The sequence below is a fragment of the Pinus tabuliformis genome, chromosome 6 (assembly GCF_031772625.1).
Source record: "Pinus tabuliformis cultivar Carrire ecotype Pingquan chromosome 6, CPIR1, whole genome shotgun sequence".
Classification (NCBI taxonomy): domain Eukaryota; kingdom Viridiplantae; phylum Streptophyta; class Pinopsida; order Pinales; family Pinaceae; genus Pinus; species Pinus tabuliformis.
Window position 1 is genome coordinate 1,290,994,086 of NC_142292.1, and position 288,358 is coordinate 1,291,282,443.

Consider the following 288,358-nt stretch of genomic DNA (forward strand, 5'->3'; position numbering starts at 1 on the left):
GTAGTAAATGTGTTCAGATGCTCTGTCACCAAGTCTCCATATTTCATCCTCAGGTTATACATCTTTTTCTGTAGGAACAGTTTATTCACCAGAGACTTAGATTGGTACAAAGTCCCTAACTTTTCCCACAAAGCCTTCACCGTAGCTTCCCCTGATACATTCAACAATACTGAATCTGAGACGCACAATCGTATTGTGCTCTTTGCCTTCCGATCCAACTTCTTCCATTCTTCATTGGACAATCCCGTTGGTTTAGTACCTAGATCTATCGTGATCCACTGATCTTTATCCACCAATAGATCCTCCATCTTGAGTTTCCATAACTCAAACTCTGACCATTAAATTTATCAATCTCTATCTTTCCACTACTCGCCATCTTATTTCACCACCATAATCAATCCCGCAGATCTCCCACTGAACAGGGACTACCATAGGCCCGAGTGAAACCCCTCAGCAACAAAGGCGTCCCCTTGAAGCCAAAATAGGTCTGATACCAAATGTAGGTTTTAACCCCATAAAGAAATTACCTGCATACGAATTCTAAAACACAGAAAATAAACAATGCGAGAGCATAACACATAAAACACATATACATAGATATTTTCCCCTGGATCCCAAAATCGGGACTACCAGCTTGATTTTTCATTATATTCCTTTCAATGTTACAATACATATTTATACATGCCGAAGCATCCAATACCATGGACCGAAAACCATCGCGTCCAAAACCATGGACCAAAAACCATAGGTAGGTTCGCCCAACCTAATATAGGGTTTGCCCAACCATAGGAAAGAATATAACACAACCCAACATTTTCTATGGCCCTTAGATCTCAGACAGGAATTAATACCACCGTTGTGGTGATGGGATTAGCTATTTCAATCAATCCTAAGCTAATTAGTAGGGTGACAACCCTTCCCTAGGGATTGAATAGAAAAGAGAAGACAAAACTACCAGTGCCATTGCCAAAAAAGAAATTCTTCACTGTTGATGAAAAACCTATTGAAGACAAGAATGGAGTTAGGAGGGAGAGCCTACCCTATCCCTGGGATGAGGGGGCCTACCATATCCTAAAATACATATCCTGTGAAGGAAGTCTGAGTGTAGTTTATGGCTACCATTTTAGATTACTCCATGGACTAAGGTTTCAATGAGAATTTCCCCTGGCCTAAAGACTCAGTGTACCATAGTTCCTCCTATAGTCCATGAGGGACATGAGCCAAAAAGTGAGAGAGGGAAAACACAAACACTTAGGCCACCATGGCCTCATCAATTTGAGAGTGGTAGATTCTTTGAAGAAACTAACAATCTTTGTCCTTTGTTCCAAATTCATTGATATGGATAGAGATACCTTCATTGACACTCAAACCCTCACACTGGGTGAGACTCGAGCCTCTATTGTTGGGGGAAGAGAGGGGAAAGAAGAAGAAGAATAGGTAGAGGCAAAAGAAGAAGAAGAGGTAGAGGTAGAAGAATAAGAAGAAGAGTTAGAGGTAGAAGAAGAGGAGGAGGAAGAGGTAGAAGAAGAAGAAGAGGTGGAGGAAGAAGAGGAAAGAGAGATAGAGGTAGACAAAATAGAGGAAGGCCCTGAGGTATAAGTAAAGAAAGAGAAATATGAAGAAGAAGGAGAGGATAAACAAGAAAAACCAAGCCCTAAGAAATATGTTGAATCTAGAGAAGAGGGTGTATCCCTAGAGTAAACAAGTTTGTCTCCGGGACCTAGTGAAAAAGAGGTAGCTACCACCTTAGCTACCTTGAGCACACTAGTCAAACCAATAAATAAAGGAAAATGAAAAATCCCCTCTACTTTAAAACCAGGAAAGGCACCAAGATTAAACAAGGAAGGCCTCAAAGTCCCACAAAGGCCCCTATCATAATTAAAGAGTCCTCAAGTACAAAAGAGGAGGTGGGGCCCAATGAAAGGAAAGTTGAGGAGGTCACCTCTGCAGTGAACATCTCAAAGGCTCCTATAGCATATGTAAGGAGACCCACCACTAGATCAACCTCCTCTAAATAACCCAAGACACCTACGACCCTCCAAAAAAAGGGAAAGGGCAAGTTACAACAAAACAGAGCATGTTAGAGGAAGGACAGCGTGTGCTACAGGAAGAACAAAAAGTTCTACAGAAAGAATAGAAGGTGCTACATGAAGGGTAGAAGGTAACACAACAACTATAGGAGGGGGTATCTTCCCAAAAAAAAATTGAGGAGGACTTCCTAGAGCTAGAAGAGCCTTGTCAATAGTGTAATTTGAGCTCCTATTACAAATTCAACGAAGGAGAAAGAGTCACTCCCCAAAAAATTGCAATCCCACTTTTTTTTTTTAACTTGAAGTAGAAAGAGAAAGAACCTGCAGATGGATGCAGATCCCTAAGTCTAAAATGGTGGAAGATGTGGGCCTCATGGAAGAAAAGGTACCTGAAATGGGCAAAGAGCTGAGTGAGCGAAGAGAAAGAGAGACCACAAAGAAGGAACAACTATAGGCAGAGAACAGGTGGTTGAGGGAGAATATTCATGAGAAGGAAACCCAACTAGCCATAATGGAAACCATGTCCATGGAGGCATTAAATTGCAGAAAACCATCCAAGTCTTATGCATTCTTTCTCAAAGATCAGTGGATGAATTCCCAAATCAAGAACCTAGCACGACATGGATCCATGTCATTTCAAGACTACAAACAGTTCATTAAATTCTGTGACCAAAGTAGCATAAAAGAATGAGAAAAATTGGATGAATTCTACATGCATAACCTCACCTTGACTGATATGAATGTTTGGGACCCCAGTGAAAATTTGGGGGACCTGCACGTGATGGCCCTAGTATCTTGGATGATTCATGATGAGGCTAGAGCTAAGGAGGTAAAGAAAGTAATGGCAAGGGAATAAGAAGAACCAATATAACCAGCTCCAGCAATTCACTAAGGAGTTCAGCCACTCATACCTTATGTATTACTTTCAAGCATCAATCTTCTTCTTTCTTATTCATATATGATATCAAATGTTAGATAAAATATATGACATAAAGAAAGCAATACAATATTCATATTTTCTCTATCTCAGATAGGAAGGCAACAATCACAAGCCTAATCTTGTCTCATACAACAACATTCTCTCTAACCATGAAGATATATTTGTCCCACCTATATATGACATGAATTAGTATAATTCAAAGTGCATACAAAGATCCATATGGGATCCATAAAATCCAATAATAATCCATAAATGAAATCTAGTACATCATAAGAACATTTCTACATGATAGGTGGATCTTGATACTACATGGGGTAAACTAGTTCTGTCAACAAAGAATTGTTAGCTCATGAAATTAAAAGGCAAAGACATATTTTTAACAATATCAGACGTTCATTAATAGAATACCTATTTCATTATGCATTCATGGGACTTCCAATAGTAGGTGTTGGAAACAATGTTAGTACTGAGAGGGGGTTGAATCAATATTAAGGCTAATTTTTAACTTTTTATGCCAATTTTTTTTTCTTATTCAAACTTTCCAACTATTCATATAACCAATAGTAACATATCATGTGGCAGCAATATTAAATCAACATACAAGCACAAAAGTCATGAGCATTATACACATGAGACACAAGGTTTTATGCGGAAACTCTTTTGGGAAAAAAGCCACCAAAGCTTGTTGTTGTTATTGATGTAAAATAAGAGCACCTACTATATTACATCAATCTATTTTTGAGCCACCACTCACAGCAAGCACAAAATCCCTTTGATTGTTTTCTAGCACTCACTAGTAGGAAGAACCAACTCCCTCCATTTATAGACACCTATTCACCTTACCAAAAGCACCATGTGAAGCACAAACTTCGTGGATTTTTTGCAAGCACCAACTTGAAGCTCCCTGGATTTATGCAAGAACTAACTTGTAGGAGGCACCAACCCCCAAGCGTTCTCAAGCACTCACTAGAGATGGAAGCACCAACTTCCTATATGCAAGCTCCAACCCACACTCAAATAGGAACTCAATGTTCACTATCATTGGCATCCACTCTTCTTGATATCATCTCTATTCTCTTCAGCCCTTGGCCCACACAACAATCTTTGTTCTCATCCCTCTGAACACTCTGCATCAACTCATTATTCCACTCACAACACTCATCAACGCACACAAGCCATGCATACCTCTCTGCACTATGCTATTCAACTTCATACAATCATCTCTTGGCCTTCTTCCTTTGCACAGGCACCATTAACCTTTCTCACTGCAACACTGACTCTCTTGGTGTGTTTTCTCTACAAAGGAACTCTCCAACTTTCGCATAGCAACACTGACTCTATTGGGGTATTTTCTCTACAAATGCACTCTCTAGACTTTCTTTGTAGAATAGGGTTACTTGGCCTCACACGTAGTAGTGCACACTCAATCAGAGCTCTCCTCACAACTCACACACTACAATGTTTCTTCCCCCCATTTCTCAATGGAAATCATTGGTTTTGTTCTTCTACTTCACTCTGCAGAATTCTACCTCTGCTGCTTGTATCCACATTCTCGAGTGTACCTCATCATGGCTCTCCATTTTTCTTTTCTATTTGAATAGGTCACCACTACTACAATAACCACTGAGAATGGGTATTTGACTACTTCTCCATATTGAGAAATAAATATTAAATCCAACTATACACGTCATCCCAGGCTCCCATGCTTATTCATGGCTCCCTGAGCTTGACTATACCTAAAGATGGCTTCTTCATTCTTAATTTAATTTCTGAGACGTGCACAAGAAGATTAGAGGTAGATTTCTCAGCTTGAGACAGGCCCAACACTCTTCCCTGCAAAATCGTGGTCCTTTCTGTCTTGACAAAATGATCTCTGCAGTCACCATTACTTTTGCGACCAAATCTCCTAGACTCATTTATTCAGCTTCTGACTCATCCATCCAGATACACTCAGTGCTATATCAAATCTCGACTCATCGTAAGTTCTATTAAAAAAACCTTATGATATCTCACAATGTTGATGCCTTTAGCCCCTTAGAGCTTAGCCCCTTTTAGCTTTATAAACCATAAAACCACGTGTCATGAATGTTAACTTCATTCTCCTCTATATAGCAATTTTGGGCCTTACCATATTGTAACTTTTGTTAAAATAGATGTTACGAAATTGTTGGGTCTTGATGGTCCAAGCCCCTTCATGCTTAGCCCCTTTCTTGTTTTTTTTCATACCACCAGATGGTGTGACCAGGGGCTTAGCGTTTAGGTGCTAAGGCCTTTAGATCCTGCCAGGGTTATTTTCCCTTTGTATTTTATTTTCTGCCCTTGGTTATTTTAGTCTCCTCGCCCAAGTGCCACCACATCATAGCTCCATGTATCGACAATTCCTCTTAATTCAATTATGAAGGAGTTTCAAAATCCCCAACTTCCGAAATATATCCCACGTGGTATCACATAGCTCTTCGGTTCTAAGGTCTTCTCTACGCCCTTGGTCCTTTGATTCCCCTCGACCAGATGCCAAATAATATCGAAGCACTTGGTATCAACATTCCTCTCCAAGTTACAATTTCGGAGAAGTCCCAAAATTATGACCTCCGAAATACTCCATAGTGCCTTGGTGCTAAGTCTCGCTTCTACTCCCTAGGTTTTCTAGGTTTCCTATGACAAGGCATCAGTCCACATTGGAGCTCCTTTATTGGATCAGAGATTTTTCATAAGATTTCAGTGAGAGGTTATGAAATCCCGACCTTCCATGTTCCAAATTTTGAGATGACATCATGCTTTTGTCATTACTCCTGGTAGAGCCTCCTTAGTGGTGACACATGTCACCCAGATTTTCCCCAATAGGTTACTAAAAAACCCAAATTATGTTGCCACATGTCAATCATATAGCCACATAATGCTAGCATCGTCTGCCATGTTAACTTCACATGCCAATCACCTGCAGCCATCTGTCATACTAGAGGAGATAGAAAGGGTCCCGTCAAGCCTTGGTTTCATGATGAATTTCTTTGTTAGTTCCTCTTCCTCACAAAACTTGGCACTTTCAAAAAATTGCAATTGACAAGACCTATGAGGTCCCAACCTCCAATATTCCTTCCTCTGATGTTTTGAGCCTTCTGATGTACCCTCGGCATTGAGGTTCCAATGTGTCATCTGCTCTAAGGTTTCGATGGCCCTATGCTATGAGGTTCCGATGGCCCCATCCTTCTAAAAATCAGCTCTGATATTCAGTGTCTCTTTATGGGTTTCTTTCAAACATATTACCAAGGTTCCGATGGCCCCATCCTTCTAAAAATCGGATCCGATATTCAATGTCTCTTTATGGGTTTCTTTCAAACATATTACTGAGGTTTTGATGGCCCCATCCTTCCTTCTTCTCAGATCATAAATTTTCTCAAAAGGGATTTCATTGAGGTTACAAGATCCTGACCTCTGATATTATACTTCTCTAAGGTTTTGATATGATTTTCTTAACTCTTCTGATATTCTTCCTTCCAAAATTCCACTTTCTAAAGCTCCCAAGACTCCAACATCCGATATTTTGTCCTCCCGAGGTCCCGATATGTTGCCATGTGCCTTGTATTAGGAATAAATTCAATAGTCAATAAATTTTTATTTTGGTACTTGTTCATGGACTTCCACATATGCTTCTAAATCTCTTTCATAGCACCTTCCACTCAAGAAAGTCTGATGTAGGCTTTGAGACCATATGCTACTTGAAAAATGGTTGCAAACTCTCCACCATTCATTTTTACTTGAATCTTCTTCTTCTACCTAAAAACTGGCTCTTCAGAGGCATTTTTCTAGGTTCCACATACGATTGGACAGATATGTCAAATCATTAACGAATTGTTCCAACTCCAAGAGTATCTGATCTTATCTCTTGAGGCATAACCTCCTCCAAAGTTTGGGACTCCCAACCATTATAGTCATATTTTTATGGCTTCTCCAATTAGCCTCTTACTGTGATGATTCTCTACAAATTAGTGTAGTAACCACGTGACTCCCCGTGATATTGACACATAAAACACAAAAAATAGCCCAATTACCATCACATCTAGTGTAGGCAACATCAAAGCCAACATCTATTGCCATAAGAATCAATGTTATCTGGTTGACATCATGGCCAACAGTCTTGCCAATAGTTGGACAATGTGAATTGACCAACACATCTCCCAGGATGATTGTTGACATTAATGCCAACACACTTGCATCCACTAGCCATTTAGACAATTCCAACTATCCAACAATCTTCCACTTTGGCATTGATGGCAACACCTCAACCTCATCACTTCACTTTGGTGGCCAATCCTCATGTAGCTTCCACACTTCTCCAATCATGTGCCACCAATGGATTTCTCTCCTCTACTTCAACCATCACAGCTTCTCCAATACTTCTCTCCCCCTTTGAAATCAATGGAAAATGACTACAATTTGTCTCTCTCTTCCCCATGCAATCATCGACTGTCAATCAGTAAGAATCCAGCTATTGATTTTTTTTCTTCTATGAAAAATTCTCTTCAAGGGTTGATCGATGCTACCACTCTATAAACTTGACATGTGCGATATGCTCCCCCTAAAAATATACTTCCTCTGATTTTAATGGCTCCAGTTATGAATCCCTTAGGATGCTAGCTACATACTCTCTAGCCAATGCATCTCTGATCTCCTACAACCTCTTCCTTGATTTTGTGTGGGGATTGATCTTGTGGTCTTGACTTAACTGTGGACTTCCTATCATTCCACGCTTCTGCTACAGTCTATATTCTTTTATCATAACATAGAGTGTTGTTATGTACTTCCACAGAACTCATGTTGGTTGCACTTCTCCTTTCTCTTTAATGCTGATATATTTAACTAAGCAAATACATTATTTAATCAACATGGGAACTCAATCATACCTTCAACAATCAAATGCACTTTTCTGTCTTTACCTTCTATCTTCCTACATTTGACTTATTAGGCCTCCCTTGAAGCCATTCTCTTCATTTACTAAAGAGAAACATATGATCTACTCCCCCTGAGAAAATCTTCCTCCTTCTTCTTCAAGACCTTCAATGGTCGAGTCTTAACAAAATAATTCTTTCCGAGCTTTGTCTTTGTCCATGTTTGGGCTTTCTCTTGGCTGCACATGGATAGAGGAAAATTATCCTTCAATTCCTCTTTCTTAACCCAAACCAACTTGCCACCATTTTTCTTTGTTTCCAAGAGAATTGTAATTGGTTTATTGCTTCTATGTTTCCTTACCTAAAGCTTGTGCTCATTACAACAGTAATCTAGCAAGGGTTTTCTCACAGGAATATGAGAATCATCCTTCTTATTTTTTATTTGATTTTTTTTTTCAGAGATAAGTAAGAACCTTGATGATTTCTCCTTCCATTATTCATCATGCTCCCTTTACTCAGAGCACTGAATACATACTTGACTTCCTTTTGTCACATCACCTGAGATGCATGATTTTTCTTCCCATTCATACAACCTGCTTCCTTGTGCCCAAATTTTCCACAATTGTAGCATTTTATTTGGCCTAATAATGGGGCAAAGGAGTTACTCTTCTTGATGATGCTTTTGTCAAAACTTTTATCGTGGCCAACATGACTTCTCCTAGCCTCTTTATGCATCCTTGGGTTCTTGCTACCAAACATATCTTGTTTTATTGCATGTCATCTATAGTCTATTGCTTTATATCCAATTTATTGTAAGAAAAACAATACCCATGAAAAGGATTTTGATTAAAAAGGTTTCCTTTTCTTTGAAGGATTTTTCCTTGAGGAGGAAAGGACCTCTTCTAGTTCTTCATGTGCCTTCCAGGATAGTTTGCATTACTTCCTTAGACTCCTTCTTTCAACTTCTTAGCTCTCTTCTGCTGCTTTACTTGTTGTTGCATCTTATCCTTCTACTACTTCCTTTTCTTCTTACTTTTTTGTTGCTTTCCTTGTTGTTGTTGATGTCCAACAACCTCTTTTCCTTTGTTGTTGTTGGAATCTTGAACTCCCCTTACCTGGGAAGTTGACCCTTCGGCCTTCATGGAAGGGGATATTTTCTTGCCAAGCATCTCATCCAAGAATTTCTTGCTCTCATCAAGCTTTTGATATTGATACAACTATTTATTTGACTTTTCTAAGTCATGTCTCAATGAGACTACTTTAGTCTCTAGTCTCTCACAGCAAGCTTCTAGCTGAATGGTTAGGTTTTCATTCAAACTGCTAGACACTTCTTGTTGAGCATTTATATCAACTATAGTTTTTCTCATATTCTCATTATCAATCTCATACTCATGCAAGTGATCTTTTTGCTTCAGATTTACTTCTGATATCTCCTTGATCTCTTTTAAAGTAGAGATCGACTTCTTTCTCAAACAAATAATTTCATCTAGGTCCTTTTCTTCACCATTAGAGGTGCTAATAGATTCACCACAGAGAATGAAATCCGTCTCGATGTCCATGTAATCTTCCACGAGTATAAGGGTTATCCCTTCTTCATCACTACCCGGGGTACTCTCATTTTCTCCTATGGATGAGAAAACTTGGGATCTCTCTTTTTCCTCATAGGTACCCTCATTGGCTATTACTACAAATGTTGATATTTCTTCCCAACAATTAGATGTATGAAAATATTTATCTTTAGAAAAGGGATATGTACATCTAATGTCTAAATTACATTTCTCTTTACAATCATCACATAACAATAGCTTACCTTCATATCAACATAATATCTTTTTAGAGCCTTGATCATCCTATTAAGAATGATAAGCAACAACTTCCTTACTAGAAGAAGGATCTTCAATATTTTTAGCATCTTTCCTTTGAAATGACTTTGTCTTCGTTTTCCTTCTCATCTTCTCATTTAGTTTCACTACTTGAGAAACAAGGTTCTTTGACCTCCTCTTGAGTTGTGTACCTTTATCCTCCATATAGACATTGCAATTTGTCCCAAATTTCCTTTTCTAACTCACAATGCCTCACTCTATTAGCATCTAGGTTAGATAACCCTTTCATGATGATTTCCTTGGATTCTGTTGATGGTGTTGGACCCACCAACATGTTAGGGGATCTCCCTAGTAAGAAGTCCCAATTAGACATCAGACTGTTTGGTGTAGGAGTCCCAACAATGGGTCATACAGTAATGCCTTGACCATGGTTTCGCATAGAGGTGAGCTAAGGAAGGTGCATGAGCGGTTAAAACACACGGGGAGTGAGGTGAGTGTGCCCCTTGGAAACCTGTAATAGTACTCGGCATGGAAGGGAACACATGTGCAAAGATGCATCACTAGCTGGAAAGCAAGATAGCGAGCAATCCAAAGTGATGTTCAAACCAACAACACATTTTCAACAAGATTCATACAATTTCATATGAAATATTTCAAACAAAAATGTGTAAGCTAAATAACATACATTTCTACAACAACCAAAGTAGTCCAACTACAATAACAACATATGCATGAAAACATGATGGCTCTGTTATATTAAGAAGTGTAAGTTCCAGTCATAAAATACATCCATGTCCAACCGTTAATCTCAATAGTGGAATGTTACAACCACAACTGCTTGCTCCTCCAAAGAGATATAATAGATCTGCACAGTGGAGAATCCAAGGCACGTTACAATATTGTCCAAGCTTTCTCTAAGAAAGTCCTATCGAAGCTTGGCTGACCAAACGCCTATACAATGAGTTATGAGGGACTATTTATAGCAAAGGGTAGGGTGGACCTTAACATCCCCCTTTGTGATAGTTCATCTAGCCTGATGACTCTTCATCTACTCTATGACTGTTACATCCAACTATTGACACTTGAAGTTACACTTGACAAGACATTACATTACAATGCACACGTACCCATGTGAGAGAAAATGGCTTGAGAAAGCCATGCAAGACATCACTAACACTCATACCGTTGTGGTGAGACCAACTCTTTGACATCCTTGGTTTGGTTGATGGTGGCTAACTAATTCCAAGCTTGGTCATCAGTGATGGTGTTCGTGTGGTCAAAGGTGACATCTTGATGAAGCGAACTCTTGCCTTCATTACATTCAGGCACACTGATATGGCTCCTCCGTCCAACTCATCTGATAGCATGTGCATGGTCTTCTTGGGTGTGGCCAAACTGGAAACATGTTGATGCATAGTGTCTACACTGCTCTCCTAGCATGTGCTGGTGGTTGTGCACATCAACTTGTCGAAGTACATGTTCAGTTCCAATCAGACTTTCTTCTTGCTTCGCCTTGGCGATCATGTCGAATGGGTGGGATCACATGCATGCGCACAATGACATGCATACTACTACATCCCCTTGCATGCGATCAACAATGTTTCTCACCTTTTCTACTCCGTTCCAGCTGCTTGGATGGATATATAACTTGTACGGGTGCAGTTTCATTCGTGAGTGCATGTTGCGCCCCTTGTTGTACCTATTCCTACTGCAACTCATTCTCTCATCTATGCAGCTCCTGTCCTTGCTTGAGTTGCTCCTTTAGCACATGAAACTCCTTCTCTATTCTATTCTCTACCTTTGCAAGATTCATGTCACATTGTCACATCATAGCCTGAGTCTCCAAAGTTGCTTTCATCACAAATGGATCTTCTTGAGCTTGTAACTTTGCTCCACCGCTGTGTTGTTAACAACCTTCCTCTTGCATTTGTTGCATCCGGTATGTTGCCTTCAGCTACTGTTGATGGTGCTACTATCAGCATATCTTGATGTCCCTGTCTACAAATAACTCGATGTCTTCGTGGGTACGCAAGTTCATAGACACTTGATCGACTGCATCTCCAACTATGCTCAGAACAGCGTCTTCGACTCTTCTCTCTTGGAAACCATTGTACCTGTGCTTCTGAGAGGCATATGAACACTTGCGATACTTGGAGACATGGAAACACTCATGGCAAGGAATCTATCAGTCGAAAACCAAAATGAACTTGAGAACTGACTTGCAACACACCTATGTGACTGATCATGAAGGTTGTGCAATTTAAGCCGGGAGGTTGGGAGAATACCTGCCAAAAATATACAAGGCACAGTCCAGGTTATCAAGAGGCTGACTGACTACTGGAACTGTGAAATGCCCAATCCAACCTAGCTTATCGAGGACTGAAACTGTGCAATGCGCAATTTCAGTTAGCAGTCACATGAAACTAGCAAACTACATTGCGCAGTTTTTGGGGCCAACTGGACATTGCCTCCAAGAATTATGCAATGCAAGCTAGGAGGTCAGTGTCGGGCTAGAATTGTGAAATTTTTGAAGGGAAGGTAGAGCATTTTATTCTGGAAATACACAGTGCTAGCTGGGCAAGGAACAGTTCGGGCCAAGGCAACCCATTCCGGCTGACGGGCGACTGAAAACATGAGAAGTGTGAATGCATGATCAGATGAGTGCAAACAAGAGTGAATGATCATTCATGCAAACAACAAGTGCAGGATTCAGAAACTTAGAAAGCATGCATGTGTGTGAAGTGACTCGCCACAACGACGACCATCCGTGCAAAACTGTGTCATGCATGCGACAACAATGAGATGCGAATGAAAACTAAAATGGTGTTTCCACAAGCTAACATGCATCAAAATGACAACAGAATTGCAATGCAACCATCATGGTACTAGGAACTGTCGAATGTGCTTGGTTCTACCCTATTAGTCATTTGGACAGAGAAATTTTTCTCTAACCCTCCTCGTTTATGCCTATGAATTCAACAAAGGTATTTTAGTTTGTTACCTTTGTCTTCCGCTCCACACTGCTGACCTGGTGGCGCCCTTTGTTCTTCGAAACTAGCTCCTTCAGTGACTTAAGTGATGCCCAGATGACTATCTTGTAATTATGGTGGAGGTTGAAACTTGTAAACCCAGATAACTGTGTTTTCTTTTTGTAGCGCTGGCTACTCTCAATCTTTGTTGTTGAAATCACAAAAGTCGAATTGCTAATATAGAACACTGAGAATGAAATGAAATTTTTTTAATAACCAACCCGACTCAATTCATAGCATATTCATGTTTTATGACAGAGGAGTAACTGTACTAGGTCGTATAAAAACCATCATGAGAACGCTGGAAGAATATATGGAGTACTGGAGCATGATATCAGATAATCGTTTGCATCATTCGACTTCGTCGGGTGGTTATGTCATAATTCGGCCGATTCAAACATAATTAACAAATCGTATAACATTTGGCTTTCTAACAATTCACCACATGTCTCCCGTTCATTGGTACCTGGCCGAATAGAGATGTTGGATCGGCAGTAGGGTTTGGTTGGCTTAATAACAAAGGCTGGAAGGGTGATATAGGAGGGGATTGAGAAATCGTATGGAGAGTATGGGGATTTTAAAAATCGTATTAATATGGGATAGGCTAGAGTGTTGGGAGATGATAGGGATTAAGAATATGAGAATATGATAAGGGTTGATAGGTATGCAGGTGTTTTTGAAATTGATCGTAGCAGTCATAGTCATCACATTTAACATTAAAAATTAATCTAAGAATTTAAATGTTAAAAATAAAGAATACATTACACTTTTATTGGTTGATCAATCGTTGAATTGGCATGCTAGGTAGGACTAGTCTTTCTTGACTAATCTTTGTTGTTCATGACAGGTCCCTCTGAGATAAACTTGAATGCAACAGGTCCCTTTGAGATCTGGAAAATGTTTATGCAACTTCTTTGAAATCTGGAAAAGAACTATATGTGTGCAGGTTCCTTGATCTTTGGTGTTTGATGAAGCCTAGGTGACAAGCAACCTTTGAATCTCTGTTGAAACTTGATGAAGCTTTGTTGAAGTAACTTGAGATAACAGTCTCCTAACAGGTCCCTTTTATGTATGCTCAACAGGTCCCACTACTGTTGGTGCTGGTAACATGGTCTTCAGGACAGAACAGGTCCCACTGCATAGTTTTTTTAAGCAGGTCCCTCTGATTAGAACAAAGACAAAAACAACTTCTTTATTGAAATATGGAGTGATGAAACAAACTCTTTGGAAATTTACAGTGAGGAGATGAGATAAGAAATCTTTGAGAATTTACAATGAGGAGATAAGATAAGAAAAACAAAATGCTGATGCTTCTCCCCCACTAAAGCGTTGACTTGTCCTCAAGTCATTATTCAATTGATTAATCAAACAGGAAACAAAAAGAAAAGGAATTCTTACTAGCCAATGAATTGGTTTTCAAGTAAGAATTCTGGGTTAGAGTGTGCCAGACTCTGGTTTTCACATCTAACCCATTTTTTTATTTTTTATTTTTTTTTAATTTTTTTTGAATTTCTAAATTGAAATGAAATGAATTAAGGCAGAGATACTACAGCTGAAGGCTGCAATATCTCAACCTCTCTCTGTTGAGATACAGTTTGAAGAAACTTTTGCTTGCTGATGGGCTTATTGTAAAGTTTCAAGCGATGACCATTGACAGTAAAGGAGTGGCCTTCTCCATCAATAGTGATGAGCTTGACTGATCCATTGTCACAGACTTGAATGATTTTGTATGGGCCCATACAATGTGTAGTAAACTTGGCTTTATGATCTCTGAATTTAGAATCAAAGAGTAAAACCCAAGCTCCTTCCTTGAACTGCTTCTTATTGATATGTGCATCATGCCATTGCTTCCTTTGTTTTTGCATGAGGATTGTTGTTTCCTCTGCTTGCTGCCTCATTTCATCCAGCTGGTTCAACTGCTAAATTCTTTCTTGTTGTGCTTTATTCAGATCAATTTCTAAATCTGCAGCCATCTTAAAAGTATGTATTTGAAACTCAATAGGAAGCATGACCTCTTTTCCATACACCAACTGATATGGTGTAAATCCTGTAGTATTCTTCCACGTGATTCTATAAGCCCGGAGTGCATCTTTGAGCTTCTTTTCCCAATTCTTTATATTCATTGCCACCGTCTTAGTGATAATTCCTTCCAAAGTTTTATTTGTGGATTCCACCTGGCCATTGGCTTGTGGATGGTAAGGTGTACTTCTTTTATGCTTGATTTGATATTTTTCTGTGATGTCCTTAACTAACTTTGAAGTAAATTGAGTACCTTGATCAGTCACTGTCTCCCTTGGTACTCCATACCTTACAAAAATCTCTTCAAAAAGGAAGTTTACCACTGTTTGTTCAGTTGCTCTAACTAGTGCTTTTGCTTCATCCCATTTTGTTACGTAATCCGTACATACTAAGATGTACTTCTTACCATTGGAAGTTGGATTAATGGGTCCTATGAAATCTAGAGCCCATTTTTCAAATGGCTCTAGGTGCACTTGTGGCTGAAGTGGCATCTCATCTGTAGCTGTTGGCCTGCCCATTCTTTGGTAGCTATCACAACTCTTCACGTACTTCTTGGAATCCTTAAAAATGGATGGCCAGTAGTATCCAAGACTAAGAATATTGAATGTTGTTCGATTAGCTGCAAAATTCCCACCATATGGTTCATCATGGCAAGATTTTAAAATATCAATTATCTCATCATTTCTTATACATCGTCTAATAATCATATCATAACCAGTGTAAAATAAATCGCCATTAATCCATGAGTATCGAGCACTTTGTTTGACTAGCCTCTTCTTTTCCTTTGGAGTAAAGGATGGAGGTGTTCTTCTTGTAGACAAATAATTGGCCAAGTCAACATACCAAGGATTCACTGTTGAAATTGCAAATAGATTTTCATCTGGAAAAGAATCTTCAAATGGAACAACCTCACCTTGATTTTGCAGTCTAGAAAGAAAATTTGCCACCTGATTCTCCTTACCTGGTCTATCTAACACTGTGATGTTAAATTCCTATAACAATAATAACCATCTGGTAACTCTGCCACTAGTTACTGGTTTTTTCATTAAATGCCTGATGGCAGAATGGTCAGTATGTACAAAAACTTCATAACCAGTTATTTAATGTCGGAATTTATTCACAGCATATATGGTGGCAAGCATTTCTTTTTTGTAACTGTGTAGTTTAATTCTGCAGGTGTTAGATTTTTGCTAATGAAATAGATGGCATAATGACAAGATTCCTCTTTTTGGCCTAATGAGGAACCTACTGCAGTATCAGATGCATCTGTAAAGATTTGAAATGGTAGGTTCCAGTTAGGTCCCTTCAAGACTGGTGTGGTTGACAACTTCTTTTTGAGTGTTTCGAATGCTTGCTGACAATTCTCATTCCAATTGAAAAGTACATCTTTGGCTAGAAGCTTGAACAAAGGTGAAGCTATTTTACTGAAATGTTCAATAAACCTTCTGTAATAGCTTGCATACCCAAGGAATCTTCTTACCTCTTTTTGAGTCTTTGGAATTGGCAAATTGACAATGATCTGGATTTTTGATGGATCAACTTTAATGCCTTGAAAACAAATATAGTGGCCTAATACTATCCCCTCATTTAACATCATAAAGCACTTTTCATTTCTCAGGGACAGATTAGCTTCAATATATCTCTTCAAAACTTTTTCAAGATTTATTAATGCATGCTCAAATGAATCACCATACACTGAAAAATCATCCATGTAAACTTCAACGCAATCATGAACTAAATCAGAAAAAATAGCTAACACAGCTCTCTGAAATGTAGCTGGAGCATTGCAAAGTCCAAATGGCAAAACATTATAAGCATAAGTGCCCCAGGGACAAGTAAAAGTGATTTTGTCCTGGTCCTCTAAGGCTATCCTGATCTGGTTGTAGCCACTGAAACGATCAAGAAAAGAGAATGATGATTTCCCAGCTAATGTGTCTAGCACTTGGTCGATAAATGGTAGTGGGAAATAATCTCTGAGCATTGCTTTATTCAATTGTCTGTAATCGACACAAATCCGCCACTTACCATTTTTCATGGGCACTACTACCAATGGGGAAACCCACTGACTGTCAGAGATAGGATAGATAAAATTAACTTTCAACAGTTTTTGTAATTCCTCTCTAACAATATCCTGGAGCACGGGTTCATTCGTCTCTGCGGTTGCCTCACTGGTTTGATAGTAGTATCGGTATAAATATGGTGAGTGCATGTTTCGGGGTGAATCCCATGCATTTCGGTGTAGTCCCAAGCAAATGCTTTCTGGTATTTTCTCAATAATTGAATCAATTTCTCTTGCTGAGATGAGTCTAGGTGAGTGCCAATATTCAGAGTTTTTCCTGGACTAATCTCTATGGTCTGAGTCTATGTGTTTGTGATGGATTGAATGGGAAAAATATCATGGAATGTTGTTTGCAAAGATTGAATGGTGCATGTTTCCTGAAAATTTTTGGCTAAAAGTTCATCTGCAACATGATATTGGTCATTTCTCAAATTTTCAGAAATATCAGGTTGAGAAAGGAACAAATCTACCAAATCATCATTATTATGTTCTTGAAAATCATAGATTTGGTTGATAATAAAAACATATTGTACTTCTTCTTTGTCATTGTATTTATCGTCAAGCCATAAATTGTGTGCTACTGCTGGTGATTGTGCTGCTGGGTAAAGAGTGAGTTGTTTTCTTTCAGTTCCTCGTGAAATGATCATATTACCCGACCGACATCCTATGAATGCATCAGCAGTTGCTAACCATGGTCTACCAAGGATGATAGGGTGCCCTCCTAAATTGGATTTGGGTTGAAGAACTAAAAAGTCCACTGGATACTCCCAAGAGTCCAGTGAAACGATTATGTCCTCCAAAATCCCTTCAGGAATCACTTTAGACCTATTAGCAAGTTCTAGAACAATTGTTGTGTGTTGCAAATTTGTGAGCTGGAGTGTTTTCATGGTTTCAAGAGTCATGACATTTATTGCGGCCCCAAGATCTATTTAGGTGTTTGGAATATGTATGTTGTTAATGATTGTAGTGACTCTGGGAATACCAGGATCAACATACTTTTCCATTGAGATGGTATTTGTAATAAGGCCAACTAAATGTCCAATAACATGAATGGTTTGTGGATCAACCCTTTTCCTAGTGTGCTTCTTAAGGCACAATTCTTTGATTGCTTTAGTATATATGGGAATGTCTTTTCTGGCTTGTAGTAGTGGAACTTTTATGTAGACATTTTTGAGCTCGTCTAAAACATCAAACTGTGGTATAGACATTGGAAGTTTTGTTTGGACCAATCGGTCTGGAAAAGGTGGTGGATGCAATAGTTGAATTTGTTTATTTTTGGTGTCATCGTTTTGTTTTCTTTGATTTGCAGTTTCATTTTTATTTTCTTCGTTTTCTTCTTGTTTATCAGCTGTTGTAGATTCTTTATGAAGTACTTTACCAGACCTCAAATTGATATTTTGCAAGGTTAATGTGGGATATGAGGTTCCCTCATCGACATTGTAGGCTGGCCTCTCTGCTCTGTTATTTGGATTTGGTACAGGTTGAGTAGGGATTTGAGTAGGCCTGGGAGGTTGTGAGTTAGATGGAAGTTGTAATTGTGGTGGATTTATTGGTGGAGGAGCAGGCAATGCTTGTTGAGTGGGTTGAGGTTGATGTGGGTAAACAACTTGCTGCTGAGGATATTGCTGATATGATTGAGGATATGGCGAGTATGGCTAATGATATTGTTGATATCGCTGTGAGTATGGTTGGTATGATTGAGGATGTGAATGATATTGTTGAGAGTATTGTTGAGATGGTCTCCATTGTTGTTGGGGGTAATTTTGGTGCTGCCATGGCATGGGCACATTCCATGAATTCTGAGCATACATCTGATCATGTACAGGAAATTGCAAATTCTGATTTGGGAACATACCTTGAGGTGCTGGTTTTGGCTACCATGGTCTCTTTGCGCCCATGTAATACACATTTTCCATATCTTCATTAGCTTCCACATTACAATTCTGCAAAACCTTGAATTTAGAATAGTGAAATATATCATCATTTTCAGTACAAAAGGCACAGACTTGAATGTTTTCTAATGGGCAGTCTTTTAAGGCATGTTTCTTCTGGCATTTTGGGCAAAATATAGCCATCATCTGATCTTCCTCTTCTTTTCTCTTCTTAGCTTTTAGAGTGTCAATTTGAGTTCCTAAGGTACTTAACAGATTTGTTTTGAATTCCTCTAACAGGTTCCCTATTTCAGCCCTTGTGACACTTGCTGAAGCAGATTTTGTGGCTTTGGATGATATGGTTCTTTTTCCAATTTTGGCTTTGCTCCTAGAATATTTTTCACATAACTCAACAATTTCTTCAAAAGGTAAAGTGGAAATATCACCTTTGCCCATCAAGTTAAGATCATCTAAGTATTCCTCTCGAATGCCTTTCAAGAATATTGTTCGAATCAAATCAAGAGGCATGGTTCAGTGTTTAGATTTTTGTAAATTGTAAACAAACCGTTCTAGGTATTCCTCTAAATTTTCATCCTCTTGTTGGTTCATCCTAAAGATATCATCTTTGGAATCTTTTGATCTATAATAAGGTTGGTATTTCTTTAGGAATATTCTTCTCATGCCATCCCAATCAGTTATCGCATGTTCACCAAGCCCCATGAACCATCTTAACGCTGATGCTTTTAATGTTGCTGGGAAGAGTCTAAGCCTATGGGCATCATCTGTGTAACCATATGTTAGAAATACAATGTCAAACTCAAACAAGAATGAATCTGGGTCTTCTGAATCCATGCCATAAAAGTTTGGTAGCACAGATGGAGGTATGTTTTTCATTTTTATTTCATCATCTTCTTGTGGTTCTTGAATAGGAAATTTAAAGGTTGACTCTTCCTCGTCTCTTTGACCTTGATTTGGTACTGATCCATCTCCTTCCTCGGCCATTTTGATAGTTTCCTCTGTTCCTTGTTCAGTGTCACTTGTCTCAAAGAGAAGATTAAAGAAAGATTGTTGAGTCACTGTGCTACTTTCTCCTTGTATAGAGGATCTAGGGAAGTGTTTCTTCTGTGATTTGTGTGCTAATAGAATTTGCCTCTCGATGAGTGTGAGTCTTTGCCCTGATTTTTGTTTATCCTCTAATTCTCATATGGTGACTTCCGCAGCTGGTGTTATGGGTTCAATGTTTCCTAAAGGGTCTGCTCCTGATGGTAGGTTAGTTTTTGGATGGGGGGTTTTTGTGAATCTACCTTTATTATCTCTAGATCTAGGCATAAGTAAACATGACTTCTAAATCTATGTTTTTGTTTGTTTTTGTTTATTAAAAATTTTGAAATCCTCTAACTACGCCTCCCCGGTAATGGCGCCAAAAGGTAGTGACAAACCTAGGGTGCTAGATTAGGCTATATTTATTATCGACCAGGGTAAGTAAACTTCGAGGCATGCGTCTAAAATCTATAGACATAAAGGATTCCTAACTAAGTGTTCATTGTGGTAGGTTACAATACTTCTTTACGGAAGGTTAAGATATGCTCCCTATCACCTTGACACTCGGGTCACTCAACTCATTTAACTGTCCTAAAGACACTGTGTATTACTAAACTGAGATTTTGGTCCCCTTACAAGGACACTGTGCATAAAAACTCTGCCTAGTGAACACTCAGCATTTAACACTTATCGTTCATGAAAGATCAAAAGCACACTGAAATCAAAAGCACATTAAAATTCAAATGCATGGAAAACAAGGTCTATGAGGATGCTTTAAAAATATAATGAAGGATCAGACCTCTTATGAGATACAGTTCAATGATCTTAACGATAAATCCTTTAAGCTATCATCATAAACATCATTCATAAGGATTGCTAATTAAATCAACGAAATCATAAGCATAACTCTAATGACTGTGCATGCTATTCAATATTCAAAAGATGCTAATGAAATGAAAATGACAGTATACCCGTCCATGCAGGGCCTGTCCGTGTTTCAACGGATACTGGAATGCGCGCAAGCAACTAAGGTATTTAACGCATGAACAAGGTTATATTGAAACCGTGACTGTAATCGAGTTCTGATATTAAGTTTTGAAGAGTATACAAAAGCTTTGTTCTCCAAACGATATACAGAGATCAGCCAATAATCATGTAACTGTGTCTACTTCAGTGTTTTTAAAAATAACTAATACACCGTTTAAATTTGGATTGAATGTACATTCACTATGCAGCTATTGCTGCTTTTACTATGGAATGATTTTTGGGTCATTTCCATTCAAAACTGATTTCCAAAAAGAAACAAAACAAAACCGGTTTGGAAACCTATGGTTGTTGCTGCGTTTGTCACCTAAAGGCTGGGGCTTTGACCAACGTTGACCGCATAACAAGGAGTGTTGGATTCGCTGTAGGATTGATGTTTCTCCATGCTTGTACATTCTAGTTTTCGTTCCTATCCCTTGCTTTAGCTTACCTGTCATGCCACGTGTCAGATGATGAAGCATTTACAGGATGTTGTAACTTCCTGTAACCTTTTTATTAAAAACTCTTAATTTCTAACATAAAAACTCATAAACTAACTTTCATGCAAACTAACAACTATAATATTGTTAACTAATCAATTTTCAAGGAATATAAGGGATCTATGGAGGGAAAAGGTAGACAAATGATGTGTTTCAAGAGGAAAAAGAAGGTCATGGAATGGTACCAACAATCAGTTCGAGAAAGAAGGTAGCCAGAAAGGTATAGTCCATCTACTTTCTGTTCAAATTTTGCTTTATCTATTACTGATGATGATCCCATAACTGTGAAGGAAGCAGTAGATTCAGAGGATGGAAAACTCTGGAAAGAGGCCATGGTTGATGAAATGGCATCTTTGCACAAAAGTGAGGCTTGGGATCTAGTGGAGTTGCTAGCTGGAAGGAAACCCATTAGCAACAAATGGGTGTTCAAGAAGAAGACAAATGCAGAAGGAAAGGTGGAGAAATACAAAGCTCGGTTGGTAGCAAAAGGTTATTCCCAGGTGCCGGGAATTGATTTTGGTGATATTTTTTCTCCTGTCGCCAAGGCAACTTCTATTAGATTACTTTTATCTATTGCTGCTGCTTTTGATTTTGAGGTAGAACAGATGGATGTGAAGACATCATTTCTTCACAAAGATCTAGAAGAGGAGATCTACATGAAGCAACCTGAAGGCTTTGGAGTGAAGGGTAAGAAAGAACTGGTATGCAAGTTAAAGAAGTCTCTGTATGGGTTAAAACAGTCACCAAGGATATGGTATCAGAAATTTGATACATTTATACGGGGACTTGGCTTCACCAGAAGCAAAGCAGATCACTGTCTGTATTTTAAATTAATTGGTGACCATGTTATTTATCTGGTCTTGTATGTGGATGATATGATGTTGGTTGGAAATGATAAAGAAATTATCCAGGATTTGAAGACCCAATTGTCCTCCAAATTCAACATGAAAGATCTTGGTGCTGCAAACTATATTTTGGGCATGGAAATTAAAAGAGAACATGCAAAGATGAAGCTTTGGTTAAACTAGAGGAAGTATGTTGAGACAATACTACAGAGGTTTAATATGAAGGATAGTAAATCGATGAAGGTTTCTATTCCTGTAGGTGTAAAGCTATCTACTGAACAGTGTCCCAAGACACAAGAAGAGGAAGAGGATATGTCTCGTGTTCCATATGCAAGTGCAGTCGGTAGCCTGATGTATGCAATGGTTTGTACTAAACCAGACATTGCACATGCAGTGGGAGTATTAAGCAGGTTTATGTCAAAACCAAGGAAGGACATTGGACAGCAGTGAAGTGGGTTTTTAGGTATTTGTGTGGCACTAGTGATTATGGTTTGTGCTATCAAGGAAGACCAGGATTGGACATATTCTTGGATATCCGTGGCTTTGTTGATGTAGATTGCGCTGGAGATTTGGATCACAGAAGATCTACAAGTGGGTATGTGTTTAACCTATTTGGAGGTGCAATTAGTTGGATGAGTAAGAAACAATCTGTAGTGGCACTATCAACTACAGAGGCAGAATACATGGCAGCCACTCATGCAAGAAAGGAAGCATTTTGGTTGTAGAGATTGTGTTCAAGTATGGGGTTAGCATAGGGAGCTATAAGGATATACTGTGACAGCCAAAGTGCAATTTTCTTAGCAAAGAACCCTGCTTATCATTCAAGGACAAAGCACATTGATGTTCATTATCACTTTGTGAGGGATATGATAGAAGACAAAAACGTGTTGCTGGTAAAGGTGGACACTTTGAAGAATACTGCAGATGCATTGACAAAATTTGTGAGCTCTGAGAAGTTCTCCTGGTGTAGAGAAACAATGGGCGTTTCAGGGTTGGAAAAATGACTAAGCTCTCCTGTGGCCCCCTGTGGAAAGAAAAAAACAAATGGGAGAATGTTGGGTTGTGTTATATTCTTCCCATGACTAACCTACGTTAGGTTGGGTGAACCTACCTATGGTTTTCAGTCCATGGTATGGGATGCTTCGACATGTATAAATATGTATTGTAACAATGAAAGGAATATAATGAAAAATCAAGCTGGTAGTCCCGGTTTTGGGATCCAAGGGAAAATCTCTGTGTATATGTGTTTTATGTGTTATGTTGTCGCATTGTTTATTTTCTTTGTTTTACAATTCGCAGGTAATTTCTGTACGGGGTTAAAGCCTACAAAAAATTAATATGTAATGTCATAATCATATCCCTTCAACAGTTAAAAGAATCCTAGCCATTGATGTTTTCTAAAAATGTCTAATAGAGGAGGGTGAAGATGAATCCTTTTAGTGTTTAAAGGATCCCTTCTATTGAATCCTCCCCCCATCTCTTTTCTTTGTTTTCAACTGAGTGAAGGAGGAATTATTCCTATAATAGCTTTGATGTATAATTCAGTGGAAGTAGAGGGTTGGAATCTTTAGTTGATGACAATTTTATATATTCCCTCTAATCTACAACCAAAAATTTTCATGAAATTTTATATAAACCCTCTAATATATAGCCAAAAATGTTCTTGAAATCCACAATTTGACTGATATTTCCTATAGACTTTAGGGTGCACTAACATACAAGTTAGGGACAGATGAGGGAGAGGATGCACTTACTTTAACAACATGGTTTGGGATATATATGACAAATTGGAGATCAATTTGACCCTTGGTAGTGTTATTTCACCTTTTCAAGCTTCTTGTAGCAATTTCTCGAGCTTCCCGTAGATTTTGTAGGCTTCATGTAGCTTTCTGTAGCTCCCTATAGCTTCCTCTTGTATAAATGGAAGAGAAGGATTTGAATCTCCTTGATGGCTCCCCAAGCTCGTCCTCCCCTTAACTATTTTTGAAATTAGCGTAAATTCAAGAGAATTTGAGCCCCTATACAATATATGTCATTTTTGGCTTGGGCTCAGAGAACTGTGATGACTTGGTAGAGGCACAAGGTTTCGTCTTTTGGACCGTTGTCCCAACCTGCAATAATAATTCCCTTGTTCCTCGTAATCAACACCTACTCCCTGTGATCTTATCTTGATTGATGTGACACCTCCACGTTGCATGAGGGCTCATAATCATTTTTTGTTTAGGGTGGCCAAGTTAACTGGCCACCTCCAGCTTATAAAAATACCTCCTCCCAACATTCATACATTTTTCATTATTTACACAAAGGGAGGATATGAAAGGTTTCCATACCTGTGCCTATGTTATGATTGACTGATGTAGGGATATGCATGCTAGACTGATGGATGTTTGTATTGTCACCAAGGGAGTTGTCTTGTTGCATTTTTCTGTTCATGTGTATATCTTCTATTCTCCTCATGGTATTTGTTTGTTGTTGTTTTTATGTGTGCATGTCCTTTGTTGATGTCCTAGGTGCTACTACTACTATTGGAGAGTCCTGCTTGAAGTGGTAGGGTTACTACAGAGTGGATCATGAGTCGGTATCCCATCTCTTCTTGATGGGAAAGGAAAAAAAGAGGATTATGGATTTTCTGTAATTATTGCATATGCTGCTACAAGAGGATGTTTTCTTCTTGTAGCAATCCTTTTTCCTCTTTCATGGTATTTTAACTATATGGGAGTGATGAGAAAGGTTGTAGAGGGCTTGGATGATGATCTTATGGCTCTAAGTGAGTAGTGTAGGTTTGTGAAAATGGAGATGATGTGCTTTGTGTTTTCAAGATTTTTTTTACAGGATGAGATAGAGTGGAGGGTTGGTTTTGAAAAATATTAATTTCTCTTGTGAACAAGGATGGATGAGTGATGGATAGATGTTGGATCAAGGTGGGAGAACCTTATTTAGCTTTGGCAAGGTCATGCTTGGTGGTGTTTTCATTCAAATTATCTTCATGTAGTCTTCTGGGGTCCTCCTGTAGTGCTACAAGATCTTCTTGTAGAAATTATTGTCTTCCTATAGCAATCCAGAGAGGGGATGAAATTTGATTTTTGAGTTATTGGTAAGGAAAATTTAAGGATAGGAAATTATCTTGAAGTTTAAAAACATTGGTGAATATCACTAGTCCCTAATATGAAAACTATAAAATGTTTATTGATATATTTGTAAAATTATTCAAATTTATAATGATTCTATATATATTCTCTATATAATGTTGGCAATTTCTCAGGTAAAATAATTTTATCTTGAAGTTTAAAAACATTGGTGAATCTCACGAGTCCAAAATATGCAAACTATAAATTGTTTATTGATATATTTGTAAAATTATTCAAATTTATAATGATTTTATATATATTCTCTATATAATGTTGGCGATTTTTCAGGTAAAATAATTTTATCTTGTAAAATTTGGATGAATTATTTTTAGGAAAAATCGAAATTGGAAAATATTTTTTTGGAAAAATCATGGAAAATTATCCCACCTACGAATATTAGCCCCTAAAATTTTCCATGGTTATTGATATGATGGAGAGTGGTGAGCACATGAGTTTGGATGGAGGATGTGGAGTGGATAGAGGGAGAAGTGGAGAGAATCTTGATGATGTTGGCCATGTATCTCTAGAATTTTCCACTATCCTCAAACCTACAAAATGAAAAAAACTAATTAAAATACATGTTGTGGATCCATGTCCTGACATTCTTCTTTGTTTTTTTTTCTTCTCTCTTTCTCTTTGAGACACATAAGCTACCTTAGGAGAAGTTTCCAACCTGTATGCCTACCTTGAGGACCTCAAGAGAGGTTTTCACCCAGGGATATTTATTTTTTTCTTTACTTTTCTCCTGGACTACCTCACGGAGGTTTTCAACCCAAGAGTTGACCCCAGATGCCTCCTAAAGGTTTTCATCCAAGCCTTTTATTGTTTTTTTCTTCTTCTTTTTTTTCTTTCAAAAAACCAAAATCTGGGAATGTTGTGGCCTGGAAGCTATGACAATTCCAATCACATTAACCTCTCTATGATGGTGTTGATGAATTCTTCCTTAGACATAAACTTTCTATGTACCTTCAATTTGTAGCCATTGACAAGAAAGGGAATCCCTTTCTCATCAATGGTCCTAATTTGAACAACTCCTTTGTCATGAAATTTCTCTATCAAGTATGGGCCTAACCATCTTCTCATCAATTTTACCTTGAAATCCTTGAACCTAGAGTCATATAGTAAGGCCCAATTCCCTTCCCGCAAAACTTTGTCCTTGATATGCCTATCATGCCAGACCTTCCTCAACAATTAGATAGCTTTGGTGTGTAGGAGGACCTGCATTCTAAAATCATCCAAGCCATTTAATTGGAGTAGATGCTCTTGTTGTGCTTTGGTGACATCTAAATCCAATTGAGCTTCTATTCTCAAATTATTATACTCAAACTCAATAGAGAGTAGAGATTTATTTCCATAAACCAGATCATATGGAGTAAAACTAATAGTTGTTTTCCAGGTTTTGTTATAGGCCCAAGTGGCCTCCACTAATTTGTCTGCCTAATCCCTCCTACTTCTACTCACAACTTTGGTGGGGATGCCCTCTAATGCTCTATTTGTAACCTCTACTTGTCCATTGGCCTAAGGGTGATAGGCAATAATTTTTTTTGTTTGATATAATGTTGCCTTAACAGATTCTTGATTAGATGTGATGTGAATTGAGCTTCCCGATGGATGACTACCTCTCTGGGGTACCCAAAATTGTAGAACACATTCTCCATTAAAAATCAGCCACTTTATTCTTTGTTTCTACCTTGAGAACCTTTTTCTGAGCCCACTTTTACAAATAATCAGTGCACATAATGATGTGCTTCTTGTACCCTGATGGTGGATCAATTGGCTTGATGAAATCCATGCCCCACTTGTCAAATGGATCCAAAGCCATCGAGGATTGTAGGGTCATTTCATCCTTATGTGTGGGTTTCCCCATCCTCTAGCACTGATCACATATACTGGTATATATTATTTTATTCTGGTGAAGAGTGGAGCAATAATAGCTAGCTTGTAGAGCTTTGAAAGTTGTTCTCTTGGAAGAAAAATGACCTCCACAAGGCCCATCATGACAGGATGAGAAGATGTCAAATACTTCGTTTTCCCTGACACATCTCCTTAAGATCTTATTTGTTCTAAGCTTGAAGAGATTTCCCAAAGGGGTGATCTTCCTTACAATTCTACTCTTCTCCCTAGATGATAGATTTGGAGGAAATCTTGCAGCCACTAGGTATTTTTCTATGTCAAAAAACCATTGGGAGAGCACTAAGATAGAAAATAAGTTCTCATATGGAAGCTGATCATTCACCATCCCTTCATCACCTGCAAAAAAATAAATTGTAGATAGAAAATATACAACTACATTTTGTTTTCTGGGCTTCTCAATGATAGTTCAATCAAATTGTTGTAACAACAGAAATCATCTAATGATTCTAGCATTTACATTAGTATTCTTCATCAAGTATTTGATATCTTCATGGTTAGTATGCACAAACATTTGTTACGCGGTGATTTAGTTTTTCAATTTTTTCAAAGCATTTACAACAAATAGAAGGTCTTTCTCAGTTACAGTGTAGTTCAATTCAACCATAGATGTACTTTTACTAATGAAGTAAATGGCATAAGGTAACATACCATATATTTGTCCTAAAGCAGCCCCCACAACATTTTCGGATGCATCAACATGGATATAGAAAGGTAGAGCCCAATTTAGGCCTCTAAGTATGGGTGCAATGGTTAATTTGCCTTTCAAGATCTCAAGGGCCTCTTGGCAGTTATCTATCCAGCAAAATCTCGAGTCCTTGGCCAGCAACCCAAATAATGGTGAAGACACTTTTCTGAAGTCCTTGATAAACCTCCTATAGTATCCATCTAAGCCCAAGAAACTCCTAACATCCCTCTCTTTTGAGGAGTAGGGACCCTTTTCATGATGGAATTTTTTTTGGGTCCACTTGTATTCCCTCTTGAGATATTGAATCGCCAAGGACAGTCCTTGCATTCTTTAAGAATGCACACCTCTGAGGACTAAGTGAGAGGGTCATTTCAATGAACGTTTTGAGGACTTGCCATAGATTAGAGAGAGCCTTAAGGAAGTCACACCTATATGGAGTGAAATCATCCATGTTGATTTCAACAGAGTGATGTACCAACTCAACAAATATGCTAAGAACTACCCTTTGAAAAGTGGAAGTGACATTACACAAACTGAAGGGAAGGACCCTATAAGAAAATGTACCCTAATGTTAAGTGAATATAGTTTTTCCTTGATCCTCAGGGCTGATCTGAATATGATTGTAACCACTGAATCCATCTAGGAAAGAGAATAACTTGTTCCCCGCAAGACCATCTAAAACTTGATCAATTAAAGGTAAAGGAAAATGGTATTTCTTGTTGTCTTTGTTCAGCTCTCTATAATCGATAGAGATCCTCCACTTTCCATTCTGCTTTGGGACCAACAGTATAGTGGACACCCACTCACTATCTGAGATGGGGTATATGGACCCTGCATCCAACAACATTTGCAACTCTTCCTTTACTATGTCCCTGAGGGATGGGTTCATTGTCATTTGACGTTGGCCCACAGGTTTGCATCCCTCATTAATGTTGATGTGATGAGTACAAACCAAAGGATGCACCCCTTTCATTTCTTTGTACCTCCAAGAAAAAGCATCTAAGTGCTCTCTCAACATTCTGCACAACTTCTCTTCTTGATTGGTTGGGAGAGGGGTTAATCTTCATGGTTCTAAAGGGACCAAACTCTACAAATTTGACATGTGTAGGAGTTGGGTCAACTAGGCATAACTCAGTCCAAGGATTACCTTCAGATTCTTTCACAAGCTCAATAAGAGGCATGGTATTGGGGGGTTGATTCTGGAGGATATGGTCAATGAGGTCATCTTCATCAGGTTTTCCCCCTGCTATAACAACACCTAGGGTACATATTGGATGTGATGTTGTATGATTCACTTCATCTTCCTCCTCCTCCTCTAACCATAGAGGTAAGTCATGTTCAATGGATGGCTCAGTAGGGGGTACAATACAAAATGTTTGGACAAATTCCCATTCTTAATGTTCATGTTCCCAACCCTACAACTTATGTAAGCATCAAAAATGGCTAGCCATGGTATTCCCAGGATGAGAGGATAACCATTGAATTTGGTTTTGGGGTGGAGAACTAAGAAGTCAGTAGGATACTCACAGGAGTCAATATAGACCATTACATCGTCAACAACTACCTCGGGAGCTACTGTAGATCTATCTGAAAGTTGCATCATTATAGTGGTATTTCTCAAGCAAGGAAAATTTTAGCGGCTAATATTCGCCCATGGGATAATTTTCTATACTTTTTCCAAAAAAAAGATTCACTAATTTGCATTTTTTGGTAAAAATGATTCGCCCAAATTTTATAGAATGAAATTATTTTACCCTAAAATCGCTAAAAAATTATATATAGACTATATAAAAATATTATAAATTTAAATATTTTTACAAAAATATCTCCAAACATTTTAATGATTTCATATTATGGACTAGTGGGATTCGCCAAGGTTTCTAAACATTAAGATAAATTGACATCCTTAAAATTTTCCCTGTTCTCAATGATCCTTGGAGGTTTAGCTTCAGCATGATTTCTTTAGTCATCACATTGATGCTAGCCCCAAGATCAATTAATATGTGAGGGATAATGATGCCATCGATGTGCACATCACCCATAGGATTTCCAAGGTCAAGATATTTTGGACAAATCATTCTCCCCAACATTAAATCATATAATTGTCCAATAACATTGATGGTAGGGGTGTCTCGTTTTCTCCTTCCAGGGTGTTTGAAACATTTCTCTTTGAAAAGATTATTGTAGATGGGAACATCCATAATAGCTTGGAGGAGGGGTATTTTAACACATAGATTCTTGAATTCTCGCAGAAGTTTAGTTTCTTCTAGGGTGTGTTGGTTAGAATGGATCAATCTCTCAGGAAAAGGAGGTGGATTTACTTGAGGTCTACTCTCTTCCTTTTCCTCTTCAAGCTCCTCAGGTGGAGATGGAGGTTGGTTATCTAGGAGTACTCTTTGAGACCTGAGGTTGATTTCTTTAATCTCCACAACATAGGCAAGGTAAGACGTCTCTCCACTATAGAGTTGTTGTGCCTTCTTGTTATTTGGGTTCATATTAGGTTGAGAAGGCATCTGAGGTTTCTTAGATGGAGCAGGATGAGTGATCTGTGGTTGAGATGGAGGTGGAGGCAGTGACGTAGGAGGTTGGTTGAGTTGAGGCCTCCACCCTTGTGATGGGTTATTCCACTGAGGATGTGGAGAAGTACATGGCTGAAATGGTTGATTGACAGGTTGAGGAGGATATTGAGGTGAATAAGGCCAAGAAGGAGGTGTCAACCATGATGGATGGATGGAAGAGTACCAAGATGGCAAGGGTGCATTCTAGTTCAGATGGTAATAGGAATAGGATGCACCTTACAAGAACTACTGGTATGGTCGAGGTCCTTGAGGCCTCCTTTGATTGATAAAGAAGAGTTGTTCAGCCCCACCTTCTTCCCCTTGGTATAAAATTTCCAATCGAGGCAAATAACGGAACTTATTTGTGGCATGGTTTTCCTCACAGACTTAGCAGACCTCTATGGAATTTAATGGTCATTCATTTCTGGGGTGCCTTCTAGTGCATTTATGGCAAAATGTTGCTAAGGCCCTCTCTGCTTCCTCTTGTCTCCTCATGATATGCATGGTATCCATTTGCAAAGAAAATGTATGCAACATTTCACTTTTAAAGTCCTCCAACATGTTTCCAATTTCATTCTTGATGGATGTTGTGGAGGGAGAATAACTGACCAAAAATTGACTAGCCCTACCCTTGTTCCTAGTATCCCTAGAATGGTTTTTGAACATTGTTTTGATGTCCTCATTGGATAAATGATAGATGTCTCCCCCATAAAGCATGTTGAGATTTTCCAGCATATCCTCCCTGATCCCTTAGAGAAGAAATAACTTGATTGATTCAGGATCGAGGGTGCATCTGGCCCTCCTATATTTGAGCTGGAACCTTTCCTCATAGTCCTCTAAGGATTCATCAGGTTTGAGAGGCATTATAAGGATTTATTCTTTTGTTTCTTTGGACCTACAATAGTCCCTATACTTTTTGTTAAAGGCTTGAGGCATTTGATCCTAGGTAGCGATGCTATCCCTAGGTAGACGCATAAAACAATGCAAGGACACATACTTAAGGGTAGATGAGAATAAATTCAACTTCTGGTCATCAAAGGTATAATCATAGGTTCTATAGACAACAACAAACTCAAACATAAAAGTGTTAGGGTCCTCAGAGGTTAAGCCATGGAAATGAGGAAGGGTAGTAGGGCTTACATTCTTCATTTTGGCATCTCCATTAGTTTCTTTGATAGGTAAAACCTCCTCATTCCCATTTTCATCCATGGTTTGGGTAGGTGAAATGGGTTCTCCTTCTTCCCCAATGGGTTCTTCAAAAATCTCAGGTTGTTAACCTAAGGGGTCTTCTAACTCCCCTGTAATTAGAGAGAGAAGTTTAAAGTCACCAAAGAAGAGTGAAGATTGATTGTTTGATGGTGTGGGAGTGTTTGGTAAAGAATTTTCCTTAAGTATCTCTACTCCTATAAGGCATGAAAGAATTTTTTTTGTTTTATGTAATTTTTTCAAAACTGGATGCAAATCAGAAATAACATCTACCTAGACAGTTCCCCGAAAATGATGCCAAAAAGTGGTGAGCCCTGGTATTGCACCAAGAGTGTTTCAACTCCCATAGGCTCCTCAACTCTATTTATCAACCGAGGGTTTATACAAACTTCGAGGTAACTGTGTTGTAAACAGAGTACATGGAATTATACTTATGCCACCCTCAACTATATCATTTTATCATTAGGGTTCCAAGACCATTCTTCTATAGAATTAGGGGGAATTAACTACTGAAAGTGAAATTCAAAAGCTAGCCCTAGTGTAGAAAAAGTAAATGCTTCTCAAATCCAACTTGTAAAAGCTGCTATTGAATCAATTCATGAACAAAACAAAAGAGTTATGCTACCCGCAGAAAGGAAACTACACTAATTGCAATCAATCATCTAGCTATCAAAGTCACTTGAAAAAAAAAAATATTATTATTCCAGCTCACAACTCAATAGTTCATGCATCATTTATCTAATTCACACTTTCATATTAACTAATGTTGTGATTGCCAAATCTATGATGAAGAAACTAATGCTATTGTCTCTTTCAATGAAGGAAAAGGAATGGAGGGAATGGCCTAGGTGGTACCTCTGATCATGAAGACAAAGCTGGGGAGTCAACCTACTCCTAAACTAAGCTACACTCACAGTATAGGTCAAAACAAGGGAAGAACAAGCTGCTACAGGCATGCTACAAGAAGTTTGTCGAGAGGGTTTGGAGGGTAAGGATGATGGGATAAAGTGATGATAAGATGGATGAAGGTTGTGGGGTTGGATGGAAGGTGACCAACACCCATAGTCAAGCTCAACACTTCAGGAAGGCCATCTTTGGGCTAAGAGGGTTGCTCACAGTGACCAAAAAATAGAGATCAAGACAGTGGTTGGGAGTCGTCAAAAGAGAGTGGAGAATCCCTAGATGGATATGGTGAAAAGGTCCCTTGCCTACAGGTCCAATAGTCTTGCAACATCACATGCACATGTTCTTCTGTTCATTTGAAAAATATTAATCAATGGTGGAAAAGATGAGTTGAATTTGAAAACTATTTAACTGATGCTAAAAATCATGATCTATGAAATGGATTCACTTCTAAGCTACAAAAATCATATGTGAAACAAAATAACTAATGCAGACCTTTTTCCAAGAAATCCTAAAAAAGAAATCATCACATAATGTTTTTGGGTTATGAGTGTGGATTCCTCTAGTCAGGCTCCAATGGGAGATGAGATAGAGGCACAATCATAGGCTTTTTGAGGAATTATATTCTACTAAAATGCAGCAACTAATAAAAATTCTAAGCTAAAGCAGAGTATCAATACACAAGAGGGACCTAAGCTACTGGGGTTGGGCCCAAACCCAAGAGCCTCAGCCCTCTGAACTAAATCAGTGATGTATCAATAAGAAACTTCTCAGTATCATTGCAAAAATGTCAAATACATCACATAATAAGTCAATAATAGTAGTCACAACTTCTTTAACTGAATAGCTTCTTAGCTACAACTAAAATTCCAATCCTAATGATTTCCTTGGCATGTTTATTTATACAAAAGGGTAGCTGCTAACAACTCCCTATAAAATAGAGGTGTTGGTCTCCCAAAACTTGAGAAATGTAGATCTAGATCTTTCTTGAACTACATTGGATTAGTGGCTAATGACCTTGTCCTGCTTGGCTGCCAATGGCTATGAGTTGATGAGAGACAAAGTAGTGATCTTGGCTGATTAAAGGAGTTAATGAGATATAAAACCTCCTTGAATGTATCGTTATTTTCTACTCCAAGCTCATGCATTGAAATTATCTCAAAATTGTTCTAATTCCTACATTTAAACTATGTTCGTCCACATGACATAGAAAGACATCATTTATCCTCCTCACTAAGCATAATATAAAAAAAAATGTAAAAATAATGTGAGAAACAGATAATTCTAATGCTGGAGCATGGCATTATGACCCTTGCGATATACCTATTGATGAGCCTCATCATCGATACTTCATACAAACACTTTGATATGTTTATGATCTTCAAAGAGAAGCATGGATTGATGGATATGACCTTTGTTGCTAAGGGTTTAGGCTGATCGAGGAAGTTGAGCAATGCCATTCCCACCTATTAGAGTTCCTAGGGTGAGGAATTAAGCCAAAGATCTCCTAGGGTTGAGGGAACTCATGGACAAGAGATGAGTTTGATTCTTACCTCACGGTAAGTGTGTATCTACCCTATTTTCATCTCAGGATCTATCTGATCCTTACCTCAGAGTAAGTGTGTATCTCCCTATTGATGGTGCTATACTCGCCAACATGTCAGGGGATCTCCCTTCCTAAGAAGTCCCAATTAGACCTCAGACCGTTTGGTGTAGGAGTCCCAGCAGTGGGTTGTATGGTAATGCCTTGACTGCGATTTCACACAGAGGCATGTAAGATAACTCTATTTGTAGCAAGGGTGTGACAACTGTAGTGAGCCAAGGAAGGTGCATGAGAGGTTCTAACACATTGAGGGTAAGGTGAGTGTGCCCCTTGGAAACCTGTAATAGTACGCGACTTGGAAGGGAACACACAAGCGAAGATGCATCACAAGCTGGAAAGCAACTTAGCGAGCAATACAAAGTGATGGTTAAGCCAACAACACATTTCAGAAATATTCATACATGCTTATACATAATATTCCATACATGAATGCATAAGAAAACAAATACATATATCATTTAGAGTAAACTAGATAGCATAGAATACAATACAACATATGCATGAAATGTGTTATCTCTATTATATTAAGAAGTGTAAGTTCTAGTCATACAATAAATCCATGTCCAACCACTAGTTCCAATAGCGGAACGTTATAGCCACAACCGCCTTCTCCTCCAAAGAGATGTACTAGCTCTATGTAGTGGAGAAGACAAGGCTCATTACAATATTTTCCAAGATCTCTCCAAGATAGTCTTATTAGAAGCTTGGTTGACCAAAAAAATTTACAATGTGTTATGAGGTTTAATTTATAGAAAAGGGTGGGGTGACCCTTGACATTCCCCTTTGTGACAATTCATATACCCTCATGACTCTTCATCTACTTTATGACTATTACATCCAACCATCGACACTTGAACTTCCACTTGATAAGACATTACATTACATTTCAAATGTTCCCATGTGAGACAAAACGGCTTAATAAATCCATGCAAGACATCACCGACACTCAGTTTGTTGTGGTGTTGAAGCCCCGAAAATAGGGTCTACAACAAGGGAGATACTCACCCAATCCGGACCTTGGTTAGCAGCTCCTTTTCCATTTGGTATGGTGGGTCCGACTGGGGATATGGGACCAGTTTCCCAATTTATGTGTGTGTGTGAAGAATTGATATTTCTCTTCTAAAACTTCCTAAGTGAGATGTTATAATTCTAACTCTAATCTAATAACATGTAAATGGTATTCTAATAAGTAGAAATATCTAAGTCTACACTAACTCGGGGTGTAATCCTTCTGTTATGCGATCTAAAATGATTTCCTATAACAATTGGTAATAAAAATCATTCAACTGTTATGAGAAAAGAATTCAATACAGATAAACCACTTCGTATAAAAGTTAGATGAAATAGTTGTGAAAGGCATATCGCATAATAAGCTATTCATACATTAAGCATAAATAAATAGCTATCACCGTACAAAAGTGCCAAATGATAACTCAAGCATTCACACATCAATATATAAACAACTGAACTTGAATATCACTTTTAACACAAAGGTAGAAATAGTTAAGAGATAGAAGTACCATTTATAACTAGTCCTACTCATGAGCTTCAAGCGATAATGATTTATCTCTTCGTAACCCAACATCCACTAAGAGTACAAAACTGCAACATCAGTAGCAGATACTAAATATAGATATCGATAAATCCTGTTCCATTCATTCATCAAAACCTCCATAGAAGGTACAAAAGTGCATGTTCTGGGGATTAGCTTTTGACAAATTTCAGGACCCTTCTCTAAATGCATAAGAAGGGTTTAAATACTACTAACTAAATCTAAAAATAACTTATTACAAGAATGTAGGATGCGGTTTAAATGACCGTCCTCACTTTGGGCAAAAATAAAACAGAATTAAAACAAAAACTGAATCTAAAATTAAAATTACTAACTATTTCTGTATCTGCTTCTTGAAGTCACACGCATTCAGCATCTGTTTGAGAAGAGTCGGCTGACTGATTTCTGATTTTAGCTATGCTACGAAAATAGAATCGGCAAGAGCTGGCGCCATCTTCTCGGCATAATTGATGATACACTTGAGAGTCATCCACTGGCTGTGTGGCTTTACCAAGTACATCCAGTAACAATCCCAATTCAACTTGGTTAACCTTTGGATTGATTTTGCCTTTTCTTGAGCCTTCTGTTTCCAATCGGCTTGTAGTTGTTGTACTTTAGGTAGATACCCTGGAGTGGTTTCTGAGATCAGGTTTTCCCTATGCAGATTTTCATTTATACAATCAATAACGATGTTTTCTATCGTGGCCGATTCTTCCGCTACTTGTTCTGCTTTCCTGAGTTGTGCATCCCATTTATTAAAGAACATCTCTTTGTGATTGTCGTTGATCCTTGGTTTGCCTACTCTTTTTCCCTCCTCTATTTCTTGCCAAGTCAAATATTCAGTAACTCGTTTATCAATTAAATCATAATCATTTCATAAATCTACGACTTGATTAATGATTTTATCGCTTATTTCACAGTAAGAGTTCCACTGTGATATTCTTTGGCACAATGCTTCCTATTGTTGCAGTAGTTGACCATTCAAGGAAATGGATTTTGTGATGAATTCTATAAGTTTAGGATCATCGTTGTGCATCTCCTGCATATCCCACAACTATTTTTCTTTCTCAGCCAAACTATTCTGCTAGCTTATCTGCATTCGTTGGAAGTCCTATTGTAGTCTTTCAAGCTGTTTCTGTCCTTCGTTGTTGGCATTGGCTTGTTGCAACTGTTGTTGCAAAAATCATATCTGGTCTTCCTTTTCTTTTAGCAGTTGTTGTACTTTAGATCCTTTATCGATGGTTGCAGAGGCATATGCTCCTACGATCTGAGATAATTTGGTGAGGTTCTCAGTGGGATCGGTAGTAGGATCTTTCCATAGGACGTCTAATTGTTCTGCCTCATGAGAGAGCACGTTTTCCAATTTCCTTTTCTTCCTTTGTCTCCTCACTACTGCCTTGTGTTGTGGACTATAAAATACATCAAGAGGAGGAATTTCTTCTATCTTGAGGATGAGTTCAGAGGATGGGGTGATGGGAATATATTCCATCTCTGGGGCATTGCTAATTGTTCCTGTGATTAGATCTTCTGTTGCCTGTACATCACTTGCGGGTGTCTTTGTACTTGGTCCCTCTAGATTGATCAAATCATTGAAGGCCTCCCATTCTTTGTCAAGTTGGGTTCTGTTTGATGATGGCTGAACGATGAGAGGGGAAGGATCTCTTTGTGGGGAGGTAAAAACCTATTGCTGTGAGAGATATTTTGATTGGGTAGTATCCTTTATTGACCCCTCGCTTTTACCATGCTCACTTTCTGATCTCTTGGAATTTTCAGGTGTTTCTTTCCCAGATTTAGATTTATATCTATTTGTGCCTGAACTTCCACTAAGACTAATACTTGGAGTTGGTTCCCTTACGGGTTCCAAGTGTAGTTTTTCAATGGGGATACTAGCTAACCTCCTTTCCCTATATATCTTGAACTGCTGAAATTATGCTAGAGGAAATCGCATTTGGGCCAAATGTAGAACTTCTTCAAGCGTATTTTACTGTTGGAACATTTCATCAAAAAGATCTTCTTCTTTAGAAAACACCTTTATTTTGACCGCAGTAGTGAAATTCTTAGCAACATCATGAGGGTCGAATGGTCTTCCTGGAAACTTGAATAATTGTAGACACGATATGTTGTTTACTTCATTGAATGCATGGCCTACATCAAATAGTGAGAAGGCCCCACAAGCTAAAGGAAATTGGGGCCAAATAGCCTTCTTTTTGTCCTTCAAATTTTTATCCAAACCTCCTTCTCCAGAGGTTTGATAAGCAATTTCTCATTCCAAGAGTTTGTCAGGAACATACAAAGGTAGGACGTGAGGGGGCGTGAGGCTTCTGAATACCCTAACATATGTAAACAGTTCTTCTCCGAACCATCTCGTAGCAGGGAGTATATCTACCTCTGCTTCAAGGGAAAACCTTGGAACATCTTTATCACACAACATTTTGTATAGGGGCAACATGATTCCATGACAGATCTTGTAAAAGAATGGAGTGAACTTAGAATCCCACAACTCTTTGTGATGAACATGAATGGGTAATGGGTCTTGAATTGTCCATTTCCAACCCATCATAGGAAACTTGGAAATATAACAAATCGCATCCATGACATATGTAGACAAGTAAAAAGGGGGATAGATTCTCTAAGAAACAGTTCTTTTAGACTTCTTATTTACAATGGCCGTGACTAAATTATCAGACAATATTTTAGCCCAGTCCACTATAGTAGCGTCGGTGGCAACATCCACTAATGGTAGCCATTCAGAAGAAAATTTGTTAATATCGGGCTTCCCAAAAAGTCTACAGAGCATAGCAGTAGCAAAGCAATAGGGGGAGGCGAGAGAACCAGTACTATACATACCATGTTTGTCCTTTTTTAGCGGTTCATCTCTCCTTGACCAATCTTTGATGGTTTCTACCAGGTCTTGCTTTTCTTTGGCAAATTTATCCATAAACTATTTGTTATAAGTCCCCTGTGGCTCTGGAAAATGGTACATGAGCCTCAAATCTTGTGAAGTGAATGAGCCAATGAGTCCTTGACCCTGAGTCTTAAATTGTCTATCTCTGATATCCGTGCTGTATAGTATCCATTTAACCATGTCTGTGTATGGAAGAATTCTGGGCCTCGCCGCTATTCTGTGTAAGAATGAACAAGCCAGTTCTGTGATGGACACCTCAGAAGAACTATGTGAGCCTACAGTAGCCTCGACCTCCATTATTCTGGGATTGTCTTCCTCGAGTAGATTGTACATGCCTTCCCAGGTAGCAATACAACGTCTCTGTTACAGGCGGTGTCTGTATACAAGGGCGCCATTTCTTTCTCTTCAAAGCTCGGGCCTTTGCCTTTCTTTCCCATAGTATTTTGCGTACTGCTTTGTATCGTTGTTTGCTCTCTGTTCCTGCAATTTACAAGTGAAGTGAGAATAATGATAAGAAAAGGTGACAGGAAAGTTTTAAATGCTGAAAACATATAAAATATATCACCTTACGTGAAATGACTTCTTGATAAGCACAAAACCCTATTCCATTAATGATCATAAACTAACTCATTAATTCGCATTAAAGTGCATAACCAGGTCTCGGTTTATGGAAAATACTTCTTTTTAAACAATGAGCCTGAAATATCTGTGATGAAGCGATTTTGTGATTTTCTTCGCAATATCGTAGATCACAACATCGCAGAATCACCACATCGCTTGCTTGCTATATCGTAAATCCATCATATCGCATTATCACATTGCCGCATTGCTGCATAATCGCAATATCGCAACATCGCAATATCACAATATCGTAGGAATGTGGCATATGACAATTTTCGTTAATCTGTTTTCTGCGAAATGCAATTTGCGATATGCGCCATCGTATATCGGTAGTTTAAAGTTTTTGAGAATAAGTGGCCTTTGATGCATGCGGTGCGATATATGTTCGTATTCCCGTTCACAATCTCGCAGTCTTAGAATTCGGCTTGCAAGGAGGTACCCTATTATCCTTTTGTGATGCGATATTTCCTAAGGAATAATCTTACTTTATCATAAAACTTAAGCTTTTTAGATTTTTCAAGGGTATTTTCTTAAGTTTTTGACAGTAGGTTTTATTGAAAAAGTAAATACAAGCACTAATTGATTTTTTAAATTTTGACTAAGGGTCCCCACTTATTTAGTATTAGTAATAACACTAAATAAGAAGGGGGGTTGTTGCTGGCCACAACAATTGGCGATTCACTTGGAAGAACTAGTTACCTATGCTTTTCTTTTGAATTTTCTAAACTTCCAAAACAGAAAATTTTCCAGAAAATTAAACTTTATTATAGAAAGACGAAGTACATTATACTTTTACCTATCAATGATATTTTGTTTCTTCCATTTTCAACTTTGATTATTTACTCCCTCAAGCTAGTCCTTGTATCTACATCAGTCTTTACTTGGTTTATACAGATAAAAGAAAAGCCTTCTCTGTAAATCAGTTTTGAGTATGCTCATTTGTCGTAGGTAGAGCCTCTGCTACCAGCAAGCGTTTATAGCCTCGATAAGGTTACCTGTTACCCAGCAATGATCCCGTATCCTACTTAGAGAAATTTATAATTTTCAAAGAGAAATCCATATCCACACTTATTGCTTTCATTTTCTTTTTTTACCCTTAAAGAAAAATGTCTTGGTTTGGTAGCCAATTTATAACACAGTCATTCACTGATTTATAGCTTTGCTGAACAAGCTGGCTCGTGATGAGACCCCTTGTCTTTTGATTGCAACAATCTTGAGTCATTGCCCTGTTGTGGTATGCAGTATTGGCAAAGTCAGCAAGCTATAATATCTATGATTATGATAAGCCGACTCGTGATGAGACCTCTTACTCTTTAAGTTAAAGTGTATCATTGGATCATTCCCTGAACGTTGAAGTTTCCTAAGTGGGGAGGAAATCATTGTTTCCTTAAGATGGCTCTGGACAACAATAATAGAGTTTTTGGAAAGAGCTTTTCTACAGAGAATCTTCATTTTATTATTGATACCTTTCATTGGACTGATACAAATCAATTTCTTACTAAAATTCATTTTTTATCAAAATTTACAAAGTCAAAACTAGTATCATTTCTAGGCCTAGAGCTTTTAACTGTATCTTTCAATAATAATGATCAATTTTCTAAAAAGAATTCTACAAGTGAAAAAAACAAAATCTAAAAGAGAACTTGTGTCTTTTTCATGAATCTCAAATGTAACCGTTTACAACCGGTTTCATTATGAAACTAAAACAACTATTCTACAAAATACAAGAATGATCTCCTATGGAAAATATTTTTTGAGGATCTGTCCGTTAACAGGTAAAGAATCTCTTTTTCATGTTAAATCCTGTAACATAAAAGTAGACAGACCTATGACTTATATGATTTGAAAAGGGCCAAGCCTTGTCCTCGTGAGCCTTGTCCCATTTTAAGACTAGATCTCCCATCTGAAAATCTTTTCTGGATATCATGTTAGAATCAAAAGAGGCTTTTACTAATGCTTGATGATGAGCATGAGTTATTTTAGCCCGTTCTCATTGTTCTTCCAACTTAATTATTTCCAGCTGCCTTAGTTGTAAGGAAGAAGTTAGTGCTTCATCAATATATTGAACCAAGGCCAAAGAGGGGATTGCTAAATGAGTTGGAAGAACCACTTCTTTGCCATAAACTAAATTGAAGGGGGAAGCACTGATGGAGGCTTTGTGAGTTATCCGGTCTACCCATAAAGCATATATTAAAGATTTGTGCCAATTTTTATGATTTTGGTCAATGGTTCGCTTAATAATCCTGATTAAGTTCTTATTTGTAGATTCAGCTAATCCATTCCCCTGTGGGTAATAATTGGAAAAGTTTTTAAGCTTGAAATCCCTTTTGAGTGCAAACTCATTCATTGCATTACCAGAAAAATATGATGCATTATCAAACATTAAAGCAGAAGGAAACCCAAACCTAGTGATGATGAACTGATCTATGAACTTGATGATATTTTCAGCATTAGTCGTCTTGAGTGGAACTGCTTCTACCCATTTAGTAAAGTAATTTGTTGCTGTAAGGATATATCTACGTTGTCTAGAAGAATGAGGAACGATCTTACCTATTACGTCCAATCCCCACTGATCGAAAGGCTGCTCAATGTTAACTGGTTGCAATGGCAAGGATGATTTCTTTTGTCTCCCAGCAGCGGTTTGACAGACTTGACATTTCCTCACATAGTTATGTGAGTCTTTGAATAATGTGGGCTAGTAATAGCCTGTGCATAAGATTTTATGAGCAGTAGCATCTCCGGTGTAGTGTCTGCCTGCTGGCCCATCGTGGAGTTCCTACAAGACTTTTTCAGCTTTAGATTTCTCAAGACATCTAAGGAGAACAAAATCATAATTTATTCTAAAAAGAACATCATTCACGCGCTGATATTGTTTGGCTTTCAACCTTAGATCTCTTTTCTTGGTACGATCGAGGTTTGAAGGAGCGTACCCATCCTTTAGATAATATATGATATCAGTGTATAATGACTCAACATCGTTTAGGCTTACCTCGTACATTTGTATCTCTGCAGATGGAATTTTGGACATCAGCGATGCTCCGGCCAGCATTTTGCAAAAGCCTTGACCTCTTACAATACTTGCTGGTTTGATTTCTACGTCATATTCCTGTAAGGCAGTAACCTAATTGGCTTTTTTTTCACCCACATTCTTTTGTACTAGAAGATTTCTTACCGCAGGAAACGGTACTATGATTTTTGTATGTGTTTTGAGTATAAAAGGTTTGAAATACTTAATTTTTTTGAAAACAGCATAAGGTTCTTTCTCCACATCTGAATAATTCAACTCAGCCCCTTGTAAATTGGAACTGAAAAAAGATATTGGGGCTTCTGCCTTTTCTTGATTTACTTGAGTGAGTATCGCAGCATATGACCTATTAGAGGCAAATGTATATAAAATAAAAGGATCAGAAAAATTTGGAGTTGCTAAAGATGGAGCATTAATGATTGCTTTTTTTATCAGATTGAATGCCTCTTGTTCATCTTGGCCCCATTTAAAGTTTGAGTTCTTTTTAATCATTGCTTGTAAAGGAGACACAATTCTTGAAAAATTTGGAACAAATCTCCTTAAAAAATTAATCTGGCCAAGAAAAGATTGCATGGCTTTCTTGTTGTGAGGTAGAGGGACTATGGAAATCTCCTTGATTCTGTCAGGATCAATGTGAATTCCAGATTTTGACACTATGAATCCGAGAAGTTTTCCTTCACTTAGTGTGAAAAAGGATTTTTTTGGGTTAAGTGAAATTCCATACTTTTGACAACATTGGAAGATTTGTTTTAAATCTCTAAGATGATTGTTTCGTTTCTTGGAATATATGGTTATATCATCCAAATAGATTACCACTGATTTATTAACTAACCCTTTAAAGGCGATGTCCATAGCTCTCTGAAATGTGGCACCAGCATTAATCAGACCAAATGGCATCTTTTGATATGTGTATGTGCCCCATTTAGTTCTGAATGTGGTTTTAATTGATCATCTGGATGTACCAACACTTGATTGTATCCTCAGAATCCATCCAAGAAGGACATCAATTCTGAGCCCGCGACTGTCTGCAGTATTTGTTCCATGGGAAGCAAAAGGAAAATTGTCCTTTTGTCAGGCTTTGTTAAGATTTCAAAAGTCAATGCAGATTCTAATATCACCGTTTTTCTTTCTAACAGGGACCATATTGGAAACCCATTTGGAATGTCGAACGGGAAAAAATATTTTGGCTTTCAGTAACTTATTGAGTTCAGATTTGATCTGGTTTTCTAGATTGGGATGGATCTTTCTCAACTTTTGTTGGACAGGTTTTTCATTGTCTATCATTGGAATAGTATGTTGTATGATGGATGTGTCGTACATTTTGAGTTCATCGTAATTCCAAGCAAAGACACTTTTGTATTGTCTCAAGAGACGAATATACACTAATTTTTCTTCAGGAGCTAGACCAAGGCCTAGATTGATATTCTGTGGTTTGGTATTAGTTCCTAGATTTACTAATTCATAATTCAAAGTTGAACTTTGGAGTTTTGAATTGGTAGATCTTTTAAACTGATATTTCAAATCATAAAGATCTTTTAACTTGACTACTGACTTAGGTATCACATTGTTAATGCTATCTTGTTTCAATTGTTGGTCATGTTGGTCTTCATCAATTATTTGATTAGTATAGGATCCCTCAGATGTCAGGAAGCTCATGATATCAGGATCGTCGTTGAAAATCCTCCAATTGGTAATGTTATCAGCAATAGATGGTCTAAAAATTAATTCAATTGAAAATCGATCAGGGCTAAAATCTTCTGAAGGAATAAGTTTGGAAGCTAAGTTGGCTAAGAGGTCTGCACTAGCATTCTAGAGTCTAGGAATTGATGAAATATTAAATGCTATAAAGTGTTCAGTCAGATCTTGCACTAAAGATTGGTAATGTTTTAAATGACCTGATAAACAATGTATAGTATTACGTACCTGTCTGATTATAATTTCAGAATCTTTGAAAATTTGAAGGTATTTGACATCTAATCCGATTGCTTTATACAAGCCTTGGACTAAAGCCTCATATTCTGTGGTGTTGTTGGTGCAGTCAAATTCGAGTCTGCAGGTTAGCATAGTCTTATCTCCCTCTGTACTTGTTAACATGCATCCTGCTCCTGCTCCTTCCAAAATAAAGATTTATTTATAGGATTATCTAAAAAAATAATACATTTAGAACTATCTGTTTGAGAGAAATTTTTTACTTGAGATAAAACAGAATGTTCTAAGTACGGTGAGGTATGAGCATTAAAATTTCCTAGGAAAGAATCTACTAAATAGTTGCCAATGATGTTAGAACTATATGCTACTAGTTCATTTTCTCCCTCCAGTTCTGTTACTATGTATTTCTGATGTCTTTCCCGCTCAACTTTTATTTGATTTGGTTTACCGTTGTAAGGGAGCCACATGTGCGACCAGTTGGTTGTAAAATCTCCGTGAAGTTTTTCTGACTAATCTCTGCTAAGAATTAAGCCATAAAATTCTGGAATATCAACAACTAAAATGTCGATAACTTGACATACCTTTGGGTTGGATGACAGCCTTATGGTGACCTGATTTAATTTTCCAGTCACTTCGACTTGCGATCAATCTAATTGAACTATGCGTACAGCTGATTTTTGTGGTTGAACGTTCAATTTTGCACATATTGACTTTGGTAAAATATTCGATGAAGCTCCAGAATCCACTTGGCAATTATGCAAATTTTTATTAAAAATTTCATAAGTAAGAAGAAATGGGGGAGTATGAGATCTCAATCTTCCTCCAATTAAGGCGATATTGTTTGGATCAACTTTATTCATTGCATTAGTTGGAGGTCTTCCCATGTCATGGGAAGCTTGAGAGATTACAGTGGCGGGCGAAGGTGCAACTGGTACAACATGTAATTCTTTCAAAAGTACCTTTTGCTGGTGTTTTAACTTACTCAATTCGTAAAGAGTGATATTGGCCCTTGTCTTTTTCATGTCTTCTATGATATTATACTCCATTTCATCCGAAACGATCGGTGTTTTAGATGGAGTTTATGGGTCTGTTTGGACTGGGCTAGTTTGAGTTGCTTTAGGTGTCGTTTTCTTGGCTGCGACTTTATCCTTAGTCATCGAGCTTGCATTTTTTGGCTTAGGGGTAGGTTGAGGAGGATAAAGTTGATTTCTGCTGTGAGTACTAACTGAGGATGCCTCTTGATCCTCTTCATCTGGGAGCATGAAATCCCACATACCTTGTAACTCTACAACTTCTTCTTCATCGGTATGTTCCTCAGTAGCGATTTCCTCTTCTTCTTCATCAGATTCAGCATCTTACAATAACATTAGGGGGTTTGGAATCAGTTGAAGGGTTTCTTTTAAAAGGTCTGTATGGATTTTTAGAAGAAGTTTCAACCACTTGTTTCTTAATTTTGACCATCTCGTTAGACATGGTCTTCAAAACTTTTTGCAATCCTTCTAAATAGAATGGATCTTTCAAAAAAATTTTCTTGGGATCTTCCTTGAAAGAAACCTTCTTGGATTTTCGTTCTTCTATTGCGTTTTTCTTTTCTAAGGCCATAATACGTTTCTATACTACTATCGCTTCTTTCATATTTTCAACTAAAGTTGTTTTGTTGGCCCTATCAACAAAGATTGATATGTTTGATGGTAAAGCAGTAATGTACCATTCACTTCGCACTTCTTCGCTAGGCTGGGAAGCAGCAGGAATTTTATTTAAGATTTTATTGAAATGTAAATTGAAATCTTTGATGGGTTCTTTTGACTTGGCCCTAAGGTTAGACAGGTCGTTGATCGATGTTACCGTAGACCTATCATCACCAAAATTAGTCAAGAATTGTTCTTGGAAAATCTCTCAACTAGTAATAGATCCAAACAGTAATGAGAAATACCATGATCCGGTTGTTCCTTGCAGAGTATAAGGAAAAAGTCGAAAAACAACGTCTTCATTGGTAACTCCATTAAGATTTATGGATAACATAAAGTTATTTATATGTTCTTCCGCTAGCATGCCTGCCTCGGGATTAAACTTAGGCAGCCATTTTTCAGGATGGGTCGGTAACCGACTCAAGGGCGCGGGCATTAAGACTGCCCCTGGGTTATTCCATGGTGATTGGGCCATCGCTGAACTACTAACAGAGGAAAGTGCGAAAGATGATCCCTATGGTTCAGAAGATGAGGATATTACGATTCCAGATGATTGAGAAGGAGATGTGGAAGTACTGGTGGACTGATGGACAATGATCTGAAGTGGAGGGGTGGATGGTTGACTTCACGGTGAAGAGGTTGAGATGGATGATGATGATGAAAGAGTCTCGCTATCTAACCCTTTAGGAGATTTCCTTGCTCTCTTCCTCGCAGGTAGAGGTAACTTGGTTGGCTGAACACCAAACTTTTCACTCTTTAATTTGGTAAGAGGATGAGCAGGGTTATATTGCCAAGTCACACTACCTTGAGATTTATCAGATTTTTGAGGAGATATAGAAAATCGCTGAAGTTTGTGAATCAAAGATTCAACTTCAGGAGGTTCAATAGTAGATTTTTCTAAAATGTCTGGGTTTGTAGCAGCGGCTGTTGCTCCAGCAACTTCTGTCTCTGGATTTAAAGATTCTAAATGCAATGGATAAGTTGGGGGAGACGGTGAGGGCGATTTACTCTCAGAATGATATTTAGATTTAGATTTTCTTGCCATTCACAGTTCGAGGCCCTCCTTCTAGGGCCAAATATGTTGAAGCCACGAAAATTAGGTCTACAACGAGGGGGATACCCACTTGGTCCGGACCTTGGCTAGCAACTCCTTTTCCATTTGGTATAGTGGGTCCGACTGGGGATATGGGACCAGTTTCCCAATTTATGTGGGTGTGTGAGGAATTGATATTTCTCTTCTAAAAGTTCGTAAGTGAGATGTTATAATTCTAACTCTAATCTAAAAACATGTATATGGTATTCTAATAAGTAGAAATATCTAAGTCTACACTAACCCGGGGTGTAATCCCTCTGTTATGCGATCTAAAATGATTTCCTATAACAATTGGTAATAAAGATCATTCAACTGTTATGAGAAAATAATTCAATATAGATAAACCACTTCGTATAAAAAGTTAGAAGAAACAGTTGTGAAAGGCATATCGCATAATAAGCTATTCATACATTAAGCATAAATAAATAGCTATCACTGTACAAAAGTGCCAAATGATAACTCAAGCATTCACACATCAATATATAAACAACTGAACTTGAATATCACTTTTAACACAAAGGCAGAAATAGTTAAGAGATAGAAGTACCATTTATAACTAGTCCTACTCATGAGCTTCAAGCAATAACGATTTATCTCTTCGTAAACCAACATCCACTAAGAGTACAGAAGTGAAACATCAGTAGCAGATATTAAATACAGATATCGATAAATCCTATTCCATTCATTCATCAAAACCTCCACAAAGGGTACAAAAGTACATGTTTTGGGGATAAGTTTTTGACAAATTTCAGGACCCTTTTCTAAATGCATGAGAAGGGTTTAAATACTACTAACTAAATCTAATAATTACTTATTACAAAAATGTAGGATGCGGTTTAAATGACCGTCCTCACTTTGGGAAAAAGTAAAACAAAACTAAAACTAAAACTGAATCTAAAATTAAAATTACTAACTATTTCTATATCTGCTCCTTGAAGTCGCACGTGTTCAACATCTGTTTGAGAAGAGTCAACTGACTGATTTCCGATTTTAGTTGTGCTATGAAAACAAAATTGGCAAGAGCTGGTGCCATCTTCTCGACAGAATTGATGATACACTTGAGAGTCATCCACTGGCTGTGTGGCTTTACCAAGTACATCCAGTAACAATCCCAATTCAACTTGGTTAACCTTTGGATTGATTCTGCCTTTTCTTGAGCCTTCTGTTTCTAATCGGCTTGTAGTTGTTGTACTTTAGGTAGATACCCTGGAGTTGTTTCTGAGATCATGTTTACCCTATGCAAATTTTCATTTATACAATCAATAACGATGTTTGCTGCCGTGGCCGCTTCTTCTGCTACTTGTTCTGCTTTCCTGAGTTGTGCATCCCATTTATTAAAGAGCATCTCTTTGTGATTGTCGTTGATCCTTGGTGTGCCTGCTCTTTTTCCCTCCTCTATTTCTTACCAAGTCAAATATTCAGTAACTCATTTATCAATTAAATCATAATCATTTCGTAATTCTACGACTTGATTAGTGATTTTATCGCTTATTTAACAGTAAGAGTTCCACTGTGATATTCTTTGGCACAATGCTTCCTATTGTTGCAGTAGTTGACCATTCAAGGAAATGGATTCTGTGATGAATTCTGTAAGTTTAGGATCATCCTTGTGCATCTCCTGCATATCCCACAACTATTTTTCTTTCTTAGCCAAACTATTCTGCTAGCTTATCTGCATTCGTTGGAAGTCCTGCTATAGTCTTTCAAGTTGTTTCTGTGCTTCGTTGTTGGCATTGGCTTGTTGCAACTGTTGTTGCAAAAATCATATCTGGTCTTCCTTTTCTTTTAGCAGTTGTTGTACTTCAGATCCTTTATCGATGGTTGCAGAGGCATATGCTCCTACGATCTGAGATAATTTGGTGAGGTTCTCAGTGGGATCGGTAGTAGGATCTTGCCATAGGACGTCTAATTGTTCTGCCTCATGAGAGAGCACGTTTTCCAATTTCCTTTTCTTCCTTTGTCTCCTCACTACTGCCTTGTGTTGTGGACTATAAAATACATCAAGAGGAGGAATTTCTTCTATCTTGAGGATGAGTTCAGAGGATGGGGTGATGGGAATATATTCCATCTTTGGGGCATTGCTAATTGTTCCTGTGATTATATCTTCTGTTGCCTGTACATCACTTGCGGGTGTCTTTGTACTTGGTCCCTCTAGATTGATCAACTCATTGAAGGCCTCCCATTCTTTTTCAAGTTCGATTTTGTTTGATGATGGCTGAACGATGAGAGGGGAAGGATCTCTTTGTGGGGAGGTAAAAACCTATTGCTGTGAGAGATCTTTTGATTGGGCAGTATCCTTTACTGACCCCTCGTTTTTACCATGCTCACTTTCTGATCTCTTGGATTGTTTAGGTTTTTCTTTCCCAAATTTAGATTTAGATCTATTTTTGCCTGAACTTCCACTAAGACTAATACTTGGAGTTGGTTCCCTTATGAGTTCCAAGCATAGTTTTTCAACAGGGATACTAGCTAACCTCCTTTCGCTATATATCTTGAACTGCTGAAATTCTGTTGGAGGAAATCACATTTGGGCCGAATGTAGAACTTCTTCAAGCGTATTTTTCTGTTGGAACATGTCATCAAAAAGATCTTCTTCTTTAGAAAACACCTTTATTTTGACCGCAGTAGTGAAATTCTTAGCAACATAATGAGGGTCGAACGGTCTTCTTGCAAACTTGAATAATTGTAGACACGTTATTTTGTTTACTTCGTTGAATGCATGGCCTACATCAAATAGTGAGAAGGCCCCACAGGCTAAAGGAAATTGTGGCCAAATAGCCTTCTTTTTATCCTTCAAATCTTTAGTCAAACCTCCTTCTCCACAGGTTTGATAAGCAACTTCTCGTGCCAAGAGTTTGTCAGGAACATACAAGGGTAGGACATAAGGGGGTGTGAGGCTTCCAAATACCCTAACATATGTAAACAGTTCGTCTCTAAACCATCTCATAACAGGGAGTATATCTACCTCTGCTTCAGGGGAAAACCTTGGAACATCTTTATCACACAACATTTTGTATAGGGGCAACATGATTCCATGACAGATCTTGTAAAGAATGGAGTGAACTTAGAATCCCACAACTCTTTGTGATGAACATGAATGGGTAGTGGGTCTTGAATTGTCCATTTCCAACCCATCATAGGAAACTTGGAAATATATCAAATCGCATCCATGACATATGCAGACAAGTAAAAAGGGGGATAGATTCTCTGAGAAACAGTTCTTTTAGACCGGAAAATTTACAATGGCTGTGACTAAATTGTCAGACAATATTTAAGCCTAGTCCACTATAGTAGTGTCCATGGCAGCATCCACTAATGGTAGCCATTCAGAAGAAAATTTGTTAATATCGGGCTTCCCAAAAAGTCTACAGAGCATAGCAGCAGCGAAGCAATACGGGGAGGCGAGAGAACTATTACTATACATACCATGTTTGTCCTTTTTTAGCAGTTCATCTCTCCTTGACCAATCTTTGATGGTTTCTGCCAGGTCTTGATTTTCTCTGGCAAATTTCTCCATAAACTGTTTGTTATAAGTTGCCTGTGGCTCTAGAAAATGGTACATGAGCCTCAAATCTTGTGAAGTGAATGAGCCAATGAGTCCTTAACCCTGAGTCTTAAACTGTCCATCTCCGATATCCGTGCTGTCTAGTATCCATTTAACCATGTCTGTGTATGGAAGAGTTCTAGGCCTCACTGCTATCCTGTGTAAGAATGAACAAGCCAGTTCTGTGATGGATGCCTCAGAAGAACTATGTGAGCCTGCAGTAGCCTCGACCTCCATTATTCTGGGATTCTCTTCCTCGAGTAGATTGTACATGCCTTCCCAGGTAGCAATACCAATGTCTCTGTTATAGGCGGTGTTTGTATACAAGGGCATTGTTTCTTTCTCTTCAGAGCTTGGGGCTCTGCCTTTCTTTCCCATAGTATTCTGTGTACTGCTTTTTATCGTTCTCTGCTCTCCGTTCCTGCAATTTACAAGTAAAGTGAGAATAATGATAAGAAAAGGTGACAAGAAAGTTTTAAATGCTGAAAACATATAAAATATATCACCTTACGTGAAATGACTTCTTGATAAGCACAAAACCCTATTTCATTAATGATCGGCAACTAACTCATTAATTAGCATTAAAGCACATAACCAGGTCTCAGTTTATGGAAAATACTTATTTTTGAACAACGAGCTCGAAAGATCTACGATGAAGCGATTTTGTGATTTGCTTCGCAATATTGTAGATTGCAACATCGCAGAATCACCACATCGCTTGCTTGCTATATCGCAAATCCATCATATCGCATTATCACATTGCTGCATTGCCGCATAATCGCAATATCGCAACATCAGAATATCACAATATCGCAGGAGTGTGGCATATGACAATTTTTGTTAATTTGTTTTCTACGAAATGCGATTTTCGATATGCGCCATCGCATATCGGTAGTTTAAAGTTTTTTGAGCATAAGTGGCCTTTGATGAATGCGATGCGATATATGTTCGTAGTCCCATATCACGATCTCGCAGTCTTAGAATTTGGCTTGCAAGGAGGTACCCTATTATCCTTTTGCGATGTGATATTTCCTAAGGAATAATCTTACTTTATCATAAAACTTAAGCTTTTTAGATTTTTCAAGGGTATTTTCTTAATTTTTTGATGGTAAGTTTTATTGAAAAACGAAATAAAAGCACTAATTGATTTTTAAATTTTGACTAAGGGTCCCCACTTATTTAGTATTAGTAATAACACTAAATAAGAAGGGGGGTTGTTGCTGGCCATAACATGTGGCGAGACCAAATCTTTGACATGCTTGCAATGGTGAAGGTGGTGAGTTAATGCCAAGCTTGGTTGTCTATGATGGTGTGCATGTGGTCCATGGAGACATCTTTCTTAAGCAAACTCTTGCCTCCATTGCATCCTAGTGCATTGGTGTGGCTCCTCCATCCAACTCATCTACTAACATGTGCATGGTCTTCTTGGGTGCAGCCGAACCGACAACACACTGATGCATAGTGTTCGTGTTGATCTTCTAGTGTGTGCTAGTGATCATGTGCATCAACTCTCAACTACATGTTCAGCTCCAGTTGGACTTGCTTCTTGTCTTTGCCTCGATGAGTGTGCCGAATGGGTTACATTGCATGCATGCACACTATGACATGCATGATGCTGAATTCCCTTACATGCGATCAACAACACCACTCACCATGTTTGCTCTGTGCCAGCTACTGGGATGAATCTGTAACTTTTACGGGCACAGTTTCATTCGTTTGTGCATGTTGTGCCCCGTCTTGTACTTGTTCCTGGTGAAACTCATTCTCTTTTCTATGCAACTCCTAGTCTTCATTGAGTTGTTGCTTAAGCACATGCAACTCCTTCTCTGTTCCATTCTCTACCTTCACATGATCTTCATGTCACACTGTCACCTCATAGCTTGAGTCTTCAAAGTTGTTTTCATCACAAGTGGATTTGCTTGAGCTTGCAACTTTGATCCACCTCTGCGTTGTCAACAACCTTCCTCTTCCATTCGTTGCATTCGGTATGCTGCCTTTAGCTACTGTTCATGGTGCTGCTTATTGTGATGTTGATGTTGTCATATCTTGATGTCCTTGTCTATGAAAACCCTGATGTCTTTGTGGGTAGGCAAGTCCATAGACACTTTATTGACTACATCCCCAAGTGTGCTCTGAACAATGTCTTTGACTCTGCTCTCCTGAAAACCATTGTACTTGTACTGCTGAGAGGCAAATGAACACCTGTGATACCTGGATAGATGGAAACACTCATGGAAAGAAATCTATCGATCGAAAACCAAAATGAACTTGAGAACTGATTTGCAACATACTTGTGTGACTGATCATGAAGGTTGCACAATTTTCGCCGGGAGGTTGGGAGACTGACTGCCAAGACTGTGCAAGGCACAACCCAGGCTATCAGGAAGCTAACTGACTACTGGAAATGTGTAATGCACAATCCAACCTGGTTGCTGACTGCTGGAATTGCACAATGCACAATCTCATCTGGCAATGGTTGCACGCTTAGTGACTGCATTGCGCAATTTTCTGGGCCAGCAGTCACTGTCCCTGAGAATTGCGCAATGCAAGACTGGAGGACAGTCACTGGGAAGAAATGTTGATCCAGGTGGATATTAGTGGCCACCCACCTATTCCACTTGGACCTCCACCATTGTTTCTTTTAGTTTTTTAGTTTCCTTATTTCTAGCACAATTTACTATTTTTTGCAATTTTTTGGGTCTTGAACTTCTGGAGTCGTTTTGAGGCCCTAAATGACATTTTTTTAGGAGAACTAGGAGCAACGTGGGTCCATGATCTAATGTTTCTCACTAAAAAATTGTAGCCCTTGGATAGATATTTATAACTAGGTATTATGCGCGTCAAACAGAGATCGTATGCCAAAGTTATGACCCCGGGAAGTTAATGTACCAATTTACTCAAAACAAGGCCCATAGTTTGGCGCTTCATCTCCTAGGGTTAGGTTTTTGGATGTTTAGGGTTTTCCATTGTTTCTCAACAAGAAATTGGCCTTCAAGCCTCATTGTAAGATAGTTCAGGGGCATGTAGCTGCCACATCTCTTCTTAGAGATAAGCTACCATCGACCAAGCTACTTTATTTCCATTTCTGTTTGTAAGCATATTTCAGTATTTTACATCAATGAAATGAAGTATTATCATTTTTTCATCTCTGTATTTATGGTCATATTTGTAATTTGTTGCATTCCTGTTTAAATCCATATCAATGGTATTAGAGCGGTCTACTCTTTCTCTGTTTTTCTTTTCATGTCCCCAACGAGGTCAGGATATAAGGAGTTAGGGCTTGAACGGGTTTAAATTTTGCAAGACCAGCCTCGCAAATCCCGACAGCCTCCCATGGAGGATGAAAAGAAAGATGAGGGGGTAGGAGATCCTATCAAAATATTTCTCGAAGAAGCCCTCGAGTGATAAAGGAATGCGATGATGGACAACCTTTCCCAGATCCTTCAACAGCTACCCAGGGGCGACACATCTACTTCCAGAAACTACTCTAGAAGCGCCACAACCTTTAAGGTACAAGTTAACTTTGACATTCCCATATTTGAGGTTCAGATAGATGTAGATGTTGTAGACAAATGGTTAAATCTGCTAGAAGGGTATTTTTTTGTTCATGATTTTTCCGGCTAGGAAAATATTACTTTCGCTCTTCTCAAAACCACCCCCCACATCAAGGACTGGTGGAAAACCTACTGCGAGTAGAAGGATGAAAGTAAAACCTCATTGTTTTCAGCCGCACCACTTGGAATTCATTTCGAAATGCCATCAAGGAGCCATACTACCCTATCAATAGATATGAGGATAAATACATAAAGTGGACCACATTGCTGCAGGGAAGGGACCAAGACATGCCAAAGTTTACCAATATTTTTCATACACTCCGCACAAAGTTGGGTATCAAGGACTTTGAGTTGCATTTGGTACTCAAATGCTACACCGCCTACACAAGTACATCCAGGATGAGATGGAGTTCCTGGACATCTCCTCTCTCGGCACAACATACCGATACGCTATCAAGATGGAGCAAAAGTTTAAACAGAAGAAGGGAGACTTTGGATATGCGAATCTAAAGAAAGGGAAAGGTGCCCCCAAACCTCTGAAAAAAGGACAAAGCCAAGGCGGGGTGGCCCAGGAAAAACCAACAAAGCTACAAGAAAAGAACAACACTGTGAAGTCGAAGAAGGACACAGAAAAGTGGTGTGAGTTCCATAAGAGCTCCACTCACAACAGAAGTGAGTGTTGGGTGAATCAGTCACTGGTGGCCGAGCTAAAGTCCTCAGAATTAGATGCATGTTCCGACTCTGAGTCAAAACCCAATAAGGGGAATGACAAAGGGAAGTAGATTATTGATGCGGAGCCCAACTCCACCATTGCCACCATGAAGATCTAGAAGGAGGAACCTGAAGATCTGGAGGAGGAGGAGTGCCTCTTCCACTCCCAGATGTGGGTAAAGGGTTCCACGCTACAATTCATTGTCGACAGCGAGAGCCAAAAGAAGCTCATTTTGACAGAGGTCATGAAGCGCCTAGGCTTACCGACCATATCACATCCACAATTGTACACCATCTGGTGGCTTAAGAAAGGACGAGATCTTCCCGTGAGCCAGCAGTGTCACCTTCCATACAACATCAAGCCCTTCATGGATGAGGTATTGTGTGACATTGCTCCCCTTGATGTTTGTGATGTATTATTAGGCCAACCATATTTGTGGAAGCGACATGTTGTGTATGAGTCAACGCCTCATGCTATTATTGTTACTTTGGGAAATAAGTTGTACAGGATACCAGAGGTAGCACCACCTACTGCCATCTCTTTGGTTACTACAAAAAAATGCAATAAGCTCATTTCCAAACCCAGGAAATTTGTTTTCCTAATGATACACCCTCAAGGAAAGAATAAGACAATGTCCATGACCTCCAAACAGGGCCCCTCTACACGATGACAACAAATGAACAAGGTTGTGGAGGAGTATGAGGACATCTTCACCTCCCCTGCAGGGGTGCCTCTGCACTGCCAGGTCAAGCACTCCATTGATCTGACCCCAGGTGCACCGCTGCCCAATGGACCAATCTATCAGCACTCCGTTCTGGAGAACGACGAAATCAAGAGGCAGATTCAGGAACTGCTATAGAAAGGTCACATTATATTGAGTTCATCACTATGTGGGAGCCCGATCATGTTGGTAAAAAAGAAGGATGGGACTTGGAGACTTTGTATTGACTATCAGGTGCTGAACAAGATCATTGTTCATAGTAGGTACCTGATCGCATGAATTTATGACCTTCTGGACCAACTGAAGGGGGGAAAATATTTCAACAATATCGACTTGAAGTGAGGATATCACCAGGTACCAATCGAACCCTCCGATGTGTGGAAGACTACCTTCAAAGCCAAGGAGGGCCTTTTCGAATGGTTGATTATTCCTTTCGGGTTGATGAATGCTCCTGCAACCTTCATGAGGTTGATGGATGACATATTGTGGCCATTCACCAACTCATTTGTAGTGGTATACTTGGATGGCATCCTGATCTTCTGCGAGAGTTGGGAAGAGCACCTCCATTACATCCGACAGGTTCTCCAAACATTACGACAACACAAGCTATGTGCTAATTTGGAGAAATGCACTTTTGGCATGACCCAAGTTCAGTATCTAGGATACATTATCGATGAACGGGGGGGGTGCATGTGGATCCAGCCAAGATCCAATTCAATTGGGATTGGCCAGCTCCAACAACTCTGACAAAGCTCCGCAACTTTCTGGGTCTTGCCAGTTTCTACCACAAGTTTGTGTTGGGATTCTCTCATACCACTTGGCCCTTGAGTCAAGTCACCAAGGGAGAAGCGAAAGCAAAATTATTTTTGCCTGAATCTCAATAGAAGGCATTCACAGAGTTGAAACATCGTCTCTGCTCAGCACAAGTGCTCGTATTACCATACTTGAAATAACCATTTGAGGTAGAGATAGATGCCTCTGACTATGTTATTGGGGCAGTCCTTACTCAACACGGCATCCAGTAGCATATCATAGTGAGACACTTTCAGACACAGTCCAGAAGTATCCCACTTATGAAAAAGAGATGTATTCCATTGTGTAGGCCTGTCGACAATGGAAGCATTACATTTTGGGGAAGGAAATGGTCATCCACATAGACCACCAGCCTCTGTAGTTCATACAGACGCAAGGGAAGTTGCAGAATGATCGCCATCATAAGTGCTTCACATACCTACAACAGTTCCAGTTGAATATCAAGTATAAGAAGGATAACACAAATAATGTTGCAGATTGCCTCAGCTAACCACTGATCATGGCGTTAACCACCATGCTCAACTCTTATGGGCACGATACATCTGATTGGCTAATTCTCTACAAAAGTGACCCAGAATTCAGCCACACATACCAGATGCTCTTGGAGGGTCAGCATGTTCCATAGTTTCACCTCTAGGATGCCTTGTTATGTCACTTGGGTCACCTTTGTGTTCCTTCAAGCAAGTGTGCCAAGATGATTTGGGAAGTACACCATAGTAGGGTTGTTGGGCATTTCGGGGTTGAGAAAGTGGTGGTAGTATTGCAGAAGTACTTCTATTGGCCAAATCTTTGATAGGATGTTGAGAAGTACATCAGATCCTGCACTGCCTGCGCCATTGCCAAACCATCCATCAAGAATCAAGGCCTATATACTTCATTACCTACCCGTGGTCGACCTTGGGAATCTATCTCCATGGATTACATGTCAGGCCTTCTTTCTACTAACCATGGAAATAACTCTGTTTTTGTGGTCGTTGACAAATTCTTGAAGATGGCCATTATGGCGGCCTGCAAGAAGAATATCACAGCAGAAGCCACTGCTAAACTCTTCCTTGAACGAGTGTGGCTACACTTTGGGATCCCATAATCTATCATCTCAGATCGGGATAGCAGGTTCCTCAATGCATTTTGGTTCAGAGTCTAGTCAATGTTGGATAGCAATCTCACTAAGTCCACAACTTTCCATCCCCAAATTGATGGCCAAACAAAGGTCGTCAACAGGATGATCGTACACATTCTACGCATTTACAACTAAAAGCATCCACACAAATGGGATGAGAGACTCCCCTATGTCAAAAACAACTATAACTGGGCTCTTCACAGCTCGAATAGCCATAACCCCTTTCAAGTGGGCTTGGGATTCCAGCCACCATGTCCCATTGATGTGGCCATGCCATTTGCAGCTACTTGTCTGAAACCAATAAGGAAAACAACTTCATTGAGCACATCCAACATATCCGCCAGCAAGTACACAAAATTATGGAGAAATCAAATGCCAAGTACAAGCAACGACATGATCAAGATTGTGTGCCACACAAGTTTCAGGTGGGTGACAAAGTTTGGTTGCATTTGAAAAAGGAACGCCTTACCATAGCCCATCGAAAAATCAGATCACTCTGATATGGTCCTTACACCATTACCAAGGCTATGGGAGACAATGCATTTGAGCTCGGAATTCCCCCATTCCTTGGCCTACACCCAGTGTTCAATGTGGACTTCCTTCGACCATACTTCCCACCCTTGTTAGACACATCAGACATAGCAGAACATCTCACACCTATAGAGTTATATACAGATTGCATGGAATAGTCCACAATTGATCGGATCATGGAAATCCAAAGCAATAACACCTAAAAACAAAGGATCCAACTATATAAAGTTGTCAAAGTAGGCCAACTCCTTCACGAGGGCAAGTGGCTCACCAGGGACCAAGTTCAGTAGATGTTTGCTCATCTCACAGAGGAAATCAACGCAATGGGGACCATTGCTTCCTAAGGGGGGAGGAATGATCCAGGTGGATATTAGTGGCAACTTTCCTATTCCACTTGGACCTCCACCATTGTTTCTTTCAGTTTTTTAGTTTCCTTATTTGTAGCACAATTTACTGTTTTTTGTAGTTTTTCAGGTCTTGAACTTTAGGAGACGTTTTGAGGCCCTAAATGATGCCTTTTTGGGAAAAATGAGAGAAAAATGGGTCCATCGTCTAATTTTTCTCACTCAAATGTTGTATTCCTTGGATAGATCTTTCTAACGAGGTATTGTGCATGTCAAATGGAGATCGTATGCCAAAGTTATGATCTCGGGAAGTTGATGTACCAATTTACCCAAAACTGGGCCGATAGTTTGGTGCTTCATCTACTAGGGTTAGGTTTTTGGATTTTTAGGATTTCCATTGTTTCTCAACATTAAATATGCCTTTGACCCTCATTTTAAGATAGTTCAGAGGCATGTATCCACCACATCTCTTCTCAGAGATAAGCTACCATCGCCTGAGCTAGTTTATTTCCATTTTTGCTTGTAAGCATATTTTAGTATTTTACATCAATGAAATGAAGTATTATTTTTGTTGCATGTCTATATTTATGGTCATATCTGTAAATTTTTGTGTTCCTATTTATGTCCAGATCAAATGCACATTTCCTAAGAGGAAGACAAAGCCTTCCCTCTCAAGATTGTGCAATGATGTCTTGGTGAGGCAGACTCTGGGCCAACCCAGACTCACTGACGGGTGACTGAAAGTGAATGTGAATGTGAATGCATGGCGATACTGAGTGTAAAAATAATTGAATGATTATGCATGCAAACAATGGATGAAATATTCAGAAAACGGAACAACATGCATGTGGGTGAGGCGAGTCACCAAAATCAGCGACCATTCGTGAAAAACAGTTTCATGCATGCGACATCAATGAGATGTTAATGAAAAATGAAATGGTGCTAGTACAAGCTAGTATGTATCAAAACTACAACAAGCGCTCATCGAAATCAAGTAGACAACATTCATATGGCGTGAAACACAAAAAGCGCTAGAAATGCAACACAAGACATGGAAGGTGGGCTTACCCCAAAATAGTTGGGCTAAATGTGCCGACGACTCCTAGATGCAATGTGGGATGTTAGAGCTGCAAGGTTTATGTGAGGAATGATCTTTGTAGCACCCAGTTCATGAGTTTTGATAAAATCAAAGATCTCGCGTGCATGTCACAAATCTAGGAAGAGCGACACTTGGTGGGAGGTTTCTGAAATGATCCTTGCATGCAACCTCCAACTGCTAAAAGTTGATCCTTGAATCAAGGGATGCCTTTGCATGCTGCCTTGGGAGAAGCATCCCATGCATGCAAATCAATCTTGCTCGGTCCAGGAGGGAACCATCAACTCAATTGCACCTGCAAGAAGCTACTCAATAGCTGGGAGAAAATGTGCATTTCTAGAAGGGAGATGGGCTAGTTTCCCAAGAGATTTGTGCAATTTCTAAGCAGAGCAGCACTGCTCGGAGGAATTGAGAAATTTTCTAGATGAAGCTTTACTGACATAATTGCACAATTCTGGAGCCCAATAGGTTGCCAATCTAAATTGCACAATTTCTGGAGGGAAGGATTGTTTCCCTGTAGAATTGTGCAATTTATTAAGGGAGCTGCTCAGCTTGCTACTAGACCAAGTCTGGAAAAATATCCTGTGAGGGGGTTGCATCAAGCTCTGATAGATAGGCTTCCTTTCTACAAGAAAAACACTGAAGCTTTTGTACTTGACAAAGTAAGAGATGTTGATGTGAAAGTTTGGTAGGGAGGCTACAAAACGAAGCTAAGGAAAAAATCTTAGAGGGTGTTTGTAGCCACTACAACACTTGGCGACACACTGGTAGCGCTCTAGCTCTCTGAATGGATCTTGTTCGTGAAAAAAATTCTAACACCTCGAGAAGTATTGTTCAGTTCTTAGTTTGTCTTGGTTTAACACTAGCCTAATTGTAAGTTGTAGCATCTACCAAGCTCTTGGTCAATTGACACACATTCCAAGCCAAGGCAACACAATTGTTTCTATTGGGGTTGAGGGGTATATTGATGAAAAATCCATATAGTCGTCAGAGTCTTAGTTTCATCTCTGGTGTTTCTCCACTACTGGAAGGCCTAGATAGTACCCAACAGAGTCAAATAGGAACACAAGCATGGATTCACTGCCAACGAGCCTGGTTAGTACCCCGACGGAGTTACTTGCATCACCTCTCTGTGCAAGAAGCGCCTTATTCAATTTTCATTTGTTGAAATTTTCACTTTTCATTTTTTTTCATTTTTTCATTTCCACAACTTCGCATAGCACTTATTCATTTGAGAGGCGGAAGAGCGATCCCAACTTATTGAGAGCATAAGAGGTTGTTCATGTAGAGAAGTATTTTATTATACCTCTGACGTGCATGGTAAGGTTTTCCACCTCACCTTACTCTACTTTATTGAGTTAACAAGGGTTAACCCAAAAACAACTGACTAGAGTAGATGACACTAGTTAGTGCACAACCATTGTGTTTTCACCAAGGTTCACTTCCAACAGTACGTATTTTCCTTCAACGTATCAGAGACTAAAAGTAACAAGTTCTTCATACAGAGGTAGGATGACATCTAACCAAGTAATGATAGCTACACAAGGCCTCTTGTACTTTACCCAACTTGTTTCAAGAGTCATACATGGTTTCATGTGAACCTAACCTATGAAGAAAACAAGCAAACAAACGAACAACAAAGCAAAGTAGAAGTAGAAGTAAAAGCGAAATAAAAGTAAGCAAACAAGTAGGCAAACAAAAAAGCGAATAAGAAAGTAAGAAAACAAGTAGGAAAACAAACAAGCGAATAACAAAGTAAGAAAACAAGCATGCAAGCAAAGTGACTGAAAGGAAACACTACTCCTACTCTGAAACTAACGTTACATGGGCATGATCATGTGAAGTGATATTTCTAATGCAGTGACTGATGCATTGGTTGATCCATGTTGTTGAAGTCTTGGTCCGTGAGCAACCCAGTTGTGCGAACCAGTGAGAAAGAAAGATATAACAATGAATACAACCACACTTTGTGTTTGAAGGTGCCAATGGGACATAAGTGAGTGCAAGTGCATGAAGAGAAGTCTGTGGACTTACCATGCTGTTGTGCGACACTGTGTGCAACTTTGAAGCATAAACACACTATTGATTGTGACATGCAATAAAATGAAAGAAACAAAGACAACTTGTGTCGTGCACATGTTCTTGCCATGTAAGATTCCTCCAATGCATGAGCGATAGGGTCATGTAGTTCGAGTGGAGGAAGTATGAACTGTGTGAGAGATTGATCTTCAATGAATACAGATGGGTGATGAGGAACCTTGGTTGATTGATCAATTTCCTGATCAGAAGTGAAACTGACCTTTGGACATCGACGAACTAATATAACCATCAGCTCGGGCTAAGGTGCCTCAACAACCTGGAGTGTTTCAACTTCATCATCAGATAGATCATCATAGACCGATGGATTTGAAAAATAAATATGATAGACTCATGATCGTGATCAAATATGGGAGTAAATGGATCATGACAGCCATGATCAGAAAAATCGATGAATTCATCAACATCCTATGATCTGATGAATCAAACAGAGAGGTAGATGAGAAGTGAACAAATTCATCCTCTGTGTTTCTAGAAAATGCAGTGAAATATGAAGTGGATTCTCAATGAATAACTCATCCTATCTATTGTCAAAAGATGAACTGACATCCAATGTGTCTTGTGCGTGATCAACAATGGGTGCGTTTGTGGATGAAGGTAAACATGTGAAATCGTGGATGGTAGGTTCACCAAATATGTCAGGAAGGAACGGAGGGGGCTCGAATGAAAAGGAGCCATCCTTTAGCGAGTGTTGATGCTCAAGCTCCCACTCATAATCTTCATGAATGATAATGCACATTGGTTATGAAACACCAACTATGTCAGTGGTTTGTTCCTCATTCACAACAAGTGTAGAGTCTGGAATGGAAGAACACAAGACAATATCATCCGAAGGAACAATTGACTGCGAATATGGAGGTTGTGAGGATGTGACAGCTGAACAGGTGTGTGAGATTGATCCTCAACATCACTATGTTGTGGTGAAGTTGTTTGATGAGGGAATGGCAAACAGTCACTTGTGACAATGACTACATCCATCTAAGATTGGGAAGCTCCATCATTGAAGAATGTTGAGTGAGGCTTGGTTTCAAAATTATTCTTGGGATGAGCAGATTTCTTAACGCAATACTTGAATCAGTCCTAAAAATGGAAAAACTTCATCTAGCTCTTTGGAGCTTGAAACTACAAATCAAGGAAGCGCTGCCAAAAATCCATAGTCGATTCATTTGGAGCCTTCCATTGTTGTAATAGTTTTTGGTCAAGGTTTTCTGGATCAAAATGATAGAAATTGTCTTCAACGAGATCGCAGAAGTGCTCAAGTGAATGCACACTGTCAGCTGGTAGCCTGCACAACCACTGATGTGGAGATTCATGAAGTGTGTATGCAAGCAGCAAGCTGGCCTATTCGTCAGAACATCCATCTTCCTCACGAAGCATGGAAATAAAGTCATGTAAGAACTCAGGCTAGGTTGTTTCATGTTCATCATCATACATGTAAGTGGACAAGAGATCAAAGAACTCCCTCGTGATGGTGACATCTTCGTGGTTCAAAAAACATCACGAAGGGAGAAGAGTGAAAGAATCCATCATAGATATGCAAATGCTAAAAACAAGTTGAGAGGACAAAACTTGTCATCTGCCCTCCTTCTAGCGCTAGGAATGTTTACGACGCTAGACCTGCCAACATGTTAGGGGATCTCCCCGGTAAGAAGTCCCAATTAGACCTCAAACCATTTGGTGTAGGAGTCCCAATAGTGGGTCACATGGTAATGCCTTGATTGCAATTTCACATAGAGGCAAGTAAGATAACTCTGTTGGTAGCAAGGGTGTGATAGCTGCAGTGAGCCAAGGAAGGTGCATGAGAGGTTCTAACACACTGAGGGTGAGGTGAGTGCACCCCTTGGAAACCTGTAATAGTATGTGGCTTGGAAGGGAACACACAAGCCAAGATGCATCACAAGCTAGAAAGCAAGTTAGCAAGAAATCCAAAGTGATGGTTAAACCAACAACACATTTCAGAAATATTCATACAAACTTATACAAAATAGTCCATACATGCATGTGTAAGCAAACAAATACAAATATCATTTAGAGTAAACTAGATAGCATAGACTACAATACAAAATATGCATGAAACATGATGGCTCTATTATATTAAGAAGTGTAAGTTCCAGTCATACAATACATCCATGTCCAACCATTAGTTCCGATAGAGGAACGTTACAGCCACAACTGCCTGCTCCTCCAAAGGGATGTACTAGCTCTATGCAGTGGAGAAGCCAAGGCTCGTTACAATAATGTCCAAGCTCTCTCCAAGATAGTGTTATCAAAAGCTTGGCTGAGAAAATCCTTTACAAAGAGTTATGAGGTTCTATTTATAGAAAAGGTTGGGGTGACCCTTGACATTCTCCTTTATGGTAGTTCATCTACCCTCATGACTCTTCATCTACTCTATGATTGTTACATCCAACTATCGACACTTGAACTTCCACTTGACAAGACATTACATTACAATGAACATATGCCCATGTGAGACAAAACAACTTGGGCAAGCCATGCAAGACATTATTGACACTCGGTCCATTGTGGTGAGACCAACTCTTTGACATGCTTGTGATGGTGAAGGTGGTGAGATGATGCCAAGCTTGGTCGTCTGCAATGGTGTGCATGCACTCCATGGCGACGTCTTACTGAAGCGAAAACTTGCCTCTGTTGCATCTCGGTGCATTGGTGTGGCTTCGCCATCAAACTCGTCTACTAACATGCACATGGTCTTCTTGGGTGCGGCCGAACCAGCAACATACTGATGCATAGTGTCCATGTTTATCTTCTAGTGTGTGCTGGTGGTCATGCACATCAACTATCAACTACATGTTTAACTCCAGTTGGAATTGCTTCTTGTCTTTGCCTCGGTGAGTGTGCCAAATGGGTTAGATCATATGCGTGTACACTATGACTTGCATGCTGCTAAATTCCCTTGCGTGCGATCAACAACACCACTCACCATGTCTTCTCCATGCGAGCTTCTGGGATGAATCTGTAACTTGTACAGGTGCACTTTCATCCATCTATGCATCTTTCAGCCCCTACTATACATGTTCCTGCTGCAACTCATTCTGTTATCTATGAAACTCCTGTTCTTCCTTGAGTTGCTGCTTGAGCACATGAAACTCCTTCCCTGTCTCGTTCTCTACCTTGGCGCGATCTTCATATCACGTCATCACCTCATAGCCTGAGCCTCGAAAGTTGCTTTCATCAAAAGTGGATCTGCTTGAGCTTGCAACTTTGTTTTGCCTATGTGTTGTCAACAACCTTCCTCTTGCATTCGTTGCATCCAGTATGCTGCCTTCAACTGTTGTTCATGGTGCTACTTCCTATGATGCTATTATCATCATACCTTGATGTCCTTATCTACCAACAACTTGATGTCTTCATGGGTAGGCAAGTCCATAGACACTTGATCGATTGCATCCCCAAGTGTGCTTTGAACGGTGTCTTCAAGTTTGCTCTCCTAGAAACCATTGCACCTGTACTGCTAAGAGGTAAATGAACACCTGTGATACCTAGAGACATGGAAACACTCGTGGAAAGCAATCTATCAGTCGAAAACCAAAATGAACTTGATAATTGACTTGCAACATATTTGTGTGACTGATCATGAAGGTTGCGCAATTTTCACGCGGAGGTCGGGAGACTCACTCCCAAGACTGCGCAAGGCACAACCCAGGCTGTCAGGAGGCTAACTGACTACTAGAACTACGCAATGCATAGTCTAGCTTGGCTTCTAACTACCGGAATTACGCAATTTGTAATCTAAGCTAGCAATGGTTGCAAGTTTAGTGACTGTATTGAGCAATTTTCTAGTACAACAGTCACTATCCCTCAGAATTGCGTAATGCAAGACTAGAGGATAGTCACTAGGCAGAAATGCGATTTCCTAAGAGGAAGACAAAGCCTTCCCTCTTACTATTGTGCAATTCTCTCTAGGTGAGGCAGAGTCTGGGCCAAGGCTACCCAGACCCGCTAATGGGCGACTTAAAGTGAATGTGAATGTGAATTCATGGAAATATTGAGTGTAAACATAAGTGAGTGATAGTGCATGCAAAAAATGAATGAAAGATTCTAGAAAATGGAACAACATGCATGTGTGTGAGGTGAGTCACCGAATCGATGATCATTCATGAAAAATAGTTTCATGCATGCGACAATAGTTTGATGTTAACGGAAAACAAAATGGTGCTAGTACAAGCTACTATGTATCAAAACGAGAGTAGGCGCTCATTGAAATCAAGCAGAAAACATTCATATGAAGAAAAACAAAAAAAGCGCCATAAATGCAACACAAGGCATGGAAGGTGGGCTTACCCCAAAAAAGTTGGGCTGAATGTACCGGCGACTCCTGGATGTGATGGGGATGTCAGAGCTGCAAGATTGATCTGAGGAATGACCTCTGCAGCATCCAGTTCATGAGTTTTGATAAAATTGAAGATGTGACGCACATGCCACAAATCTAGGAAGAGCGACACTTGGTGGGAGGTTTCCAAAATGATCCTTGCATACAACCTTCAGCTGCTAAAAGTAGATCCCTAAATCAAGGGATGCCTTTGCATGTTGCCTTGGGAGAAGAAGCCCATGCATGCAAATTGGTTTTTCTCAATCCCAAAGGGAACCGGTCAACTCAATTGCACATGCAAGAGGTTGCTCAATTGAAGGGAGAAAATTCACATTTCTGGAAGGGAGCTGGGCTAGCTGCCCAGGAGATTTGTGCAATTTCTAGGTAGAGCAGTTGATTGTTGCCCAAGACTACACAATTCCTTGGCTGAGGAGCCTTGTTGGGAGGAATTGCACAATTTTCTGGATGAAGCATGACTGGTAGAATTGTGCAAATCTAGAGCCCAGAAGGTTTCCAGACTGAATTGCGTAATTTTTGGAGGGAAGGCTTGTTGCCTTCTAGAATTATGCAATTTCTTGAGGGAGCTTCTCAGCCTACAGATGGACCAAGTCCAGACAAACAACCTATGAGGGGGATGCATCAAACTCTAATAAACATGCTACCTTTTTGCAAGAAAAATAATGAAGCTTGTGTACTTGACGAAGGAAGGCATGCTACTGTGAAAGGTTAGTAGGGATGCTCCAAAATGAAGTTAGGGAAAAATTTTGGAGGGTGGTTGTAGTCGCTACAACACTCCCCCTGCCAAGTATGCCCTAGTATGAATCCTACCCATAAGCTAGGCTTGTTGGTATTTTTCCACATCTGGCCAATGGGTTGAGAAGATGACTTGGGCGTGACTGATCCTCATCTTGTAGGGTAAGTGTGTATCTTCCCCAAGTGCCTTAGGTTGTTTTTGATCCTTACCTTGTAGGGTAAGTGTATATCTCCTCCCAAGGTAGTGGATGAAGGTGTTATACCAATGACTCTTGAGGGTCATGTTGGGAATATCACCAAAATTCTTGTGTTATAGCATTGACTCCTTAATGGCAGAGATTTTTGGTTTGTAGCATTGGCTCCCCGCTAGCAAAGAGTCTTAGTATGTAGCATTGGCTCCTCACTAATGATGATTCCAGGTGATAGCAGTGGCTACCCAATGGATAGAGGGTGATAGCTTGATGTCACCTATGATGTTTGACTCTTCCTCTTTAGAATTGAAATTATTCAATAGTTAGAGACAGACAATAATCAGTCATGATGAGATATGAAAATTATGATTCTATTTCAAATAACCGTATTGATTACTAGATAGTAGGTTGAGCTAGGATCCCCAATTGTGATCTGGGTTGAGATGGGCTCTCCTATAATGATTCTTCTTCTTCTTTATATTGATATTTATTAGCTTGTGATCAAAAGATGATGGAGGAAGTTTGATCCCTGGCTTAACCTACAACAAGGTAGTTGAGGTCCTATTGGAGAGGCCACAGGAGCTTAAGGAAGTTAGTTGGGTTTGTTAGGGCTACCCATAGCCAGGAGAATTAGGCCATGGGTCTATAGTGGAATATGGAGGTTTGTCACAACTATAATAGGGTTTCCAAATATTGGTTTTGGGTTAGTATGGTAGGGAAGTATACCTATACCCTAGGATCTTCTTATAGCACTATAAGACACTAGTTAGCTTTATTCGTAGCCTAAAAACCTAGGTTGAAGTGTAAACAGACTTGATATAGGGCTAAAAGATCACCCCAAGTTAGCTACTGTTGGTGGATATTTGATATAAATTATTCAAAGTTTGAAAAACAAGTGATCTATGGGTTGAAGGATTTGGCCTAGATCTAAGAATCTTATTGAATAAGGCCTCCAGGAGGGCAGAGGTAAATCAAGTTACAAATAATGCTACAAAGGGATGATTGAAGTCTAAGCATAGAAAGGTTGATGAGGGAAGGACAAGGCCTATAGTCGGGAAACTAAGTTATAGAAGAAGCCATATCTGCTAGAAGTGGGTAGCTAAAATTGGATGAATAATTTGGTCTAAAGGAGAAATCTAGTAGACAAAAGAAGTATGTGGCATCAAAGTACTAAAGCTACAACAAGGTAAAATAGTAGGAAAAGAGGAAAAAAATGGTTAGAGGCAAAGGACTAATACAACAATTAAGTCAATTCATTTTCTTCTTATTATCTTGGGTAGATTGTAGATTTAATGGAATATATCATAAGACCTAATTGTACACTGTGTATACTAGTTGTATCTGGGTTTTAAGGGCCATGGTCCCTGGTACAAGAGCTCCATGATTATTTTATTACTAGACTAATAAAGATCAAGCGTTGGACTCATAAAATTTATGTAATTAAATTATTTCACTATTGTTATATTTTTAATGTACAAAGTACTTTTGTGTTGTCGTTCCTAGTGTGTTCATGTGCTAATATTTAGTCATAGACTAAATATAGGTCCTATGGAAAATCAGCAATTTGAACTCTCCAGCCAACCACACTTTGTATTTCTTAAAGTAGACCACCCTTGATCCAAATGCAAAGTCTAATGGGATGTGTATTCAAGGAAATATGCACTTATGTTTTAATCAAATAACCAAGAGAAGGAGTCCACTATCTGTATAGTTTATCAACCACTCTTTAGCAATAAGCACCACAATGACTCACTTATTCTCTAGTTAAAAGACATGGGTTCACCAAATATCAAATGAATTTTATCTTAGTTCCAAGAGATGGAATCAACTTCTTTTGGTGGTTTACTAGATGTGTTTCATGGAAATCAAAGTAGTGGTCCACAATCCACTGCCCATGTAGTTTCACACCCCCATTGAAAAGAACACATTGACTTATACTTCCTTATCCTAATGGTTTAATAGCTATGAAACAAGTACTAGGTGGTCTCAAAAAATTGTAGAAAGAGCCACAAATGATCTAGTCCTCCACTAAGCTCCTCATTGATCAATCAAGCTTCGACACACCAAGTGGCCTCAACATGGATAAAGGGAACACCTTCCTAGTTCATAGAGCACAAGTTTCAATTCATGCCCATCTTCCCTCCTTCTTTCTTCACACCTGTAGCTTCAAATCAGAGTTCATCTCTAGTTTCTTTACCTAGAAATCCCTTTTTCTGTGGTTTTTGGCACTCTGCATGCTCTCTACATAGTAATATTCTATGCAAATCGTTTTTTGTCTCCTCCATGCACTTTGACCATTATCCTTCTCTACAAAACTACTAGAAGACCTATTTTCCTTCTCATCTTCAACATTTTTGGTCTACAACCTTATTTATATCTCTCCACATTCCTTGAGGATAGGGGTGGTATGGCACCCTCCTTTTACCCAGGCTTCCCACTCCAACTTCAATGCTTGTTAGCACTCATCATTTTATAGTTAGGTGGGCAGTAATGATAGTTAAGGGTCTATATATGACCTTATCATGACACACCATTAGAAATCAAACCAATATGCAATAGGCCCACAATAAATATGAAACATTATATCATAGGATTTCCCTATCATATATTTGGATCTGTATGTCCCTCACTTTATGCATTCATCCCTTTATTTCCACTTGGATTTATATACATCTATACTCCACATAGTTGTGTTTACATACACAGGGTGTTATGAAAAATGGTTGATACATCGAAGGATTCACTTAAATTCTCAACACATATTTTTAATGCTAGGGCTAGATAAAGTAACTCTATTGTAGAAGATATAGCATAGGCACCCTGTGTTATGTTGATTTTGGGGGTTTTCCAATTGTGTCCTACAAAAAGGAGCACACTACTCAATGTTATCAAAGCTATGGATCACAAGAATTTTCAAATGATCATATTTGACACTAGAAATGTCAAACCACACCTCCCTCAGCATGTCATCCTTTAAATTTAGGTGACCTATCGTGCCAATAATATCTTTAGGGTGGTTGTTGATGAAGAGGATTCCAGATGTTTTATGTCAATGTAATGTTGGAAGGCTATAAGTTCTCCCAAGTTGGTTCCACCACTGACGCTATTACCTGCATTCAATGGTTATTCTCATAGGCCCATTGGGGATTACTCTTTCCTTTTCAATTAAGTTAGGGGGGTGAATGGTTAATGTGGAAGTGGATGTAGTCAATGCAAAACTTGAATATAATTTATTTTTGGGGTGAAATTGGGTCTGCATCGTGCAAGAAGTTGTATGAACCTTTTTTTCATGTTTCCCTTACCTTTTGAAGGGAATATTATTATAATTGATCATATTAATTAGTCATATATACCCTAATGTGGCATTATAATCCATTGCCCCATTAGTGAATCAATATTAGAATCATACTAAGAATTTGGGTGTAGGAATGCGCTCATCATTAATGAGAACTTTTATTTATATGTCCTAGTTGTGTATATTAACACCATATATGATTCGTTCATGGAGGATCCTCGAAAATTTTACTTTTGTACAAACTACTTTGAGGCCCCTTAGATATTTCCTACACCTTCTCCCACATTTGAAGAAGGTCAATGGGTAGGAATGGGTGCTCCTTTATCTACAACTAAAATGAGTTACTAAGCTATAATCGATAGAAATGTAGATGTTGATCCAACCCCATATTTTTTGGAGGATTTTAACTCTACTAAGATGCCCATTTAGACCACTAAATGTAACACTCCCTCCCACACCTTAGATTAATCTAGGAAGATGAGAGGTATTTCTTTGAACTAACTGAAATTCCGTGGTCTCGTTATGGAAATGGTGTTACAAAATTTGTTCTTCCCTAAAGTTCTGTTGTGGCCACCAACAACCCCCGACCTTATTTAGTATTAGCAATAACACTATGTAAGTGGGGACCCTTAGTCAAAAAATTCAAAAAAATCAATTAGTGCTCATATATGTCACTCCTCAAGAAATATTTCATCATGCAAAGAATCATAGGGCATTTTCTTATGAGTCAAAATGAAAAAATGTGAGATTGTGACGCGAACTCCATCGCATCGCATGCATTAAGAAACACTCACGTTGGAAAACCTTAAAAATCGCCGATATGCGATATCGCATATCACATCTCGAAAAATTTCATGGAGGACACATAATGATTATACGATTAAGCGATCTACGATCAAGCGATATTGCGATCTGCGATCCTTGCGATAGCGCGATCAAAGGTCCTTGCGATAGCGCGATCAAACATCCTTGCGATATTGCGATCAAGCAACCTTGCGATAGAATAGCACGATGAAATTGCGGTAATGCGATACAGCGAAATGCGATACTGCGATGCAGATCACAGAAACATTCCATCACAGATTTTCCTGGCTCAATATTCAAGAAAAAGTTTTCCATGAACCAAGAACTGGTTACATGCTTTAATGATAATTAATGAATTACATGCCAGTTGTTAATAAAATATGGTTTTTTGTTGTTCAAAGAGCCAGTTCACGTCAAGTGGCATGTTTTTCCATATCCGTAGCATTTAAAGCTTTCGTGTCGTTATTTATTATCATTACTCTCTCCTCACTTGTGAACTGCAGGAACGAAAGATAAAAGTTACACAAAGAAATGTGCAGGAAGCTATGAGGAAAAAGGGTAGAGCTCCAATGTTCAAAGACAAAGAAAAGACGCCCTCATAAACAGATACCGCATGCAACAGAGCCGCAGATTCACAGAATGCTGTTGAGCCATCCATTACAGATATTTCATATACAGCCATGGTTGAATGAGTACTGAACAATGCTGATATCAACAGGCAGTTTAATGCTCAGGGTCAAGATCTCACGAGATCATTATTTTTACAAATTTTGAAGCTTTATACCTGATAAAGATGAAGAGGCGCAAAAGGCGAAAAACGCATCAGAGAAGCCCGAATCAAAGAACGGAGGCATCGCTGAGAAAATTTCTCGAGAAGGAAAGCCTCTAACTACTCAGTCACCTGGAAGCCCGAAAAATGCAAGAAAGCAATGGTAAAAAACAAACTGGAAACAGAAAGCTAAAGAAAAGGCAGAAGCAATCCAAAGAGTTAACCAAGCTAAACTAAGATTATTACTAGGCATATGTGGTAAAGCCACATAGTCAGAGGATGACTCTCAAGTATATCATCGATTTTGCTGAGAAGATGGTGCCGGCTCTTACCAATTCTATTTGCTTAGCTCAACCAAAAGCGGAAGACAGTCAACCGACTCTACTCAGGCAAATATTGAATGCTTGAAACGTTAAGGAGCAAATGAAGAAATAGTTAGATATTAGATTTAATTTTTAGAAATAGTTTTGTTTTATTTTTTCTTAGAAAAAAGGCGGTCATTTAAACCGTATCCTAAATCTGTGTAATTAATTTATTTAGTTAGTAGTATTTAAACCCTTCTCATGCATTTAGAGAAGGGTCCAGAAATTTATCAAAAAATTGTCCTCGGAACATGCACTTTTGCACCCTCAAAGGAGGTTTTGGTGAATGAATGGAATAAGATTTGTTGATGTTTGCATTTGATATCTGCTACTAATGTTTCACTTCTGTACTCTTAGTGGATGTTAGTGCAAAGAGAGATAAATCATTGTCACTTGAAGCTCATGAGTAGGACTAGTCATAAATGGTACTTTTATCTCTTGACCATTTTTGCTTATGTGTTAAAGTGATACAATTTTTAGTTGTTTATGTATTATTGCATGAATGCCTGAGTTATCACTTGGAACTTTTGTACAGTGATAGCTATTTATTTATGCTTAATGTATGAATAGCTCATTATGCGATATGTTTTTCACAACTATTTCATCTAACTTTTTATGCGAAGTGGTTCATCCTTATTGATTTCTTTTCTCATAATAGTTGCATGATATTTATTACTAGTTGTTATTTGAAATCTTTTTAGATCGCATAATAGAAGAATTACATCCCGGGTTAGTATAGACTTAGATGTTGCTGCTTATTAGATTACAATAGCATAGCATTAGATTAACTTTAGAATTAGAATATCTTAGTTAGGAATTGTTAGATCAGGAACATCAAATTCTACACACACACACTCATAGATTGGGAAACTGGACCCATATCCCCAGTCGGACCCGCTATACCAAACGGATAAGGAGCTTCCAACCAAGGTCTGGACCGGGTGGGTATCCCCCTTGTTGTAGGCCCGATTTCCAGGGCTTCAACATATTTGGCACTAGAAGGAGGGCCTAGACTATGAATGGCAAGTAAATCTAAATCTGAATACCATTCTGAGAGTAAATCGCCCTCACCATCCCCCCCAACTTCTTCATTACACTTAAATCCAGTGTTAGAAGTCGCTCGAGTATCAACCGCTGCTACAAACCCTGACATTTCAGAACAATCTACTATTGAACCTCCTAAAGTCGAATCTCTAATTCACAAACTTTAGCGATTTTCTATTTCTCCTCAAAGGTCTGATAAATCTCAAGGGAGCGTGACTTCGCAATATAACCCTGCTCATCCCCTGACCAGGATAAAGAGTGAAAATGGCGTTCAGCCAACCGAATTACCCCTTCCCACCAGGAAAAGAGCAATGAAATCACCTAAAGAGTCCGACAGCGAGACTCTTTCATCAGCATCATCCATCTCAACTTCTTCACTGCGAAGTCAACCATCCACTCCGCCACTTCAGATCATCGTCCATCCATCCACTGGAACCCCCACAACTCTTCCTCAATCATCTACAATCGTAGTATCCTCATCTTCCCAACCATAGGGATCATCTTCTGCACTTTCCTCTGTTAGTAGTACAGCAATGGCCTAGTCTCCATGGAATAACCCTGGGGCAGTCCTAATGCCTACACCCTTGAGTCAAATACCGACCCATCCTGAGAAATGGCTGCCTAAATTTAATCCCGAGGCAGGCATGATAGAAGAAGAGCACATAAACAACTTTATGCTATCCATTAATCTCAATGGGGTTACTAATGAAGATGTTGTTGTTCGGCTTTTTCCTTATACTCTGCAAGGAACAGCCAGATCATGGTTTTTTTCATTACTCTCTGGATCTATCACTAGTTGTGATATCTTCCAGGAGCAATTGCTGACCAAGTTTGGTGATGACAGGTCTACGGCAACGTTAATCAACGACCTATCCAACCTTAGGGCCGAATCTAGAGAGCCTATCAAAGATTTCAATTTACATTTCAATAAAATCCTAAACAAAATTCATATTGCTTCCCAGCCCAGCGAAGAAGTACGAAGTGAATGGTATATCACCGCTCTACCATCAAACATAGCAATCTTCGTGGATAGGCTAATAAAACAACCTTAGCCGAAAACATGAAAGAAGCAATAGTAGTAGACAAACGTATAATAGCCCTAGAAAAGAAATCTGTGATAGAGGAACATAAATCCAAGAAAGTCACCTTCAAGGAAGACTCCAAGAAGAAACAAGAAAAAGATCCATTAGATTTGGAAGGATTGCAGAAAGTTCTAAAGACCATGTCCAATGAAATGGTTGATATCAAAAATCAAGTAGCAGAAACTTCTTTAAAAAAGCCCTACAGAGCTTTTAAAAGAGGCCCTTCAACGGATTCAAAGCCACCCAATGCTATTTCAAATGCTGAATCCGAAGAAGAGGAAGAGGAAATTGTCACTGAAGGGAAAACTGTTGAAGAAGAAGTTGTGGAATTACAAGGAATGTGGGATTTCATCCTCCCACAAGAAGAAGATCAATAAGTATTCCCAGTTAGCACACAAAGTAAAAGTCAGCTTGATCCTCCCCAAACTATCCCTAAGCCAAAGAGCGCAAGCTCTGCAATAAAGGATAAAGTCGCAAAAAAGAAAACGACAGCTAAAGCGACTCAAACCAGCCCAGTCCAAACAGATGAATCAACTCCATCTAAAACACTGATCACGTCAGATGAAATGGAGTACAATATTATAGAAGATATGAAAAAGACTAGGGCCAATATCAACCTTTACGAACTGAGCAAGTTAAAGCATCAACAGAAGATAATGATGAAAGAATTACATGTTGTGCTAGTTGCACCTTTGCCTGCCGCTGTACTTTCTCAAGCTTCTCATAACATGGGAAGACCTCCAACTAATGCGATCAATAAGATTGATCCAAATGACATCGCTCTAATTGGAGGAAGATCGAGATCTCATACTCCCCCATTTATCCTTACTTATGAAATTTTCAAAAAAAATGTGCACAATTGTTTGGTAGATTCTGGTGCTTCATCTAATATTTTACCAAAGTCCATATGTGCCAAGTTAAACGTTCAACCACATAAATCTGATGTGCGCATAGTTCAGCTAGATCGATCTCAAGTCGAAGTGATTGGCAAACTAAATCAAGTAACCATAAGGCTGTCATCCAACCCAAAGGTATGTCAAGTTATTGACATTCTAGTTGCTGATATTCCAGAATTTTATGGCTTAATTCTTAGTAGGGATTGGTCAGAAAAACTTCATGGATACTTCGCAACCGACTGGTCGCACATGTGGCTGCCCTACAATGGTAAACGAAATCAAATAAAAGTTGAACGAGAACTACATCAGAAATACATAGTAACGGAGCTAGAGGGGGAAAATGAACCAGTAGCATATAACAGTAGCATTATTGGCAATTACTCAGTAGATTCTTTCCTCGGCAATTTCAATGCTCATGCGTCACCCTATTTAGAACACTCTGTTTTGTCCCAAGTCGAAAATTTTTCTCGAACTGATAGTTCGAAATGTATCAATTTTTTAGATAGTCCTGTAAATAAATCTTTGTTTTGGAAATTATTTTTTGATGGTTCTAAATCTAACGAAGGAGCAGGAGTAGGATACGTTCTAATTAGTCCAGAAGGAGATAAAATCATGCTAACATGCAGACTCGAATTTTATTGCACCAACAATACAACAGAATATGAGGCTTTGGTCCAAGGGTTGTACAAAGCAATCGGGTTGGACGTCAAGTACCTTCAAGTTTTCGGAGACTCTGAGATTGTGGTCAGACAGGTATGTAACACTATACATTTCTTATCAGGTCATTTAAAACATTATCAATCCTTAGTTCAAGATCTGACTGAGCATTTCATAGCATTTAATATCTCTTCAATTCCTAGACCCCAAAATGCAAGTGCAGACCTTTTGGCTAACATAGCTTCTAAGCTTATTCCTTCAGAAGAATTTAGTCCAGATAGATTCTCAAAAGAATTAATCTTTAGACCATCCATTCCTAGTAACATCACAAATTGGAGAGTATTCAATGACGATCCCGATATTGTAAATTTCCTCACATCTGAAGGATCCTACTCCAATCAAATAGTTGATGAAGACCAACATGATCGACAATTGCAACAAGATAGCACTAACAATGCTATACCTAAGTCGGTAGTCAAGTTAGAAGACTTGTACGATTTGAAGGATCGGTTTAAAAGGTCTACCAATTCAAAACTCCAAAGTTCAACCTTGAATTACGAATTAGTAAACCTAGGAACTGATGCTAAACCACAAAACATTAATCTAGGTCTCGGCCTAGCCCTTGAAGAAAAACTAGCGTATATTCGTCTTTTGAGACAATATAATTTTTTTTTTGCCTGGAATTATGATGAGCTGAAAACATACGACACTTCCATCATCCAACATACTATTCCCATGATCGATAATGGAAAACTTGTCCAACAAAAGCTCAGAAAGATCCATCCCAATTTAGAAAATCAGATAAAAACTGAGCTCAATAAGTTATTGAAAGCCAGAATAATCTTTCCCGTCAGACATTCCAAATGGGTCTCCAATATGGTACATGTTAGAAAGAAAAATGGAGATATTAGGATTTGCATTGACTTTCGAAACCTTAACAAGGCCTGTCAAAAAGATAATTTTCCTTTACCACCTATGGAACAGATATTGTAGGCAGTGGTGGGCTTAGAATTAATGTCTTTCTTGGATGGATTTTCAGGATACAATCAAGTGTTGGTACATCCTGATGATCAATTGAAAACCACATTCAGAACTAAATGGGTCACATACGCATATCGAAAGATTCCATTTGGTTTGATTAATGCTAGTGCCACATTTCAGAGAGCCATGGACATCGCATTCAAAGGTTTAGTCAATAAATCTGTAGTAATTTATTTGGATGATATAATAGTGTATTCCAAGAAACGAAGCGACCATCTTAAAGAATTGAAACAAATCTTCCAACGGTGTTTAAGGTATGGAATTTCACTTAACCCAAAGAAATCTTTTTTCGCATTAAGTGAAGGGAAACTTCTAGGATTCATAGTGTCAAAATCCGGTATTCACATCGATTCCGACAAAATCAAAGAGATTTCTGAAATATCCTTACCTCATAACAAAAAAGCCATGCAATCTTTCCTTGGTCAGATCAACTTTATAAAGAGATTCGTTCCAGATTTTTCACGAATCGTCTCTCCTTTGCAAGCCATGATTAAAAAGAACTCAAATTCTAAATGGGGCCAAGATGAACACGAAGCATTCAACCTGATCAAACAAGCTATTATTAATGCTCCATCGTTAGCAACTCCGAATTTTTCAGAGCTTTTATTTTATATTCATTTGCCTCAGATAGGTCATATGCTGCGATACTCACTCAAGCAAATCAAGAAAAAACAGAAGCCCCAATTGTGTTTTTCAATTCAAATTTACAGGGTGCTAAATTAAATTATTCAGACGCGGAGAAACAGGCTTATGCTATTTTCAAAGCGGTCAAATACTTCAAACCTTTCTTACTCAAAACCCATACTCTAAAATTATAGTATCGTTTCCAGCGGTAAGGAATCTTCTAGTACAGAAGGATGTGGGTGAGAAAAGGGCCAATTGGGTTACTGCCTTACAGGAATATGACATTGAGATTAAACCAGAAAACATTGTAAGAGGCCAAGGCTTTTGCAAAATTCTGGCTGGAGCATCGCAAATTTCTGAAATTCCATCTGCAGAGGTACAAATGTGCGAGGTAAGCCTAAACGATGCAGAGTCATTATACGCTGATATCATTTATTATCTTAAAAACGGGTATGCTCCTTCACATCTCGATCATACTAAGAAAAGAGCTCTAAGGTTGAAAGCCAAACAATATCAGCTCATAAATGATATTCTTTTTAGAATAAATTATGATTATGTTCTTCTTAGGTACCTTAAGAAATCTGAAGCTGAAAAAGTTTTGCAGGAACTCCACGATGGGCCAGCAGGCAGACACTATGCTGGAGATGCTACTGCACATAAAATCTTGCACACAGGATACTACTGGCCCGTGTTATTTAAAGACTTGCACAGTTACGTGAGGAAATGTCAAGTCTGCCAAACTACTGCTGGAAGACAAAAGAAGCCATCCTTGCCACTATAGCCGGTTAACATTGAGCAACCTTTCAGAAAGTGGGGATTGGACATAATAGGTGAGATCGTTCCTCACTCTTCTAAGCAGCATAGATACATCCTCACAGCAACAAATTATTTTACTAAGTGGGTAGAAGTAGTTCCACTCAAGACGGCTAATGCTGAAAATATCATTGATTTCATATATCAATTTATAATTACCAGGTTTGGATTGCCTTCCACTTTAATGTTTGATAATGCATCATACTTTTCTGGAAATGCAATGACTAAATTTGCACTTAAAAGAGGATTCAAACTTAAATATTCGGCGAATTATTACCCACAAGGAAATGGGTTAGCTGAGTCCACAAATAAAAACCTAATCAGGATTATCAAAAGAATAGTTGACCAAAATCATAAAAATTGGCATAGGGCTTTGATATATGCTTTATGGGCAGACCGAATAACGCAAAAAGCTTCTATCAGCACTTCTCCCTTTAATTTAGTTTATGGAAAAGAAGTGGTTCTTCCGACTCATTTAACAATTCCCTCTTTGTCTCTAGTTCAATACATTGATGAAGTACCCACTTCCTCCTTACAGCTAAGACAAATGGAAATAATCAAATTAGAAGAACAACGAGAACAGGCTAAGAAAATGCATGCTCATCATCAAGCACTAGTAAAATCCTCTTTTGATTCAAACATAATGACCAGAAAAGATTTTCAGATGGGAGACTTAGTTTTAAAATGGGACAAGGCTCATGAAGAGAAAGGAAAACATACAAAATTTCAAAGAATGTGGCTTGGTCCTTTTCAAATTGTAGAAGTCATAGGTCCATCAACGTTTTTGTTACAAGATTTAGCAGGTAAGAGAGACTCTTTGCCTGTTAACAGACAAATTCTCAAGAAATATTTTCCATAGAAGATTATTCTTCTATTTTTGTAGAGTAGTTATTTTTCTTTTCATAATAAAACCAGCTGTGAATAGTTACATTAGGCATCTACGAAAAAGACACCAATTCTCTTTCAGATTTTGAACTTTTCATTTGTATAAATAGCAAATCTTTTGGAAAATTGATCTTTATTTTTGATAGATACAGTTAAAGACTCTAGTCTAGATATGATACTAGTTTCAACTTCAAAAAGTTTGATGAAAACAACCCTTAGTGAAGAAATTGTTTTATCTCAGTACAACGAAAGGTATCAATAACAAAATAAAGATTCTCTGTAGAACAACTGTTTCCAAAAACTCTATTATTGTCATCCAGAGCTATCTTAAGGAAACAATGACTTCCTCCCTGCTAAGGAAATCACAACTTTCAGAGGAACAACCCAAGGATACACTTTATCTTGAAGAATAAGAGGTCTCATCACAAGCCGACTTATCATAATCACAGATATTATAACTTGCTGACTTTGCCAATACTGTACACCACAACAGGGCAATGACTCAAGATTGTTGCAATTAAAAGACAAGGGGTCTCATCATGAGCCAGCTTGTTTAGCAAAGTTATAAATCAAGTGAATGACTGTGTCATAATTTGGCTACCAAACCAAGACATTGTTCTTTAAGAGTAAAAAAGAGTAAATCAAAGCAATAAGTGTGGATATGGATTTTTCTTTGAAAGTTGTAGGCTGCCTTAAGTAGGATACAAGATCATTGCTGGGTAGCAGGTAACCCTGTCGAGGCTATAAACGCTTGCTGGCAGCAGAGGCTCTACCTACGACAAATGAGCATATTTAAAACTGGTTTACAGAGAAGGCTTTGTTTTATCTTTACAAGACCAAGTAATGACAGATGTAAATACAAGGACTAGCCTAAGGAAGCAAATAATCAAAGTTGAAAATAGTTGAAACAAAATATCATTGACAGGTTAGAGCATAATGTACTTTATATTTCCATAATAAAGTTTAATTTTCTGAAAAATTTTCTGTTTTGGAAGTTTAGAAAATTCAATAGAAAAGCATAGATAACTGGTTCTTCCAAGTGAATTGCCAATTTTTGTGGCCACCAACAACCCCCCTCCTTATTTAGTATTAGTAATAACACTATGTAAGTGGGGACCCTTAGTCAAAAAATTCAAAAAAATCAATTAGTGCTCATATATGTCACTCCTTAAGAAATATCGCATCGCGCAAAGAATGATAGGGCATTTTCTCATGAGTCAAAATGATAAAATGCGAGATTGCGACGCGAACTCCATCGCATTGCATGCATTAAGAAACACTCACGTTGGAAAACCTTAAAAATCGCCGATATGCGATATCGCATATCGCATCTCGCAAAATTGCATGGAGGACACATAACGATTAAAGCGATCTGCGATCTGCGATCCTTGCGATAGCGCGATCAAAGGTCCTTGCGATAGTGCAAACAAACATCCTTGCGATATTGTGATCAATCAACCTTGCGATAGAACAACACGATGAAATTGTGGTAATGCGATACAGCGAAATGCGATATTGCAATGTAGATCACAGAAACATTCCATCGCAGATTTTCTTGGCTCAATATTCAAGAAAAAGTTTTCCATGAACCAAGAACTGGTTACGCGCTTTAATGATAATTAATGAATTACATGCCAGTTGTTAATAAAATATGGTTTTGTGTTGTTCGAAGAGCCAGTTCACGTCAAGTGGCGTGTTTTTGCATATCCGTAGCATTTAAAGCTTTCGTGTTGTTATTTATTATCATTACTCTCTCCTCACTTGTGAACTGCAGGAACGAAAAACAAAAGTTACACAAAGAAATGTGCAAGAAGCTATGAGGAAAAAGGGTAGAGCTCCAATGTTCAAAGACAGAGAAAAGACGCCCTCATAAATAGATACCGCATGCAACAGAGCCGCAGATTCATAGAATGCTGCTGAGCCATCCATTACAGATCTTTCATATACAGCCATGGTTGAATGAGTACTGAACGATGCTGATATCAACAAGCAGTTTAATGCTCAGGTTCAAGAGCTCACGAGGTCATTATTTTTACAAATTTTGAAGCTTTATACCTGATAAATATCAAGAGGTGCAAAAGGCGAAAAACGCATCAAAGAAGCCCGGATCAAAGAATGGAGGCAGTTTCTGATGTGCGATTAGCGCCTAGCGCTAATCGCGCATCGCTGAGAAAATTGCTCGAGAAGGAAAGCCTCTAACTGCTCAGTCACCTGTAAGCCCGAAAAATGCAAGAAAGCAATGGTAAAAAACAAACTGGAAACAAAAAGCTAAAGAAAAGGCAAAAGCAATCCAAAGGGTTAACCAAGTTGAACTGAGATTATTACTGGGCATACGTGGTAAAGCCACATAGTCAGAGGATGACTCTCGAGTATATCATCGATTTTGCTAAGAAGATGGTGCCAACTTTTCCCAATTCTGTTTGCTTATTTCAACCAAAAGCGGAAGACAGTCAGCCGACTCTACTCAGGCAAATACTGAATGCTTGCAACGTTAAGGAGCAAATGCAGAAATAGTTAGATATTAGATTTAATTTTTAGAAATAGTTTTGTTTTATTTTTGCTTAGAAAAAGGGCAATCATTTAAACCGTATCATGAATCTGTGTAATTAAGTTATTTAGTTAGTAGTATTTAAACCCTTCTCATGCATTTAGAGAAGGGTCCAGAAATTTATCAAAAACTTTTCTTAGAACATGCACTTTTGCACCCTCAGAGGAGGTTTTGGTGAATGAATGGAACAGGATTTGTTGATGTTTGCATTTGATATCTGCTACTGATGTTGCACTTCTGTACTATTAGTGGATGTTAGAGCAAAGAGAGATAAATCATTGTCGCTTGAAGCTCATGAGTAGGACTAGTCATAAATGGTACTTTTATCTCTTGACCATTTCTGCTTATGTGTTAAAGTGATATATAGTTTTTAGTTGTTTATGTATTATTGCATGAATGCCTGAGTTATCATTTGGAACTTTTGTACGGTGATAGCTATTTATTTATGCTTAATGTATGAATAGCTCATTATGCGATATGTTTTTCACAACTTTTTCGTCTAACATTTTATGCGAAGTGGTTCATCCTTATTGATTTATTTTCTCATAATAGCTGAATGATCTTTATTACTAGTTGTTATTTGAAATATTTTTAGATCGCATAATAGAAGAATTACATCCCAGGTTATTATAGACTTAGATGTTGCTGCTTATTAGATTACAATAGCATAGCATTAGATTAAATTTAGAATTAGAATATCTTAATTAAGAACTGTTAGATCAGGAACATCAAATTCTACACACACACACATTCATAGATTGGGAAACTGGTCCCATATCCCTAGTCGGACCCGCTATACCAAACGGATAAGGAGCTGCCAACCAAGGTCCGGACTGTGGGGGTATCCCCCTTGTTGTAGGCCCGATTTTCAGGGCTTCAACAAGTTCGCATAATCAAGTTTGTATACTGCCATTACATCGAACTTGTCAAAATTTTTCCAACGTTACAATTTTTTTCTTGATTTGATGCACAAATCAAAAGTTATGGCCATTTGAAATTTGGTCATTTAATCTTTGCCACCTAAGTAAGGACTTGCCACATGGCACACATGTGGAACTCACATGGCAACCCCACCTCACCCAAGTGGTTCCATGTCATTCTAGTAACCAATGTGGTCATTTTTATGTTTAAATGGCACCTGCTACAACACCTAGCCCATGGACACTACAACTTCGACCCTTAGCATGTAGATCCAATGTTTTAATTTATAATCAATTCATAAGAATTGCTGGGTTAAGCCCCTCTATAAATGTCCGCTGTCATGACCTAGAAATATCACATTGACAACCCGTCTTGAGTGTGGGTTTGCCTCTACCTTATGACAATTAATGATGGGGGTTATACTATGTCTCTTATGAAACTAAATTGCACACACCTCCCCATCAACTGATGTTCTCCATGTGGCCATCATTTATGCCGATGGCCTATATAAATTATGCCCCCTATATAATAACAAATAATGGGGGTGGCAGGGTTTCATACTCTTCAATTGTAGCTCAATTGTTGAAGGAAATATATTTGTTATGCATAATCTATAAAGCGTCCCTATTTCCCCAAAACCTTTTAGTGATTCTTGTCACTCGATGGAAGGCATGATAAATACTTATCCATATTTGGATGCTAAATTTGATGTCACACCTTATGTTAGTCTGCACCCGACCACAATGAAAAGACCATGTTGATGGCATGATGACATTGTAGTGGCATCACTCCACCACATGGAATCCTCTGAGGGTGCTACATTTCATCCAAAATCAGCCCCCTTAACAATCTAAAAAGGTCATTTATTCTTGCCATGTGTCATGTTGATAGTGTGCCACATCAACAATATTACCACATCATATCTACATGTTATCTAGAGTTCCACGTGGAATCCATGTAGCCATACCTTACCTACGTGGCATCTACTCCCTCAGTAAATGACATGGGTCCCACTAGTGTCTTTCCTTTATGAACATCATTGTTTTCCCATTTACAGATGAGGAAGGAATTCTATCAGTCCCTTTTTGAATAGCACCAATGCACCCATAATTGGAGAAATCATTCTACACCTATGCAACACAATGAAAACCTTGTCATCAAGTAACCGACATATTTTGGTCTGAAACCTTCTATAAGCCACACCCAATTCCATAGATGCCTTCTAGATAAATCAACATGGCGTGATGTGAATAATCCACATTAGGTAACAAATTTTTTCACATCCCACGCTCCCACCAACTTCGTGCCTTATGTCATGTCTGTTCCAACTTCAAGCATGGTACTCTTAGCACTTGGTGCAGTGCAGTATTAACACTAACCACCAATGTTAGGTGATTAATATTTGTATTAATGGTAATCACGTGATTAAGTGAATTTCTCCACCCTTGTAAATTTCTAATTTCCTTTACAAATTTATCAAGTCTCATTCGGCCTGATCACAAGTTTGAACTTGCAACATACACCTCTTCCAGAATGAATTCTTAATTCACCCAACACTCTAACCACCATTTGTAACCATGATATGCACAATAGGTTGTCAAAATTACCTTGAACAAAACATGCCATAACTAACATGAGCTAGTGAATACAATGCAACAACAACATGTCATGCCATAGAATAAACTGCATATCTCTACTAGGTCCATTATTAAACAAACATTACAACATCTAGACAACATTGGTATTAACCAATCAAATTTCCATGTCTGAATGAGTCAAGCAATTAGTCATGTAGTAAAATGGACCATACAATCTCTTATCATGCCATATACAACATTTTAACAATGAGCTTTGATGGGCCTCTAAATTATACATAAATTAAGGCCCATGCCTCTAAGTTAAACCATAAATGAAGGCATATGACCATCCTTAAATACATTAAACCTCTCTTTCTACATTAGATAATATATTTTTAACTCTAATATATTCATTAGGAAGGTTTATGAATAATTGGATATTTGTGCCTAATATTATTTATTTTTGTGGAATATTATGAGAATATTGGGCAGATTATGAAGATTTGGAGAGGAGATGATTTAGGGACTTGTTCCCTACAATAGGATAATCACTAATAAATAATAAATCAACAAGATATTATGGAATTATGGCACAGATTGTGGAACTCCAATGATTGAGAAAAACTAGGAATGTGTTCTACTAATCAAGGGACCAGATCCACTAATCAAGAGATTTTGGTGGGTAAAGATTCCTCCACTCATGGGGAATGATTCATAATCATTTTTTATAAGTACCAAGTCGAATTTTGCTCTAGGGATAGATTTTCATTAGTGTTATTGTGGAGAGAGCTTGTATTTTTGCAGCTCCATTGTATTTTCTTGCAGGGATGTAATTCTATTGATGAAAATAATGAAGATTGGTGTCACATTTAGCTTCTAAATTTTGTTCTCCTCCATAGGAATCTGATTTTCCTTGGGGTTGGCCATCCCAGGAGCCTCAGAGACTTTTTGTATCATTTTCTTTCCTTCTTTTCACTTCTTATTCACATGCATCTCTTGCTTCTATTTCTTTCTATTTCTGCATTTAGTATTAATGATTTGTTGTTGTAGGATTGAGTTAAATGGTTGATGTAAGTTCTTTTGCAGGATCACAAGAATTATTTCATCCTTGTAAAAGCTTTTGAAGTTCACAATAATAATTGAGATGCTTGGATTAGTCTTCCTATTCCCAAATCTAGATTTCTAGAACTCCTTTGTGACAAAGAACAGTAAATTTCTGCTATTTTTTTTAGCATGCTAATGAGATTAAATTGAGTTGATTCCACTTGAATTAGATCAAAAAAAATTATATTCATAAAAAAAATTACCCCACTACATTTGAATTTGATTACGTTACGAATTTTTTAGATTTAGTAGTTCACTAGTTCTCTAATTTATAGATTTTCAACTAGTAATGTTTTTCTATTTTTTAGCATGGGTTAACAGAGGTATTTTTGAGTGATTTCACTTGGAATGGGGACCTAAGACATCCTAGTTAATAAAAAAATTTGTCCTATACAATTTAGATTTTATTTTCTTGGTCATTCAATGAATTATAGTAAATCTGTACATCTTGTAGGAAATCACTGTAGCATCTTGTAGGAAATCCTATTTTTGAGCCCGAATTGAGAAAAATCATCACTGAAGATGGGATTAAGCCTCTACTTGACCTCCATTCCATCAAGATCATTTTAACCCTCTAGCTCCTCACTTAGGTCAGAACTTTTCTAGTTTTCAAGAGTAGGATTTGATTTCCATTTCTTCTATCTTCAGTCTTACATTAGATCTCATCAATGTTTTATATCATTCTACAAATTTTTCCTCATGCATGAAGCAGACAGCTAGCTCATGAAATTTTGTTTCCTTTAGATAATTGAAAGTGTTCTTGTTTGCATGATTTTTGGGTATGTTAATGTTTGATGCAGTGTAGGTATTTCAGTAGTACATAGAGATTTCATGATTAGCAACCTCATCCCAACTTCATCCACCCATGGCACTCACTTTCTTTCAATAAACCCTCACCAATTCATCATTTCACAAGGAAACTTCTCCAAGCTTTTTGAGCAAATCCATCCATCTCAAACTTTGGTTTTGAGTTATGAAGTGGTCCTAGGCACTCCCTTGCCTCATTCCATCCACCCACCTTCCATACGCTTTCCATCACCTTCAACATCCATCCTTTTTCTCTCAGCTGTATCCTGTAGGTTTTCAGGGGATCTTGTAGGTTTTCAGGACATCCTGTAGCATCCCATAGGAAACTGTGTTTTGAGGCCAAATTGGGAAAAAAGCCTCTAGGAAGCTAGCAAAGGGTCCCTACTTGTATCCCGAGCCTTCTGACCATTCACCATAATCTCCAAGCCACCTGCCACATCACCAAAAGAGATTAGCTTTCACACTCTCACTCTCTTTCCTTGTACTTTCTTCCTTGCAATAGGTTAAGGTTTCATTTTGAACATTTCATTTTCTGTAATTATTTTAGGATTTGACTTGAATACATGTACTCCATTACATCATTACAACAAAGGAAGGACACATTGTATGCTGCACATATAGTGTCAATACCTCTTAAGTTTGTACTAACCCTAGGTTGATAATTAAAGTCGATAGCCTTGGGAGTTGCAACATTCTTCTTGCAATGCCGATGCTCATAAAGCTTCATTAGTTATTAGACAATAGGGTCTCCTTAATAGTTATCACACCTAATATGTGGAATTTTGCACACCATAATAGCTCAATTACCACCATATATAAACATGCAAATAAATTTATCATTCAAGAAACATATCGACATCTATAAGGATTTACAAGTCCCTCACATCATGAGAAAAATCATGCAAAAATGTCATTACAAATATACATAAACATGTATTCCTTATCAATAGTGTTTATACACCCATAGTCATATAGCAACATTAATTATCATTTAAGTAAAATAGGTGTACACAAATATATAGGAAGACAACTTACCTTATTAATTGAATGACTGAAAACTGAGAGATGGACTTCAATTGTCCTCCCAATAGTAGGCCAACTACCCTTCTATTATTTATTACAATTAATAACCCTTGAGCCAGATTTAGAGCCTAACGAGTGAAGTGCTCAATATAAATTTAGGCTAGTCTAGTTAGCAAATTCACGTGGGAATCTAGAGCACACAATGCCTCCACTTGAAACTCAGGAGTCCAAAAACACATAGTATCTCCACCAAAAAAATAACTCAAAGAATTCAAACCACACATTGCTCCACCCAATCAATCAATACAATTATCCAAAGCCTAGATTATCTCCACCCACTTCATTCTTTAGGAATCTAGAGTTCGTATTACCTTCACATGCAATCTGGTAAGACTGTAGAGAAGAACCCATGTACCCAGATGCTAAATTCCATGGGGATCTAGAGCACTCAGTATCCACCTATGAAACCAAACATAGGAATCCAGAGTACTTAGTCTCCACCTATTAGATCAAGAACAATAATCTAGAGAAAACTAGCTAGTAGCTCCACCTGGCAATCAAGCAAAGGAATCTAAAGCACATGTTTGATGGCTCCACATGGTGTCTCTTTCATTTTTTCAAGTTTTCCCTTTAGATTTGGAACTTGTTCTTATTTTATCTATGTTTGTATGTGATCTTTTTTATATTATCCTTCTCTACCCATCCAATTTATGCCTCTATACCTTCATTGTATGTTCTATTCTTTATTCTCCATTTCATGTCAACCAAATATGAATCATCCCACGAGAGCAAGACTAGATTCTCCCTTTCTTAGGTGCCCATACACCATTTTTAATGTTTTTATATTTTTTTATTTTATTTCAACATGGATATGGGTGGCAATCAAATGTAGCATTCAAGGTATGGCTATTTCTCCAAGCCATTCCCAAGCAACTTCTCTTCCATAGACTTTGAATAAGTGTCCTCTTCTTATTCCACTCATCATTTATAATTTGCATCAATTTATATGAATATTTCATATTATAATATCTACATGAGGGGTGAAAATAAGGTTGTTACAAACCCCACCCCCTTAGAGGAACATAATCCTCGACATTCTTCACTTAAATAAAGAATTTACAATGAGAATTTTATACACAACTCTATTTACATTTACATTTTCTTACCCAAAAAACAAAAATGGGTATGATACATTATTTGATCAACCATTTTGCAAGTCGATTCATCTAGTCTAAATTTCTTCCATTACCCCTTCACCTACTCAATTACTCGATTTTGGAGGGCGATCTGCCTCTTATCCATAATGCACTTTAGTTATGGTTGGAATTATTCCATGGATCCCACATATATCACAAACCAACCAATGATATGATTAGCATCATTTCCATACATTTTAAGTAAAAAAATATGGAAAACATCGTTTGCCTTCATTGTGGGTGGCACGTCCAATCTCTAGGGCATTGGCCCCATTCTTTGACAATCTCAAATTGTTAACAAAATATGGGTGCTATCTATGCACAAGACGCAATTCTTTGGGAAATTTTCTTTAATATAATGTGGAGATAAACATATGTTCCACTTGGAACTCTTTATGCATTCTCTACTAATCTACATAACTATTTTACATGTCTTTAGCTATTTTTAAATTCTTACCGATAGAAATGATTTCTTATTCCATTTCCTTCAATATATGAAGTTTAATAAATACTCTACTCACTAGATCATTCCAGTTGATGGGTGTGTTACATTTACTGCCACATAAAGTTTCAAAAGGACTCATTTTATTTGATTCTTAGTAACCATTGTTGTAGGAAAATTCTATTGAAGGGAGAAAATCTTCCCACCTTTTATGCTTATGCATGACATACATTCTCAGTAGGTCCTCTAACACCCTATTGACTCTTTCAATTTGTCCATCTATTTGAGGATGGTACATTGTGCTAAAAGTTAACTCTTCCTGTTAAAATTATGCAACTATAGTAAAATTCCACTTTGCACAACTCATATGATGAATATAATAATTGCAATAGATTCCATTTTTTGAGAGAACCAAAATGCACCTAAATATCACTTCATTTGGACAAGCAAAAGTTGGATTTTGAATTTATTTTATCCCCTCATGTTTATTGGATCAAGTCAGCCCTATGCATATGTAAAATTGGACAGGTCGACCTCAACATCAAGTGGACCCTCATGGAAGTCTACAAATAGAATAGACCTCAAACTCATTTGTACACATTGATCAAGCCATCTTCGCTTCTCTTCTATTGTCTTGTGTCACACAGGTCTAATGGAGGAAGTTTTCACAAGGGTCTAAAACTTTAGGGTTGAAGCTAGCACAGATATAGGGTTTTTGTTTCTCAAACGCACACACGTAACTAAGTATTTTTTTACCCTAGACGCATGCACATAGTGGTCATGGGTGAATATGGGAAGTCTCAGATTCCTGCACAGAAGCCTGAAGGGAATGTCTGGGATTTTTGAAGCAGATCAGGCAGTTTGGTCCCCAAATGAATGCACAGAGTGGTCAAGGGAGCGTTTGGGAAGCCACATACACTTGCAAAATTGAACAACATCAATAATGATGTAAAACATTTTATTCAATAGTGACTGTCACCATTTCATATGAACACTTGTGATTTATGGTGATGGACCTTTCATGATCCTCACTATTCATGCATATATATGGTGACATTCACTAACCGTCATCATTTCATATGTAAAAAAGGACTTTTGATGATGGCCCTTTAATGACCCTCACTATTGATACATATATAGCTACAAATAATGATTTTCACCATTCCCCATGAATATTAGGGCACGATGTAATCCAACAACCAACCACTTGCTTGTAAAGAAAGTGCTCATTCATTGAGCTAGCACCCTTCAAATAATTAGACCTTAAAATTTTACAAAATATAACTTCTAAAAGTTTAATTAAATTATAAGCTTCGTAAATTATTGTACGTTTCATTCACTTAATTGGCGCATAAAATCATCCTATGGAAGGAAAACATAATTCTTTTAGAAAATGGAAGAAACTTTCACATGGTTAATATGCTCAACCACCTAAAATTTAGCATCGAAACCAATTGTTTAAACTTGAGACCAACCAAAGTATAAACCCAAAGTCTCCATGTTCTATGACTCCTCTAATACAAGTTTACAGATGAAAGAAATCACTGAAGAACTTAAAAAGTGTATACAACTATAGAAACAATTGATGAAAATATGCATTATAATTGTTATGATGATTAAAGATCAAATCATGTAGAGTAGGAAATTCAACAAAGAGACTAAACATGTTGGAGCCAACATGAAATTCCACTAGGATAAAACTCATAAATTTGCATATACTAAATTTCCAATATTAATAGTCATTTTTAAATAATATTAAGTTTGCAATAGAAAAAATACCACAAGAAAATAGCAACTAAACAACATGAATGACATTGCACCTAGATAGAAAAATCGTTGGTGTTCCAGCGACCAAATTTCTTGCAATACATCAAAGTGAAAATAAAGTTCTTGGGCATGCCTTTGGGAAACACTAATATATTATTGAAAAATAAAAATACATGTTAGAACATTAATCTCATATCAATGACAGGCACAGTCACATGGTCTCCAAAGCTGACACAACATTAAAAATTATCTATACAATGAGCATTTCACAGTAAATGTTTAAGTCAAAATGTGCAAATATCTACAACCAAGACTCACACATACATCAATAGTCTTACTAGGTTCCTGCAAAGCATTGCAGAATCCATATGATTAAATGTAATAAATCCAAATACCTTTTACTTTCTATTTTCCTTGTCAATGATGACAAAACCTTCTTCAATCCCTCCATATTGTTTGAATGCTTAAAATATCAGCAACAATTGGAATTATTAGTAAGCAATTTTCCTTTCAAAAGCATGACTTGTTTTATAAATTCTCCAAGAGAGACTACGTAGTCTGTAGTTGTAAAAAGAATGTTGGATTCTTAACCATCATTAACTTCCCTTTGCGTGAATATTGACAACAATCTTTATATTAAATTAGCATGAAAAAAATTGGGTACAATTTATGACCAGGACCAATGCAATCAACAATACATGGCGACAAAATCTAATAAGTAGCATCACATGATTTCAAGGCCATAAAACAAAAGCATTATCAAATAAACAAAAATATGAACACTATTTCCATTCATACAAATGACAAGCACCCAATCATCATCTTAAATAAATTTTGAGGTCTAAAATGGGTCTCCTAAGGAATATTATAAAATAGTTGTGGAAATAGTAAAATAGGATTAGACTACATCATCAAAAATTAGAAGGAAAAAAAAGAAAAAACTACTTTTTCAACTTGTATATTCAACTTATCTCCCTACAATTTTACTCAAATTTCAAGTGGGAGTATGTGTTGGATACACAATTTAATTCCTCATCCAAGGAGTAACCATGTTGCATACTTTGAATGGACCATGTCACATGAAAAATGAGAAATAATTGAAAAACAAAGCGTGATTGCAATAAATTTTTTCATGTATTTATCATTTTTTGTGTAGAAAGGTACATCAAAAGTATCCAACATGGGTACTCCATGGATGAGGAATTAATTTCACATGCAATGAGTGCTCCTGCTAAAAATTTGAGTTAAACAGGGAGGTAAGTTGAAAATATAGTCGAAAATAGTAGTTTTTTTTTATTTTTTATCTTTTGAAATTTTTACTCCAAAAATGGTGAATCATCCCCTATGGTTCAAATCATCATCTTGAATCATGTTGGTTCTTATAAAGTTGATTTTGGTTGTACATTGTTGTTTTGAGGCCCAATTTAGACCTCAAAATTTCTCTAGTTGGTATGCACTTACTTTCATGCAGATTTTGTGAAGAAATCTCCCAAGCAAGTCCACACACAAACAACTTCTGATGAGTAGGGTTTTTGCTTGCAACATTCCTAACATTGTCTAGAATTGTAGGGTAAAAACAACCCCTGCATATTATAACCACAAGCATTCCAGTCAATTCATTCACAGCCAATAAGGTAGGTAGCAATATACAATATAGATTCAAAACACACAAAAAAAAGCATGAAAACTACCTTATGTCATGAAAATTTATGATAATATAGAATCATCCAAAACTTAAGGATATTTGTTGACAAACTCACCAAACAATCACCATAACATTACAGTCAAAGAAAAAGAAGTTCATAGTCAATTGGATTTTTTTTTTAAAGTTAGGTATTAGATGTAGAAGAAATTTGTTCCTATAATAAGATTGATTAACGATCCAAAGATACATCAAGTTGTTTCCTTGTCATCGATCTAAGGTTCATGCCATCGAACTAATTTTCGCTAGGAAAAAATAAACAACAAAAATAAAAATCCAACCATCAACAAGTAAAGCATTGGCTCAAGGGATAAAACCTTATTTCAAAGAAAAGAAGAAGAGGTTCCACAACATGGATACCTTCCTTCAGAGCATTTAGATCAAACTACAATTGTTCAAATTTTTTAATTTTCAGTAGGCAGATAAAGGTAATTTTATTGATGTCCAACAAATGACTAAATGATATGCCAATGAGACTAGAATGTAAAATCAATGATTACCAATTTGTAGGCGTGTTATAGGCTACTCTGAAAGCATAAAGAGAAACATGTTTATTCTTGTTAGAGTTCACTTATGTCAAAGTTGTAATTCTAAATTTGGCTTCTCTTTATAGACAACTTCCACACAAGTCTCTCTTAGATCCTACTTTTATCAACCGATTATACCCACACTGAGTGAAAAAACCACTAGTAGATTTTTAAGCCCTCCTACTCATTAGGAAAGTTGAGTCTTACAATTACTTGTGACATCTTATGTATTTTTCACACTCCAATACACCATATATAATTCCTATGTATATTTGAAACTCTAATACAAAATTAATATTACTAGGAGTCATCAAGGCCAACAAATATATCTTCAACCATATACATTCCCAATGGAACTAAATGGTTGTAGTTAGCTTATTTACATACTTCGATAATAACCCTGTTTTGAGGTAAATTCCAATAACACTATGAAGAGATGATACCTCAATTACTTGCAAGAAAACTTGGGCATTGCGATAATAAATATTAAAATGACGACAAAGGTTTTTTATTACTCATGATCAAAGAACCTTGTAAAATAATTTTTTTCTCTATAAGTTACCTCATCTTCAGAAATATATCCATTAGGTACAAAAAACCCATCACTATTATCATATTCCTCAGATTTAAGCTTCTTTGTCTCAGCCTCAATACTTTCTTCCTCATCACCCTTATCACAGTAAATAAGGATTTCCCGGGATATTCTTGAATATATTTAACAGATTAAGAAAATAATGCAAAAATATTGATAAAGACTCTTTACCAAAAATATTTAGTGATGAATACCTATTCCTATTATTCATCTCTATCAATCTCATATTCCAAAGAAGAGTCCTTCCTAAAAGGATTTTTAGGCCTAATCTTATCACTGCAAAAAAAAGCAGATTCAAAACCAAAAACTTCCCTCTTGTCTACTACAAGATTAAGAAACCATGAGCTTCAAGGTGTTTCATATGTTCTTCATTGTGGTCTTTCAAAGTTAAAAGCACCACATGTTTCTTTAATAATTAACAGCCTTGAGACTATGCAAAGTGTCTTCAAATTTTCTTTGAGAAGGTTCCATAAGAAGGTTTGTAGTAGGTATTAGCATTTGGCATACATGATCACAATTGTGTTAGCAACAAGTCTGTCTTTGATAAATCCATGTTGAATGATATGAGCATGGATTATTTTTCTATCTACAATAATTTCTTCCATATGACGGTATGAAAGGGATAAGCATATGCACCAAAGTATAATAAGTTGTCCATAATATGAAATTTTGTAGCACTTTTTTCACACAACGCTATTTACATAGTGTTGTAACATTATTGAGAGATTTTTCATTGGACTTGGACTGTTATTGAGAAACAAAGGTAAGTAATCAATATAAGGCCATATACCGGGTTGCTGAGATAATGAGTAACAGGGAAAAGAGTTGAGCATTAAGAAGTTTGACATTATTATCATAATTGATGTCAAAAAAAAGATTTTAAAGGCTTATAAGTCTCCTAATTTATTACATTTTGTAGTGTTGAAAATTTTTCATCTCTTAAGTTATAAATTATGGTACATCACTGTGGCTTCAGGGCCCGAATAATAATCAACCAAGGTTGGAGGATAATGTCTCAAAATTTATACCAATGGATTTCATAGCAGTAACAGTGGTGACACAAATATCTTACATGAATAAATTAACCCATATAAAACGTTCTTAAAGAGGACAATTATTATTTTAGGTCATACACTTTAGGAAGTATCATAAGGATTTTATTATGAAATTCTGCAACCACGCAATTTATGTCCTATTTCTCTCACCTATGATGTCAAATGATAACTTTCAATATGATTGTTATGCAACTAGGTCACAAACAGAAGAAAATATAGATCAATGACTTAAAAATTATCCTCTTCTAGGGGGAAACCTCCTTTACATTACATAAATGAATAATTCTTCGATGATACAAATGATAAGACCTCCTTTATATATATAGGAATATAATGGGTCACAGTCATAATGAGATCCTAAATAACAATAATATTGTACGGGCACAACAATAACAATAGTGGCCTTCTATGCGGCACAACAATAACAATAACAATAAGGGGACTACATTATTATTATTGGGACCTAAGATGCCCCTCTACTTCAAAAACATGTTTTCCTCAATGCTTGAGTAGTTCTGTATTATTCTATATAAAATTATCATCCTCCCATGTGGAATATTCAACAGGTAATTTATTCCACTTAATGAGATACTCTAAAAATGATCGATTTCATAGTTGTCTAGTTCTTGTTTCTGTGTTCAGGCTCCAATATGATTTTTCCTTCTTTGTTAATTTTTGGAAACATTGTTTGAACTGGGAGATTTTGATTTATAACCTTATTTAAGCATGAAACATGGAAAACTAGGTGTAGTAGAGAAGGTGCAGGCAACTCGAATTTGTATTCCATAGTACCAATATTTTGCAACACCTTATAAGGACCATAGTACTTGGGTGATAAATTATTATCTTTCTTAGCTTGCTTGAGGGACATTTGTTTGGATGGTTATAGCCATAAAATTATCGAGTTTCATATGTCAAAAATTCTTTCACTGCGATGCTAATCTTCTTGTTGTTTCATTCGATTTTGTACCATATTTGGGTTATCATTTAAGAGTTGGAGAACTTGATGTTGATGCTCGATGTGATCTTCCACTTCTTGAACCTTAGAATTTTCTCTTAAAGATGATGTGATGAATTATGGGTGATATTGAAAAAGTGACATAAATGGGGTCATTTTTGTTGTATCATGGAAGGAATGGTTATACCACCATTCAACCAGAGGTAATCACTTGACCCATTGTGTTTGTTTATCAGATACAAAGAAACAAATATATCCTTCCAAGCATTTGTTCACTATATCATTTTTCCCGTTAGATTGACGATTATAATATGAGCTATGAGTTAATTGAGTACCAAGCCAAGAAAATAATTCCGTCCAAAAATTTCCAGTGAAAATTGGATCTCTCTCACTTACAATAATCTTTGGGTTTCCACGTAGCTTTTGAATTATTTCCATAAATGTAGTAGCAACTGTACTGGATTTAAAAGGATGAGATAATGCACAAAAGTGTGCATACTTGGTAATTCTTTCAACTACCACCATGATGACACTCTTTCCTAGACTTGGGTAAATATATGATAAAATCCATTGAGACCTCCTCCCAACACTAACTTGGAATGGCTAAAGGTTGTAACAGACTTGGGTTCTTAATTCTATCAATTTTATTTTGTTGGGAAACCAAACATTTTGCGAAAAACTTATAAATATCATATTTAAGGCCCTCCCAAAAATATTCCTTCTTGATTATGTGATAAATTTTTAAAAATATTGAGTTCCCTCCTAAGGGGGAGGTGTGCAATTCGAAAAGAATCTTTTGTTTGAGTTAGGAATTCTTATAAAGATATAAGATATCTTTGTACCCTAATGAATGATTTTTCTAGCTAAAGGTATAAGATGCATTGGAGTCTTGTTGCAACTTTGGAATGAGTGTCCACACTTCTTCATCATTCTTCCATTCATCCCTTCCTTCAATTATCCAATCAATTTGGATAATAGAGATGGAACAGAGAAATGCTTCCACATCCTAATCCTTTCTTGAGAGTGCATCTGCAACAACATTATGCTTCCATTTATTGTAGATGATTTCAAAGTCATAACCCAACATATTTATGACCCATTTTTTTTGCTCATCTGAAGATAATAATTGTTCAAAGAGTATTTAGGACTATCTTGAAGTGTCTTCCCATTAGGTAAGTTTGCCATTGATTTAGTGCATGTAGTACTGCCAACATTTCCTTCTCATAAATAGGTTTGTGTAAATATATTCCTTTGATTATATGACTTTAAAAATAAATGGGTCTTCCTTCCTATATTAAAACGAAACCAAATCCATTTCCTGAGGCATCACATTCCATAATAAAGGTTTTTGTGAAGTCTAGCGTAGCTAAGACTAGTGCTTGACACATTTCCTCTTTAATATGTTCAAAGGCCTTAGTTGCTTCTAGAGTCCAATATAATGCATCTTTCTTCAGTAATGTTGTTAGAGGTTTTTCTATTCTCCCATAATTCTTAAAAAACTTACAATAATATATTGTCAACTTGAGAAATCCTCGAGGATGCTTTATGGTTGTGGGGACTTTCCATTCCTTAATGGATTTAATTTTGTTAGGGTCTACCTTACCACCCTTGTTGTAGTGTTTTCTTCTCAAATATGTACGAAAAGAACCCACTTAAGATTATGGATTACAAACAGTCTCAACCATATAAATGGTTGCTAAAACTTGTAGATCTGCATCAACTGATGGAAACAAAACCTGCCAAAGTCTGGATCTATGCTACAATCATAGTTAAACATAAAAAAGAAAGAGTAATAACTCCAATCATCTAATGGAAACTAGATATGCAAAGAATAATTTTATTATAACACCTACGAAGTGAAAAAATAGATGTTACCAGTCCCCTCTATGGGATGGGTTCATGGCTATCCTCAAATGTCTTTAGCTTGTGTAGAGTCTCTCTCCTCTATAATGTGTTAGAAAATTATATATTATGGAGCAATGGAACACATAAAATATTGCAGAAATATAAACACAGAAAACGCACAAAACAAGAGAGACACAGATATACGTGGTTCACCCAGTTTGGGCTACGTCCACCCTGAACAGCCAGTCCTTCCTTTCTATTATCCAGCAAAATGAAGAGACACAACCTACAGCAAATCCACTGAAATATCCTCTGTTTTCTCTCACAGTCTCACCTCTCTGTTTCTCGATCACAACATACACATCTATCACACAGCCTCAAATACAATACCCTCATACAAAGAGAGGGGTTGCCTTCTAGGGCAAAAAACTCTAAACTAAACATAAGTTCTACCATCAGATCATCCGCCTAATGAATGACCCAGATTGACTAGAAATTACTATACTTTTACAAGGAAATTTTACAGCTGTTTTTAGCTTCGGGGGAGCTGCCCCCGAAACCCCCCGCCAGGGGGGGACTCCCAAAGGTCGCAGCCGCCCCCCCCTGGAGCCCTCTTGCAGCGAATATTTTATGGGCGGCGTTGCCGCCCCCATTTCGAACTGGGGTCCTATGTGGCGATACCTTTGAATATAGAAGATAATCAGGCTCCACACCCAACATAATGTATAAACCTAGCAAAAATATTATGTGCGACAATGAAAATAATCAAATTTACAACAGTGAGTGCAACAATGTAAATAATAAAAAGTGAATAATGAATGGAAAACCCTTCTATTTATAACAAAATATTGAGTTATCCTCGAATAATGAGCAATAATAAAATATTATTCATCCCATTCTTGGAATAACCACTTGGAATATTTTATTATATTTTTTTCGGAGGGAAAAAGTATTTAAACATTTATTTAGAAATAATAAATAAATAAGTAAATGATTTATTTATTATCTTAAGGAATTAGATAAGGAATAATAAACAAATAAGGGTTTATTTAATTATTCCTAAGGGATTTAGTCAAATTTGACAAAGAATAGAAATTAATTAGTGATTAATTAATTATTCTTCGAGAAAAATAATATAATTAATGATTTATCTATTTATTTTTCATGATTGCATCAAATATGACAAGGAATAATAATAAAACAATGGTTAAATTAATTATTCCTAGAAGAAAATTAAATAAATATTGATTTATTTAATTATTCTTCATGGGTTTAACTATAAGTTACTTAAAAAGGTGGTTTATTAAGTAATTTTTCATAGCGAAAGCAATTTTACTATGGTAAAATTTGGTTGACATGGTGTACTTCGATCCATCTAGTAAATTAGGCTAGATGATCATTTTTTTGCTAATAACATATTGCCCCCCAACGTACAAGTGTTAAGAGCAAAACGTATGACCAAAGTATGTTGTAAAGACACAATCACTTAGAAAACACATGAGAGAGAGAGAGAGAGAGAGAGAGAGAGAGAGAGAGAGAGAGAGAGACTAATAAAGCTGAATTGAAAGAGGATAGGGAGAGAGGTGGCGAGACTAGAGAAAGTCTCTTTTTATGTTGTGGTACTGGACCTCAATGAGGAGGGGGAGGCATACCCATACTTACCGAGATAACTTAGTACAAAAATAATGGTTTCCCTAGAAATATAAAACTGAGAAATGAAGTACATGCTAAATGGTACATGACATGTTGGCATAACAGAGCCTGAAAAAATATAATGTGTCCCATATACATAATGCACCTGGAAAAACATGAGCGAGGACTAAATACAATAATATCTGAGTACATGAGATACAAATCCCCTTCCCTAAAAAATGGGTGGGAGGGAGGGTAGAACAACCAGAGAAGCCCTGTTAAACAAAAAAGGGCTCCACAAAACTGTATGGATCATCTAGAGGAGACGTGCATGCTATGGAAATTGTGATCAGTAGGAACCAAACCTATCAACTCTGCAAAACTGCATCTGAGGCTGTAGTGTACTAGGTATGCATCTGGGCATGTGGGGGGCTACCTGAAGAGCCACCCCCTCACGAGGTCTAGAACATCTCACACACACCCAGGAATCATTGGTATGATCTGCTGCATCACTGGACTGTCAAGTGTATGGATCACGAACGTGAAACAACCAAGTCAAAGGGAAATAATGAGTCCCTTTGCTCGATACAAGGCACCAAACAAGAATGCGAGCTGGAGAAAAGATACGCTGCCCTCTAGGTCATTCTTCTGGAATAACTAAACTAATGTCGAAAGAATAAGACCCGTGATAGGTGAGTCAATGAGAATCCTCAACTAAAGCATGAGGGAAAATAGTAATGTGATTAATGTACTGACAACTGGGAAAATGGGGAAAAGTGGGATTGAGGGACAAACATACAACTTCCCTTGTCAGAGCATAAAGTGCATGATTAACCTGGCAGCGACTAACTCAACTTCGGATGGGATGGGGACAGTATGACTAGAGGCCAAAATGGGCAACATGGGATGAATGGTATGAAAATGTGGATGGAATATTGTGACATAATATAATGGGACATGAAACAGAATCCATGAATGCAAGGGTGACTCATTGTGGATGCTTTGAGCAAGGGTGACTCGATGATGTTGCCACACAGACTAGGCCCAGTGGGGACCATCAAAACATGAGTAAATGATGGTTACTCATGATGAAAATAGACACACTATACGAAAAGTATCCAGAGGAGGAGGACCTCAAAGTACAAGTGTCGCTTTATGATGAAATTCGATTTTGAGAGGTGACGAAGTGATCCTTCTTGGAAAAAAGGCTTCCTGGTGTAGTGTCAAATCATCAAAAACTAGGGAATATCCATTATAGAGATCAGTGAGAGATTTCCAATGGTGCTAATAGTGCACCAAACTAAGCTACGGTCTAGTGACAATGGGTGATAGAAAAATTGGGGATTTTTCTATGAAAGGACGTTTTCTCTCCAATTTGGATTCATTTTCTGAGTGAGCTGTGGTGAATTTAGAGAGGAGGAAAAGGCCCTAAATCTTGTGGAGATTGTAGCAGACAAACAGACTATCGGAATCAGGATTTACGACTTTCATGTAGGTGGCCTTACTCATCTCTTCAATTTAAATGGTTTATTTCCTGATTTTTGGCAACTGTCAGCTCCTTGAGAGACCCTTCTCATGCTCACAATCGCATCACACTTTATGGGCCTAGAAGTGTGATCTCGCTCTCAAGAAATAGCTGAAAACCAGTGAGCTCACACTTTCAGCACTGAAAACTATGATTTGGGTCTGGAGAGAGGGTTGGTCTACTAGACTGGTGGGGTTTATAGGTTGATTAGTGTAGCCCATTGTTTTCTTCTCTGAATTGACAAGAGATGTGGTGTTTTGCAGGCTAGCAGAGCTGAAAATAAATTGGCATGAATAAGACCTGGATACTCTTTGATCTGAGATCTAGGGGAATCAGGCAGTTCGAGGGGCATTGGCTCGTTATGGGGTTCTCATGTTGGTAGAGAACCCATTAATGAGGGAAGGTGAGCCCTTTCTATCAAGAATTGTGAGCTATTGGGATCCATACCAAGAAGTCTTTGTTGTGCAGGGGCACAAGATCGAGCTCACATTACAGGATATTTACTTCTTGACTAGAATTCGTCCCCCTTGGCGTGGTGGGGGATATTCATCTGGTGTTACATCCAGGGAGGAACATTATTGAGTTTTTGGAGCACCATTGTCAGTGGGGTTTTCATGTCAAGGGTGCAACTATCCTGCTTGTTGATCTAGAGAGGCTAGAGACGCATGTTGTTGCTGCAACTGTGCTATGGGTCTTGGGCAACCAAGCATTCCACCACATCACTGGTGGGTAGATGATGTTGGTTGAGAGTGTTTTGGCCGGGACCTAATATGTGTTGGACCAGATGATGCTGTCGTCAGTGAAACAATAGTTGAGTCTTTGCAAGAGGCAGGTGAACTATGACTGTGCTTTTGGTACAATACTATGTGCGTTCTTCTTTGAGAAGATACCCACTATCCATCCTCATGTACATATCTGAGATGGGGGCCCACAAAAGCCCAGGATGTGCTATTGGGGGCATCTACTATGGAGAGGAGGAGGAGGGGGAGTTGGACGGGTGTTCCGACCTAATTTTTTCACACATTAGGATTAGATGCCTCTTTACATTGATGATTACCCTTATAGAAGGATGAACAATCATGGGGATCCTGACTTGCCACTTCCACCTAGACAAGCATGAGGATGAGATGGTAAGTATTAAGTTGGTATGTTTTATTGTGCATTTTAAATTTCTATAACATGTATATGGTACTAAGTGTGAAACATGCTGTATGCAGACAAAACACTAGTAAAGCCCACAAGATATGCAGGTTGCGTCACAGCGCCTGGGGCTGCAGATCAGGGGACATCATCATCACAATAGGGTCCAAGATACTGTGTTGCTCGCTGATTTTCATCATAGGTTTGATGTACTCTTGACCAAGGTTTCAGAGCGCAGATGGCATGACTTATAGGATCAGTACACAGATGAGTGCACTGGTCTTCCCTCAGAGTGGCGAGGTATTGTGTGGCGCGTGGTGATGGCTGGTTAGGTACTACGTGATGTATGTGCAAGTGGAGCAGAGCCTTTGGCGTGAGATCCGTCGGACAGTGACTAGATGCAGGGACATGTGGGTCCCATTGATTGTGATTTTGGTAACATGTGGTGGGCATGTCGGATGTATTTACAGCTATGGCTCCAAACACTTTTATGATGCATAATATGATTATGCATTTTATATGGCAATGCTGGTTCGCCCTTTTATTTGTTTATGGTTATCTTTTGTGGTATACATGTGATAAATGCCAATATAGAATGTTGTTTGTGATGGTACCTACATAGTGATTTTGGGCTCTAGGCACATGACTAACGTAATGGTTTCAAATTCACGTACCAATAACTTAACTCGTAGATATATTCTAAACAGGACTTGGTTATGCACATGATACACACCATTCAATTGCATGAAAAGTAGCAAGGAATCTAAATGAATGTGAAGATGAAGGATTCGATGGGTGAGGGCATCGACTAACAAACCTATCACTGCATCATATTCAGCCTAATTGTTGGTGGTAGATCCATTGCACATGACGTTTGAAAGGAATAACGTATGCAAGGGGGTAAAAATGACCTAGGGTGTCAAGGCTAGATTCAAGTTGAAGTGACTCGCACCATCGGCATGACCGATATACGGTGTGGATGATGGATCCATTTGAAAGGTGAAAAAGACAACGGATGAGATGATGAAATCTACTTAACTTCATTACAGAATTAAAGACACACAAATCAAATGGATGTGCTATGAGTGAAATTTCTTAAGGTAGAGCACATTGGGAGAAATAGGAAGGAAATGGCCTTCAAAATCCTCTGAAGAAATTCCTCCTTGCTTAAGTGTAGGGGTAATAAGGGGTAGACATAGCTTCCATGGTGTCCTCATTGGGATGGGAGATGGGCGGACGGGAGGAAGATTGACTACATGACATGACAACATTACCTGATGCATTAACCTGAGAAAGAAGGTTCACATAAGCATCATTTGGAATGGTAAACGACGAGCTAGTAGATGGAGGATCTACAGACATTGAGACCTAGGATTGCGTCGAAAGATGTTTGATATAAGCGCGTGCAGAAAACTTAGAAAGGTTTTCCTATGAGGAACTCAAGGATGACAACAGGTAAAGGATGTGGCTTGTGGTGTCCGTCATCTCGACATCACAGAGAGGGATCACAATAGTGGGTCCAGAGTCTCCCTGTTCAGGTTGACTAGTGGTACCAGAATCCATGGGTAGAGGAGTAGATGATTCACTACGAGTGGCTTTGTATTCGTGAATCACCCCAAGGAAATCTTGAAATTCATAGAGATGTGGGCAACAATGGGAATAGTGACCATGATGATCACACAGGGCACAAGGGTGGTTTGCGCACAATGTTTTGAATTTCTTAGGTGGGACCAGTAAGTTAACATGGAATTCTGGGATATTTGACTCAAGGAATGCTTCATGAACCAAAGGTTTAAGTTGAGGAAGTTCAGGACAATGGTTGGTGGCATGCCCAACAACTTTACAAAAATCACACGAGGGTGTCATCTTTGGGGCCTTAGGGGCTGGAGGAGCTTGGGGAGCCTTGTTCTTAGGTTCTTTCCTCTTAGCTTCCCCCCTGTCCAGATGTTTTCACAACAGGAGCTAGTTCCTATTGAGGTTGTGATGGAACTGAAGCAGTGGCAGGGGTCATGGGGATTGACTGAATCGGGGTCAAAGCATGATAAGGTCTTAGCTAACTAGGTGGAATGCTTATAGGGGGATCGATGCACCATACTAGGATACTCAAAGTCATGTTAGGAAGGACTAGCGAAGCAATGACAGGGAAAGAAAATACTTCCAGTGGGAGGAATAAGAAAGGTATCTGGCCTGTAGGGTAACGTATTGGCGGAATAACTCCTGGATGGTAGAGACCTGGAGGAACAGTTCTTGGTGCAAACATAGGAGAGGCACCATAAACAGAGGAGGTCCTGGGGGGTGGATCCATAGGGATCAACTGGAAGAGCAACAACAGGGTTTTGAGGAGCTGGCTATTGATTAGGTGTGTTGGACTACTTAAGGGCAACTTGTGACACTTGTAGCATGCAAAAACTCATAGAGTTAGGCTCTGAGATGGGAGGGAGAGGACCAAGGAAAGCACCCAACAATGAGGAATCTTTACAAACTCCTAGTGAAACACTGGTGGTTGGAGTTGAAGACTGTTTGTTGGAAATTGATGAGATAATGGACTGAGGGAAGGTGACAGATGTTGTCTTGTAGTAAGTCAACTGATCAATGGTAATGATCTTCCCTTCGTGGGGGAAGCACATCTTGTGGAACACCATAGATGCGATAGATGACATGGCATATGTGTAACTACGACCTAAGAGAATGTTGTAATCCAAAGGTGCATCAATGAATTCAATGTCAACATGGACAGTATTGCCCACAAGGGTCATTGGACAGTTGTGGTACATGCCAAGGGGCTAGGAGGAGTGTCCATCCCAAGCACACAAAGTGATGGTGGAGGGGGACAACTTAGGTGACTTAAGTTGTTTCCAAACAACATTGGACATCACACAAGTGGATGCACCTTCATCAATAATGCATTAGGAGATGATGGTATTACGGACTCGAACTGGTATCTTGAAGGAAATAGATGAAGGAAATGGGGGATGTTCTGATGTATCAACTGGGAAGACGATCAAGCGATCTTCAGAAGGATCCATTGCACCCAAGGTACTTAGTAGATCTTTCTTTTGAGATGGGCATGACTGGAGGACTTCCAACATTGACATAGCATCAGGTGATTGCGCCAAGTCGTCTACTATACTGTATCTATGGGAAACTCTGTTAGAAGCCACATTACGACAATGGTTCCTTTGGGATCTTAGGAATGGCCTCAACTTTAGTTTGAGGGATCTGTAAAGGACCATTTGGTGTCATAAGAGGCTCAGCAGATACTTTGGTTTTGGACTCGGTAGCTAACAAAGTCAAGGGCTTGTCATATTTATGTGACCAAGTTTGTAGGTTGATATTGGAGGGGTTAACCTCATCAGAGTTCATCATAAGGATCTGGTAGTCACCGGACCATAAGGTTGGGGGAGATGGGTTGCTTGACCTGACTGAGGTTGGGAAACAACAAATCCTTGCTGAGGTAAAGTATTTGTGCGCACTGTCGGTTGAGATGGCAAGGATTCCGAGGTGATTGTTGACATCTAGAAGCTTCTTGAGATTCCCACATTTGATGCATTTGGGGTAAGAGAGGACATTCATGTGTATAGTGGCCATGTACACCACAACATGAACAAGGCTTTTTCATATGAATAGCCTTGTTCTGCTTGGGTTGGCCACCTTATTGCTGGTTGTTGGTGTTAGGCTGGTTTCCCTAGGGTTCACTAGGTTGGTTACCTTTATTAACCTAGCTACCCTTGTTACCCTTCCCCTCATTCTTCTTCTTCGAATTTTGGGGATTGGTTGCAATTTGTTGTACAAACAACTAGCCCTAATGGGGTGGTGGCTACTGGGGCTGAGGATGCATGGGAGGCTGCAGCGCTAATGCTTGAGGGGCTGGAGCACTAGGTTGTGCATAAGGAGGGGAAACATTTTGGTAGACGGGTTGGGGTCCTGGAAATATGTTTCTAGCAGGAGGGGAATAATTGTTGGAGGAACTGGTGCCCCCTATCGATAGCCATAACTTTTCTAAGTATATGGCAAAGAGTGTGAAAGGGATCCAATGATATCCTCAGCAATGGGAGATGCCCCTGGAGGTCTGGAATGATGGTATAGACATAGCTGGATTGTGCATAAATTAGATCATATCTGAGAGTGGTTTGGAGAGCTTCTTCCTTTGTCTGAGGAAAATGGGACGTGACATGTTTTCCAATGGGACTTAAAAGGCTCATAAGAAACCAATCTAGATAGACACAGTCTTCGAAAGGTAGGGCACGACATGTGCTCCTCCTTCAACACCACTTCTAAACATGGTTAGAAAGGCGAGTGGTAGAGGACTGATGGAATGTGGTCAATAGCTCTGTACCAATGTCATACCAGAGAGGTAATTGGAAATATGAAAGGAACACTTTAGCAAGAGTCACGAAAATGAAATGAGATGCGAAGGGTTGGTCTACATACCATTTTATAGCTTCTCTAGTGAGCGTGTGTTGGAAGAGATGAAGACGAATGGAGTCATCAGTTATGGACTTGGACAAACACCACATGTGTAAGGATCGAACATGGTTGGTAGGATCCTCCCCAGCATTACCCTCAAACTTTAGGATATCTGAGGGAAGCTTAGTCAGAATAGAGGGCCAACCAGCATCATGGTGTATAGGGTCATTTATCAACAGGTTAAAATCTAGTAGACTTAACCTATCCATAAAGGGGAGCATGGGGGCTGCTAAAATGGTTCTTAAGACTATTCCGCTTTATGTGACCACTCGGATAGAACTAGAGCCAACACCATGTTGGGTTCCTGCATTAGTTGTGGGTCTATACATGGTGATGATATGCGGTGAAGGAGGCTCAGAATCAGATGAGAAATTGAGTGAACCAGTAGAAGAGTCGATGTGGGGACTTGGAGGGCTATGAAATAGAACCTTATGGGGAGGGGTAATATGCCCAAGCATAAATTGGGGGTGAAGGCCTAATAGTCTCCATAATAAACACATTGGTGGCGCAATGGTGGTAGGACACACGTGACACGAAAATGGCGAAGGGAGATCATTAATATTACTTTGTCTCGATGAGGGTAGATAAATTTATTCTGTTAAGTATTGGCTTGGTGATGTAAACCAAGCACCCTTCGCTTAAGGTGTGTTAGTGTGTGCAAGTGTATTTATTGATTAAGCCTAGATCGTTTTTGTTAAAAAGAAAATATCTTACTAAAAATAAACTAAAATTCATAATAGAAAATGAACATTAAAACAATTAACTAAATGCCACCCAAACTGGGTTTACAAACATTGTGTTGGTTTGTGGCTAAATCAACGGAAAATACACTGAAACATTCAAGAGATATAAATTTCGGTGTGACTAGGATCAAGTGATAATAAGCTGCTAGAAAGTGGTGCAGCAACAACAAAAAACCAGAGAGGAAGATCACTGCAAAAAGATAGGTAGATGGGTGAAACACCTAGGGCAACTGATGGGACCCTAAGGAAAATATCCAAACAAGTTTAAATGTGAAACTAGATGGTAACAACCTATATTAATAGATCTAAAACAAAAGGATACATATCTAGAAATTGTGGTTGAAAGCGATGCAGAAACTCAGACTACTCACTTAGCTAAACTCCTAGAAAGGTGGAAGCGTACCAGAAGCCCTAGGGGAGGCTAAATTCAACTTTGACGAGTAAATTAGAGTGGATCAAGGCCTAAGCTATGTTATTTCCAAAAAATTGATCATCTAGCCTAATTTACTAGATGGGTCAAAGTATACCATGTAAAGCCAATTTTACCCTAGTAAAATTTCTTTCACTGTGAGAAATTACATAATAAACCACCTTTATTAGGTAATTTACAATTAAACCCATGAAGAATAATTAAATAAATGATTATTTGTTTGATTTTCATCTAGGAATAATTAATTTAACCATCGTTTTATTATTATTCCTTGTCAAATTTGACCCAATCATGAAAAAGAAACAAATAAATCATTATTTATCTTTTTTCCCCTTGGAAAAATCGTAATTTTATTCATAAGACAAAATTACATGTTGTAGAAGATAAAAATTATATGCATATGGTCTATTGTTGTTTTCATAGAAAACATTAAAAAAAAACAGTACAACTAACCTATTATTTTCTCCCTTGTTTTTTTTCCACTTTTCGCCAACCTCCAGTGTTGGGAGTGGATGTTACAATGGAAAATTGATTTTCATTTGTATTTATGGGAGAGTCTTTATTAGAATCAGATCCTTCTGATCCATGAGTTTTCTTGTTTCCACTTACTTCCATTCCTGTTAGTTGGAACTCTTGTTGCTGCAAAGGGTTGTTGGGATCTTTCTCCTCCTTTCGTGTGCTGTTCTGGACCTTTTGAACATCCATTTCTACTTTGTATTTTGTTGTTTCTGCTTTTGCTACTTCTTCATCCAAGGGGTTTGCATATTGCCATCCTTTTGGATTTTTCTATTTCTTCTTGTTCCATTTGGGGTTTTTTTCCCTTGTGAACAGGCACTATGGAGGTGACTTGTTTGTAGACATCCACAGCATCAAAAAGCTGTATTTTCGTAATCTAGAGGTTGAGTCCATTGTGTATTATTAAAATTAAATGTAATGTTGTCTGGTAGTCCCTGGCTAAGATCTACTTCAACGCATATCCTGGAAAAAGTAAATATTCCCCTTGTCATTCTGTCTTTGTCAATCTTTAGGAACTTCGCCAAGGAGTTCCATATGGGTATTAAAACATTATGATGCCAAAAGTGTAATAGAAGGTTATGCAACTTGACCCAAACTGGCATTTTTGAAACCACCATTGTGTTGGCATTGAGTTCTGGGAACCAAGGGGTCATGAAGAGTCTTGCATAGCCCCATAACCATGTCCCTTATTGAGGATATGTTCCCTTACTTGTGCTATTCTGAATCTGACTATAAAGAACCCCTTACGACATAAGTATATTTCACAATTTGGTGACCATGCAACAAATATCCATTGGTGTAAAACATCAGATTTAGGCCAAAAACCATTAAATCTGCATATAACTGCTTTGGAATAGAAATCTAAGTACAAATCATTTACCTCGGGCATTGCGATGGTGATAGCAGGGGTCTCAGATTTTTGTTCCACGATGTAGGGCTCTGGTAGCTCGGGCAGTGTTGTTAGTTTGGTTTTTTATTTTTCCTTACCTTTGACTGCATCTTTAAAAGAGCTTGTTCTCTTTGAGTTGGTTCCAGAGCATCCACCCCACAGATGCAGGTTGATTATGATGGTCGATTCTGTGGTAATGCCATAATCCTGAAGTGCATGGTTATCCTGTAAACTGAGTCCTGAGTAGATCAGATTTTTCTTGCATGTTGGTATACTGAGGTGGGTCTAGATTTTATACCTTAAATCTTAGATTCTCCTCCCTTTCTAGATCCTGCAACAAATATGCCTCCCTTCCATCATTTTAATGAAAATTTGAATCAGGTCTACCTCAGTAGAGTGTGGGTCTATCTGGGAAAGGGCTCGATCTATTGCCAATGCGCTCAGATCTGACAGATCTAAGAATATTGGTGCTCTATCTGGTTTTTGCTTTTCCATAACTAGGTTATATTATGGATCTGTGCATGTCAATGCTCTGTCTAGTTCTTGCTTTGGCAAATCTGGGCTAGTATGCATGGTGATGCCCTTTATATGATACCTTCCTACAGGTTCCAGGAGGCCTCCCGGGTGTGGATCTACCCATCCCAGTGTTGTGTCTATGTGGATCTTATCATTAGGAAGATCCTATTCTCAATTGGGTGATAGGTTTGAGTGAATAGTTCCCAGGCAAATGCCCCATACACTCTTAAAGTCTATGTGTCGGTAGAAGACAAAGAAAAAAAGTTTGTAGACTACTAGATCTAGCTAGTGCAGGGGTCGATCTACGATTTGGCTGCCCATATCAAAGATCCTCTATCCTGGTCTATAAGAAACGCCTCGTTTCAGGTAGGGAGAGGTCATCCGTGGCCATTGTGGAGGTCGATTTGCTTCTGGGGATTCATACTCTAGTTCACAGTGCAACCAATTGATTGTCTGATTTACTACATCGTCTTGCAAATCTTCTAGTATTCCGCGTACTCCATTGATGCCCAGATCTATGGGGTGGAGAGCAACGTTGGTGCTAACAACGTTCTCAGAAACCCTAGCAGTTCTTTGATCTCCACGTTTTTGTGTTTGTATTTCTAATTTCATTGAGAATACCCAAACGCAAATGCCATTGAGTAATAACCCATGGGTGCTTTGTAAAATTTCTTCTGGAATAGAGCTGACCTAATACAGAACATCGATTGAAAAATTAGGGCCCCTGCCACTCTTGGTCTCTTTTGGGGATTTGATGAGGTCTTTCAGTCATTTCCGAGGAAATGCCTAGAAGAGCAAGCCTATCCCATCTGCCAAGATGAACAGGACCAGACTTTGGCCATAGGCAAGGTTGTCAAGGGTTGCAGTGTCGAGATCAACCAGTGTGGCGATGACCAACTCGGCTTTAGAAAGCTGAAAAACCCTAGAATCGCGCACCATCTCCATCAAGTCACCGAGATTAATGAAATCCTGCAGAGGATAAATAAAGAAATTAGGGCTCAAAATGAGAGTTGATGTTGACAAAAAGGAAGATATCTCTACCAATCATTATTTATCTTATTTTTCTCTAAGAATAATTAATTAATCACTAATTAATTATTATTCTTTGTTAAATTTGACTAAATCCCTTAGGAATAATTAAACAAATAATTATTTGTTTATTATTCCTTAACTAATTCCTTGACATGATAAATAAATCATTTATTTATTTATTATTTCTAAATAAAATTTTAAATACTTTTTCCCTCCTAAACAAATATATCTGTTTATTTTTCATGATTGGGTCAAATTTGACAAGGAATAATAATAAAACAATGGTTAAATTAATTATTCCTAGAAGAAAATCAAATAAATAATGATTTATTTAATTATTCTTCATGGGTTTAACTATAAATTACTTAATAAAGGTGGTTTATTAGGTAATTTCTCACTGTGAAAGCAATTTTACTAGGTTAAAATTCGCCTTACATGGTATACTTTGATCCATATAGTAAATTAGGCTAGATGATTATTTTTTCATGATAACAAGCGGGATGAGACAGAGGTCAGACAACCCAATAGACAACTCTCTGCAAAACCCAGAAACAGATCTGAGAAAAACCCTAAAACCCATAAATCACAGGTACTGACATATTTTCCTATAGGGATCACACCTTTTAGGCGGGTAAGTGCGCTTTGTCCTTGATATTGCACTTTTTGGGCCAAAAAGTGCGATTTCTGCTCCATGGATACCGGTCGGAAAATCTCAGAAAAAGTGTCGCCTTTGTCGCGGCTGGTTCCTGCAACCTGCGAAAAAGACCAGAAAGCTCACGGAAGTCAGAAATTTAACAACTATAGGCTTAAAAAACTGGGAAAAATTAATAGAATTGAAAAAAGAAGAAACCCTAAGCTAAAAACCGAAGGACATCTAGCTTTCTAGATCTGAAGTATAAACCCAATGGAGTTGCCAATTTTGTTGTAGTGTTTTCTTCTCAAAGATGTACGAAAAGAACCCACTTAAGATTATGGATGACAAGCAATATCAACAATATAAATGGCTGCTAAAAATTATAGATCTGCAACAAATGATAGAAACAAAACCTGCCAAAGTCTATATCTATGCTACAATCATAATTAAACAACAAAAAGAAATAGTAATAACTCCAATCATCCAATGGAAGCTAGATATACAAAGAATAATTTTATTATAACACCTGTGAAGGGAACAAATAGATGCTACCAGTCCCCCTCTATGGGATGGGTTCTTGGCTATCCTCAAATGTCTTCAACTTGTGTAGAGTCCCTCTCCTCTATAACATATAAACCCAACAAAAATATGGTGTGCGATAATGAAAATAATTTGAGTTACAATAGTGAGTGCAACAATGAAAATAATCAAAAGTGAATAATGAATGGAAACCCCTTCTATTTATAACAAATATTGAGTTATCCTCGAATAATGAGCAATAATAAAATATTATTGATCTCATTCTTGGAATAACCACTTGGAATATTTTATTATATTTTTTTAGGAGGGAAAAAGTATTTAAAATTTTATTTAGAAATAATAAATAAATAAATGATTTATTTATTATCTCAAGGAATTAGTTAAGAAATAATAAACAAATAAGGATTTATTTAATTATTCCTAAGGGATTTAGTCAAATTTGACAAAGAATAATAAGTAATTAGTGATTAATTAATTATTATTGGAGAAAAATAAGATAATTAATGATTTGTTTATTTATTTTTCATGATTGGGTCAAATTTTACAAGGAATAATAATAAAACAATGGTTAAATTAATTATTCCTAGAAGAAAATAAAAAAATAGTGATTTATTTAATTATTCTTATGGGTTTAACTATAAATTACTTAACAAAGATGGTTGATTAAGTAATTTCTCACAGTGAAAGCAATTTTACTATGGTAAAATTTCCTTTACATGGTGTGCTTCGATCCATATAGTAAATTAGGCTAGATGATCAATTTTTTGGTGATAACAACCCTCATGAGATATAATATGACCTAATTATTCCACCTCCTGTACTCCAAAGAAACAGTTGGAGGTTTTTGCATATAATTGTTTCTCCTCCAATAGTTTGAGCACCCTATCAACATGTTGAACATGATCCTTCCAAGACTTTTTGTATATTAGTATATCATAAAAAAATACTAACATGATTTTTCTAAGGGTGGGTTTGAAAATGGAATTCACCAAACCTTGAAATGTTGAAGGTGCATTAGTATGGAAAAAAGTCATGACCAAAAAATCATAATGAACCTCATGAGTCATTATGTCTTCAGCCTTCATTCTAATTTGATGATATCCTGAATGAAGGTCCATCTTGGTGAAGTAAATTGCTCCATGTAATTCATCCAATAATTCGTCAATGTCTGGAATGGGAAATTTATATTTAATAGTGAGCTTGTTGAGTTCCCTATAATATGGACACATATTCAATGATCCATCCTTCTTGTGAACCAATACTACTAGAGCAAATAAATAACTTTGACTAGGTTGAATTATACCTACCTCTAGCATTTCTGCAACCATACGTTTGATTTCACTCTTTTGGGAATAGGGATAATTGTAAGGCCTGATGTTTGGAGGAACGCTTCCTGTAACAAAATGAATAGCATGATCATGATCACGAATAGGTGGAAGGCCTTTGGCATTCTCAAATAGCTTAGAATAATTGTTCAATATTGTTTGGAGATCTAGAGAAATATATGATTTCGATGTTTGAATCACTAGTGAGCATAATTATGAAATTACACCTCATTGTTATTTGTTTAGAATATTTTTCATGCCATTAGAATGGATTATATTTCATGGTTTCATTGCAATACCCCTTAATTCAAATTCCTTTCCTTCTCAAAAAAATTTCAACAAAAGTTCTTGAAAATTAAAAGCTATCATCCCCAAAATTGTAACCATTGGACTCCTAGTACAACATTAGCATCACCCATTGGAATGGAAATAATTGGAATATTCAATACATATTCCCCCATGGTTAGATTGATATTATGTCATGTTCTGTAGCAATTTATAGTTCCTCCATTTGCAACCATCACTTGACATTTTGATGCTGGATATAGGAAGAAATTCAATTCCTTGGCGATCTTACAATGAATAAAATTATGGGTACTACCTAAATCAATAAACACTATGACCTTTGTTTTCTTGACATATCCTTCTATCTTGAGAGTTTTAGGAGTAGTAATTCCTTCCAATGCATTACAATATATGGTCGAATTCATTTCTTCTTTCTCTAGGTTTGGTTCTTGGTGTATATCCTCCTCTTTTGATGTTCCTTGTTCCTTTTATTTGTCCTATTCACATTGATCTATGTAAAATAATTTCTTCTGAGCACATTTATGACCTTTAGTGTATTTTCTATCACAATTGTAAGAAATCCCTTTTTCTCTTTTTTATTCCAATTGTTTTGGTGTCAACCTTGTAGGTTGTGGAATGCTAGGAGAAAAAACACTTCCATATTTATAGTTATGAGTGGCAGACTTCCTTGTTGCCATAATTTTGCTTTCAACTTTTCTTGCCACCCTGAATGCCTTCTCCAATGAATCATGCTCCCAAAGGAAAACCTCATGTTGGATGTTATCCTTTAAAGTCCTTGTGAAGACATCAATCCTATGCTCCTCTAGAATATCAGTTACCTTGATATTCAATTTTTGGAAGTTCTCAATGTGCTCCTCCATCGAACCCTTTTGTTTGAGATTTATCAAATTTCTAAAGAATTTGTTGCTCTTTGTATCCTCATAATGTGCTATCATTTCCTCTATAAAAATTGACCAAGTGAAAAGTGGTTTACAAGAACAAAGCCATCAATACCATACAAACTGATTGGGTTCTAAACACAAATATGCAATGCATACCTTTCGTGTGTGTTGCACATCACAGAGATAAAAATATTGCTCCATATTTATTATCCATGTTACTGGATCCTTGCCATCAAACTTCCTCATATCTATCTTTGGAATGTGGTGGTTCTTAAACACCACATTAGAGTCTCTAAAATCATAGTTTATATTCATTTATTTTAGATCATGATTTTCATGGAGTACCTTGTCACCATTAAGAAGCATTTCTTGTAATGACTTTGTCAAACCTTCCTTCAAACCTCCCATGCCTTCTTCTAAAACATTATTCAAACCATCCATCCTAGCTTCCAGGTTTAATTTTAAATCATATTTCAAACCTTCCATGATGTCTCCTTTAATTTTTGTCTCTAAACCATCCATCTTAGCTTCCAGTTCATTTTTGGTTACTCTTTGTGAGAGCAAAACGTGTTGCACTTGGTCTCGTAATTTTGATATATCATGTTGCAATTCCTCCTCTTCTTCATACATCATAGTAGATCTTTTTGGTTTTTCACTAGGTGTATCCATATTTTTTTTTTGAGGAATTTTGGAATCAAACAATGATATTTTTGTTTCACTATGACCTTTGAATCACTTCAAAATGATTTTTCAAACAAAAGTTATGCAAAGACTTTTAAAAATCCACACATTTTCCCTTATTTTTTAGAGCTAGATATTGAAATTGCTGTATCTCTATAATTTAGGCTCTTGAATATCTAAAATTGGGTCCTATGGCAGTCCTATGAGGATTTTTTCCAACACGACAAGCCAGACCGAAATTGGATTATTCAGGATAAATATATTCCCAATATCCCACGATGACCTAATTATGGAATGGTTCGATAGAGAGAACTTGTATGGAGTGCCACATGTCATTGTTTCAACCTTTGGCCATGAAAATGATACGTGAAAAACTAAAGTCTATGAAATTTCAGTCACTTTTTATGAAATTCAAATATGATTCCTAGAGATAAACTTATGGTGATTTTCCCTAGGTCACCTGTTTGAGATGGAATTTTGGAGCCTGCAAAAACCCTAACATCCTCTAATCGTATCTCTGAAAATATAGTGAACCAAGATCTAAAATTCTTACATGAAGTTCAAAATGATTTCTTCTCCATGTGGTTATGATTTCAACTTTTGAAACTTTGTGTAAGAAAATTATAGCGAAAATTCCAAGATGATCTGTTTGTAGTAGTGAACCTTAGAATCCAAAGCTCTAATATGGAATGTTATGCAACCAAGTCACAAACAGATGAAAAGGTAGATAAAATACTTAAAAATTATCATCTTCGAGGGGGAAACATATTTCACATTACATAAATGGAGAATTATTGGTTGATACAAATGATAATACCTTATTTCTATATAAAGGAGTTTAAGGGGTCACAATATAATCAGAGCCTACATAACAATAATAATATAAGGCCACATCAACAAAAATAGTGGGCTTCTATGGGACACAACAATAACAATATGGGGGCTACATTAATAATAAAAATAAGGGGACTACATTATTATTATAAGGACCTAACAAGGATGAACATCAAATCCATCTCATCATGTTATTTGTGCTTCCATATATTAGAAATGGAATTCTCTAGGTATTATGCAAGGCACTTTCATCACACTTTCATCTTTGATTTAATTTTTGTCAAAGGATTCTTATATGTGTCTGCCAAGTAAGACCCATGATCTCTCTTGATGCCAAAGTAGTGATCAATATAAATCTAAGTAACAATGAACACAATATAAAGCAAAGAAAAGCATTGCTAACATGTCATTGTGGATTGCACAAATTGATGAACCCATGATTAGATCAAGTCTAATCTAAATATTTAGCTTGGAGTGTCTTCCATATTCTTGCATATCATTATAATCATAGAGAAAAGGGAAGCCTTGAATATTTTTTTTAGTAGCTTTAATGTCTTATCTATAATTCAAATGAAGGATCACAATGGTGTGCCAAAATTTTAGTGAAAACCCTATATCTATATAGATATCCCTTCTCCATGATATTGCACAACATTTGCAATATCTCCAACATCTACTCTGCATAGGAATCTATCAATGCAACCCTAATGAACCACAACATAATATCGTGCACATGCCTATTTTCTCCAAATGGAAAACTATTAGGGCAACAAACTTCCTTATCATCTATAAATTTTCTTGGTAATGAGACCTAAGGTACCCCTATGAAGGTGTCCATTGTTTCCATTTGAATTGGAGCAATAGAAACTAAAAATACACAAAGTGTTGAAGCTAAAGCTTCCTCCAAATGTAGTCCAAAGAAAAACACCAAGATCTCCTTCATATTTATTTTCTAACATTGGTTTCCATTGACAACAATATCCTAAGCATTTCTCTAGGTAACAATCTAGTGTTTTCTTAACTTAAGATATGTTTGATCTACATTAAAGGCCCTACCATGTTCATATTCCTCTCCTTTTGAATATTTTTTTGGCGTCAAATCTTCCCACAACTTGAGCCTTGGGATGTGAGGTGGTGTACAATAGAACTAAGATTAAAGATATTTAATTTCATGTTCCTTTCCCAAGTATAACAAATGTTAAATCCATGGATCACTACAGATTTGAAAAACCAAACCTCCACTTAAAAATAGGGATAGTAATTTTTTTGAAGCCCTTATTCAAACTTATTTTTAAATTTTCATGACTATGTTGAGATCACGTTTCTTCTTGTCTAATTAGGTCCCATGAAAAAGGATCATAACGAGCACCTCCTTGATTTTATAATTTACCTAACACTTTACTAGAATGTATCATCAACTATAGTTTGACAGCTATGGGATATGCCAATAATACATCTTCAAAGCATGTAATATACACCATATCAAATGTAGTCAGAGAGGAAGTAGTGGGATTAATCATTTGAGCACATATCACCTAATCCTTTCTATATGTTTTGTCTCAAAAGTAGATATGAAGTGCTATTGATATCCCTTATACTGACTTTGATTCTTAGAATAGCCTATCATAGGATATGATACATAGGATTTGGGTGAAAAACATAGGAAAATTCAAAATGAGTTTTCAAGATAAGCTTAAATGAAATCTAAACTTCCTTTTGTACTAACCTAAAATAGTAGAGCCGACCTAAAATTGTTAACATAACTAGTAGGGTCGATCATCATGTTTTAGCTCTATATCTGAGATGTCAAACCTAAGTTTAGCTATCCCTTTACTTATAATCCCTATAAATGAAAATATATTTGAAACCTATCATTGAATTTATTCTTTTATGTTACAACTATGTGTTGGAAATGATCCTTAAAATCTATTTTAGAGGGTTTTAGATTTGTCCATTGTAGGAAATGCTATGCAAATTTCTTGTTTAATAATGAATACATGTTATAACATAATATGATTTGGGACAAGTATTTGTTGCTACAAGTGTCTATATGATGGAAGAAATGGGGTTATAATGCTATAGTTGAAAATAGCCTTGGAAAGTGTGCCTACGCTAGTTATACTATGCTTCAATATATTTGGAGATCTATTTCATAATTTCCATGAAAGAGTAAAGTCGTTTCATGATTATCCCTAAGTTTGTAATTAAACATTGAAACAAAATGTAGCATGGTGAAAAAAATACTTGAAGTAATTGGAAATAATCATAGACAAGGTCGATCCCTAAGTTCTCTATGCACAAAACAAAATCTTTGATTAATTGAATAATTTTGCCTAACAATAGTAATATACCCTCTGTAACAAATACATCAGTTTCCCCTTATGATTGTCCTGTTGAAGGGTCTTATGGGGCTATGTACTCCACAATATTACAAACAATAGTAGTGATATGTGAATCCCTTTGGTATAAAAGTTTTTCCAATCCAAATTCCCCCACAATGGCTTCAAAATATTCATCTAGTAATATGTTTTTTGCTTTGACATCAAAATGAATTATCTTGGGATCACATTGATCATGCAAATTTAAAAGTCCCCTTACTGGTCCAAGTTTTATCTATTTGCGAGTATACGAATCGAAATCTAGTTTCCCCACCAATATTTTCGCTTAGATTATAGGTCGCACTTGTAATTCATCTCTACTATGTTAAATAAAATCACATTATGCCAAAATAGAATGAAAACACCAAATATTATTATCTTGGCATCATAAATATGATAATTCTTTTGTACTTTAGTCAAGCATCCATGCATGGATACAAAGATCTATCCTCCCTCAATGGGAACACAAAAACATTCAACAATCATATATTGCAGCATGTTTGAACTTCAAAGATTGAAATTTTCTTTCGAGTAATTATAAATTCTATGAGGGCTTAAGGATGATAAACATGGATGAAATGAACAAAGGAAATTTCTCGTAAGGAGATTATAAGAAGTGAGCTTCTCAGGAATATTTGATGGGCTTATCTTTCTTACCAATAATTTTTTCCTTGAACTTATTCAATTTTATCCACAGGCCACACAGATGAACAAAGTGTAAAATGAAACTTTCAAAATGGGATTCAATTTATTTATTATAAATTAGTTACTCCACTGAGATGAAGCTATATTTCTTGTCTAAGAGCCATCTTGAAGCATGAATTTTGTAGGTACCATTTTTTCCAGTCAAATGTTGCAAAAGAGTTAAGGGTTCTTTTACAACTTTAACACTAATAGATGATGGCACTAATGGTCAATTCTAGATAATTTTGTTTTCGATAGGTGAGATGAAAAATATGGATACACCCTCACGTTGATTAGCATTTGCAAGTTTCACCATTAATATTTTTCAATGTAGTGAAGGAGCCACAATACCTTAGAGATAATCTGATTTGTTTTCCTATGGGCAAAGTGTTATTTGAATTTACTTTAGGACAATGGAGATTTCATTCATATTAGTTTTTCTTCTTGCTCCTTCTCTTCCATTGTTCATTTTCCTCGCATTCGACTCTTGTAATATTTCCTGAAACAAATTTGACAAAACTTGGAGTCTTAAACTTCACAGATCTTAATTCCAAATCCAAGGATATTTATGGACCATAAGTATACCCAACTAGAAAAGGAGGAGGATATATCGCATAATGTTTACTTCTTTGTTCTGATAATTAAAATTTAAAAATCCAAATCCAAGGTATTTATTGAACACAACCATATCCAACTTAAAGAGGAGGTAGAATATGGGAAATTGTTTACTCTTTGGTTTTGAAGTAGTTTGTCTAATTATGATATATGAATTTAAACAGTGATACATGGTCATTGCTACCAACACCTTAGGAAAAAACCATCTTAAGGAAGCACAGAATGCACTTCTTACTTGCACAACCAGGCTTTGTAACAAGACTCCTCTAGCTCTCTAGCCTAAGCTTGAGTATATACTTAGATAAATAAAAACAACCTTGTAGTTTTGGTTAATAGACCAAGAGCATCAGAGGTATGATGACCATTCTAGATATGGGTGCATCCTCAACCAAGTCCTAAATATGCATCCATATATGATGAACTCTAGTATTGCAGCATTAATGTTGCATCTCCTGGGCTACCAACTTTACTTTTATCAACCTGGTAGTTCATAACAAACTTGGAAGTGTTGGTGCTATATGCACAAGTACTCATTCTCACTACAGGTTGTCACTTGGTCAGCTGGCATGAGATCACTAGGAGCTCAAGCCAACTTCTATAGATTTCAGAAGAAGCTCTATGTGTGATGAAAGGAAAGAAAGATTACTCTACAGATGTTATTCTAACTGCAGAAGGGAGAAAGATTGGAATGTGAAGCAAAACCTAGTAAACCCTAATTAACAAGCTAATTCTACTTTTGCCAAAAAAACTATGAAAACCATGAAAGAAATGCCACTACCTACTTAAGGAAGTAAATAACATCTAATCATGCTATTTCTAGAAGTAGATAAGAAAGAAACATATTTTTGGATTTTTATGTGTTTTTATGTGAATTTAACATGCATCTAATTCATTGTGTGTGAGTGTGGCAGCGAACAGGTGGCGTTAGAGGGCGTTTTGGAGCTTGGGAGGATGTAGGATGGTGTGGATGGGTCCTAGGAGGTCTTAGGTGGCCTTCTGGAGAATTTTCCCACACTTGGCCTTCAAAAGAAAGCCTATAGGACAAACTATAGGAGGACACAGGAAAATTATAGGAGGAAAACAAGGAAACTACATGAGGAGGCCGAGAGTAATTTTCGATGTTTTTAGGGTGTAAGAGTGGGTGGAAAAGGTGGATTAAGGTTGGAATGAGGTGTTAAGGCACCTAAGGTCTACCATGAGTCACGAAGAGAATGAAAGATGATTGGGTTTTCTCAAGGAGAGAGGAAGAAGTTCTATGAAAACTGAAGGAAACTAGGGCAGAATTGAGGTGAGGTTTGGGAGACCTATAGGGCATGGATCAGATGGAGGGTGTGATTGTTGGTAAGTTGGCCTACTGCTGGAAGAGATATACTACATAGAAACTGACAGTCAACCAAGAAAATCAAGTAACCAATGAAATGAGTGCATCCTAGGAAAAACAGAGTTTTGCATTAGAATGGCCTAAACTATGATGTAGAGAAGGAAATGTTGGTAAATGTTGTAAGAAAGGAAAGCATGAAAAAGGAATATTGCAAATCAGGGAGTGAACATGATAAAGAAGATCTAAAGCAAAGTAGAACTGGACTATCAATCTACTAGAGAGTTGCAAACACTAGAAGTCCTAGGAATGAGGAAAATCTGTGTTTTTGGGGCAGCAAGAGAGCCTTTGCCTCAAATCATGGTCCCAGAGGGAGGAAGAGAGGCCAAGGCACTGTTTCTAGCCTTTTTAATTTTCTCTGATCACTACTTAACCTGCTACAGAAAGCACAAATGAAAACAAACTACTAAATCATAAAAAGCAACCTATTATTAACCATAAGAGAAATACATCTAACATCAAACTAATCTACAAACTGAAGTAAAGCATACAAATACAAGTAAAGAGAAGCTTGGCTGCTTGGATTGGGCCCTAACCCAAAAACTTCAGCCCTCTGAGGTAACTCAGTGCTAGCTCAAAAATGATTCCATCTTCATTACCAAAAGATAGCAAGATTACATAAAACTGTCAAAAATAGTAAGCTCGAAATTTGAGCAGAGTTTACACAAGAAAAAGGTCGACCCTAGTGAGGCCTTATAAATCCATTAATAACCTGCATTAAATACATGTTAGACCACATGGAATTATAACTAACTCAACTCACCCTATAAGCATAAATATAATCAGAAAATCATACAATAAGCTAAGAGAATGGTTGATTTGACTAGGTTAGGAGGTAAAATGAGCCCATATAATTACCCATTTATGAGGCTCATCATCACCCCCACACTGAAGGTGTTGCTCATCCTCTAAGCAACTTAGTCAATCTCTTTGTCTTTTATGGCCTTGGTGGCCCCCCTAGCATTCCAAGCTTCTGATGTGGTCTGCTCATGTTCTCCATAAAATCCTGCCTTTCTGTCTATGTCCTTCCACTACTCCTCCTCTTCTTCTTCTTTTATGCCTTCCAGCATGCCTAATATGAGTGGAGGACTCAGTTTGAGGCTAATCCAGTTGAACTTTAGCCTTTGCATGGAGCGCTTGTACATTGGCACTCTTTTCAATGCCTCCTTTAGCCTCATGGGGGAATGGTATTCCCTAATCTGCAAGATGTGGGGTAGGGTGTTCCATCTTCTCATGCATGCATGCACACAGTCCTCTACAAGTAGCCTAAACATATCTTCAAATTGTGTAATGGCTTGTTCCTGATTGGCTAGATATTTAGGGGCAATATGAGGGTCATTGGCAAGCAGGTTGTGTGTGTTGATGAGTGCCATAGGAGCTAATGGCTCAGATCTTATCATCAATGGTTCATTCTGCTCTTTTATTAATAATCTTTTCATTTCTGCTTCCCTCAATTCTTCATGGTTCATCCATGACGCCATGGCCATTAATTGCAGATCCCCTAGCTTGGCATTGGGGTCCCACACATTCAAGTCTGTGAGGGCCATGTTGTGTAGATAGAACTCTGCCATCTTTGCTTTGTCCTCTGAGGTGCTTTGGTCACACAAATCCATGAACTGCTTGTAGTCTTGGAAAGGCATTGTGCCTCTTTGTCCCAAAGTTTTTATTTGGAATTGAAGTGATTGATCCTTCAGATAGAGACCCTAAGATTTCGCTGGTGTTCTGCAGTGTAATGCTTCTATGGAACGGCTGGCCATGTATGCCAAATGAGTCTCTTTCTCCTGCAACTGCCTCCTTAGTAATTCATTCTCATTCTCAAGGTGGATTCTTGTAATGGCTTCTTTGTCTCTGAGAGCACTCAATTCCCTACCCATTTCCCTAAGTTTGTTTTCCATGTGGCCAACATCTGCATCCACCTATGCGTTCTCACTCTCTCTTTTTCCAATTTGAAAAACAATGGAATTGCAAATTTCTGTGAGATTATCTTGCCTCCCTCAAGTAGTCTATAATAGGAGTCAAGATTAGGCTGGGGGATAGGTTCTTGTAGCTCTTGTGCTTCCTCTTTCACCTCTGGCTATCCTCCTATCTTTTCCTCAAGTTTTTGTGTCTCTTGTAGTTTGGACAGTGTCTCCTGTAGGACTATTTTAGCCTCGTGTAGGTCTGGTTTGGGGTCCTGTATAATTGCCTTTCCCTTCCATGTAGAAGATATTGGAGTCCCCCTTTCATAGGTTATGAGTGTCATGGAAGGAGATTCTTTCACCTTGGCATATGGTGAATCTTCAATGTTAATGGGAGTCTTTGATGAGGGCTGAGGTTTGCCTGTTTTAATTATGGTACTCTTCCTTGCCCTGAAATACATCGAGGTTTTTCTTTTCCTCTTCTCCTTCTACTTGACTGGGATACTGATGACAGTGAGGGTAGTTGTTGCTTCTCTTTCCCAAGTTTGAGGAGACTCTTCTCTTTTCTCTGCCCTGTCTGCCTCCTTTTCTCCCTCTTCTGTCTCTTTTTCCTCCTCTTTCTCTGTCTCTTCAACTCTCCCCTCCTCTATTTCTTTTCTTTCCTCTTTCCTCTCTTGCTCTAATATGTCACCACTATCATCATCTTCTCCTCCTTTCTACTCTCCTTCCTCACTGGCAGCAAGACTGACATCATAGGTTAATGCCTTGATGTCATCCTTAGTTGTCATATTTTTGAAAACTTCCCATGCTATATGGATTGTAAGGGTTTGGAGGGATTCTTCTACTAGGATCTTGATTAGGTCATGGTGAGCTAGCTGCTATGAATTTCCTGCTTGTACCTTGGTGCTAGAGTCAATGAGGGACTGAAGGAGAAAGTAAGGGAGACTGAGATTTTGATGTGCTGGGGTATTCATGCCATATCTCAAATCTTGGAGGATTCTGAAATGATATCCATAAACAATGCTATGCCTCCCCTCACAAGAAATGTATTTGATTACTTGGTAGCTAACCTCATCCCAGGGATATGGTATACTAGCCCTCCTAAATCCATTTTTGTCTTCAACAGGGGTTTCATTATCTTAGAAAAATTTCCTCTTGGTAGCCTGGCCAATTCATTTCTCATCCTTACTCCAAGGCAACCCAAAAGGAAGGGTAGTGACCCTACTGATGAATTCAGGCATTATTTCAATGGATTGGCCTCTAATGGTTATAGTAGTATGAGTTCTTGTGTGAGGGACCAAAGAAAGAGAAAATTCATGGGAAATTTCATCATCAAACCCTCTAAACTTCTCAAAGAAATTCATCCAGTTTGCCCTTGTAAATATCTCCACCACTTGAGGATGTGCATGGAGTCTAGTGGAGTTAGTGGGCTCTTTCCTCATAAACCCCCCTGTCATATTGCCTGTACTTCTTTTGAAAAACCCAATATGGAGGTGGAGACAAAGAATTTTGAGTGAAATGGAAAAATAGAGGAGACTGTGTTTTTTTTTTTTTTAAACAGATTTTTTTATATGTATTTCTACCCTCTTAAAGACTCATTTTATCTTCAATTTGAGACCAATTCTTCTACATTTTGATATTAAACAGAGGGAATTCATGAACCCTACCTCTTCAAACTAAAATTCATGCCAAAAATCGCGTTTTATCCGTTCAAAATGACTCACTTCCCCTCCTGTAGAAGCTCGCTGTCCCCCTTGTAGATTTCTTGTAGGTGCTCTTGTAGAAAATGCCGAGAGAAAAAATGTGGAGGAAATCGATAGAGGATGGTGGATACGAAGTTGTGGGGGCATAAGAAGACTATTGTGTGGCTGAGTTACGAGAAGAAATTGAAGAAAATGTGGTGAGAATGCGCGGGGAGGAGTGATCATTACCTTTTATGGCTATTTTCGGTTATGGGTGTTGAGCTGGCAAGGTGTACGTTGCGTAGATTAGGACCATTGGTCCCCACCTGCTTGGTCATCATGACCCCTCCTTGTAATCATCCCCACATCACTACATTGGAGTTAACTCTTCCTCCCACTACCTGTCCTTCGCATCTTTTGCTTGAGTTGACTGTGCGCACTTGTGGGTGATATCTCGATTAAGTGGGGTCAACTAAATGAAGGTGGCCAAGTTAACTGGCCACACTTCCCTCTTTCGATTTCAACCATCTCATTGCCTTCATATGATTCTAATTACAAAAATGCAGATAGAGGAGTGACTTAGCTACTTAAATGTGATCTGAGTGTATTTTCTGCCATTGACTGTGAGGTGTTGTGGCTTTCTCTGCTGCATGCCTTCATTTTCCTTCATGCATGTTGTCTCTGCTTGTTGATGTGTTTTTGTGTGTTTTGCAGGTTCTTATTTTGCTAGAGCTGAGATGCATGTACCTTTTCAACCTTCAGATGGGTTGTCCCTTGCTGCTGGTGCTAGACTTCTATGGGATCAGCTGCTACAGGAATTCCTACAGGAGCTCCTGTAGCTGCTTCTCCCCTTGAAACTTTAGCTATTCCTTGTGCTTGGAGCTCAAGAATGATGCCAAAGGTGGAGATGAATGATGGAGGGATAGTAGGTAAGCCTCAAGTAGAGTTAATGGTGCCTTTTCCTCCTTTATTTTTGTTTTTTTTTCAAAACTGCAAAATTGTTTTCCTGTGTTTTTTCTTGGAAAGGGAAAAAATAATAATGATTCTTGGAGTGTGATGCAGGCTTGGAAATGATGGCAAAGAGGTTTGAAGATGGTAAGAGGGATTATAGGTTCCTCATGAAGCTTTTCTTGTCCCTCAAACTGCCTCCTGCAGACACTTTTGGCTCTCTATAATTCCTACAGGAGCCTCTTGTAGGAAAAAACACAGTCTCCTGTAGAAAACACAGTTTTGGAAGAAGAGGTACAGTGGGGTGAAAGAGATACAAAAAATGATGGAGGAAGGTGTGGAGAAGATGAGATGGATGCTGGTATGAATGTTAGGGTCCCCTTGGCACCTTCTTCTGCTCCCTGTAGTCCTCCTGCAAACATGCAATGAAATAAAAATTCATTTTTCTTTCTCTCTTTTTTTTTTTTGAAAACAAGTAGTGTGCCTCAAAGGGGTTTTCACCTTAATTTCTTGCCCTAGGTGCCTCCAAGGGAGGTTTTCACCCAGGGATCTTATTCTTTTCCATTCCTTTTTTTTTTTTTAGACATCACTAGGCCGCCTCACAAGAGGTTTTCACCCCAATGATGGGACTCAAGCGCCTCATGGAGGTTTTCACTTGAGTCCTTATTTTTTTCTCTTTTTTCTTCAGTGAGTGGGTGAAGTGGAAGCTAGGACATGCTCCACTACCATCACTATTTTATTCAAATCTTCAATAAAATATAGCTTGGAGAGGGGTTTCTTGTAGACTTTCAACTAATGTCCATTGACAAGCATGGGGATTGCTTCATCATCAATGGTTCTGATCAGAACTGAACCATTATCATTTCATTTATCCATAGTGTAGGGTCCCAGCCATCTTGTCGTCAGCTTGCCTTTGAAATACTTGTAACTTGAATCATAGAGTAGTTCCCAATCTCCCTCTTGGAATTGCTTCTCCCTGATATTTCTGTCATGCCATATCTTTCTCTAAAGTTGAACTACCTTTGTATGGAGAAGGGCTTGCAATATGCATTCATCCAATCCACTGAGCTGAAGTACTCTCTCCTTCTGTGCATGGCTAAGGTCTAGGTCCAGCTGAGCTACCATCCTTAGGGTATTGAATTCAAACGCTATTGACAGCAAAGCATTCTTTCCATAGACCAGTTCATAGGGTGTGAACCTGGTGGTGGTCTTCCATGTTGTGTTGTAGGCCCAAGTGGCCTCAACTAATCTGTCCACCCATTCTTTTCTGCTGCTACTCACTACCTTGGTTATGATCCCTTCCAATGCTCTATTAGTGACCTCCACTTGTCTATTGGCTTGTGGATGGTAAGGGGTGGAAGTCCTGTGCTTGATCTTATGATGTGTGAGAAAGTCTTCAATCAGGTTGGAAGTGAACTAACTGCCTTGGTCTGTGACCAACTCTCTTGGATACCCAAACTTGTAGAATATGTTTTCCCTCAAAACCTCAGCTACTTTTTCCTCTGTCACTGCTTTGATTACTTTTGTCTTCACCCACTTTGTCAGGTAGGCGGTGCACACAATGATGTACTACTTCTGCTTTGAAGGGGGGTTTATAGGCCCCATGAAGTCCATGCCCCACTTCTTAAATGGCTCAAAGGTCAGTGGAGGTTGCATGGGAATTTCATCCTTTGGAGTGGTTTTCCCCATCCTCTGACATCGATCACACTAGCTCATGTATCTCATCACATCCTGATGAATAGTGGGCCAATAGTAGTCTGCTTGCAATATCTTGAAGGCAGTTCTCTTTGCTACAAAATGACCTCCACAAGACCCGTCATGACAGGTCAGGAGGATGTCAAAGACTTCCTCCTCCTTGACGCATCTTCTCAAGATCTGATTTGGGCCAAGTTTGAAGAGATTGCCTCCAATCCAGGTGAAAGGGGTGCTTTTCCATACTATCTTGCTCTTCTCTTTTGAGGATAGGTGTGGTGGGAACTGTGTCGAAACCAAGTAGTTTGCCATATCAGAAAACCATGGAGAGAGTATTGATATAGAAAATAGGTGTTCATGTGGCATTTGGTCATCCACCATTCCTTCTTCACCTGTAGGCAAATTTACTCTAGACAAAAAGTTAGATACAATATTCTCTTTACCAGGCTTATCAATAATGGTTAGATCAAACTGCTGCAGTAAAAGAAACCATCTAATAATGTGAACATTTACATCTGGTTTGTTCATTAAATATCCAATTGTAGCATGATTAGTGTGAAAAAAAATTGATAGCCTGTGATACAATGTTGGGTTCATCCTTAACAATATCTTTAAGTTTTGGGTTCATCCTCCTTTGAGGCTGCCTGACTAGCTTGCAATATTCCTTGATGTGTATATGATGAGTACATATTGAAGGTGTTATCACTCAGGTTGTCCCTTTTGACTCCTAAAGGGATACGGCCAAGGTAACCACAAACCAACTTTGGACTGCAGGCCCTAGCCTGCCTGCAGTCAGAGAGGGCTCTCTCTATATGATTTAGCTTTGTTGAAAGGGGTGATTTTAGGCTAGATATGATGCATAGGGGTTTTGATTGAGTTTTGGTGGGAAAACTGACACTTTCAGGTAGAGAGGCTGAGTATAGTCTGAATGTTTCAAACCATTGGGCGTGGAGTCGAGGAGGGGAACTGCTGGTGTGTTTCCTTAATAACAGCGAGGGAACATGGAGCAAGATAACTGAGGTTGAAGCAATTTTCAGGTTTAATGGATGAACTGAACGCTAAAGAAAGAGAGGCAGTTAAGAATCTCTCCAACAGATTAGCAGAGAAAGTAACAGGGTGCTACCTAGGGGCAGTTAAGAATCCCTAGGTAATTGGCCAGCACAGGTGAACTGGGGAAAACATGAGCCAGAAGGAATTCAATGTTCATAACCAATTCATTCAGAAGAAAACATCAAGAAACAGTAGGAATTGAGCATAGAGAGTATTTAAACTAATTCTAGGCTATTCTTTCTTCCTGTTATTTAGATAATGGCAAACACATAAATAGAGATAAGAGGCACTTATTGCTTCAGGCCGCAGCGCAGGAATTCCATCTTCAACTCTTCAACACATTCATCAACAACAGACAGTTCGCTCTCCAAGCTTTAAGCAATCTTTGATTACAGAAAAGTTCAGGTATACACAGCGAGTCTCTAGTGAAAATTATCAATTGACCAACCCTTAAAACTATACAGAGGGTGGTATATATAGGGCAAAACTCTCTGCAGAGTTCCTTTATTACATCTTGACCTAATTAGGTCATAAAAAATGACTACTTGACCTAATCCTATCCTAAAATAAATACAAAAAATATCTCGAGCCGTGCTCAGGGCCGATGTATCAAAACTGAATAAATGATGTTGTCCTTGGTGGCTTGCTGCAGTAATTTCTACAATAAATGAGCATGGGTCTCTGCTTCCTTGCTATCCTGGTGCTTTGAATGCCTTGATGGTGATTTGAGGGCAAGGATGGGCTGGTGCTTATCGATTTGACTTTCTGGGGGCTTCATCAATGTTCAGGTGCCTTGAGCCCCTAAAAAATCATGACTGATTCTCTCTGGCATCTTTTCTTCCACTGATACTCTTTGACAAAATCTGGACTGCGGATCTGATGTGTTGCGGGTCTAATCACCAATAAATGGCCGTTGTTCGGCCTCTGTATCATCTGGAATTGTCTTCTAATCCTTTTGGTATGCTCTGTGAAGAAAACAGATCATTTTTGCGCCTTTTCGGGCTTCTTGGGGCCGCATGGTGAGAAGATTCCTTTAAGATTCCCTGAAGATTCTCCATTTTGGCCCAAAAAATCCTGCGATGAGTGATAGGCGCAAATCGCTCATCAAAAACTGCCTCAGAATTCAATTCCGGGGCTCCGAAGTGCGATTTTTGCGCCTCTACGCCCAAAAAAGTGCTGATGACGTCAGCATGACATTAGCATTGTACGGCGGGTGACGTCAGCATGGCAACGTGGCGGGATGACGTCAGCATGACGTCATCACATAGGGTTGATGACATGGCAGGCACGGTGGCGGGGACATGTGGCAGTGACATGGCAGGAGGCCACGCAGGCAGGTGACTCATCGGGTGACTGGGCAGGGGGGTGACGTGGGCATGACTGGGCAGGGGGTGACGTGGGCTGGTGATGTCACCGGGCGGGGCGATAAGCGGTATGTGGCACACCGCTTATGGGGGATGGCAGTTTCGGAGGGAGGGGCTCCGCCACAGCCCGACGCCTGACGCGTGGCGGGAGTACGGCGGCAAAGCCGCCGAACTCCCGGACGTTAAAGGCCAGGCGCGTCGGGGATGAGGATGCCCGCCAGCCGTAGATCTGTGGGGCTGTGGATCGGACGGCTGGCAGCGGACGCGAGGGGATAGGGGGTTAGCGGGTAGGAATATTTGCAGGAATATTCCGAATTTAATATGCACGACGGATGGGTTATAAACTTAGGAAAATGGGTTTACGGGGTTAAATAAAGGCGAGGGTTAATATTTATGCACAGGAAATTTGGGTTAGGGGCGGAATGTGGGTTTTTACAACGGTGGGGTGAAATTTTTTCACGGGGAAAGGTAAAATCATGGGTTTTTTGGGGGTCTTTGGGGTTAAGGGAGAGGTTACTAGCTGACCAGATGTCAAACCAGTTCCTCAATGATGCGAATGGGCTAAAAACAGTCCCAGATGGACTGAGATTTCCCAGACTTGGTAGAATTATGGCTATAACGCCAGGGAGGGGTATTTACATAGGGGGATTTATATACATGATTTTAATAGGGGAAGGGAAAAACTAATAGGGAGTTATATAATAAGGGTGATGAGAAAAAGAGAGATGTTAGTGAACTCCAGCCTGAGTACCTCTAACAGAAAAAAAAACTGCCTCAGATCGAAAAATGAATTGCTTATCAAAATTGGAACACAGCAGTGGCCCTTAGACTAGCACAATCCTATTGATACTTTTTTGGCCATCTATAGCAAATATGGAGCATTGCAGCATGCATAGCACGAATTATTTGGCATGAAAAAATGTCGATCATGAAAGATGATTAACCTGCTGCAGCAGGAGGCTAACAGTGGCTCCACTTGGGGATGGCTTTTCCTTGTGAAAAGCCAAGAACAGCAAGTTAGATTGCCTTGTATTCAATTGTTGCTGTGTTCTGCAAATTTCTCTTGGCTGGCTGTCTTATTGATCGTACCTACCTACCTACCCTAACCAGCACTTACTTTGATGTTAGGTGAAGTGAAATATCCAATGCAGCCACTTAAGTAATAATAACATGAGTGGGCTTTGCTGCTTGTGCTTGCTAGTGATACCATCTAAGATTTTGCAATTTGTTATGGCTTTGCCAATCTTTGAGAAGATCAGGAAGCTACTGACCTCCTTTGTAGTGTTTAAATACTGTACAAAACTGTCCTGCAACATATATATACAATTTTTTGGCTGAATTAAAGGACTGTACAAAGGTTCAGGATCACTACCATGCCTTGGAGTCGGGAGATCATTGACAACTCGATACTGAGCCTTGCAGCCTATTGATGGCGACGTGCATTGATCCCTTTCATCATTCTGCCTGCCAGTGGATAGGTCATTCAGAACTTGCAGAGGTGTCTGCAATTTATTACAATCTAGCTTGAATAGGACTTGACTGATCTGAGCAGGCTGCTGGTGTTCTTATTCTTTGAATAACTCAGATGGCTGAAAACAAAGAGGTAGGGGATCCACTTGGATCATTTGGTCATATGCTTCTGCTTCTGGGTCCTCCTCAATCTGATATTCAATGGCTCTTTGGGGCTGCAAAACTAGAGGCGATACCTTTGGAACAATATCTTGATTAACCTCCAGACGGTCAATAGCAGCGCGTGGTGACACTTGATCATATATAGCATGATAGTTATCCTTGATAAATTAAAAAGATTCAAAACAAAAGGGTAAAGTTCCTTCACTGAAGTGAACACACTCTGCGTTTTCCTCATTTTCTTCATCGCTGAGGCGGGCATGCTGATCATTGGGTTCAGGTAGCTGAACCTGAACATATCTTCCTGTCAAAATAGGATCTGATTCCTCTGCAAGGCTGATTTGGTTGTTAGGCTCATAATCATCATCATACAGATCGTACCTGGGCAGACAGTTGAAAGAAGAGAAGCTATTATATTCACACAGTATATCAGGAGACTGCTCCATCATGTATGGCTGGATGAATATGTCATCTGTTTTGTGGCAGGTTTGTTCGTGAATGTCACTACTTTCCTGTTGTGAAACAGATCTGTTCTGGTGCTCTGAACTTTCCACTTTCATTGTGATCAGCTGCATCATTTCCTCTGTCTTTTGTAACACGCTATGAAATCTTTCTTCTTGCTCTGCTTTGCGCTGTTCTTCCCTCCTTTTTAGATTTGCCTGTACATCCACAGCTATGTCCTGCATCTGTTTCAAAGTGGATAGGCATCTTTCTCTCAGACAGAATTCCATTTCTGTGTCAAATGCTCTAGGATATTGCAATAGAGCTAAATCAAGGGGAGGTCTTATATTTAGAGGCATGGCTTGATAAACTTGATTGAATCTGTCTGAAAACTGCTGAATAGATTCATCTGGATGCCTTTCTAAATGATTGTATTCTTCGATGAGCAAGAAGAGATTACCTCTGATCATCCATCTATCAAGAAAAAGCTTGGCACACTGCTGAAACTTAGAGATGCTCGCCTCAGGCAACGCTTTAAACCAAGTCCTAGCTTCGCTTTGCAAAGAAAGGGAAAATAGTCTAAGACTGACATCTTCATTTTCCACTTCAAATGCATTAAGATAATCTTCAAAAGCCTGGATATGTTTCTGGGCAGTAGTGCCATTCTCTCCATCAAATCTAGGGAGATATTCAGGATGATTTGCCGGCAAGGGACCAAGCACAGGAGGTAAAATGAGCGGCTTATATCTTTCAGGAACTTTACGAGGCACGGGAGTATGTACAGGAACTAGAAGACCGGACTCTATTTTTGGTTCCTCCTTGGCTGTATGATGATCTTCCACAGCATTTGAAAGCTACTGCTCTGATGTGCATGGAGGCTTTTCAACAATTTTTTCCAAAGGAAAAACACAGAAATCTGACATAAAATCGCTTTTAAAGTACAATATGCACAACAAAATTTGGTGCAAGAGAAAGAACATGGTTTCTTGGATAATCATCCAAATCAAGAGCCTGATCTGCTTATATAATTCCTTCGGATTCATTTCTCCAGCGGAGTCTTTATTATGAGGATGATGTGGAGTCGCCAGGTGGATGATGTAACCTTGAAGTGCCTGATCTCTGTCCACTGTCACAGATCAGAGCTAAACATGAAAAACCCTAAAGAAAATGAACACTTTCTCCAGAAAATGAGGCGAACTGGTCAAAATTGAGGATTTACACTAATAAACGCATGATTCATCTCCCCAGTGGAGTCGCCATTATGTTATCACTCAGGTTGTCCCTTTTGACTCCTAAAGGGATACGGCCGAGGTAACCACAAACCAACTTTGGACTACAGGCCCTAGCCTGCCTGCAGTCAGAGAGGGCTCTCTCTTTATGATTTAGCTTTGTTGAAAGGGGTGATTTTAGGCTAGATATGATGCACAGGGGTTTTGATTGAGTTTTGGTGGGAAAACTGACACTTTCAGGTAGAGAGGCTGAGTATAGTCTGAATGTTTCAAACCATTGGGCGTGGAGTCGAGGAGGGGAACTGCTGGTATGTTTCCTTAATAACAGCGAGGGAACATGGAGCAAGATAACTGAGGTTGAAGCAATTTTCAGGTTTAATGGATGAACTGAACGCTAAAGAAAGAGAGGCAGTTAAGAATCTCTCCAACAGATTAGCAGAGAAAGTAATAGGGCGCTACCTAGGGGCAGTTAAGAATCCCTAGGTAATTGGCCAGCACAGGTGAACTGGGGCAAACATGAGCCAGAAGGAATTCAATGTTCATAACCAATTCATTCAGAAGAAAACATCAAGAAATAGCAGGAATTGAGCATAGAGAGTATTTAAACTAATTCTAGGCTATTCTTTCTTCCTGCTATTTAGATAATGGCAAACACATAAACAGAGATAAGAGGCACTTATTGCTTCAGGCCGCAGCGTAGGAATTCCATCTTCAACTCTTCAACACATTCATCAACAACAGACAGTTCGCTCTCCAAGCTTTAAGCAATCTTTGATTACAGAAAAGTTCAGGTATACACAACGAGTCTCTAGTGAAAATTATCAATTGACCAACCCTTAAAACTATACAGAGGGTGGTATATATAGGGCAAAAATCTCTGCAAAGTTCCTTTATTACATCTTGACCTAATTAGGTCATAAAAAATGACTACTTGACCTAATCCTATCCTAAAATAAATACAAAAAATATCTCGGGCCGTGCTCAGGGCCGATGTATCAAAATTGAATAAATGATGTTGTCCTTGGTGGCTTGCTGCAGTAATTTCTGCAATAAATGAGCATGGGTCTCTGCTTCCTTGCTGTCCTGGTGCTTTGAATGCCTTGATGATGATTTGAGGCCAAGATTGGGTGGTGCTTATGGATTTGACTTTCTGGGGGCTTCATCAATGTTCAGGTGCCTTGAGCCCCTAAAAAATCATGATTGATTCTCTATGGCGTCTTTTCTTCCACTGATACTCTCTGACAAAATCTGGACTGCGGATCTGATGTGCTACGGGTCTAATCACCAGTAAATGGTCGTTGTTCGGTCTCTGTATCATCTGGAATTGTCTTCTGAACCTTTTGATATGCTCTGTGAAGAAAACGGATCATTTTTGCACCTTTTCGGGCTTCCTGGGGCCGCATGGTGAGAAGATTCCTTAAAGATTCCCTGAAGATTCTCCATTTTGGCCCAAAACATCTTGCGATGAGCGATTTGCTCATCAAAAACTGCCTCAGAATTCGATTCCAGGGCTCCGAAGTGCGATTTTTGCGCCTCTGCGCCCAAAAAAGTGCTGATGATGTCAGCATGACGTCAGCATTGTACGGTGGGTGACGTCAGCATGACGTCAGCATGGCGACGTGGCGGGATGACGTCAGCATGACTTCATCACGTATGGTTGATGATGTGGCAGGTATGGTGACGGGGACACATGGCAGTGACGTGGCAGGAGGCCACGCAGGTAGGTGACTCATCAGGTGACTGGGCAGGGGGGTGACGTGGGCATGACTGGGCAGGGGGTGACGTGGGCTGGTGACGTCACCGGGCGGGGTGGTAAGTGGTATGTGGCGCATCGCTTATGGGGGATGGCGGTTTCGGAGGGAGGGGCTCCGCCACAGCCCGACGCTTGACGCGTGGCAGGAGTACGGCGGCAAAACCGCCGAACTCCCGGACGTTAAAGGTCGGGCACGTCGGGGATGAGGATGCCCGCCAGCCGTAGATCTGCAGGGCTATGGATCGGACGACTGGCGGCGGACGCGACGGGATAGGGGGTTAGTGGGTGGGAATATTCGCAGGAATATTCTGAATTTAATATGCGCGGCGGATGGGTTATAAACTTAGGAAAATGGGTTTACGGGGTTAAATAAAGGCGAGGGTTAATATTTATGCACAGGAACTTTGGGTTAGGGGCGGAATGTGGGTTTTTACAATGGTGGGGTGAAATTTTTTCACGGGGAAAGGTGAAATCATGGGTTTTTTGGGGTTAAGGGAGAGGTTACTAGATGGCCAGATGTCAAACCAGTTCCTCAATGACGCGGATGGGCTAAAAACAGTCCCATATGGACTGAGATTTCCCGGACTTGGTAGAATTATGGCTATAATGCTAGGGAGGGGTATTTACATAGGGGGATTTATATACATGATTTTAATAGGGGAAGGGAAAAACTAATAGGGAGTTATATAATAAGGGTGATGAGAAAAAGAGAGATGTTAGTGAACTCTAGCATGAGTACCTCCAACTGAAAAAGAAACTGCCTCGGACCGAAAAATGAATTGCTTATCAAAATTGGGACACAGCAGTGGCCCTTAGACTAGCACAATCCTATGGATACGTTTTTGGCCATCTGTAGCAAATATGGAGCATTACAGCATGCATAGCACGACACATTTGGCATGAAAAAATGTCGATCATGAAAGATGATTAACCTGCTGCAGCAGGAGGCTAACAGAAGGGTTCACTCCCTTCATCTCGTTATAACTCCAGGTGAAGGCATCTAGATGGTTTCTCAGTATGCTGCATAGCTCCTTCTCCTGGGAAGTAGATAGGGATGGATTGATTTTCAATGTTCTTTCAAGGCTGAACTCTATATATTTAACATGGAGCAAAGTAGGTTCGGCCACACAGAGATCAGTTGAGGGGTTTTTTTGCGTTCCTCTTACTATGTCTTCTAATGATGATACACTAGGAGGTGGATTCTAAATCAAATTTTCAATCTGTTAGGTTCCTATACCAATAGGTTTCATTTTTCATGATTGACTATGGAAGTGCCAAATATGATCATCCTTTCCAGGTTGAAAAGGTTCCATATTTTGTATACAAATAAAGAAAATTAAAAAATGTAAAGAGGGTATGCCCCAAAATAAAAATCAAAGGGCAAGAAGAATGAATTCGTCAACAAGAAGAAAAGAAAATGGACCCCAAAGAAAGACCAGGAAAGTGGCCAGTCAAAATGCCACTGCTATCTTATTTGCAAATTCACAATGTGCAAATACTGTTGCTTATCACACGTGATGGATGGCCCAACAGTTCAATCTGGACCACTCCATATTTAAATTTACTGTTGTAGAATAGAGAATGAATATTTGTGCAAACAGTTCAAGCTTGGCAGATGACTAGACAGGTAGAGAAACAAAGGAGCCCAACTACTTAATTTGGGCCCTTGGAAGAGATAAGGGTAGATTTAGATAGGAGGGCAGTCAAAATAAAAGAGGAACTTCAGGGTTTGCTAGTTCAAGTGCACCCAATCAGAAGGAAGAAAAAATGCTAGGTGTGTTAGGTTGGGTAGCTAGTTTGAGGTTGCAGAAACAAGTTTGTGATCATTTTTTGTCTTGTCAAGAAAGATTTATCTCATCAATGACACAAGTACCATGGCAGTTGTTGGACTGCAGAACAATGGAAGCATGACTAATTTCCCCCATCATTTCCCCAGAAATCTTTTACTAACATCCCCTCAAGGACCTTGGGATCTGCCCAACAGTCCAGCTTCACTTCATTTTTATGAGAAATTCTAAGTTAAACACTGAGTTTACTTAGTGAAAAGAAGCCACATTTCTTGTGTAAAAATCATCATTCCATACTCCTTTCATTTTCTTATGCCTAAGCTTTCACTTTATAAAATTAACATTTGTTCATGCAGTTTCATTCCATAAAGTCATATTAACATTTAACTTTATTATTTAGCTCCCTCAATCATTTTCCTACCCCTATTCTACAAAAAACTATATAAAAACCCCAAAATCTAAATATCCCTAACCATTGGCAAATATAGCCATACAATACAGCTTTCGGGGAATATTAAGTCCATTTGGGACCTTGGTATTAACCCTTCTGTGTACAAACCTTTGGAGTTTATTTAACTTCAGGTTAAATAAATAACCTTGCAAACCCCCTCCCACATAAGCTATACCTTATTACACTCCGCGCTTGTATATATCGGGTTTTGTTTAAACATCTGGTTAAATGAATAACTGTGGCGCCCACCTAAAACCCATAAACCCTAAGTTCTAAACCCCGACATCATTATATAATATTAAAATATGTGTGGGTCCCCTCGCCGTATGATATTGTCACCTGCACTTCCCGTCAGCTGTTGGATTGCGCCGGCCAGATCCGACGGCCCACGTTGATATCAGAGCCACCCCTCTGTACGAGGGTTAAAGCCCAATAGAAAGCGGTTTTACCGCCGTACACAGGGACGCGTGGCCCATTTCTATTGCATCGGGCCCGCTCTGACAGAAACCACCCTCGTACCAAAAGCGGTCCGATGCAAACCAGTTACCACTTGTCCTCCTAGCCGCCCACGTCATACACCACGCCAGCGCCTGCGCTACTATACAGTCTGCCGTGGCTGCCCTATCACCCATCCACAACAGCTGCCACGTTACCCTCCGTACCATGCTACAGGACTAGGTGACGTCATGCTGACGTCAGCATAAAAGCGCCAAAAAGTCTGAAAAAATGCAAATTCTCGTTAAAAACTCACGAAAGTGATGTTTTTGTTTATTTTTATGCGACCAATGGTGAAAGTCTGTGCATGAGAACTACGTCGAATCCACCATCAACCTCCCAGTCCATCACCTAGGCGTGTTCTACCTGCAAACCTGACTCCCCAGCTCACTCTGCAACTCCATTCCACAACAAAGTCTTGAATAAACAGGTATTTATTCAATTGTCACCCGTAAACCCTGTTTTATGAAGTTTCTCTGTTAAAACGATCTCCAAAAGAATTAAATGTGATTGAAATATGCTTTAACCTCTAGACCTCCCCATTTCAACTCACTACTCACCATTGCTTCCAAAGAAAACCTGTTTACTCTATAGCCCTCTGCAAATTGCCCCTGAAACTTGAAATTGAGCTCATTTCCGCCTGTAAAACCATCAAGAAAGCACCTGCAGACGAAGCGATCTTTTCACCATTTTCTCAGCTTCCTAGCTAAACTCTGAAGACTTGGTTTTTCCTTTGAATCTTTCCCAGAGAGGCCATTTCCATATTAACTCAATTTGCAGCATTCCTGTCAAAAAAACCCACTGTCAGGACTCTGTTTCCTGTTGAAATATAGACCAAATCCAACTATAATCGCAGTGCCTGAATATTGCACCATTAAATGCACCTCATAAAGAGTTAGAGTGGCTACCTCTTGCTGACAGAGACTTTCAGATCGATGATATGGAGGGAATCAAGCCTCACCTTCAGGCTTTCTGTGAAATAAGGAATAACTTCAGAAACAAAGTTGACCTATTTGGAATATGGGAGTCTAATATGCCTATATACTACCTGCCCTTAGTGAATGTCTTCCCTGACTTCATCCATCAATGTTGTGCTAATTATGAGCCTTCTCAAAGGGCAGTGATGGACCCTTCCGGAAATGTCCTCTTTTACATTACCCCTCAGCCTATAAATGAGATGCTGCAATTCAAGCCAACTCAGCCTATGGTCCCCCCTTTCCATGAAACAATTACTAGATCAAGCCTCAAAGTTGTCCTCTATAGAAGTTGACCGAAATGCCAAGCTGTTTATGCAACCAGAGTGTTACTCCAGATTCAAAATCCCCTATCACCATGCTTGGTTTACTGAGGATGGAAAAATTCTCATAGACATGATTTCCTACATCCTGGGATTTAGAATAAGTGAAATCGTGGATGAGATTGTCTTTGCTTTGATGTCCGTGTTTGCTCCAAGAAAGCCTCCTGCTGTCAAGTATGATTATGCCACCTATATAGCTAACATAATTCATGAGCAGTTCATGAATTTGGAGAGAGAAAGGGTGTTCAAATACACTTCATATATATATCATTTGTTGCTGTACTATCAGTCTGATAGTTTCCCGGTTTTCCTTAAAAAATTGGATGGTAGGGGGGAGCGAAGGTCTGTGATATTTTGGTCCTCAGTGTTCCATCATTTTAATTACTCCCCATACACATACTCTGAGTTTATTGATCTTTTTATCTATCCAGCCACTTGCTTATTGTCAACAGATCCTCCTGCCAGGCTCACTGTTGAAATGCAGAGAATCCTACATCTCTCAAAGGGATACAACATTGGTGACTGGTACTTCTAGAAAAACCACACTGTAATAAGGATTTATGGCTGTGAATTAGCCCCCTACATACTGCCAAAATATGTCCCCATGAGACTCTTTGCCTTGGAGTAATATCGGCAGTTCAACAGTGTAGATTTAACTCACTTCTATGGTGCTAGGAAAAAGGCACAGCTTAAAATAAGACATCAATTGGGCCCTTTATCTTTAATAAAAGGGAGGAAGCTTGGAAAGATGATGAAACTATTCTGAGAGAGAAACTTAAGCTCAAACTAAGTTTCCATTGGTCACCATATGACCCTGAATATTTCATAAGCTTTAGAAGAGTCAAAAACAAGCTCACAGGGTATGTGCACCACAGAATCCTTGAAATTGAACAATATGCCAATCAACAAGAATGGGTAGAGGGCACACTAGTGGAAGAGCTTACTGAAGAAGAGATAACAGAAAAAGTAATCAAAGACCTTGAAAAATCAGCTGACCTGGAATCTTTTGGACAGGTTTTTTGCACATTTCCTCGACACCTTGGAGCGAGCACATCATCTGCCACAACTTCCCGACAACCTGCCCAAGTAAGTGCTCCACCTGCAAGGACATATAAAGGAAAAGAGGTGCAGCATTTAGAGCAGCAGGTGCACCATTTCGAGTAGCAAGAGACAATGGCAGACTGGCCAGTTTCAACAGATGAACAAGGTCAAGGGCAAGACCCTTCAGCACAAGCAAAGGTGACTGAAATCCCTGTGTTACAGACTCCTCTTAATGAGGAAAGGGCAAAGAAAAGGGATAGATAGGAAGAGACACCCACAGGGGAATCTACAGATCAGCAAGGAGAAAAGAGACAAAGATTAAATCCTTATTCAGAAGAAGAATTGCTAGAGGGGCCAGCTGGATAGCAAGTTCCCCCAAGTATGGAAACATCAGCTAGCTCTTTTCAACCAGAGCAAGAGAGACAACAAGGTGTGGAGGTTACATCCACAAGGAAACAGAGCAGACAGGGCTTTGACATCAAGAAGGCATTCACTGATATCAAGGCTAGAAATGAGCCAGTAAGGTTCCAGCTCTATAACCAATTGCTAAGAATGGCTCCCACTAATCAGCAAAGGCTAATGGCAGCCTATGATATCCAGGAAGGGAAAATGACCCTTAGTCATTTCAGACCTACAACGCAGCAACCACAATCAGCTGCTAACTATATCAGAACCAATCTGGAAGTTCTCTCCAAAGACATTCATCCAATGGACCAGATTGAATTACACAAACAAACCGGTGAAATGGTAAATTCTACCTTGGCAAACAAAACATTATTGGCTCATAGATTGCAAAATTCATTGCACAATACTTCTGCCCAACTAGAATTAGAGAAGGCTTCCTCAATGGCTAAGGATAATAGAATCAAATCCTTGGAGGAAATTATTATAGAGTTGGGACATGATCCCAAGGATCCTAAGGGAATTCAGGCCTTGATCAAAAAGAAAGAGGAAGACATAGCAGCCCTCAGAAGACAACTCAGGCTACCAGCTACAATACATCCTCAAACTACAGAGGTGGCACAACAAAAAGAAGAGGAGGATGTAGTAAGCTTGCTCATGAGGATGCATAAAAGACTGATAGAAACAGAGGGTGCCTTGGAGGCATCGGAAGACAACGAGAGTTGGCCTCTCAGCCAGTTCAAACAACTCACATTCTTACAGCTGCTCCTGCTACGGTCATCGCAATAGTCCCTCCTACTGATCCAACATCAATAGCAGGTACCTCAACTTCAGCAACAGTTTCAACAACAACTACAACAGCAGCAGAGCAAGAGGCCAGCCTGAGTATGGAGGAGATGATGAAAGAAATAAAGGCTCTAGAAGTAAAGATGGTAGAATTGAAAGAGGCCAAAGAAAATTTTGCCAAAATTGAGGTAGGATATGACAAATCAAAGATGGATGTAGCAGAGAAGATAAGGGAGAGAAAGGCCTTGGAGAAAAGAATAAAGGAGCTGGAAAAGGAGCTTACTCTTGATAAGACTCTCGCTGAAGTCAAGAAAATTTTGTGGGCCAAAATTGGCCAATCCATTACTGACCAATGGAAATCAATTGAAGCCATACATGAGCAAATGGAATTGATAGGCTTAGCTCAATTCGAAACTCAAAAGGCTAGAGAATCACTAGGAAATATGCCTGAGCAAGCCAATAGAATGATTCAATTTTTGAACACTCATACCAAAGAGAAGTTGGCAGCAATAGGTATCAGGAACAGGACATATACCATCTTACTAGTGAAAAGGGTGTTGAGCCTAAGGAATTTTTTGCAGACTCTAGAAGGAAAATGCCAAGAAATGCAGACAGAGATAAATGACTTCAAAATCAAGTTTGCAACATTACAGAGCAAAGGGCTACCCAGTTTATTAACCAGTGCTGGAAGACTGCTACCACATGAGCAATATGCCCACAGGGTAAACAACTATGCCTCCAATCAAATTACAGCATCCTCAAGCACCTCAAAAGAAACAGGGCCTCCATATGGACAGAGTCTCTATGATAAACTAGAAAATCTATTCTACATTGAACATGAGATAAACCATCTTTTCGAAGTCCAGCCCAACTTTTATAGGTACACTGAAGCTAATGAAACACTGATAAAAATACAAAGACATCAGTCACCTACAGAGGATTGGTGGAAAGGAATGCTCGAGATATTGCTCAGGTAATTTTGTTTTTATTTTTGGTCATTTACAGGTCAGCAAATACAGAGGCATGGTCCACCTGTCAAACGGTGAAAAACAGAAAAAAGCAGAAAGTGAATGGTGACTACAGCTCGTTGATGAAAACCGAGCACTGATGACAAGGCCAAGATAGTGGCACAACAACATAGCAACATCAAGGCAGCAAACACAGAGTAAATGCGCAGCAACCAACCGACTTACTCAGTCCAAAAGGTCAAATATCTCTGACAATTTGGACAGCCAGCACATTCACATTTACTGCAGCATTTATTTCCCTCATTTACTTCTTCTTAAGAGTTGGTAAATGAAGTTATGACTTCAGAACTTATCTTCATGATATTTTGTATCTCCTTGTTTGTATAAAAACCTCCCCATAATATGTATTTGGGGTTGGTAATTTTCTCTCTGGACTGCGCTGTAAATTCTCAAGCTATTTAATATAAAGGATGTTGGAAGTTCACTACTGTTGCACTGTCTGAATGTGGATTTAATGTTCTGGGGACTGCTATAGAATTCTTGTGTCTCTCTATGGATCAATAAGTTGTTATAACCTGTGTTTATGTCTTCTCTATTTCCAAAATATCATATATGTTTCATAACTTTAGTAACAGAGAAAAAGAATAGCCCAGGATTTGTTTAAATGTACCCTGTGTTCAATCTCTGCTATAAATTATGTTTTCTTCAGAATTAGTCATAAATATGAATTCTGAATTGCTCATGTTTGCACTAATTCCTTCATTTTGAATAATATCTAGGAATTCTTAATTGCTCCTGGATAATATTCAAGCACCTTCCCTCTGCCAGCATGATCAAGGATTCTTGAGTGCCCTTCATCCACTGGCCTGCATTCCATCAATTTCCAGATTAGAAAGTTGTTCCAAACTACCTATCTTGCTCTCTAGCATTACCTTTACCAAAGAAACACCTTCAGCAGTACACTGTTATTGACTCCATTGCCCAATAGTATAAACTGTTTTTGACTTGCACCCTAGTCCTATTTGATATCACCAACCAACAAATCAAAAACCAAAATCTGTGGATCATAACTAGCCTAAAATACTCCAAAACAAAGCTAAATTACAAAGAGAGAGCCCTCTCTGGTTGCAGGTAGGCTAGAACCTGTGGCCAAAAGACTGGTTAGTGGTTACCTCGGCTGTATTCCCTTCAGGAGGCAGGGAACAACCTAAGTGATAACATCATTGGCGACTCCACTGGGGAACTGAATGACTAATTGTAACCACTGTCTATTTTCTAAAGCTACAAATGGAGCCTGAAGTTAGCCAGGTAGCCTTTGAAACTGTTCTCGTTGTGCATTTACAGGAGTAAATAAAAGTTGCTTCAGTCAATCTCCAATATAGTTTTAGGCTTTAAACAGTTGTTCCAAATATTTAATCAGTTTTCCTATTTTCAACATATTCAAAGGAAAGCCCGAAGCCTCCTACATTTCAAAGAAACTCTTGTAGAATATTGTGAAAAATTGTGATCTTAAAACATTCCCAGAAAATACCAAAAAACAAATTTAGAAGCTGGCTCCAAAGAAGAAAACTCATTACACCAGGTCAAACCCTGACCCAAATCCTCCAGCTATTTTTGAAAATCCCAATTTAATTTCTAAGACCCTTAGGAAATAGGAAAAAGAAGAAAAATCTATTGATTTGGATCTTGATATACTTCAGCAAAACCCTGCAAAATCTGAGCTTACACCTGGGAGAGAAACAGTAATTTCTACACCCTCTCCTAGTTCCTCATCCACACCTCAAAGTATCCTCTCCACTCCCCCATCTACTACACAAATTTCCACTGTTGTCCCGGCTGTTCCAGCTGTCTTATTTCTTCCTGTTGTCCCATTTATCCCTGTAAACATGGCAAACCATTATGCTCCTCTTCAGTTACCTGGAAATCCAGGGGCCATGCCTCAAGATTATCAGAGAAAAATCACATATTTTGATGGAACTGGCTCCTACACAGCCTAGCAACACACTAAGAAAATGCAAGATTATTTTGAGAATTATGAAATAGATGATGATGATGTGAGGATGAAGATTTTTGTCCAAAGTCTAACAGGTGATATAAGGATTTGGTTTAGAGCACTTGCTGCAAACTCTATAGCTGATTCAAAAGCTCTTTTTCAATCCTTCTTAAACAGATGAGAAAAGAAGAAAGACCCTTTACACATCTTAACAGAATATGATAATTTGAAAAGAGGCCCACAAGAAACCGTCCAAGACTATTGTTCCAGGTTAAACAATGTTTATAATGCTATCCCTCAAAACCTTAGACCTCCACCTGATTTAGCTTTGATCAAATTCCCTGATGAATTTGATTCTGACATGGCATATCAACTAAAGGAAAGAGCCCCTCCAATATTAGCAGACATGCAAAATGTTGTTGTTAGTGTGGAGGCAAACCTGATTTCTAAGCGAAATCGGGCAATAGCTAAAAGAAGAACAACTTTCAAAGAAGAACCTTCAGAATTTGAACAAAAACTGGATGCAATCATCAAAGGTATGGACAAACTTTGGGATAGGGTGGAAACTATTGAAAGGAAATCATCATGGGAAGGTCAACCAAGTAACACTGCAAGAAACCCAAACTTTAGAAAAAATCAAAATCCAAATGTTGGAAGGGTTGGCCCTGACCAGAATATCAGACCTCCATTTCAAGAGAACTATGCCAAAGCCTCAACCTCTAGTGAGCCAATAGAGGAAACCCAAATCAACCTAATGGGGTTAAACAGTGAGCAACAAATTTTTTTAACACAAGATGACCAAGAGGCTCACAATTTCAATCGATTTCAAACCAAATCTGGAGAGTTATTTGATTTTAGGGAAGGCTATGATGCAGCAGTCTATGAGGTTCATAAACAGTACAAACTAAGAAGTAGAACCATAGATTTTCCTGAACCTGCCAAACTAAAGGATACCAAGCAGCCAAAGAAAACAAAGGATAAAGCTGTCCTGATAGAACCCTCCACTAAAACAGACCCAAACCCAAAAGAAGTCATTGTGGAAGATATATAAGACTTACAGCCTTCAAAGAACCAGTCATTCCAATCCCATTCTTCAAAAGAAAATTTGAATCACCCTCCTGAAAATAATTTCAAATCAGATGTACCTCAAAACAACACTCCTGATCAAGAGAAAATCACTGAAAATTCATATGAAAAGGAAAAGTATGATGTCCATAATACAAAAATTCAGATAGAGAAACCTTTTAACTTAGAAATAGAAATAGCTAAGCTGAAGATAGCTATTACTCTCTCTGAATTGGCCAAACATGAAGTGTATAGATAGCAAATCAATAGGTCACTACAGATACCAGAGAATAGGGATGCAGTCAATGTCCTAGATGATCAACCAAAATTGATTTTTGGTCCTGAAGTCAATGGTAAAATAGTAGATGGAGGGGTCCCTCCATTTTATGTGAGCTTAAACATTCATGAAAGAGTGTTGCATAATGCTATGTTTGATTTGGGAGCTTCCCATAACCTAATGCCTAAATCTGTGATGGAAAGACTGGATCTAGACATCACAAGGCCCTACAAAGACTTGTTCTCATTTGATTACAGCCAGGTCAGGTGTCTAGGCCTAATCAAAGACCTCTGTGTATCTTTAGTCCAATATCCAGCTAAAACAATCTTGATGGATGTGGTGGTCGCTGATATTCCACCTAAGTATGGTATGCTTTTGTCCAGATCTTGGGGTGCAAAACTCCAAGGGTATCTGCAGCTAGACATGTCCTATGCCACTATTTCAGTCTTTGGATAGCCAAAGATATTGTACCGGGAAACATTAATGAAATATGTGGTTAGTAGTCAAGAAAAACCCCAAAACTTCCCCATCTATTCTATGCATTCCGATATGGATTCTTTCATTTTATATAATGCTGGGATGTGTCCCAAAACTAATGTAAAACTCCTAGAAGCAGCACAAACACAAAGCATAGAGGAACAATCTAGTGCCCAAGATCGAAAAATTGTTGATGTGATTAATGCAACAAAGGCAAATGATATATCATATGAATTACAAGAGCCAAATCTTCCCACTAAACAAGCTTCCAAAACTCTTAAGGCTAGTCATAACCAAGAAATCTTATGGTACTTGGAGTTCGATGGCTCGATAAACAAATTAGGAGCAGGGGTAGGGGTTTGGACACACAACATACAAAATAACCATGTTGAAGGTCATGCATATAGGTTAAATTTCATATGCACAAACAATATGGCCGAGTATGAAGCCCTTTTGTTAGGTCTCAAGCTCATTAAACGTCTAGGTGCAACCAAGGTTTCAATTCTAGGGGATTCAGATTTGATTATACAGTAGATGAAGGGAAACTTTGTTACAAATGATCTTATTTTGAGGGCTTACAGAGGGGCAGCCATTGAAATACTTAACACCTTTTCAGAATCTCAACTCACCAAAATTCCTAGAAAGCATAATTTACATGCACACAGCTTGACAACTTTTGCCAGCACTTGCAAGCTACCATTTGAGCCCAACCACCATTTCACTGCTGAAATCAAACATAGACCTGCTATCCCAGATAATGTCAAAAATTGGCAGGTCTTTGAAAATGATACACAGATAAATAATTTCCTCACTTTGAAAGAGGAATTCTCAAGTATAAACATTGATACTAGCACCATTAATGAACAACAGCAGATGGACAAAATTGAGCAGAGTATATCAGTTGAAACAACAAATTTGATTCTACACCCAACAACTTTTGATGACAAGGATTTACAAGAACTAAATCAAATAGATCTTGATGAAATAGCTGAGGCAGAGTTTGAAGTAATTGAACTAAAAGATAATTTTCTACCCACGGGCTTAACTCCTTTAGAGGACATATTTGACGCAAATGACATTCCTAGGAAGCCAAAGATGCAACCTCTCAATGCAGAAATTGAGGACTGCAACATTGGAACCACAGAAAATCCCAAAATGGTAAAACTCTCCAAAGCATTTCCTGCTGATCAGAAGTTAAAATACATTAACTTGTTTAAGGAGTTCCAAGATGTCTTTGCCTGGAGTTATGAGGACCTTAAATCCTATGATATTTCGGTCATCCAACACACTATACCTTTGAAAGAGAATCAAAAACATTTTAAACAAAAGCTTAGAAGGGTGAATCCTATCCTCCTTCCCCTAATTGAAAAAGAAGTTAAACATATGTACGAAGCTGGAATCATTGCACCGATTAGGTTCTCAGAGTGCCTTTCAAATCTAGTACCTACTAGGAAGAAAACGGGAGAGATAAGACTGTGTGTTGACTTAAGAAATTTGAACAAAGTCTCTCTCAAAGACCACTACCCTTTACCAAAAATGGATCATAGCCTACAAAGGGTAATGGCAACTTCTAGGATCTCATTTTCAGATGGATTCTCAGGATTTAATCAGATTTTAGTCCACCTGGATGATCAAGACAAAACTGCCTTCACAACACCTTGGGGAACCTTCAAATATGTAAAAATGCCTTTTGGACTCAAAAATGCAGGGGCCACATTTCAGATAGCAATGGACATAGCCTTTGCCAAAGAGATCCATGATTTCTTAGTCATATACCTTGATGACCTCACTGCTTTTTCAAAATCAGACCAAGAACATTTAGAACATTTAAGGCAAGTGTTACTAATTTGCAGAAAATATGGCATATCATTGAACCCAAAGAAATCATTGTTTGGCCTAGAAGAAGGAAAACTCCTAGGTCATATAATTTCAAAAGATGGCATTAGAATTGACCCAGATAGAATTCAAGCTATCCTCCAAGTCCCTCATCCAAGAAACAACAAAGAACTGCAAGCTTTTTTAGGAAAGATCAATTTCCTAAGAACGTCCATTCCCAATTTGGCCGAGCTGATAAGACTGTTGAATAATATGTTGAAGAAATATTCCAAAGTCGAATGGACAATGGAAGCTAAACAAGCCTTTGAGGACATCAAAACAGCCCTAACAAAAACACCAATCCTCACAAGTCCCAAGTTTGATAGAGATTTCATCATTTTTTCCTTTGCATCTGAGCATACTATTGTTGCTATCTTATTGCAAAAAGATGATCAAGGGTGTGAGAAGCCCATTGCTTTCTTCAGCAAAGCCCTTAGAGATGATCCCTTAAAATATCAGATCATGGAAAAGCAAGCTTATGCCCTTGTAAAAGCCATCAAGGATTTCGGAGTTTATATCTTATACTCACATGTGATAGCCTATGTTCCAAATGTTGTGGTTAAGGATATTTTAACACAAGAAGGAATTGAAGGAAAGAGGGACAAATGGATAGCCAATATCTTAGAGTATGGAATTTAAATCAAGCCTACAAAACTCATAAAGGGACAAGGGTTGGCTAAATTAATGACTGAGATCAATTTCCAAGCCCTTGACATCAATGAACTAGATAACGAACAGGAGATGGCGACTCCAAAGATCAATCAAGCCTTTTTACAATCACCTTGGTATGCTGACATATGTTTTGTATTGTTAAACTTGCAAGCTCCTCCAGGGTTGTCCAGGACTAAAAAGAGATTCTTGAAAATGAAGGCATCAAAGTTTTGTATTATAAACAATGTTTTATTTTGGAAAAATCATGAAGGTATTATGCTTAATTGCCTAACATTGGATGAAACTGACAAAGTCCTCAAGGAATTTCATGTAGGAGACTGTGGAGGACACTTGTATTAGAAATCAACAACTGATAAAATCCTAAGAGCTGGTTTCTATTGGCCCTCCCTATTTGCTGATGTGAAAAAATTTGTAATGACCTGCCATAAATGCCAGATCTTTGAAGGCAAGAAAAAGCTGCTCCCTTTGCCTCTTAAACCTATTTCAACTGAAAGACCATTTCAACAATGGGGTTTAGACTTCATTGGTGAAATTCACCCTTCCTCTTCTAGCCAACACAAGTGGATTTCGACTGCCACAGACTATTTTACCAAATGGATAGAAGCCATCCCTTGTAGGAAAGCCAATGACTCAATCATCATGCAATTCTTAGAAACCAACATCTTGTCTAGATTTGGCTATCCGGAAAAGATTATTAGAGACAATGCTGCTGCTTTTAAATCCAAAAGAATGATCAACTTTTTCCATAAATACCACATTACCTTGGGCCACTCCACAGCCTATTACCCTCAAGGTAATGGCCTAGCTGAGTCATCCAATAAAAGCCTCATCAACATCATCAAAAAGGTCTTGGAGGAGAATAAAAAGAATTGGCATAAAAAACTTGTGAATGCACTATGGGCAGACAAGTTGACCACCAAAAGATCCATTGGAACAAGTCCATATGAATTGGTATATGGTCTAGAGGCTATTTTTCCCTCCTCCTTAGGAATCCTTGTGATCAAGTTGCTGCAAGAAATACAAGCAGAGCCTAATGATATTCAGAGAAGGATCAATCAATCTATTCACTTGCAGCAGATAAGGGAAGAAGTATATCAGAGAGCCCAGGTTCTACAAGATAAACTCAAGAAGATCTTTGACAAAAGAACAAAAGCTGAAGATTTCTTCATAGGAAATAAAGTGCTGAGGTGGGACTCTAGGAGGGAAGATAAAGGGAAACATGGGAAATTTGATTTTCTTTGGAAAGGACCATTTATTATTCAGGCTGTACAAGGTAACAACACCTATTTTTTGAAGAGTTTGGATGGCATAAATACTGAGGAAGGCCCAGTCAATGGGCGAATGCTCAAGCATTATTTTGATGCTCTATGATCAACACAACACAACTGTATATTGTACATAAATAGTTGTATTTCCACTAGTTTTCATTTACATCAATTAGATAAGGAACAAGATGCAACAGATTTTGAGGAAAAAGTTAGGGAACTACACCACTTTTTGTGTAAGATTTTGAATTTACCACAAGAAATCAAGAAGAAGACTTGGAATTATAAAGATGATGATAAGCACTCAGAGAAAACAGCAAAAGACACAACTGTAATTTTGTACAGATAAGTTCATAAGGAGTGCAAACATGCTATAAAGGTTCAGATCATTGGTTTCCAGGGGAAGGAAGTTTTGAATTACAGTAGCCAACTGAGAATAAGGCCATCTGACCTACTATTCTTGGATTTTCATCAGGAAAATCCATCCCCAAGTGGAGCCACTATTAGGTTCCTATACCAATAGGTTTCATTTTTCATTTTTTACTATGGAAGTGCCAAATATGATCATCCTTTCCAGGTTGTAAAGGTTCCATATTTTGTATACAGATAAAGAAAATTAAAAAATGTAAAGAGGGTATGCCCCAAAAGAAAAATCAAAGGGCAAGAAGAATGAATTGGTCAACAAGAAGAAAAGAAAATGGACCCCAAAGAAAGACCAGGAAAGTGGCCAGTCAAAATGCCACTGCTATCTTATTTGCAAATTCACAATGTGTAAATATTGTTGCTTATCACACTTGATGGATGGCCCAACAGTTCAATCTGGACCACTCCATATTTAAATTTACTGTTGTATAATAGAGAATGAATATCTGTGCAAACAGTTCAAGCTTGGCAGATGAGTAGACAGGTAGAGAAACAAAGGAGCCCAACTGCTTAATCTGGGCCCTTGGAAGAGATAAGGGTAGATTTAGATAGGAGGGTAGTCAAAAGAAAAGAGGAACTTCAGGGTTTGCTAGTTCAAGTGCACCTAATCAAAAGGAAGAAAAAATGCTAGCTGTGTTAGGCTGGGTAGGTAGTTTGAGGTTGCAGAAAAAAGTTTGTGATCATTTTTTGTCTTGTCAAGAAAGATTTATCTCATCAATGACACAAGTACCATGGCAGTTATTGGACTGTAGAACAATGGAAGCATGACTAATTTCCCCCATCATTTCCCCAGAAATCTTTTACTAACATCCCCTCAAGGACCTTGGGATCTGCCCAATAGTCCAGCTTCACTTCATTTTTATGAGAAATGCTAAGTTAAACACTAAGTTTACTTAGTGAAAAGAAGCCACATTTCTTGTGTAAAAATCATCATTCCATACTCCTTTCATTTTCTTATGCCTAAGCTTTCACTTGATAAACTTAGCATTTGTTCATGTAGTTTCATTCCATAAAGTCATATTAACATTTAACTTTATTATTTAGCTCCCTCAATCATTTTCCTACCCCTATTCTACAAAAAACTATATAAAAAACCAAAAAATCTAAATATCCCTACCCATTGGCAAATATAGCCATACAATACAGTTTTTAGGGAATATTAAGTCCATTTGGGACCTTGGTATTAACCCTTCTGCGTATAAACCTTCAGAGGTTATTTAACTTCAGGTTAAATAAATAACCGTGCAAACCCCCTCCCACATAAGCTATACCTTATTACCCTCCGCGCTTATATATATCGGGTTTCATTTAAACATCTGGTTAAACGAATAACCATGGCGCCCACCTAAAACCCATAAACCCAAAGTTCTAAACCCCCGTGGCATTATATAATATTAAAATATGGGCGAGTCCCCACGCCGTATCATATTGTCACCTGCACTTCCCGTCAGCCATTGGATTGCGCCCACCAGATCCGACGGCCCACGCTGATATCGGAGCCGCCCCGCTGTACGAGGGTTAACACCCGATAGAAAGCAGTTTTGCTACCGTGCACAGGGATGCGTGGCCCGTTTCTATTGCATCACGCCCACTCTGAAAGAAACCACCCCCGTACCAAAATCGGTCCGATGCAAACCAGTTACCGCTTGTCCTCCCCGCCACCCACGTCATACACCACGCTAGCGCCTGCGCTACTGTACAGTCCGTCGTGGCCGCCTTGTCACCCATCCACATCAGCTGCCACATTACCCTCTGTACCATGCTACAAGACTAGGTGACGTCATGCTGACGTCAGCACAAAAAGCACCAAAAAGTCTGAAAAAACACAAATTTTCGTTAAAAACTCACGAAAGTGATGTTTTTGTTTATTTTTATGCGACCAATGGTGAAAGTCTGTGCATGAGAACTACATCGAATCCGCCATCAACGTCCTAGTTCTTCACCTAGGTGTGTTCTACCTGCAAACCTGACTACCCAACTCACTTTGCAACTCCATTCTACAACAAAGTCTTGAATAAACAGGTATTTATTCAATTGTCGCTCGTAAACCTTGTTTTATGAAGTTTCTCTGTTAAAACGATCTCCGAAAGAATTAAATGTGATTGAAATATGCTTTAACCTCTAGACCTCCCCTTTTCAACTCACTACTCACCATTGCTTCCAAAGAAAACCTGTTTACTCTATAGCCCTCTGCAAATTTCCCCTGAAACTTGAAATTGAGCTCATTTCCGCCTGTAAAACCATCAAGGAAGCACCTGCAGACGAAGCGATCTTTTCACCATTTTCTCAGCTTCCTAGCTAAACTCTGAATACTTGGTTTTTTCTTTGAATCTTTCCCAGAGAGGCAATTTCCATATTAACTCAATTTGCAGCATTCCTGTCAAAAAAACCCACCGTCAGGACTCTGTTTCCTGTTGAAATATAGACCAAATCCAACTATAATCACAGTAAATCATGGAGGCTCCAGTGGCCCTGAATATTGCACCATTAAATGCACTACATAAAGAGTTAGAGTGACTACCTCTTACTGACAGAGAATTTCAAATCGATGATATGGAGGGAATCAAGCCTCACCTTCAGGCTTTCTGTGAAATAAGGAATAACTTCAGAAACAAAGCTGACCTATTTGGAATATAGGAGTCTAATATTCCTATAGACTAACTGCCCTCAGTGAATGTCTTTCCTAACTTCATCCATCAATGTTGTGCTAATTATGAGCCTTCTTAAAGGGCAGTGATGGACCCTTTTGGAAATTTCCTCTTTTACATTACCCCTCAGTCTATAAAAGAGATTCTGCAATTCAAGCCAACTCAGCCTCTAGTCCCCCTTCCCATGAAACAATTGCTGGATCAAGCTTCAAAGTTGTCCTCTGCAGAAGTTGACCGAATTGCCAAGCTGTTTATGCCACCAAAGTGTTACTCCAGATTCAAAATCCCCTATCACCATGCTTGGTTTACTGAGGATGGAAAAGTGCTCATAGACATGATTTCCTACATCCTGGGATTTAGAACAAGTGAAATTGTGGATGAGACTGTCTTTGCTTTGATGTCCATGTTTGCTCCAGTACAGCCCCCTGCTGTCAGGTATGATTATGCCTCCTATATAGCTAACAAAATTCATGAGCAGTTCATGAATTTAGAGAGAGAAAGGGTGTTCAAATACACTTCATATATATATCATTTGCTGTTGTACTATCAGTTTGATAGTTTCCCAATTTTCCTTAAAAAATTGGATGCTAGGGGGGAGCGAAGGTCTGTGATATTTTGGTCCTCAGTGTTCCATCATGTTAATTACTCCCCATACACATACTCTGAGTTTATTGATCTTTTTATCTATCCAGCCACTTACTTATTGTCAACAGATCCTCCTGCCAGGCTCACTGCTGAAATGCAGAGAATCCTACATCTCTCAAAGGATACATCTCTCAAAGGGATACATCATTGGTGACTGGTACTTCTACCAAAACCACACTGTAATAAGGATTTATGGCTATGAATTAGCCCCCTACAGACTGCCAAAATATGTCCCCATGAGACTCTTTGCCTTGGAGTACTATCGGCAGTTCAACAGTGCAGATTTAACTCACTTCTATGGTGCTAGGAAAAATTCACAGCTTAAAATAAGACATCAATTGGGCCCCTTTATCTTTAATAAAAGGGAGGAAGCTTGGAAGGATGCTGACACTATTCTGAGAGAGAAACTTAAGCTCAAACTAAGTTTCCATTGGTCACCATATGACCCTGAACATTTCATAAGCTTTAGAAGAGTTAAAAACAAGCTCACAGGGTATGTGTACCATAGAATCCTTGAAATTGAACAATATGCCAATCAACAAGAATGGGTAGAGGGCACACTAGTGGAAGAGCTTACTGAAGAAGAGATAACAGAAAAAGCAATCAAATACCTTGAAAAATCAGTTGACCTGGAATCTTTTGGACAGGTGTTTTGCACATTGCCTTGACACCTTGGAGTGGGCATGTCATCTGCCACAACTTCCCAACAACCTGCCCAAGTAAGTGCTCCACCTGCAGGGACATCTAAAGGAAAAGAGGTGCAACATTCAGAGCAGCAGGTGCACCATTCCGAGCAGCAAGAGACAATGGCAGACCGGCCAGTTTCAACAGATGAACAAAGTCAAGGGCCAGACCCTTCAACAAAATCAAAGGTGACTAAAATCCTGTGTTACAGACTCCTCTTAATGAGGAAAGGGCCAAGAAAAGGGATAGACAGGAAGAGACACCCACAGGGGCATCTACAGATCAGAAAGGAGAAAAGAGACAAAGATTAAATCCTCATTCATAAGAAGAATTGCCAGAGGGGCCAGCTTGACAGCAAGTTCCCCCAAGTATGGAAACATCAGCTAGCTCCTTTCAGCCAGAGCAAGAGAGAAAACAAGGTGTGGAGGTTACATCCACCAGGCAACAGAGCAGACAGGGCTTTGACATCAAGAAGGCATTCACTAATATCAAGGCCAGAAATGAGTCAGTAAGGTTCCAGCTCTATAACCAATTGCTAAGAATGGCTCCCACTAATCAACAAAGGCTAATGGCAGCCTATGATATCCAGGAAGGGAAAATGACCCTCAGTCATTTCAGACCTACAACGCAACAACCACAATCAGCTGCTAACTATATCAGAACCAATCTGGAAGTTCTCTCCAAAGACATCCATCCAATGGACCAGATTGAATTACACAAACAAACAGGCGAAATGGTATATTCTACCTTGGCAGACAAAACATTATTGGCTCATAGATTGCAAAATTCGTTGCACAATACTTCTGCCCAACTAGAATTAGAGAAGGCCTCCTCAATGGCTAAGGATAATAGAATAAAATCCTTGGAGGAGATTATTATAGAGTAGGGACATGATCCCAAGGATCCTAAGGGCATTCAGGCCTTGATCAAAAAGAAAGAGGAAGACATAGCAGCCCTAAGAAGACAACTCAGGCTGCCAGCTACAGTACATCCTCAAACCACATAGGTGGCACAACAAAAAGAAGAGGAGGATGTAGTAAGCTTGCTCATGAGGATGCATAAAAGACTGATAGAAACAGAGGGTGCCTTGGAGGCATCACTGCAAGGAAGACAAGGAGAGTTGGCCTCTCAGCCAGTTCAAACAACTCACATTCTTACAGCTGCTCCTACTACGGTCACTGCAACAATCCCTCCTACTGATCCAACATCAATAGCAGGTACCTCAACTTCAGCAACTACAGCAGCAGCAGAGCAAGAGGCTAGCCTGAGTATGGAGGAGATGATGAAAGAAATAAAGGCTCTGGAAGTACAAATGGCAGAATTGAAAGAGGCCAAAGAAAAGCTGACCAAAATTGAGGTAAGATATGTCAAATCAAAGATGGATGTAGCAGAGAAGATAAGGGAGGTAAAGGCCTTGGAGAAAAGAATAAAGGATCTGGAAAAGTAGCTTACTCTTGATAAGACTCTAGTTGAAGTCAAGAAAATTTTGTGGGCCAAAATTGGCCAATCCATTACTGACCAATGGCAATCAATTGAAACCATACATGAGCAAATGGAATTGATAGGCTTAGCTCAATTCGAAACTCAAAAGGCTAGAGCATCAATAGGAAATATGCCTGAGCAAGCCAATAGAATGATTCAATTTCTGAACACTCATACCAAAGAGCAGTTGGCAGCAATAGGTAGCAGGAACAGGACAGATACCATATTACTAGTGAAAAGGGTGCTAACCCTAAGGAATTTTGTGCAGACTCTGGAAAGAAAATGCCAAGAAATGCAGGCAGAGGTAAATGACTTCAAAATCAAGTTTGCAACATTATAGAGCAAAGGGCTACCCATTTTATTAACCAGTGTTGGAAGACTACTATCACATGAGCAATATGCCCACAGGGTAAATAACTATGCCTCCAATCAAATTACAACATCCTCAAGCACCTCAGAAGAAACAAGGCCTCCATCTGGACAAAGTCTCTATGATAAACTAGAAAATCTGTTCTACATTGAACATGAGATAAACCACCTTTTCGAAGTCCATCCCAACTTTTATAGATACACTGAAGCTGATGAAACACTGATAAAAATACAAAGACATCAGTTGCCTACAGAGGATTGGTGGAAAGGATGTTGGAGATATTGCTCAGGTAATTTTGTTTTTATTTTTGGTCAACTACAGGTCAGCGGAAAGTGAATGGTGACTATAGCTCGTTGATGAAAACCGAGCATTGATGACAAGGCCAAGACAGTGGCACAACAACATAGCAACATCAAGGCAGCAAACGCAGAGTAAATGCGCAGCAACCAACTGACTCAGTCAGTCCAAAAGGTCAAATATCTCTGACAATTTGGACAGCCAGCACATTCACATTTACTGCAGCATTTATTTCCCTTATTTACTTCTTCTTAAGAGTTGGTAAAGGAAGTTATGACTTCAGAACTTATCTTCATGATATTTTGTATCTCCCTGTTTGTATAAAAACCTCCCCATAATATGTATTTGGGGTTGGTAATTTTCTCTCTAGACTGCGCTGTAAATTCTCAAGCTATTTAATACAAAGGTTGTTTGAAGTTCACTACTGTTGCACCGTCTGAATGTGGATTTAATGTTCTGGGGACTGCTACAGAATTCTTATGTCTCTCTATGGATCAATAAGTTGTTCTAACCTGTGTTTATGTCTTCTCTATTTGCAAAATATCATATATGTTTCATAACTTTAGTAACAGAGAAACAAAATAGCCCAGGGTTTTTTTAAATGCACCCTGTGTTCAATATCTGCTATAAATTATGTTTTCTTTAGAATTATTCATAAATATGAATTCTGAACTGCTCATGTTTGCACTAATTCCTTCATTTTGAATACTATTTAGGAATTCTTAGTTGCTCCTAGATAATATTCAAGCACCTTCCCTCTGCCAGCATGATCAAGGATTCTTGACTGCCCTTCATCCACTGGCCTCCATTCCATCAATTTCCAAATTCGAAAATTGTTCCAAACTGCTTATCTTGCTCTGTAGCATTACCTTTACCAAAGAAACACCTTCAAAAGTACACCATTATTGACTCCATTGCCCAATAGTATAAACTATTTTTGACTTGCACCCTAGTCCTATTTGACATCACCAACCAACAAATCAAAAACCAAACTCTGTGCATCATAACTAGCCTAAAATACTCCAAAACAAAGCTAAATTCCAAAGAGAGAGCCCTCTCTGGTTGCAGGTAGGCTAGAACCTGTGGCCAAAAGACTGGTTAGTGGTTACCTCGGCCGTATTCCCTTCGGGAGGCAGGGGACAACCTGAGTGATAACACAATCATATCATCCTCATCTTGAAGTTTTCCCTCCATGGTGATTTCCAATGTACAAAGTGGTACAGAATAAACTTCACCCTCATCCTCCTTCTCCAACCAGAGAGGTAGATCATGTTGTAGCAAAGGTTGGGTAGGAGGATATAGGATTAACTGCTTGGACATGTGCCCATTCTTTATGGTCACGTTCCCAGCTCAGAAGTTGATGTAGGCATCGGCTATAGCCAACCAGGGTCTTCCCAGAATGAGAGGATACCCAGTGAGCTTTTCCTTTGGCTGGAGAACTAAGAAATCAATAGGGTACTCCCAAGAATCAATGGAGACCATCACATCTTCCATAATCCCCTCAGGGGTCACTGTGGAGCAGTCTGCTAGCCGCAGTACTGTCGTGGTCTTCCTCAAGGAGCCTTGGAGGTTAAGTTTGAGCATTGTGTCCTTTGTAATCACATTAATGGTAGCTCTTATATCAATCAAGGTATGTGGGACCATTGTGCCATTAATGTGGACATCAACTACTGGGCTTCTAGGGTCTAGATATTTTGGATAGATTATCTTCACCAACCTCAAGTCGGACAGTTGTCCTATGACATTGATGGTTAGGGCATCTCTCTTACACCTTCCTGGATGCCTAAAGCACTTCTCTTTGATCAACCTATTGTAGATAGTCACATCTTTTATGGCTTGGAGAAGTGGTATCTTCACACGTAAATGTTTCAATTCTCCCAGGAGTTCAGTCTCTTCTGGGGTAGGCTGGATAGTCATGGATAGTCTCTCAGGAAAGGGTGGATTTGCTTTAGGTTCACTTTCCTCTTTATCTTCCTCAACTTCCCTAGGTGGAGGCTGACTATTTGGGAGGACTTTCCCTGATCACAAGTTAATTTCTTGAATCTCCATAGCATAAGTTGGGCATGATCGTTCCCCACTATACACTTGCTGAGCCTATCTATTGCTCAGGTTGGGATTTGGCTGGGCAGGAATTTGGGGTTGCCTTGGTGGAGCAAAAGGTAATGGTTGTGGTTGGGTAGGTGGTGGAGGCAGAAGAGCGGGAGGAGAGTTGTATTGGGGCCTCTACCCCTAATGAGATGCATTCTATTGAGGTTGTGGCTGAGCTTAGGATTGAAATGAATGGGTGGCTGGTTGGGCATGATATTGAGATGTGAAGGACCAAGGAGGAGGCATGGACCAGGGAGGACGAGTAGAGGGGCCCCAAGAAGGTATGGAGGTGACTTGGTTGGGGTTTTAGTATTCTTGAGATGTCCCTTGCATCCCCTGCTGGTATGGTCTAGGTCCATGCGGCCTCCTTTGGTTTATGTAATAGATCTGTTCAGTGACTCCTTTAGCCCCTTGGTATACAGCTTTAAGTCTGGGCAAGGAAGGACACTTATCTGTAGAATGATATTCTTCACAAACTGAACAAACCTCTATAGAGTTCAATGGGCATTCATTCCTAGGATGCCTCCTGGTGCATCTAGGGAAAAAAATGGCCAAAGCCCTCTCTGCTTCCTATTGTTTCATTTTGATATGTAAGATATCCATTTGCATGGCAAGAGTCTGTAGCATCTCACTCTTGAAGTCTTCCATCATGTTCCAATTTCACTTTTAATGGATGAATTGGAAGAAGAGGTACTAGCTATGGGTTGACTCCCCCTACCTTTCTTTTTGGCTGCTCTGGAATGGTTTCTAAAAACAGTCTTTATGTCCTCATAGGATATTTGGTAGATGTCTCCCCCAACCAGTAGATGGAGGGTGTCTAAAAGGTCTTCCCGAATTCCCCTGAGCAAGACCAACTTCAGAGACTCAAGGTCAAGTGTACACCTGGCCCTTTTGTGACTGAGCTGGAACCTCTCTTCATAGTCTTCCAAGGACTCATAACTCCTTTGGTCATTCGGATATTTATTCTTTAGTATCTTTTGACCTACAATAGTCTTGATACTTGTTGTTAAAGGCTTGCAGCATCTGAGCCCGAGTTGTGATGCTATTGCTAGGTAATCCCATGAACCAGTGCAGTGTTGCGTCCTTGAGAGTAGAAGGGAACAGTTTCAACTTTTGCTCGTCTTCTGCATAGTCATAAGTTTGACAGATGACAAAAAACTCGAATAAGAAGGTGTCAGGATCTTCTGTAGCCAGACCATGGAAGTGAGGTAGGGCTGAAGGACTTATATTCTTCATTTTGGTGTCCCCATTGGTCTCTCGAATGAGGAAGGTACCTCTATTCTCTCTCCATTTCCCGTAGCATTTTTGTTTTCAGCCATTGGCTCCAAAGGAATGTTTTCTTCTTTTTATTCTTCCCCTATAGGTTCTTCAAATATGTCTGGATGTTCACCTAAGGGTTCTTCTTGATTGTAGCCACCGAAGAAGAGAGAAGGTTGGCTGTGTGAAGCAATGGGGGCGTTGGGAAAATTTTTTCCTAAGTTATCTCTACTCCTACGAGGCATGAAAGGAAATATTTTTGGTTGGTTTTTCATTTCTTTTTCCCCACACTGAAAGTACCTACAGAAATTGAAAATGTGATTGAACAAAACAAATTGCAACTAGCTAAAATGAACTTGCTAAATGGAAATTTGTAGAATTGAAAAGGAAAGCAAGGAAATGTAGAACTAAAAGAAAAGAAATGACTAATCTACTTTTGCCAAAATAAACTATTAGCAGAATGTTGCAATAGGAAATAGAAGAAAGAAGTAATCACAGAATACTCTAACGCTTCCTCGGCAATGGTGCCAAAAAGTGATGAGCTCCAGTATTGCAACAAGAATGTTGCAACTCCTGGGCTGCCAACTTTACTTTTATCAACCTGGTAGTTCGTAACAAACTTGGAAACGTCGGTGCTATATGCACAAGTACTAGTTCACACTACAGGTTGTCACTTGGTCAGCCGGTGTGAGATCACTTGGAGCTCAAGCCAACTTCTATAGATTTTAGAAGAAGCTCTATGTGTGATGAAAGGAAAGAAATATTACTCTACAGATGCTATTATAACTGCAGAAAGGAGAAAGACTGGAATGTGAAGCAAAACCTAGTAAACCCTAATTAACAAGCTAATTCTACTTTTTCCAAAAACACTATGAAAACCATGAAAGAAATGCCATTACCTACTTAAGGAAGTAAACAACATCTAACCATGTTATTTCTGGAAGTAGATAAGAAAAAAACATACTTTTTGATTTTTATGTGTTTTTATGTGAATTTAACATGCATCTAATTCATTGTGTGTGAGTGTGGCAACGAACATGTGGCATTAGAGGGCAGTTTTGGAGCTTGGGAGGATGTAGGATGGTGTGGATGGGTCCTAGGAGGTCTTAAGTGGCCTTCTAGAGGCTTTTCCCACACTCGGCATTCACAATAAAGCCTATAGGAAAAACTACAGGAGGACACAGGAAAACTATAGGAGGAAAACAGGGAAACTACAGGAGGAGGCTGAGAGCAATTTTCGCTATTTTGAGGGTGTAAGAGTGGGTGGAAAAGGTGGATGAAGGCTGGAATGAGGTTTTAGGGCACCTAAGGTTTACCATGAGTCACCAGGAGAGAGAAAGATGATTGGGTTTTCTTAAGGAGAGAGAAAGAAGTTCTATGAAAACCATAGGAAACTAGGGAAAAATTGAGGTGAGGTTTGGGAGACCTATAGGGCATGGATCAGATGGAGGGTGTGATTACTAGTAAGTTGGCCTACTGCTAGAAGAGATCTGCTACATAGAAATTGATAGTCAACCAAGAAAATCAAGCAACCAATGAAATGAGTGCATCCTAGGAAAAACAGAGTTTTAATGGCCTAAACTATGTAAAGAAGGAAATGATGGTAAATGTTGTAAGAAAGGAAAGCATGAAAAAGGACTATTTCAAATCAAGGAGTGAACATGATAAATAATATCTAAAGCAAATCAGAACTGGACTATCAATCTACTAGAGAGATGAAAATACTAGAAGTCTTAGGAATGAGGAAAATCTGTGTTTTTGGGGCAGCAAGAGAGTCTTTGCCTCAAATCATGGTCCCAAAGGGAGGAAGAGAGGCCAAGGTACTATTGCTAGCATTTTGAATCTTCTCTGATCACTTCTTAACTTGCTATAGAAAGCACAAATGGAAACAAACGACTAAATCATCAAAAGCAACCTATTCTTAACCATAAGAGAAATACATATAACAACAAACTAATCTACAAACTGAAGTAAAGCATACAAATACAAGTAAATAGAAGCTTGGCTACTTGGATTGGGCCCTAACCCAAGAGCTTTAGCCCTTTGAGGTAACTCAATTCTAGCTCAAAAAAGATTCCATCTTCATTATCAAAATATAGCAAGATTACATAAAATTGTAAAAAATAGTAAGCTCGAAATTTGAGCAGAGTTTACACAAGCAAAAATTCAACCCTAGTGAGGCCCTAGGCCTCTCTACTTATACATATGAAGTTACCAATAGCCTCCTTAAATTAGGGAGGCTTGGCTCCCAAAACTCGAGATAACTTCAATCATCTTCCACTTGCTCGACTGCCTTCTAGTGCATGATTCAGCTGCCTGTACTCTGAGTTGAATGAAGGGGAATTCAAAGTGAGGAGAAATAAATGAGGAGGATTCCCTCCTATAAGTCCTCTTCTCTCTCTACTTCGAGTTATTACTGCAGTTTGACCACTAGATCCTTGACTTTGACCTCGAAATCCATCAATAATTTGCATTAAATACATGTTAGACCACATGGCATAATAACTAACTCAACTCACCTATAAGCATATATATAATCAGAAAATCATACAATAAGCTAAGAGAATGGTTGATTTGACTAGGTTAGAAGGTAAAATGACCCCATATATTTACCCATTTATGAGGCTCATCAATATACATTAAATTAAGCATGAAACATTTCCATTATTATGTTAAGGTTGTTGGCACCAAAAACGTCCTTGAATGGGGGTATGTACATACATATTATACATTTGGTTACCAATATGAGAGAGAGTAAAAGAAGAATGGTGTAACAAGGTTAATTTGAACATACTTTCTTGATTTTCTATTTCAAATGGTGGAAAGGCTAAGAATTGGGATGGCTTTAAGAACTTTCTCCTTAATACATGTTTTCCTCTCAGACCAACATTTATTTTGTAACTTATGTACATTGTTCTTCATCAAATCTCATGTGGTAAAGTCAAATCTCATGTAGTAAAGTTACACTATTTCCACACCCAATAGTTGATATGACTATTTTGGACAATTAATACTATGTATATAGTTTAAAAGAGATTCATATAAATAATATTGGTTCTGAAGAAAATAAATTTGTGAAAGTAAGGTGTGGTTTCACAAATGCAAGTTTTCTTTTTTTCTATGTTATGTAGGTAACAATGCCCTAATGGGATTGTGTTACATTGGCCATCAATCTCTAATTGTTCCATTAAAAATTTACATCCATATTTGTTCATATTTAGTGAATGGGAAACAATGTGGGTTTGATCTTGTGGCCATGTGTTGGTGCTCTGATAAATAATATCTAACTCCAGTTGAGGGTTGTGTTCAAAAGGGCACTAATTCCCTCTCTCACTGAATTACGATATACCCCAAATCTATATCCCAAGAAAGGGTATATACAGGTCTAAGTATTGGGCTTTGGTCCCTCACATATACAAAAGTAATATTTTATGTGAGACTAAAAATGTTCATATTTGCATTTTTCTTGGACTAGGTTGAAACTTAACAGTAGTTTAAAGAACTCCACGAATGAAATAATTGGTTGCCTTTTGAAATTGCACAAATTTGATCCTTTTTTGGGTGCAATTTCAGAAACCTTGGACATTTGAAATTTTGATTATGTGTGTAGATGTTGTTAGAGGATTCCATATCATATTACAAGTAGCCTAGGGATGTAGTAATTCTCTCTAATATTGGTAGCTTTGCAAACCAAGATGAAATATTCGCCAATGAAGCCAGTGAAATGAATTGTAAAACTTAAATTATGCTTTTTGGAGACAAATCTCACATTTGAATTGTTTAGGCTTCAAGGACATGGATTCCTGAAAAATATTTCATAACGAAATTGTCAGTGTGTCAGTGAAGAGAAAAGGTGTTGTTCAAAGATTGATAGTTTTTCCAAACATAGTAGGAGGATTAAGTTACAAGGTTATGGTAAGGACATGACTCCTGTAATAGATAATTAATCTACATGTATAAGTCTTCAACCATTGAAATCCAAAGTTAGAGTATGCACATGGATTAATAAAATTTGGAGCTTGTTCCACCTTTAAAGTTTGGGTTGGTTCCATTTTGAAGAGATGTGCTTAACCTTATATACTTTGTGATGTATATATATGTGACCAAAAATATTCTTGGGGAAATTTTTTCATATTGAGTAAGCCAACCTCTATTTGGGGAACTTACATTAAACCTTTCACCTTGGAAGGATATGTGTCCAAGCTAGAAGAACCATAGGAGTGAAAGGGTTTGACCTTTGCTGATCTCCAACACTGGTTACTGGAGAAGATTTGGAATGGCTAACCCCTTTGAGTTATTTTGACTCATTATTTGCAGAAGTGAATCACCATTGGAGACCAAAATGTCCACTTGGAGGGGGGTTTCTCAAACCATGTGAATTATTTGTAGAAGAGTGCTAACCTTAAACATGTTTTATGGAATTGATTTGGAGGGGTTTGGTTCATAATTTAATGTTTTATGCACCTTGGAAGCCAGTAGGTCGACTCTGGAGGAGATGTAGGGGGTTTGACTCGCAAATTATGAGAAATACACACCCCCAAAGAAGCCTTTGGAGGATAGATATTTCACCTTGAGGACACCTTTCTCATTTTTTTTAGTGGAGTAGTCTTTCTATGCGGGGATTGTTTTACTTGATTATTGTACATGTGGCTTAAACAACCTGTCATTTATGTATTGTATTGGTTAATGGTAGGGAAGTGTGTTTTACTTCTTCATAGAATATATTAGTGGACTTCCCTTGAAATATTAGTTGAGCATCTTGATGAGCCCCAAAAATTGATAATTATTTGGGCTCATTCAACCTCCTAATTCGACTTAATCCACCATTCTCATTAGTTTATTGCATGTTTTTTATTATAGTTATGATAATAGAGTGAATTGGGTTAGTCATTATGCCAACAAGTCTAATGTGTGCTTTGTGTAGCCTTTTTGGTCAATTTGGAGACAAAATCAATGGTTGAAATGAGCACTTGGCAGCCAAATTCGTGGAGAGTATTTTTAGGAAGGTGTTCCCTTCATTTATGGGCCCTTACCTTGAATTATCCACCATCAGCTCGGAGTTCAAGGGCCACCAAATCAATTAGCACAAGGGAAGCCAAGCAAGTCATGTAGGACTGTTGTTAACTACAAGTTTTGGGCAGCCGAGCCCCTAAAGTTTAGGAGGACTGTTGGGGTCCTCAATTTGTATAAATAAGAAGGCTTAGGGCCTCATTTGGGTTAGCTAGTAGTTGGCCAATGGTTAGTCATTTTGTAGGTAGAAGTTAGCTAGTTTGTATTTCGATTTTTAGGCAATAGATTACCTTTGTTTTCAGCTAATTTTCAAGTTCTCCTTGTGGACAGTTTTGATGTAACTCTTCTTTTCTTGCTCAATAAAGATGAATCCAGCTTTGCACCAGCTCTAAATCTCTCTTAGGAGGCTGTAGCTCTTGGGGTTGGGCCCATCTCAAGTGCCCAGTACCTCCTTTGTTTATATTTATGTGTTTTTGCTGCATTCTTAGAATAAAATCTGCTATTTAGATTTAAATATTGTGTTGTTATTTAGGTTGCTTTCGATGATTAAAAAGGTTCTTCATGTTCAGATTTACTTGATAGGTTAATCACATGGAATATATTCAGAAAAAGGCTACCAAGTACTTTGGATCTCACCTCCCCTTTAGTGGAATCATGAGCTGGGACCAATGTAACCTTGCTGCCCACAAAAACACATTCTTTGCTTCACCATGCAATTATTCGTGTTCGAATCTCATTTGCAGAACTTGATATCAGTTTTGGATGCATGTTTAGGTTTATGATTGCTTAGTTGCATAGTTGTTTCACATGGTTTCCTTGCAAATAAACTTCTGTTCATTTCCTTTTGCTGTTAGGTCATATTAGAGTGAAGTAACTAGGTCATAGGTTTTATAAGTGTTCGTTTGTTTAGTTTGAAAAACCACTTGCAGAGTACTTTTATCCTTCCTTACCTGCCCATACTCCATGCAACCTACCTACTTCACCCTTCACTTAGAACCCTTACCTTACATTTGCCTCATCCGCTTACTTTGCCATGATTCTCATATTCTTGTGCAACATCGTTTCATCCCTCCTTGAACGCCACTCCTCAACTCCATCCTCCAAGTCTTGAACTCCCCTACACCCCTATTTCACCTCCATACTCATTCCTCCACCTTTTTTCCTCCATCCATGCTTCAAAACCCCATTTCTGAACATCCTGTAGAAAAATTACAGAACATCCTGTAGAACCCCTGCAGACTTCCTGTAGAAGCTCCCGAATGATGTTTCTTGATAGCCAAACTCTGTGAAACTCTCTGGAAGGGTGTTAGGGACCCCTTAGGCCCTCTATGTACCATCCAAACCTTTTCCAAGCATTTCTCCTCCTTGATCCACCCCTGCACAGTGAAAAGCCAGTTAAAAGCACATGCATGATAATTCTAATAACTTAGTCAAAAATACAAAAAGATGTTTTCTTCAGCTAGAGGCAGTGTAGACACATGTATTTTCTCTTCATAGAAGTAATGGAATCTCTTTTCGTAGTTTGCATTCTCTCCTTTGCGTCAGTAGGACTAGCTGGTAGAATTAGGGTTTGCTAGGTTTTTGTGTTTCTTTTTGGCTTTTAGTTTCTTTCCGCAAGTAGATTAGCTTCCTTTGAGTTAGTTTTCATCCATCAGTTAAAAATCTTCTTCTAAGAGCTCATAGAAGTTGGCTTAAGCCCCTAGCGGACTTGTGCCAGCTGACCAAGTGACAGCTGTGGAAAGAGCTAGTACTTGTGCATACAGCACTGTCGCTTCCAAGTTTTTTACAAACTACCGGGTTGATAAAATTAAAGAAGGGAGTTCCAAGAGTTGTAGCATTATTGCTACAATACTGGGGCCCACCATCTTTTTGGCGCCGTTGCCGGGGAAGCGTCAGAGTATTGGTGATTGCTGCTTTTCTTCTATTTTCCACTACAATCTTCTGCTAAGTAGTTTATTTCATTTCCGTTATGCAATTTCGTTTATGCAAAAGTAGATTAGCCTTTCCCGCTTTCATAGATTAGCATTTCAATTCCGCAATTTCATTTCTGCAAGCGTAGACTAGCATTTCAATTCCGCAAGCGTAGACTAGCATTTCATTCCTGCAATTTCATTTGAGCAAAATAGATTAGTCCTTTCCTGCTTTCATTTCAATTCCGCATTTTCATTTTAGCGAGATAGTTAGTTGCAGTTCAATCTATTTCAGTTTTGCAGGTAGAAGTAGAAAAAAAAAAGAAAAAATCAACCAAAAAGATTTCATTTCATGCCTTGTAGGAGTAGAGATAAGTTAGAAAAATGATTGCACAACACCCCCACTACTTCACACAGTCAACCTTCTCTCTTCTTCGATGGCTGTGATTAAAGAACCCTTAGGTGGACAGCAAGACATATTTGAAGAACCTCAAGGGAAGAAGAAGAAGAAACCATTCCTCTGGAGCAAATGGCTACAAGCAGAAATGTTGGGAGCAGTCCCTTATCCAAAGATGAATTTGCAAATCAGCTGGAAGATTTCAAGAGTGATATGAGGCAGTTTCTTGCCATGCAACTGGATATCTTGCGGATCCAAAAGAAGCAAGAAGAAGCCAAGAGGGCTTTGGCCATTTTTTGTCCTAGGTGCACTAGAAAGCATCCTAGGAACGAATGTCCATTGTACTCCATAGAAGTGTGTTTTGTCTGTGAAGAATACCATCCTACATATCAATGCCCTTCCTTACCCAGATTCAAAGCTGCATATCGGAGAGCAAAAGGAGCCACTGAATCACTCTACTATATGAACCAAAGGAGGCCACATGAACCTAGATCTTATCAGCAGGAACTGCAAGGGACATTCGAGACCTATTATGACCCCTATCAAGCCACTTTCATGCCTTCTTAGGGTCCCCCTGCTCATCCTTCCTGGTTCACACCTCCTCCTTGTTCCTTCATAGATCCATATTATGCCCTACCAGTTGCTCATTCATTTCACTCTTATGCTCAGCCACAGCCTTAGTGGAATGCACCTCATTAGGGGTGGAGGCCCCAGTACAACACTCCTCCCACTTCTTTTCCTCCACCACCTGCTCAACCACAACCATCACCTCCTCCTCCACCAAGGCAACCCCAAATGCCTACCCAACCACAACGCCATCCGCATCCATCTCAAATACACACCTCCACTCAACTACCCATACCACCATTTCCAAAACCATACCTGGAGCAGCTCAACCCAATTGCAAAGCTGAGGCACAACATGTCCAAACCACTGCTCTTGAGCTCAATGATCTTCACCATAACTCAAGAAGAGTATTGCAAAAAGGAGAATATATTGAAAGCATTGAAGGACCACATCAGGCACAAGAAGATTCAGAAGAGGAAATCAAAGAACCATGGGCTTTACGTGATGAAGAGATGACATCAGAATTAGAGATAAAGAAAGATCCTTCATGGTTACCATCAAATCTTCCATGTATTCAAGAGAAACATCAACAAAAAGAGGAAGATGAGGAATTCATGTTAGAAGGTGACATGAAACATGATCCAGATCAGCAAAAGAACCAAGGATATCAGAGCTATATTGAGATATGGTTTCAGACGGTCACTAAGTTGCAGCGGTACTCTCTTCCTCAGCTATGTTTGATCCCTTCAAAGTCAGATCATTTGGTCTCTAAAATCCAGATCGCTGTCCAAGCATGCATTTCGAGCCTTCACATCATCTTGTCTCTAACCTCGATGTGCACATGGCTCCATTGGAAGTATTCTTACACTTGAAAATGATTTTGTTTTTCAAGTAGGGTAGGGTAGAGAAAAAAATGAAAATAAGAAGAGAATAAAAATCTAAGGTGAAAACCTCCTCCGAGGTGCCTTAGATTGGCTCATTGATTTAAAACCTCCATGAGGCGGTCAATGGGTTGGGAAAAATGAGAAAAGAGAATAAGATCTCTGGGTGAAAACCTCCCTTGGAGGCGCCCAAGGCAGGCAATTAGGGTGAAAACGTCCATGAGGCGCCCTAGTTGTTTTTCAAAAAAAAAAGAGAAAAAGAAAAAGAAAAATAAATCTAATTTCCATTGAATAATTTCAGGTTGCAGCAATGACATTACAGGTCAGGAGGATCACTCAAAACAAAGACAAAGGAGTTTTTGTGCCTTCTAGAGGAAGTTCTGTATTTCTACAGGAAACATCCTGTAGAACCTTTGGACGAACGAAATTCAATTTTAAAAGGGAATCTGATGGTGGGAATCTATTGGTTAGACCTGCAAGCACCTCTGTGTCCATCCCTCGCCTTTCTCCATCATCTTTTCCACCTCATTGTGCTTCTTCATTGTGCTTCTAAAGGAGGTTCCTGTAGAAATTGTAAGAAGCTAGAAATGGATTTCAAAAATGTGGTTTGGCGAATATGGTAGCTTCCTCAAGGGTTCAGAAGTCCTCCTGCACTTTTCAAACTCCTCCTCCATCATCTCCATGCCTGCATGACAACCCAAGCTCAGTTTTTCTTACCATGCAACAAAACTGCAAAATGCCTTGAAGAAAAAACACATAGAATAGAATTTGTTTCTTCCATAACTTGAAAACCATGCATCCATTTGAAAAACCATTTTATGGGGAATTGTACAGGGATGATGGCAACATGCTTGAGCAGTTTCAACCAATTCCGGTGCACGGTTTCCAAGAAATTAGCCTCCATATCCTTCAGCCATTTTTGCATTTTCTCCATATCTGGGCATTCGTTTCAAAACCTGTTTCATGGGGGGATGCACATGGGTGATAGTAGCCTACCCAAGCAGTTTCAGCCGATTCCGATGTACGGTTTTTGAGAAATCGATCTCTGAAATCTTCAGCCATTTTCCATTTTTCTCGAAATTTGTGAATCCATTGATCACGATTTTGCTATGGGAGGTGCATCATGATGATAGGAACATGCTCAGAAAGTTTCAGATCAATCTGGTTCACCGTTTGGAAGCAATGGCGAAAACAAGTTCTTGTCCAGTGAAAATTCAGCAGCAGCAGCTTGAAGGTGCAGATTTGAACGTGGAAACAAATTCATGCAGCTTAGATCTGGTCAGAGGACACCTGCACAAGGAAAAAAAAACAAAAATCATCAGCTAAGCCCTCATGCAACCAAAGGATCCAGGCATGCAGCAACAGAATATGAGCATGCAGCAGCAAAAAGCACTTCACAGCAGCCATTTGACTTCAGGTACGTGACTAAAACCTGTTCCTCTATTGCATGAATCTAATTAAAGAAATGCATGAACGAATGGAATGGTGGAATTGAGCCACGAATATAGCAAGGTTAAGCCGATTGCCTTCTCTAGCACTCAGCTGGAAGTCACGTAGTACACGTGGACAGCTGACTTACATGAAAATTAAAGCAACCAGGAGTGTTGGCCGGTTAAACTTCAGTTCAATTCACGGCAGTGATTACAGGGGGAAAACACATAGTTCATGAACAACACTTCCAGTTGCATGTGGCCACGTACACTTGGCCACTTCACTCTCTCACGCAAATCACGCAGCAATTAAGGACGGCTCAGCGAAAACTTATGAACTGCTGTTCATCTGCACTTTCCACATCCTCAACTGAAGTGTGCACAATCGGTTAACCTATCATCCTCCACTAAGTTTTTCTACCTTTTTTCGAAATTATCCCGCGTATCAGATCGTTCAGAGGCGCAGAGACATCCTACAGGCGTTTCTACAGGAAGTCTTCTACAGGAAACGCAGAAAACAACCATGCAAAAAGAAAACCTGGGATTTTCGGCGAATTTCAAGCTCCAAACGAGGTAGGATTGGGGAAACTTCGTTGTGCATGATTTGTTGGTGCAAAATGGTGAATTGAACTTGGAATTAAATTTTAAAAATGAGAGGAAAAGCCTGCCTGGACATTGAAAAAATGTGAAAAGTCTGCTTGCATATTTTCTGAGTTCTACACAGTACTTTTTTTTCCTTTGCATTCGAGCCTGGCTTCTTCTTTCTCACCTTCTTCTGAAAAGAGAGATGCAACCATAGGAACTAGGCTTGTGTGAAGGAATGAATTTCAAGACTGTCCACTTTCTAGAAGAAAAAAACTATGTTATTTGGTCTCTGATTTGTCAAAAAAAAAATGATTTCTTTTCAAAAACTAAGGAGCAAATTCAGGTTGGAAAAGTTTGAAGAGAGAAAAAATTGGAAGTTGTTGTTGTGAAAAACACGAAAATTCTAGGAGCAATAACAAGTTTACAAGAGGGGCAATGAGCTATGTTTTTAGAAAAAAACATAGGTTTTTGCAAAAATTTTGGCTTCAAGAGAAGAAGCAAACAAATAGTTTTATTGTTTGCATGTTTATGCAAAAGAAGCGATGCAATTCTAGGGAAGAATCAAGCCTGAAGAAGGTGAAAAAACCAATGATGAGGGAGCACAAATCATTCAAGCAGAGGGAAAAACAAATGAAGAATAGAAAAGAAAAAGGCTACAATAGAGAAGGCAGAAGCTAAACAAGATGAGAAGAAAGCCAAAACAGAGCATGAGGAAGCAAGCTAATAGAGGCAGAAAAGACCAAAGAAGAGGAAAAAAGGAGGAAGAGACACACCATGAGATATCAGTGACAGTAGACCGAAATAGTTTCTACAGGAAGTGAGAAAACGGCCACTACAGGATTTTCTACAGGAAGTTTGGGGAAAGGGCAGCAGAAGGAGAAATTGGCCGAGATTTTAGCTAGGGAGGCAGCACCTGTGCTGGCCACCCTAAGCACATCCATCCCCTCCATGAACACTCATTTTTTTCAGGGTTCAGACACAATTCAGTCATGGTTCAACCTTCTACAGGAAACTACAGGACTTTCTACAGGAAGTTTTATATTTTTACCATAAACATCCTGTAGAAGCCTTTGGGCAGGCCATAATCAATTATGGAGAGGGATTTGAAGGTTGAAGTCTGTTGAGGAGGCATGCAACCACTCTTTTCTTCCATCCTCCACTGGTTTCATCTCCTTTCACCACCATTGCCACCATCAGATTGAATATACTTGCACAATCATACCAAAGTTGAGAATTCTCTAGTAAAAGAAGCACAGGCAGTGAAAAGAAGCAAAGAGAAAAGCATGGTTTCATGACAGAGAAGAGGACATCACTTCAGAAGCTTGGCATGACAAGGAGGCCACCAGGGCCATCAAAGATGAGGAGATAGGTTGGTTGCTCAGAAGATGAGCAACACTTTCAGTAGGGGGGTGATGATGAGCCCCAAAAATGGATAATTATTTGGGCTCATTCAACCTCCTAATTCGAATTAATCCACCATTCTCATTAGTTTATTTCATGTTTTTGATTATATTTATGCTAATAGAGTGAATTGGGTTAGTCATTATGCCAACAAGTCTAATGTGTGCTTTGTGTAGCCTTTTTGGTCAATTTGGAGACAAAATGAATGGTTGAAATGAGCACTTGGCAGCCAAATTCGTGGAGAGTATTTTTAGGAAGGTGTTCCCTTCATTTATGGGCCCTTACCTCGAATTCTCCACCATCAGCTCGGAGTTCAAGGGCCACCAAATCAATTAGCACAAGGGCAGCCAAGCAAGTCAAGTAGGACTGCTGTTAACTACAAGTTTTGGGCAGCCGAGCCCCTAAAGTTTAGGAGGACTGTTGGGGTCCTCAATTTGTATAAATAAGAAGGCTTAGGGCCTCATTTGGGTTAGCTAGTAGTTGGCCAATGGTTAGTCATTTTGTAGGCAGAAGTTAGCTAGTTTGTATTTCGATTTTTAGGTAATAGATTAGCTTTGTTTTCAGCTCATTTTCAAGTTTTGATGTAACTCTTCTTTTCTTGCTCAATAAAGATGAATCCAGCTTTGCACCAGCTCTAAATCTCTCTTAGGAGGCTGTAGCTCTTGGGGTTGGGCCCATCTCAAGTGCCCAATACCTCCTTTGTTTATATTTATGTGTTTTTGTTGCATTCTTAGAATAAAATCTGCTATTTAGATTTAAATATTGTGTTGTTATTTAGGTTGCTTTCGATGATTAAAAAGGTTCTTCATGTTCAGATTCACTTGATAGGTTAATCACATGGAATATATTCAGAAAAAGGCTACCAAGTACTTTGGATCTCACCTCCCCTTCAGTGGAATCATGAGTTGGGACCAATGTAACCTTGCTGCCCACAAAAACACATTCTTTGCTTCACCATGCAATTATTCGTGTTCGAATCTCATTTGTAGAACTTGATATCAGTTTTGGATGCATGTTTAGGTTTATGATTGCTTAGTTGCATAGTTGTTTCACATGGTTTCCTTGCAAATAAATTTCTGTTCATTTCCTTTTGTTGTTAGGTCAGATTAGAGTGAAGTAACTAGGTCATAGGTTTTATAAGTGTTTGTTTGTTTAGTTTGAAAAACCACTTGCAGAGTACTTTTTATCCTTCCTTACCTGCCCATACTCCATCCAACCTACCTGCTTCACCCTTCACTTAGAACCCTTACATTACATTTGCCTTATCCGCTTACTTTGCCATGATCCTCATATTCTTATGCAACATCGTTTCATCCCTCCTTGAACAGATCTCACCATCTACGCCACTCCTCAACTCCATCCTCCAAGTCTTGAACTTCCCTACACCCCCATTTCACCTCCATACTCATTCCTCCACCTTTTTTTCTCCATCCATGCTTCAAAACCCCATTTCTAAACATCCTGTAGAAAAATTACAGAACATCCTGTAGAAATCCTAAACATCTTGTAGAACCCCTACAGACTTCCTGTAGAAGCTCACGAATGAGGTTTCTTGATAGCCAAACTCTGTGAAACTCTCTGGAAGGGTGTTAGGGACCCCTTAGGCCCTCTATGTACCATCCCAACCTTTTCCAAGCATTTCTCCTCCTTGATCCACCCCTGCACAATGAAAAGCCAGTTAAAAGCACATGCATGATAATTCTAATAACTTAGTCAAAAATACAAAAAGATGTTTTCTTCAGCTAGAGGTAGTGTAGACACATGTATTTTACCTTCATAGAAGTAATGGCATCTCTTTTCGTAGTTTTCATTCTCTCCTTTGCGTCAGTAGGACTAGCTGGTAGAATTAGGGTTTGCGTTTCTTTTTGGCTTTTAGTTTCTTTCCGCAAGTAGATTAGCTTCCTTTGAGTTAGCTTTCATCCATCAGTTAAAAAGCTTCTTCTAAGAGCTCATAGAAGTTGGCTTAAGCCCCTAGCGGACTTGTGCCAGCTGACCAAGTGACAGCTGCGGAAAGAGCTAGTACTTGTGCATACAGCACCGTCGCTTCCAAGTTTTTTACGAACTACCGGGTTGATAAAATTAAAGAAGGGAGTTCCAAGAGTTGTAGCATTATTGCTACAATACTGGGGCCCACCATCTTTTTGGCGCCGTTGCCTGGGAAGCGTCAGAGTATTGGTGATTGCTGCTTTTCTTCTATTTTCTACTACAATCTTCTGCTAAGTAGTTTATTTCATTCCCGTTATACAATTTCGTTTATGCAAAAGTAGATTAGCCTTTCCCGCTTTCATAGATTAGCATTTCAATTCTGCAATTTCATTTCTGCAAGCGTAGACTAGCATTTCAATTCCGCAAGCGTAGACTAGCATTTCATTCCTGCAATTTCATTTGAGCAAAATAGATTAGTCCTTTCCTGCTTTCATTTCAATTCTGCATTTTCATTTTAGCAAGATAGTTAGTTGCAGTTCAATCTATTTCAGTTTTGCAGGTAGAAGTAGAAAAAAAAAAGAAAAAATCAACCAAAAAGATTTCATTTCATGCCTTGTAGGAGTAGAGATAAGTTAGAAAAATGATTGCACAACACCCCCACTGCTTCACACAGTGAACCTTCTCTATTCTTCGATGGTTGTGATTAAAGAACCCTTAGGTGGACAACAAGACATATTTGAACAACCTCAAGGGAAGAAGAAGAAGAAACCATTCCTCTGGAGCAAATGGCTACAAGCAGAAATGTTGGGAGCAGTCCCTTATCCAAAGATGAATTTGAAAATCAGCTGGAAGATTTCAAGAGTGATATGAGGCATTTTATTGCCATGCAACTGGATATCTTGCGGATCCAAAAGAAGCAAGAAGAAGCCAAGAGGGCTTTGGCCATTTTTTGTCCTAGGTGCACTAGAAAGCATCCTAGGAACGAATGTCCATTGTACTCCATAGAAGTGTGTTTGGTCTGTGAAGAATACCATCCTACAGATCAGTGCCCTTCCTTACCCAGATTCAAAGCTGCATATCAGAGAGCAAAAGGAGCCACTGAATCACTCTACTATATGAACCAAAGGAGGCCACATGAACCTAGATCTTATCAGCAGGAACTGCAAGGGACCTTCGAGACCTATTATGACCCCTATCAAGCCACTTTCATGCCTTCTTGGGGTCCCCCTGCTCATCCTTCCTGGTTCACACCTCCTTGTTCCTTCATAGATCCATATTATGCCCTACCAGTTGCTCATTCATTTCACTCTTATGCTCAGCGACAGCCTCAATGGAATGCACCTCATCAGGGGTGGAGGCCCCAGTACAACACTCCTCCCACTTTTTTTCCTCCACCACCTGCTCAACCGCAACCATCACCTCCTCCTCCACCAAGGCAACCCCAAATGCCTACCCAACCACAACCCCATCCGCATCCATCTCAAATACACACCTCCACTCAACTACCCATACCACCATTTCCAAAACCATACCATGGAGTAGCTCAACCCAATTGCAAAGCTGAGGCACAACATGTCCAAACCACTGCTCTTGAGATCAATGATCTTCACCATAGCTCAGGAAGAGTATTGCAAAAATGAGACTATATTGAAAGCATTGAAGGACCACATCAAGCACAAGAAGATTCAAAAGAGGAAATCAAAAAACCATGGGCTTTACGTGATGAAGAGAAGACATCAGAATCAGAGATAAAGAAAGATCCTTCATGGTTAACATCAAATCTTCCATGTATTCAAGAGAAAGATCAACAAAAAGAGGAAGATGAGGAATTCATGTTAGAAGGTGACATGAAACATGATCCAGATCAGCAAAAGAACCAAGGATATCAGAGCTATATTGAGATATGGTTTCAGATGGTCACTAAGTTGCAGCGGTACTCTCTTCCTCAGCTATGTTTGATCCCTTCAAAGTCAGATCATTTGGTCTCTAAAATCTGGATAGCTATCCAAGCATGCATTTCGAGCCTTCACATCATCTTGTCTCTAATCTCGATGTGCACATGGCTCCATTGGAAGTATTCTTACACCTGAAAATGATTTTGTTTTTCAAGTAGGGTAGGGTAGAGAAAAAAAAGAGAGAGAGAGAGAAAAAAATGAAAATAAGAAGAGAATAAAAATCTAAGGTGAAAACCTCCTCGGAGGCGCCTTAGATTGGCTCATTGATTGAAAACCTCCATGAGGCGGTCAATGGGTTGGGAAAAAAGAGAAAAGAGAATAAGATCTCTGGGTGAAAACCTCCCTTGGAGGCGCCCAAGGCAGACAATTAGGGTGAAAACCTCCATGAGGCGCCCTAGTTGTTTTTCAAGAAAAAAAAAGAGAAAAAAAAAAGAAAAAAAAATCTAATTTCCATTGAATAATTTCAGGTTGCAGCAATGACATTGCAGGTCAGGAGGATCACTCAAAACAAAGACAAAGGAGTTTTTGTGCCTTCTAGAGGAAGTTCTGTATTTCTACAGGAAACATCCTGTAGAACCTTTGGACGAACCAAATTCAATTTTAAAAGGGAATCTGATGGTGGGAATCTGTTGGTTAGGCCTGCAAGCACCTCTGTGTCCATCCCTCGCCTTTCTCCATCATCTTTTCCACCTCATTGTGCTTCTTCATTGTGCTTCTACAGGAAGTTCCTGTAGAAATTGTAGGAAGCTAGAAATGGATTTCAAAAATGTGGTTTGGCGAATATGGTAGCTTCCTCAAGGGTTCAGAAGTCCTCCTACACTTTTCAAACTCCTCCTCCATCATCTCCATGCCTGCATCACAACCCAAGCTCAGTTTTTCTTACCATGCAACAAAACTGCAAAATGCCTTGAAGAAAAAACACATAGAACATAATTTGTTTCTTCCATAACTTGAAAACCATGCATCCATTTGAAAAACCGTTTTATGGGGAATTGTACAGGGATGATAGAAACATGCTTGAGCAGTTTCAGCCAATTCCAGTGCACGGTTTCCAAGGAATTAGCCTCCATCTCCTTCAGCCATTTTTACATTTTCTCCATATCCGTGCATCCGTTTCAAAACCTATTTCATGGGGAGATGCACATGGGTGATAGTAGCCTACCCAAGCAGTTTCAGCCAATTCCGATGCATGGTTTTCGAGAAATTGATCTCTAAAATCTTCAGCCATTTTCCATTTTTCTAGAAATTTGTGCATCCATTGACCATGATTTTGCTATGGGAGGTGCATCATGATGATAGGAACATGCTCAGCAAGTTTCAGATCAATCCGGTTCACCGTTTGGAAGCAATGGCGAAAACAAGTTCTGGTCCAGTGAAAATTCAGCAGCAGTAGCTTGAAGGTGCAGATTTGAACGTGGAAACAAATGCCTGCAGCTTAGATCTGGTCAGAGGACACCTGCACAAGGAAAAAAAACCAAAAATCATCAGCCAAGCCTCATGCAACCAAAGGATCCAGGCATGCAGCAGCAGAATATGAGCATGCAGCAGCAAAAAGCACTTCACAGCAGCCATTTGACTTCAGGTACGTGATTAAAACCTGTTCCTCTATTGCATGAATATAATTAAAGAAATGCATGAATGAATGGAATGGTGGAATTGAGCCACGAATATAGCAAGGTTAAGCCGATTGCCTTCTCTAGCACTCAGCTGGAAGTCACGTAGTACACGTGGACAACTAACTTACATGAAAATTAAAGCAACCAGGAGTGTTGGCCGGTTAAACTTCAGTTCAATTCACGGCAGTGATTACAGGGGGAAAACACATAGTTCATGAATAACACTTCCAGTTGCATGTGGCCACGTACACTTGGCCACTTCACTCTCTCACGCAAATCACGCAGCAATTAAAGACGGCTCAGCGAAAACTTATGAACTGTTGTTCATCTGCACTTTCCACATCCTCAACTGAAGTGTGCACAATTGGTTAACCTATCATCCTCCACTAAGTATTTCTACCTGTTTTCGAAATTATCCCGCTTATCAGATCATTCAAAGGCGCAGAGACATCCTACAGGCATTTCTACAGGAAGTCTTCTACAGGAAACGCAGAAAACAACCATGCAAAAAGAAAACCTGGAATTTGCGACGAATTTCAAGCTCCAAACGAGGTAGGATTGGGGAAACTTCGTTGTGCATGATTTTTTGGTGCAAAATGGTGAATTGAACATGGAATTAAATTTTAAAAATGAGAGGAAAAGTCTGCCTGCACATTGAAAAAATGTGAAAAGTCTGCTTGCATATTTTCTGAGTTCTACACAGTACTTTTTTTCCTCTGCATTCGAGCCTGGCTTCTTCTTTCTCACCTTCTTCTGAAAAGAGAGATGCAACCATAGGAACTAGGCTTGTGTGAAGGAATGAATTTTCAATACTGTCCACTTTCTAGAAGAAAAAAACTATGTTATTTTGTCTCTGATTTGTCAAAAAAAAAAAAATTGATTTCTTTTCAAAAACTAAGGAGCAAATTCAGGTTGGAAAAGTTTGAAGAGAGAAAAAATTGGAAGTTGTTGTTGTGAAAAACAAGAAAATTCCAGGAGCAATAACAAGTTTACAAGAGGGGCAATGAGCTATCTTTTTAGAAAAAAACACAGGTTTTTGCAAAATTTTTGGCTTCAAGAGAAGAAAAAAACAAATAGTTTTATTGTTTGCATGTTTATGCAAAAGAAGCGATGCAATTCTAGGTAAGAATCAAGCCTGAAGAAGGTGAAAAAACCAATGATGAGGGAGCACAAATCATTCAAGCAGAGGGCAAAACAAAGGAAGAACAGAAAATAAAAAGGCTACAGTAGAGAAGGCAGAATCTAAACAAGATGAGAAGAAAGCCAAAACAGAGCATGAGGAAGCAAGCTAACAGAGGCAGAAAAGACCAAAGAAGAGGAAAAAAGGAGGAAGGGACACACCATGAGATATCAGTGACAGTAGACCGAAATAGTTTCTACAGGAAGCCAGAAAACGGCCACTACAGGACTTTCTGCAGGAAGTTTGGGGAAAGGGCAACAGAAGGAGAAATTGGCCGAGATTTTAGCTAGGGAAGCAGCACCTGTGCTGGCCACCCTAAGCACATCCATCCCCTCCATGAACACTCATTTTTTTCAGGGTTCAGACACAATTCAGTCATGGTTCAACCTTCTACAGGAAGCTACAGGACTTTCTACAGGAAGTTCTGTATTTTTACCAGAAACATCCTGTAGAAGCCTTTGGGCAGGCCAGAATCAATTATGGAGAGGGATTTGAAGGTTGAAGTCCATTGAGGAGGCATGCAACCACTCTTTTCTTCCATCCTGCACTGGTTTCATCTCCTTTCACCACCATTGCCACCATCAGATTGAATATACTTGCACAATCATACCAAAGTTGAGAATTCTCTAGGAAAAGAAGCACAAGCAGTGAAAAGAAGCAAAGAGAAAAGCATGGTTTCATGACAGAGAAGAGGACATCACTTCATAAGCTTGGCATGACAAGGAGGCCACCAGGGCCATCAAAGATGAGGAGATAGGTTGGTTGCTCAGAAGATGAGCAACACTTTCAGTAGGGGGTGATGATGAGCCCCAAAAATGGATAATTATTTGGGCTCATTCAACCTCCTAATTCGACTTAATCCACCATTCTCATTATTTTATTGCATGTTTTTGATTATATGTATGCTAATAGAGTGAATTGGGTTAGTCATTATGCCAACAAGTCTAATGTGTGCTTTGTGTAGCCTTTTTGGTCAATTTGGAGACAAAATGAATGGTTGAAATGAGCACTTGGCAGCCAAATTCGTGGAGAGTATTTTTAGGAAGGTGTTCCCTTCATTTATGGGCCCTTACCTCGAATTCTCCACCATCAGCTCAGAGTTCAAGGGCCACCAAATCAATTAGCACAAGGGCAGCCAAGCAAGTCAAGTAGGACTGCTGTTAACTACAAGTTTTGGGCAGCCGAGCCCCTAAAGTTTAGGAGGACTGTTGGGGTCCTCAATTTGTATAAATCAGAAGGCTTAGGGCCTCATTTGGGTTAGCTAGTAGTTGGCCAATGGTTAGTCATTTTGTAGGCAGAAGTTAGCTAGTTTGTATTTCGATTTTTAGGCAATAGATTAGCTTTGTTTTCAGCTCATTTTCAAGTTCTCCTTGTGGACAGTTTTGATGTAACTCTTCTTTTCTTGCTCAATAAAGATGAATCCGGCTTTGCACCAGCTCTAAATCTCTCTTAGGAGGCTGTAGCTCTTGGGGTTGGGCCCATCTCAAGTGCCCAGTACCTCCTTTGTTTATATTTATGTGTTTTTGCTGCATTCTTAGAATAAAATATGCTATTTAGATTTAAATATTGTGTTGTTATTTAGGTTGCTTTCGATGATTAAAAAGGTTCTTCATGTTCAGATTCACTTGATAGGTTAATCACATGGAATATATTCAGAAAAAGGCTACCAAGTACTTTGGATCTCACCTCCCCTTCAGTGGAATCATGAGCTGGGACCAATGTAACCTTGCTGCCCACAAAAACACATTCTTTGCTTCACCATGCAATTATTCATGTTCAAATGTCATTTGCAGAACTTGATATTAGTTTTGGATGCATGTTTAGGTTTATGATTGCTTAGTTGCATAGTTGTTTCACATGGTTTCCTTGCAAATAAACTTCTGTTCATTTCCTTTTGTTGTTAGGTCAGATTAGAGTGAAGTAACTAGGTCATAGGTTTTATAAGTGTTCGTTTGTTTAGTTTGAAAAACCACTTGCAGAGTACTTGTTATCCTTCCTTACCTGCCCATACTCCATCCAACCTACCTACTTCACCCTTCACTTAGAACCCTTACCTCACATTTGCCTCATCCGCTTACTTTGCCATGATTCTCATATTCTTATGCAACATCGTTTCATCCCTCCTTGAACAGATCTCACCATCTATGCCACTCCTCAACTCCATCCTCCAAGTCTTGAACTCCCCTACACCCCTATTTCACCTCCATATTCATTCCTCCACCTTTTTTCCTCCATCCATGCTTCAAAACCCCATTTCTGAACATCCTGTAGAAAAATTACAGAACATCCTGTAGAAATCCTAAACATCCTGTAGAACCCATACAGACTTCCTGTAGAAGCTCACGAATGAGGTTTCTTGATAGCCAAACTCTGTGAAACTCTCTGGAAGGGTGTTAGGGACCCCTTAGGCCCTCTATGTACCATCCCAACCTTTTCCAAGCATTTCTCCTCCTTGATCCACCCCTGCACAGTGAAAAGCCAGTTAAAAGCACATGCATGATAATTCTAATAACTTAGTCAAAAATACAAAAAGATATTTTCTTCAGCTAGAGGCAGTGTAAACACATGTATTTTACCTTCATAGAAGTAATGGAATCTCTTTTCGTAGTTTGCATTCTCTCCTTTGCGTCAGTAGGACTAGCTGTTAGAATTAGGGTTTGCTAGGGTTTGTGTTTCTTTTTGGCTTTTAGTTTCTTTCCGCAAGTAGATTAGCTTCCTTTGAGTTAGCTTTCATCCATCAGTTAAAAAGCTTCTTCTAAGAGCTCATAGAAGTTGGCTTAAGCCCCTAGCAGACTTGTGCCAGCTGACCAAGTGACAATTGCGGCAAGAGCTAGTACTTTTGCATACAGCACCGTCGCTTCCAAGTTTGTTACGAACTACTGGGTTGATAAAATTAAAGAAGGGAGTTCCAGGAGTTGTAGCATTATTGCTACAATACTGGGGCCCACCACATCTCTTTATAAATAAAGATGCATTTCCTCATTTGTACTCATGTTTCGAGTGGGGGAGAAATCCCTAAGCATTATGATATTTTGGAGACAAGACAACAAAGGACCAAAGGTAGTCCGAGACTATTTTGAAGGAAACAACCTTGGAATCAACCCTCCTAGGGTTGTGGGTAACCACATTAGGGAAACAAAATCCTACAATAAACATTTTATCCATTTTGACAATCATTCTATCATTATATATTTTATAGAGAGTTGATCATGCTACCCTTCTGGTTGTTGGTACTGTTGTAGTGTTTTCTTCTCAATGATGTATGAAAAGAACCCAGTTATGATTGTGGATGAAAAAAAATCTCAACAATAGAATTGTCTTCTAAACATTGTAGATCTACATCTATTGATAGAAACAAAACCTGCCAAAATTCTAATATATGCTGCAATCATAGTTAAACAGTGAAAGAAAGAGTAATAACACCAAAACATCCAATGGAAACCAGATATGTAAAGAATAATTTTATAATAACACCTGTGAAGAGAATAGATAAATGTTACCAGTCCCCCTCTATGGGATGGGTCCTTGGCTATCCTGAAAAGTCTTCAGTTTCTATAGAGTCTCTCTCCTCTATAATGCATAAACCCAACAAAAAAATGGCGTGCGACAATGAAAACAATTAGAGTTACAACAATGAAAATAATAAAAAGTGAATAATGAATGGAAAACCCTTCTATTTATAACAAAATATTGAGCTATCCTTGAATAATGATAAATAATAAAATATTATTGATCCCATTCTTGGAATTACCACTTGGAATATTTTATTATATTTTTTTAGGAGGGAAAAATTATTTAAACTTTTATTTAGAAATAATAAATAAGTAAATGATTTATTTATTATTTCAAGGAATTAGTTAAGGAATAATAAACAAATAATGATTTATTTAATTATTCCTAAGGGATTTAATCAAATTTAACAAAGAATAGTAATTTATTAATGATCAATTAGTTATTCTTAGAGAAAAATAAGTTAAATAATGATTTATCTGTTTATTTTTCATGATTGGGTCAAATTTAACAAGGAATAATAATAAAGCAATGGTTTAATTAATTATTCCTAGAAGAAAATAAAATAAATAGTGATTTATTTAATTATTCTTCATGGGTTTAACTATAAATTACTTAATAAAGGTGGTTTAATAGGTAATTTCTCACAATGAAAGAAATTTTACTATGGTAAAATTGGCTTTACATGGTGTACTTCGATCCATCTAATAAATTACGCTAGATGATCAATTTTTTGGTGATAACAGATTCCCCCCCCCCCCCCCCCCAACATATAAGTGTTAGGAGAAAATAGTATGTATGAAGTATGTTGTAAAGACACAATCACTTAGACAACACAAGGGAGTCAAGGAGAGAGAGAGGGAGACCAATGAAGCTGAATTGAAAGAGGATAGGGATAGAGGGGGCGAGACTAATGCAAGTCTCCTTTTATGTTGTGGTACCGAACCTCAATGAGGTGGGGGAGGCATACCCATACTCGCTGAGATAACTTAGTACAAAAATAATGGTTCACCCAGAAATGTAAAACTCAGCAATGAAGTACATGTTGAATGGTACATGACATGCTAGCATAACATAGCCAAAAAACAATACAATGTGTCCCATATACATAATGCACCTGGTAAAAATGAGCCAATACTGAGTACAATAATATCTGTGTACATGAGATATAAAACCCCTTCCCTAAAAGAACTGGGTGGGAGGGAGGGTAGAACAACCGGAGAAGCCCTGCTGAACAAGGAAGGGCTCATCAAAACTAAATGGATCGTCTAGAGGAGAAATGCATGCTATGAACACTATGATTGGTAGGAACCGAACCCATCAACTCTATGGAACTACATCTGAAGTTGTAGCATATTAGATATGCATCCGGCCATGTGGGGGGCTACCTGAAGGGCCACCCCCTCATGAGGTCTGAAACATCTCACACACACCCAGGCTTCACTGGTACAAGATCCTGCATCACTGGAACATCACGTGTATGGATCAGAAACATGAAATGACCAAGTCAAAGGGAAATAATGGGACCCTCTGCTCAATCCAAGGAATTGAACAAGAATGGAAGATGGAACCAAGATACACTACCCTCTAGGCTGTTCTTCTGGAATAAATGAGCTGATGTCAACATAATAGGGCCCCCGATAGATGAGGTAATGAGGATCCTGAATTAAAGCATGAGGGAAAATAGTAATGTGACTGATGGACTAACACCAAGGATAATGAGAAAATGGTATTGAGGGGAAAACAAATGACTTCCCTTGTCAGAGCATAAAGTGCATGGTTGACCTGGCAGCAATTGAATCAACTCCAGAGGGGATGGGGACAGTATGACTAGAGGCCAACACAGGATGGACGGTATGAAAATATGGATGGAATATTGTGACATGATATGATGGGACATGAAATAGACTCCAAAAATGCAAGAGTGACTCATTGCAGATGCTCTGGACAAGGATGACTTGATGAAAAATCCACACAGATTAGGCCCGGTGGGGACCATGAAAACATGAGTAAATGATGTTTACTCATGACAAAAATCGACATATGGTATGAAAAGTATTAAGGGGAGGTGGAACTCAAAGTAAAAGTGTCCCTTTATGACGAAAGTCGATTTTGAGAGATGGCAAAGCGATGTTCTTGGAAAAATGGTTTCTGAGTGAAGTGTCAAATCAAAAACTGATGAAGCCCCATTTTAGAGCTTGATTAGAGCTTTCCAATGGTATTGATGGTTCATCAAACTCAGCTACAGTCTAGTCGCAATGGGTGATAGAAAAATTTTGGATTTTTCTATGAAAGGATATTTTCCCTCCAATTTGGATTCATTTTCTAAGTGAGTTGTGGTGAATTTGGAGACGAGTAAGCAACCCTAAATATTATGGAGATCGTAACGGAAAAATGACCATCAGAATCAGGACCTGTGACTTTCAGGCAAGTGGCCTTACTTGTCTAAAGATGGCCTAAATTCTCCTTGGACCAATGGTCCCTGGTGAAGAATTAAGGGAAGAGGAAAATGAGAATGAACTACTAGAGGAGGTCTAGAATCATACTCACCCACTAAGTCAAACATGGGGAGTAGGTGGTAAAGGCGTAGAAAATTTGAAGATATGGTATCAAATGTCTATGATATGTGATGTGCATATGGCTTGCAGGAGAGGCTGGTAGGAAAAACTATCCAAGGAATGGGAGGATAATCGACCATACCTAGATCCAGTGGGATCTAGGCTGAGAGTTATGTTAATATGGCCAAGGGAAAACCATCATGCCCCCAAGCATGGGATATTGATATGGTATGCAAAGGTGGGAATGATGCCCCCTAGCAGGAGGAGTTTGTGGAGTTCCATTATGTTCCAAGTGCTCGAAAATGGATTTAAGCATCTCGGCCCAATTTGGCACGAGATCCTCCAAAGGATGGTGAGGAGATGTAGGAGCTTATGTGCCTCCCAGTATGCTATGGGCGTACTAGATGTATTTAGACCTATGGATCCAAACACTTTTATGATACATAATATGATTATGAATTTTATATGATGGTGATTGTTTTCCATTTGTTGTTTTATCTTCTATGGTATACATGTGATAAATGCCAATCTAGAATGTTGTTTGAAAGGGTATCTACATAGTGATTTTTGGATCTAGGCACATGACTAAATGTAATGGTTCCAAATTCACGTACCAATAGCTTCACTCATAGATATTTTCTAAATAGGACTTGGTTATGCACATGATACACACCATTCAATTGCATGACAAGTAGTAAGGAATCTAAACGAACATGAAGATGAAGGATGTGATGAGCGAGGGAATCAACTAAAAAACCTATCACTGCATCATATTTAGCCTGATTATTGGCGGTAGATCCAATCCACACCCTATTTCAAAGGACTAACGTATGCAAGGGAGTAAAAATGGCCTAGACTGTCGAGGCTATATTCCAGGAGAAGTGACTTCCACGTCGGCATGACCAATATACGGTGTGGATGATGGATCCATCTAAATGGTGCAAAAGACAAATGATGAGATGATGCAATCTACCTAACTTCATGGCAGAAATAAAGACACGTAAATCAAAGGGATGTGCTATGATCGAAATTTCTTGAGTTAGAATGCATTGGGAGAATTAGGAAGGAAATGGCCTTCAAAAACCTCTGAAGAAATGCCCCCTTACTTAAGGGTAGGGGTAATAAGGGGTAGACTTAGCTTCCATGGTGTCCTCATCAGGTTAAGAGATGGGTGGATGGGAGGAAGACTGACTACATGATGCGGTGACATTACTTGGTGCATCAACTTGAGAAATAAGGTTGACATATGCATCATCTTGAATTGTAGACGTTGGGTTAGTAGATGGAGGATCTATGGATGTTGAGACCTCAGATTTTGTCGAAAGAGGTTCGATAGAAGCGAGTGCACAAACCTGCGAATGGTTTGTTTGCGAGGAACTCAAGGATGATGACAGGTAAAGTGTATGGACCGTGGTGTCCATCATCTTGACATCGGGGGGGGATCACAATAGTGGGGCCAGAGTCTCCCTGTTCTAGTTGACTAGTCGTACCATCATCTTGACATCGAGGGGAGGGATCACAATAGTGGGGCTAGAGTCTCCCTGTTCTAGTCGACTAGTCATACCATCATCTTGACATCGAGGGGAGGGATCACAATAGTGGGGCCAGAGTCTCCCTGTTCTAGTTGAGTAGTGGTATGAGAATCCATGAGTAGAGGAGTAGATGATCCACTATGAGTGGCCTCGTATTCATGAATCGCCCCAAGGCAATCACGAAATTCACCGAGACGAGGGAAACAATGGGAATAGTGACCATGATGGTCACACAAGGCACAAGGGTGGTTTGTGCACAGTGTTTTCAGTTTCTTGGGTGGGCTTGGAAAATTAACATAGACTTCCGGGATATTTGACTCAAGGAACGCCTCATGAACCAAAGGTTTGAGTTGAGGAAGTTCAGGACAATTATTGGTGGCATCCCAAAGACTTCACACAAAGCACATGGATGTGATGAATTTGGGGCTTTTGGGGCTGGAGAAGCTTGGGGAGCCTTTTCCTTAGGTTCCTATTGATGTTGTGGTGGAACTAGGGCAGTGATAGGGGTCGTAGGGACTGGTTGAACTAGGGTCAAAGCATGAAATGGTCATAGCTGACCAGGTGGAGTGCTCGCTGGGGGATCAATGTACCATACTGGGATCCCAAAAGTCTCATTAGGAAGAACCAGTGAAGCCATGATAGGGACATAAAATATGCCCAGAGGGGGGAATAATAAAGGTATTTGGCTTGTAGAGTAATGTCCTAGCGGAATAGCTCCTGGATGGTTGAGACCTAGGAGGAACAGTTCCTATTGGGAAAATAGGAGAGGCACCCATAAACAGAGGAGGTCCTGGGTGGGTGGATTTGGATGAATTGGTTGAGATGGTAACAACAAAGTGCTGAGGAGTTGGCTTTTGATCAGAGGTATTGACCTCGTTAGAATCCATCATGAGAATCTGGTAGTCATCGAGACCAGATGGTTGGGGGTGATGGGCTGCTTGACCTAGCTAAGGTTGAGCAGTAAAAAATCCTTGTTGAGGGAAAGGTTTTGTGAGCACGACTGTTGAGGTGGCATAGGATTCTGAGGAAATTGTTGACCTCGAGAAACCACTTGAACTTCCCACATTTGCAACATCTGGGGTAAAAGAGGACACTCATGTGTATAAGTCCATGTACACCACAACATGGACAAGGCTTTTTCATACAAATAGCCTTGTTATGCTTGGGCTCAGTGCCCTATTGTTGGTTGTTAAGTTAGGCTGGTTCCCCTAGGGTTCTCAAGGCTGGTTCCCCTAGGGTTCTCAAGGCTGGTTACCTTGGTTACCCTGGTTACCCTTTTTATCCTTCCCCTTATTCTTTTTCTTTGAATTTGGGGGATTGGTATCACTCTGCTACATAAACACCTGGCCTTGAGGGGGCAATGGCTGCTAGAGCTAAGGATGCATGGGATGTTGCAACGCTAATGCATGAGGGGCTAGAGCGCTAGGTTGTGTGTAAGAAGGAGCAACAATTTTGTAAACGGGTTAGGGCCCTGGAAACATGTTGCTAGCAGGAGCCGCATAAATGTTGGAGGAACTGGTGCCCCCTGCAATATTCATAACTCTGCTGAGAATATGGTGAAGAGTGTGAAATGGATCCAATGATACCATCGGCAGTGTGAGATGCCCTTGGTGCATTAACAATTCTAGGATGAGGGAGGTCTGGAATAAAGGTATAGACGTAACCTGATTGACCATAAATCAGATCATATCTCAAAGAAGTCTAGATAGCTTCTTCCTCGGTCTAATGAAAATGGGACGCAACATCTTTCCCGATGGGGGATAAAAGGCTCTTGAGAAACCGATCCAGATAGACACGGTCTTCGAAAGGTGGGACATGACATGTTCTTCTCCTTCAACGCCACTCTTGAACATGGTCAGAAATGCGAGTAGCAGAGGATTGATGGAATGTGGTTAAAATCGTAGTACCAGTGTCATACTGGAGAGGTAACTGGAAATATGATAAGAACGCTTTAGCAAGCATCAAAAAAATGGAATGAGAGGTGGAGGGCTAGTCCACACACCATTTTGTAGCATCTTTAGTCAGCGTGCATTGGAAGAGCTAAAGATGAATTGAGTCATCGATTATGGAGTTGGACGAACACCACATGTGGAAGGATTAAACATGGTTGGTAGGATCCTCTTCAGCAATACCCTCAAACTTTGGGATGTCTGAGGGAAGCTTAGTCAGCATAGAGGGCCAACTAGCATCATGTTGTATGGGGTCATTTGTCAACTGGTTAAGATCTGGTAGACTTAACCCAACCATAAAGGGGAGCATGGGGGCCGCTGGAGCAGTTCCCTGAGATTGTTCCGCCTTATGTGACCACCGGTATGTTACTGGAGCCACCACTAGTTTGGGTTCCTGCACTAGCTATGGGTCCAGAAATGGTGACGATATGCAGTGAAGTAGGCTCGGAATCAGATGAGGAATCAAAAGGACGAGGAGAAGAGTCGAGATGGGGAATTGAAGGGCTATGAACTTGAACCCGACGAGGAGAATTAATATTCCCAAGCAGAAACTAGAGGTGAAGGCCTAATAGTCTCTACGACTCACGCCTTGGTGGCATAATGATGGAAGGACACATAGAACATGGAAATGGTGAAGGGAGATCAATAATATATCTTCTATCTCTGATGCGGTGAGATAAAATTATTATGTTAAGTCTTGTCTTAGTGGTGTAAACCAAGTGCCCTTCACTTAAGGTGTGCTTGTGTGTGCAAGTGTATTAAATGATTAAGCCTAGATCATGTTTGTAAAAGGGAAAAAAGCTTTCTGCAAATAAACTGAAATAAATAACTAAAAAGAAATAGAAAAACAATTGACTAAACCCCACCCAAACTAGGTTTGCAACACTGTACTGCTTGGTGGCTAAACCAATGGAAAATACAACGAAATGGTCAAGAGATATAAATGTTAGTGTGATTGGGATCAAGTGACTCTAAGCTGCTCAAAAGTGGTGAAACAACAACAAAAAACCAGCGGGGAAGATCGCTGCAAAAAGATAGCGAGATGGGTGACACACCTAGGGCAACCGATGGGACCCTAAGGGAATGACCAAACAAGTTTAAATGTGAACCTATGGATGGTAGAAACCTATCTTAACAGATCTGAAACAAATGGTTATAGATCTAGAAAATCTAGCTAAAAGTGTTGCAGAAACTTAGACTTCCCACTCAGCTAAACTCCTCCTAGAAAGGTGGAAGTGTACTAGAATCCCTAGGGGAGGCAAAATTTGACTTTGAAGATTAAAACAGAGTGGATCAAAGCCCAAGCAAGATGAGATAGAGGTGAGATACCCAGCAGATAGCTCCCAACAAAACCCAGAAACAGATCTAAGAAAAACCCTAAAACCCAGAAATCATAGGTTCTGACCTGTTTTTTGATGAAATCACACTTTTTCAGCAGAAAGTTGCGTTATGGAGCCCATATCACACCCTTTGGGTTGAAAAATGTGATTTTTGCTCTGAGACACCCAATCTGCAAATTTCAGAAAAAAAAAATGTCATCTTTGCTGCGTCTCGTTCCTGTGACCTACAAAAATGAATAGAAAGCTTACGAAAGTTAGAAATTTATCGGATTTGGGGTTAAAACACTAGGAAACATTAATAGAATTGAAAAAAGAAGGAAACCTAAGATGAAAACAAAAGGTCACCCAGGTTTCTGGATCTAAAATATAAAACCCAGCTAAGTCATCAATTTGTATTGGAGACCCAGGTTTATGAATTAGATTTACTCTCCCTTGTGGAGTCACCAATTTGTTGTAGTGTTTTCTTCTCAATGATGTACAAAAAGAACCCGCTTAAGATTGTGGATGACAAACAATCTCAACAATATAAATGACTGCTAATCATTGTAGATCTGAAGCTATTGATAGAAACAAAACCTGCCAAAATTCTGATCTATGTTGCAATCGTAGTTAAACAGTGAAAAAAAGAGTAATAACCCCAAAACATCAAATGGAAACCAAATATGTAAAGAATAATTTTATAATAATAGCTATGAAGAGAACATATAAATGTTACTAGTCCCCCTCTATGGGATGGGTTCTTGGCTATCCTCAAACATCTTCAGCTTCTGTGCGACAATGAAAATAATCAGAGTTACAATAGTGATTGCAACAATGAAAATAATCAAAAGTGAATAATGAATGGAAAACCCTTATATTTATACAAAATATTGAGCTATCCTCCAATAATGTGCAATAATAAAATATTATTGATCCCATTCTTGGAATTATCATTTGGAATATTTTATTATATTTGTTTAGGAGGGAAAAATTATTTAAACTTTTATGTAGAAATAATAAATAAATAAATGATTTATTTATTGTCTCTATGAATTAGTTAAGGAATAATAAACAAATAATGATTTATTTAATTATTCCTAAGGGATTTAGTCAAAGTTAACAAAGAATAGTATTTAATTAATGATTAATTAGTTATTCTTAGAAAAAAATAAGAAAAATAATGATTTATCTATTTATTTTTCATGATTGGGTCAAATTTTACAAGGAATAATAATATAATAATGGTTTAATTAGTTATTCCTAGAAGAAAATCAAATAAATAGTGATTTATTTAATTATTCTTCATGGGTTTAACTATAAATTACTTAATAAAGGTGGTTTATTAGATAATTTCTCACAGTGAAAGGAATTTTACTATGGTAAAATTGGATTTACATGGTGTACTTTAATCCATCTAGTAAATTAAGCTAGATGATCAATTTTTTGGTGATAATAGGTACCCACAGGAAAGGTATTTGAGCTTCGATGTAGTAATCCAAAATAGAATAGTGGATAATAGATTAATATAGGTCACCTAATTTTTATTAACATATCATAACTGCAATTGAATTTGGTTTCCTAATTTGTTGATATTGCAAACAATTATGTACTAGTGGACCCATTACATGGTTTCATTGAGAAATCATCCCTAATTATTGTGGTTTTTTGAAGAATTATATCGTTGTTGTTAGTCTTTAAGTTATTCATGCATATATATTGTTTATGAATGTGTAACACTAATTTATTGAAGAAACCTAGACATAATATAAATCTTAAGTGAAAATTTATGCTAGAGAATTATAGTTTTGACCAAATGTGGGTCATAAACAAGGAAAAAGGATTGAAAGTACTTAATGTTCTACTTAGAGCATTATTTCATTGTAAATTTTACTTGATTTACTTGATTTCTTATATAGGATGAGCTACTTTATGGATTTAAAGGAATGTGTGTGTGTGTGCGTGCATGTGTGTGTGTGTACTCTAGCAGGCAACACCCTTCTAGCTAGCTATGTTAGAAGTAATCGTATAGTAAAAAACCTTTCACATGAATAAAATTATTTATAGAAACAATAGGTCAAACTGCAAAATGAGTTGTATTATAGATTTCAACTATTAGGGTGTCAAATGTTAACCCTGGCTAAAACCCATTAGATGCAAAGAAATAAGAAGGTGTTTTGATTAGGAAAACAAAATCATTTTTCGTTTATTTGTTTGTTCCTTATTCAATTGGACTTTCAATTGGTACAATGGAAGGTGGTAATTATCGATATGTCGGTATCATGTTAAATTGTAGAAATTGCAAGTGATAGTGAGTGTGTCAGTCCTAATAGCAGGAATTTATGATTGATACCTCATCTCTGATGGCTAAAAAAAAACTATGGAGTTATATCATTGCAAGTTCAAATTGGTCGGTAAGAGAGTAAGACACTAAGTTTAAATGCATGCCCTTATCTTATTCATTGGCCCATATTCATGCCAGGATCAAGAATACACACTCATTATTCACTGATAAAGCCACCCTAAAATGTAAAGGTAATTTGATCTAATAAATTTCGTATATTATAATAAAAATGATGTGTATCATTATGATCTATCAAAACTCCATTTAGTAAAGATTCTAACTAGCTAGATCCGAGCTTCATGTAGAAGACTCTAGCCAATTGGTAAGACACTAGTCATACAAAAAAATGAAATTTAAATAAAGGAATACCACAATTATCCTAGGTCCCAAAATTCTTTGCATATGGGCTGCCTGGAACTACAAGATTCAACATTGAACTGAAAAGGTTGCTACATCATTAAAATACTGAGTAATTAAAGAGAAAAGCTATGAAAGCATGAGAAAGTCCTGAAAAGCACTTGGATAAAATTAGGGGTAGTTAATCCTGATCTTTTTCTTCATGCAATCTCACCTTGGTGTGTTGAATTTCATCATTTAGGGTTGTGACCACTGCCATGTTCTTCTACTTCGTGACATCATAGAATTTCTAGTACCAAAAAATCCACCAAATTTAGCATTTTTTCCTATCATTTTAAAAACTAAGATAGGGAAAATGTGGGGCTTACTAAATTTGTTTCTAGGCTCAATGTCAGACACAACAATGGTATAAATCTCGATGAAGGAATCATTCCTAGAGATATGATTCTCCCTCTATTTTCCAATATCATACTTTACATACTTGTTGTTGATGGCATCTACCTGCGTAATAATTTTGATGATGCTCATTGTCACAATGATAAGTTATTATTTTCTTAATGCCTGGCCTTTTGGATTTGTGTTTTCCCTTGGAATTCCATTCGTAAGATGAAAAAAAGGATTCCAACTAAAGGCCTTGATTTCAAATCTCTTGCAATCAATCTTAATCCAAGGATTTATTAAACAAATTTGACTAAAATATTGACTAAACAACCTTGATTGAAAGTTTGTATAGTGATTATTAAGGTACAACAAATCGTGGGAAGAGACGTAGATTGCTATATTGTCACCATTCAAAATTTGTGAGTGGCCCAACTTGGAACTGAAATTGAGTTGGTTAAGATTTCAGCTTTGCATGGAATTAATAGTGCTTTATAGGCATATGGAATTGCAGGTTGAATAAAGTTCTGGTAGTCCACCATTCTTGCACTACATGGTGTTTTAAGGAAAACTAGTGTCGATTCGAATTGCTAGTCCCACTATGACGGGTAGCTATCTTAGAAACAAACAATGAAAGCTTTTCAAGAGTTCCTTTAACTGTGATAGATGGAAGAGAAGAAAAGAGGACCAACCTAGATCTTCCGCTTTGATCCTAGCTTGATTTCTCCTTTCCTTGATAGAATTTGCCACTCCTCTCCTACTTGTCCCCCTTCAAAGAGTAACCGTAGAGTCAAAGTAACAACAAACTATCAAAGCATCTCTATCTAAAACATCATAAACAATGCGGAATTAGAAACACATTGACCATATAATTGCATTCATAAACAATAAGATTCACAAATACAAGATCATATGGAGGAAAACTCAAAGAACTTTGTTAATAGTAATGTAAGAGAGGATTACAACCCAGCTATCTGATCCAGCATCATCCTCCCAGTTATAGAAGCCCTCTTCACCTCATGAGCAAGCAAATCACCCAATAATGCAATGTCTCTTCTCACCAAACCAACAACACTTCCTTACAAAATACAAAATTCCAGCCTCTAGATCTCTCAGATGAGGGATCCATTTATAGATGTCTTGCAAGGGTGTGAGTCAGCTTTGGGTTTTTGATTAGTGTCATCCCACTAATAGTTCTTGGTTCCACTTGGAGATTTTATTGATCTCTTACTCATCCCTAGGCGAATTCAGAGAGGCAAGTGTCAAATGAGAAGTTTCTGGAAGATTCCATGATCATCCACTTAGAAAACTGTCTCTACCATTTGTCTTTTCTCACTCATCGCACCCTATAGAAGGCCTCTCTAGTATGCATCGCACCCCCCATGTGTACAAGGTGAGATGCATTGTTCCTTGACCATGGAGCAGTCAGTATGGTCCAGTTTTGGCTAGTTCTGAGTAGTTTTTCAAGCGGAACTTCTAGGAGATGATGTAATCAGTTGACCATGATCCTTTAGGGTATGAAACAACACTTTTAGGGACTAAAGAGCCCTTAGTCAATGGACATATCAGTTTGGGGTTGTAGTGCCCAAATATGTCCATAACACATGGAAATTTTTTATGTTAATTTATGGACTCACAAATTTGTTTCATTTATGTGACCTCCTAAAATGATGTAATGTCATCTTAGCATGGTTTCTAGTGTTGTTAAAAATGAAGAGAAATTCATTTGACCTCCTAAAATGATGTAAAGTCATCATATTATGGTTTCTAATGTTGTTATAAATGAAGAGAGATTATGGTGTAGACATTTAACATGTCATTATGCTATGATATCATTAGTGTTGGGTTAATTCATCTTGTATTTATAATTTTTTTCGATTAATTTTTCAGTATTGTGGTTGAAGTGTGTAACTATAGGCTCGTTATTTTTTTTTGACTGTGAGAGCACTAGGTTATTCTAAATTGTGATGAATGGATGGATTGCATGCCTAACCTCTATTTCCTTATGTGAGAGTATTATCAAATGCAACGCGTTTAGTGTCTCCCTTGCATTGAAATCCATTCTCCTCTGCATGCTAGATAGGTTATTCATTTTCTTGAGATTCGTAAACTATGATTAGGGAACTCCAAATGAATACATGTATGTCTTCTTTAAGGTCCAAAATAAGAACGTCAAGAAACTGGACTTGTACTCAACATGCCCTTTCCTTTGTAGAGTGGGAATTCCTTTACTCATTGCTTTGCTTTTCCCTACACTCTTTAGTAATTATTATGCTTGATGCAAAGTGTAGGCCTTTTCCTTTATCTTCACTAAGCACAATGCTTCATCTTGTCATTGAGCACGTTCACCAAGTAAAGCCGCTTTGCTAACTAGGTCTACATTTGGGAAAATTTCTTCCGTCTAATTCTCTTTGCTTGATAATGCACCTTTCTTTTCTTAGTGATACTATACTTTACTAGAAGTATCTTGTCATTATACAACAAAATGCACAATTGGATGAAAGATGTGGTTGAGAGACTCCATTACATTCAATATATTGCACACTGATGAAAAGTTAAAGTAAGTATTGTTGATTGATTTATTGAATAGGATGATGTGTTAGTGCTTGGATTTGTCTCCTACATTTTAAAGCCCTAATTTCAATAGAATTCATTATTCATTGTTCTTTTCCCCAAAAATAACACATGAAAAGAAGGAATGTTCAATTATATTTGACTTTATTAGCATCAATGGACCCTAGAGTGGTATCAAATTCTTGTGATGTTAAAATACTTAATGACAAAGAAAATTGAACGAGTTCTTTTCCCTAATATCTATGGTGAAATCCTCTAGGTTCAAAAATCATAGACAAATGCGTAAACCCAATGGAAATGTTGGAAGAAAAATAGAGGAAAGTGGTAAGTATAAGGCATGATGCAAACGTTATGTGTTTAGTACCCTTACTCACCAAGCTAAAGATCCATAGTGGCTAGAAACAAGGAAATTTTGTTCTCAATAACCCCTGAGTCCATTTGTAAAGTGTTGTAGATCAATCCCCAACACCTTTTGATCTTTGTAAACTAATTACCTCATGGAAATTTACCAAAATCTTACCTTTCAATAGAGAGCCCACATTTTTGAGTCTTTTCTGCCTGAAAATTCAGAATTACCTACAACTAATCCACTATAATCTTCTGCAATTTTTCTAGAGATGTCTAGGCAAGTTATTTCCATTGTTTCTTGTCTTTTAGGATACCAAACTAATCTGGGGGTGGATGAAGTCATCCTTGTATTTCTCTCAGTATTTTCATCTGGAAAGAAACCCTTAGTTCTTTTTAATTTTAGTCATTTTTTATCAAATGTTATTCATGACCAATTCCTAAAATTTAGTGTTCAAGAGTCCTTCAAACATCAGTCTATTCTAGTCTATCTATTTTTGTATCATTTGTCTGATATGTTTAAATTTCCATTACAAAATATGGATTCAAAGGGAAGATCGCAATCAGTCATCCACTGGACTACTTTGATCAGAAAAAACACAGAGGAATATTGTCTCAGTGATTTTGTTAATCAATTTTTTCATATGGAATTACGTCTTTTGAGTAATGATGCAGTTTCTAGAGTCTCCACATAAATCAAAATAATTTTACATATTAGTGAAAAATATAAGGTCAGATATTCATATCTCTATCAAAATTTACAGAAATCATAGTTTATGGTTGTGAACTTCCTCCTTATAAACTGCCAATTTTCCTACCTATGAGGACATTTGATTTAGGATTCATTAGGTAGAGGATGAATATGGATGAAATACATTTTGTGTCAAGGAAGAAGAAATCTTAGTTCAAGTCAAAAGCACAGATTGGTCCATTTGTTGTTAACACCAGAGCAACAAAGAAGGAAGTGGATAGTCTACTCAAACAAATGAAACTCAAACTCAGTTTATGTTGACCTTATGAACCACTAGGAAGAATTTAAAAGATAATATCTAAGAAAAATTTAGTGCCTTATTTTCATGTATAAAAGTCAGAGATTGACAATTTTGAAAATCGAGAAGAATGTGAAGAGAACACACTGCAAGAGACTGAAGAACAAACCTCCCCTTAGACAGCATTGGAAACTCTAAGATGAAAGGAAAAGAAATTGAAAAGACCAAGAGAAAGTGTGTCACCTACAAGTTTAGGACTTAAAGAAGTCAGTTTCAAAGTTCTCAAAAGGAGGAAATCAATGAATATAGTAGAGGAGTCATCAGAAGGCAGAAATTCAGAAGAACAAACTATAGTAGTGTTATCAGGGAGGTTGCTTTTTCATTTCATCAAACTGAAGAAATAGTTATTGATTCTCCTACTTCTCCTGTTTCTCCATCTTCAGGACAACAAAATATATCTGCCAGATTTAGAGAGATGAAGAAAAAGAATGCGGCATTAAAAACTTCCACCTACACTGAGTTTTGGAAACAATCATCCACCACCCAACATAGGCTCTTATATGCACTAGACCCTCACAGAGGGCAATTTCAATTAGCATTCCTAGAGCAAAAATTAACAATTCCTAAAAGTGCAAATGACTATAAGGATTTTTTGTTTTATTTTGATACCAAGTAGATACACCCAATACATCAGATCGATCTCCACAAATAGGTACGTGAGATGATTTATTCCTCACTAACAAGTTCAACTACGGAAGCTACTAAATTACAAACATCTTTAAATAATATTCATTCACAACTCATGTTAGAAAGAATGTCTTTGCTCTAGGTGGATATTGGTGGCTGCCATCCTATTCCACTTGGACCCCCAACAATGTCTCTTTTAGTTTTTTAGTTTTCTTAATTGTAGCACAATTTACTATTTTTCGCAGTTTTTCGGGTCTTGAACTTCGGGATCCATTTTGAGGCCCTAAACGATGTTATTAGGGAAAAAAGAGAGATGAAAAAAATACTAAATAAAGTAATGTTTTGTGTCTAACCTAATATTTGAGATCTTCGAAATGAGGTATTATGATAGCGAAACAGAGATCGTATGTCAAAGTTACGACCCCAGGAAATTGATGTACCAATTTACCCAAATGGGGCCCACAATTTTGGTGCTTCATCTCCTAGGGTTAGGTTTAAGGATGTTTAGGGTTTTCCATTGTTTCTAAATAATAAATAGGCCTTGGAGCCTCATTGTAGCACAATTTAGAGGCATATAGCCACCACATCTCTTCTCAGAGATAATCTACCATTTCCCGAGCTAGTCTTATTTCCATTCTATTTGTAAGCATATTTCAGTATTTGATATTAATGAATGAAGTGTTATTTCTGTTGCATCTTTGTATTTATTGTTATATTTGTAATTTGTTGTGTTCCTATTTAAATTCAGATCAGTGGTATCAGAGTGGTCTTCTCTTTCTCTGTTTTTCTTTGCATGTCCCCAACGAGGTTGAGATATAAGGAGTTAGGGCTTGAACTAGTTGAACCTTTGCAAGACCAGCCTTGCAAATCCTGATGGCCTCCCATGGGGGAACACAATAGATATGAGGGGGTGGGAGATCCTTTCAAAATATTACTCTAAGAAGCCCTTGAGTGAAAAAGGAACGCGACGATGGATAACTTTTCCTAGATCCTTCAACAGCTACCCAAGGGCAACGCATCTACTTCCAAAACCTACTCTCAAAGAACCACACCCTTTAACATACAATTTAACTTTGACATGCCATATTTGAGGGTCACATAGATGTAGACACTGTAGATAAATGGTTAAATTTTCTAGAAGGATATTTTTTTGTTCATGATTTTTCCAGTCGGGAAAAGATTACATTTTCTCTTCTCAAAGTTGTCCCGCACATCAAGGACTGGTGGGAAACCTACTGTGAGTAGAAGGATGAAAGTACGCCCTCACTATTTTTAGTTGCACGCACTTGGGATTCATTGTAGAACACCATCAAGGAACAATGATACCCTATCAGGAGCTATGAGGATAAATACATAAAGTGGACCACACTGTGATAGGGAAGGGACAAAGATGTGCCAAAGTTTACCAATGTTTTTCATACCCTTCGCATGAAGTTGGGTATCAAGGATTCTGAGAAACATTTGGTAATCAAGTACCACAACTACCTACATAGGTACATCCAGGATGAAATGGAGTTCCTGGAAATCTCCTCACTCGACACGATGTACCAATATGTTGTCAAGATTGAGAAGAAGCTTAAACAGAAAAAGTGAGACTTTGGATCTACGAATTTGAAGCAAGGGAAAGGCGCCCCCAAACCGCAGAGCAAAGGACAAGGCCAAGGCAGGATGACCTAGGAGGACCCTTCAAAGCCGCAAGCAAAGAAAAACACCACAAAGATAGAGAAGGACACAGGAAAGTGGTGTGAGTTGCATAAGAGCTCGACTCACAACATAAGTGAGTGTTGGGCCAAGAAGTCACTAGTGGTTGAGCTGAAGGCTTATGAGTTCGATGTATATCCTAAATTTGAGTCAGAACCTGACAAGGGGAATGACAAAGGGAAGTAGATCATTGACGTCGAGCCCACTACCACTGTTGCCACCACCAATATCCAAAATATTGAGCCTGAAGATCTAGAAGAGGGGGAGCGCCTATTCCACTCATAGATGTGGGTGAAATTTTCTCTGTTGCAATTCATTGTCATCAGTAGGAGGCAAAAGAACCTTGTTGCAAGAGATGTCATGAAGCGGCTAGGCCTATCAACTACAACACATTTTCAATTGTATACCATCGGGTGGCTTCACCAAGGACAAGATCTCCATGTCAGCCAATATTGTTGTCTTCTCGACAACATCAAGCCCTTCACGGATGAGGTACTATGTGATGTTGCTCCTCTTGATGTTTGTGATGTATTATTATGACAACCATACATATGGAAGTTGCATGATTTGTATGAGTCTAGACCTCTCTCTGTTATTATTTCTTTGGGTACTAGGTTATAGAGGATACTAGAGGTAGCCCCACCTATCGCCATCGCTTTGATCTCTGCTAAGCAATGCAGTAAGGTCATCTCCTAGAGTGGGAAACTTGTTTTCTTTCTTATTCAAAGTAAAGGGATGGTCATAGCCACATCCATTGCCATAGGGAAGTGTTCTTCCAAGAATAAGAAGCAGGTGGATACATCCATGGAAGAATACAGGGACATCTTCTCCTCACCCATAGGGGTACCATTGCATTGTCAGGTCAAACATTCAATCGATCTAACTCCCAGAGTACCTCTACCCAACTGGCCAATATATCACTGCTCCATTCTAGAAAATGAAGAGATCAAGTGGAAAATCAAGAGTTGTTGCAGAAATGGCACATCTGGCCAAGTTCCTCACCTTGTGGGAGCCTGATTATACTTGTACAGAAGAAGGATGGGGCCTGGAGGCTCTACATTGATTATCAAGCACTAAAAAAAGTCACTGTTAGGAACAGGTATCCAATCCCATAGATTGATGACTTACTGGACCAACTCAAGGGAGCCAATTATTTTAGCAAGATTGATATAAAGTATGGCTATCACTAGGTTCTAGTAGCTCCCACAGATGTATGGAAGAATGCCTTTAAATCCAATGAAGGCTTTTTTGAATGGTTGATTATGCCCTTCAGGTTGAAAAATGCCCCTACTACTTTTATGAGGCTAGTGGATGACATCATGTGGCCCTTCACCAACTCGTTCGCAATGGTTTATCTAGATGACATCCTCATCTTCAGCAAGAGTTGGGAAGAATAATTGCAACACACTGGATAGGTCCTTCAAACCTTTTAGCAGCACAAACTGTGTGCCAACTTGGAAATGCACCTTTGGCATGAGCCAACTCCAATAATTGGGTTACATCATAGATGAGTGTGGCATGCATGTGGACCCGACCAAGATCTAAGTCATTCGGGATTGGCCAGCCCCGACCACTCTAATAGAGCTTTGCATCTTTTTGGGCCTTGCAAATTTCTATTAGAGGTTCATGTTGGGATTCTCCCGTATCACTTGGCCTTTGAGTCTGATTACTAAGGGTGGCGCAAAAGAAAAGTTTTCTTGTTTCGAGTCCCAATAGAAGTGTTCGTTGAGTTGAAGCAAAACCTCTACTCTGCACTGGTACTCACACTACCAAACCTGCAACAACCATTTGAAATCGAGACAAATGCCTCAGCATATGCTATTGGTGCAATCCTCACCCAGCATTGGAATCCAATGGCCTATCATAGTGAGACAATTTCTTATGCAATTTGGAAGTACCCTGCCTATGATAAAGAGATGTATTCCATCGTGTAGACTTGCTAACAATGGAAGCACTACATTCAGGGAAGGAGACAATCATCCACACCGTTCATGGACCTCTTGATTTTATACAGACACAAGGGATGTTTCATAATGATTGCCATCAAAAGTGGTCTACATATCTGCAACAATTCCACTTAAACATTAAATACAAAAAGGGTAGCACCAATCATGTTGTAGACGGCCTCAGCCGACCCCCAGTTGCATCATTGACTACTATTCTCAACCCTTGTGGTCACAAGACCTTTGGATGGCCAAAACTATACCAAAATGATCTAGAGTTCACCTCAACATACCAGATGCTAGTAGCTGGAAAGAAAGTTCCTGATTTCCACCTCTAGGAAACATTATTATGCTACCTATGCCACCTTTGTGTTCCTTCAAGCGCGAACACCAAGATGATTTAGGAGGCACACTACAGTTAGGTCGTGGGACAATTTGGTGTGGAGAAAACTATGGTTGCACTACAAAGTACTTTTATTGGTCCAAACACTGACTGGATGTTGGGAAATATATCAGATCCTACACTACCTATGCCATCGCCAAGATAACCATCAAGAAACAAGGCTTGTACACTCCTCTTCCTACTCTCAGCTAGCCATGAGAATCCATCTCCATGGACTATATGTCTGGCCTCCCTTCTACCAAGCATGGTAATGACTGTGTATTTGTGGTTGTGGACAAATTTTCTAAGATGGCTATATTGGCAGCCTGTAAGAAAAGTATCACAATAAAGGACACTGCCAAACTATTATTTGAACGAGTATGGGTACATTTTGGGATCCCGTAGACCATTATATCATATCGGGATAATAGGTTCCTGAGCACATTCTGATCAATCCTCTGGACACTATTGGACACCAAGATCACCAAGTAAACTGCCTTCCATCCCCACACTGATGGCCAAATGGAGGTCGTCAATAGGATGATAGTACACATACTCCACATGTACAATTCCAAGCATCCTCAAACCTAGGATGAGATTCTTCCATATGTGCAATACAATTATAATAGAGCTCTCCATAGCTAGACTGGTCGTAATCCCTTTCAAGTGGGTCTAGGATTTCAACCATTATGTCTAATTGATGTTGCCATGCCCCATGTGACTACACAGACATAATCCACACATGTACTATTTGAGGTTGATAAAGCGACCAGATTTATTGAATGCATCCAACACATCTACCAACAGGATCACGACATCTTGGAGAAGTCAAATGCCAAGTACAAGCAGTGACATGATCAACATTGGGTGCCACACAAGTTTCAGGTGGGCGATAAAGTCTAGTTTCATTTGTAGAAAAAACACCTTACTGGATCCCATCAGAAGATTAGACCACTCCGATATGGTCCTTACACCATTACCAAGGTTGTGGGAGACAATGCTTTTGAGCTCCACATTCCCCCATTCCTTGGCCTGCACCCAGTGTTCAATGTGGACCACCTTCAACCATAATTCCCACCATTGTTGGACACATCAAACATTACAGAACAAATCACACCAACAATTTAAACCCAGACTACATGGAACATGCCACAATTGATCGGATTATGGACACATAGGTCAAGAACACTTGCCAAAAAAATATCCAACTATATTGGGTTGTCAAAGCTAGCCAACTCCTGCACCAAGGAAAATGGCTCACCAGGGACCAAATTCAACAGAAGTTTCCCCATCTCATGGAGGTACTCAATGCAATGGGGACCATTGCTTCCTAAGGCAGGAGGACTGATCCAAGTGGATATTGGTGTCCACCCTCCTATTCCACTTGGACCCCCAACACTATCTCTTTTAGCTTTTCAGATTCCTTAATTGTAGCAACATTTACTATTTTTGGCAGTTTTTCAGGTCCTGAACTTCTGGCGCTGTTTGAGGCCCTAAACAACATTTTTAGGGAAAACAAAGAGACTAGAAAAGTCTTGAAAACAATAAAACCTTTTTTTGCATAGTCTTCGAGATCTTTGAGACGAGGTATTGTGATAACCAAATGGAGATCGTATGCCAAAGTTACGAGCCCGAGAAATTGATGTACCAATTTACCCAAACGAGGACCACAATTTTGGCACTTCATCTCCTAGGGTTAGGTTTCTAGTTGTTATGGGTTTTCCATTGTTTCTCAATAATAAATAGGCCTTGGAACCTCATTGTAACACAATTCAGAGGCATGTAGCTGCCACATTGCTTCTCAGAAATAAGCTACCATCGCCTGAGCTAGTCTTATTTCCATTTTGTTTGTAAGCATATTTTAGTATTTGATATTAATGAAATGAAGTGTTATTTCTGCTACATCTTTGTATTTATGGTTATATCGGTAATTTGTTTCATTACTATTTAAATTTAGATCAGTCTTCCTTGGCTAAAGATACCACAATAAAACGACTGGAAAATTTGGTGATAAAGCTAGGATTGGATCCTATTGATGTCAACATTGTTGAATAGATAATCAAGAGGATAAATTTAGATATACAGGTTCTCAAAAATCCCCTAAAGTTGCCTACAACATAACATCCACAAACTAAAGAAGTAGGACAGCTTGAGAAAGAGAAAGAAAACATGTTAAAGATGATTGTGCAATAAAACATCCAAATACAGAAAATGGAGGCTGATATGGAAAGCTTGTTAAAGGAAAAAGAGTGACAGACAAGTGCAGTGACATCTACAGTATAGGCTGAGACATCAAGCAAGGAAGCAACAAAAATATTATCAAAGGCCATGGGAGATTTATCCCTCATAAATGGTTAAATAGAAAAGTTGAAAGCAACATTCCAGATGATGGAAGAGAATAAAATAAAAACAAATAACACATATATATTTGAAATACATACAAATTTCAAGCTAACCAAACAAATTGAAACGTATGCAGATTAATCACTAATAGCACATACATTATTAGAAGCAAAGGAAAATGTCTAGGTTGATATCATTTCAACCATGTCAGAGCATTGGACATCTATTGAGATTATATTTGAACAAGGGGAACTAGTAAGAAAAGAAAAGGCAACCATAGTAGAGATTAAAAAAGACTTGGATCATAAGCCATGAGAGGCAACAATTCTCATCAAAGTGTTTAATTCAAATATCAAGGATGAATTAGAAGACCTGGGAATTGAAGATATGATTGACACAATCCTAGAAATCAAAAACGTTTTGACTAAAATAAATTTAATGTAACAATTACAAAAATAAATGTAAAAAGTTAGAAGTGCAAATCAAGAGAATTCACAGAAAAATTGCCATCTCACAGCAAAAAGGACTTCCACCACTAAGAGATTCTAGTGGCCAATCGATCTGGTGCTAAAAAAAAATGCTCAAAAATGAAAATTTTCGGAATGGATGGAAAATGGAATGACTGGATAGAACTCGTTATTTTAAATCGAGTGCAACTCATTTCACGGAAAACAAACATCATATGCTCTTAGAATGAGTTTTGATCGATTTGGCAAAGAGGTAAAATTTTGTGTAGGGCTACCCAGTCAGTAGTCCATACTATTGATGTGGCATGCTGACTGGGCCTGCTCATTTGGAAAAATTACTGGGTTCATTGAGCCAATGATATCACACCACTTGTGAGGTTTCTAATGGTACTCCATTGACAAATTTTCATTGGGTGATGAGGTTGTTGGTGACATGGACCAACTAGGGGTTGCCATGTGGCCCAGACAAAGGCTGCCATGTGGCACCTCAGTGGCCACTAAAAATTGTTGGTAGGTCGATCTAACCACTGTAGGATTCAATCATGGAACCTCTTTGCAACTAAACTCCACTCTTACCAATGCACTATGTGTGGGCCTTGTTAAAAGGACCCACATGTTTTATATTTAAACATAACGTTGGGTGAGGGTCTGGTTAAGGGCTGAGGGCTAAACCCAACCCTCGTCACCGCGCCCATACAAACCATGGGTGGGACTAGGGGCTAGGGCTTAGTCTCGTCCCTCCAACCTTAAATTTAAGCCATGCGACAAGGATCTCACAACCAGGGGTGCATAAGAAGGAGGGTTAGACACTAGGCGGTAGCCCTTGGCCTTATGGAGTCCATGTGACCAAGAGTGTGCGCGCAAGGGTCATTGGGAAATATAATGAACCCATAATTTTCACTGGAATTGTGTCAATTTGTCTCTCAGTTAGTGGAAAAAGGGGCAAAAATGTAGGATGGTCAGTGGGACTTAACGAAATTGTGAGTTGACTAGCAACAAAACTTGGGAAGCTCATAACTTTCTCAGTTTTTGGTCTTTTTTGGAGTATAAAGAGTCTAGACAGGGGTTTTTGATAGCTCTGAAGCCATTGGAGCTATTATTGAAGCCATTTGATTACTCTGACTTTATTTAATCACTATTTTCATTAGCATAATGATATAGGCGCAAGCATTAGAAGCTGGACCAAGAGACGTAGCCTGGGAGGGGTGAACTCCTTCATCACTTCTTGTTTTGTGTTTACTGTTATGGTGGTTTTGTCTGCATTATTCTTCAAATTTTGAAGTTTAAATTCATGTTTATGCGTTTATGAATTTGACATAAAAGCCTTAAAAACTCAAATTTAATCACTTGTAATTTTACATAAACCTCAAGCAGTTTCATATACAGATCAAGTTTGGTATCAGAGCATAGGTTGTTTTTTATTGTGAGGATTTAATTATTTGCAAGTGTTTTTGATGCTTACAAGGTTGAATCTCAAGAGAGGAGAAGGAAAGCTTGTGGGTTCAGGTCCTCAAGTTGGGACAAGGACAAGGAGAGCACATTTGCCACAATCTCCACCCCAAGTTTCACCTCAAGTTTCTCCTAAAGCTTCAGTAAGAATGTCTCATGAAGGAGGAGATGGTAACATGCCATATGATGAGAAGGCTTTCAAAAACAAATTCTTTGACTTGACGCATATGGTGAAAGTTATCTATGAAGAGAGAAACACAAGATTGCAGGGTGAGAGCTCCAAGCCTCCAAAGGGAGAGGGTTCTTCAAGAGGAAAAGGAGGAGATGAGGACAATCCTACAAAAGGGAATGGAGGTAAACCACCACCTTCTCCACCTTCATCTTCATCTTCACAATCATCTTCAACCTCTTCCACAACTACCACTTCACAAACACCTCCACAATATCCAAAGGGACATGGTAAAACTCCCTTATTGAAACTTAATATGAAATTTGATTCACTTCTATATGATGGTGAAGTTAATGTTGAAAGACTAGATAATTGGGTTTGTCAAATTGAATTATATTGTAGGATTCAAAATATCAAGGATGATGAAACAAATATTCAACTGGCTTCATTAAGGTTGGAAAGTGCTGCACTGATTTGGTGGGAAGACAAAACACAAGAGGGTATGAAAAAACATGGTTAGGTCTCAACCTCTTGGATATATTTTATTGCTTCACTTAGAAGAAAGTTTTATCAATTAAATTATATGTAGAAGGCTATTATGAATTGGCAAAATTTTAGGCAATTAAAAGGAAAAATGTTCAAAACTATACTCAAGAGTTTAGGAGAAGAGCACTAATATTGGGTGTAGATTGAACATCTCAAGAAACTTTGTTAAAATATATTGGAGGTTTACATAATTATCTAAGGCACACTATTCTCATGTTCAATCCCACAAATTAAGATGAGGTTTGTGTTCAAGTCACACATCTATAAAGCATGAGGGAAACATGTTTTAGATGAGAAAAGGGAGAGTTCCCTTGAAATTGGAGAAAAAGGAAAGCGTAAGTTTAAGGTAAAAGGGAAGAATAATACTTCTATTAAAATGGAAAAATAAAAACTCACATGCAAACATTGTTTGAAAAATGGCCATGATGAAGAGCATTGTTGGAAACTCCATCGAGAGTTGAAACCCAACAAAATTAAAAACAAAGAGGAGGAAACATCTGTAATTATAGAACATGACTTAGGTTTAGATTCAAGAGATGAAACCAAGATTACAACGATGGGTTTGAAAGGTAATAACATAGAAAGCACTAGTTCTTCAAGTTGTTCGAATGATACTCAAGATGATGAAACAAGAGTTGAACATGTCCACGTTAGATTTGTTTGAAAGCATACCAAAATTAACACACTATTTGATAGTGGTTCTCAAGCAAATTTGATTTCTGAAGAATTAGTCAAGAAGTTAAATTTAGAAACAATTCCACATCCAAGACTTTATCCTTTAGGCTGGATATGTGAGAATGAAAATTTGCAGGTGACAAGGAAGTGTATCCTTAGATTTACAATTACTACAAACTTTCTTGATGAAGTTGAACTTGATGTAGTTCTGCTTGAGATTTTAGGTATTGTTTTGGGAATCCCATATCTTTATGATAGGAGATCAATATTTCATTGCCATGAGAATAAGTATCACTTGATCAAGAATGGGATTGAGTACATAGTTGGAACACATCGTAAGAAGATGAATTTGTCTCTTATGCATGTTGGACAAATGAAGAGAATTGTGAATGCAAATCAAAATTTTGCTCTGTTAATGTTCAAGCATCAAGATGTTGTGAATGAGGCCTTTCAAGGAGATGCATCAGATGAACAAATTGAATTCATTGAAGTTTATAATGGCTATGATAATTTTTTTTGGGTTCTAAAACGTTGCCTCCTAAAAGAGGTAAAAAAGATGAGGAAAAATTGCAGCAGCATACATCATTGTTGAACAGTGATGGGAACAAGATGCCAGTGCTAAAGAGTACAAAGGTCAAAGAGAAAGTGCCAAATAAATTTGAAAAAGGAGGCATAGGTTCCACAATTTCTTCTTGGGGGTTTCAAAATTGTGCATGGCGATGGCGAAAACACTTAGTCAAGAGTCGAGCCAAGTACAAGGCAAGACAAGCTAGACATCTTCATGTCGACAATATTCAAGGTGAGAATAATTTCAAGTTGTTTAAGTTTCCTTTGATTGACGACCAATGAGGGAATATTTCTATTCCTTCAAGGACAATCTGGTGTTCTTTAAATTCAGGGAAATTGCGGGAATATGGTATCTACAACAGGAAGACAGGGTCTCCAGAGTCAAGGAAAAAGATCAGTTTTCATGAAAATCTCAAATTGTTGAATTCAAGCAAATTCCAGTGGGTTGAGATTGGAAGGGTGAGGGGGTTGTACCCTCATCTAATTGTTCAGTAATAAAATATATTTTGGGGTCCAAAAGCTTCTAGTGGGGAGGAGTGATCCGGTGCTCAAAAATATGCTCAAAAATGAAAGTTGTCGGAACAGGCTCAAAAATGGAATGACTAGATAGAGCTCGTCATTTTTAATATAGCACAACTACTTTCATAGAAAATGGACATCATATGCTGCTGGAAATGACTTCTGATTGATTTGGCAAACATGCAAAATTTTGTGCAGGGTTGCCCAGTCAGCAATCTGTACTGCTGACATGGCATGTTGACTAGGCCTGCTGATTTGGAAAAATGACTGGGTTCATTGAGCCAATGATATCATGCCACTTTTCAGGTTTCTAATGGTGCTGCATTGGCTAATTTTCATTGGGTGATCGAGTTATTGATGATGTGGACCAATCGGGGGATGCCACATGGCCCAACTAGAGGCTACCACGTGGCACCTTGGTGGCCAATAAAAAATGTTGGCAGGTTGAACTAACCTCCATAGGATTCGATCATGGAACATCTCTGCAACTAAACTCCACTCTTACCAATGCGCTATGTGTTAGCCTTGTTAAAATGACTCACATGTTTTATATTTAAACATAACGTTGGGTGGGGGTTTGGTTAAGGGTTGAGGGCTCACCCCAGTCCTAGTCACCATGCCCATACGAACCAGGGATGGGACGAAGGCATAGCCCCGACCCCCCAACCTTAAATTTAATCCATGTGACCAGGAGTCTAGAACCAGGGGTGCACCAGAAGGAGGGTCAGACCCTAGGTGCTAGCCCCTAACTTTATGGAGTCCATGTGACCGGGAACGTGAGCAGAGGGGTCATTGAGAAATTAAATGAATCCACAATTTATGTTAGAATTGCACCGATTTGTCACCCATTTAGTGGAAAAAGGGGCAAAAATGTAGGACGGTTAACTAGACATGGCTAAATTGTGGGTCGACTAGCAGAAAAACTTGGGAAGCTCATAACTTTCTCAATTTTTGGTCTTTTTGGGAGTAGAAAGAGGCTAGACAAGGGTCTTTGATAGCTTTGAAGCCATTGGAGTTGTTATTGAATCCATATGAGCACTATAAATTGATTTAAGCACTATTTTCATGAGCATAATGATATAGGCCCAAGCATTGGAAGATGGACCAAGAGACATAGCCCAAGAGGGGTGAACTCCTTCATCACTTGTTGTTTTATGTTTACTGTTATGGTGGTATTTTATACATTATTCTACAAATTAAAAATTTTAAATTCATTTTTATGTGTTTATGAATTAGACATAAGAGCCTTAAAAACTCAAATTTAATCACTTGCAATTTTACATAAACCTCAAGCAGTTTCATATATAGATCACCAATTGAATCCACTAGAAAATTACCAGCATAGATTACATAACATAGTAGTATACAGGTCAAAATTTTCTAAAGGAAAGGGAACCATAAGTGGTAAGGATTTTCTAGAAGGTCTAGAATATGATTTATTTATCCAACATGAAATTCAACATTTATTTATTACTAGACTGACTTTTGAAAATTACACAGAGGTGGATGAAGCATACAAAAGAGTGGTTAAATTCTCAATTCCAGATGATGAAAGATGAGACAAGTTATTCGAGCTTATTGAGTAAACTAAATGCTGCATTTCAAGGAAGAGGCATAGGAAAATAGGAACTAAATACATATTTTCAGGTGCCATTACAACATAATAAGGAGCATAAAGAGAAAAAACATATTTTCAGGCAACAAATACCAATAACACCCTCAGATAGAGTGCTAATCATGCAAATCAGTTTAGAAAGTCTATTTTTATATTGTATTAGTGTGATATATCCATATTGTTTTAGATAAGGTTTCATTTTGTAAAGGATTTTATTAGATTAGATATTTTTTAATTATATTCTATAAATATTTTGTAATTCGAAGTAAGAAGGGTTGAACTCTTGTGATAACCATAAACATTATTGTACTTTTCTGAAAGCTTTTGAAGATAATCAAAGGATTCTAAGTTTAGACTTAACAAAATTTGTGTTCATGTGAGTTTTAATGGTATATTGATAATTTTCTTTTCATCATATATTCAAGGTAACATAGGAGTTAGGGTAAGGGTAAGTTAAGTATTAAATTCCCTGATAGCCCACTGCAAAATTATCATCTTTTTGGATATTAGCTAATTGGACAACCTATTTGAATTAGTTCATCTACAGCATTAAATTGTTTACTTATGTCATCTCTTGAATACATATTTGTTTGGTTGTAGAACTATTGTGTATGCATATACTATATCTAGTGAATTAAGTGTTCAGTCTAAATGTTTAATTGTCATATTCTTTTCCCTTTTCCACTTTTAAAATTAATTCAAAGATTTTGAGTTGTTATGAATGAAAATCAACCCTTTGAACTTCTCAAAAATATTTGGATTATACAAGTGTTAATGGTTTAATGCATTGATCATCTAATTTAATTAAAATCCTTACTGAGATTCTTTGGCATAGTTCCCAAGCCTAGAAATTTTCAAAAAGATACAACATTAGATTGGCATCATTTCTAGGGAATGAATTTTTAAGTTCATTTCTAGGGAATGAATTTTTAAGTTCATTTCCCTTGGACAATGATAAGACTTCTCTCTGAACGTTGAATAAGAGGTTAGGAGGATAAATTCCTTCACTTGGTGACTCCACTGGTTAAATTTTGTTTCACATAGGCATACTATATCTCATTCAGATCCTCAACTTTTATCTCCATTATCAGATCTAGAGAGACTTCTGATAATTGCATCTCTTATACATAGACTAGAAGCATCCACTTCTACTTCTACCTCTTTTCCACCTAAAGCAGTATCATGGACTGAGCCTTTTGAACCAATACTTATTCCTTATCAGATTTACCACCTAAAGTTTTATAACTCCTCTCTAAAGGAGTATATCTTCAATCCGCTTTATTAGTTCATCAACTATAATTCATTGTGCTTCATACCTCCCTTTCAAATGTCTCTAATAGAGAAGTAGATACTGAACTTGAATTTCCTGAATTGAAACCTGCTAATTTTATTTCCTCGGTTATACATACTTATCCTTCTACTTCTGCCAAGCCTAAAGAGGGACTTAGTATTTATACAAATCCTTTAGCCTTTGAAGACCAATAAAAATTATCCCTGAAGTCCAAAAGCTAGTTTTTCATCCTCAATTTCTCAAAACACCTACAATGCCAAGCTCGATCATATTCAAGAAAAGTTCTATCTCCTAAACATACAATTTTATGACAACACCGAATGGCTAGATTTAGGCCAATTATGATAGCTCAGTATGCAACATTAGTACTTCCACCAACAAATCAACTTCATGACTTTCCTAAAGGATATTTGAAACATTTTCCCAAATTTAATGGAGAAAGAGGGCCATCTGCAGAAGATCATTTGGCTACATTCCTTGATTTTGCAAAAAATATGAACATTGAACATGAAGATGTCTATATGAGACTAGTTTCCAATCATTAGAGGGAAATGTAAGAATATGGTTTATATAGTTACAAGAAAATTCTATAAATACATGGAATGAATTACCAACTATCTTCAAAAATCAATGAGGAATTAAAAAGATCCTACATATTATTTAACAAAATTTGAAGATTTGAGAAGGAATCCTAGTGAACCCATTGTTGAATTTATCAAAAGGTTTAATAATATTTACAATAAGATTCCACCATACTGTAAACCCCCAGTCATTGCAGCTAAAGTTAGATTTTCTAAATATTTTTATGATGACTTTGTTGTAATGTTTAGAGAAAGAAAAATTGAAACTTTAGCATATATGCAGACTAATGAAATTGAGGTAGAAGCTAATAGGTCAACATCTAGTAAACTGAAAGCCAAGGCTAAAAAGGTTGAAAGGAAAATGAAAGTTAAAGAAGAAAGTAGTTCATCATCGAAGAATAAATAAGAGGAACACAAAATTCATGAAATAACTTCATTATTTAGAAATTTTTCCAATCAAATTTCAAGAATGGAAACTCAGCCCAGAGTAGCTCAATAAGATGCAAATAGACCTTTAGTACAATATAGAAGACCTTTTCAACCACAGATTTTGCATAGAGAGACCAAATAATGACCAACAAATTCTGCCTCCATTGATGATTGATGATCAATATCCTAAATAAGCTATACCATTCGTGACCAATGATATCAATTATTTTTATGACCAGACTTCTGAAAATGGTATTGTTCCTCTAAATAAAACCCTCATTCCACTCAAAATAAACCATCTAATGAAATGCCAAAATACCAAGATTTTTTTGAATTTTTTATTGTTGATTTAAATTAAAGATATGACTTCAGACCTAGACAAGGCCCTAATATACCTAAAAAAAGGGTTACTTTTGATATTGCAGTAGAGAAAACTGAAAAAACCACATCTGTTCCACCCCAAAGTCAACAACAAGATTAGTCTATTGAAGAAAAGGTTGTCCCTATTGTTTTCAATGTCGAAAGAGAAGTAGAAAGGGTAAAAATTTGAATTCCCTTATCTGAACTTTCAAGGAATCTAGGCTATAAGCAGCATGTTTCTAAATGGAAACAGTCTTCAAGTGTAGATGCATAAGGAGATGTGATTAGGCTACAAGATGAGAAGCCTTCAGTAGTTTTTTGGCCTAGTTCAGACATGATAGATGAAAGTGTGCCACCTTTTATGATATATTAGAGGTTCATGATTTTCTTTTGTACAACTATATGATATATTTTGGTGCTTCTTATAATTTTATGCCTAAAGTTATTATGGATCAAGTTCAGTTACAAATTAAGAGGTCCTATCATGACTTATATACATTTGATTCAAAGAAAGTACCATGCTCTGGGTTAATCAAAGATTTAGTTGTTACTCTTTCTCAAATTCTTGTTAAAAGCATAGTAACGGATATAGTAGTTACAAACATCCCTCCTAGGTTTGGTATGCTATTATCAAGATTATGTTGTGCTTATCTTGGAGGAAGCTTACAAATGGAAATGTCATATGCTACCATTCATGTTTATGGAGGTGAACATTTAAGGCTATATAGGGAAGTTATATTTGTACATGTATGTAAATCTAATAAAGAAGTAAATCATCCTATATATGTGTTACACAGTATTTTGTCACATCTCCTGCACTTCCCTATGACATTCCCTGAAGTGCCCGAAACATGACCATTATGTAGTGTACTCATTCATATATGCAGCTCAGATCGATTGAGCTTCCCCTGAAGGAAATAACTCTTAAACCCTAATTTGAGGATCATCACTCTTATGAGACTAAAAAATATGATGGTCGCCTATTGTATTATACTCGACTTGCGATGGCATTACTCTATTTACTTGTACACTGGCGATGATCCCAGAAAGAAAATTTTCCTAAAGAGGATGAGAAGCTTCGTGATTTGGAAGCTTCTAGAGCGGCAAGATGGAGGTTGTTCAGCATAGATGAGGTCGATTTCTCCCAACTTGGCCTCTTGGTAATATCCCTATGAGCTACCTCCTTGGGATGAGGACCTATTCCTATCTTTGGAGATATCCTAACTCCCTTTCCTAGCCTATATGTTCATCCTCTCCCATTCCCAAATGGTTGGTCTATGTCTATTTGCACCCTTATGCTAAGATTGTGCCTATATGCTACTCATTTGGCTTGGAGAAGGAGTGCTTGGAGAGCTTAGCTTGGACTTGGACATTCATTCAAGGAGAGACTATCAACATCAAGGCTTAGTTGTATGCTTCCCCTTCTTTTCTATTAATATACAACTACTGGTTCATTTTCATTGATTTGTATGATCATGTATCATCTATCTTAACATTTCTTGATGAGTTAAGTCTGTTGCTTTTGAATATGCTATTTGTATTTGCATGCCTTGATGTGTCTTGATCTCTTGTGAAGGTGCATAAACGATGTGAGCATCAGGAACGAACCTGTGACGCAAGTGATTCAAGGTATTAAACAAAGGAGAACAAGATAGAATCAGAACAAGGTAGGCCATCTTCTTTGTCTCCCATTTCAATTGTAACTTAGGAAAGTGTCTAGTATATTGTCACTTAGGTTGCTAGTCCCACTTATTGGGATAGAGGGATTGTCTCTGTCCACAGAGAGGATTTACGTAGATTAGAAAATGGCGACTCCACTGGGGATTATGATCGTTTCCATTCAATCCTTCATCCTTTTTTTGTGTTAAGTTTGACCAACCATTCATTTTTAGGCTTGTTCGTTTGTTTGCAACTTATTTCACTTACTGGTGATTGCTTGAAGGTTCTTAGTTTTTTCTAATCTTGAAATTTTCTTAGTTTTATCTCATATTTCTCGACCATAAAAAATTTCTCCCTGACAGTCGTGATCACATCGAAAATGTTTTCATTACAGTCATGATTATAGTTGTTTTGCCTATGACAGGTGCGATGATCCCAGAGGTTAAAGAAAATTAGGTTTTTTCTTCTTGATTTCAGTTTTTTTCCTTCTAGCAGTGGTTTGTGAGTGTGATTATAGTGTCATTGTCTTGATTGACATGTTTGTCTGAACACAATTTTCTCTTGTTTTGGTTTAAGTGTATTTGAAGCTTGATTTTCTTTCTAGGGTTCCTAGGGTTTCTAGGACACCCTACATTCACTTATTGATCTATTCTTTAGAGACCAATTACCTTTGTTAAAAGAGTATCTTTGCGTCTAGAAATCTTTTGCAAGTTAATTTTGGTTCTTTTGTATAAATTTGTTTTCATTAGTGTCGAATCAAGTAGATGCTTTGAAAGTCACTTTAGTTATATTAAAAAGCAATAGATTACAAAATTGTTTGTTTTAATTGAATTGAAAGGAAGTGCTTGTTGTTATTCTTGTGTTTCGGAAAGTGAAATTCTATATCATTGAAGTATTTTCAAAAAATTTCTTACATTCAAATTGGAAAGTGAAAGAGATTTTCATGATTAGTGAATTGTTTTCATTTTCTTATGCTCTTTTGCACTAGTTTGCATTGATTGTGTTAAAGTGAAAGGAAGACCGTTATTGCATCTTTAGTGAAAAGAAAAATATTTTCATTTCTATGGAATTGTATTTGTTAGATGAATGAAATATTAGATTTCATTTATACTTATTGCATTGAAAAAATTGTATTGATGCCTTTTGGATTGTTTGAGGCATTGGTTGGTTGTTTCTCTTCCTTTGGTAGAATAGCCTTCATTGAATGAAAAGTTTCATTTTCATCATTTAGTTGCATTCTAGGAACAGGTGGCATCATTGAGCCCTCAAAACTAAATTCAAAGATAAAATTAAAATTTACCTCAATTAACCTAAGGAGCATTTGAAACATTAATGCTCATACTTAGTGGTCTAGGCTAGAGACATGTTCCGACGTCTATAAAACTCATCAGTTGTCATTCACAATAATCTTGCATTAGACAGTGCTAGTACAGACTTGTGTTCCCCATACCGCCGAGTATATAAATGGAGACCCTCAAAGGTTGCAAACCTTTATCCATAGGAAGCTGAGTCTGCTACCCTAGAAACGTGATACACCAAAAACAACATTCGAGGATATTTCCTACACGTACATCAAGCCCTTAGTAAAATTATTTGCTACGGTGTATATTGCAGTTCACAGTTACTTGGCAATACCTTTTTCCTAGAGTATCCTGAGTGGTCATTTCAATCTTTTCTGACTCCTTAAATATGCAAATATCATCGAGCATTTCTCCTTTCAAGCTCACTAAACCAATGAAAGTGACTAGAGTCACCTTTTCCTCATTTTCTCGAGTCTTAAAACATGAAGAGCCAAATTTTTTGTTTCAAACTCTAAAATTTATTGTCAACGATAACATGTCGAACCCATGAAATTTCTTGTTAGCCCAATATTGAGTAAGTCCTTGTAAATTTTATTTTTAATCAGCCCTCAACAAATCTCCTCTCCTTTTCCTACTCTTAAGAGAAAGTCATCATGGTTGAACCATTGATTTCACCACAAAGTTCCCCTTCGTTGTCTAATACTGAAGAGTCTTCACAAGCAGTTCATCCAAAATTTCCTCAGTAAATGGAAGCTTAAGTTTTTGAACTTGGGATTGTCCCGAGAATTCAACCCCTTTCTTCTTCTCCACCACCTTTTGATTCCTTGTCACCTCAAGAATCTGATCTAGAAACCCATGAGAGTCCATAGAGGTTTGTCTTATATCTTTTGAATCTGTTATTTGATCCTATTGTGATATCTTCTCAGCATCCTTACAATCCTTATGATCGGGCTAGTGTTCCATTGGAGTTATCTCCTCATACATCCTGAATTCCTCCTCGCAAATTTTTTCTACCCATGGATTCAAAGGGTGAGATCCCAACCTTTTCTTCAGGCCATTCAGAAGTTTTCACTACTCATACTCCTCATGTCGATAATGAACAAGGGTATGAATTTCCTCCATAAGGCTTCTCTTTTACAGGAAGAGTCCCATATCACACATTTCCTGAAACCAATGGACTTATGTTTCCACTTGGTTATACAACCTTAAAGTAGTTAGTTTCAGGAACTCCTAGTTCTTCATCCTTGTATCAAAATCCCATTTAGTCTTCAAATTCCATGTCTAGTACTAGTCTATTTATTCCAAACGCGACCTCTCAAATTTCTGTACAAAATGTTGTCATGTCAGTTCCTGTTCAACCTACGATTCCATTGAAATGTGTACCATCATTTCAACCATCCATTCTAGTACAACCAATTATTTTAGGTCAAGTTTCAGTCAATTCTTCCACCCCTCTGTCAAGTGGATAGAATGTGTCACCACCTAGGGGGTGGGTGGGAATCTGAACATTCCTCTTGTGTCAAGTGAAACCCATGTGAGTGGATTACAACCTCACATGGTTGGAGTCAGTCAACCTTATTCTAGTAGTATTCCTAACTGTATTGGTCCATCCGGGACAAGTAATATCCAGTATCAATAGCCTTATACAACTCAAAACCACTCCAATAGGCTTATGTCCCATATGGTTCGCAAACCTTAGTCAATCCATATTACACTCTAGAAGCAGGAGATTATGTCTAGCCTGGTCAATCCACTATTCCTGGTGGATATGGACATATCCAATTTTGAAATTACCAATACCCACAAGGTATACCCTAAGGAACTGTCCAACAATCCTTGCAGCAACAAGGGCAACCATTGCAGCAGTGAGGGAAACCTTTGCAACAATGGGTCCAACCTTTGCAGCAACCTCAATATGTATATCAACAAGGTTAGCCCTTTCAAACTCAAGGTCAACCCTCGCAACAGTAGGGCGAATCTCTTCAGGTCTAGGGTTAATAGGTCCAACAACCTTACAATTTGTATGCCACGTATAATTCTTATCAATGGCCTATGGTAGGTCAATATCAAACCTGCCCTGGATAAAATCCACCTTATGGTCAAGGTACCCCTCAGTGGGGGAAAAGTCAAATCCTGTATGGTCAAAATCCTCCACTATGGGGGCAGAATCCTTACCAGCAAGGTTGGAACCCATAGTTTGGTCTTCCTTAAAGGCCCTACATACCATTCAATCCATAATTTCCTCTTTTAGCTATGTTGGAACTACCTGATGTCTTGAGGCTTACCAATGATCCTATTTTTCATTAGCCTTACTGGCCTCTAGTTCCTACTAAAATCCTGAGCAATTTCCCTAAGTTCGAAGGAAAGTATAAACAAGACCCGCAAGCCCATGTGATGACATATCACTTACGGTGCTCTTCAAATTCATATTTTGATGATTCTATCTATCTCCTCCTCTTTCAGATAACTTTAACAGGTGCTAATGCAAAATGGTATATTGAGTTGCCTCGAGCAACCTATGCTGACTTTAACTCTTTAGCTATGGCCTTCCTCACGCACTTCCAATTTCTATTTCGATATGAAATTGACACTCATTTTCTCACATCCTTGAAGCAACATACTGTGACCCACATTTTTGATCATATCCATGAATGGAGACGTCGTCGTCACCTCATAAAATTCGATATTCCTGATGAGTTGTTAACTAAAAGGTTCAAAAAATCATTCATAAACAAAACTGTTGCAGATATAGCAATGGGTGGATGTGTTACCGAGGACCAAGCTATTTTCTAAGCTCATTATCAAGGCTTAGTTGATTCCCAATCTGGCACGTTATAGGGGATTTTGCCTCATTCTCCAAGACCATGTTCAGATCATGTGATGTAGGTAATGTTCCCTCTGTGGATAGAGGTTGTTATCACCCAAAAAATTCTCAAAACATCATTGAGTCAACTCTGCTTTTGGTCATGATTTCAAGGAGGTCTAAAGGTCATTTTAGTCTTGATAATGGGTAGGTGATAGATTAAGAGTCTCATTTTCATATCCAAATAAAGTTAAATCAGCCTTGTTCCATGTCCTAGAAGTCTCACATGCTATTTATAACCCATATATTTAACCATTTTGAAATTTGTGTTGAAAAAAGAGCATACACAGCAGTTTTGTAGCACGCTACGAAACTATTGAAGGTGAACTTTTTGCCCTTTTTCTATTTTTAGTAGTCAACTTCCAAGGGGGTTACTGAGCAATTTAAAACTCATTTTAAAAAAATGAAATAAATTTTTCTTCCTAACATACATAGCTACAAAAACCTCTCTCAGTTCTGTTAAATGCATTATGAGGTGGGAGAAATTGATGACTCAACTTGTGCTACAAAACTACTGAAAGTCATTGAGAAAAAAACTCTGTTTTCTGGTTTTAGTAGTTCGCTTCATGATCCATTTTTGGCCAAATGAAAATTTCTTTTAGAATTATGAAAGAGTTTTCTCTTCATAAAATCTCTAGCTACAATAACCTCTCTCACTTTCTGTAAAAGTGTTACTAGCTGAGAGAAACTAGGCTTTATTTGAAGCCATACTTTCATAAATCAGAGTTTTCCAGTTTTACACATGTTGTTCAAACACAGTTTCTGGACAGTTAGGTCATGGATCAACAGGGTTGCTAACAATGTTGGAAGTATCATAAAGGTTGAATACATGGATTAGCAGTTGTCAAAGAATGTATTTAAGTCTTAGATAAGGTTGTTGAAGCATGTTTTAGGAGTTTCGCTCCTATTTGTATTAGGACTCTTAAAGACAGTTACCTGTCAGTTTGTAATTAAGAGTTTGTTTTATGAGTAGATAGGAATTTATTTTATAAATTCGAATTATCCTAAGGATGGATCATAGAATACAAGGTTTTAAAGAGTCTCTATGAAAGCATGAGGTTGAATTTCTCAGGGTTGGTAGTTGTATTAGCAAAAGAAGCTGTGTTATGGGAGCAGACTGTGTGTTTTTCAACTTAATGCAGAGATCAGTTTGACTACTCAAGATTCACAAGGCATTTATGTGTTTTATGTTCTTACAACCTTTTTCAATTACTTATTTGCAGTGGTATGAGCTTGTGATACTTGAATTCATTGGAAAATTCTCTAACTTCCTTCATATGCTTATAAACTGTGTTGATTCACTGTGTTATTGTTTTACTTATAAACCTAAAACTCCAACTGCCTTGACTTCCATGTTTTATTGATCATGTTATTTTGTTGAAGACTATCTTGACTCCATAGCCCAATAGATGTTTGTTAATCTTTGATTCAATCAGTTAACCAGTTATACATTTGTCCATTTTTGTTCCTAGAGTTAGCCATCTAATCATTAATCAAAAATCTTAAACCTATTGAGAGAGCCCTCTTATGTTGAGGAGGCTAAGCCTCAACCAAAAGATTGCTTTGAAAGAGTTACTCAGAGTCTACTTGATCAGCAGCCTATCAGGGTCAGATTTTGTGATAACATTTTGGTGCGTCTGCCGGGAGTTTGAAGATTACTCATTCCCGATATCAAGAAGCTAAACTTCTGAAGGTAGCAGGAGCTCAGGAATTTGTTCTAGGCTACATCTACCTTGGCGACTCCACACATCAAATAACAAATTGGAATCTGACTCCACTGCTAGAAGATCGGGAGCTTGATGAAGTTTCAATATGAGTGCCATTGCAAAAATGAATGCTAGGTATGCCCCTATGAATCAGTCTCATATCCCTGGTTTTCCAAATCCTATGCCAAAGGTTGAATGGTTAGATGATCTTCCAATATTCAAAGATGAAAAGAAAGACAATGCTGCTCTTCATTTGGTTAAGTTCCATATGCATTTATGCAGTCTTAAGGTTCACTTCCCTGAAGATTGTCTCATGAAGATGTTTATGACCACTTTAGAAGGAAAAGCATGGTTTTTGGTATAAAGGCTTGCAAAATGGTTCATTATATTCTCTTGCTAATTTCCATGACATATTCTATGAGATGTATAATGAGTGTCATCCCTCCTTATTGCTGCTCAAAGATTGTTGTAAACATTCTATGAGTTTTATTCAATATTTGGAGGATTGTTATGATGATGATGAATTCATGGATGAAGAAATTTTAGAGGCTCTTCATAACAATACATTTCAACACCAAGATGAAAGGATAACATCCCATAAAATGCAACATGAAAATCAGCAAGGGTTTACTTATGAAGACCATGTTACATCCTCTGAGATTAATGTAAAGATGCAGCAAACTTGCTAGTCTTTTGATCATAAAGAGTATGAAAATCATTGCAAACACCAAGAAGAAATACTGGAAGATAGCTTTTATAACTATCAAGCAGAGGAAGAGGTTGATTTTTTATGTCATACTTTGCAGCAGCTTAGATCAAAGAATGATCATAATAATGATGAAAGTTACATTGTTTATGGGAATCATTTAGAAAAGCAGTTGGATAGCTTATCAAAGAAATTTTGTGTGGCTGAGAATCAGTTGTCTGAAGATATAGATTGTTATGATGATCATCAAACTAATCATGTATTTTTTGACCCTATAGCTGATTACATGCAAAAGATTTACTATTTAGATTTCCAGTTATATTTTCATCTTGAAGATCAGTTACATTTCATGCTGCCTCGGTTATTTCAATATCATGTTTATTTTTGCTTCAAACACAGTCAAGAGATTCAAGTGTCAAATCATATCAATGACTGGCTTCATTGGAAGTTTCATGTTCCTCGAGCTACAAATGGAGATTGCAGCTGATAGGGTAGGTAGGAGTGTGTGAATAAGCTCAAAGTTGACTGAGCATATTTTCAGTAGATACATATTTGTTTCTTTTGTTGTGATCATCAAGATTGAGCCTGAGGTGAAGACCATTAATGCTCGAGGAGAATTTTGGAAAAATTTCAGAGTTTCATTCTAAAGGATGGATAGCAGCACTGGAGCTACCGGTTCTTAGTGTAACACTGGGGCACACTATCCCTACTGGAGCCACTTTTATCACCCAAAAAATTCTCAAAACATCATTGTGTCAACTCTGCTTTTGGTCATGATTTCAAGGAGGTCTAAAGGTCATTTTAGTCTTGATAATGGGTAGGTAATAGGTTAAGAGTCTCATTTTCATATCCAAATAAAGTTAAGTCAGCATTCTTCCAGGACCTAGAAGTCTCACATGTTGTTTAGAACCCATATCTTTAACCATTTTGAAATATGTGTTGAAAAAAAAGCGTACAGCATAGTTTCGTAGCATGCTACGAAACTGCTGAAGGTGAACTTTTTGCACTTTTTCTGGTTTTAGTAGTCAAATTCCAAGGGGGTTCTTGAGAAATTGAAAGCTAATTTTTAAAAACTGAAAGATTTTTTCTTCCTAACATACTTAACTACAAAAACCTCTCTCAGTTTCTTTAAATGCATTATGAGGTGGGAGAAATTGATGACTCAAATTCCACTACAAAACTGCTAAAAGTGATTGAGAGAAAAACTATGTTTCCGGTTTTAGCAGTTCACTTCATGATTAGTTTTTGGCCAAATGCAAAAGTATTTTAGAATTATCAAAGAGGTTTCTCTTCATAAAATCTCCAGCTACAATAACCTCTCCAACTTTCCGTAAAAGTGTTACCAGTTGGATGCTTTAGTAGTTGTTTGATGAAGAATAGCATTATAATAATATAACTAAAGAGAAGATCCTAATTTAAAGAAGTAAAAAGGCATTCACAAGTGTTATGAACCAGTTGAATACAAGGTTGCACTGGAGCTAGGGTTTGGCTACAGAATGCAAGGCCGAGGGCCTAAGGCTCTACAGGTGGGAGCTTGGAGCCTGTGACACAGACAGGTGTCTATGGGAGGAGGAGAGTAGTGAGGCATCAGACAAGTAGGTGGCAAGAGGCGACAGCAAATGGGGACAGCTGGAAGGTCGTAGGTAGGGAGCCTGGGAATGTGGGCTGCAAATGCACACCCTCTGAAAATGGTAGTAGAAATACTATTGAGGGTTTGGCTCCTAGTTATCCTCATGCTGTCACCGTCTCTGCGCTGCTCAAGGTTGCTCCTTGTCAACAAAGGAGGGAACGAACCATTTGCAGACAACCTATTCGAGTTTACCTGCTGTAATTTGTTTAATCATGGTCAAACCTTGCAAAGCCACCGATCTCGATCCCAAGCTGGAAGACATCTTGTCGGTATGGGGAAGGGACATAACTGCACAGAATATTGAACGATTTATCAGGCCAGCTAGAAGCCCTGGAAACATTAAATCCAGTTTGGAAGTGACCTAGAGAAACAGGAAAATGACAAGGCTTCTGGAGGAAAGTCTAGGGTTGGCCATGCTAAGCAGCTAAGGAGTTTCCATGCTTTCTTTCCCTCAGGAGCCGATAACCTAGGAGGTAGTTTACACTCAAGTGGAATCTCAACATTTCCACCAAGTAAGTACTATGAAACCTATCTCGCCTGAGCATTTTTATTCTAGAGGTCTTGAGGATGTTGTTTTCAGTTACGGGTTGAGGAATCTGTTTCAAAATAGCCTAGGATATGGTCTTAAAGCAGATTTAGGGTTTGCTGAAGTAGAACAATCGTTGGCCGCTAGTAAAATCATATCAACCAGAGATTTGTCAAACCCTAGGTTGGCATTTGGGAAGGTTGATGTAGGATTTGGCTGGGGCTTGGCCCACAAGAAGGAAGCCCTCGAAATGAAAATGGAGGGGATCTCCTCGGTCAATCAGGGCACTTGGGGTTTTTAGAAGGGCTAGTGGGAGGTTCCGGAGGCAGGATTTTAACAGAAAAGGTAGAAAGAGGAAACCCTACCTCAGGCGTAGGGAAGAATTTGTCTCTGCAGCAGGAAGAAGCAACAAATGATGTTGTAGTCACCCAGAATAGGGAGGAGGGTTCAGGCAAGAGGAAAATGGGGGACAAAAGGAAGAAGCAGAAAATCATAAAGAGAAAAGAGCCCGAGGTGAATCTCATTTTGGGAATGGATGTCCAGATAGAACATGCCATTGAGGTGGTTGAGTGTACCCTAGTGGGTAGAGCAAGGGGAAAGAAACACTCTACTCAATTTATCCAAAATTGAGCCTATCAGCAATGGCAATTGGCTCCAGACAAAGGTTTCCAAGTCACAGTCTTGGCGAAAGGTTGGTTCATGGTAAGATTTGAGAAAAAAGAGGCGGTGGATTGGGTACTGGGGAAGAATTGGGCATTTGGCAGCCACCTTGTAATGTTCAAGCAGTGGACACCCTTGTTCGACACACAGCGAGAGAAGGTCGAGGTCATCCTTGTTTGGGTGTGCATACAGGGTCTGCCACCTTTCTTATGGGTGGAATCAGTGTTCAGATCCATAGGGAACCACCTTAGATCATACTTGGAAATAGATATGTATTTTCTTCAAACTCGGGACAAGGCAATGGCGTGGATTTTGGTAAGTCTAAATCCTAGAGAAGGTCTTACGGAAAACATCAAAATTCAATATAAAGACTTCATTTCCGATTAGGCTTTGGACTATGAAAATCTACCTTTTAGATGTCATAGATTTCATGTGTATGGTCATCTGGCAAGAGACTGCCCTTTGGGATTTCGATGTAGGTGGAAACAGAAGAAAGCCGAGGTGGATACTCAGGATGCAGTGAAGGAGAGGCCATATCGGTTAGGAGAGGATCAGGGACCAGAGTCCATGGAATTGGACAGGAGTAAGGAGGAGAAGATAATGGAGCTAGCTCAGCAGGAGAATCCAGATCGGGAGGGTGCACCTGTACAACCTCAAGAGCCCGAGAAGTTTGTCCAGGAATCCTTTGAAGCTCCGGCCACAACGCTATTTGAAGACACAAAGGGTATGCACCTGGACTCAAGTAATCCTTCCTTACCTCCTTAATTAGCAATTAAAGAAGCTTGTTTCATGTCAAGTGCTCATATTAGTAATTGTCCTATATTTGCTGATTATTATCAAGTTGATAGCATCATTACTTCCATCCCCAAATTAGATTTGAACTGGTAAGAGGTTCCGGATGAGAAGTGCGAAGAGAGGAATGTTCCACTTTCGGGTTCAAAACATTATAGCCTCTGTTCTCATGAAAAAAAGACACATTCCTTGGAGCCAATGGAGGTTTGGGTATGGATCTGACCTTGAGCACCAAGCGGAAAACTCGAGGTAGAAAATCTGACCTGTCAAAAGCTCAGGTGAGAGCAAAGATGGATGTGGCTGACGGGAAACAAATGTCTATTCCTGGGGTTCTTAGAGCTGTGAAACCCTGTGAGGAGGTTATAAAATGATTTTTCTTTCCTGGAACTATAGGGCTTTAGCCAGTAAACCTAAAAAACTAGCTCTCAAAGGAATTTTCCATTGTTATAACCCTGATGTCCTCATGCTACAAGAAACTTTAGGCAAGAGTGAGGAAGTTTCATCAATTTTAACCTATCTTCTCCCAGGTTGGAACTTTCAGGCAATAGACTCCATAGGACACTCAAGAGGTATTTCCATGGGCATTAGGGAAGGAAGATTGAAATTGATTAACCTGTGGGGGATGGAGCATGCTTTGGGTATGGAAGTCCCATCCTCTAACCTAGGAATTCCTCTGATGATAGTAAATATATATGGGTTGTGCCAAGGGAGAGTGTCTTTTTGGAATTCACTTCTCTCCAAATCTGCGATGAGGATTCAAAACTTGGTGGTAGGTGGAGATCTCAAATCTTCTATTGGAAATGGTGAAACTTGGGGACCATCAGCCAGAGAAGACGCGCTATCAAACGTTTTTATGAATGCGCTAAACACCCATAATCTGATGGATGTAAATCTGCTGAAATTAAGGCCCACTTGGAGGAACCATTGAACAGGTGAAGCTAGAATTGCAAAAAGATTGGATCGTTTTCTTCTTTGTGAAGAGTTAGCTTCAAGGATTCCAGTTTTTCGTCAATGGGTGGAAGAGGGAGGAAACTCAGATCACTTCCCAATTATTCTTGAGCTTTCCAAGCCTCCACATAAGCCGGCAGCCCCCTTCAAGTTCAATTCCTCATGGTTGCAGGAGGACTCTTTCAATAAATTCTTTAGAGAAACCTGGAGAACTCTAAGTAGGAACTCCACTGAGTAAAAGGGCTTCCTTTTCATGTAAAATCTTAAGAGATTGAAAAAAGCAATAGTGGAGTGGTCGAAGGCTAGGAAGCAGAAACAGAATGAAGATATAAATCAAATTGGCCTTGAACTCTAAGACCTAGAAAGTCCTAACTCTTATGGCTATGAAACATAGGAGAAATAGGACATAATCCTATTGTTGGAAGGTCAACAAAGTAAAATTCTGCTAGCAAGAGAGGAGGAATGGAGGTTGAAAAGTAGAGTGATCTAGCTGAAGGCAAGAGATGAAAGCACAAAATTTTTCCACAGTTATGCCAAAGGGAGGAAGAACTCGAATACCATCTAGAAGCTAAAGGATGAAGAGGGTAGAGAAGAAAATACTTTTGAATCTCTCTCACCCATGGGTAGAAGCCATTTCCAGAAGTTATTCACTGATTAAGGGGAATTAACGTTATCAGAGGTGATTAGAACGACCCAATGCTTTCCTAGATATGTGGAGGAGGAAGAAGCGGAGGAGCTGATGGGAGAAGTCACTAAGGAGGAGGTCGAAAGCATCATAAAATCAATGGCTAAAGACAAAAGCCCAGACCCGGATGGGTGGACAATAGAACTTTTCCAACACTTCTTTGACCAAATTGGTTCGGAATTAACGGAGGTGGTCGAAGAATCCAGGAGGAAAGGTGTTGTCTATCCTCCTTTCAACTCAACTTTTATAGCTCTTATACCCAAAAAAGAAGACCCGGGCTCCTTTGAAGACTTTAGACCTATATCACTTTGTAACTGCATTTACAAAATCATTGCAAAAGTGATAGCAGTCTGAATAAAGCCGATCTTTTCAAGATGTATTTCAAATGAACAGTTTGGGTTTTTGGATGGTAGATAGATCCATGAGGCCATTGGGGATGCTCAGGAGACAATTCATAGCATCAAACAGATGAAAAGGAAAGGGGCAGTGGTGGAAATTGATCTATCAAAAGCTTATGCTAGAATCAGTTGGACCTACATCAGGATGTTACTAACACATCTGGGTTTCAGAATTGACTTTATCAACTAGATTATGGGATGCATAACAAGTGTTAGTTTCGCAGTCTTGATAAATGGAGCAGCCTCGTTTTTTTTAAAGGGAAAAGAGGATTGAGACAAGGATGCCCTCTATCACCCTTGCTCTTTCTACTGGTTGCTGAAGGACTAATCCAATTAGGTCTGAAGGCTAAAAGGGATGTAGCCATAAGAGGTTTGGAAGTGGTGGTCAATATGTTCATTTCTCATTTACTCTTAATATATGACATCTTACTCTTCAGCAATGGGAACATATCTGAATTAAAGGAACTCAAGAAGATTCTAGATCTTTTCATGAAAGCCATAGGAATGCAAGTGAACTACAAGAAATCACAGCTAATTCTGGAGAGCTTTAATAGGAGGGAGATAGGCCAAATTTCAACAGTCCTACCCTTTGATGTGCACAAACTCGATGGTCCTTTTAAGTGATCAGGAGCTCAGGACCAAGTGTCGTAAAATGGTCAAAATTAAAAGTGCTCAAAACTGGTTTGAACCTGAATGACTGGATAGAGCTCATCTTCCTGATTCCGGCGCCATGAACGGTTCGGAAAATGGTCGCCGTATGAGAAAGTTATGCTAAAAATAAAAATTGCCCAATAACATTGAAATTATGAATTTTTTTCAAAAAAATTTAAAATAGAATATTCTCAGAATATTCCAGAGAATATTCATTTTCTGGTAGTGAATGGTAGGCTGCCACGTGGCAGGCCCGGAGGTAGCCACGTGGCCTGGGTGACGTCAGCAAAGGTATGTTGGGCGCATACTAAAATTTTGTTTTGTGGTAGAGAGGTTTGAACCTTGGACTTCGTTCATATTAACCCAACGTCTTACCACTACGCTGAAAAGGCAGATCTTGTAAGGGATGGTGGAGAAAGCTTTGATAAAGTTTAAACTAGATTTTGGCGGGCCAGAAGGGGGCCAGCCCCCATACCATCTGACCCCAGCCCCATAACCGTGGGCCTTCATCCTAACCCCCGACGCTATTTCCAAATGGTCAATGTTGATACGTGGTCACATATCCCATAAACGCGGAGTTAACGCAGCACCACCGCCCGTTTAACCAAACTGCCTTACACGGAATCCAAGCATAACTGCCCATTCCGAAATTCTAGTCACATGGAATTAAAGACCAACAGTTAACTGCAGGCAGTTAGACTGGCAGGAATATTGGCAGAGCGCCAAATTTGGGCGGTCCCGCCATAATTGGCGGACCTATTTGGACCTCCACTACAGTTAGCTAGAGTGATTTTAGGCCAAATTGGAGGAAATCTTCAATGAGCCATAACTTTGGCTAGGAAAGTCCTTTTTGGACGATTTTTTTTTTTTGATTTTGGGTCTCTTCGACCTTCTGAAGCCATTGGCATAGGTTTCATAGCCATTTGATGTCATTGGTAGGTGAGTTTTCTTCGGGGAAGTTCCAGGAGCCATCAAGGATAAATCAGTTTGGGAGCTGCATTGGGAAGTGTGCAGCCAATGAATGTGGAAGGAAGGTCATTCCTGAACTTTTTCAGAATTCTGAATCCATTTCTACAGCTCGTTTTTCCTGTTGAGGCATTCCTCTCACTATTTAGCTTCAGGGAAGCTTTTAGGCCCACCAAGGCCATTTCAGTGCTTGAGCTGTTTGGGGGCTATGTTCATCCATTTTTGGTGATTCAAAAGCCTATGTCTGCTATTTTTGACCTTCTGAGTCTAATGGTAGAGGTTTCAGAACCAATTGAGGGCATATTCACCTCAAAATTCTCCATGCAAGTTTAAAGGGCCACCAGGCCAATTGGGGAAAGTACTGTATAAGGTACAATTTCACTGTTTAGTGTTTGGGAAATGGATACCTTGCACCCCTAAACAAGTACATTCCATTTTCAGATCAAGTGGTATTAGAGCACTAGGTTTGCTTGACTGACATCACTAGCTTGATTGTGTAGCTTGAAAGGTGTCTTAAGCAGTGTTGAAGATTGACTGCTTTATTATTGTGCAAACTACATGTTGTTTGAGTTTGCTGAAGCTCTTTTGTTCATTTTTATAATGAGAACTTCCATAAGTGAGTTCTCAAAATCGTCCTCCTTCACAAGATTCTTTGATGAAGGCTTGAAGCAAGAATTTTTCATCATCATGAATATGGTGAGAGAAATGTATGAGGATGAAAGAAATAGCTCTAGACTTCAAGAGCAGTTGAATTCCATGAGGGAAGAGAAGCAGTTGCTTTCTGACCAATTGCAGGAAATGGAAGGCCAACTTCATATTGCAAACATGAAGCTAGAAAGGATGCATGAGTTGGAGACACAACTCCTTATTGCCAAAGAAGCCTTTGCCAAGTATCAGCTTGAAGAAGAGGTAAACAATTCTAGTTTGTCTTCAAATTCTTATAAGAATGTTTATGTTGGCTCTTTTGAGAAGCATACTAGAGGCATAGGGTCCAAGTTGATGTCCAAAATGGGATATGAAGGAAAAGGATTGGGCAAACATGCACAGGGTATAGTTGAGCCAATAATGGTTGAGGTAAGGCCTAAGTATTTGGGTCTTGGCTATGGACAATCTTATGGAGAAAGTTCCAAAGCAGCCATGAAGGCAATTGAAACAGTTCCTAGAAGGAGTTTCATTTCAGGTTCTCTATCTCAAGGTTGTATCCTTGAGGAATGAAATAGTTTGAAACATGCTTTGCAGGAAGAAGGTGTGCATAAGCATGCACTTGAACAAGAAAGTTGTGAAAGCTCGAAAACCATTCAAGGGATTGATGGTGTTCCAAAAGGAGCTTCTTCTTCATTTGATTCACCTCCTCATGAAGGTAATGAAGGTGAAAGAGAAAGGTATAAATCTGATTTCAATCATATTTCCTTTGATCATGTAAAGCATGGTAAATTTCCACATAAGCATTGGAAAAGAATTGCATGTTCTTTTTGTGGTTTGGTTAACCATAGTGTTTCTAGATGTTGGAAAAGAATGGCAACATATAGGAAACTTTTGAAGGAAAGGAGGCAAGAAGCCAAAGTTCCATTGAACAATGCAAATCATGCTGTCAAGAAGATGAACATGTGTTTCACTTATTGCCATAAGCAAGGACATACTGCTGAAAGGTGTTGGACTCTGAATCCAACAATGCTTCCACGAAAGTTGAAGAAATTGGAGAAAGAGTGTGGCAAGAATGGGAAGGAAGTTTCCATCATTGAAATGTGTCAGGATGATACACATGTTGATATCGATGTGAAGTTAAAGGAAGCGCCTTTGAAATGGATTGGTAAGAAATGGTTAGAATTCTTATCCAATTAAAGTTGCATGTATTTTGATTGAATGCATTTCTTTGTTAAGGGAATGCAAGTTGCAGGATGGAAAAGCTGAGTATGAGACTCACTCTATTTCAGCTCTTGTCACCCACATGTGTTTTTATTGGGTTGATGTACCTGTTGGTCTTAGAAAAGAAGAGTTGAAGTTACACCTGTACATAGATGTTGTAGGTGTATTTGTCGAACTGTATATAGTTCATTGCACATGATACATGCATAGGTGTTTGTAAATGTATCTTGTTGTTGGTCGACTTGTGTCGATTGTGCCACTTATGTTGTCGACTTGTGTCGATTGTGGTGCACATGTTTTGTCGACTTGTGTTGGTTGTGTACACACTTGTTATGTTGATGGTTGAGTCCATTGTTCAGCATATTTCAGGACAAATTATTGGTGATGATTTTCTTGTTGCACAAGATACCTTTGGTGTCATTTGGTGCAGAGAAAGAATTTGGTGCAAAGCTGTGCACAATTCTATGAGTTGGAAAAGCATGCAAGCAAAGAGGGCTCAAATTTCAGCATGGGTCTCTACTTCTTTTGAGAAGTTTTTGCAGCAAGTATCCCAAGAGTTTGGGATGAGCATTTGCAGTACCTTAAACATGCTACAGCCGGTAAAAGCCTTCTCATTTGGGAGGCAGCTCTTCCTCTAGAGCGGAGGTGCTATGGAGGGGCATTGTGACAGTTGGCAATCCCACATGTTTAGAGGAAGATTTCAGCTCATATATCAGCAAGTTTCATTGCTGGTTCCTGCAATTTCAAATTTGTCTGGCGAAAGAACTTGGTCAGGATTCGATAAGTACTTGGCTTATGCAGCAAAAAGTTGCCATGATGACAATTGGCAAGGCAGGACATTTTGACATCAGTATGCTCTTTTGGCTGAACGGAAGAGGATATTTATGTTCCTTAAGTGCTATACAGTTCAGTTCAGAGATTCAGTAAGCTTTTGGGGACAAAAAGCCTTCTCATTTGGGAGGTGTGATCAGGAGCTCAGGACCAAGTGTCGTAAAATGGTCAAAAATAAAAGTGCTCATAATTGGTTTGAACCTGAACGACTGGATAGATCTCATCTTCCTGATTCCAGTGCCGTGAATGGTTCGGAAAACGGTCGCCGTATGAGAAAGTTATGCTAAAAAGAAAAATTGCCCAATAACATTGAAATTTTGAATTTTTTCAAAAAAAATTAAAATAGAATATTCCTGGAATATTCCAGAGAATATTCTTTTTTGGGCAGCGAATGGCAGGCTGCCACGTGGCCTAGGTGACGTCAGCAAAGGTATGTTGGGCGCATACTAAAATTTTGTTTGGTGGCAGAGAGGTTTGAACCTTGCACTTCGTTCATATTAATCCAACGTCTTACCACTACGCTGCGAAGGCAGATCTTGTAAGGGATGGTGGAGAAAGCTTTGATAAAGTTTAAACTAGATTTCGGCAGGCCCGAAGGGGGCCAGCCCCCATACCATGTGACCCCAGCCCCATAACCGCGGGCCTTCATCCTAACCGCCGGCGCTATTTCCAAACGGTCAATGTTGATACGTGGTCACATATCCCATAAACGTGGAGTTAACGCAGCGCCACCGCCTGTTTAACCAAACTGCCTTGCACGGAATCCAAGCATAACTGCCCGTTCCGAAATTCCGGTCACATGGAATTAAAGACCAACAGTTAACTGCGGGCAGTTAGACTGGCGGGAATATTGGCGGAGCGCCAAATTTGGGTGGTCCCGCCATAATTGGCGGACCTATCTGGACCTCCACTACAGTTAGCTGGAGTGATTTTAGGCCAAATTGGAGGAAATCTTCAATGAGCCATAACTTTGGCTAGGAAAGTCCTTTTTGGAAGAATTTTTTTTTGATTTTGGGTCTCTTCGACCTTCTGAAGCCATTGGCATAGGTTTCACAGCCATCTAAGGTCATTTGCATGTGACTTTTCGTCATGGAAGTTCCAGGAGCCACCAAGGCTAAATCAGTTTGGGAGCTGCATTAGGAAGTGTGTAGCCAATGAATGTGGAACGAAGGTCATTCCTGAAGATTTTTAGAATTATGAATCTGTTTCTACAGCTCATTTTACCTGTTGAGGCATTCTTCTCATTGTTTAGCTTCAGGGAAGCTTTCAGGGCCACTAGGGCCATTTTAGTGCTTGAGCTGTTTGGGGGCTATGTGTTGGAAATAATACTGAGAGGGGGGGGGGTGAATCAGTATTATCAGATCAGATAAAACTTTTCAATTTCATACTCAGAAACATATACGCTACTTCAGTTAAGGGAACCTGCGTGTACACGCTACTGTGTCTAAAGCAACTAGCGTATATCCAGAAATCTTATGATTCAGTTAGCTTATCTTCAGTAAATGCATCAGAACATTATTAACCATATTAACAGTAAACTGGTGCAGTATAACAGAACAGATCATCACACAAAAGCCACACACATGAACACCATGATATAAGGTGGAAACCCAATGTGGGTGAAAACCACCTGCTGCAATTTGTCTCTTTCTTCTTTAATAAGAAACTTCTTTTACAATGTACTGGTGCAGTCCTTTACCAGCACGCAGGCTACAACCTGCAGAGGGCTACAACCCTCATAGCTCTTGTACTAGCCGATCCATTTACTAGTACGTAGGTGCCAACCCTACAAAAGGCTACAACCTTTACTCGTTTTCCAGCTGCTCCTGGAAGGGAGCTACAACCCCCTGGCTCTTGTACTGGCTGATATGTTTACCAGTACGTAGGTGCCAGCCTACGATCTTCCCGGGACCACGTTTCATACATTTTCATACTGGATCCATGAAACTATCACCATTGTAGTACAACCTGCATCATCAATCTCTGAATCACCCAATACTGAATCACTGAAACCCTGTCAACAACAACCAGACAACATAACAACAACCAGATCCAACTCCATCTTCAAATATCATACTTCACATTGTATACGCTACTTGGATGAACCCAACCTGCATGTATACACTCTTTTACCAAAACCAACCTGCGTACAGATCTGTAAATTCAAGCTTAAAACTCCGCAGCTATATCAGACATCAAAACATACCCAGATCATAATAATAAACATGCGTCAGTAGATCTAGTCTATCCACAGTCAAACCATATGAAGATAATCATTCCAAGCCTTGAGATCTCATTCCATCATTCATCATCCTCCACATGAGTGAAACCTTGGTTCAGATCACCAACCCATAACCAGCACTTGGATCTCACACTTCCTCAGATCTTCATTACTCACACACTCACCCTTTGGCCTAATGATCTTTCTCCTTATATAGCTTTAGGCCCTTCACAATACCACGGTCCAAAACCATAGTAACCCAATACCATCAACTCACTACTAGGGATCAACACGTCTGTCAAGACTCCATGGTCCAAAACCATAGGCACAAGTTCCAAGGACTAACTACCACGGACCAAAAGTAAGCTTTCCGACATGTACACTCTTTTCCATTTATGAAACTGCGTGTATACCCTACTTGGTATATAGCGAACCTGCGTACACGCGAATTGGTATATAGTGAACTAGCGTGTATACGTGACTTGGGCTTAATGAACCTGCGTGTATGAACTTTCTTGGCCTGCTGTACTAAGATCTGTCCTCTGATTAAGTTGCCATCACCTGTACCAACCTCTGAGCACCTGTACCAACCTCTGAGTGAGTTGCCATCAAGGACAACACTTGAATCATAATGCCAACACTATGTTCATCCATTTTTGGTGATTCAAAAGCCTATGTCTGCTATTTTTGACCTTCTGAGTCTAATGACAGAGGTTTCAGAACCAATTGACATCATCTTCACCTCGAAATTCTCCATGCAATTTTAAAGGGCCACCAGGGCCAATTGGGGAAAGTACTGTATAAGGTACAATTTCAATGGTTAGTGCTTGGGAAAGAGCATGTTTAGCTAGTTCCTATCTTCTGATTCTGTATTTACAGTCAGATCTATCTTTAGAGACACTCATATTCTTGTATTAGCCTTTGTAGCATTTTTAATACAAGAGGACAAGCCTAGTTTGAGAGGCTTGGTCCAGCAGATGTAGCCCAGAAGGGGTGAACTGCTTTATCATTTTGATGTCTTTATTTGCTGAAGATGATATGCTAAACAAAACTGATATAAAGTGTTAAACAACAAATATACATAACTTGCATACACACATAATCACCTATTCAGCTGCAGAAAGTTATTTGTCTTATTCCGCAAGACATCAAACTTCAAGTATGTGTATGTCAAAGACTTCTAAGTGTTTACTTCGTTATTTCTTTAGGCAGAGCCTGTAGAGGGCCAGGTAGCCTCTGGAACTCATCCTCTCTTTAGAGGTGACATGTCCGGTGAATTCCCCTACAGTCTATCTCTGTATAAGAAATAAGAAGTTTTCACATTTTCAGAGGTCACTTGGAGTGTATAGCTCACATTTGCAATTATGGGAAATGGATACCTTGCAACCTTAAACAAGTACATTCCATTTTTAGATCATTAAGTATCTAGAGTTCTGGTTGAAACTGAATGCTTATCGTAAACAGTACTGGAATTGGCTACTAGCAAAAATAGAAGCTAGAATTACTCATTGGAGTTTTAAGTGGCTTTCAAGAGCAGGAAGATTGACCCTAATCAAATCAGTGCTCTTTGCAATTCGGTCTACTGGCAGCCTTGACTTGGGTTCCTAAAGAAATTCTAGAGAAGATCAGAAGGGTTTTTAGCAGATTTCTTTGGGCAAGATCAAAGGAGGATTCAGTTCTACCTTGGGTTGCTTGGGAGAAAGTGGCAAGGCCAAAAGAATGGGGAGGGTGGGGAATAAAAGACCTCACAACTTTTGGACCTTCATTGGCAGCAAAATCAGGGTGGAGAATAATCAAAATGGGAATTCTTTGGATGAAAGTGGTGAAAGGGAGATACATTGGCGCTACCCCTTTAGAAGACTGGATAAGGAATCCCATTAAGAAAAGAGGGAATGTTTCTGTGGTCTGCAAGGCTATGATAGATGTCTTCAAGATCATTGAGCAAGGTCTGTCTTGGTAGGTTGGAAATAGGGAGAATATTAGAATTGGGAAAGATCCCTGGGTAGGTTGTAATGAAAACTTTGCTTTATCCCTGGACCTTATTAGACATCTTGACTCCAAAGGAATTTATTCCCTCAATCAGGTAGAGAAACATGGTCACTCAACAATTTGGGGGCAAGCGTGGCTATCAGGAGAGGAGTTGTATCTTCTGCCCCAATGGTGGAATGATTGGAAGGCCTATACCCTAGAGCTCTCCAAGTCAAATGTGAGACTAAGAGATAGACCAGATAAATTGGTATGGGCCCATGCAGAATCTGGGCTCTATTCCCCAAAATTTGGGTATAAATTCCTTATTTCAAAGAAAGGTTGGGGAAATTCGGAATGGTGGGCCAAGCATTTGTGGAAGCTAAAATGCCATGCTAAAGCCAGACTTTTCTTCTGGTGCATCCTCAAGTGAAAGGTTCCAACTTGGGACATCCTTCAAGCCAGATATAAGTCAAGACCGGGGAGATGCTCACTTTGTAAAAATGAATCCGAAACAATTAGGCATCTATTTATAGATTGTCCTATTGTTAAAAAATTGTGGCTGGAAGTTGGGAAGATCATCCAAAAGAATGTAGTCTAGGAAGGGGAAATTTTTTCAGATGTTTGGCATAAATGGTGGCATCTTTATCCAGAAGGGACTTTGCAGAATTTACCTCCCATCATCGCATGGGGCATCTGGATAGCCAGGAATAGGAGCATATTTTTAGACAGGGACACCCCTTTTGAGGCTATTGCTATTCAATGTACTTCTATTTACACAAATATTCCCGAACCTGAAACCGAGAAGATTCCTAGACAGGTCAGAGAGGAACAAATTAAGGATGGCATTCAATGGGCTTTTTTTGACGGGTCATCCCAGAACAACATAACAGGAGCAGGGATGGTTATTCATTTAAATCAAAACCAAAGCCTAAAATCCTCTGTGGGTTTAGGCACTGGTACAAATAATTTTGCGGAGCTATCTACTCTGAAATTGCTTTTATGCTGGCTTATTCACAGGAACATCTTCACAGTTCAGATCTTTGGGGACTCTATGAATGTTATTAAATGGTTCAATGGGCAAAGTAGATGTCAAAACTATATCTTGTTACCTTTATTAGAAGAGACTCAGTAGTTAAAGCTTTCCTTTAATGTTTTTTCTCTCCACCAAATTTACAGGGAGCGCAATGACATAGCAGAAAGGCTTTCTAAAGAGGGTCTACAACAAGATATGGGCTATTGGAGAATAGTGGAGGAGGATCATGGAGAGATCCGTGTGTCGGATCAAACTCTGTACTCTTAGTCTGTTTACTCTTTGGACTCTTCAGGCTATGCAAAGCCTGATTTTTTTTTCATTCGTTATGATCTTTATCTTGTATCTTGTTTATTATATAATTGATTTTAGACTGCATGACTTATGTATCTACTTCCTGTTTGGGTTTTTTTCCTCAATGAGGAGACCCGGGAAATAGATGCATTGGTTTTAATTTTCCATGGAGACGCTCAGACTTATGACAAAAACCGTATATTCTGTTTTTGCTTGTGATGGAGATGGGGGCTGTTTTCCTCGATACAAGGAAGCCCACGTTTTCAAATCAGTGGTATTTCTCTTTACTCATCGTTTTCGATAGGAAGGACAGTCACTTCTTGTAGATCTCTATGATTTTTAAATCATACAGCAAACTGAATGCTTCGACATATACTATGTAACTTTTTATTTTGTTATAAAAAGTTCGATTTTTTCTTTGGAAAAAAAAAAGTGTTACCAGTTGAGAGAAACCATGCTTTCTTTTAAGCCATATTTTTAGAAATCAGAGTTTTCCAGTTTTACACATGTTGTTCAAAGACAGTTTCTGGACAGTTAGGTCACGAATCAACAGGGTTGCTAACAATGTTGGAGGAATCATAAAGGTTGAATACATGGATTATCAACTGTCAAAGAATGTATTTAAGTCTTATATAAGGTTGTTGAAGCATGTTTTAGGAGTTTCCTTCCTATTTGTATTAGGACTCTTAAAGACACTTAACTGTCAATTTGTAATTAAGAGTCTGTTTTATGAGTAGAAAGGTGTCAATTTTAGAAATTCGAATTCTCATAAGGATGGATCATAGAATACAAGGTTGTAAAGGGTCTATATGAAATCATGCGGTCGAATTCCTCAGGATTGGCAGTTGTATTAACAAAAGAAGCTGTGTTATGGGAGCAGACTGTGTGTTTTTCAACTTAATCCAGAGATCAGTTTGACTACTCAAGATCACAAGGAGTTTATGTGTTTGATGTTCTTATGGCATTTTTCAATTACTTATTTGCAGTGGTATGAGCTTGTGATACTTAGAATTCATTGGAAAATGCTCTAACTTCCTTCACATGCTTGTAAACTGTGTTGATTCACTGTGTTACTATTTTACTTATAAACCTAAAACTCCAAGTGTCGTGACTTCCATGTTTTGCTGATCATGTTATTTTGTTGAAGACTATCTTGACTCCATAGCGCAATATATGTTTGCTAATCTTTGATTCAACCAGTCAACCAGTTATGCATTTGTCCATTTTTGTTCCTAGAGTTATCCATCTAATCATTAATAAAAAATCCTAAACCTATTGAGAGAGCCCTCTCAGGTTGAGGAGGCTAAGCCTCAACCAAAAGATTGGTTTGAAAGAGTTACTCAGAGTCTACTTGATCAACAGCCTATCAGGGTTAGATTTTGTGATAACAGAAGCAACCCCTCTAGCCCTAAAGTGGGTCTAGTCACAGCAAGACAAAACAACAGCTAATTTTCTTGAATAGTCATTGTTGAAAGAGCCTACCTCAAACTGGTGTTCGATGGAGCTTTCGTTGCACTGCTTTAGCTATTGTTTCCTTTTCCTCGTTGAGCGATTCACTTGAAAAAATCACAAGAGAACAACAGAACACATAATAGAGCACAACAATGATCTATTCACTTACAGAGTCAAGGAAGCATAAGCTATCAAACATATTTTACACATGACATAGGAAATCACCATTGATTGTATTAAAATGAATAAAAGAAAATCTTACAACCAAGCCTTAATGTCGCAAGCTTCCTCGAAGGGTCCAGCCAGTATGTTTCTTCAAGCATTCACTCTCAAAAGGGTCACCCAAGTAGATGATAACTCTCTCTCACACTCAAAAGCACTAGTACAAGGCTAAGGCAATCCATAACCAATTGCTAAACTATCAACAATTCACACTGCAAACTATCAAACTCACACCAAAGCTAGCTAATTTTCTCAATACCAAAAAACTAGCTGATCATAACAATGGGAAATGCTTTTATAAGAGGAGAAGCCTCCATAAATGAGGGGAGAGGAAGCTTACCCTCATGGGAGGTTACTCAAAAGGTGGAACCACCATCTCAAATGACAATAGGTGAACTTCCTTGACCCAACAACTAGTTCCAGAACCACCCAGAAGCATTCTGTTTGAACTAATTCGCCATATATGGGTCGTCGCAGGTAAAACACTGAGACTCAAAGACAGGTGCAAGAGTACACCTATTTTCGAAGATGTCGTCATGAGGCATTAGTTCATTCTGGGTTATCATTGCAAGCAGGACATTGATGACTTGAGACGATTTTGAAACATGGGTAAAAATGGGTCAACTTCAGGATTAATGAGATTAGGCAATCTCCTTGAATGATATGGAATATTTGGACACATATTTTGGTATATGACAAAGAGCAGATGTCACTCAGAGACAGACTTTATCCAGTATCAGGGGATGTGGGGTCAGTGACAATATACTGTGTAACAGATGCCCCCTAAAGCATGAAGGCCGAGAGAGTGAGAGGGATGAAATGCTTTACGAAACCATAACTGAACTAGAACACCATCGCAGAGAACCTGCAGACACAAGTACAACTGATATCTCTGATTGTGAAAGAAATACATGTAGTCGAGGTATGGGCACAACCTTACAAAAGAAAAATAGAACTGGTCTGTGGTATGGACGCAACCATCCAAAAGAAAAATAGAACTGGTTTGTGGTATGGATGCAGCCATCCAGTCGAAAAGACCATATGAAAATGTAGGTATGGACAAAGCCATCCAGAAAGACTTAAGTATGGTCATAGCCATCCAATCAAAAAGTCATGTTTGCAATCATGAACCAATCCACGCAGCCCGAACTTATATAATCTAAGTCCGAGGTCTTGAATCCATCCCAATCATAGTATAATTTCTAATATGCGAATAAATGTGCTGGAGTTGAGCATACTAGAAAATCACCTGATTACCGGCCAATGATGTGAACTGTTAACAAGAACGAGAGAGACCACCAGTAATGTCAATGGTTCTCAAGGTACTATTATCACCCCAAGAAACTCTCCTAGGTTGTAGCTCGGAGATGCTCGGGAACATTACAAACTCAACATGTTGGAAATGGCTTAATGGAAGAGATGATGCTTGTTCAATCTAGATAACCACTTCTACTTTGCTTGACTCCAGACATGTGTGAACACCCCCAGACTACAAGGCTTTAGACCACCAATTACTCACAGTTCAGAGGTTGGGTGAATATGGAGAATACTGGCCACACTAGCAGATGCACAAGACCTTGTGATGGTTGGCTGCAACCAGTAAAGAGGTTAGCGAATATAATTCCCTAGTGTACAGACAGGATGATAGCTCTCTATCACTAAGTGAAAAGAAACTTGATTAACACATTCACTGATACATGAAAGATTTAAACATAGAGGTAGGATGACAGCTCCTCTAATGCTATACATCAAGAGTTCAGGAAGACTGCATGTCAGGCACAGCCTGGAACAAAATAGGAATGGAAAGTGAGCAATTAACAACAAAAGAAAATTGTATTAGCTGAAAATGAAGACGAGACGCTGCAAGTATCAAAGTAGTTACAGTCTCCAGAAGTTGAACCTTACATCAAAATAACAACCATCAACCCTAATGACATCTTGTTTCTGGGTATATATAGAGTTTGAATACAAAGGCACTCAGCCATTCTAAGTATGAGGAGGTCATAATTGACCACCAACTGCTTTAACTATCTGATGGAGTCTCTGGTGAAATTTTTTGCCATAGCAGATGGATTTGATCTCCTCGAGTGCTCTATTGTCCTTCTCAGGCAGGTGGAGTGTCGTATGGGATGAAGTCCCATATCTGCTAAATGCATTTTCCTGATCGAGCTCTGTACCTTTCCTTCTCAGCCTTACCGTCTCTTGAATGTGGATGTTGAGGGACTACTATAAACAATACTGAGAACTGGTTATGTTCGTCCTTCGGGAGCACAAAACAATCAAAGGTCATGTACTGCGTGGCAGGTGGATGAACTGGATAGAGGAAAAAGATTGGCTGTCGGATTGAGTAGATGGACGGTGGGCATGGTTTGGCCAGGAGTACCGGTAGATATGGAAGCGGGGTAAATGCAGGCCGTTGGATCTTGGGCAGACAGATCCAATGGTCATTAGGTGTCGAGGATGAGTTGGAGTTAGAGAGTGGGAAAATGGGTTTGAGCGGTAAGTGGTATTGCTCGCACTGCCGTCGGGGGTCAGGCAGTAAACATACCACGGCATGCGATACCACTCAGAGGCGATGCGTGGTAGTGGAAACCACTCTCAATAACGTGTTAACAGGCTGTCACTTCACAGCGCGCGGGAAGAGTGAACGTCGTCCAATCGTGGCAGAGATGATCGAATGGTGGGGAACAAACAGGTAGGTTATTCATTGACTGCGGGAGGGGGACCGTTGGATCAGGGTATGGAAATCAATGACTACGATTTAAAGGCGACTGTGGGTTACAGAGGCACAGGGTCATGTGGTGGTGGTGCTATGTGGCTTTAAACTTAGAGCATTGGGGCTTGAAGAAACAAAGTCTTATGCCGAGTTTTGGAGGAAAAGCAAAGATAGCGGGGTTAAGGGAGGGTAAGTGGAATGAAGAAGAAGAAGGAAGATGACTATTGCGAGCTCTATTTTGAGCATAAACACATGGCCAAACTTGTATGTAGCCCTCCAAATGTCAAGATATGTAGCATAGCTAACACTGGCTCCTTCTGGGGATGAGATCCTCCCGGTGAGGTCTCAAGAACTACAGATCAATGCCTTGCCTGTCAAACCAAATAAACAAAATTTCCTAGTGTTCCATTGGGCGTGGAGTCTAACTAAGCCTACACTAAACTGATAAAACAACATATTTACAAATTTAAGGCCAGAGACCTTAAATAACATAAACTTTCAGAAAATGCCCATTAACCAGGCCTCCAAAAACTGTTTCCCCTTCCATACTTTGCAGCATGAAAGTATTGTTCCCTTGGATCTGAGAGATGATAAAAGGCCCTGTCCAAAAAGCATCAAACTTCCCATGGTTTCCTTTCTTCTCTTTCAAGGCATCCCACTTAAGAACTAAGTCCCCAACCTAAAAATTATCTATTTTTGTCCTTCTATTAAAAACTTCCTTGATTCTTTGCCGATGTGCTGCTGACCTTTCAACCAGCTGTTCTCTGATTTGATGTACCTCTACTAAATTAGTGATCCTTTTTGCCATGTCTTCTTCCTCATCCTGCTCTTCTTGCAAGAATTTTGCCACAGGGAGAGTTAACTGAATCGGGAATACAGCTTCAGTGCCATATACCAACTTGAATGGAGAATTCCCCGTGGATTTCTTGGTGGTCACTCTGTCAGCCCACAGTGCATATTTGAGCTTAGAATCCCAATTCTTTTTGTTATCTTCCAATAGTTTTTTAATTATCCTTATCAGGCTTTTGTTGGAAGATTCTACTAGACCATTGCCTTGAGGGTAATATGAGGTGGAATGAACCAGCTTAATGCCCATTGAGTCACACATGTCCACCAATTCTTTTTCCCTGAAGGCTGCTGCATTGTCTGTGATCAATTTATGTGGACAACCAAATCTAGTGAAGATATTCTCTGTCAAGAACCTCATGACCACATGATGATCAGCCTTTCTGGAAGGGATTGCTTCAATCCACTTAGTGAAGTAATCAGTGGCTACTAAGATCCATCTGTGCTGGCCACTGGAATGTGGATTGATTTCTCCAATGAAATCCAAGCCCCACTACTAAAAAGGGCCACTGGAATGTATGGGTTTTAAGGGCAGGGACTTCAATTTTTGTTTCCCTTCAAATCTTTGGCAGCTGTCACAAGATTTAACAAATGAAAAGACATCAGCAAACAAGGTGGGCCAATAATACCCAGCTCTAAGGATTTTGTGGGCTGTAGTTTTCCAATAATGGTGTCCTCCACATATGCTAGAATGGAACTGCTGCATGACTTCAATGGATTGTTCTTTGTCCAGACACCTCAAAAGAATTCTAGAGGGGTCCCTCCAGTAGAGCAGACTTTCATGAATGCAATATTTGGCTACCCTAAGTTTAAAAGTTCTGGCTTCGCTTGAACTAAGACCTGGAGGGATTTCTAGCTTCTGCAAGAATTGAGCCATGATGGAATACCATTCACAAGAGGCTATATTTTCTGATAATCACTGATTTTTTCCTGGTTCAGCAGTTTCTTCTTCTGTCTAACCATTCTCTAAAATCATGCCCATGAGATTTATGTCCAGCATCCTGCAATTATCTTCAGCCATTAATCTGGCAAGACCCTGACCTCTGACAAGCTTAGTGGGCTTCAATTCAATATTAAACTCAATAAGCTTTGCAATCCATTTAGCCCTTCTTCCATCAGCATCAGGCTGCGTTAGGATGTCTTTTATTGAAGCAGAGGGTACATATGCAATTATCTTGGAATGCAGAATGTAAATTCTGAATGCTTTCAGGGACTTGATAAGAGCATATGCCTATTTTTCAATGACATCATACCTTAGCTCAGCATCCCTTAAGGTTTTGCTGAAAAATGCCACTAGATGTTTTGAGCCTTCTTCACCTGCTTGCATCAAAACTACTGCAAGGGTGTCATCAGAGGCAAATAAAAATATATGGAACTCCTTGCTATAATCTGGACTTCTTAAAGTGGGAGCTTCCGTAATAGCTTTCTTAATGGACTCAAAGGATATTTTTGCTGCATCAGTCCATTTGACCTCCGACTGCTTTCTCAACATGGAGGTAATATGCTTTACAAGTTCTGCAAAATTTGGGATAAACCTCCTTACAAAATTTATCTTGCCCAGAAAGGACTGTATGTCTTTCTTTAATCTCGGGATAGACAAAGTCTGTATTTCTCTTACTTTTTCTGGGTCAATTCAGACACCTGCGGCAGAAATGACATGCCCTAACAGCTTCCCTCCTCTAAAGCAAACTGTGACTTTTTAGGATTGACTGAAATCCCAAACCTTCTACACTTCAGGAAAACCCTTTTCAAATGTTGCAAATGATCTTGATGGCTACTGGAGTACACTTTTATATCATCTAGGTAGATAAGGACAAAATTATCATTCTCTCCCACAAATGCTATATCCATAGCTCTCTGAAAGGTGGCTCCAGCATTCATCAATCCAAAAGGCATCTTGGAATACATAAAAGTGCCCCAAGGAGTGGTGAATGTAGTCTTTTCTTGGTCATCTGGATGTACAACAACCTGATTATACCCTGAAAATCCATCCAGGAAAGAGATTACTTTGGCTCTTGAGAATTTTTGCAGCAAATTCTCCATCTTGGGCAGAGGATAGTTGTCTTTCTTAGAGCATTTCTTTAAGTTCCTGAAATCAACGCAAAGCCTAATTTCTCCACTCTTCTTCCTCACCACTACCAAATTGGCTACCCATTTTGAATATCTGAGAGGGACTATGATTTTGGCAGCCAATAACTTCTTGATTTCTTTTTCAATTAGAGGAAGGACCAAAGGATTTATGGGCCTCAGCTCCTGCTTGAAAGGGATGGTGTCTTTCTCTAAAGGAATTTAATGTTGGATGATCTTTTTGTCATATGTTTTCAAGTCACTATATTCGCAGGCAAAGACATAAGCAAATTGCTTCATTAAATTGCAATATTTAGCACTTTGGGCAACAGATAGATGGGTGGATAGATTTACATATCTTTGTTCTCCTGGACTCCCTATATTATGCTTACAGACCGCGGATTGGTCTTCTTTTTGGGCAGCCTTATAAGGCACATCATTTTGGTCAAACAGCTTTTCTGATGGAACCAAACCTTTAGGTATATGATTGCTGGGCAGTTGGACAATGCTATCTTTACCAATTCTATTTCTAAACTGGGATTGGGCATTTTCTTCCAAGGCTTCATTTTCTTGGTCAATTTGCATTTCGGAAAATTCATCAATGGCTTGCAGAAATCTATTCACTTCATCATCATCTTCAAAAAGTTTCCAATGTTGTACATTATCAGGCAAGGATGGTCTGTATTTCATTTGAACTTCATAAACTAGTCTGGGAGGCATGGGAGGGATAAACATGCTAGCAGACACAGCAAGGGAATCGGCGAGCTGATTTTTTACTCTAGGGATATATGAGATACAAAAAATATCAAAATAATCTTCAAGTCTCCATACCTCATCTCTGTATGCTTTCAACATTGGGTGCTTTGCTTGGAATGTTTTATTCACTTACTGAATGATAGGATCAACATCTCCAAACACCTTTATGTTCCTGATTCCTCTGTCTTTGGCTGCATTGAGACCCAATATCATAGCTTCATATTTTGCTATATTGTTCGTGACTTGAAAGGATAGCTTAAAAGACAGATGTGTGCTTTCTTGTTCTGAAGATATTAGCACCACCCTTGCTCCTGTAGTCTCCCTAGAACATGCTCCATCAAAGAACATTTCCCAAACCTGGCTTCCCTGCTCTCCCTCGGCCTATTTTACTGGTTTCTTGATCTGCATTGAGGCGTTCTGGGATTCTTCAATTTGGCGAATACAAGCTCCAAAGTCAGTGTCGACAGCATATATGGGGTGATTAGAAGGATTACTCTTATCACTGATGATGTAGGCCAATTGTGCTTCTCTGTACAATCTCCTGCTTTCCCCTCCAAAGACTAGGATAGTGGCATAAGATAAGTCATTCTATAATGTCCCACCTAGTCTCTTAATCCACCCTCTGGACAACAACATGCCAAACTTGGGAGGGACATCTGCTACCACAATATCCATCATCATGCTCTTCATGGGAAACTGAGTGAGGTAATGGCCAGGTCTTTAATTAATCCCATGCATTTTACCTTTCTTGAATCAAACGAGAATAAGTCATGATATGGTCTAGTGATATCAAGGCCTAACTCTTCCATCACAGCTTTAGGCATAAAATTGTGGCTGGCCTCGGTGTCTAGCAGGCAATTATGGAGGATTTTGTCATGAATGGTCAAGGAGACATAAAATGAGGGAGAATTATTATCAGCAGGTTTGATCATGGGGCTAAGCATAACTGCAGGCTTATCGTCTTTCAAATTGATGTAGTCAGTGGGGGTTTGCGAGGCTTGCAGCTCATGGGCATCAAGGATAGGCTTTCTAAAAACTTCACTCTTCACTAGTTCTATCAGAGGTACAAATATTTTTAACTTCTAGACTTCTAACTCAAAACTGAAAGGGGAAGGGGACTTATCAGGACCTCTTACCTCTTGTGTTGGTGCTTTGAGGATGACTGGATCAGCTGCTAGCTTCTTCTGTCTGATATTCTGTTGCTTTGTTTGGACAACAACTCTTTGGGCAGGGTTCTCCTTGACATTGTTTGCTTTTGACCTCAGATTATATCTTTGCTACTCACCATTCTGCAGAATAGCCTCTCCGTCCCACTCTTGACTAGTTTGGTCTTGGAGTAATGATTCTTGGTATGCAGCCAGTGTCAAAAAGGCAGCACTGTCGTTGTCTTCCATGCAATGAATTTCATCCTCTTCTTCGAACTGCTCCTCCTCCATGACTACATTTTGGAAAGGAGCCTTAACACTTTTTTCTTCATTTGCCTCTTTACCCCTTTGAATGATTTGCAATTGTTCATTTGCTCCTCTAAAGGGATTTGGGTTTCTTGGAGTGAATGTGTTTGGTATCCTGGTTTTTCCAAAGCTCTGCTCAACTTTCAGCTTAGATATCTGAGCAGCTAATGACTCTATCATCTTAGTCATCTTATCTAATTTGGGTTCTAAGGATGAAGCATAGGAAGAAGAAGCCTAAAGAGGTCTATGATGGCCAGGTGCAACCAGTAAAGAGGTCTATGAATCTAATTCCCTAGTGTACAGATAGGATGACAGCTCTCTGTCACTAAGTGAAAAGAAACCTGATCAACACATTCACTGATACATGCAAGATTTAAACACAGAGGTAGGATGAGAGCTCCTCTAATGCTATACATCAAGAGTTCAGGAAGACTACATGTCAGGAATAGCCTGGAATAGAATAGGAATGGAAAGTGGGCAATTAATAGCAAAAGAAGCTTGTATTTGCTGAAAATGAAGATGAGACACTACAAGTATCAAAGTAGTTATAGTCTCCAAAAGTTGAACCTTACATCAAAATAACAACCATCAACCCTGATTACATCTTGTTTCTGGGTATATATAGAGTTTGAATACAAAGGCACTCAGCCATTCTAAGTATGAGGAGGTCATAATTGACCACCAACCACTTTAACTATCTGATGGAGTCTCTGGTGCGATTGTTTGCCATAGCAGATGGATTTGATCTCCTCGGGTGCTCTGTTGTCCTTCTCGGGCAGGTGGAGTGTCGTATGGGATGAAGTCCCATAACTGCTAAATGCATTTACCTGATCGAGCTCTGTACCTTTTCTTCTCGGCCTTACTATCTCTTGAATGTGGTTGTTGAGGGACTACTGCAAACAGTACCGAGAACTGGTTATGTTCATCCTTCGGGAGCACAGAACGATCAAAGGTCGCGTACTGCATGGCAGGTGGACGAACTGGACAGAGGAACAAGATTGGCCGTCGGATTGAGAAGATGGACAACAGGCATGGTTTGGTGGGGAGTACCGGTAGATATGGAAGTGGGGTAAACACAGGCCGTTGGATCTCGGGCGGACAAATCCAATGGTCATCGGGCGTCAAGGATGAGTGGGCATTACCGAGCGGGAAAATGTGTTCGAGTGATAAGTTGTATTTCTTGCACTGCCTTCGGGGGTTAGGTGGTAAACATACCATGACATGCGATACCACTCGGAGGGCGATGCGTGGCAGCAGAAACTGCTCTCGATCGCGTGTTAATAGGTTGTCACTTCATGAGCGCGGGAAGAGCGAACATTGTCCGATCGTGGCAGAGGTGATCGGACGGTGGGGAAAAAACGGGTAGGTTATTCATTGACTGCGGCAGGGGGGCCATTGGATTAGGGTACAACAATCAACGACTGCGATTTAAAGGTGACTTTGGGTTACAGAGGCGTAGGGGCATGTGGTGGTGGTGCTATGTGGCTTTAAACTTAGCATGTTGGGGCTTGAAGAAACAGGGTCTTATGCTGAGTTTTGGAGGAAAAGCAGAGATAGAAAGGTTAAGGGAGGGTAAGTGGAATGAAGGAGAAGAAGGAAGATGACTGCTGCAAGCTCTCTTTTGAGCATAAACACATGGCCAAGCTTGTATTTAGCCCTCCAAATGTCAAGATATGTAGCAGAGCTAACAGATACTGCTAGTACAATCCACAAAGTGTGAAGAATGATTTGGAATCAAACACTTGTGGAATCACCCGATCAAAGACCAATAATGCAAGTCTACCATCAAATGTGAAGAACTTTCCATTGAGGCATGCAAGCTCCAAGGTACTTGAAAGGAGTCTCTAGATCAAATTCCTGGATAATGAGTTGATGTCAACAGGAAGCAATCCGCCGCAGGAGGGCCATGACGTTTCCCACATCAATGAAACGATACAAAGGAACAAGATGTAGATGAATGAAACAGAGAATTAGAGGGGGATGTAAGGGTGAAAATTGCAGAAAGACTAAGCTCTTGAACATATCGGCGACACGACTCTGGAATGTGGTAGCATTTTGGTACCAAGGGATCGAAGGTCATGCAGAGATAGTAGGGATCGAATGGAATGAGGCAAAATGAAGAACCCAAACCCCGAAAGGCCAATGATGAAGTGAGGATGTCCCAAACCTGACGAGAAGCAACAAAAGGTGTCAATGTTCAAGAGTGACAAGCTACTGTAGGTAATCAATAGAATATTTCCAAATTTTCCCACACCATTGCTGGAGAGTACCCCAATTATTTTGAAACACAAGCTTGAAGGGGATAGCATATGCTTGTAATATAAATTTTTCCTTTAGGCAAATCCAACCTAGTGAATTTTTAATGGGCCCTAGGGAGGAGAAGCTCGGGTCTCATCATGGAGAAGATTCCAATGTCATTAGGTTTTAACGAGTCTAACATAGGTAAAACTTAGAGTCTTTTTCATATTTAAAGAGTTTTAAAAAGACATGGAAAAGAAAACTCTAGAGGTCCCTTTTCGTAAATTTGTCCCTCGAATCCGAAAAGGTAGAAAACAATACCCAATGGAACCTATTGAGCATGATAGATCTATACCTTTTTTGTAAGTAATCTATACTAGCCTAAAAAAGTGGTAAACGTATACTAGGTAGATGACGCTTCGTAGCCTTTAACGAATTCAAAACGACAAGAGCTCGACAATATTTTTGTTTTTAAAGGGTCGAAAAAGAGCTTGAAAGTGGACCCCCCATTTTATTTGCTTTACGAGTCAAAAGGGAAAAATACTTGGCAATCTTTTTAGCTTTTACGAGTCAGAAAAGAGCTTAAAGGTGACTCTTCCTAGAGGAACGAATGGTATAAAGGGTAGCAATTGGTTCCAGCATTGGTTCCAGCAATGATGGAACTAATCAAAACATGTAATGGTCAAGAGGCTAACTAATAAAACCACTCATCATTGTGGTCCCTCAAGAAAGGAAAAAAAAACAAGTGAAAGCATATTATTGGCCAAAGAGATGGTGGCAATGGAATGAAACAACCAAGGCTCATCTAGCAAAATTTAGCGAATAAAAATGACAATCGGGAGATGTAAATCAGGTATGGGTTCATTTTTACACAAGCTTGAACCATGGAAAACTTTTCTTGGATTCAGTTTCATGTTTACACATGCTTGAAATGAAAAACTATGCTTGTTATAAGTTCGCATGCCCCCAACATAGTGATGCAAATCGAGTTACATACCCCCCAAGCTTCATTGCATTCAATGAGGTGTATGGAATGAAGGTTCACTTTCGAGATCTTGGAAAGACTCGACTCAGATTTTATGAGATCTTAATCAAAGACTCGATTTGGAAAAGGGAGTTGTTTCATTTTTTAGTGAGGTTGACATAGTAAAAGAACTATCCTCATAACCCTTGTTTCATTTTTTAACGAGGTTGACACAAGATCAAGAACTTTTCTCAAGACTCCTTGTTTCATCTTTTAACGAGCTTGACACAAGATTGGGAACTATGCTCCACACCCCTCATTCCATTTTTTAGTGAGGTTGACACAGGAACAAACTATCCTCAGAATCCTTGTTTTATTTTTTAAACGAGGTCGACAAAAGGTCAAAAACTATCCTCGAACTCCTGTTCATGGGCTATACAAGGACATGACTCCCAAGAGGTCTTCACTCGAAGGAAGAACCATGCTCTGGGAAGAGTACATGTCATTAGGTGCCAACGAAAGATCCAGTTCCAATTCCCCCAGTACATGACGTACGAGACTATCTGCATGATCATCAACAGAGGCAGAGCCGAAATAGGTAGCCACATAATTGACCTGTGGCAAGGAAGGTACTACTTGCAAACAAGAACCGAGAGGGGATGAGGGTTGTACAGGAGGTAGATAGTGAACAAAGAATGACAACTGATCTATAGTCATAATTCTTCCGTCGTGAGGAAAACAAACCACACAAAAAAGTGAAGAAACAAGAGCTCCCATGACATAAATATAGTCACAGCCAAGGAGAAGATTGAAATCCAAGGCACCTTGAATGATCATTACGTCAATATAGATGGTTTTTCCTTCCAAAGTAATCAGGAACTTTGGAAGGATCCCCAAAGGTTGACTAGTTCCTCTGTCAAAAGCTAATAGATTCTGAGTGACTGGCACAAGCTATGGGGAGCCCAAAGCTTGCCAAGTAGTGGGAGGCATGAGACTAACAAACGCACCTTTGTCCAAGAGAGTTCCAGGTACTGCCTTATTATAGGCATGTACTGTAATCTGGAAAGGAACATAAGATGGAAGGTGGAATGCAGTCAAGTGACTTTAGTCGAAGGAAACGAAAGAACTACTTGGTGGGGGTATCATATGATTGCCCCCATGCTCTACAGGAATCGAAGAAGGACTCTCTCGATCAGCCAAGATAGGAGGGTCATTCTTTGACTTGGAAGAATCTGATGAGATGAGAAGAACATGAGCAGTATGATCATTATGCTCTGCTAGAACAGAGTGAACAACTGGTGCTGAAACCAAGTCGACACTCTCTTCAAACAATGGTTGGCCAGAAATAGACATAACATGACTAGGCTTAGGAAGAGCAAGATGGAAAAGAGACAAATCCAAGTCAATCTCTTTGTCAATTGAGAGAGGGTCAGAAGAGAGCCTTTAATAACCAACTGGAAGTTGGGGTGAAGAGGCTATAAGATTTTCCAAAACGGTGGAAGCTTTATCCATGAGCGGACAAAGGTGAAGGAGATGGTCACCTTCACATAACCTACAGGGGAATATAATCTTCCCTTTCTTCTTACTACTTCTAGTTGGGGGTGTAACATCGACATGAGCTTCAGAGGGTGATGAGGGACAAGCCAGATCATGAGACCATAATTCTAAGATCCTATGAATACCAGGATAATCACGAAGAAAATGGTCACCCTTGCACAACTTACAAGGAAATTTAACCTTCCGCAGAGGATTGGAAGGTTTTTTTACTAGAGGCACACTCGAAGCAATAGCTGAATGGGTGGCCACTTGCTTATCTAACTTCTTCTTCTTCATCTTCCCCTTCTTCTTCTTAGCCTCCTGGTTACTGGATGGGGAACTTTCACCAGACGAAGTAGGAGAGGAGGATGAAGAAACAGGGGAAGAAGATGAAGGATCAACCCTAGAATCATCTTGTCATGATCTAGATGAAGGAAATGATAGAACAGGAGTCATGACACTGGGGACCATCGATGTTGAAAACAACCAAACAGGCAAACTGATGGTTAAGCCAGGCAAGGACAACATTGCCAAATATGGAGCACCAACATTTCCAAAAGAAGGAAAAGGACCAGGACTCCCATCCAGGGGGAGACACTGACTGGTAGACTCAAGAAAGGTTTCCATCGGGATCGACCTTGAAAGGAAATCTAATTGTAACAAGGAATATTTCGTGGGCATTAAATTTTACGACATTGAAACAAAATTGCGTCTTTTCATATTTTAAGAGTTGATAAAAGGACGAAAAGGTGACTCTATCGCTTTCAAAGTTTAATGATCCTGAAAGGACAAGTGCTCGATGATCCTTTTACTTTTAAAGAGTCAAAAAGGAACGAAAGTAACTACTCTGGAGTACTAGACAAGAGGTTTACCAGACAAATCGCAAAACTACACATACACCTTGGTGATCAAATGAAAGAGAAATGACCAAGGACTTTCCCTACAACAGTCAATCTTCTTGAATGTTGTGTTCAGTGCGTTACAGTTCATAAGGCGACAAACTCAGCTTCCTATGGATAATAGGATGATAACCTAGTGGGGTCTCCCAATATATACTCGATGGTACGGGGAGCACAAATCCGTACTAGTACCTATTGGATCACAAAAGGAGGAATCACCCAAACTTAGTGAAAACAATAGCAACTAGGTTTAACGACGCTAGAACATGTCTCTACCCTAGACCTCTAGATATGTGTGTGTTAGGTTCCAATGCATTTTTAAGTTCATTCAATAGATTTTAACAGTTAATCTTGAATTAAGTCTCAGTTTTAAGGCCCTACCGAATGTGTTTCAACAATTCCTAAGATGCAACTACAATGAGTAAAAAACCATTCCTTTCAATGAACAACTACCTAAATAAGGGTAAGGAGTTAATTTCCAAGAAAATGAAAGAGAAGCGGTGCATGCAAGCAATCCAATCACTAGGAAATGCAATGCATCAATGCACTTATCTCACAACTACTAATGAAAGATTTGAGATTTTCTTTCTAATTTCTCAATCATGAAAAATTCACTAATGCAAATGCACTTTCACTTTCGTATGCTATATGAATGCAATATTTTTTATTTTTTGGATTTAATAACAAACAAGCAAATGCAAACCTGACTAATCAAAACAAATGTAATCTATGTTCGATAATGAATAGAAATCAAATCACCACAACAAGCTGGTTCAATGACCAATCACTACAGACCAATCAGAAAGGATAGATAAGCAATAAGGGAACAACTTCAAACAAGTCAATAAAATGGTTGTGGATGTAGTTCAGAATCTTGGAAGGACAAGCAACCAAAAACAAGTGACTTCTTGATGAAATCCCAAAATACTTAAGTCACACAACCCAAACACCAAAACTCATACAAACGGAACCAAGAAGGATATGCCTTAGCAAATATAGTCAAAACAAGCTTAACAAGGTGAAATAAACAGCAAAGGACAAGCTACACTAGTTTATTCAGGAGGCAGGGCTATGAAAATTAACCCTATAGAAATCGTTGCAGGCGCAACACTCATAACCTGAGACACTCGCAAGAGTACACCTGTTTTCAGAGACGTCGTCACAAGAGTACATCTGTTTTCAGAGACTATCACATGAGTACACCTATTTTTAGAGATGGTCCAATTTCAGGAATTGTCACAGCTGTATGATGGGATATCCGTGACATAGAGTGAGTGTAAAGAGAACAAGAGCAATTCATCATAGCTGTTAAGAGCTAAATAGTGACGATCTCAGTAGATAAGGAAAACAAGGCAAAAACCACTGAAAGACACCAAGCTTGTCACCCAAAAAGTGAGGTGGACTACCAGATCAACTCAAGTGATCCAAATCACTGATGGTTCAGTCCCAAAACAAAGAGACACTATGTAATTCAATCGAAAACAACGAGAGAAAAATCAAGAGACAACACACCAATCTAGTCTGCAAAACCACAGATTCTGGGTTCGATCCCCAGTATGGTCGCCAAATTATGATGTAGGTAATGTTCCCTCTGCGAACAAAGGCAAACCCTCTAGCCTTAGAGTGGGTCTAATCACAACAAGACAAAACAACAACTAATTTCCTTGAACAGTCATTATTGAAAGATCCTACCTCAAACCGGTGTTCGATGGAGCTTTCGTTGCACTGCTTCAGCTATCATTCCCTTTTCCTCGTTGAGTGATTCACCTAAAACAATCACAAGAGAACAATAGAAGACACAATAGAGCACAAAAATGATCTATTCACTTACAGAGTAAAGGAACCATAAGCTATCAAATATATTTTACACATGACATAGGAAATCACCATTAACTGTATTAAAATGAATAAAAGCAAAGCTTACAACCAAGCCTTGATGTCGCAAGCTTTCTCGAAGGGTCCAACCAGTATGTTTCTTCAAGCATTCACTCTCAAAAGGGGCTCCCAAGTAGATGATAACTCTCTCTCTCACTCAAAAGAACTAGTACAAGGCTAAGAAAATCCACAACCATTTGCTAAACTATCAACAATTAACACTGCAAACTATCAAACTCACATCAAAGCTAGCTAATTTGCTCAATACCAAAAAACTAGCTGATCATAGCAATGGGAAATACTTTTATAAGAGGAGGAGCCACCATAAATGAGGGGAGAAGAAGCTTATCTTCATGGGAGGTTACTCAAAAGGTATAACCACCATATCAAATGAGAAAAGGCGAACTTCCTTGACCCAACAACTAGTTCCAGAACCACCCAGAAGCATTCTGTTTGAACTAATTTTCCATATCTGGGTCGTCGCAGGTCAAACATTGAGGCTCAGAGATAGTCGCAAGAGTACACCTATTTTTGGAGGCATCATCGCGAGGCATTAGTTCATTATGGGCTATCGTCACAGGCAAGACACTGATGACCTGAGATGATTTTGAAAGATGGGTAAAAAAGGGTCAAATTCAGGATTAATGAGCTTAGGAAATCTTCTTGAGTAATATGGAAGATTTGGACACATATTTTGGTATATGACAAGGAGCAGATGTCACTCAGAGACTAACTTTATCTAGTATCAGGGGATGTGGGGTCAGTGACAAAATACTGTGTAACAGATCAGGTAGCCTCAAAGTCTCCCGATGTACTGCCTGTTGATGGTGTAATTGGTTCAGTGTCTCAGACTTCCACTAAGACTTCTTCGAAGAAAAAATTTGTTTCAGACACTAGTTCCAATAATCCTTCAAAAAATTAGTCAAATCCTGGTAAAACCTTTGAGTTACATGTTATTCAGTCTACTGCAACAAATAAGGCCTCAAAAGGTAAGAAAAAATGTAAAGGTAAAACTAAAATGGATACCCCAAAACAGGATCCACCCAAATCATCTGTTGATGATGCTTCCAAGTGAAAGCTGAAATATCCTTGCCTCATCTGTGAGGAAGACCTTTATACCAAGGATTGTCCCCTACGTGCTGAAGTTAACCGTTTATTGAAAGGGACCTCGACTATTTTGAAAGAACCATTTCCATCTCAGCAGAAGCATTTGGTAGACCAACATCAATCCCCTACCTCCTTTAGTTCCTAAGTTTTCATGATGAAAGGTTCATCGCCTATTTCGATTGCTACTCAAAAAAAGGACTATAAAACCCCACAAAAGTAGATGTTGGAGAAAGAAGTCATTGATATACCTTCTACTTCCACTCCATCCAGTTCTAGTCCACTCCATATTGAGCATCCTAACAATTAATCCGTAATTCGACCACCTCCCAAAGGCTTGCTTTGAAAATCATCTTATAATTTGAATGTTAGAGCTGCACAACATTATAATATTGTTGAAGATTTAGCTCAAGCACCTTCAGTGATGTCTTCTTTAGAGTTCTCCAAACATTTCCAATGCAATAGAAATCATTATTGCCTACTATAGGTTTCATTGATCATATTGATTCGAGTTTAATTACCTTTGATCTTGAAAACCACATTCCTCATCTTCCTCATTAGATTGCTTCTATGATTCAAGTTATCATTAAAGAAAAGGCGATCCACCAAACTATTATTGATGAAGGTTCTTCCACCTATGTCATGTCTATTTCATGTTGGAATGCCATTGGCTCTCCTCCCCTTAATCAGTCCCCGAACACTTTGGAGGCCTTTGATGGCAGTGGATCTTGTCCATATGGTATTCTCCCAAATTTTCCTATCATGTTGGAAGGAAAGATCATTGAGCTAGAAGTGGAAGTTGTAGATGTGAATCTCAATTACAACCTTCTTCTTGGGTGAATTTTGACCCACGCTATGTTTCATGTGGTTTCTTCTTTGTTCTGGGTGCTTCATTTTCCTCACGAAGGAAAATTTGTCACCATTGACCAACTGCCTTTTTTCTCTTCTAGTACATTGAACGACAATGACCCATATGTGGGAAATACCAAAATTTCTTACGAGAGTATGGGGGTAGGTATTTTCAAAGATTCTACTTTAATGGGTAATTTTACTCTCCCACCTCTGAAAGTCACTTCGATCAATATGATATATGTTTCTATAAATCCTTTGGCTATTCCTACTCTAGATAAAATTGATTCATTTGGTGATTCTATGCCGTTAAGTCCACTAGAACAAGCTTATTAAGAAATTGTCTTGGCTTCAACGGTTGCTTCAGAAAGTCATGATGTCTTTAGTATGGACCTGGATACTTATGTTCCATCTCCTTGGCTTGGCTCATGGGATTCTCTGGATCCTTTGAACGAGACATCCCCACTGACAAGAGTATCGCTGAGGTTATGTCTCTGGACAAAACTCCTTGGAATGATCTCCATCATCGTTCTTCATTTCTTCCCAACCTCAATGAGATGCCTTCATGTCTTTAAGAATTCATTTCTCATAGACCAACACATCCACTTCAAACACCTGTTTTGGTGCACGAACTCCTGTCTGAGGGTAATATGGGAAACATTACTACAACCATGCCTCTTGTCATTTCCATTAAACCTAGAATTGTTTAGAACGTTCATATTTTGGTTTCCTGTTCTCATAATGAGATTAGGGTTTACACTGAAAGAATTTTGAGCTGTCTTCATATGTTCATATGGGGAAGTGCGTGATATTGATCCAACAATTTTGGTGCATGAAATACCTACCTATCTTGGTGCAAAGCCTATTTGCCAACGGATTCGTCTCGTGCATCCTCGGGAGGTTGCTGCTATTAAGGTAGAAGTTGAGAAACTGTTAAAATATGGATTTATTTATCCAATCCCATTGACAAATTAGGTGTCTAATATTGTCCCTGTTGCCAGAAAATAAGGGCACGATCTACGTCTGTGTTGATTACTGCAACATCAATTGTGCATGTCCAAAAGAAAACTATCCTGCTCCGTTTATCGATTAGATCACTGACGAGTGTACTGGGAGTGAGATTTTCTTATTTATGGATGGCTTTTCTGGTTATAACTAGGTCAACATCTCACCTTCTTATCAACATAAGATGACCTTTATCTATCCATGGGACACTTTTTCCTATAAGAAACTTCCTTTCGATTCAAAAAAATTTCGAACTACCTTCCACAGAGAAATGTCCTATGCATTTCATGATATTCGACACATTATTCATCCTTACCTTGATGACTTACCAGCCCATTTTTCTAAGCATCATGACCATTTGGACCACTTAAGATCCATCTTTCTACGATGTCAACACTATAACACTAGTCTCAATCCGCACAAGTGCATTTTTTGCATTGAATCTGGTCGAATCTTGGGTTTTGTTGTGTCCCGCGAAGGTATCTGAATCTATCCTTTAAAATTTGAGGTTATTGTAAACTTACCCCCCGATGAGCACCAGTATTACAGCAAGAATGCTGCAACTACTGGGGCTACCAACTTTACTTTATCAACCCGAGGTTTGTACAAACTTGGAGGTGACAGTGTTGTATACACAAGCAGATGTGATGGGTCCACTCTTTGTCATTGCTGAGATGGTGATAGACCATTGTGGTTTCTTAAACCATCCTTCTATTGATTAAGAAGAAGTTTTATTACCAATGAGGAAAGGGGAAATTTGCACTAATTAAAATCTTATCTACTTTAGTAAGGAAAGACTGAAATCAAATTCTTAAATAAACCACTCATCTAACTAATTGCTAATAGCCTTTTCTTCAAAAGAATGCTAATTTAAAATATGTGTAATCCTATCGTCCTAGGCATGCCATCTAAAATAACCAAACATTCTACTACTATGCATATAAATTAACACAATAACTCTTTTTTCCTTTTTGTCCTTTTTTTATCAAAAATATGAATGCTAAATCCTCTTGGTGATGTGGCAGGTTGGTTAGAGATGGTGGTGAAAGGTCAGATGGCTTGGGAGGCAAGTAGGGGCCTTCTCCTATCTTCCTAGATGCCTTCTCCACAACTCAGCCTCAAAACAAGCCACTACAAGTCATCCTACAAGAAGTACTAATGCTTCCTAGAGGATGTCCTAATGCTCCTACAGGATCCCCTATATTCCTACCAGATTTGGATGAGAGCAATAAAAGTGATTTGGAAGGTAGTGCAGGGAAGGTGAATGGTGGGATAAATATGGCAAGGGAGTGGCTAGGACTCCTTCAGATCTCAGAACAGAGTTTGTAAGATGGTTGGATTTGCTCAACAACCCTAGAAAGTTGTTCTTATGGAATGATAATTTGGGTGAGGGACTTAGTGATTTGGAAGGTAGTGCAGGGAAGTGAATGGTGGGATAAATATGGCAAGGGAGTGGATAGGATTCCTTCAGATCTCAAAACAGAGTTTGTAAGATGGTTGGATTTTCTCAACAACCCTGGAAAGTTGTTCTTATGGAATGATGATTTGGGTGAGGGACTTAGTGGCTTTTGATAATCATGGATGGATGAGGTTAGATTGGGTTTTATGGTCATGACATCTCCCTACAATGTTGAAACTCCTGCACTACATCAATCACTGGCATTTATCCATAAATCATGTCAAACAAGAAAGATTTTCAATCAACTAAGAAAATAGAATTCCATTATCTAGTTTCCTACTTCGTTCATGGAAAAGCATGAAGAATAATGTGAAACACTATGAGATCTAATGCAACGGTGAAGATATCAGAAATAACATTTGAATCCTATTCTTGAAAACTGAAAAGATGCTAGCCTAAGTAGCAGAAAACCCTAAATTCCATAAGAAATCATAATTCTGTCTTTTTGGGGCTGCATAGGAGTTCTTTCATCAAACCATGGTCCCTAAAGGGAGGAGACAGGACAAAGCTACCTACTATCATCTTTTTGGTATTCCTTTATATTTCTAAGATACAAATGGAAGCAAACTAATCAAATCCACAACTACTTGTAATGAAATAGTGCTAAAACCAATTCAATCATTAATCTATGAAATTGATTAAGCATACAAGTACAAGAAGAGGAGCCTTTGCTTCTAGGGTTAGGCCCTCAACCAAGAGCTTCATCCCTATAATTCAAATCAGTGTTGGATCAAGGAAATGGTCATTCTCATTATCACATCAGAAAAATTACATAACAATGTCTTCCACAAGTCTTGAACTCAAAAATGCATAGTGCTTTTACATAAAAATTTAGCATCCTAATGAGGCTCTAGGCCTCCTTATTTATAAAATTGAAGTTTCAAATGACTTCCTTAAATCTTGAGAGGCTTGGCTCCCAAACTCAAGATGAACTGCCTCTTTAATTGTCACTAGCTCAGCTGCCTTTTGATCTTCATGACTCAATTGTTTGCAACTCTGAGCTAGTGTGATTTGATGGAGGAATATTCGAATGAGTGAGGATTAAATGAGGAGGATCTATCTCCTACAATCTCTTCTCCTTGTCTCATTCAAGTTTCTGCCCTTAATTAGCCAAAATTGCCATGATTTGTTCTCAAAAACCTACAATCAATGCACATTAGTCCACTAGACATAACATCTTACTTTTACTCATCTCATTAAGCAAAATATCATCAAAATATGTAAGGAATTATGAGAATAGTTGATTTAAATAAGCTTGGAGGTGTATTAAGGTCCATATAGTTACCCAATGATGAGGCTTATCTCCCCCCTACCTCATTGCTTCAACTGCAAAGTTTGCAAGGAAAGGCTAACTTTCTTCATCGATTCGTTCCTAATTATGATGAACTCGCCAAGGGTTTTACTCACTTGCTTAAAAAGGGGATCCCTTTCATTTGGGATGAAGTTTCCCAGAAATCATTCGATGCTTTGAAAAACACACTTAATTGTGCTCCTTTACTACATCCCCCTAATTATCGACGTGATTATTTCCTATACTTGGCTGCAACTGATAGTACCATTGCTATGGTGTTGGTTCAGGATGATGACGATGGAAACAAACATGTGGTTTATTATTTAAGCCAAAATCTCCTTGACACTGAGTCTCGATATTCCCATGCCGAGAAAATTTCCTTGGCAGCAGTCCGTGTTGTCCAAATATTTCGTCATTATATCCTTTTACGAAAAACCATGATGATTTATGATTGCAACTCGATGACCTATATATTTACTTGTCAATTACTTGGGGGTAAATACTCCAAATGGATTGTTATCCTACAAGAGTTTGATATGGTGTTTACTGCCAAAAATCAAAGAAAACACTTGTTTTTTCTAAGTTGATATGTGCCCTTCCATCTGCAAGCACTTCTACTGATTTTACTGAGAAAATTCCTAATCAAACTATATTTCTCATCAAAACTCTTGACCCGTGGTATGGAGATATTATCGTTTATCTTCAAACCCAAACCTTTCGAACAGATTTTTCTCGATCTGACTGATGCCACATTCAGCATCAGTCCCAACCCTATGAAATTCTTGCTGATACATTTACTGAGTTAGTGTTGACTCTATTCTTCGCTGATATCTAACACTTAAAGAGGTTGAATGGGTCTTGAATGACTGCCACTCTAGGGCATGCAGTGGTCATATGTCACTCTATGCCACTACTCAGAAAATCCTTCGCAATTGGTTATCTATGGACTCCCATATTTAAAGATTGTTTTCTGGCTGTTTAGAAATGCCATGAATGTCATATTTTTTACCGCAAGCAGTGTGCCCTACCAACACCCTTACAACCATTATTTACTATTGGCCCATTTGCTAAATAGGGCATAGACTTCATGACATGTAACCCTCGCTAGGCTACGAGGCATGGCTATATTATTGTCGTTGTCAACTATTTCACTAAATGGGCTAAGGAAATGCCCACATATAATGCTAACGGTATCACTACTGCTCAATTCCTCTTCAACCACATCATAGCATGTTTTGGCTTTCCTCTAGCCATTGTAACTGACCATGGATCATGTTTTCATTAGTACATGATGGCAGAGCTGACTACTTAGTTGGGCCAAGTCGACTCCTTACTATCCACAAGCCAATGGCCAAGTCGAAGTAATTAATAAAGTTTTGATTACTATGCTCGTTGGCTTGAGGCCGCTTGACCTAGGTTCAGTGTTAATTAGACAAACAAATCCCTACACTACTGGCCATTTTGGCATCAACATGCTGAGCGTGGACCAAAGTCTCACCCGAAGCAGTATGGGGGGATGCTCGAACCAAGTTTCCGCACCCTGAAATAGTTGTGATGTCATTTGATTCCTTCTATCCTTACCTTCACGTAGGTTGCTTCCTTCTAGGGCTTGAAAGACAATCCTCTATTCCGGCCTTTAATACCTTCACGAAAGTATACAATCAACCTTTGCGTAGCCCTAGCCTACTGCTCAAGTACTTTCTCAATGCTAGAGAAACGTGTCATACAAGTTCCCAATTAATCTAAGTGAGTTTCTTATCTTATCAAACATTTATAGTTAACACCGCATAAACAGATATTCATAAATGCATTCAGTTAATTAATGTAATTGCATTCATTCGCACATCATATAATAATAATAAAGGAAATTCATGAATAAAATATCTAAATGCATCAATAGAACAAAGACACAGAAATTGCAGAATATATCCTTTTATTAATATCTTCCAAGTGTTGCAACCTTTGTCTGCTTTGCGCACACAGCTGCAGGGGTCCGTGCACTTAGCTACAGACATCTATCCTAGGCCTCTACACCCTCAGCTGGAGAGCCTCTACCTACTCTACGACCCAAGGCTTAGACTTCATCTTTAGAGCTATCACTCTATTACATCATCCATCATTCTGTGTTCTTCTAACTACTTAGAGCTTAGCTCTTTTTATACAATCCAATGTTCTGTGGACCATGGGTAGATCTCTTACAACCGACTTTACTTTACAAAATTAAGGGTAGACTACCCTTTTTGACACATAACACCTTCACACTCCGTGACCACAAAATTCAGAGTCTTTAGAATTATATTACAAAAATTGACTTAAACATGGGCTTTTAGGCCCAAAACTGCCCTTGGGGGATCCTTCTCCCAACATGCCCCTAACACAAACATCATGACTCACCCTCGAGTCACTCTATAGGCACGAAGATCTTTGCGTGAAGCCCATCTAGCTCAACCTGGATGACTACAACCTCAGCCATGCACTGATCTATTGCCTGCTTCACATCTTCAATTGTCTTCTCGATTACTACTCCTGCACTGTCAGCCTGAATCTTTTGTTGTGTCGCTTGCAGAGTCACAAGCTTTCCTTCAATGTTTCATGTGATTGTGTAAGAATCCTCTAGCTAGGGCTTTAGTCGTGCTTTCAACACTGGTTCCTTGTGCAGTGTTGTGTCCACCTGTTCCTTCAGCTACTTGGCTTCCTGCAGCTTGGCTAACCTCTGTGTCAGCGCGATGGTTCACACTGTGCCCTTAACTTCGTCATAGTGTTGTTGTAGCTCACACGCTTTCGTCTCTAGCCTCTGCATGTTTGGGTCCTCGTGCAAGCTAGACAGGACCTCAAACGATTGCTCAAACAACTATGTGTATTCTTCTACTACACTCTCCACCACCGTGACTACTTATGTGACAGTGGGCGCCTGTTGTTCCTTTACCTCTGGTGGTTTTGAAGGTTGGTCCCTCAACTATAGCTTTGTAATCTGCAGGTTCAATTCTAGTTGAACCCGCACCATCTCTCTCTGAGTGTCACACACTCCTGTGGCCAATTTGTGGATGCGACCCTCGACTGGCTCCTCTTATGGAATAACCAACTCTGGGATCATTCTGCATGCCTCCTCCCTGACATGCATGATTTTTCTCTGGTTGGTTGCCTCGGCCTCAACGACAATCACAACATTTCTCTGTAGGGCCATCTGTTCATTCTTTATCCACTGTTCGCTAATCACCTAGAGGGTGCAGTGCTCTCAGGCCCTTAGTTCTGCAATTACTCCATCCTATAAGAGGTGGAGTGCTTCATGTGGAAGTATTGCCAGGTTCAGTCCAACTCCCTTCAACACACTGACATTGGGCCTGTCAGCGTCATTTTCCATGGTCAGTGCTCCATCTGGTAGCAATATCGCACTTGAAGACTTTGTTCACAACATATCAACAACCTCTACAGTGGTGATAGCCAAGCTGGTAGACACCATACTAGCCTACAATGCCTGGGTCTGAAACTCCTGTAACCCAATCTGGATGGCCCCTAGTATGTTATGTTGCTGCTTTTCAAATTGCTATAGGGCCTCCACAGTGACATCTCCAACTGTGTCACTGATGTCATATAAGTTTCCCTCTATCAATGTGATAGGGCATAGCAAGGTCTTGGTTGCCTTGGATTTCTTTCTGGACCCTCGCTTCTCCAGATCTCTCAGGCACTTAATGTGGGAGACATCTCCTGAGGGTCCGCGACGTGCTTCTCTGTGTCTTCCTCTTTGGTCTTAGGTGAAGGCAACTGCACACCTCTGTAAGAGCCCCTCTTTATGCCACCTGTCTATTTTCCTGCCTCCTTTCCTGTGTGTTCCTTCTGGGCCTTCTCATTGACCTCCTTTTTCCTCTTTTCGACTAGCTACGCGATCTTCAACTTGGTCTCCTCCTTCTTCTTCTTTGCAGCAAACTTTCTTCCACCCACCGCCAAGTCCGTGGTAGCGTGCCACTCTGCTAGCCATTTATCAAGCACTGAATCGATGGCATCATTTGTGGCCAGATATGGAAAGTTGTACCACTTCTGCAGAGGGTCCTTCCATGCCTTGATAGATACTTGATGGAAATCGGCTTTGAAATCGGCATAGATCTGCAGGTTAGCGTACACCGTCGATGACAATCATGGCTTGTGATTGATGGCCATCTTGATATTCATCTCCATCAAGATCCAGAAGATCTTGTTATCCCAAAATCGCTCTGTGTCCTTGGTCACCCATAGTGAAGGGTACTTTGCTACTTCAGGAATGTCTAGAATGACCAAAGGGAACTGGCTCTCCTCTGGTAGCTCCTACGCTACCAGCATAATCGACATCAATAGCCATGTGTAGTGGAATGTCTTGCTTTGCTCTTGCGCTTCACAACAGTTTTCCAGGAACTCTCAGCGAAGGTAGTATGACCAGTTAAACTAGAATCCTTTTGCACATCACTGTGCGAGCGTGATGATAGGTGCCAGTAACTCATCAGCACGACACTTCCACATCACCTTCCCTACAAGGATCTATGTTGCTACCATCATAGTGGGGTCACAGATTCTGGAGATAGCATACACACGCGGCTTCTTCACCAGCTTGAACTTGTCCTTCATTGACTCTGCGAGCGCTTGCTCGCCACCCTTGCCTCCAAAGATCATCGCCGGATTCTCACCTGTATATAGCAGGTATGTTATTTGGTGGATTAACATATCTGTGATGGGTATCGGCTCCTCCATTCACAAACGCCCATCATGCATCAAGAACAACAGCTACTTGATGACCAAGAATGTCATTGAGGTGCAATTATAGTGCGGAACCCAGAGCAGGTTTAGCAATCCTTCCTTCTCTACCCCCTTGAGCCACCTCCGCAGCTCCAAGGTGGTCATTCCCATATTCGTGTCGATGATGTAGTGCACTAGCTGCTCAGTTACCAGGTGCAGGAAATTCTCATGGTCGGACAAGTCCCAATCTTCAAGCTTCAATATCAGCACCCAGTCCAAATGCGGAAACCAAAAGTAATTTCATTGGTAGTGGAGGGGTTTGCAGGGGAGTATTACTCTCATCAATGTCCTTTGGGACCTTGGACTTAGGTTTAAATGGAGAGACATACTCAAACAACCACGTAATAGGGTTCGTGCCCTGGGTTTCAACCTCCTCTACTTCATCCCCCACATCCTCATCGTCCATCGGGATGTCTTCGATATATTTCTCTTTTGCTTCTAGGTTTATAGCCTTGCCTTTGTCTTGTGTAGTGGGCTTTGGTGGGTTTCACCTTAGCAATGCGTGCACCGGTATAGCAGGCTGCTTGCCCTTCTTGTCCTTCACGGTTTCCTTGGTTGGGTTTGGCTTCATTCTTGGGGTTCTTGGGGATTTAGGGACCTCCACCAATACTTCGGCTACCTCCAGAGTAGCTACTTCCACTTCTATGTCCATTTTCTGTGTCGACTCCTCTACTACTTGCTCGGTATTTATAACCTCTCGAGGGGTGGACATGATCTTATGCAAGAATTCCTGTGTGTCCGTCGGCAAAGTCTCTAATACCCCGGTGGCTATTAGAAGCTCGCATTTCTCACGATTCATATGCGTCTCAGAGCTCAACAACTCAATTCTCAAAATGCAAAGTGTTTCTTACTAGACAACCACTTGAAATTTATAGGGCATTTCGAATTCAAATCGGACAGTTTCCCCCAAAATCGGTTCATTAATGTAGCAAATTTTCAAGGATCTAAGCCATAAATTTCGTCTTAAATGCCGGTTTCTTGCACAATTTGGCCTCATTTATGCCGTCTTTTCATGAACATTGACTGTAATGGTCACTTTCCGACTAACCTGCGCAATTTCTCCCTAGGTAGAATAGCTCCCTCCATGCTGTCGTGGACCCTGTGACACTTCCTTGCTTTGCACCATCTTCCAATTGCACAACTCCCCAACCCAAGCAGTGTAGTTTATAGTCTCGCACCTCCTTTCAGCTACCTAGAGCATTAAGACTGTGCTACCTTCATTAAGTCACATGGCCGAACTGCCAACGTATGGCTTCAAGAGACTACCATTCACCTTTCCTGGGAAGGGTTCTCCATCCAATTTGACCAGTTATACCGCTCCTCCATCGGTAATTTCCTTAATGACGTCAGGCCCTAACTAGTGCATCCTGAATTTCCCTAGAAATTTATCAAGCTTACTATCATATAGCAAAACCATGTCATTTACCTTAAATGTGCACAACTTAATGTGTTGATCATGCCATACCTTCTCGCGCTGCTTTTGGACCTGTTGGTGAAATCCAATTAAAAATATTTCTTCCTCTAGTTCATCTAGTTGGGCAAGCCTCTCTTCTAAGGCTCAACGATCTATCATACCTGTGAGCGCTCCTATGTGAAGGCTAGGCATAATATACTCCATAAGCATTACCACTTCAACACCATAGACAAGCATAAAAGTGGTTTGTCCAATCAACTTCTTGCATGTCATTCGATAAGCCCACAGTACTACAGGTACACGTAGGTCCCAATCACTTCGATGAGCATTAAAAACCATGGTCAACATGTTTTTGAGCACTTTGTTGAATGCTTCCACCATGCTGTTAGCCTACGGGTGATAAGGCGTACTCTTCTAGTGGTATACCTGAAATTCCTTCGTCAGCGCGCTGATCATCTCATTCAGGAAGTCCATATGTGATCACTCATCAATATCTTCGGACATCCAAATCATGCTAATACATGTTAAAAGAGGAAGTTTGCAGCTGTCACACCTGTGCAATCCTTGACATGCTGCGCTTCTGCCCAACCAGTCAAATACTCTGTCGCGGTGATAATGTACCTTTCTCCTGTCTTTCCTTGTGGCTGAATGGGTCCTACAAAATATATCACCCACTTCTCGAAGGGTTGCAACGTCATTTCTGGATTCGAAGGAATCTCATCCCTCCGCGATGGCCAGCTAGTCCTTTGACACACATCACACGCCTTGCAATATGATTTTGAGTCCTGATGAAGGGTTGGCCACCACAACCCTGCGCGTAGAATCTTTTGTGCAATTGCTCTTCCTGCATAATGTCCTCCCGCGATAGCCCCATGAGCGTCCATGAGGATGCTTCTTCTTTCAAACTGAGGTACATACCATCACAATATCTCATCAGTCCCTATCTTGTACAGATGCCCAACAATGACAAAGAAATCTGCCACGCATACCACTAATTCCTTCTTTAGCTGGACAGTGTATCCTTTCGGTGTAGTACCTTTCATCAATAAATGTACTATAACCTCAAAATGACCGTTAGTGATGTGCACTACAAATAACTATGCTTCACGAAATCCTTCCTCCAAATTGGTGCACTCTTCCCCTATTTCGATGCATGACAAATGGTTTGGTCCTGCGTTCAGTCGCCCAAGCTTCACAACAAATAGTGCACAGCATATGGCAGTTATCCATGGCATGTTTTCCTGCTACCTGACAAATAGCGCACAACAATGTAGGCCCTGCGCTAGGTCCTACTTGAGCTTCTAGCCTTAAGGGCATCTTTCCTCCTCCTGCAATATAGTTCGCAAAGATCGGGAAATGGTCCTTGTCATGAACCTGACTCTTGCATTTCAAGCACCATACTTCTTCGCGCACCTCTGGTCTAACCATCCTGTCCTGCTTCAGACTTTGCATCTCAAGGCATAGATTTTTCAACTGCACATGGATCTGCTGAAATCCTAGATTTGGATCTTGCATCGGGGTCTCATGTAGTCTCATGGAAATCTCCAAGGCCTCCACCTGAGTCATTATCTTCTGCTGCGATAGCATAGCCCTTAAATGTGGTAGTAGCGAAGCCACAAACCACTCGCAATGCTGTCCGTCTGTCAAATTCATGTTGGCTTCACATATTGTACACTTTAACCTCTGATCTAGTTCCCAAGGCATCTCGCTTGTTTGCATCATGATTTCTTTGAATCCCACAATTGATTTAGCCCTACTGAATTCTCTATTCAGTGCTTCCTGGATGTCTACCACTCCATAATTCGAGTTATCATTAGAGTAATTAATATACTAGGTTAGCACGTGATCTTGCAGAGCACTAACTAGCATCACCTTCTTTATATGATCATCTGCAACACCTTGAGCTTCCCATATAGCCCTCACAATGAACTGGAATTGGTTTGGGTCCTCATTTCCCAAGACTTTGAACAAAGGTAGCTTCACTGTAATTGCCATACTGAACTATGGTGGAGGTGGAGGTGGTACGAGTGAAGTTGGAGGTGGTGTGGGTGGAGGTGGTATTTGCAAGAATCCTTGTCTTATTAACTAAATAGCACTTCGTGGAGAAACCTTCGATATCCTTGCTTCATCATCTCACGGAGGCGAAATCAAGGGACTATACTCCGGGCCATTTTTTCCTTCGTTCCTTTAAGTTTTTCCACTTCACGTAGTCCTGAACATCAAGGTAGCTACATAATCTGTTTTTCACACAATAGCATTTTAATCCATGTATTCAAAGATTTTACATACTTACCTCGCAGTCCTTTGAAAAAGCATTGCGTTACCTCATTGTAGGTGACTGAGATGTCGAACATGAATTCAGTCACAAATCCTCCTATGACGTGATTGAGCCAATGATCGACAGCATGGGCGATCTTGTCCTCATATGCTTCCAATTTCTATATTAGCTCTGTGGTCCACACAATAGGACCATCAAGTTTCCACCTTCCTTGCCTATCTGCTAGCTTCGTGATCCACTTGTATAACTCAATAGGGAAGGAGCAGAAAGAGATCTTGTGGATCTCATTATACATGTATTTGCCCAACCATTGTTCCTTTGTTAGTCACGGGTTTCTGCTCTCTTGCACCGTGAATTCATGGATCTTTCTATCCAACCAGTCTCCAATCTCCTTCTTAGTTGGATTCCAGTGATACGACATCACACATCTTTTATGCAGATTCTGGTCCTAGCAACAGAACCATTTGTTGTCTTGAGGGGTCCTAACCTAGGTTGAGCGTTAATTAGCCAAACAAATCCCTACGCTACTGGCCCTTTCGGTATCAGCCCGTGGAGCATGGACTGAAGTCTCACCTGAAGCAGTATGGGGGGATGTTGGAACCAAGTTTCCGCACCCTAATATGGTTGTGATGTCGTTTGATTCTTTCTATCCCTACCTTTGCGTAGGTTTCTTCTTTCTAAGGCTCACAAGAAAATCCTTTATTCCAGCCTTTAATACCTTTGCGAAAGTATACGATTGACCTTCACGTAGCCCTGGCCTGCTACTCGGGTACTTTCATGCTGCTAGAGAAGTGTGCCATACAAGTTCCCCAATTAATCTAAGTGACTTTCTTATCTTATCAAGCAGCTATAGTTAACACCGCGTAACCAGATATTTGTAAATTCATTCAATTAATTAATGTAATTGCATTCATTCACAAATCATATAAGCATAATAAAGGAAATTCATACATAAAATATCCAAACGCATCAACAGAACAAAGACACAGAAATTACAGAATATCTCCTTTTATTAATATCTTCCAAGTGTTACAACCTTTGTCCGCCCTACGCACACTGCTGCAGGGGTCCACGCACTCAGCTACAGACTTCTACCCTAGGCCTCTGTGCACTCAGTTGTAGAGCCTCTGCCTATGCTACGACCCAAGACTTAGATTTCATCTTTAGAGCTATCACTCTATTACATCATCCATCATTATGTTTTCTTCTAACTACGTAGAGCTTATCTCTTTTTAGACAATCCCATGGTCCACAGACCATGGGTAGACCTCTTACAACTGACTTTACTTTACAAAACAAAGGGCGGACTACCCTTTTTGAAATATAACACCTTCGCACTTTGCGCCCACAAAATGCAGAGTCTTTAGAATTATATTACAAAAATTGACTTAAACATGGGCTTTTAGCCCTAAAACTGCCCTTGGAGGATCCCGCACCGAACAATGCTTGAACACACCATTGGGAAGCATAAAAAGGACTGGCATCTGATGCTATTCTCATCTCTCAGGGCTTAGGGAACTTTCGCTAAGATGGCCACTGGATTCACTCCATTCAAGTTGATTTATGGTTTAGAGGCAACTCTCCTAATTGAATGCAAAATCCCTTCACTCAAAATAGTTTTTGAATGTCTTCCTAATACCTTGTCTGAAGAGGAGCAGTTACTCTACCTTGAGAGGCTTGAAAAGACTCATTGCATTGGTGCAATGGTAATTGAATCCCAAAAGAAATGTGTCAAATCTCATTTTGATCAAACTAATTATCCTCACTTTTTTTGAAGGTGACCTTGTCCTCCTTTATGATCTAGCTAACAATAAGCTAGGCGCTGGAAAGTTCGAACCTATGTGGCATGGACCATATATTGTCAAATGTGTCTTGCAAAAAGGAGCCTATGAGCTAGTTGATTACGAAGGAAATGCATTGTCACAAACCCAAAATGGGTTGTATTTGAAAATATTTTATGTGTGAAATTATTGTAATTACTTTTTGTACATTAGTGTGTGAATTCACTGTTGTGCGCTTTTTTATTTTTGGTGTGTTTGTTTGCTTTGAAGACATGTGTTTTATGCTTACCTTGTGTTTCACTTGGTTTGCAGATGTTGTCAAGTCATTATGTCGGTTTTGCTGATGGTGCTTGTCTTAGCACACAAAATTTGTCTTTTGTAGCTTAGGCACTCTTTGCCCCTGATGGTGAGTTGATTGACTTACAAGGTATATGCCTCGGTCGAACAACTAACAATATTGTTGAATACAGTGCAGTCATTGAACTATTGTCAGAAGTAGTTTCTCTTCGAATTAGAGATTTAGTTGTCACGTTAGATTCACAACTCCTTGTGTTATTGTTAAACAATCATTATTTGGTAATAAATCCACATATATTGTGTATGTATCTACATGTTTGATTACTGGAAAGAAATTTTAATTTTATCACCTATCAACATATTCCATGCAATTTGAATACATTAACAGTTGCATTAGCAAACTATGTTCTTGATAGACATTTGCATAATTTATAAAACCAATCACATCATCATGATACATGAACACATAAGTAAAAAATAAAACATGCATATGTGTATATATATATATCACGTCTATCTAAGTGTTTACATCAAAATATCAAAAAATAAAGTGTTCTGAGACACTTGGCTTTCAAAGCCTACAAAACGTGTAAAAAAAACAGAAAGGCTATCAGGACTCATGATGCTCATGGTAGCACGAGACTGCTCTGATTACTCGACCTAACAGCCGATGTAGTTTCGCTGACACTCCTACGGTGTGCCTCTTCCATCGCAGTGGCACCTCATCTATGGTGGCATACTTTGGCATCCCCAGGGTAATCACGTCGAGGTTGTGGTCCATCTCTACCAAGGGGTCCACCCCTTCCTCGTAATCAGCACCTACTATCTGATGGGTTTCTTTCCATGCTATTGGTGAAATGCTAGGCAGTCTTTCTGGTCCAACATATGGACATTTATCACAAGTTAAATCTCAGTTACACTTTTACAAAAAATTCATAAAACTTAAAAGAAAAAGAAATTACCTGCGCCAGTCCACTATTCTCCCGGTGGTAGAGGTAGATCCAGATCCCATCCAAAATCTGTGCGAGCATAAGAATAATCGTCCACAACAAGTAACCGGTGACATATCCAACTGAAAATTTGTGGATGGAAATGTATTTTTTGGCCCCATATGAGATCACTCCACCGCACTGGCCTCGGATCCTGGGGGGTAGGATCTAGTACCTCTGCACAATTATTCAAAAGCAAGGGCACCTGCTCTAGGAAGAAAGTAACCAATATCGAACCAAAACCAAACTTTTTTAGGTTCCCTCATTTACCCTTGGTTAGTTGTCTCTTAATATTGTCAAGTAGTCCTCCACACCAGTTGAATACTGGGGAGTCAGAAAATCTACTACATATTGGAATTATGACTGTGAGGCTTCGTGAAGAGTTTGTGTTCTAGATACACAAGCTATGGTGAACATAATTGTTCTCAGGGGATGATTAGTGACTATTACTATCTTCACTTTCCCTCCTGTGGTAATCTCAAAACTTGGGCAATGTCTCCTGACTAGACTACTCATACTTTCACCTCCTAGATGAGAGCCAAAGACTTGGACTCTCTCTCCCATCCTAGACAATTCAGTGATGAAATAAATTTCTGTTTCTTCCAGAACTAGCTCCTGGTCTTTGATTATGAAGAGTTCCTGATCAACATCCCATAAGATGATCAAATAAAGTAGAAGCTCCATTTGCGCTCTCAGTCCTATAGTTCTGAAGAAATTAAGCAATCCACAGTTCCTGGGAGCATTGATACATTCAGGATCTTGGGCTGCCTGATGGTATTCTGCCTCATGGCCCCATTATTTCCATTCTAGCATCATGGTGGTAGAAATATTCTACAAAACATCATTAAACACAAATTAGAAATGTTTTCATGGATCAAAACTGATAATTTTTTCTTTAAAGAGGGTTTTTCCTTCAAAAAATTCTACCCCGGAACCATCTCACCTATTTTAATTAATAGAGTGATGCCATCGCTAGGGCCTTTGGGATCAGGAGTGATCATTACAGATCTGATGAAAAAACCCACGATGATCACCTGTGTGATTTAAAAACACAAATCCTCCTAGTGACAAGCAAAAACTGAATGAAAAAACATAAAAATACAATGAATTGCAAGAGTACAGGCAGAGCTCTTACCTGCTGAAGACGGTTCAAGGAATGATGCACTAGATCTCCTGCACTGATCGTTTGAAAATTGAGCAAAATAAGGCACAAATGCACTCTCAAAACATACTTTGGTTGAATGGTAAAAATTTCTTTATTTATGGCCTATTTATAGTTTTTGAGTTCATTTTTGTCAATATTTTCTTAATATTTTAGCATTATTTCTTGATATCAGGGATGGGTGAATTTCCTTGTGTAGTTACAGGTACTTTCTAGTGAACATGTGATTATTATGGACTGATTTAAAATGGGTTTTTGTTTTATCTCTTTTTCAAACTCGTTACAAATAAATGAAAAAGGAACCCCCCTAGAGTCATCTTTAAGCTATTTTTTGACTCTCTAAACATGAAAATATCGTTGAGTACTTGTCATTTCTAACTCGTTAAATTAAATGAATTAACATCATCTTAGTATATTTTTACCCCTTTTTCAAGCTGAGAATGACTATTTACGAAAAAGGCATAGCTTGATAGACATGGTCAAAAGGTTCTCTCGAATATTCTTTTCTTCCTTTTTGGGTTTGAGAGACAAATTATGAAAAGGGACATCATAGAGTTTTCTTTTTCATCTCTTTTTCAAACTCTCTAAATGTGAAAAAGATACTGAGTTATTCTGACATTAGACTTGTTAAAATTTTACGATGAAAGACTCGTCATAATGATGAGATTGACTTTCTCCTTCCTAAGACTCGTAAAACTTACTAGGATGGATTCATTTGAAGATTGAACTTCCATGACAAGCATATGATATCCCCTTCAAGCTTGTGATAAAAATAATTGGGGTACTTGCTAGAAATAACAGGGAAAAATGAAAATGAAACATCCTTTGTATAGGTAGCATGTCTCTCTTGAACATGACACTCTTATGCTTTCATGTTGTGTTGGGATATCCTTACACAGTCACTTTTCCTACTGGGTTTGGGTGATCCATTTTTTCCTCTCATTTGGATTTCCATTTTTTCATCATGACCTTTAGTCCTATGTTGAAGCAAATGCTGCCACACTCCAGAGTCATGTCGCTAATGTTCAAGAGAAGTCTTATCTATAGTTATTTACCTATACATTGTCTGACCCATTGTTATAGTCTTGGATCTTATTCATTTCATTCCACTTTATTCCTTATTTCGTGTCAATGATGGGGGATTTATCATGGCCCTCCTTCGACGGGTCACGTCTTGTCGACTTCAGCTCATTATCTGGGAAGATGACTTAGAGACTCCCTTTCAGTACCTTAGAGCTTGCATGCCTTAATGGCAAGCTCTTCGCATCTGATGATGGGTTTTCATCATTGGCCTTCGATTGGGTGATTCAACGAGTGTTTCACTTCAGCTTCATGATCACATTCACGGATTGTATTGCCATACCTTGAGAGAAATTTTCATTATTTTTGGTTTCTCTCGTGCTTGTTAATGGTCCACATCATTGGCTAGTAATCAAGTGGTTTTCTAGCATGTTCAACTTCGACACATTCATTCGCATCCTAGAAATCTTACTTTAATTGGGTTGGGATGGAGCGCAAGACCCTGAGTGTTGTCTGATATGACTCACGCTGCCTGGAGTTATGCATTATTCATGATTTTACACATGTTTCTGCTATGTGGATGGTTGTGACCATACCCTGGGACTTTAAATTTATGATGATCCTTCTATATTGGATGGTTGCGTACATACCTTAGATCTTAGATTTATAGATGATCCTTCTCATTTGGATGGTTTTTCCCATGCCATAGATCCTTTCATATAGTCCTTATCATCTGGATGGCTGCTTCCATACCATGGATTCATGTTTTGATATCAGATATGTATATGTATATGTGTCCTTGATTTTTAGGTCTCCTGACAGTGTTTGTCCTCGTCCTTGCAAAATATCATAAAGAATCTCAGCCATCACTCCCCTTTATGCCTTTATGCCTTCATGCTTTAGGAGGCATCTATTAAACACTATTTTTGCACCTCCTGCAATTCCTTGTGACATTCCCTGAATTGCCCAAAACATGACATTATGTGGTGTATTCATTCATATATGCAGCTCAGATCCCTTGAGCTTCCCCTGAAGGAAATAGCTCTTAAACCCTAATTTTAGGATCATCGCTCCTATGAGACTAAAAACCACAATGGTTGCCTATTTTATTATACTCGACCCACGATGGCATCGCTCTATTTACTTGTGTACCCACGATGATACCAGAAATGCAATTTTCCAAAGAGGGTGAGAAGCTTCGTGATCTAGAAGCTTCCAGAGCGGCAGGCTAGAGGTTGTTTGGTGTAGATGAGGTTGAGTTCTCCCAACTTGACCTCTTCGTCTTATCCCTATGAGTTGCCTCCTTGAGATGAGGACCTAGTCTTATATTTGGAGAGATCCCGACTCCCTTTCCTAGCTTATATATTCGCCTTCTCTCATTCCCAAATGGTTGGTCTATATCTATTTGCACCATTATGCTACGATTGTGCCTATATGCTACTCATTTGGCTTGGAGAAGGAGTGCTAGGAGATCTTAGCTTGGACTTGGACATTCATTCAAGGAGATCCTATCAACATCAAGGCTTGGTTGTAAGAGGTTCATTTGCCATTGATGTGTATGGTCTTGTATCATCTATGTTAACATTCCTTGATGAGTGAAGCAGGTTTCTTTTGAATATGCTATTTGTATTTGCATGCCTTGTTGTGTCTTGATCTCTTGTGCGAGTGCATAAACATTGTGAGTAGTAGGAACAAGCCCATGAAGCAAGTGATTCAAGGTATTCAACAAAGGAGATCAAGATAGCATCAGAACGAGGTAGCCTATCTTCTTTGTCTCTCATTTAAATTGTAACTTAGGAAAGTGTCTAGTATATTGTCACTTAGGTTTCTAGTCCCACTCATTGGGCTAGAGGGATCATCTTTATCCACAAAGAGGATTTACCTAGACAACAATATGCTATTGATCAAGATACAGGGTGTTTTATTTTGGCTATAAATGGTCAGTGCAATCCAAAAAACAAAATTGAAGACACCATAAATGTCCCTGAAAACTCAGACAATGATGTTTGGAAAATATATTTTGATGGAGCTTTTTCTAAAGATGGAGTTGTGGTAGGAATTGTTTTTATTTCGCCATAAAAGAAAAAAATTACTCAATAATTTAAATTATATTTTTAAGTCACTAATAATTTGGCAGGATATGAGGCTTTAATTTTGGGATTAGAGTTTGCTAAAAAGTTGAAAGAACAAAATCTAACAGTATTTGGTGATTCATAATTGATAGTGAAACAGATCTTAAATCTCTATCAAAAAAAACATCCTCGACTCGAAGCTTACACAAATTAAGTATGGGATTATGTGGAAAATATTTTCAAGCTTTTAATATCTCAATTATCCTAAGAGAAGATAATATTCATCCATATTCCTTGGCAGTTTCTACAAGTACTTTCAAAATTCTAGTTTCCTTAGAGTTATAGTATCAGATTGAAGTGAAATATAGGCTTTCCATCCCAGATAATTTAATACATTGGAAATTCTTTGAATATGATGAACAATTGAAAAATGTTTTGCAATCCATTGATGAATTTTCTTTCTTACATGTTGAATAAGAAAACAATGATGAAGTAAAAGAAAATGTTGATGAGCTAGATATAAATTTTAAACAAAAAATAGTTTATCATGATATCATCTAGTTACCTAACAATTATATTCCAAAGGGATTAGGCCCTTTTGAAAAACTGTTTGATCAAAATGAATTACCAAAATATTCACTATTAAATTCACAAAAATAGGATATACATGATTACAATATTGGTACTGCAGACGAAATAATAAATGTCAAAATATTAGCAATTTTTCCTCAAGATGTCAAAGAAAAATATATCAACTTATTCAAATAATACAAATATGTATTTTCATGGTGTTATGAAGATCTTAAAACTTATTATACATCCATCATTGAACATAAAATTCCATTAAAACGAGGAGCTAATTCATTCCAACAGAAGTTGAGAAAGATTAATCCAATTTTATTGCCCATTATTGAGAAAGAAGTGAGGAAGTTGTTAGATGAAAAAAATATTGTTCCTTGAAGATATTCTGAATGGATAACTAACCTGGTGCATGTTATAAAGAAGAATGGGGAAATAAGGTTGTGTGTTGATTTTAGAAACCTGAATAAATTTTCATTGAAAGATAATTATCCACTAACAAAGATGGGTCAATTAATTCAAAGAGTAACAGGTTCTAAAAGGATTTCAATGTTCGATGTTTTCTCTGGATACAATCAAATTTTTTTCAACCAAGAAGACATGGGAAAGACAACTTTCACAACCCCATGGGGAACTTTAATGTATGCCATAATGCCTTTTTGGTTTGATTAATGTTGGTGCAACATTTAAAAGAGTTATGGATTTGGAATTTTTTGGTAAGGTAAACAAATTCATAGTTATTTACCTTGATGATTTGACAATATTTTCAGAGTCTGATGCAAAACATATCAAAAATTTAAGGAAATTCATTCAAAGATGTAGAAAAATTGGGATTTCTCTTAATCCTAAAAATTCATTGTTTTCCATGAAGGAAGGGAAATTGTTAGGACATATCATTTCAAAAGAAGGAATTTCAATTGACCCTAAAGCAGTTTCAACAACTCAGATAATTAGTCTACCCAGAAATAAGAAAGAAATTTAGTCATTCCTAGGGAAGATAATTTTTTTAAGAAGGTTCATACCCAATTATGATGAAATTATTAAATACATTAATGATATGCTCAAGAAAGATAATGAAGTAAAATGGACCACCCAAGCTAGATTCTCTTTTTCTTAGATAAAAAAATCAATTTTTTAAGCTCTTGTGATTTCCATTCCTGATTATTTGAAACTTTTCAATATTTTATACTTTTCTTCATATACCACAATAACAACAATTTTGTTGCATAAAAATGAAGATCAACATAAGAAATCAATTGCTTTCTTTAGAAAAGTCACGAGGGATGCAAAACTGAAATATGAAATATTAGAAAAGCGAGCTTATGCTTTGGTACAATCTATGAAATATTTTAGAATTTATATCCTGCATTCTCCCATAATTTTTTATGTGCCTAATAATGTAGTAAAAATAGTGTTGACTCGGCCTAATACAGACGGAAAGAGGGGGAGATGGATTGCTAAGATCCTAAAGTTTGATTCAGATATCAGACCTACAAAGTTGGTGAAAGGACATGGTCTAGCTAAGTTGTTGGCAGAATGAAACTACAAACTTTTGGACATCAATTCAATAATCTAGGTTTCAAAGGAGAAGAATCCACAAGAAACTTCTTTTGTTTCAGAGGAGAAGAATCCACAAGAACCTTCTTCTATTTCAAAGGAGAATAATCCACAAGAACATTCTCCTATTTTAGTTCCAGTTCCTTTGCATATTGATGACAAAAAATTATTGTCAGATTGGTATAAAGATATTATACCATTTCTATGTGATTTTGAATACGTTGTTAAATTAACAAGGAATCAATGTATATCTCTCAAGCTTAGAGCTATCAAATACTTTATAGTCAATGAAAACTTGTACTAGAAAGATCCATTAAATATTCTCTTATTATGTTTAACTGAAAGTGAAATAGAAGGGGTGATTAAACAATTTCATGAAGGAGCCCATGGAGGCCATTATGCTTGGAAATCAACAACACATAAAATACTCAAAGCAAGATTCTACTCGCCAAATTTGTTTGCACAGGTTGGATCAAAGTTGAGAGTTGTATTCCTTGTCATATTTTTGCAGGAAAATAGAGGTTAGTAGCACTCCATCTTGTTCCAGTTTTAGTGGAAGCTCCTTCTTTGTAGCGGGGATTAGATTTCATCAGTGAAATAGTTCCTTCTTCAAGTAATAAAATCAGATAGATAATTACAAAAAATGATTACTTCACAAAGTGGGTAGAATACATTCCTATAAGGAATGCAATCGATGCAGTAGTTATGAAATTTATTGAAGAAAACATTTTGTCTAGCTTTGGTTGTTTGAGGTAAATAATTATAGATAATGCTGAAGATTTTAGTAGCATTAAAAGGATTTAATTTTTTCAAAAATATTAGATTTCTTTACATCACTATACAACTTATCACCCACAAGGGAATGGACTAGTAGAATCATAACAAAAATGTATAATCAAAGTCATCAAGAACGTTTTTGGTGCAGGTAAATTTTAAGTGCGGACACAAACAATTCCTTTAGCTCGAGAGAGCGGGTCTAGCAACAAACAAAACATTATATGGAAGATTTCCTTAGGTTATAAGTAATTAAGAGGGCCTACCTCTTAGTACGTTATCCATTTGATTATGACCCTATTTCTTTTCTCTAGTTATCTTATGTTTCTTCTTGTGAACACCTGACACAAGTAGACAACAATAGACAACAACCATGACAATATACAAATTTTTTTCAACCTACTTAACAAGTGAAGAAACATTAAGCCATAAACATGTGAAATGACATCTTATGTAGGAAATTAATCGATAGTTTCATCTTTATTAAATCAAGAAGAGATTACAACTGGCGTCTTGATGTTGCTATTCTCCTCTGACAAATCAGGTTCCCACACACTTCTGCTAGCATCCCATGGATGGCCTCAACAATCATGGTCTCAAGGCTCTTCCCTTTAGGCTTCACACCAAACCAACTCACAATTCTCCCTTAGTCACAAACTAGAGAGATACAAAGTATGGAGAACTTGATGATTACTCCAAACAAAACTTAATTAGCACTAGCACACACACACTAACACTAGCTTGTGCTTTGGAAAAGTGGAGGTTTATATAGCTTGAATGGATGGGAGATGGTTCCTCTTCTCATTGGAGAAGCTCGTATCTCTTGAGGTAGTTCCATCATGATAGGGGAAAGGAGCCTAATCTAACCTCCTTGTCTCCATCTGGCCTAACCATTTACCCAACTTTCGTTACAAAGCTTCTAGAGCTGGAAGCTTCGGTTCCGCGTTTAAAAATCTTTCCAAAATAGGATTGACACGACTGGGAAAGGGCTCAGTCGATCCGATCAATGCTAGAGACAATTGTAAACCCTGCATATCAGCGAGAGGAGGACACATGTCATTAATGTCGGTCTTGTAAACTAGGAAAAATAGAATATTTTGAGAAAATGATGCAAAGGGGAATTGTTTTTGCTCATGAAGAGGGACACAATGGGAGTTTCTTCATGATGGGAAAACATGAGGGGTTCACTGTAAAGGTCCTCTAGGATCAAGGAACTGGGAGTACAAGGATAGTGAAAAAATGTTGTGTAACAAATGCCCCCTAAAGCGTGAAGGCCGAACTAGAGTGGGGTGAAATGTTTTATAACTTAGTGCGAGGAACCAAATTCTATCATCGGAAAACCTAAAAGAAAGTAAAAATAAATATACATTACTGAAAACTCTATCAAATGACACATGAATCATGGTATGGATGCAGGCATCCAAAGAATGAGCATGTAAATGGATCCAAGGTATGGGCACAACCATCTAGCAGAGTGGATAATATGAAACCAAGGTATGGTCGTAGCCATTCAATAATGAGAAGGATCATATATGACAACTCATGGTATGGTCACAGCCATCCATCTAAAAGAGACGTGTATATCAACATGATCATGTCACAACACTTGTAACCTAGAATTTTGTAAGCTGATCCCGGGGTCTTGCGCTCCATCATGACCTGATCAAAGTACAAATTATAACATGTGAATAGATGTGTTGATGTCAAACATGTTAGAAAATAGCTTGATTACCAGTCAATGATGTTAATTGTTAACAAGCGTGAGAGAAACCACCAATAATGATAATGGTTCTCAAGGTACTAGTAGCACAATTCACAGAATGTGAATGGAGGAACTGAAGTCAAACACCCGTGAAATCACCCAATCGAATGCTAGTAATGTGAACTTATCGTCGAGTGCGAAGAACTTGCCATTAGGGCATGCAAGCTCCAAGGTATTGGAAGGGAGCCTCTCGACCAACTTCCTGGATAATGAGTCGAAGTCGATAGGAAGTGACCATGTGAGAGGAGGGCCATGATGTATCCCACATCATCGACACGAGACAAATGGATTCAAATGATTTTGGATGATACAAAGAATCAATAGTAATTGTAACTATAGAGGACTAACTCGTGAACATATCTGCAACATGATTCTAGAGTTTGGCAGCTTTTGGACCCATAGGATCGGTGGTCATGATGACGTGGTAGAGATCAAATGGAAGGCAAAAATGAACAGACCCACCTAGGAAGGTCAACGATGAAAAGGAGGATATCCCAACTCGACACGAAAAAGAAAGTGTCATGTTCAAGAGTGAGATGCCAACATGATTGATCGAATTTCCAAATTTTCCCCCACCATTTCTGGCATGTACCCCAATTATTTTTTATCACAAGATTGAAGGGAATAACATATGCTTGCACTGTAATTTCATCCTTCGGACGGATCTAACCTAGTAAGTTTAACGAGCCCTAGGAAGGAGAAGCCTACATTTGTCATGGTGACAAATCCAATGTCGTTTAATGTTTTAACGAGTTTGATAAAGGGGTAACTCAGTATCTTTTTCATGTTTAGAGAGTTTGAAAAAGACACAGAAAAGAAAACTCAACATGGTACCTTTTCGTACATTTGTGTCTCGAGAGCGAAGAGGTAGAAAACGATAGTTGAGAGAACCACTTGACCATTTCAGTCAAGGAGTACCTTTTTCGTAAATAGTGCATCCCAACCCAAAAAAGGGGTAAACGTATACTAGGTGCACGAAGTTTCATAGCCTTTAACGAGTTCAAAACGACAAGAGATTGGCAATATTTTGGTGTTTAAAGAGTCGAAAAAGAGCTTGAAAGTAGACCCCCCGTTTTTATTCTCTTTAACAATTCAAAAAAAGGAAAAATACTCGGCAATCTTTTCATCTTTTATGAGTTAGAAAAGAGATCAAAGGTGACTCATCTTGGAGGAACAAGTGGTATAAAGGGTAGCAACTTGTTCTGGCAATGGAGGAACTGCTCAAAATGTGTAATGGTCAAGAGGCTGGCTAATAAAACCACTCATTACTGCAGTTACTTAGGAAAGGAAAAAACAACCAAGTGAAAGAATATGATCGGCCAAAGATATGGTGGCGATGAAATAAAACAACCAAGGCACATCTAGCAGAAATCAGTTGATTAAAATGGTAATCACAAGATGTAAATCGAGCATGGGTTCATTTTTACACAAGCTTGAACAATGGAGAACTCTGCTTGGATTTAGTTTCATGTTTACACAAGCTTGAACAATGGAGAACTCTGCTTGGATTTAGTTTCATGTTTACACAAGCTTGAAACGAAAAACTATGCTTGAGATAAGTTTGGATGCCCCCCACATACTGACACAATTCGAGGTACATGCCCCCCAAGCTTCATTTCATTCAACTAGGTGAATGGAATGAAGATTCACTTTCGAGATCCTGGAAAGAATCAACTAGGATTTTAAGAGATCTTAATCAAAGATTCGATTTGGAAAAGGGAGGTGCTTCATTTTTTAATGAGGTTGACACAGTAAAAGAACTATCCTCGAGACCCTTGTTTGATTTTTTAACGAGGTTGTCACAAGACAAGGAACCATCCTCATGACTCTTTGTTTCATTTTTTAATGAGGTTGATACAAGACCAGGAACTATCCTCATGACATCTTTTCATGACCCATAAGAGAACATGGCTCCTAAGAGGTCTTCAATAGACAGAAGAACTACGCTCTAGGAGGAATACATGTCATTTGGTACCAAAGACAGATTGGGTTCCAATGTCCCCAGTACATCTTGTACAATACCATCTGTATGATATTCAGCAAATGCAGAGACGGAACGGGTAGACACATAATTGACCTATGGCATGGAAGGTACTTCTTGCAAACAAGAGCCGATAGGGGATGATGGTTGCAAAGGAGGCACCTGGTGACCAATGAATGATAGTTTATCAATGGTCACAATTCTCCCTTCGTACGAAAAATAAACCTCATGGAAAAGTGAAGAAACAAGAGCTCCCATGACATAAACATAGTCACGTCCAAGGAGAAGATTGAAATATAAAGGACCTTGGACTACCATCTCGTCTATATAGATGGTCTTTCCTCCCAAAGTAACAGGGAACTATGGAAGGATCCCTAAGGGTTGACTGGTTCCTCTGTTGAAAGCGAACAGATTCTGGGTGACAGACACAAGCTGTGGGGAACCCAAAGCTTTCCAAGTAGTAGAAGACATGAGGCTAACAGACGCACCTTCATCTACTATAGTGTCATGTACTACCATAATATAGGCTTGTACTGTGATCTAGAAAGGCGCATAAGATGGGAGGTGGAATGTAGTCAATTTACTCCAATCAAAAGAAATGACAGAACTAATTGGTGGGGGTATCATATGATTTCCCCCATGCCTTGCAGGAGAAGGAGAATGACTTTCCTAAATAATTGGGACAGGAGGGTCACTCTTCAATTCATGAGAATCTGAGGAGAAGAGAAGAACATGAGCAATATGATCACTACTCTCTTCGGGAACAGAGTGAACAACTAAAGGCAGAGACAAGTCGACACTCTGTCTAACCAATGGTTGGTCAGGAACAAACACAAGATATTCATGCTTAGGAATATCATGATGGGCAAGAGATGAATCCAAGTCAATCTCTTCTTCTTCATCTTCTTCATCTTCTTCTTCTTAGCCTCCTAGTTACTAGATTTGAAACTTTCACCAGATGGAGTAGAAGAGGAGGGTGAAGAAATGGGGGAAGAAGGTGAGGGGTCAACCTTATAATCATTGTGACGTGATTCAAATGAAGGAGACATTTGGGCATGATTCGGGACAGTCGGGACCACCAAGGTCAAAAACAACCAGACAGGTAGACCAATGGTTAACCCAGGAAGGGACAATGTCGCCATATAAGGAGCACCATCGTTTTCAAAAGAAGGAAAAGGACCAGGATTCCCATCTTAGGGGAATCCTTGACTGGTGGACTCTGGAAATCTTTCCATTGGAATCGACCCTAAAGAATTACTAAGGAAGATAACTTTTACCAGGAATATTTTGTGGGAAGTTAATTTTAAGACACTAAAACAAAAATTTTCCTTTTCATATTTTAAGAGTCAAGAAAAGGATGAAAGGTGACTCTAGTTTCTTTCGGAATTGACGAGCTCGAAAGGACAAGTGCTTGATGATATTTTCAAATTTAAAGAGTTAGTAAAGATAAAAAAATGACTACTCAGGGTACTCTAGGCATAAGGATTACTAGGTAACCGTGAATTTCATAATACCTTTGGGCGAATTGAGAAGTATGGTCAGGAAATCCCCCTGAATGTTGTGTTCGGTGTATCACATTTACAAGGTGATAGACTTGGCTTCCTACGGATAAAGGATTACAGACCTAGTGGGGTCTCCCTTTATATATATGATAGTACAGGGAGCACAAGTCTATACTAGTGTTGTCTAGTGCCGAAGCAAAAGACAACTGCTAGGTTTTAAGACATCGGAACACGTCTCTAGCCTAGACCTCTAAATCTAAGCATTAAGTTTCAATGCTTCCTTAGGTTAATTCGATAAATTTTAATGGTTGATCTTGAATTAGGTTTCAATTACAAGGCCCTACCTCTGTCATCTGACAAAACTCCTACATGCAGCTATATGGGAAAAGAGATCTTTGTCTTCGATGAAGGTTAACACTAATTGAGAGATAGTGAACAAAAAATCAATGCAACAATTGAAGAATGAAATCTTTCACTAATATATGTCCTAAATACACTTAATCTTCCCTTAACAACAAAATAATTCCCATTTCATTTCCATGCCTATGATGATGCAATTCTAGCTTCTTAATAATGCTACTAATGAAATATTTTCACTTAAGTGAACTAGAATGATGTTCTTCCTTTCATAAAATGAAAAATGAATCTTTCGCATAAAGCACTTGAATGAAAGTTTTCAAGAGAACAAACGAGACTCTTTTACTCATTCGATTGAAAATGAATCAATGAAGATGTTGTGACTGAAAGATGGATTAAATGAAGCAGCAAATCAGAAACTTGACATAATGAGTAAACAAACAAATGAATAGTAATTAACCTAGATGCCCTAGGATCATATAAATAATCCAAAAACTCAAAAAATCAAGCAATGAAACTTCAAATCAATAAATCAATCAAAAACCAACAAACAAAGCATTCTAGTTACTTCTAGGTAGAAGAAGAGAGTGTGATGGTCAAGATAGACTAGCATTGGAATGGGAGAAATTCTGATTTTTTCTTAACTCAGAGACCGATACTACTACCTAATTGACAACTAGCGCTGATCAGCACGACTAACATGACTGTCCAGACTACAACTAGCGTTGATGGGCTGATTAGCGTGACAAGCCAGGCTACAAGTAGCACTAGTCAAGTGATTCAAAGAAAAAATAAAAAGAACTTCACACAGGTCCAGACTTAACACATTAGAGGTTGGGCTAAACTAAAAAATCACAAAAACCAAGCTAATTACACTTTCCAGCCAGGAAGAACACAGGAAAAATGAGCTAAGAGGCAAAAATTAAGAAGGAAAGGCACATTGGTTATGATCTAGGGTAAACTCTCATCATCACCTATAGGAATCAGTGCGACTGCCTAACTAAAAACATGCACAAAAAGGTCGTCAGCGTGACTGTTTTTGAGAAACTCACACTTATGGGCATGACTATCAGAAAAATAAACGCGCTGACTGAGGATTCAAGGAAAAAAAAATCCAAAGGATAAGACTAGAACTGACACTGTAAATTTCAGGCTTAGAGTAGTAAACCAGGCAAAGAAGATAGAACTAAAGGGAAATGGTGACACTAGAAAAGTTCACACAAAACCATGGAATTACAAACAAGAAAAACAAAGGATTTGCTCCCTAGTGGAGTCACCAATTTGTGGTGTAGGTAAATTCTAAGTGCGGACACAAACAATTCCTCTAGCCCAAGAGAGCGGGTCTAGCCACAAACAAAACATTCTATGGAAGATTTCCTTAGGTTAGAACCAATTAAGAGGGCCTACCTCTTAGTACGATATCCATTTGATGATGACCCTGTTTCCTTGCTCCAACTATCTTTTGTTTCTCCTTGTGAACACCTGAAACAAGTAGACAACAACAGGCAACAACCATGATAATATACAAATTGTGCAACCTACTTAACAAGTCAAGAAACATTAAGCCATAAACATGAGAAAAGACATCTTATGTAGGAAATCAATCGATAGTTGCATATTTATTAAATCAAGAAGAGATTACAACTAGCGCCTTAATGTTGTTGTTCTCCTCTGACAAATCTGGGTTCCCACACACTTCTACTAGCATCCCATGGATGGCCTCAACAATCATAGTTTCAAGGCTCTTCCCTTTAGGCTTCACACCAAACCAACTCACACTTCTCCCTTGACCACAAACTAGAGAGCTAGAAATTATGGATAACTTGTTGATTACTCCAAACAAAACATAATTAGCACTAGCACACACACACTAACACTAGATTGTGCTTGGGAAAAGTGGAGGTTTATATAGCTTGAATGGATGGGAGATGGTTCCTCTTCTCATAGGAGAAGGTCTTATCTCTTGAGGTAGTTCCATCCTAAAAAGGGAAAGGAGCCTAATGTGACCTCCTCGGCTCCATCCAGCCTAACCATTTACCAGACTTCCATTAGAAAGCTTCTAGAGTTGGAAGCTTCGGCTCCATATTTAAAAACTTTCCAAAATAGGAACGATGCGACTGCGAAAGGGCTCAATTGATCCGATCAATTCTAGGGAAAGTTGTAAACCCTGCATATTGGCATGAGGAGGACATAGGTCATTAGCGTCGTTCTTGTAAATTGGGGAAAACAGAAGATTTTGAGAAAATGATGCAAAGGGGAATTGTTCTGCTCATGAACATGGACACAATGGGAGTTTCTTCATGATGGGACAGCATGAAGATTTCACTATAAAGGTCCTCCAAGATCAAGGAACAGGGAGTACAGAGACAGTGACAAAATGTTTTGTAAGAAGGTGTTAGCAGATTATAAAAGAAATTGGGAAAATCATTTGAAATATGCAATATAGGAAAATAGAGTTTCAACTAAAAGGCCAACTGGTAAATATCTTTTTCAGCTTGTTTATGGAATAGAAGCAATTTTCCCTGCTCTATTATCATTTCCAATCATTAAATTTTTGCAGGATTCATATGAAGAGAGAAATGATTTTTCAAGAAGGATAAATCGAATTATTTACTTCAGTCGGGATAGAGAATAAGTTCAACACAAACTTCAACAATATCAAAACAAGATGAAAAGTTTGTTTAAAAGAAAATCTAGAGAGAGGGATTTAGAAAAGGTGACTTAGTTCTCATATGGGCTGCAAGAAGATAAGAAAAGGGAAAGCATGGAAAGTTCTACAACATTTGGTTTGGACCTTTCATCATTGCAGAAGTCAAAGGCAAGTGTGATTTTTCATAGTAAAGTCTCCATAGCCCGAGGAGAAGGCACATGGATCTGCAAGTTCTCTACATCCTGTAGGAGGAATCAGTGTCAAGATGGAGCTGATTTTGTAACTAAATTTAACCTATGCATTTCATTCTTTTGAAATGCATAAGTTTCTTTCAAAAAATTTAGCTGAAAATTTTCCTTCACTCTGTAATAAGCAAGCAAGTCCAAATTTCACTTTTAAATTTTCAATCGGTTTGAAAAAATTGGTTTAAATTATTAATTTATCCAAATAATGAACCTCTGTGAAGTGAGTTAAATAAAATGCACTTTTCAATGGTCAATATTGTGCCTACCTGGATCAATGGTTACAAGGCAATTGAGGGACCCCCTGCACTCCCAATGGATAAAGAAGGGAGGGGTGGAGGGGGAGGGGGGGGGGGTGTGGGGGTTCCACAATGTTGTTTTCACTTTACCGCTTCTTTGACATGGCACACTCTCATGCATTATGGGACCCCCCATCCTAAACTACTTAAAACCTACCCCCCCACCTGTAAATTCTTCCAGCCACTGCCAATTCCTTCTCCAATGCTCCCACTAATTTAGCACTCCATTGTTGCCCCTACTATAATACTCATCACCAAACCTTTTGATAACTTGTAAAATTATCCGTTATGTTATTTAATGCTCCCACCAACATTATGATTAATAAATTATGACACACCAATAATGTTAATTTGAATAAACCGTTGTAAACCATTCCAAATTTTGTTGGAAATAATACTGAGAGAGGGGGGAGGTGAATCAGTATTATCAAATCAATATAACCTTTTCATTTCGATATTAAGATTCATATACACTACTTCAGTTAAGGCAAACCGCGTGTATACGCAACTATGTGTAATGTAACAAGCGTATATCCAGTAGACTTATGATTCAGTTAGTTGATCCTTAATGAGCGTATCAGAACATTATTAACCATATGAAAAGTAAATAGGAGCAGTAAAATAGAACAGATCATCACACACAAGAAGCACACATGAACACCATGATGTAAGGTGGAAACCCAATGTGGGTGAAAACCACCTGCTGCAAGTCATCTCAATCTTCCTTAAGAAACTTCTTTTTACAATGATTTTGTACTGGTGCAGTCTTATACCAGTACACAGGCTTCTACATGCAGAAGGATACAACCTTCTCTCATTCTCCAGCTTCTCTTGGAAGGGAGCTACCACCCCCTTAGCTCTTGTACTAGCCGATCCTTTTACTAGTACGCAGGTGCCGGCCTACTAAATGCTCCAACCTTCACTCGTTTTCCAGCTGCTACTGGAAGGGAGCTACCACCCCCTTAGCTCTTGTACTAGCTAATGTACTAGTACGTAGGTGCTGACCTACAGAAGGCTACAACCTTCTCTTTCTTCCTCCAGGTACCACGTTTCATAAATTTTCAGACTGGATACTCCTAAAGCACAACACCATAATATGAAGGCCACGTTACATCTAATTTTCATACTGGACCCATCAATATCATTGAAGCACACAATCAATCAACACTAGCATCATCAATCTCTGAATTACCCAATACTGAATCATTGAAACCCTGTCAACAAAATGCAGTCACCAGAACACAGAGCAGAACACTGAACTCTCCAACAATATTCAAAACCAAATGTATCATCAAAAAATCATGCATGAGAGTGCATACGCTACTTGGAAGTGTCGAACCAGCATGTATATGCAACTTCACCAAGGCGAACTAGCGTATATGTCATTAATTACTTACTTATAACTTCGCTCCACTTCTTGACTTCAGACATACTCAGATCATTACATATACAAAGATAATATGTGTGTTAGCAACTAGATCTAGTTCATCGGATCACATAAAGATAAGTCATTCTGATCCTGATCCATTATAGATCTCATCCATCAATACTAAAGCTAAACATAATCAACCAATCTGAATATGCAGAATAATGACACCAGTAAACAATCATCAGAACTCATCAACAACCAGAAACACCTGTAACTTCAAACATCATAGCTCATATGGTATACGCTACTTAGATGTATCTAACCTATGTATCATCTATAAATATTCATTCATGATTTGCAGCTATTCCAAACTTGAGTTATACCCAAATCATAACATTTACAGAACATTACATGCGTCAGTATACAGATTTAGACTAAACAAGATCAAACCGTATAGAGATGATTCATTCCAAGCCATTAGATCCTGATCTATCCTTAGATCTTCTTCTCCATCAACTGTTGAGATTCCTCCTTAGCTTAGATTAAGAAATGCATCATGAACCCATAACCTGCATACTAGATCTCATCCTTCATTAGATATTCAAGACTTTCTCAATACCTTTGCCTAATGATCTTCTTCTCCTTTTATTGTCTTAGGCCTTACTCAATACTGTTGTCCAAAACCATTAAGGACCAATACTAGGGACCCAATACCTGGGTTCAACACTTTGGAAGCAATACCAAGGAAAAAAACCATAGGTCTAAATACCACGGACCCAAAAATAAGCTTTCCCACATGTACGCGCTTTTCCGTGCATGAAAGTGCGTGCATATGCATACGCGACTTTTGATCAACAATCCTGCGTGTATACTCGTCTTTGTATATAGTGAACTTGTGTGTATACCCTACTTGGTATATAGCGAACCTATGTATATATGTGAATTGGTACATAGTGAACCTGCGTATAACCTGCATATGTACACGACTTGGTATATAGTGAACCTGCGTATATACTCTTGTTTCTTCATTCTTTGTAGTCTAATCATCAAATCTTTTCTATTGACCTGCTACACTATGATCTGTCATCTGTGTGAGTTGCCATCAAGGACAACACTTGTATCATAATGCCAACAATCTCCCCCTTTGGACTTGATGGCAAAGCTAACTTGTCGTATTGAGAACTGTCATCTGATTCCTTTGAGCTGTCCTGCATCCCATGTATTCTGTCACATATGATATCTCTTCTATAGATTCATCTAGTTATATATAAGTGAGTTGTTCTTCTACGAGTGGGTTGCCATCAAGTACAGCACATGCATCATAATGCCAACAATCTCCCCCTTTGGACTTCATGGCAACAACCCAAATCACTCTCCCCCATTGACATCAAGGGAAAAGGGCAGACCAAGATATTCTCTTTCCTTGATAAACATTCCGTTGTCCATACTCCCCCTAAGTACCTACTGAAATTTATGAATGAGCTCCTCCTTTTTATATGCCAAGGTGTACCAATCTGTCCATGCTCCCTCTGAGTACATGCTGAAATCTCTGCTCTGCTGAAGTGTGTTGTTCATGCTCCCCCTGATTGTAAGCAAGGTCTGCAAAAAGTTGTTCTACAAGAAGAACTTGACTCTATCATAAATGACCTTCCTATCACCAAGGACTCATACATACATCCATCTCCCAACCTAGTGGAGATATACCAATATTGACTCATCCACCCAACCAAGTGGGGATATGCCAGATACCAAATGTTTGTACATGATTGAAGTATTACATCATCCTTCCCATGAATAGCGGGGGTACAAATTACATCATATGACCAAAAGGGATTCATCAAATGACTACAATAGATAGAGACAAACTATTACATCATGAGTATTGATATGACCTTTACATGACATTTATAACAGAGACCAAACATCTAAATAAGATCATGATAGTCATCAACAACTATCATACACAATGTATGATCTACTCCATAATCATTTGAAAACAACATCTAGACCAGCAACTTGTATATGTTATGTTTGCATTAACTCATCCTT